Source organism: Pleurodeles waltl, chromosome 3_1 (genome assembly GCF_031143425.1).
Source record: "Pleurodeles waltl isolate 20211129_DDA chromosome 3_1, aPleWal1.hap1.20221129, whole genome shotgun sequence".
Taxonomy (NCBI): Eukaryota; Metazoa; Chordata; class Amphibia; order Caudata; family Salamandridae; genus Pleurodeles; species Pleurodeles waltl.
The window spans coordinates 1,249,453,530-1,249,741,887 of record NC_090440.1 but is presented as its reverse complement, the minus strand read 5'-3'; positions in this window follow the sequence as shown (position 1 = coordinate 1,249,741,887).

Below are 288,358 nucleotides of genomic sequence, written 5' to 3'. Positions count from 1 at the left end.
TAATAGCAGTCAGTTAAATGCAGATATCTATTACGAATATAAAGTTGTATCAAATGACTAAGGCCCTCATCATGTAATTGGCGGTAAAAAACACCTACTGCTGTGGCGACGGGCGCCAAACAGACCGTCGCAGCGGCAACCAGCTGTCCGGCGTATTATGACCACAGCCGGATGTTCGCCATAAGGATGGCGGAAGTCCGGCTATGGCCATGCTGGCGGATAGCGTTAAGGTGGCGCTGCTGCCAGCAGCAGCGCACACTAGTATACCACCGCCAGCCTTATTATGATACATAATACGTCCTGGCGGTGTTCTGCTGGGGAACACTGCTGCTGGCAGCAGCACCCCATACCGCCACCTTCCGGAGGACCCCCTATACACAGGTAAGTGAGTGCTTCAACAGGGGAGGGGGGTGGGAGGTGTTGCGTGTGTGGGGGGGGCCTGTGAATGTTTGTGCATGTGTGGGTGTGTGCTCCGTGTCAAATGTCTGTGCATGCATGGATGTGTGAGCGCATGTATGTTGTGTGAATGCATGTCTGTGTGTATGTATGAAGGTGTGTGCGGATGTGTTTGTAAATGGATGTATGCATGAATGGATGAATGTTGGTATGGGTGTGTGTATGTGTGTGTGTGTGAAGGGAGGGGTGTGAATAAAGGGGGTTTGGAGAGGAAGGGGGATAATCTGGGAGGGGGTTGGGGAAGACCTCTATCAGTGACAGGGAAGGGATTCCCTGTCACTGATAGTGCCTACCCCCATGGTTTTCCTGGTGGTAAGGAAGCCACAGAAACCATGGCGGGGTCATTATCCCGCAGGCAGTACAGTGATGGCCGCCGGGCTGGAGATTGATATCTCTAGCCCGGCTGCCATTACCACCATGGCGACCGGTGTGGTACATTGGCGGTTTGGCTTCAGCCAAACCTCCAATGTCCATATTACCGCAGACCGCCAGAATCATAACGAGGGCCTAAATAGTGATGACCTTTAGTATATAAGGCTCAGTGGGTTGTACGACGGAATGCCGACTGACAAAACAACGGGTGCCTAAACAACGAGGTCGGAACACCGACCTCCTTGTTACTACTAATGCTTTACCACGAATGCCTTAACAACGATATTTCGTTGTAAAGGCATTCCTGGTAAAGTAATTAGTAACAGGCACCCATTGATCCTGCATGCCTCACCCCACCCCCCCAACCCCACCCCAAAACCTAAAACCCCCGACCCCCCACCCCCTCCCCAAAACCAAAAACGCCCCACCTCCCCAACCCCACCCCAAAACCTAAAACCCCCAACCCCCCACCCCCTCCCCAAAACCAAAAACGCCCCACCCCCCAACCCCACCCCAAAACCTAAAACCCCGACCCCCCACCCCTCCCCAAAACCAAAAACACCCCACCCCCCCAACCCCACCCCAAAACCTAAAACCCCGACCCCCAACCCCCTCCCCAAAACCTAAAACGCCGCACCCCCCCAACCCCAACCCAAAACCTAAAACCCTGACCCCCCACCCCCTCCCCAAAACCTAAAACGCCCCACCCCCCCAACCCCACCCCAAAACCTAAAACCCCTGACCCCACACCCCCTCCCCAAAACCAAAAACGCCCCACCCCCCCAACCCCACCCCAAAACCTAAAACCCCGGCCCAACACCCCTCCCCAAAACCAAAAACGCCCCACCCCCCCAACCCCCTCCCCAAAACCTAAAAACCCCACTTACCTGAGTCGTCGGCTCGTCATCTGCGTCGTCCTCCTCAGCCAATTCCCTTGTTTGTACCTTAACCATGCATGTTCGTTGTTCAGGACATGCGTGGTTAAGGCACAAAATAACGAAGTAGTGGTTAAAGAAAGCGTTGTTCCGCTTTCGTTAACCAGGACTTCGTTATAAAAAAGTCGGCATAAAGGATGTTTCCCGGCTCAGTGGCTTATGCAGAGTAGTTTGAACTTAATCTTCTGTTTAATGGGTAGCCAGTGTAGAGAGGCTAACGAGTTGGATACTTGTTTGTGTTTTGGGGTCTTTAGCAGGAGACATGCAGAAGCATTTTGCATTACCTACAGCCTTTTTACAACATATCGTGGACTTTTACGGTGAAGAGAATACCTATAGTCATGACATAAGAGTATATGGGCCAGATTTACAAGGCCCTAGAGCCTCTTAGCACAACACTAGCACCAATGTATTACACTAATGTGGTGTTAAGGAGGCCATTCTCCTTTGCAATATTTTACAAAGTGGCTCATGCTTGCATTGTGCCACTTTGCACCCCCTTGAGCTACCTTATGCCTGCGCCAGGCATAATGTATGCAAGGGAGGGCCTTCCTCCGCAGAGAGGCCCGTAAAAGTGTCACAGTGAAATTTACAACATTTCACTGCACCATTTTTAGCATCATCTTTAACGCCTACTCAGAGCAGGTGTTAAAAGGACATGCCCATTGCTTTCAATGGGCCTCCTTTTACTTTGCAGGATGAGCACCACAATTCATGGCAGTAATCCTGCAAAGTAATACAATAGCGTCATAGATTTTCACGCTATTGTCCTAACGTGCATCATGGTGCGCCATTTTGTAAACATGGCGCACACATGGTGTTGTTAGGGGAGCGCAAGGAAAGTGGTGCATCACAGCTGATGCACCACTTTCTTGTAAATCTGGCCCTTAGTGCCTTGACTACAAGTCTCTGCAATGCAAAGGTAGAAATTCAAATTTTTTAAAAAGTATTCTCAATATTCCAAAACAACTAGCTCCCAAGGTCGTACTTGTGTTTCCAAGGTGAGTTTCGTGTCCAGCCAAATGCCAAAGTTTTTGACTGTATTTTTAGGGGTTGAAGGCTGCCGAGGGAATCTTGCCAGAACATCAATGACCATAGATCAAAGTCATTACCAACCATCATAACTTCTGTTTTGTCAGCATTTGGCTTGAGACCGCTAACTGACATCCATTCCACCACGTCTGTTTAACACAATTTAAGGTGATCTGAGTTAAGAGTTGCATATGACACTACTGAGTGGTCATGATATTGCACAAGTTCTTTCCTAGAATGTATGTATAGAGTGAAAAGTGTGGAGCTCAAAGTTTAGCCTGATGGTACTCTACACTTCAGAAGATGGCTCTTCATATAAAAAGGCTTCTCGCACACCTAGGAGGCTCCAATCCATTACAAACGATAAAAACGAGTTCAAAGCAAGGTCAACAACACCTGCCTTCTTCAGTCTCTGCAGTAATACTTGGTACAATACAGTATCAAGAGCTGCACTGAAATCCAGCAGTATTACTGTTGCTGAGTGGCCATGATCAAGAACTTTTCTCAGTTCGTCTGTGACAGCTAATAGCACGGTCTCTATACAATGTCCAGGCCTAAAACCCTTCTTGGTGGGATGGGAACTACTACTCCAAAAATGAGGAGCGACTGTAATGTAATTGTGTTTCTAAGATTTTATCTAGCCCCAGAAAAAAGGATATCACTTTATAACTATCTACTATTGTAGGGTCTTGCAGTATTTTTTAATAAAGGCCTTACAATTACATGTTTCCAAGAAGTGGGCACAACACCGCTCTTTAATGAAAAATTTAACAACTTTGCCATAATAGGGAGAATTTAACCTATGCCTTGTAGAAGGATAAGGGGTGGTGCAGGCTCCAGCAGAGAGTCAGATTTCACCGTTTTCAGTAATCTTACTAAACCTTCCTTATTAATAGGGGGAAATTCTGAAAGAGTTTTGCCAGCCAGGATATCATGAGTACAAGTTATCAAGCCCTCTGAACATATTGCCTTATCTGAGAACAAGACATATATCTAAATGTTTTTTTGGGGGGAAAAAGTTAGCCAGTTCATTATAGTGGGTCTCACACTGCACTGGCATAGTGTCCATCTGTGCTGGGGTTACCAATGAATTAAGTATCTCAAATAAGTTTTTAGATAAATTAGATGAGTTATCTACTTGTGAGGCATCATAGAAGAATATGCCTCTCTTATAGCATAGTGATATCTTTTAACTGCTTTTTTATATTCTTATTTACAGATTGTAGTATATGTTTTTCTCCATTTCCTCTCCCTGCATTTGCATTCCTCCTTCAATTCCTTGCAGATGGCAGATGGCAGATGGGTATTACGCATGGGACTCATCTGGAGTGACAACCAACTTTCTGAGTCCTAAGCGGAATATTTTTGTCCAAAGATGAGGTAATCCAATGATTACATTTTTGAATTGCCTCACTAATATAATTTCCTAGCTTCAGTTGGGTAGTTTAAAGGGAAAATTCCAGTTATTAGGGTCTAATTTCTACCACCAAAGGCCTAGCTCCACCCCATTTCTCTTCTGACACCTTTGACTAAAACTATGATTGGACCAGTCTGTCTCAGAATCACAAAAGTGCAGATCTGTCCAGAACCAATTACAGAAGTAAACAAATGTGTTACACACAGTCTATTAGTAACTTGAAAATAGAGATGGGACAGACATTTAAATTCAGTGTGTCAACATTTCCTGACCAAAAGCCTGGGGCCCCACACCAGTTGAGACTGGGAGAAACCCTACAGCACCATGGGTAGGGTAATGAATGCCAACTCCCCGTGACAGGTTTGTAATAACTAATCAGGGGAATCTTAACAAGTCTGAGGGGAGAATTGTCCTGGACAATGCTCAGGGAGAAAAATGAGCAACTGCTAAGGAGTGCTGGTGGTGCCCTTGCGTGAAGATGTTCCTTTGTTGAAGGCAAAGGGGCTGAGAAGGAGACTGTCAATATGAATCAAAGCCACTCCTGAGAGATAGGGAGAGAACTCCACCACTCTGCTGTGGGAGGAGCTTAGAATTCAAAAGTTATCCCAAGCGGAGGCATCAGCACCATCATTTATGTTGGAAACAATCAGGGAGAGAACTCAACAGATCATATTCTCTTAAAGTCATCTCTAGCCCCCAATGCACTTAAGCACTGAGAGAAGCCAAATGCCACTATGGGAGAATCAAAAGTTTAGAAAACGACAAACCCCCAAAATAGATGTATTTCTTTTACCAGGGTTGGAACCTGCTTTGTTTAGGGAGTGAGTTGTGATAGAAGAAATAACCCAAGCTACAAGATCACCAGGACCACAAACACCACAACTGTGTTGCAGCCTCCTCTTGGCTGGTGATGGCACTGTCAATTCTTAAGCAGTGGCAAGGGGCTGGTGCACTCGGCATGAGAACACAGACAAGAATAGTGGGCTGGTGCCACCTCACCAAACTCTCTGCTCCTCAGCCATGTACAAAATATTCTATTCCATCTACATTCCCAACTGACAGTGACACTGGCAGGCCTCCCCTGCCCCAAAGAGAGAAAGGTGCTGTTTGATTGAACTGTGGCAAAACGGAAGAAGCACAGAGCAACTATTGAGACTCACAAATGGCTATGAAATATGTTTCAGCTGCAAGAACTGCCTATCACACCCCAGGCACTGCTCCCTTATAGAGTACAGTGCCAATGTAGAGTTAAAGCTGTGATCTGTCCCACATTACCTGTTCCAGGTGCTTCTCCTGTAGCAAGGTGGCAGTATTATGTGGTATGACTGGGGAGTCTTACCATGTAATAATAACATGCTATCCAGAGGTGGATCTTAGGTTCACACCAGTAAAACTTAGCTCAGCCCTGGTGGAGCATCAAAAAGCAATCAGGCTACTTTGAGCAACATGTGGAAAAAATTTCACTACACCCACATGGACGGTAATTAATTGACAAGACTCGAAAGAAATCCAACACCAATTTACAAAAATAAAAGCAGATTTTTATCTTAATGTAGACACCAAAACAAACTTTGGCCCATACTTAACAGAAAATGATGGAGCGTGATGCTGCACCAAAATTGGCAGTGCCGGGTTTCTCATTTTCACAACGCAGAGGATGTGCCATATTTAAGTGAATACGGTGCACCCCTGTGTTGTCCCTTGTGCCAGCACTAAATTTGCAGCCAATCACCAACGCAGCCAGCCTTGCGCCATGGTGCAAGGATGGCTGCATTGAGGGGGAGATTGTTTTTGTGCAGGAAGGGACACCTTCCTACACAAAAACAATGTTAAGTGGTGATTAGTTCTTTTTATGTGTGCTGAAGAGTGCAGCACACATAGAAAGAGCAGAAAACAAGGAGAAATGCCTAGATGAGCCATGCTAACATCACTCCTGGGGTGGCTTTAGATTTTGGCGCTGCCTCAGGTTTACAAAAACTCATAAATCTGGGGCAACGTCAAAATGCAATGTGTTTTGCTGTGGCATGCCCACAGCAACACCCATTGCATGCCCCTTCTATGCAAAGTGCTGCATGTGAATGGGCTGTTACAAGGTAGCGTTAAGCTACAAATAATGGATTAACGCAACCTTGTAAATACAGTTCAGGGCTCAGTGCCACAGGAGCATAACGAACAGTGATGCTCCAGTGGCGCTAGGGGCTCCTAAATATGCCCCTTTGTATCTTACATACCACCGGAGTTGTGGATTTTTAAAGCATTTTAAATTAGATGCACTTTTAGTTGTCAAACAGATACCATTGATGTCAATGAGGGGAAAGCACAGTGTGCAAATGGTCACTTGTAGAGTGAGTTCTGTGGAACCCACCAGGAGTTAAGGTCTTGCAGGTCCCTAGACCGAGTCTCAACAAACAGTATCTTGTTACCTTGCCCAGGGAGTCCGGGTGCAGAAGTGCTCTGGCTGTCCTTGCTGGTGAGCAGATCTGTGGGTGCTGTCAAAATTGCAGCACTTCACAAACACACACTTGAAGGTGGATCTACACTGCACCCTCAAAGAATAGAGGCCTTTGGGGTCCCAGGATCTGGATTCCACAGCTGAAACATCACTACCATATCCGGCAGCTGCAGAAGCAGATATAGCCTTGCAGCTGCCAACGCCAAAGATGCATTGCCACTGGGTCGAAGTCACCCTCTTCAGGATGCAGGATCTCAGCATTGGGGTTGTTGCCGATGTTGGTCACTATTGCTGGGAGTTGCGCTGGAGTCAGTGATGTCTGGGAAGGGGTTGGTTACCGGGCTGGCAACTGACAAGCGTTGTCCGCAGCAAAAGTACTTCAAGGGTATTTTGTTGGCTAGAGGACGATGTGAGTAATGTAGCAGCTTGAAACTTGTTGTGAGCCTCACTACAGCTAATGGGATGCAGGTAACACACCTTCTTTGGCCTCACTCAAGAGGAGCCCGATGGGTTGCACTTTTTGTGACACAGCATGACAATTCTTCTGCAAGTTGCAGGTGACTGGTTCTACCAGTCAGGGGAGTCTGCCTTAGTTTCTGGCATCCACTGCAGTCCCCTTTGGTGGCATCAATGAGCTTTTGCAAAGGGCATACATCAATCACACAGTTCAGGTATATGGTCTCCTCAGGCCACTTAAGTGTCCTCTCTTTTCGCTCTGGCGCAGTCCAAAGTCCTTTTGTCCTTTTCTCTGCCTCTTCTCAGATTTAAAGTCAGGACTGAGGTACTGGTGTCAAGGGAGCGCCTTCAATCCTAGCCTAGGGAGTGTTAAGGGTGTGAGGAAGAGTGGCCAATGGACTTCTGATCCCTGCGGATAGTCTGCCCCTGAGGTGACAACTTCCTGTGGGAGGATGTCACTTTTCTACCCAGAAGCCTCTAACTTCCAGGTTTGCCAACATGGCAGAACCTTCCCTCGGTTGGATAGACCTCCTAGCCCACCCTAAAGGTGTAGCAAGCCTCTTGGAGGTGACTGCCTCCTGCATAACTCATTTTCTCATCTGTCAGCCTGGACATGACAAGAAGGGCTTTGTCCTCGAGTGGGGGACAAGAGATTGCATATCAAGGGCGTTGAAGGCCTTTAAGGTTAACCACTTTGATTACTTTAAACACTAGCCATCCTAGGAGGGAGAAGATAGGACCCCCTTCCTGCCCAGGTCCTTTGTCTTCATCCTGGGTAGGTTCTAGCACAACCAGCAGGAGGAAAGACTTGTGTCTTGGTGGAAAATTGCTCAGGGGAGCCTGCCAAGGCAAGAGAAAGGTGGCAACTTGGTTGGCATCCTCGAAGGATAACACTAGGGTATATGCTAGCCAATCCTGGGGATGAGAATCATGTTCAGGGTTAAAAAGCACGGTGTTTGATACCAATCATGGGGGAAATTTGCCATGCTATCATGGAGATGGACATTTGGGGTTTGCCCGGGTGATAGTCCATGTTATCCTATAGACCGCTGGTCACTTGTGGTAGCATTAGGTTTTAAATGCTATCACAGGGTCAGATTAGGTTGCGCATATATGTCCACAGTCACAACTCAGTGCACCCAACCTGCTGGGCTATAGAGGCTTGCCTTTGGAATGGCTGACCTGTGCTGTGGGCAGTGAAGGGACTCTACCTGCACTTGGTGTGGGCAGAGTCAAACTCAAGCAGACAAGCTGCTTGTGCAGGCTGCAGTGGCAGCCATGCAGGCTTTGCTTTTACATGTGCCACACAGGGTGGCACAATCAGTGCTGCAGCCGTAGTGACCCCTTTAGCATCCCTGCCATGGGTACCACTGGCACGATTTACTAGAGACTTACAGGGGTGGTAAATCCCCTGCCAATCGGGTTTCCAATATCATAGAACAATTTAAAGGAAAGAGCACTAGCACTGAGATATGCTTAGAAGGCCTCAGTGTACTTCCAGGTCAAAGAAGACAGCTTCAAGCAAAAAAAGTGAGCAGTGACTATTCAAAAAGGGGACTTTACAAACATTGGTGGCAGTAATATGTTGTATGACTGGGGGTCTTACAATTTAATACTAACACATTACCCAGAAGTAGACCTTTGGTTCACACCAGTTAACCTTAGCTCAGTCCTGGTAGAGTTGCAAAGAACAGGCAGGCTACTTAGTAGAATATGTTCAAAGAATTTCACAACGTCCACATTGATGATAACTAACGGACTTGCCTCGAAAGAAATCCAACACCAATAAAAAAATAAAAAAATGATTTTTATCTTAATTTGCACACCAAAACAAACTTTGTATTACACATACAACCTGAGTTGTGTATTTTTATAGTGTTTACAAATAGATGCACTTTTTGGTGTCAAACTTATACCATTGAAGACCAGCATTCACAGACACCATCTTATACAACATCCACGCACCTCAAACAACACACACCAACACATCCCCACACACATCACAATAGACAGCACCTCACACCTCACACATCACCCATACCACATCATGGCACCTCAAAGACACCCCAGGTTTTCTGAGGAGGAGCTCAGGGTCATGGTGGAGGAAATCATCCGGGTAGAGCCACAGCTATTTGGATCACAGGTGCAGCACACCTCCATTGCGAGGAAGATGGAGCTATGGCAGAGAATCGTCGACAATGGTCAACGCAGTGGGACAGCATCCGAGAACACGGGATGACATCAGGAAGAGGTGGAACGACCTATGGGAGAAGGTGCGTTCCGTGGTATCCAGACACCAGGTTGCTGTACAGAGGACTGGCTGTGGACCCCCACCTCCTACCCCACAACTAACAACATGGGAGGAGCAAGTCTTGGCAATACTGCATCCTGAGGGCCTCGCAGGAGTAGCAGGAGGACTGGACTCTGGTAAGTCATATCTTAATTACTTTACCCCCCCACCCCACCTGCATGCCATTACATACCCCCATCCTTACCCTCACTCCCATCACACCATCATCTCTCATATGTCCCTCTATCAAAACCCACACATCTCAATACCAAGGCCCTGTCTGCAACACCTATGCATGAACCACCGTCACCAAAGCATTTCCAGTACAGATACCCACACAGACTCCAAACCAAGTATCACAAAAGGGCAAACACAATGATGCAAGCACAGGAGTAAAGGGTACCACACCCAATGCACAAGATGGCACACACAGATACTAAAACTATGCATTTACACCCCAACAGGACCCATACCCAACGTCACCGGATAGGAGGTGCCAGACATATCCAGTCCCCCCACAGAAGAGGCCCACAGTGATGACAGCAGCTCTGCACGCCTGGATCAAGATGACCAGCCCGGCCCATCAGGGACCTCGGGATAGTCGGTTCCCCTGACACAGTCCCAAACCACCACTGAACCTCCCACCTCAGGAAACACCACCACAGCACCCACCCAGCAGGCCCATCCCTCTGTCCCCAGGACATGTCAATCAGCAGTGTGTCCAGCACTACAGGGAACCAGGCAAACCCACCAACCCAAGAAAATCAGGGACCTGGGGTCAGTGGCAGTGGGCACACGGTTCAAGGGGACATAGCACGGGATAACAGGGAAGCTGGGAGGACTGCTGTACGTCAGGGGGAGGAAAGGCCCAGTGAACCGTCAATCCACAAGGCACTCTCCAACATCATGGGAGCTTACCACCCTTCCCAGGAGACCATGGGCACGGTACTTGCCAAGTTTCAGGAGACCCAGCATCTGCAGGAGGAACACTACCTTGGGATCAGGGAGGACTTGAAGTCTATTAACAACACCCTGGTCACCATTGCAGGGGTGCTGGCAGACCTTGTCAACACCATGAGGGACACAGTGGCACACCAACGGGACCCTGACACTAGCCTTGATGATGAACAGCCCTCCACCTCTGCCGGCACTAGTGGACAGGAGGCACTGCCACAGGACCAACAGGCCACCAGCACCCCACCCCCTGCAGAAGGAGAACCACCCCGCAAACGGTCCCTGAGATCCAGGAACAAGACATAGAACATTGCCAAGGCCCCCTCCAGTAAATAAGACCCTCCTGAATGTCACCCTTCTGTCCCACCTTGTCACCCTGTCCACCTTAAACTGCCATAGCTCCACTTCCTATGCTCCATTGGACAATGTACCTGTGAGACCAAGAGACTGGACTCTGCCATGGACATTCCTCCACCATCACCCAGCCCATTTCACACCCCCTCCACTTATTTGAACAGAAATAAACACCCTTGAATCACCAAAAAATCTGGAGTCAGTCTGTGCTTTCACAAATGTGTAATTGCAAAATCTCTGGAATATAGCAATGTATGTGTTCACATACCAATGTTACACAGCTGTAGGCCAGGAGTAAACATAGTAGAGGGCACACATGGGGACCCAGATCTGTGAAATGGAAAGCCAAAGTGACAAGTCAGGGTCCATACACAGAGGTAAAAAGGCAGACTTATTTTAGGTCCTACAATAGTTTGAGATGTGGGAAGCAGTTCCATCTTCTTACCTGTGTCTCACTGGAAGTATTGCATGATGATGTTATTTTGTTTGTCTACATCTTCTTCTTCTGCCTCCTCTTCTTCACTGTCCACATGCTCCACAGCTGCCACAAGACCAACATCAGGCCCATCCTGCTGCAGAAAAGGCACCTGGCATCGCAAAGCCAGGATGTGCAACATACAGCAGGCCACGATGATCTGGCACACCTTCTTCGGTGAGTAGTATTAGAATCCACCTGTCAGATGGAGGCACCGGAATCTGGCCTTCAGGAGGCAAAAGGTGTGCTCGATTATCCTCCTAATTCGCCCCGTGCCTCATTGTAGTGTTCCTCTGCCCTTGTCCTGGGATTCTCACTGGGGTCAGTAGCCATGACAAGTTGGGGTAACCAGAGTCACCTGCAAATATCGAGGGACAACTGTTAGACATCGTCCGAACATTAGGGAATCTCCCATACCCAGACAGCAAATGAAACTGTGTGGGGACTTTAGGCTCACCTATTAGCCACACACTCTGCTTCTGGAGTTGCCCCATCACATAAGGGATGCTGCTATTCCTCAAAATGTAAGCGTCGTGCACTGAGCCAAGATACTTGGCATTCACATGGGAAATGTACTGGCCTGCCAAACACACCATCTGCGCATTCATTGAATGGAAGCTTTTGCAGGTTTCTGTATACCAGTTCATTCCTGCGGGGGGACAAATGCCACATGTGTACCATCAATGGCACCAATGATGTTGGCGATATGTCCCAGGGAATTAAAGTCACCTTCCACTGTGGGCAAATCCTCCACTTGAGGGAGAACGATGAAGTTGCGCATGTGTTTTAGCAGGGCAGACAGCTCTCTGGACAACACGTTAGAGAAAATTGGCTGGGACATCTCTGATGCCATGGCTACTGTTGTTTGAAAAGACCCACTGGCCAGGAAATGGAGTACAGACAGGACCTGCACTAGGGGGGGTATTCCTGTGGGATGGCGGATAGCTGACATCAGGTCAGGCTCCAACTGGGCACACAGTTCCAGGATTGGTGCACGATCAAGTCTGTAAGTGATGATGATGTGTCTGTCTTCCATTGTCGACAGGTCCACCAGAGGTCTGTACACCGGAGGATGCCGCCATCTAATCACCTGCCCCAGCGGACGTGCCCTATGGAGGAGAACGGTGAGCAGAGGGTCATACAACACTTAGGTATTACAATGGTGTTTTGCTAAAACTTTACATTTTCTCTATGTGCCTTTGTCTGTACATATTTCTGGCCTAAATAGGTGTGACGCAGTTATTTGGCCTGCCATGTGGCCCCCTGAAATGGCGGCTGCCTGACCTGTAAGGTGGGACAAGGGGAAATGAGGTAACTGCGCTAGCGTTTTACACAGTCGCGGTAGGCGGTCGAAGACCGCAGCGCAATTCAGCATTGGTTATCATTGGGCCCAATGGATTCCAGGATCCAATGACGATGTACGCCGGCGGTGACAGTATGCACCGCCGCGGACGTGGCCTCCATTTTCTAACTGTTCCCTCACTTGATACCTGACCTTCAACAGGAGAGGACCTACACTGCAAGTGCTGCTGTGACCTGTGTCTGGAAGCGACTATAGCTACAGTGAATGGGGAAAGGGCCCCTGTCTTCACTTTGGAGGACTTGGAGAAACTATTGGATGGGGTCCTCCCCCAGTACACACAACTGTACGGTCCTCCAGACAAACAGGTGAGTACACTGTGAGCATGGTGGATACCACATGATTGTATGGCTTGTCATGGATGGAAGAGGGAGGGGGGAGGAACAGGCCAGCATGTGAGGATAGTGTGTGTGTATGTATGTCTGGGCCAGGGTGTGAGGTTTTTAGGCAATGTGTGAGAAGAACTGTACGGGAGAGTAACATCCATTATAACTTCACTTTTCTTCTAGGTCAGCGCCCACCAGAAGAAGGGTGTTTGGCGTGCCATCGCCAAGGGAGTACGGACCCTGGGGGTCTACTATAGATGGAGCACCCACTGCCAGAAACAATGGGAGGATTTGAGCCGCTGGAGCAAGAAGACGGCGGAGGCCCAGCTGGAGATGGCCTCCTAACGTGGCAGGGGTGCCCATCGCACCATGACCCCCCTGATGTACCGGATCCTGGCGGTGGCATATCTGGAGTTGGATGGGCGCTTGAGGGCATCACAACAGCCACAATGGGGTGAGAACACAGTCATTCAGCTGACTTTGGCACTTGATGAGGTGTCTGGGTGGGGGTGGTGGCCTGTGTGTTTCCCCAGGCCAGGGCAGACGCGCAAAGGTAGATCCATTGTTTTGCAGCCTCATTCCCACTCCAACCCCAAAGGTGGTATTTCTCCTCTACACCTAGTCAGGCTCCCATGGGTTCCAGCTGTGCATGAAATCGGTCTAGATAGAGTCCCCCTTGGGCATGTGCTTTTAACCCGCACTGTTTGGCTTAGTGCATAGGGCTGCTCCTTGTGTGTTGTGCCCGCCAACGGTAGTGGTGTTGCATGCACTGGTCATGTGTCTCTTCTGCCTCCCCCCCTTTTTGTTTTGTCACCCTGTTCTTGCGTGCATTAGCATCATCTGGCGGAGGAGCAGTGGCACCAGAGCAGGAGGGAGCTGCATCCCACATGGCCCTGGAGGGTGAAATAACGTAGTCTGAAGGCACCAGTGGGACGGAGGGCGAGGGGAGCTCCATGATGGGGACAGGGGCATACACCAGCGACAGCTACTCCTCCTCTGATGGGAGCTCCCTTGCGGTGGCAGGCACCTCTGTGCCCACCACATCAACAGGTACAGCCGCCACCCCCTCACCAGCACCGCCATCCCAGCAGCCACTCAGCGTGTTTCCAGTGCCTGCTAACCCAGGAGGGTGGGCATCTCCTTCGACCCAGGCACCACAGCCCCTGCCCCAGTCAGTCCTGCTGCCCTCAGTGAGAAGGCTATTGACCTCCAGAGATCCCTCACTGTTGGGCAATCTACCATTTTGAATGCCATCCAGGGTGTTGAGAGGCATTTGCAACAAACAAATGCATACCTGGAGGGCATTCATTCTGGCCAGGCGGCCCAACAGAGAGCATTTCAGGCTCTGGCCTCAGCACTGATGGCAGTCATTGTCCCTGTGTCCAGCCTCCCCCTCCAAATTCCTCCACCCAGACCCAATCCCCTGTACCTCAGCCTATCCCAAGCACACCATCAAATCAGCATGCACACTCATCAACACACAAGAGTGGACATGGCAAACATAAGCACCACACATCCCACAGGCACTCACACAAACACCATCCCCATGCAGACACAGCAACATCCACTGCCTCCACTGTGTCCCCCTCCTCCACGTCCTCGTCCTCCCTCCCTGTCTTGTCTCCACTCACACCTGCATGCACTACATCCTCAGCCACCACCTCCATCACCAGAATGCCCATCACCATACACTGCTCATGTGCACTTACCACCCCACTACCATTCACACATCCCCTGTGTCCTCTCCCAGTGTGTCTGTGAGCCCCCCTCCCAAACTACACAAACGCAGGCACACACCCGCCCAACAGCCATCCACCTCACATCAGCCTCCAGCCAATACACCGTCATCCAAATTCAGCAAACGTGCAACTCCTACAACCACTACCTCTTCCTCCACTCCCAAAGCCCCTCCATCTTCCCATCCCAGTGTGTCAAAGAAACTTTTCCTGGCTAACACTGACCTCTTCCCTACACCCCCGTCCTTCCCCTAGGGCCAGGCTGTCCAGGTCCCATCCCATCACCTCAGCCACCAAATCCTCAAGCACAGTGGTCCCAGAAACTCCGGTCTCATCGTGGGCACCACCCATCAGGGCTGCTAGTGTGCCACCTAGCGAGGCCAAGGAGCAGGCCATTCCACCACCTGCCAAGGTGAAGAAGGTGCCCACATGCTGGAGAGAGAAGCCGCAACTACCAGCAAGCAAGGGCTCCTAAACCAAAAGGGGATAGTGGCAAGACACCAGCAACAACATTAAAGGTGGGGAAGGGACACAAGCCAAAGGGCAGGTCAGGACAGGGCACGGTGGCTCCGGCTGAGGGACCAGAGTCACCCCTTCTGTCAACCAGAACATCAACCTGTACGGTGGTGGACACCGCCACCTGCACCGACACCTGCACCGACACCAGCATCGCCACATGAACGTCTGCTGCCTCAGCAACAGTCCCCAGCATCATCCCCAGTGGGCAGCCGTCTGAGGCTGCAGGAGACGTCCTGCTGTGTCCCTCAACAGGTGCAGACACATGCACCACTGCCAGCTCCTCCGCCACAGACAACGCCGCAACCACTGCCACCAGTCCCGCGACGTGCTCAGACAGTGCCACCACAGCTGACTTGGTAATCATCCCCAGTGGGGAGCCATCCAAAACTGCAGGAGATGTCCTGGACCCTGCCCGGCATCCATGAGGCATGACTCCCAGCACTGTTTGTGCCTGCAGATGGCAGGCAAAGTCGCAGCAGAGTGGAGTGTGTCTCTGCCTCCATGATGTATCATGCTACCTGTTCCCAGGCAATCTCGTGGCACACACACCCAGGTGAGGGAATGGGACCTGCCACACTGCGTGTGAAGCACTCTGGGCACAAAGCCCCCTCCAGAACCAGTGGAGAGATACATCCACTACCTCAGTCCTTGGCAGGATGAAGCACTCTGGGCATAAAGCCCCCTCCAGAACCAGTGGAGATTCACATCCACTACCTCAGTCCTTGCCAGGATGAATCACTCTTGGCACAAAGCCCCTTCCAGAACCAGTGGAGAGATACATCCACTACCTCAGTCCTTAGCAGGATGAAGCACTCTGGCCACAAAGCCCCCTCCAGAACCAGTGGAGATTCAAATCCACTACCTCAGTCCTTGGCAGGATGAAGCACTCTGGGCACAACGCCCCCTCCAGAACCAGTGGAGAGATACATCCACTACCTCAGTCCTTGGCAGGATGAAGCACTCTGGGCACAAAGCCCCCTCCAGAACCAGTGGAGATTCACATCCACTACCTCAGTCCTTGGCAGGATGAAGCACTGTGGGCACAAAGCCTCCTCCAGAACCAGTGGAGAGATACATCCACTTGAGAGACTATGGCTTTGCACTCCCCAGGATACATCAGTGGGCAAACCACCCACTGGAAAGAGTTGAGAGACTGTGGCTTTGCACTCTTAAGGATACAGCAGTGGGCAAACCACCCACTGGAAAGACTTTAGAGAGTGTGGCTTTGTACTCCCCAGGATACAGCAGTGGGCATGGAGCCTCCTCGTGGAGCAGTGGCGTCGTCCATTCATACGGCTGAGGTGCCCCCCTCCCTCTCCTCTGAGGTGCCTGTTTATTTTCCATCTGATGCCCCTGCAGTGTTCTGTCTGTTTCGAGTCAGGTATCTTGTATGGGCTTCACCCATGCATTTTGGGACACTGATCCACGTACAATGATTTGATTAATCTCCGGACTTGTGTAGTTGGTGTACATATTTGTATATACTGATTTTTTAAATTGCCCTATCTGATTTTTATTGATTACACTTGTTACAATCATTTCCTTTTGTCCTTGCGTTCTTCCAGGGGGTGAGGGTGTGTATATGTAATGTTGCTGCACGTATTTGTGTGTATGGTGTTGTGTGTGATGGTGGGGGGGGGTGTTGCGTGTGTGTGTAACTCTCTTTTCCCTCCCCCACCCTGTGTTGTAGGTACAGTACTCACTTTGGTCGTCGACTGCGTCTTTCCTGCTCCTGATACAAGAGGAGGAAGACCAGCATGGGCAGGACCTGTAGTTCGGGCTCCATGGCGTCCTGGTTCCTTGTTTGGTGTCGAGAGGTGAGTGTTTTCCGTTCCAAGTCCTGTTTCCGCCGTGCTTTTGATAGCATTGGTACTTCCCCGGAAAAGGTGGCTGATAGGCCTCTTGTAATACAGTGAGCAGAACCTTTTCTTCCGCCTGTCTGTTGTCAGTTACCGTTGCGGTGTTTGTTCCTACCGCCGTGGCGGTCGGAGTGTTAAAGTGGCTGTCTATGTTGGCGGTTTCTGCCATGGTCCTGATTCCATTTGTTTTTCCGCTGGCCTGTTGGCGGTATTACTGCTGCTTTAAAACCGACCGCCAGGGTTGTGATGAGGGCCTACATGTCTCCAAACCAGTACATGTGGAAGTGTAAAGTGGAGACTCGGAAGTCTGAAATTAAAACTCTAAAGTTAATGCAAATAACTTTAAGACCATGCTTCAGGCATTTTCAGCATGGGTCAAGCTTATGCTTTAGAGAACTCTGAATGGTCTAAAGTAGGGAAAATAGATTTAGTTGTTCTAAATCACACACACCTGACAACATTAATAAAGCAAGTCAATAAACAAACCCCCCGCTCTAGGCTCTGCCTTCTTTCACTAGGAATGTGTGGCATTGTAGAAGTCAGACAACAGCTCCATCCTATAGGATGCAGCCCATCCCACTCAGGAAGAAAAGAAACGTCACTGGAAACTGGCTTTGTAGTGAACGTTGTTGTAGATCACAACAGTGAATTACATGACATGCCTCTACACTCAGTGGATCAGCAGTCGTTTGGTAAGAGCTCAAGAATTCTGTGAATGCTTTGGGTGGAGGTACATACTTTGGGGGGACTTGAAAAAGAAGTGACATCATAGGAGGAGGTCGGTGATGCAAACATTTACCAGGACATAGGTGACCAAGATCTTCCTGGAGGCAGACCCTGATCCTGCTTCTACTTCACTTCCCCTCTGAATACACATCTTCTACAACATGCATCCTGACACAAACCCGATTGGGGAGAACATGGCGGCCGGCTAACGAGCCTGGCGCGGAGGGCTCCAAGGACTCGGAGATGATGCGTGGTAATTAATGAACTTACCGGAGGCTGGAGGAGTGTTGGTGGTCGGGGGCAAGCATCCGAGGTATAGCTCTCATAGGAGCGTCGCATTGGAGGGGGCCAGTAGCGCCTGAGGTTTGAGGCGGGCGGCGCCCTTGTTGACAGCCGCATCGGAGGTGCTTCGTGGAAGGGAGGTGGCGGCAAGGATCCCTTTCCGAGGAAGGTTCGGCAAAGTTAGCACAGGCAGAGGAAAAGGTACAGGAGAAGGTGAACAGGAGTCCCCTTCAATTACTGCAGTAAGGGACGGATTAAGACCCAGAAGGAGTGCTAAAGGTATATTTTGCTTTAAAAAAATACTATTAGCCCACATGTGAGGGGAATTGATTCACTATTGGAACCCTCGGGTCTCATGGTAGATAAAGCAGAGGGGTTGGCTTTGACTGGGGCCAAAAGTAAAGGAGGGAAGGCAGGGTCTAGGAGTTGTACAGGCAGTGAAACTTACTCCCTGCGGAGTGTAAAAACAGCAAAAAAGCGGGCAGAAGTGGAAGCCAGCGAGACCCTCCAGAAGAGCACGGGGAAGAAAACCACCTTGAGTAATTTGGGCCCTGTAATAAATAGGAAGGTGAGGGTCACCCCGTCATTGAGGACTTATTTTAGAGTGTCACCAGGAACCCCGAAGATGTCAATAATGCAAGGGTCCTTGGTGGAAAGTGAAGATATAATTCCCCCAACAGATAATGTGGCTATGACGCAACGAAGCTCCGCTGAAATTTGTCTAGGAAAAGAGGGAGTACCAGAGGGTGGACAGGGGGATAGCCGAGCTGATGTACAGGCTATAGTGGAAACAGACCCTATGGAGGGGCTGATAAAACACCTAAGCCCTCATTACGACCTTGGCAGGCGGCTGAAGCCGGCCGCCAAGATTGGACCGCCGGGCGGGTGCCAATGCAGCCACACCCCCGCCGCGGGCATTTGGAGCCGGCGGTGTTGCGGCCGTGCGACGGGTGCTGCCGCACCCGTCGCGCTTTTCACAGTCTACATAGCAGACAGTGAAAAGCTGCACGGGGCCCTGTCAGGGGGCCCCTGCACTGCCCATGCCAGTGGCATGAGCAGTGCAGGGGCCCCCAGGGGCCCCACGTTTCCCCATACCACCAGCCGTTTCGTGGTGGTTCAAACCGCCAGGAAAAGGCTGGCAGTAGGGGGACTCGTAATCCCCTGGGTAGTGCTGCTAGCAGCGCTGCCCTGGTGGATTACTAACGCCGGGGCCATTGTGGCGGGAAACCACCGGCCCCGGCGGTGCGACCACTGTGCTTCTGCCGCAGACGTAAGGACCTGCGAAGCACTACCAGCCTGTTGGCGGTGCTTCCGTCATAATAGCACTGGCGGTCTTGTACCGCCAGGGTTGTAATGACCCCCCTTGTGACTCCATCACATGTATGCTAAAAGCTCTATCTATGGAACTGAGGAGTGGCTTTGATACTTCCAATGCTAATCAGGTGAAGATTCAGAACCTCTGTGAAGATCTTGGCAAAAAATAGACAAGCTTGCAGGTTGGACAGGCATCCTGGAGGAGGAGGTTGGGGACTTGAGGGTTGCTGTAGAGGAAGACAAAGATCAGATTAAAAATTTGAAAGCAGGAGAAGTGGGGATGTTGGCTAAGATGGAATCTTTGGAAAATAACCAAAGGAGAAACAACTTGCGGTTCCTTAGAGTCCCTGAGGGTTTGGAAGGAGATGATTTGAAGGGGTTGGTGGTAAGATTGATAAAACAAGAAGTAAAATTTGAGGATAAGGAGGTCTATATTGCATAGGATATTCAAAGGGTACATAGGGTCCTGGTAAAAATGCTCCCCCAATAGGGATAGACCAAGGAACATTTTGGTCTATTTCCATACTTATGCAATGAGAGAAAAAATGTTGGCGATGGCATTAAAGAAGAAAACACTCTCTGTGGATGGGGCCACTTTTGAGATCAGATCAGATCTAGCATCTATTACTTTAAATAAACAATGGGAGCTGGGGAAAATAAGTGATACATTAAAAAGACTGGGGGCAACAGCCCAATTAAGGTTCCCGGCATCCTTAAGAGTAATGGTGAATAACGAGATATATAATTTCAGTGATTGGAATAAGGTTGATGATTTGATCAAGAAATTAGAGAAGGGCTCTGGTGCTGTTTAGCCCTCCCCCCTCCTGTCAAGGTTGCGTGGTCATGGTGAATGTGGTCTCCGAGTCCGGTATGGTGATCCTCCATAGGCGGCAACGCCAGCTAGGAAGATAGGGTGGGTTCTCCGGGGGTATGTAAGAATGGGATAGTGCGGGGGGTTATGGGGCTGCACAGGGTGGGGAGCATAAAGGGAAAAAAGGAAAAACGGTCCTGGATGATGTTGTGAATAGAGAGGAAGGTGGGGAAAGGGGAGATGGGGCTTTGGGCTCTATCTGGGATGAAGGCAATTGATTTGAAGCTCCTGTCTTGGAATATTAATGGCCTGCGGGTGAAGAGCAGACGAAGGAGGTTGTTGCAATACTTGAAGGATGCCCCATTTGAGGTGCTGTTTCTGCAGGAAACCCACCTCTCTAAGGAAGAATGTTCTGAGGTTTTTCGGCCATGTAAATGGGTCCAGCGGGTAGCTAGCTTCAATTATATGGGTGGAAGTAAGGGGGTTGTCATTTTAATCAGGAATTATTCTAATATATCTTTTGTTGAGGGTCCGGTGGATAAATCTGGGAGATGGGTGGTGGGGAAACTAATTGTGTATGATTATGCTTTCACATTGGTTGGATACTATGATCCTAATAGAGATGATATTACCCCATTGACTGAGCTGTCACACCTTCTACTGCAATATGGGGATCCTATCATATGGGTGGGAGATTTTAATGTGGTACTGAATTACGAGCCGGATAGGTCCTCGCAGAGCAGGTCAAGAGTCAATGGGAAAATGCATGCTCAGGTTTGAATATTGATGTCCCAATTTGGATTATGTGTTTGGATATTGGAGAGAAGAGGGGGCTCTAAAAAGGCTATACTTATAATAATAAAAACTATAGACACCAGTCTAGAATCGATTATTGTCTTATTGATGGAAGTCTAGAAGAGGCTGTAGAGGAAGTAACACATATTGGGGCTCACTTATCAGATCATTCGGCGGTGAGTTTGAAGCTGAAATGGATGGGGAAAAAGGGGTAAGAAGATGGATCTTAGATAGAACATTATCATTAGACTATGAGGTAGCTACAGAGTTACGGGCTGCAACAGAAGAATTTTTCAATTTTAAAAATGGGTCAGCCTCGCTTGCACTACTGTAGTGTGGGATACTTTTAAAGCCTTCTTGAGGGGGAGGCTGATAAGTGCAGCTTCATATAGGAGGAAAAAATATAATGAAGAGATCACCAGGTTAGAAGATCTGATAAGACAGGCCGAGCAAAGGGTGGTAAGTATGGACCTTGAGGAAGATGAAGTTATTCAGCTACGTAAACAAGATCAAGAGGCCCAGTTGAATTTGGCAGCAGTTATAGATAAAATAATTAGATTGACATGTGAGGCTAATAGGGTCTCCCATTTTGAATATGGTGAAAATTGTGGTAAATTGTTGGCCTGGAAAATAAAAACCGATATAGTTAGAAATAGGGTGTCAGAAATTTGGGATGGAATCTCAGGGGAGGTTAGGAAAAGCAAAAAAGGGGTGGCAGATAGCTTCTTAAATTTCTTCAAGGAATTATATACAAAGGAATCAGTCTCACTGGAGTCAGGGAAGAGATGGCTAGAGGGATTAGAGCTGGCATCCCTAAATGAGGATGAAAATAAGGTAGGTAATGAGTCGATTAAGGCGGTAGAAGTAGAGCAAGACATTAGATCAGGTAAACTAGGTAAGGCAGCAGGGCCAAATGGGCTGCCGATTGAAGTCTATAGAGTACTGAGTAGTAGTATTACGACCTTCTTAAAAGAACTTTTTAATAGCATTATCGAGGCTGATGGGAGCGTCACTCCTTCTTGGAGGGAGGCTATTATCACAATAATTTTAAAACCAGGTAAAGATCCCAGAATTTGTGAATCATACCGCCCAATATCTCTTTTAAATTGTGATTATAAGATCTTCGCAAAAGTTTTGACGGATAGATTAGGGGTGTTATGGGGAAGCTGATACATATACACCAGAAAGGGTTTGTGAAAGGAAGATGTATGCATGAATTGGTACATGGCCTAGTAGGCTCAGTTGATTTAGCCACTACATGCCAAGCCCCTTTAGCAGTTGTGATGGTTGATGCAACAAAAGCTTTTGACAGAGTTATTTGGAGCTACTCAAACATGGTATAAGAGGTTTACAATCGTGGTGGGCGTTTTATTAGGACATTACAGAAAATTTACCAGGACCCCTGTGCAAGAATTCTGGTTAATGGTTCTCTCACCTCTGCTTTTAAGATAGAAAGAGGAACGATGCAGGGGTGTCCGCTATCCCCGCTATTGTTTGATTTGTATATTGAGCTACTGGCCACTAGAATTAGAAGTGATCAGAGAATCTCCCCATTTGTGTGTAGGAATCTATCTAGAAAGGTTTCTTTATATGCAGATGATTTGATGATCCACACATCTAATTTAACTCAAGCTATACCGGTTTTAGAAGAGTTGATGGTAGAATTTGGGTGAATTTCTTGTTATGCAGTTAATAATCAAAAGACAGAGGTGATGGCTTGGGATATGTAAATAAGTAGTCCTGTAATTATGAAGGAGGAGGTTAAATATTTGGGGATTATTATAACACATGACATAAGTAAATTGGCAGAAAGAAATCTTAGGAAGGTGATGAGGGATGTAGATTGTTTATTGAGGAAATGGTTAAATCTCCCTCTAACTATTTTTGGTCAGGTTAATTTAATTAAGATGGTGATTGTTCCTAAGTTTACATTCATTTTCAGCTCAATACCATTAATGTTTAATAAAGACACCATAAGGAAACTTCAGGGGAAAATTAGTAGTTTTATTTGGGCATCTAAAGGGGTTTGTATCTCCTGGAAAAAGTTGAGAAGGAGGAAAGAGAAAGGAGGGTTGGCTGTACCGGAAACGCAATATTTTGCATGGGCTTTCTTTTTGAAAAACGTGAGGGAGACCTTTAATCATCTGGGGTGCTCAGAGCTGGGACCGACACTGATTGCAATGATGGAGGATAATGAGCCACAGATAAGATTTTTGTATAAGTTTGGAGATCCTAAATTCTTCAAGAAAATTAGATTCAAGGTGTTACAGGATTTAGTGAGACTCTGGTATGCGGTCAGGTGGGTAGTGAAACTGTCGTATTATAGTGAAAAGGCCCCTGTTTGGGATTCTCCAGGTTCTCCAGAGTGGACCAAGGACACTTTGGCAGTTCCTCTGAAAGAAGCAAGTTTTTTGCAGTGGGGTCAACTCTGTTATAACAGAGAGGTTAGATTGTTTGAAAATCTTAATGGAGAGTTAGGGGGTAATCTCTCTAAATTCAAATATCTTCAGATAATTAGCTGGGTGAGGAATCGGAAGGAGGAAGTGGTAGGTACAAATGATTTGGAGGACCAGATGCATCTGGACATCCCGCTGAAGAAGGAAGTGGCTAGATGGTACTGGCTAATATTGGATATTGTTGACGGCGAATTCACCCTTGCAGAAGAGTTATGGGAAGACTGCTTGCCGGACCTTCAGCAAAGAGACCTATGGCAAGTATCTACTACACTTTTATACAATACTGTTAAATCTGCTGCATTAAGAAGAAACCATCTGTTTTTAATTCACAGAGTTTTCTGGACACCTGCAAAACTCTCCAGACTGGGCCAGGGTAATACGGTTAGCTGCAAAAAGTGCAGGTTGGCGGCGGCAGATGATGTTCATATGTTTGTGGAGTGTCCACAGCTCAGTAAGTTTTGGACAGAGGTAGGTGACGCAATTAGTGAAATACTCCCCATAAGCTTTAAGGTAAGCACCCCGTTAGTGATTTTTGGATGTATGTTGGAACTACAGTCGATTCACAGGGATAGTTCTAAACTCCTCTTTTCTATGATGCTTGTGGCAAGAAGAGAGATTTGTAGAAAATGGATCAGTGCTTTGCCCCTGACTCTTGTAGGCTGGAAAGACTCTTTAATGTATAACATGAAGTTGGACATGAGCAGGGACAGTAAGAAAAATAGATTTTGGAACCCACTGAGGCAATGGTGGGGAATGGGAGTGGATACGGGTGGATATTCAGTCTAATATGGTCCTATGATTATATATGACTCTGATATGTCACCATGTGCCGACTCAGGATAGCGGAATGGTTATACTGAGGTCATATTCCCGGACAGGTGTGGTCGGGCAGAGATGGGCTGTGACTAAAACAGTTCGTATGGAAAGACCGCCACCTTTTCCTTTCTCTAGCGAGGAAAGACGGAATGCAAATGAGGACCAAAGTAACCAAAGAAAAAACCATGCATCCTGACCTGCTATGTGGCTTGTTTGAGGAATATTGACATCTGGCCAGGTAGGAAAAAAACATTTATCTTTTGACTACATTGCAACTCCAAACTCCCTACTTATGTCACATTGCTTCCCCTCTAACAGAAAGATCCCCATCCCTCATCTGCTGTTCACACTCTGCTTTACCACTCATCTTTACAGCTCCTCTGGTATTAGGGCTACAACGAGGCCATACATGGAAATGCATTCTTGACAATCGTATAGGGGTGGCACTCTCCTTTTAATATTAAAGTCACACTGTAGAGAATTGTACATATTTGTTTGCTATACCTCAACACTGCCATTAATGTATCTTCTTTAAATATGTTGAGAACATATACTCAGCTAATACTTACGTTATACTTTCTTAGGAGTCACATATACTCATCTGTGTAATTTCATCATTAAAGTTCCTGTGTTCCCAGCCCACCAGCTGCCAGCCAGCACTTGGTTTTCTGTTCTACTGACTGTGCAGGTATGTGGACTGGCCACAGTCAGCAGACAGATGGCAGAACCTAGTAAGTCTATGACCAGGTAAATGCAAATTATCTCAGCATACTTCATACATTATGTTCAGCATGCCTCAATAAAAGATCTAACATGTGAATTTACATGTCTGACAGTCTTCAAAGGAGCTACATCATTGGTAAGCCTATCAATATGTTTCCTGCCAGCCACTCTATTCTAACTTGTCCTAACTGTAGAAGATGTGTGAGTGATTATTCTTTGCTAGTACCTAAAACCCTCTCAGGTCATATCTGTGTCTTCGTGGAACTAACAGCATCTTCCCAGTAACTATCCCCCAGGAGAAGACTCTATAGATGTTTATTCACTGCATAACATTAACATGTTAAACTACCCTCATAAAATGTGTATTAGAATATCTTATTACTCTGTATGTGGCACTCGTAATAGCTAGAGAGATACACAAATCCCAGTGGTCGAAACCCATCAGAAGACATCAGGATTCATCCTACAAGCAGCGATTCTGGCTTCAACCCTCTGTCAGTTATACATCTCTAAAACATATACTGCAATCCATCTGCATTAGTAATCTTTCCCTATTTTTCATTTCTTTGAAATGACTCTATATTTATCCACATTTCTCTTTGTATGGAATATGACATACCTCTCTCTTATATATCTTAGTACTCATATAATTTGTTTCAGAAAACACAGTCATCTTTCAGCACAGCATGTAGGATTTAAAAAGTTTATAATTTCTCTTTTTTGCAACTGCTGCATCAATAATAAATCATCATACCTCATGTGCAGGGGCACATATCAAACAACTAATAATATTATATATAAATGCAATATTTCAGGTTTTTTTAACAAAGTGTTGTCTGTGCCTTATAACTTATAACAAACAAGTCGCTATGTACACTGTACAACCGTTTTTAATGTAAAAATAACATATTCTGTGACTCTTCATTTACAGCACCTCAGATCAAACATGCTGATGATGATAGCATAACATCAACAAATGGAGGACGGGGCCAAAGCCCCAAGAGAAAACCCGATCCTCTTAAAAACTGCTTTCTCTGCGGCCTCCACTTTTCAAGAACAAGTAGGTTGTCGGCTGCACAAGATGATATCACTCAGAATATCTTGAGGCTGGCCAGTAGTCTTGCTTTAAAGATCTTTAAAAAGTAGCAAGCACGAAGGCAACACCTGAAAATAGATGGACGCTCATGCTGGCAAGGCATGACTCTCTTTCATCCACCCCTCAGTCTACGAGTACCTCACTTGTCTTCCCTGTTCCATCCTTGAGGGTATGTAAGAGAGGTATGTCTCTGATCCCTTCTTGAGTTGAGAGTGTCTTCACCATTATTACACAGTATCTTAAACCTTCCAAGATCAACCCTATACATCATTGACACATTTGATGGCTGTAATGCAGGGGGGAGCTTGAGCAGATCCTGCACTCTGGGAGGGTCAATTTTTAGCAAAACAAAAGGATGATGGACGGAGTGCTGACAATGCAAACACTCACCCCCAGTCACAGATCTGGGTTTAATCCATCGTTTTTTTGCTGCCCATGCCATTCCAGTTTGGACCCAGCCATATGCAAATCAGCCTTCACCCTGTTCCCTATGGGAACAGTCCAGCCCGAACTGCCAGGCCAGGTCTTCCCTGGACTGGAAACAAGCATCCTGGGACCGGTTTCGGGGTTTCACCCCTCATCAGCCAGGCTAGCTTGAATCCAGTGGCATGGGAAGCACGGGACCCACGTCTGGGCATACCCTTCCCACTTAGGGCGACATTAGCAAAACAAAAGGATGATGGACGGAGTGCTGACAATGCAAGCACTCACCCCCAGTCACAGATCTGGGTTTAATCCATCGTTTTTTTGCTGCCCATGCCATTCCAGTTTGGACCCAGCCATATGCAAATCAGCCTTCACCCTGTTCCCTATGGGAACAGTCCAGCCCGAACTGCCAGGCCAGGTCTTCCCTGGACTGGAAACAAGCATCCTGGGACCGGTTTCGGGGTTTCACCCCTCATCAGCCAGGCTAGCTTGAATCCAGTGGCATGGGAAGCACGGGACCCACGTCTGGGCATACCCTTCCCACTTAGGGCGACATTAGCAAAACAAAAGGATGATGGACGGAGTGCTGACAATGCAAACACTCACCCCCAGTCACAGATCTGGGTTTAATCCATCGTTTTTTTGCTGCCCATGCCATTCCAGTTTGGACCCAGCCATATGCAAATCAGCCTTCACCCTGTTCCCTATGGGAACAGTCCAGCCCGAACTGCCAGGCCAGGTCTTCCCTGGACTGTAAACAAGCATCCTGGGACCGGTTTCGGGGTTTCACCCCTCATCAGCCAGGCTAGCTTGAATCCAGTGGCATGGGAAGCACGGGACCCACGTCTGGGCATACCCTTCCCACTTAGGGCGACATTAGCAAAACAAAAGGATGGGTATGCCCAGACGTGGGTCCCTTGCTCACTGTGCCACTGGAATCAAGCTAGCCTGGCTGATGAGGGGGTGAAACCCCGAAACCGGTCCCAGGATGCTTGTTTCCGGTCCAGGGAGGACCTGGCCTGGCAGTTCGGGCTGGACTGTTCCCATGAGGAACAGGGTCAAGACTGATTTGCATATGGCTGGGTCCAAACTGGGGTGGCATGGTGAGCAAAAGAACGATGGATTAAACCCAGATCTGTGACTGGGGGTGAGTGTTTGCATTGTCAGCACTCCGTCCATCATCTTTTTGTGTTGTTATAGTTGCCCTATGTGGGAAGGGTATGCCCAGACGTGGGTCCCTTGCTCACTGTGCCACTGGAATCAAGCTAGCCTGGCTGATGAGGGGGTGAAACCCCGAAACCGGTCCCAGGATGCTTGTTTCCGGTCCAGGGAGGACCTGGCCTGGCAGTTCGGGCTGGACTGTTCCCATGAGGAACAGGGTCAAGACTGATTTGCATATGGCTGGGTCCAAACTGGGGTGGCATGGTGAGCAAAAGAACGATGGATTAAACCCAGATCTGTGACTGGGGGTGAGTGTTTGCATTGTCAGCACTCCGTCCATCATCTTTTTGTGTTGTTTTAGGGTCAATTTTTATACAGTAATACTTTTTGCAGGGATATTTGTGCTGTGAGAGCAATTCTGCACATCAGCCAAAGTTGAATGATAGGCATAACCATGTTTTGGAGAACACAAATGAATGTCTCTAGGACATTTAAACTTTTACTTGGGACACATCCTGATGTTGATGGAAGAGGAGGATACAAGGTACAATGCTGATTATTCAGGGCCTCTCACATATAGATCTGTATCAAGCTGAAAGTCCAGATCATGCACTTTCTGTGACTGGGTCTCACCCCACCAACAAAACGTACCCTGTCACCCACCTGTACCACAAACCAACCCACCCACTGACTCCCACTCCACAAGATAATCCTCAACCCTGTTTGGGACCAGAAAGAGAAATAAACCTGGATGGAGCTGTAGTTTAGATGTAAGGTCCTCTCGAAAGTCTCATTTGCATGATGATGTTATGCAGCATGCACCAATCCTTGGCACTCCAACCAGTTTTCATGTTACTGAAGTGCCAGTTGGGTCTGTTGCACAAATTGTGTTATGGCAAGGCCTGTCCAAGATCTGAGGGGTCCTCTGTAGTTGTATGATTGCCAGAACAGGATGAAACAAGAAACTGGTTAAAGGCATTGTGAGAAAGTAGCCTCTTTCTAGCATCGTTACCCCCACTTTTGGCCTGTTTGTCAGTGTGTGTCAGTGTGTTTTTACTGTCTCACTAGGTTCCTGCTAGCCAGGACCCCAGTGCTCATAGGCAAAACACACTGACAAATAAGGTTTTAACTGTCTCACTGGGATCCTGCTAGCCGCTTTCTCTACTTCCAAATTAGTCACTATAGTTTAGTGACTTCATATTCCAATTCAAAATAGCACACTGGACCCCCTTGTAAGTCCCTAATATATGGTACCTAGGTACCCAGGGCATTGGGGTTCCAGGAGAACCTTATGGGCTGTAGCATTTCTTCTGACACCCATATGGAGCTCAGACAAACCTTTCTTCAGGACTGCCCCTGCAGGCTGAATGAAATAGTGTGCACACTATTTGACAGCCATTTTCACTGCACTTAAGTAACTTATAAGTCACGGATGTCTAACCTTCATTTACTGAAGGCTAGGTGCAATGTTACTAAGTGTGAGGGCACCTTTGCACTAGCAAAGGTGCCCCTGCGCTGTCCAGGGTCAATTGCCCAGACTTCGTGAGCGCAGGGATACCATTACACTTGTGCACTACATATATGTCAATACATATATGTAACTTCACAATGATGACTCTGAATATGGCCTTGTGAACTGTCTAAGATCATGGAATTGTCCCCCCATTCCAAATATGGTATTGGGGGCCAATCCCATGCATCCCGGGGGCTCCACCATGGACCCCCAGTGCTGCCATATCAGCTCTCTGAGGTTTGCACTGCAGCCCCAGCTGCTGCCACCTCACAGACAGGGTTCTCCCCACCTGGGTACTGAGCAGCTTAGTCCTAGGAAGGCAGAACAATGCATTTCCTTTTAAAGGAGGGTGTTACACCCTCTCCCTTTGGAAATAGGTGTTACAGGTGGGAGGGGTAGCCTCCCAGAGCCTCTGGAAATGCTTTGAAGGGCACAGATGGTGCCCTCCTTGCATAAGCCAGTCTACACCGGTTCAGGGATCCCCAGTTCATCCTCTGTCATGAAACTGGACAAAGGAAATGGGAGTGACCAGTCCCCTGTCCATCACCACCCCAGGAGAGGTGCCCAGAACTCCTTCAGTGTGTCCCTGGCCTTAGCCATCTTGGATTCCAAGGTGTGGGGACACCCTGGAAACCTCTGAGGGGCCAGTGCCAGCAGGTGACATCAGAGACACTTCCTGATAGGTGCATACCTGGGTAGGCAACCAATCCCCCTCTCAGGGCTATTTAGGGTCTCTCCTCTGGGTGGTTCCTCAGATTCAACATTCAAGACTCCTCCAGGAATCCTCTGCATCCTGTCCTTCAGCTTCTCACTGCTGTAACTGCATCAAAGTATCCAGGATGACTCCTGTGACCTGCACCTTCTGCTCCAGCCAGCATTTGCAACAGTTTCCAAGGTTTGCATTCTCTGAGGACTCCCTGTCTTTACCCTTCATGAGAAGAACTGAAGGAATCTCCTGTGGAGTGACATAGTCACTTCCCTCCTCCTGCAGTACAGACGGTAAGAGCTTGCCTTACCAGTTTTCAACAGTACCCCTGTGCACTGCGTCATCTCAAGCTCCTTGGGCTTCTGTGCACTTCTTCCAAGAATCCTTCATTCACAGTGTAGCCCAGGTCCCCAGCACTCCATCCTGCGACACACAACTCCCTGAGTTGTTCTCTGGTGGCGTGGGACCTTCTATTGTAGTGCTGCAACAACCACATTTTGCATCTTCATTGTCCCCGTGTCCTGTGGGTGCTGCCTAGTTTTCTGGGGAGTCTCTCCAGTTTTGAGTGCCTCCTCTGTCTCCTCAGTCTGAGTTGAGACCCCCAGGTCCCCCCTGGGTCCAGGCAGCGCCATTTTGACGCACACCACAACCTTGCTTGAAACAAGGCTTATTGGATTAATCCAGCGACGCAAACAGCCTGCATCCAACAACTCGACGTGGGACATCTCCTGCACCACGCAAGAACCCGCAGCCATCTTCTTTGGTGCTCTTCTGCAAAGTAACCGGAGGATCCACTTTTGCACCATCTTCTAGGTTGGCTGGGGCTCCTATCCTTCCTGGAATCTTCTGCGACTTCTGGACTTGGTCTCCTCTCTTCACAGGTTTTCAGGTCCAGGAATCCACCGGTTGTTGATTGCAGTCTTGCTGGGTTCTTGCAATATCTCTTATCATGACTTGTAGTGCGTCCTGATGAAACTTGCAGTACTTTACTCCTACTATCCTGGGCTCTAGGGTGAGGTACTTTACTTACCTTTGGTGTTTTCTTACACTCCCAGCACCCCTCTACACATTACACTTGCATAGGGGGGAATTCCAAAAGTGATACAAACCTTAAGTGAGATTAATGAAGTTGTGCAAGGCGACCTTGCGTGGCCCTGTTTGGCTTCCTAAGTGTCAAGTAATGTAACGCAGCAAAAATTGATGTGTTACATCACTCTGCACCAGGAAGGCATTTCCATGGTTGTTCCCTTGCATAGATTTTGACATATCCCTTGATTTACAGAAATATGTTTATTTTCCCTTCTTGTTTCCACTTTCTATATGCGCTGCAGACTGCCACTCTTATAGAAAGAGGAAAACGACTCTAAGGATTGTTTTTGTGCATAAAGGTGTCCCTTCCCACACAATAACAATCCTGCATACAAAGCAACAGTCAAAATGGGGAGCACCCTGTCTTCCATTCCAGCATTTGTGACCCCAAGGCATCATGGTAAATGCAGTCATTAGCACGAATTTGAAAAGAGTTTTGAAAGTTTTTCACCAAAAGTTGGTGCGGCGAGTGCCGTATCTTCGGACACGTGTTTCTGGCTATTTGGCCGTCATCAGCGAAGAGCAACGTGTAGCTGGCGGGGTTGCTTGAAATGCCGCCTTGAAAGTATTCACAGGTTTAAGTACCACTCAAGAAGGCGCACAGGTGCTTCACCCGAGCTCGTCAGCTCAGAGGCTCACGGGAGCCTTAATTACAACAGTCAAAATGGGGAGCACCCTGTCTTCCATTCCAGCATTTGTGACCCCAAGGCATCATGGTAAATGCAGTCATTAGCACGAATTTGAAAAGAGTTTTGAAAGTTTTTCACCAAAAGTTGGTGCGGCGAGTGCCGTATCTTCGGACACGTGTTTCTGGCTATTTGGCCGTCATCAGCGAAGAGCAACGTGTAGCTGGCGGGGTTGCTTGAAATGCCGCCTTGAAAGTATTCTCAGGTTTAAGTACCACTCAAGAAGGCGCACAGGTGCTTCACCCGAGCTCGTCAGCTCAGAGGCTCACGGGAGCCTTAATTACAACAGTCAAAATGGGGAGCACCCTGTCTTCCATTCCAGCATTTGTGACCCCAAGGCATCATGGTAAATGCAGTCATTAGCACGAATTTGAAAAGAGTTTTGAAAGTTTTTCACCAAAAGTTGGTGCGGCGAGTGCCGTATCTTCGGACACGTGTTTCTGGCTATTTGGCCGTCATCAGCGAAGAGCAACGTGTAGCTGGCGGGGTTGCTTGAAATGCCGCCTTGAAAGTATTCACAGGTTTAAGTACCACTCAAGAAGGCGCACAGGTGCTTCACCCGAGCTCGTCAGCTCAGAGGCTCACAGGAGCCTTAATTACAACAGTCAAAATGGGGAGCACCCTGTCTTCCATTCCAGCATTTGTGACCCCAAGGCATCATGGTAAATGCAGTCATTAGCACGAATTTGAAAAGAGTTTTGAAAGTTTTTCACCAAAAGTTGGTGCGGCGAGTGCCGTATCTTCGGACACGTGTTTCTGGCTATTAGGCCGTCATCAGCGAAGAGCAACGTGTAGCTGGCGGGGTTGCTTGAAATGCCGCCTTGAAAGTATTCACAGGTTTAAGTACCACTCAAGAAGGCGCACAGGTGCTTCACCCGAGCTCGTCAGCTCAGAGGCTCACGGGAGCCTTAATTACAACAATCAAAATGGGGAGCACCCTGTCTTCCATTCCAGCATTTGTGACCCCAAGGCATCATGGTAAATGCAGTCATTAGCACGAATTTGAAAAGAGTTTTGAAAGTTTTTCACCAAAAGTTGGTGCGGCGAGTGCCGTATCTTCGGACACGTGTTTCTGTCTATTTGGCCGTCATCAGCGAAGAGCAACGTGTAGCTGGCGGGGTTGCTTGAAATGCCGCCTTGAAAGTATTCACAGGTTTAAGTACTACTCAGGAAGGCGCACAGGTGCTTTACCCGAGCTCGTCAGCTCAGAGGCTCACGGGAGCCTTAATTACAACAGTCAAAATGGGGAGCACCCTGTTTTCCATTCCAGCATTTGTGACCCCAAGGCATCATGGTAAATGCAGTCATTAGCACAAATTTGAAAAGAGTTTTGAAAGTTTTTCACCAAAAGTTGGTGCGGCGAGTGCCGTATCTTCGGACACGTGTTTCTGGCTATTTGGCCGTCATCAGCGACGAGCAACGTGTAGCATACAATTGGTGCCTGCGTTTGTGTTGAGAAGCCAAAAGGATGCCAGCGCAGGGGGATAGTAGATAAATACAGCACATTCCTGACCTTTCTATGTGAACCAGGGCAGCCTCAAACCTTGGTTAGTCTCAAATATACACTTTCTACTGGGTAACATATAATGAAAAAGTCTTGAAAAATCTTATCTGATAGCACTAGGTTCAGCTATATTTGGTGTTGAAAAATGCATCAAACCCAGCCCTCATAGGCTGTTTCACAAGCAAGGTAAGAGTTATAGGCATTTAGGGCTAGATGTCCGAAGCACTTTTACAGTCAAGAAATGGCCTGATTCACAGATCAAGGCGTTTCTGACCGCAAAAATGCATTTTGGTGGTTATTTTTCAAAAATAGACATAGACATAGAGGGCTAGGTAAAAATATTGAACAATACTTACCTAATATACTTAGCTTTAAGAAATGGTGGTGGTCTATTTTCCAGAGGTGATTTTTATTTGGAGGACGATATGTATGTCCTTGATACTGTGGTACCCAGCCATGTAGTTCACTAAAAGTAGGGTTTTGTGGTGGCAGGGGGAGGTTCTGTAGGGGCTTCATACTTCATAGAGGTCTTTGTTAGCGTTAGGTAAAAAGAGGTAAGATTAAAAATACCACCAAAATAGTTAAGATATACTTACCAGTACAGTTAATTCTAGGAGAACAACAATTGATTTGTACTCGTTCTCACATCATCAGCTTTTTGCTTTAAAGTGCATTAGTAGTGGTGTATCTGTATTGTAACTGTCACACACATAGTGACAACAGCAGTTGCTCTTGTTGCTCTATTTTACAGTGTGCATTATCCTGGAACAATTGTACTCTTGTACCTTACTGAAATAACACTATCTGCTGATTTTCTTTAAAGGCTTCAATACAGTGCATCTTTGATTTTTTTAAACAATGTTTGTATATGTTTCATTGTGCGTTTCCTGTGATGGCCTGGGGAATACATTTTCAGCCTTTAAAAATCTCAGAGTGAGACCAACCTGAATTTCTTGCATAGGAATATGGCACCTTAGACAAAGTGACTTAGGTGGTTGATCCCAGTCCCCTGGAGGTCTGGAAGTCCAGCATTTCTTTTAGTCTAAATTCTTCAGAGATTTCTGAATAAGTCCTTCTGGAAACCACAAAGGCTCCAAGGACATCAGGAACAGCACTAAGGGGTCAAGACTCACTCCAGAAGAGGCCGCAAACAGGGTCCAGTCCTCCTACAGCTGAAACTGGTCAGTGCTAACTCCAGGAAAAAGGACTATTGCAACTTAGTTTTGATGTCCCTGTAGTAACACATGAGGTCACTCAACAGACCCTTAAAATCCACTTCTTTCTCCTTGGTATAATTGGGAGTAGGTCCAGCCTTTCATGTCTCCTCATAGATTTCAGACAGCAGGTTCAGTCCTCTTCAGTTCCGCTGCAGGTCGAGAAACTGTTCTATTGAGTAGTACTAGAGGTGCCAGTTTTGTTTTTCCACTATTCAATGGGTGGGGGTGACTCTTAGAAACTAGCAAACGAATGACAAAAATGTTCCCTGTGGACAAGCCCTTCCATATGTTCTATTTGCCTTCCTGAAAACTATCCTACAGTGCAGTATTGTTAGGGAAATCTAATATGTAATCTGCCTCCTGCCCCGAAGGGAGCCTGACAGCCAGCCCAGAGGGCTTTTAGGCAAATTATCAGTCCCTTCCTCCTCAGCTACACCAAACTGGTTCAGGGACCAGCTCCTTTTCCCACTGGCTGATGCCAAATATGCTACAGAAGGGCTAAACATCAAAGACGTCTCTTACTTAGTCCTCTCATTACATTTAACTGTGAATGGACAGGCCTCATTGTTGCCCTAATTAAGTTAGTTAAGTTCCTGGAACTTCCACAGCTGCCTTTTATGAGCTGAAAGGTATCACATGCTCCACACCCAGCTCATCCTTTCACCAAGCCTGCACCATTGTTTCTGCTCAGGGAGCACTTTCCACACTTTATTAAAGTCAGACACTGGCAGCCGCTGGTGAGCCAATGCAAATTAGCTTCCAGTGTCTTCATGAAGGGGAAATGTACATTTATAAATCTGCATTTTCTCAAATATAAAAAAAAAAAAAATCCCCTTTGAATTGAGTTTGGACAAATATCAAAAACTATCACTAAACCACATCTATAGCTTCTCCCAAACATGAGATAGCAAAACTAATAAATTAATCTGAATTCTACTTTTCTTCACAGAACAGCCAGAGCCTTCCACAATTAAAATAGCTTTTGGGGGATTATCACTTTAAATTTCTACATACCCCAATTTTAAATATTAGGCAACCTATCTTCTGGGTACAAGGCCTACCTAGGGTGACTCACTGATATTTAAAAGAAAGGTTTTCCCCCTGCCAAAAGACTTATTTTAACACGTTGGAATGAAGTTTTAAACTGCAGCAGCCAGACTGCATTGTGAGTAAACTGTAGCTCAGCTCCACAAGGTTTGCTTTCACGTCCCCAGGTGACATGAGTGAACTTCGCTCAATGGCCCAGTGCTTAAATGAGAGAGACAGGTTTTTGTTGCCCCGCAGGGCTTCACCCAATACATAGCTGAAGCAGTAGCTTCCTTTTTAGTGACTATTAGTGCCTGAACAGAGAACCAGGGACACTGTGGTGACACCTTTTTTTATTTTCTTCAATCACATTCACACAAGGTACACTAAGAAAAAGAAACTTTGACTAAAAAGAACATTTATGTCAACAGGTGCACTCTGTTGCTCAACATATCTAAAATAACTCCCTGAAAATACAACTAAAACAGAATAACTGCATGCTGCAAATAGCAAGAACGAAATGAACATTTCTATCTATCTTCTGGGTACAAGGCCTACCTAGGGTGACTCACTGATATTTAAAAGAAAGGTTTTCCCCCTGCCAAAAGACTTATTTTAACACGTTGGAATGAAGTTTTAACCTGCAGCAGCCAGACTGCATTGTGAGTAAACTGTAGCTCAGCTCCACAAGGTTTGCTTTCACGTCCCCAGGTGACATGAGTGAACTTCGCTCAATGGCCCAGTGCTTAAATGAGAGAGACAGGTTTTTGTTGCCCCGCAGGGCTTCACCCAATACATAGCTGAAGCAGCAGCTTCCTTTTTAGTGACTATTATTGCCTGAACAGAGAACCAGGGACACTGTGGTGACACCTTTTTTTATTTTCTTCAATCACATTCACACAAGGTACACTAAGAAAAAGACACTTTGACTAAAAAGAACATTTATGTCAACAGGTGCACTCTGTTGCTCAACATATCTAAAATAACTCCCTGAAAATACAACTAAAACAGAATAACTGCATGCTGCAAATAGCAAGAACAAAATGAACATTTCTACCTAGGTTCAAATGTAATCTAAGAACCCTTTCCAACATCACCTTACAAGTGTTTGATATAGCCAATGAGGGTCAAGATACTAGTCTAAGACACATTCTTTTAAACAAATAAGGGAAACATACAGCAATTCAGACTACACTGTTTTGCCTAGTGTTTTTATTCAACCTTAAAATTGAGATAGGAATGTACTTGTTCCAGACTAATGTCACCTCAGGTGTTTTGTTGATGTCTATATCTCATGACTTGACACTTTCATAGTTCTTGGGAATTTAAGAAAAGATCACAGCTGCTTCAAAGGCAGACGTATGTCTTTGCATCAACATTGGTAGGCTTGAAGCCTTTTTTTATGGGCAACCTTGTGGGTGGCAAAAAAGTGCTGCAGTCCACAGATGGCATTTAACTTTCTATGCCATGGGTGTAGTTCATACACCATGCACTATGGACTTATGTGAGAGTTAAATATGCTAACTAGGAACTAGCCAATTGTATATGTTTTAGGGGTCAGAGCACACATGCTGGGCACTGAAAGGCAGTACACCAGCAATAACATTCAGCTATTCAGGAATTTTCTCACAGTTTGAGGTGCTTATTGTAATCCCCAACCGGACAGTAATCTTCCCATCCTAGTTTTTTGAAAGATTTCTGATGTTTTTTCAGCTGTTAACAAGTACTCTAAGGGTCAGGTCTATCATCAAGATGGTGTTGCTAAGGAATTTAGAAAAACATAGTCTTCTGTCTAGGCAAATGCTTTGAGTACTGTTGAGAGCAGCCTCCACCTACTTAGCTATTCTTCCTGTTTTTAAAAAGGTGATGGGGAAATCCTGAAAGTTATCAACCTATTTCCCACTTATATTCTATAGTCAAGATCAGGGGCAGAAATGTATTGGCTGGACTTGACACCTAGGCTCAGGATGAAACCATTTTTGTACCAAATCTCTGTATTGGTTTTTCAAGTATGTAACTGTGCATGCATCAGGGAACATACATAGGCCATAATCAAATATGATGACATTATTACAGTGACATAGATGATCTGGTAATCTGGATATCCCTTTAAATGGGGGGAGGCAGTACTGGGGCAGACTGGGAGAGGGGAGGGGCAGAAGAAGGAGAAACTTATTCTCCTGGCTGGAACAAGCAGGCTGGGGGACAGGTCACCACTGTGGTGAATAAGTGTTTGCTGACTGGTGAGAGGTGGCATGTAGTGACATATGTTCTGGCAAGGGGTTGGTTGCCCAGTTCCACTAAGGGTATTTCTCTGGTCTGGGAAGAGCATGTAGGTCCCATATGTGAAAGAGGAGCCTCCCATGGGTCTATGTAGAGGTCATGAGAGGATGGGACGTGGCCATTTAGGGTGTCCCTCAGGTCTAGCACGTTACTGAAAGAGGTGAAGTGCTTAAAGGTGCTTTGGTGGAAAGTGGTAGTATTCTCTCTGTCACATGTATTTGATTAAAGGTTTCCATAGGCAAGAGATTTTACTGTCCACATTTGTTGTAGTGCACGTGATCAGCTCCATGGCTAGTAATTGCCACATAATTTGAAACCAAAGTATTTTTGTAGGGGGCATCTTTCTTCTTCTAAAACACGGATATCAGTTGTTTGGCTGCCTCATCATGTGACAAGTATTTTGTCAGAGTGTGTCATTGTTGACAGTGTCATGCCTAACATCACTTTATGCAGATGGTCTGGGATGGGACTATGCACGGTCCCCTTAATGTGGCCAGGAGCTCTTTCTAAAATATCTGAATGAATACATATGACCACCAGACATGAAGGAAGGTTCCCTCCTCATTGCCACAATGGCAGAACAGACATGAGGTAGCGGGAATATTTTGTGTAATCAATTAAAATACCATTAGTTCACAACTTTGTTTGCTGATTTACTTTGTAGAATGTTATGTAACACTTTTGGTACATCCTGCCAGAGTCTATCCCAGCCCTTGGGCCTGATGTTATTATGAAGTTGTAATCCCATCAAGTTTGATAGGTGATAGGTGCATGGGAGCCTGGATCTGAAGTCCTGAAATACTTTGTATGTTTGAGAGATTAGATAATTTGAGCCCATAGAAGTGCAAACTAAGTTTTTGAATGCTGTAAGGACTCTTATAGCAGCAATAGAGTTGGGCAGGTGTAGGGCCCAGTGTCAAAGTTGACAATATTGGTGCCTAGCTCTCTACACAATATCCACGTCTGCTTCGCACAAATGATTTGATGGACTCTCCTAGAGTCCTATGCTTCTCTTGGGACCATTCAGAGATGTTGGGTCCAGAGCTGGGATAAAATCAGGATGTTTGGTTATTGGTGTGTTCAAGGACAGGAATGTTGTGAGATCTTTTCTAATAGCTAAGTGATCCCATATGTCAAGGACTGTTTTAACAGGTGTGTCTATAGAAGGGCTTTTCAGTTGGTGTTGCTTTAGAAGCCAGGTGAGCTCCCACAGTGGATGGTAGGTGACGCACAGTCCAAGTGAAACCAGTATTTTTTGCTTTCTCACACCACCCATTCTAGGATGAAATGCAAGTGAGCCCCCAAGTAGTAATCTCAGAGGTGAGGGCAGGCCAACCCCCCTCGTCCCTATGATGCATCAACAGCTCGTTCAATATGCAGGGTTGTTTCCGGCTCTGTTTTTATATGCGGATGCTAGATTGGAACTGTGTGATGTCTATCACAGAGATTGGCGTTGAGAGGGATTGGAAGAGGTATAAGAGCCTGGGAAGCATGTTAATCTTAATAACTGTGATATGCCCTAGCCAAAAAAGTTCTAATGGGTACCATCTCTGTAAGACTTCCAGAATATTTTCCCTATCAGTCACCCAGTTAATCCTCGACCAGTCTGCGGTGATGTGGAGGCCCAGATAATGTATGGAGTTTGTGTCCTGCCGAAAGGGATCACTTTTGTATGAGTCAAGTACATCTTGTGCTCTTATCATAAAGTAGAGAATGTGTGATTTTTCTTTATTTATTTTTAAGACAGAGAGGCTTGGTTAGTGTAAGAAGGATATCAACTGCAAATAGAACATTTTTATGTTCCCAACCCACAATTGGGATGCTCTTGATCTCTCAAGTTTGTATAATTTTAATTGCAAGGTATTCCACCCCTAAGGTAAATTAGGTGGCAATAGAAGACATCCCTGGCTTATTGGATCAATGAAATACAGCGCCAGTTGACCCTTATCACTGCTAAGGGGGTGATGTAGGCTACCATTATTTTGTCCCTCATTTTGGGGCCTAGTTGTTTTTATCTAGAAATGTTTCTAGAAAGGTCCTGCTAACCCTATCAAATGCCTTCTCGGCATCTAGGGAGACCAATAGGGCCAGTAATGGCCATAATGTGCCACAGCTGGGTCCTTGATCTATTTCTTTGCTTTTGTATGCTGACAATGGCTGCTTATGACTTTAAGCGACAACAGGCTTCAAAACTTCGGGACTCCTTTGCTCTTCTTATGGATCAATTGGACTTCAACATAAACCTGTTCAAAACATTTGGGTGGTCATTACAACTATGGCGGGCGGTGTTAAAGCGGCGGTATGACCACCAACAGGCCGGCGGTAAAAATTTTGGAATAACGACCGTGGCGGAAACCGCCAACAACGACAGCCACTTTAACACTCCGACCACCACGGCGGTACAAACAAACAGCGCAGCGGTAACCGCCAACAGACAGGTGGGAGACAATGTACCGCCCACACTATTATGACAGGCCAATCCGCCACCTTTTCCAGGGCGGATTCACCGCGGATAAAAACATGGCAGAAACAGGCATTTTGAAGGGAAAATGCTCACCTCTACACACTCCACGAGGAACGACGACACCATGGAGCCAGAACTCCATATTCTTCCTGCACTAGTCTTCCTGCTCCTGTACCAGGAGCACCAACGCCGGCGGAGAAGACCACGGTGAGTACTGCACCTACGACTTAGGGGAGGGGGGAGGCAAAAAACAGGGACAAACACATGCAACACCCCAACCCCCACCCTCACCCACTACAACACACACACCAATGCATATCCAAACATTACAGTAACACCCCCCAACCCCCCCGGAAGAATGCAAAGACAAAAGGAAATGAGTGTAACCATTGTAATATATCAAAATAGAGTAAGCAAATATATACATATATACACTATTAACAAAATATACACCACGAATAGTAGTCCAGGTATTGCACCATTCATAGTCCGTGGACCACTTGGCCCAAAATGCATGGGCAAGGCCCACACAAGATACCCCACATGACCAAGAGAACACTGCAAGGGCATCTGATAGAAATACAACAGGCACCTCAGGGGGAAGGGAAGGGGGGGCACCTCAGCCGGATGAGTGCACAACGCCAGATCCACGAGGGGGCTCCATGCCCATTGATGTATCCTGGGGAGTGCAATGCCACAGTCTCTCAAGTCTCTCCAGTGGGTGGTTTGCCCACTCCTGTATCCTGGGGATTGCAAAGCCACAGTCTCTCAAGTCTCTACAGTGGGTGACTTGCCCACTGCTGTATCCTGGGGAGTGCAAAGCCACAGTCTCTCAAGTGGATAACAGTCTCCACTGGTTCTGGAGGGGGACTGGTGCCCAGAGTGCTTCATCCTGTACAGGATAGACGGAGTGGATGCAGGTCTCCACTGGTTCTGGAGGGGGACTGGTGCCCAGAGTGCTTCATCCTGTGCAGGACAGGCGGAGTGGATGCAGGTCTCCACTGGTTCTGGAGGGGGACTGGTGCCCAGAGTGCATCACTCACCCCGTGACGGTCCCTGTTGCGTCACTACCCCTGCCGCTCATGGGCTAGCGGTGCTTGAGTTGGCGGTGCTTGCCCTGTTCAGCGGTGCTTGACTTGGTGGTCCTTGCCCTGTTCAGCGGTGCTTGACTTGGTGGTCCTTGCCCTGTTCAGCTGTGCTTGACCTGTTCAGCGGTGCTTGACTTGGCGGTCCTTGCCCTGTTCAGCGGTGCTTGACTTGGCGGTCCTTGTCCTGTTCAGCGGTGCTGGCGCTGTTCAGCGGTGCTTGACTTGGCGGTCCTTGCCCTGTTCATCTGTGCTTGCCCTGTTCAGCGGTGCTTGAGTTAGCGGTCCTTGTCCTGTTCAGCGGTGCTTGCCCTGTTCAGCGGTGCTTGAGTTGGCGGTGCTTGCCCTGTTCAGCAGTCCTTGCCATGTTCAGTGGTGCTTGCCCTGTTCAGCGGTGCTTGACTTGGCGGTCCGTGCCCTGTTCAGCGGTGCTTGCCCTGTTCTGCGGTGCTTGACTTGGCGGTCCTTGCCCTGTTTAGCGGTGCTTGCCCTGTTCAGCGGTGCTTGACTTGGCGGTCCTTCATTGCCCAGCTGGGCTGGGGCTGGTGGTCCTTCATTGCCCAGCTGGGCTGTGGCTGGTGGGGCCCTCCTGGGCAGCTGGGCTGTGGTTGGCGGGGCCCTCCTGGGCAGCTGGGCTGTGGCTGGTGGGGCCCTCCTGGGCAGCTGGGCTGTGGCTGGCGGGGCCCTCCTGGGCAGCTGGGATGTGGCTGGCGGGGCCCTCCTGGACAGCGACGGTGGGGCTGGCGGTGGCCTCCTGCTCAGCCGGGATGATGGCGGTCTTCTCCACCATGCTGCTCCTCCCAGACTTTGCGGGTTTCTTCTGCCCCTTCCCCACCTTGGGAGGAGTCACAGCTGAGTCCACACTCCCCCTGGGACTCTTGTGAGCGGCTTGGGTGGCTGGAGTCTTCCCCCTCTCCCGCCGGGCACTGGCCAACTTCTGATGCTTCACGGGGGGACTGGCTGTGCTCTGGCTCCGTGATACACTGGATGGCCTGGTGGCCGGTGCACTCCACATACCTGTGACAACAGCCACCACTGGTCCCGGTGATTTTGTGGCTGAGGTGCTAGTACAGGACCTATGAGTTGGACGGGGGGGGTGGAAAATAGGTTAAGGGTGGACAGGAAAAATTGTTTGGAGACACTGGGACGGGTAGCTGGAGGGGGTTTGGGAGTGGAGGAAGAGGAGGTGTTTGTAGGAGGTGTAACTTTTGTGGCTTTGGGTGCAGGTGCATGCGCTGGAGGCTGTCGTGAGGTGGATGTATGTTGGGTGGGTGTGTGCCTGCGTTTGTGTATCTTGGGAGGGGGCGTCACAGACACACTGGGAGAGGACACAGGGGACGTGTGGATGGTAGTGGGGGTGGTGACTGCACGTGAGCGGGGTGTGCTGGTGAGTGTGCTGGTTCGGGACATAGTGGCTGTAGTGGTAGTGCATGCAGGTGTGAGTGTAGACAAGACTGGGAGGGAGGAGGGAGACGAGGAGGAGGGCGACACAGTGGAGGCAGTGGATGTTGGTGTGTCTGTATGTGTGTGATGCTTGCGTGAGTGCCTGTGGGATGTGAGGTGCTTATGTTTGCCTGAGCTTCCCTTGTTTGGTGAGGTGTGTGCAGGCTGGTCTGATGGTGTGCTTGGGATAGGCAGAGGTACAGGGGATTGGGTCTGGGTGGAGGAAGTTGGAGGGGGGAGGCTAGACACAGGGACAATGGCTGCCATCAGTGCTGAGGCCAGAGTTTGAAAGGTTCGATGAAGGGCAGCCTGACCAGAATGAATGCCCTCCAGGAATGCATTTGTTTGTTGCAACTCCCTTTCTACACCCTGGATGGCATTCAAAATGGTAGAGAGCCCAACAGTGAGGGACCTGAGGAGGTCAATGGCCTCCTCACTGAGGGCAGCAGAGGTGACAGGGGCAGGGGCTGAGGTGCCTGGGGCGAAGGTGATGCCCACCCTCCTGGGTGAACGGGCACGGGGCACACGCTGAGGGGCTGCTGGGAGGGTGGTGCTGGTAGGGGGCTGTACCTGTAGTAGTGGGGCGCACAGATATTGCCGCCACCACAATGGAGCTCCCATCGGAGGATGAGTCTGTATCGCTGGTTTCAGCACCTGTCACCGCCGTGGTGCTCCCCTCGCCCTCCGTCCCACTGGTGTATTCAGAGTCCGTAGTGTGACCCTCCATGGCCATGTGGGACGCAGTTCCCTGGTGCTCCGGTGCCACTGCTCCCCCGCCTGATGATGCTAATGCACACAAGAACAGGGAGACCGCAAAAAAGGGGGGGAACAGAAGAAAGATAGGTTGAGTGCATGGCTTACCGCTACTGTTGGCAGACAAGACAGACACAGCAGCCCCCTGCACTATGTCTCGCTGTTGGGCTGTACAGTGCAATTCCTGGGAAATGGCCAACAAGGCTATGGATGACATCTGCACACATAGATGACACAGGTGCATGAATACCTGTACTTGCCACTCTACAGAGGTGGGGTGAGGGGCCACAGGGCCATGCCTTACGAAGGGGCCTAGCCTACGGAACTCACCCTGGCCTAGGGAAACCCACAGCCCTCCTCCCCCACCCAGACCCCTCCACTGCGCACAAAGTCAGCTGAATGAGAGTGTACTCACCCCCTTGTGTCTGCTGTGATGCCCTCAGGCGCCCATCCAACTCCGGGTAGGCCACCGCCAGGATCCGGATTATCAGGGGGGTCATGGTTCGACGGGCACCCCTCCCACATTGGGAGGCCATCCCCAGCTGATCCTTCGCCGCCTTCTTGCTCCAGCGGCGAATGTCCTCCCATCTCTTCCGGCAGTGGGTGCTCCGTCTGTGGTGGACCCCCAGGGTCCGGATGTCCTTGGCGATGGCACAGCAAATATCCTTCTTCTGGTGGGCGCTGACCTACATGAAATGTACAGGGAAGGAAGAGAAGTCATTACCAACTCCGCCGTCAAAGTAAGTTGCCCCATCCCTACCTTTGCCATGTGGCACATGCACCCACCGTCTTTCATGCACTCAGAACTCTGCCCCCTTCCTTCTTACAACCAGCCCTCTCCACACAGGCATAGCCCATACAACATGCCCCCTGTGTACTTACCTGTTGGTCTGGAGGACCGTAGAGTAGCGTGTACTGGGGGAGGACCCCGTCGATGAGCTTCTCCAACTCCTCTGATGTGAAGGCAGGGGCCCTTTCCCCAGATGCACGAGCCACTGTCTCTTCCAGACCGCGGTCACAGCAGCACTTGCAGTGTAGGTCCTCTCCTGTCAAAGATCAGGTATCGAGTCATTCAACAGCTAGAAAATGGCGGTCACGTCCGCAGCGGTCACGTCCGTGGCGGTGCGTACCATCACCGCCGGCGTACATCATCATTGGCTCCTGGGACCCATAGGGTCCAATGTTAACTAATGCAGCATTGCGCCACGGTCTTCGACCGCCTACTGCGACGGTCTACAACGCCAGCGCAGTTACCTCACATCCCATTGTCCCACTTTGTAGGTCAGGTAGACGCCATTTCAGGGGCCCACATGGCCTAATTACCGACTGCGTCACACATACCTAGGCCTACTCTCAACACACATACAGGCCAGATTTTGTGTATGAATCGTGTTCTGTGTAGACAGTGGGTACATACCTCTCACTTGTTTGACTCTCTGGTCACTGTTGTCCTTCATAGGCACCGTCCGCTGTGACATGTGAGTAGACAATGGAGGAAAGAAATCTGATAATCACCTACAGGTTTGACCGTGCCACAATCTAGGAACTGTGTACCCAGTTGGAGCCAGACCTGATGTCAGCAATCCTCCATCCCACAGGAATCCCCCCTCAAGTGCAGGTGCTATCAGTGCTCCATTTCCTTGCAAGTGGGTCTTTTCAAACAACTGTGGCCATGGCATCAGGGATCACCCAGCCTATGTTTTCCAACGTATTGTCCAGAGTGTTGTCTGCCCTGCTGAAACACATGCGGCGCTACATCGTTTTCCCTCAGGTGGAGGATTTGCCTACAGTGAAAGGTGACTTCTATGCCCTTGGACATATCCCCAACTTCATAGGTACCATTGATGGGACCCATGTGGCTTTGCCCCCTCCCCCCCACAGGAGTGACCAGGTGTACAGGAACCGGAAGAGTTATCATTCCATGAATGTACAAATGGCATGTTTGGCAGACCAGTACATCTCCCATGTGAATGCCATGTTCCCTGGCTCAGTGCATGACGCCTACATCATGTGGAATAGCAGCATTCCTTATGTGATGGGTCATCTCCAGAGGCACCATGTGTGGCTATTAGGTGACTCTGGTTACCCCAACCTGTCATGGCTACTGACCCCAGTGAGGAATCCCAGGACAAGGGCAGAGGAACGCTATACTGAGGCCCATGGGCGTACTGGGAGGGTGATCGAGCTGACCTTCAGCCTCCTGAAGGCCAGGTTCCGCTGCCTCCATATGACAGGTGGATCCCTATTCTACTCACCAAAGAAGGTGTGCCAGATCATCGTGGCCTGCTGTATGCTTCATAACTTGGCTTTGCGACGACAGGTGCCTTTTCTGCAGGGGGATGGTCCAGATGGCGGTGTTGTTGCAGCTGTGGAGCCTGTGGACAGTGATGAGGAGGAAGCAGAGGAAGAAGACATTTACAACAGGGACTCAGTCATCCAGCAATATTTCCAGTGAAACACAGGTGAGAATACATTCCTGCCTACTACAAGTACTCTTACACTTCTACCTCTATCATGTCTGTCGATTTCACCCAGTGTATGGTCATTGAGTTGTCACTTTCCCTTACGGGTTCACAGGTGTGGGTCCCAATGTGTGTCATCTGCTTAGATTCCTCAGGGACTAGAGCTGTGTGGCATAGGTATGATGACATTACTATTTCCTGGAAATTTTGTCACTGTAATTGTAAATACACTATTTCAAAATCACAGACAGACTCCAGATCTTTTGGTGCTTTAGGTGTGTTTATTTACATACATATTGGAGGGGGGAGTTAAATGGTGAGGGGTGATGGCGGAGGAGTGTCCATGGCAAAGTCCAGTCTATTTGTCTCATAGGTGCATTGCCCATATAGGCATAGGAAGTGGAGCTGGGGCAGTTTCAATATGGACAGGGTGACAGAGTGGGACAGTGGGTTGACAATCAGGGTGGTCTCATTTCTTGGCGGGGTCTTGGCATCGTGCTCTGTCTTGTTCCTGGATCTCAGGGACCACTTGCGGGGTGGTTCTCCATCTGCAGGGGGTGGGGTGCTGGTGTGGTGGTCCTGTGGCGGTGCCTCCTGTCCACTAGCGCCGGTGGAGGTGGTGGGCAGTTCATCGTCCATGCTAGTGTCAGGGGCCCCTTGTAGTGCCACAGTGTCCCTCCTGGTGTTGAGTATTTCCTTCACCACCCCTATGATGGTGCCCAGGGCGGAGCTGATGGTTCTGAGTTCCTCCCTGAACCCCAAATACTGTTCCTCCTGCATGCGCTGGGTCTCCTGAAACTTGGCCAGGACCGTTGCCATCGTCTCCTGGGAGTTGTGGTATGCTCCCATGATGGAGGAGAGGGCCTCGTGGAGAGTGGGTTCCCTTGGCCTGTCTGCCCCCTGTCGCACAGCTGCCCTCCCAGTTCCCCTGTGTTCCTGGGCCTCCGTCCACTGGACCGCGTGCCCACTACCACTGCTCCCAGGTCCCTGTTGTTGTTGGGGTGGTGGGTTATCCTGGGTTCCCTGTAGTGGTGGACACACAGCTGATTGACGTGTCCTGGGGACGGAGGTATGGGCCCGCTGGGTGGGTGCTGTGCTGGTGTTACCAGAGGGTGGAAGGTCTGTGGTGGCCTGTGTCTGTGTGAGGGGAACCGACTGTCCCAAGGCCCCCACGATGGTCTGGGCTGGTCATCTAGATCCAGTTGGACAGAGCTGCTGTCATCACTGTGGGCCTCTTCTGTGGGTGGGTGGAGATGTCTGGACCCTCCTGTCTGGTGACGTTGGGTAGTGGTCCTTCAGGGGTGGAAAAGCATGATTATTGCATCTGTGTTTGTCATGGTGTGGAATGGGTGGGTGAGCGTGGACCCCAGTGCTTGCATTCCTGTGTGGGGGCTTGTGTGATGATGGTTTAGGGGGGTGTATGGGTATGTGCATTGGGCAAGCTTTAGTGATGTGTGTCCATGCGTTGGTGTTGCCTGCAGGGCTTGGTGTTGGGATGTGTGGGATGTGTGGTTTGTGATATTGGTACATTTGTGAGGAGTTGGAGTTATAGGGGAGGGGGCGAGGGTATGCAATAGCATGCAGGCAGGGTGGGGGATATGGTAGTTAAAGATTTGACTAACCGGAGTCCATTCCTCCACCGACTCCTGCGAGGCCCTCAGGATGCAGAATCGCCAAGACCTGCTCCTCCCATGTTGTTGGTTGTGGGTGAGGAGGTGGGGGTCCACCGCCAGTCCGCTGAACCGCCTGGTGGTGTCTTGAGACCACGGAACGCACCTTCCCCCGTAGGTCGTTCCACCTCTTCCTGATGTTGTCCCGATTTCCTGGGTTTTGTCCCACTGCGTTGACCCTGTCGACTATTCTTTTCCATAGCTCCATCTTCCTAGCAATGGAGGTGTGCTGCACCTGTGCTCCAAATAGCTGTGGCTCTACCCGGACGATTTCCTCCACCATGACCCTGAGCTCCTCCTCCGAAAACCTGGGGTGTCTTTGCCGTGTCATAGGGTGGTGTAGGTGATGTGTTGGGTGGCGTGTGTGGTGATAAGTGTGGTGATATGTAGTGGTGTGTGGTGTTTTGTGCGTGGAAGTTGTGTGGGTGATGGTGTTGAGTGCCTGTGGATGCTAGTTTGTGGATGGTGGTGTCTCTCTCTGGTCTTCTTTCAGAATTTTTTGTCGTGGGGGTTTGTGGGTGATGTGGGTGTGTATTTTATATTGTATTGGGTGTCTGGGAGTGGTGTGTGTATGTGTATCAGGTGTGTGCATTTCGAATTGTCCAATGTGGCGGTGTTTTGTAGAAGTGGGTGTAATTTGAGTGCGGCGGTGTGTACCGCCAATGGAATACCGCGGTTTACTGACCGCCGTGTGGATTCGTGTGTCGTGATAGTGTGGGCGTATTTCTGTTGGCGTGACAGTGGAGGTTTTGTTTTTGCCAGTTTATCACTGACCTTTGGTGTGGCGGACTTGTGTGGGTGTCTGAATTTTGTCAGATTTCGAGATGTGGGTCATAATAGCTGTGGCGGAATTCTGCAGCGGTGTGTTGGCGGTCTTCTGCACGGCGGTAAGCGCCTTTTACCGCCAATGTTGTAATGACCCCCTTGTTGTGGGTTATAGCACCTGGGCCAAGAATTCTAGAATGCACACTAGTCATGGTATTAAGAACAGTAACCGCCAGACTTTCTCGTATTGAGGCATACCAATTGATTTTGCATCTAACTGGTACTGTCTGCTTAATGTATAGACAGATCAAAATATACGCTTTGTGTTTACTTATGGTACTGGATTGTGAAGCTATTTTGATTCTTCTTGTGTCCAAAAGGCAGAAAACGTGTTCTTGGAAAGGCTGTTAGTCTCTCCCACTAATTTCTTTACTTATATTTGTCACTTAGAGCTTCAACTTACCTCTTTGGAGGATCTCATCAACTTTAGCCCTCTAATGTTATAGCCATCGATTCAGCAAAGCCTTAAACCAGTTTTAATGTTCTCCTGACCTGTGATTGTTTGCAGTTAGATAATGCCCTGAAAAGTCCATGGTTATATTACATTAAACCAATATATATCTACATGGGTAAACCAGAGTTATTCTGTGATTCAAATCCATTGTGTCATCCACTAAAGACATTTTTAAACCTCTTTTTCTTAAAATCAGTAGCAATGTTGGGGAAAGCACTGATTTCATCAAGACTGTGGTTACAGATTAGTCTTTGCTATCTACTTCTGATGCCATGGAACCGTACCTCACCTTGGCAATTAACATGCAGCACATGTTTCTCCTGACATGTTTGAGGCTAAGCAATGTCCATCCTTTAGTTGGATTTCCAAAAGCTGGGTACTGGATAGAGAAACTTCCTTCTTTTCCTTGTGATCTGCGCGCTGCTCAGTCTACTTCTCGTTCCATTATTTTTCTGCAGTTCGACAAAGAACCTAAGAAGGCCTTATTTGATTCCTTTATTTAGATCTTCATAATTTAGACAATGTGGAACATCTCATTTCTATGTACAGCTATTGACATCAGAGTTTATCTGTGTAGTAATGATAATGATCAATTTAATTCAGTATGCTATTAAAATAAGGGGAATTTTGCCAAAGTAGGGGATAGTTTGAATTAGGGGCATATTTACAAGCCCCTGTTGCCACCTTGCGCCACCTTAGCATAATTTTTTTTAACTCTATGGCAGCGTTCAGGGGGCCTTCTTACATGCCTTATTTACAAAGTGGTGCACTCCTTTCATTGTGCCACTTTGTTAACCCAACCAGCACATTATGCCTGCCCCAGGCATAATGTATGCAAGGGGGGGCGTTCCGACACAGGGAATCATGAAAAAATGGTGCAGTGAAATTTACAACATGGTTTTCATTTTTAACGCCTGACTTGCACCGCTACAGACCTATGTCTACAAGGCCATGCAAAGCCTCTTTGCATGGCTTTACATGGCTTTGTAGCTATGGAGTAAGAAAACAAGCACTCGTTGCTATGCTGTCTTACTCTGCATCAAAGAGGCGTTCCATAGGTGTTGCAGTGGGTGTCCCCACGCAACACCCATGGATTTTGATGCATTCCCTGATTTACAAGGATTTGTAAACTTGGGAAGGCTTCAAAAGCCTTAGCCTCCCAGGGGAGGCGTAAGGGAGGTGCAACAAGAAAAATACCTTTATTCTGCAGCACACATAGAAAGAAAATCTCCCTTCCTACACAAAAACAATCATTCCCACAATGCAGACACCCTTGCACCATGGTGCAATGGTTTCTGAATTGGTGCATGGCAGCCCATTGTGTGCTGGTGCAGGGGAAAAGGACAGGAATGTGCCATATCTTGTAGATATGGCACACTCCCGCCCTTTTCTTTTGGCGCAGGGCAGTGCAGCAAGAACACTTGTGGTACTGCCCTGCATCAAGACATTACAAATATTCCTCTATGCTTACATCCACTGACATCCTCCTGCAGTCTACAGCTATAGATAGATGAAACTGCAGCTCTTAATAGAAAACAGTGGGAGTCTTTCTCTATGAGGTGACAAATGAGGAATTCAGCAAAAGACTGGATAGAGAAACGTCCTTCTTTTCCTTGTGATCTGCGCGCTGCTCAGTCTACTTCTCGTTCCATTATTTTTCTGCAGTTTGACAAAGAACCTAAGAAGACCTTATTTGATTCCTTTATTTAGATCTTCATAATTTAGACAATGTGGAACATCTCATTTCTATGTACAGCTATTAACATCAGAGTTTATCTGTGTAGTAATGATAATGATCAATTTAATTCAGTATGCTATTAAAATAAGGGGAATTTTGCCAAAGTAGGGGATAGTTTGAATTAGGGGCATATTTACAAGCCCCTGTTGCCACCTTGCGCCACCTTAGCATAATATTTTTTAACTCTATGGCAGCGTTCAGGGGGCCTTCTTACATGCCTTATTTACAAAGTGGTGCACTCCTTTCATTGTGCCACTTTGTTAACCCAACCAGCACATTATGCCTGCCCCAGGCATAATGTATGCAAGGGGGGGCGTTCCGACACAGGGAATCATGAAAAAATGGTGCAGTGAAATTTACAACATGGTTTTCATTTTTAACGCCTGACTTGCACCGCTACAGACCTATGTCTACAAGGCCATGCAAAGCCTCTTTGCATGGCTTTACATGGCTTTGTAGCTATGGAGTAAGAAAACAAGCACTCGTTGCTATGTTGTCTTACTCTGCATCAAAGAGGCGTTCCATAGGTGTTGCAGTGGGTGTCCCCACGCAACACCCATGGATTTTGATGCATTCCCTGATTTACAAGGATTTGTAAACCTGGGAAGGCTTCAAAAGCCTAAGCCTCCCCAGGGGAGGCGTAAGGGAGGTGCAACAAGAAAAATACCTTTATTCTGCAGCACACATAGAAAGAAAATCTCCCTTCCTACACAAAAACAATCATTCCCACAATGCAGACACCCTTGCACCATGGTGCAATGGTTTCTGAATTGGTGCATGGCAGCCCATTGTGTGCTGGTGCAGGGGAAAAGGACAGGAATGTGCCATATCTTGTAGATATGGCACACTCCCGCCCTTTTCTTTTGGCGCAGGGCAGTGCAGCAAGAACACTTGTGGTACTGCCCTGCATCAAGACATTACAAATATTCCTCTATGCTTACATCCACTGACATCCTCCTGCAGTCTACAGCTATAGATAGATGAAACTGCAGCTCTTAATAGAAAACAGTGGGAGTCTTTCTCTATGAGGTGACAAATTAGGAATTCAGCAAAAGACTGAACGGGTACCTACACAGAATCCTTGGTTACAAGGATGCAAATTATAATTCCTTTGAAAATGTACACTTTAATGTAATTATGAGCAGCGTGTTACCTAATTACAACTAGCAGGAAGAGTGTAGCTCTTTGACCTTCAGCCACTGAAATAGATGCTGTTGCAGAGCATTTCCCCTTAGAGGTTTCAGGAAAAAAATGGAATATCAGCTAGAGGTGTGCATCTCCAGTGCCCTGGACATGTAAAATAATGCCCAAGAATGGCACTTCCTAAGGAACATTTAGTCACAGTAAAGTAAGAATGTTCAGAATGTCACATTACTGATTCACCTCTCTCAGGCACTTTAATGCTGGGTACGTGTGTAGTACACACTTCCATATATATTCAATATAGTGGTGCTTGGTGACCTTTAAAGGTGATGGGGTATAATACCTGCCAGGAGTTAATCACATTGTTTTTCAAAATTTGCCTCACTCATACTCGGTTCCTCTCACATTTACTCTCCCCTCACTCACTCTAACTCACATTCTCTCTCTCATTCTCATGCATTCTCTCTCCTACTCACTGTTACTCACGCACAAACATACTCATACTCACTGCTTCTCAATCTCACTTACAAACATACTTACACACACTTTTGCTTTCACAGTCACAGCTTTTGGGCCCTGGTGCAACTGCACCTGCCACCCACTGATAGCTACACCCCTGACTCACTTTCACTCCCTCTTTCTCCAGTCACTCACTTGTTTAGATGCACTCACATACCTGCACTCACTGCTTCATACTCACTTTCACTTATTCATTGACATTCAAACTCTGCTTCTCATTCACTTTCACTCTCATTTACACTTGCAAACATACTTAGACTTTCAGTCAATCCCATTCACTCAATTACTCACAGACACATTAACAAGCATACATACGTGATCACAGAAATAACATTTTGTTCTTATCTTGCTACCTTTGCAAGAGAGCAGGAATCAGATGCTGCACATGGGATCCAGCATGACATGATTCCCAACAAGGAGCCAGCCAGAGCAGCAAGGGCAGATTTGAAAAGGAAAACACACACTGTAAATCCCTCTCCCAGTTTCTTAATAGGGCAAGAATCACAGCCCTGTAAGAAGCAGGTACATAACTGGGGCTTCTGTAGAAACAAAACAGCTGTCTTACTTCTCTGATTTACCAAGAATTAATCTTAGGAACAAAAGGCATCTAGAAAATATATGTAAAAAAAAGGGGTTGTAACACGTAATTTTAGCTGTACCATTATGCGTCACAGGAGAGACATAATGTAATCGACAATTATATATATATACTTATACACATTTATATTCATGTACTCTGGGTGTGGTATTATGATGAAATTGCATATGATGGTGTTTCATTTGTAATCATATTGCAATTATAATTGAAGATGCACATATAATCATGCATTTCAAATGTGCATTGAAATGTCATATTAAGTTAGCATAACCAAAGGCCTGAAATGTTGGCTTCATGTGTTTAACATTCAGGCCCTGATTATTATTTTTTTAAACAAACCTGCGTTAGTGCAGGTTTGCGTCAAAAGGTTTACCACTGGCTAGCACCATTCCTGGATGCCAGCCGGTTGTCATATTTAAGGAATGATGCTAGCCAGTGGTAAGGCCCAGTTAGCGTCAAAATTATTGACGCTAACCAGGTGTAGTAGGCGTAGGGGAAACAGGAGGTTGTGTGCCAAAGAATGGAGCTAGTCAGGTTAGAGTCAGAAAAATGACTCTAACCTGACTAGCATCATTTTTTGGTGTACAACCCTCATGGACTCATGCCCCCAGCCCACTGGCCATGCCCAGGGGACTTCTGTTCCCTGGGCATGGGCATTTGGTACAGTGCCATGTAGGGGGTCCAAGATAGGGCCCCCTAGAGCACTTTGGAAAAAAAAAGCCAAAACCGTACCTGGACTTACCTGGGATGGATACCCCATCCTTAGGTGTCCTCCAGGTGTGGGTGTGGGTGGGGGTGTCCCTGGGTGCAGGGAAGGGCACCTGTGGGCTGTTTCCATGGTCTCTGACCATTGAAAATGGCCCATAGGTCCCCTAACGCCAGCCCTGATCCTGGCATTAAATAATGGCGCTAAGCAGGCTTAGCGACATTATTTAAGGCCCTCCACCTCCCATGCGTGATTTTTGCCCGGGAGGATAAATAAGGCACAAAGGCCTTAGAATCATTTTTTGCCTGGGAACACCTACGTTGCATCTCATTGACGCAAGGTAGTTTATGCAGGCAAAAAATGAAGATAAATCCAATATTATGGCGCTGGACTGTTCTAGCGTAAAAATATAAATATGGAGTTAAGTTTGTGCTGGATTTGCGTTAAAAAAATGACGCAAATCCGGTGCAAACAGAGTATAAATATGCCCCTCAATGTGGAGTTTTTCTCGTGTTACAATATTCTTTATTTTCAGGTACATTCATCTGTGTCTACAGTTCTTGAAAGGAATGTTGTGCATCTGAGAAAGTGCGGTATGGGTGGATATTTTGGCAGGGACAAAAGAGTGCTAATGAGCTGAGAAGAAACGACTCCGATTTGTGTACAAGGTTCCAAGAGACACTGAAGGTCGTCCTGTTGTTCGATTCCTGGGATGAGAACTTGATGGGAGTTGTCAATTTCAACTGTGCAAGGACAATGGAAAACTACTGGTGTTGATGACGTGGATTTCTCAAAGGTTCTGTAGGTTTAATTTGTATTCACCTAGTTAGACGAGATCAGATTCTCTTTAGCCTTTGACAATGGCAGATTCCCCTGAGACTGGAGGGGTCTCTTCTCTTTATTTCTGTGTGTGGCTTTATGCTACGCAACACTTTATGCTATGCTGACACTTTCCTATATTTCAATTATTTCCTATATTTTCCGAGAGATAATTAGGATTTCCTATAGCTTACCTTAGGGTACTTAGATGAACTTGGTTTCTCCAATGATTAGGCAGGGGGACCCTGATTTATATACAGACCATCAGATCTTGTTTCTCATATATTTGTATTGCTGCAACTGAAGTTTTTGTATGCCTTATGCTTGTACAACTTAATATCATTCAATGTTTTATGTTTTATTTCCCATTTGTTGATTCTGTACTTATATAGCATGTTTTTGAGATACATTTACATCTGTTTGGCCCCTAATTTGTAATACATTTTTGAACTTTACACTCTTTCTCTGGGATATAATGTGTGACCAATTAGGTTATACTGCAAATTGATTTGGAATGTTGACTTTAACTCCCCTTTACCATTTGAAGGTCCTGAAAAAGTCTTTCAGAAGAAGATAAGCAAGAATATGGGCCACAAGCCTCATCAGATGGTAGCAGATTGAGTATGCTTAGGATCCCAATGACAGGGAAGCTGGAACCTTTTATTCTAGATTAGTTAGTCCCTATACCCAGTCCTTAGTGCACATGTGAAGAATTTGGAGGATAGCTGTAGTTCCGGAGATTCAGGAGAGAGTTGTATCAACAGTGAAGGAGTTAGTATCAAAAGAGTCATAAATTGCAGTTCTTCATGCTTAACGTACAGTGCTTTGTTGAATGTGGAAAGAGTTTTGCTGAGAAGTTTTAAATGTTGTGTGTGTTGTGTTTTAGTAAAAGAGGTTGACGTTGTAATCCAGTCCAAGGTGACCTAAAATTTCTGGATAGTATTAAAAGGTGAAGAAGATACTATCTTGTAATTGTCTGCTAAGTTTGGTGGTGCTTGTCGTGAGATGTCATCAATGGCACAATTGAGATAGGGAATTTTATCTTTGTATGAATGTGAGGCAGTAGTATAGTGGATCCTAATGCACAGGTTAATCTGTACTAATCTGAAGGATACCCCACTGGTCGAGGTTTCGTTCGAAGTGCTTGTTGACTCTTGGGTGATTGAATAATGTCAATTTCTTTAATGCTTTAATGCAGCAGGCAAAGCTTATTGTACTGAATTTTGTTATATGTGTTTAACTCTGAGAAAAGTGTGTGCAGCAGATTATAAAGGAGGGTGAGCTGCTGCAAGGAGCGAGCATGACATCACAGTGTGCTGCATTAGTACTGGTTGACTATGTCACAGAGGGTCGCGCTGTGATTGACTTTTGCTGATGAACAAGGAATTGTTGTAAAGAGTTATTTCCTGGTCTGGATCATAATTCTATTTGTGAAAATTGATATTTGGTTGAAAGATAAATTTCTTCAAGGTCATATGAGATTTGTTTGGAGAAATGTGTTTGCATGTAGTAGAGAAGAAAAAGAGGTACCACACAAAGATACTCCAGGTCATTATATGGCAATAAATGTAGGGCTCCATACATTTATTTAGCTTAGTCAATGGCAGAAGATCACAGAAAAGGAAGGCACATTGAGGTTTCCACTTTATGACACATTTAATTTGAGGATCATTGAAAACTTGAGGAGAGTGTTATATAAGATTGAACCACCTCCTATACCTGCACAGAATGAGACATTTAACATTTGAGAATGTGCTGCTCATGCTAGAGACAAGAAAGCAAAGGATCTAAAGTAAAAAGAGGCAGATGATATGAGTGAGATTGGTAACAATAATTCTGGCAATAGTTTTTTTGGATATAATATTGTCAGACTGTTCACCTCGATATAATGAGACGTTAGTGGAAGGAGGAGATAGTACAATTGGTGGTGGGAAGATTGAATTAGATACTGCCCCATAAATGAGAATCCAGGTCCAGTGGGGGTTACTCCAGTGAATGTATCCCATGAACTGATGGGAGAAGGTTTAGGAATCCGTATTCCTGCTAACTCTTTTGCCCCAAATACTGCAGATGCTTTTACTGTCCCAGTTACTATTGGTCCAGTGGTCCCTATGCAGAAACATTATTTCCCAGGCAAGACTACTTATGATTTGGCTATCCCTGGTGCAGCAGGTAATGTTGTTGCACATCATTATATGAGAGGATTTTTTTCCTCTAGTCCTGACACATAACGGTCTACATGTGTGGTGAGTGCAGATTTGAGAGTGATTTGGAAATGCACTCTGTGAGATCCAAAGATACATCAGAGATTGCCAATTTCTGGTACACCATATCAGAGCCACTTTTGAATTCCAGTAGCAGTACCCATGGAGGTGGGAGTATGCCTAGGGTTCATGTGGCATCACGAAGTTTCAGTGTTGAGGGAATAAATGAGTGGGTGAAGGCTCTTAATACTTATACTTTTTTGAGTAATAGCGGGAGTTCTGAGTTGAGTCAGGGAATGATTCAGTCACCTGGGAGAGAGAACCTGGTGAATGTGGCTTAACTGAAGTTAAAACTGGAAAAGTTGATTAGAAAGAATCTTGTGATTACTCCTTTAGACTCTTACCAAGAAAATTAAGTTGTCTTCATGTGTAAGGATTGTACCATATGTGCAGGGCAACTTTATGACAAACTATCAAGTTGGCTCAAAGATACAAGATATACTTCCATAAGACCAACGCACTGCAAAAAAGTTATAGTGTATGCTTTAATGAGGAAGAGATGGCCTGTATGAGAACTTCAGGGAAGAAAATCCAAATTAAAGAGCTGAATCAGAACATTCAGAAATAGAATGAGCTAGATTACTGGGAAAGTCGATGGACAAGAAAGAAAGAACTAAAGAAACAGACAGGGAGCCACCTACTCTTGTAGCGGGAGAGTTGAGTGCATCAAATTTCCTGCTGATAGACATGCCTGGTGGAGGTTATGATTCCGTGCCTTGGAGTAGAAGTGATCTTGCATCATCCACAAATGGCTTTTCAATGTTGAAGGAAAAGCTAGTACAATGGTACAAGCAAGTTGAGAGATTTGTGAAGATTGAAGTGTTGTGGGTCAATTTGAACACTCTGTCTGACAATGTGGTTCTGAATGACTTAAGGGTGGAATACAAGATAGCTGTGGAATGGCCAGAGTCAGAGCCACTGACAAGCCTAGTGACAAAAGGCCCTTTGCCATTGGTGATAAAAAAGTATGTGCATTTTTTAAGTTAAAGGTGTCACCCAAAGATATTGACAGGATCAACACTGACAGAACATCTCAAGAACATAAAGAGTCCATTCATGCCTATTATGGGAGACTGTTGCAGGCATTCAAGCAGCGTAGTGGTATGGAGACACTTGGGCCAAAGGATATAGGATATTTTGTGTCGAGATTTGTGACAGGATTGAGACCTGAAACTATCATGATGATTCAATAGCAGATGATGTGTTGGCAGAATAAATCAGTTGATGAGATTCTGAGATATGTAAAGCACTGCAGTGATGAAATAAAGATGAAACAGAAGAGGTTGAAGGAGAAGTTAATGGTTGCCCAGATGAAGGCTGCTCAGAGGAGTACTCAGAGCAAGCCATTTGTAAGGAATGTTGGTGCTATGCAAGGTGTGTATCGGCTGTTAGATCAGACATAGAGTGGTGTGAAAATATAGTCATGGGTCCCCCAGTAACAGTTTATGTTCCCCACTCTGTCAAACTGTTGTTGACGAGGACTAAAACCCAACGTTTGACAAGTAGCTGCCAAACTAAGTATGAACAAATGACACTTGCGGCAGGAAATGTGACTGTCAAGCACTGTGCTGTTCTAAATCCTGCTACTCTTTTGCCGGTACCAGATGATGAACATGAAAATGATGGGCATGAAGTGTAGCATGACAATCTCAATGTCACTGAACCTTGCACCAAGCTCAAACCAGATATATAATATGAACCAACACCTAAGTCTGATTTTGCACTATATGTTGATGCTCATGCTTCAATGAGACAATGGAAGACGTCTGACAGCTGCTTAAGCAGTGTGCACAATTTCAGGAGTTGTTGAACTTCCTGGCTTCAAGGAATATTTTCTGCATAAGTGGCTGAACTGATTACCCTTACTAGAGCATGCTGTGTTTAAGGTCTACTGAAAGTGACAATTCTTACCAATAGTCAGTACGGCTTTGATGTTGTGCATGACTTTGGTCAGTTGTGGACTAGCGAGTGGGTTGTGACATCCTCTAAATCCCAAATCTGGAATTGCAAACGAGTGAGAAATATCATTGAAGTGTTATTGGTGCCTGCACAGGTTGCAGTGGTCAAGTAACTTTGAGCAACAAATATGTTGATGAGATCACAAAGTACTGGGCTCACTATGTTTGTACCTTTAATGGAGAGTATATAAATGAGGGAATGGATGAGACCAATTACAACCCTTTGTTAACAAATGCAGACACATGGAAAGAACTAAAGAGGCTTCAGGAGGATGTATCAGAGTTGGTTCTGAGCAGGTTGTGTCAAGAAAGCACTCAATGACAATTGGGTTTCAGTGAATGGAAGTCCAGTGTTGCTAAATAGCTTGTTGTCTTCAATGGCTACGCATTTCCATGGTCCTGCTTATGTTGGTAGAATTCCAATGGTGTGATTGTTTAGGCAAACATGATTCAATCCCCAGTTCAGTTTTATGGCTGAAGTGTTGTGTCACAGATCCTTGATTACTGTAAAGGGCTAGCAGACGTAGGGGGGATCTGTGTCTCATTAGGTTGGAGCAGCCACAACCGCTCTACATCAGGAACAGTGCCATGACCTCAGTCCCGGTGATTGGGTCCTGTTGAAGAAACACTTTAGAGCGACATGTTTAAAGCCTCGTTTACAAGGGGCTTATCAAGCAATCTTCGTGACAACAACAGCAGTTAAATGTGTCGGTCTACCTATCTGGATACACGCTTCCTTTACTCGTAGAGTTGAGTGTCTCCTTGATGTAATAGCACTTGGCCCAGAAGTACCGGTGTAACCAAGAGATAACGGGGGCAGATTAATCAAGCTGTTGGGGATCAAACTGAGCCTGAAACAGCACATGTTCCATCAGAGGGGGGTCTGGAGAGATCCACAGCTGAAGCTGAGACAAAAGAGTCTCATCCTGTAGTGGTGAATGAGTTGAGTCCAGATTCAGACCCTGATGAAGGACCTAATGCTGTGAGAAAGCAAGTGGAAGATGGAGACCGTTGGCCCAGATGATAAGAAGGAGAACAACTGAACTTGCCTGAAGAGTGTGTGCCTCAAACAATTTTAGAAGACATTAAGAACTCTGATCCTAATGAAAGTGAGAATGAAGGATTGTCACTAAAAAGATCCAAAAGAACTAGAGTGTACTCTTGGAGGTACTCTTCATCTCAATTCACATACTTTGCTGCAGATGACAGAGAGAGAAAAGTTTGGGAGTTTCGGGATAATGCTGCAGATCTAACTGCACCTTCTTGAACTGAACATTGTGCTTGAACTTTATTTTGAGTTTCCTGTGCTATAGGATAGACTGATACATTGCATTCTGGATGGGATTATTATTGACTTTGAAAAGTGCTTTTTGAAGGGCTTTGTACTGACTTTGCTTAATAAAAGAATTAAGAAGAATACAGGGACCCTAGGGCCTACCTTGCAGAAGAAGAGAGGGTTGTCCTTTTGGAGAACACAGAGTAGGGCTATGTAATACTCACAAAGACAGCAATACATTCACTCACAGTCTCACTCATGCATCCACTCACACATCCACTCAGAGACTCATGCGCCCAGTCACAGACTCACCCAGAGACCCATACACCCACAGGCAGACCCAATGAGGTAATTGTGCACAAACCCACAGATCCACTCAGAAACTTATGCATGCAGTGTATGGCTGTTATAGAGGGTTGGCTGCAGGGCCTATCCACAGGCCAGACCCTGTGGCTAACCCCTGCTGCGCATAGCCAAAGGTTGTGTGTGGTGTGAGGTTGGGTGATTATAGGGGTTGGCCACAGGCAATCTGTTTCATTTATCACTAGGACTTTGTTTTGCCACTTTGCACAGATGGAATTTGACGGAGAATATTATGTTGCTGCTGCACTCCATGCTAAAGATCAGCTTTTAGAAAAGTTATAGAAACTAACAAAACCTGCACATATAAATACATATTAGGTGCATTGTTGCTTTTTTTCCTTGTAGTATTAATCATTTTATTGATATGAGCATTTCCCCTACACCTTCTATAGTAAATGAGTTACCATGTAGTGTACCCGCACAAAAAGTGAGTCCAGAGATAGTTGCTTATATAGATCCAATGATAAATCTTTGCATTTAGATGATTCTAGAGAAGAATATTCTACAAATGTATATTTTAGGCAGCTTTATGAGTACATCAACTCTAAGGATGCAAGTGTTTGCTAAATTTGTACTCAATTACCTGCTTCCGTTTCAGAGGGCTTCACTTACCACCACATTCCTTTGACATATGGAGTCTCCTGTAGTGTTTTGTTGAGCATATTTTGTAGACAGGTAGTTTTCCATATTATTTTTCAAATTATGATTTAGTTCTTTCAGAATTTCTTTTGTTCAAACATTTTAATACAAATCCTTATTTTAACCCAGGCCCCCAGGCCTTTTCCCATCAGGTGGCAAGCCTTTTTTTGGCTATTTGGGGAAATTTGCGCTTAGGCCCTCATAATTGTTTGTCCACATAATCTACCTACGCCAAATTAGCGTCCTTTATTTCAAACATCCTAGGGATTCTAGAAGAACCCAGAGTTTGTGGGCTCCCCTGAAGGAGACCACGAAATTAGCCAAAATACAACAAAAATGTTGTTTTCAAAAAGAAAAATGGGAAAAAGGGCTGCAGAAGAAGACTTGTGTTTTTTCCCTGAAAATGGCAGCAACAAAGTGTTTGTGGTGTTAAAATCAGCATCTTCCCAGCTTTCAGGAACAGGCAGACTTGAATCAGAAAAACAAATTTTTCAACACAGTTTTGGCATTTTACTGGGACATACCTCATTTTTACTATATTTTTGTGCTTTTAGCCTCCTTCCAGTTAGTGACAGAAATGGGTGTGATACCAATGCTGGATCCCGGAAAGCAAAACATTTCTGATAAAGTAGACACAATTCTGAATTCAGCAAGGGGTCATTTGTGTAGATCCTACAAGGTTTTCCAACAGAAAATAACAGGTGAAATAAAAAAATATTGAAATTGAGGTAAAAAAACAGCCATTTTTCTCCACGTTTTACTCTGTAACATTTTCCCGCAATGTCAGATTTTTTAAAGCAATATACCGTTATGTCTGTTGGATGCTTCTGGTTATGGGGGTATATAGGGTTCACCAAGAACCCTAGGTCCCCAGAGCCAATAAATGAGCTGCACCTTGCAATGTGTTTTCATTGTATACCGGGTATACAGCAATTTATTTCCTGGAAAATAGGTACCAAGGAAACCTTTGTATTTCCAAAATGGGCACAAGATAAGGTGTTGAGAAGCAGTGGTTATTTGCACATCTCTGAATTCCGGGGTGCCCATACTAGCATGTGAATTACAGAGCATTTTTCAATTAGATGTCTTTTTTACACACTGTCTTACATTTGGAAGGAACAAATGTAGAGAAAGACAAGGGGCAGTAACACTTGTTTTACTATACTGTGTTCCCCCAAGTCTCCCAATAAAAATGGTACCTCACTTGCGTGGGTAGGCCTAATGCCCGCGACAGGAAACGCAACATGGACACATCACATTTTTACATTGAAAACTGACGTGTCTCTTGGAAAGTGTCTACCTGAGGATTGTGTTCTCTAGCTCAGCCGGCACCTAGGAAAACCTACCAAACCTGTGCACTTTTAAAAACTAGACACCTAGGGGAATCCAGGATGGGGTGACTTGTGGGGCTCTGACCAGATTCTGTTACCCAGAATCCTTTACAAACCTCAAAATTTGGCCAAAAACACTTTTTTCTCATATTTCAGTGACATAAAGTTCTTGAATCTGAGAGGAGCCACAAATTTTCTTCTACCCAGCGTTCCGCCAAGTGTCCCAATAAAAATGGCACCTCACTTGTATGGGTAGGCCTTGTGCCCCCGACATGAAACACAACATGGACACATCACAATTTCCCCAAAGAAAACATAGCTGTTTTTTGCAAAGTCCCTAGCTGTGGATTTTGGCCTCTAGCTCAGCTGGCACCTAGGAAAACCTACCAAACCTATTTGTTTTTTAAAACAAGACACCTAGGGGAATCCAAGATAGGTTGACTTGTGGGGCTCTCACAAGGTTCTATTGCCAAGAATCCTTTGCAAACCTCAAAATATGGCCAAAAAAACGCTTTTTCCTCCCATTTCGGTGACAGAAAGTTCTAGAATCTGAGAGGACCAGAGATTTCCTTCCAGTCAGCGTTTCTCCAAGTCTCCAAGTCTCCTGATAAAAATGGTACCTCACTTGTGTGGATTTGCCTAGTGCCCTCAAAAGGAAATGACCCAAAACACGATCTGGACACATCAAAATTATCAAATACAAAACTACCTGCCTTTGCGGAGGGGGGACCTGTGTTTTGGTCCTGGGCTCAGCAGCCATACATGGAAACCTTTCAAACCCAAACATTTCTGAAAACTAGACACCCGAGGGAGTACAGGGAGGTGTGAATTGTATGGATCCCCCAGTGTTTTTTTACCCAGAATCCTCAGCAAATCTCAAATTTAGCAAAATAATCATATTTTCCCCACATTTCTGTGTAGGATCACTGCACCAGGACACATTTCCTACCACCCAATGTTTCCCTCTGTCTCCCGATAAAAATGGTACCTTACTTGTGTAGGTGGGCCAAGTGCCAAAATAGCCAAAAACATGTTAAGATTGAGGGGGAACCAAAGAGTATCTAAAAGAGCAGTTTGAAAACAAATATCTTTAGGCTGACATGTAGGGCAGAATTTGTATCGGTATAGATGCAACAATGCTGGGTTGTAGGAATTTTGTGGATTTCTGCAGATTCTGGAAGGTTCGATTACAAAAATGTAGGAAAAATGTGTGATTTCCAGCAAAATTGGAGGTTTACAGAGCATTGTGGGTAAGAAAATGGTGCAAGGTGCATGTGGAGCACACCACCCTGGACTTACCCAGATGTTTAGTTTTCAGATGTGTCTAGGTCTTGTGGGTTTTTCTGCATGGCAGCATCCCAAAGCCCTAAAAGTGCAGCCCTCACCATTCCAAGTGGGACGATTTTGAGAGTTAGCTAAGCTCTCATAGCCCAAATGTAATACCAAAACCCAAAATAATCAAATGTCCTCTTGCTTGTCGTGGGATAAAATGTTTTAGTGTGCAGGGGAGAGCTGAAAGACTGTTACCCCCATCAGTTGGGGTGGAGCATAACCATGCCCATACTGGTTGGTAGCCATCAGCCCACTATTTTTTATTTATTTTTTAATTCCCTGGCATCTATTAGGCTTTCTGCCCCCCTGGGGAGAGGATCAGGGGTAATTGCCCCATCTGCCCACCGGTGGGCAGAATAACTCTGTCCCCATTTATTTGAGGTGGGGGTATGGCCATACCCCACCCTCTTTTTTAAAAACAATTCTTCCCTGGGTTTCTGCTCACCTGGGGGGCACAGATGAGGCTGATCTGCAAAAGGCCCAAAATAAATTTGCTCCCCAGGGGAGTGACCCTTGTCTAAGGGGGTCGCTCCCCTTATCAATGTAAACAAATTTTAAAAAACTCTGGTGTCTAATGGCTTCTGCTCCCCTGGGGACAGATCGGCCTAATCAATATAGGCCAATCTGCCCCCGGGGGGGGCAGAAAAGGCCTAATAATATCATACCCCCCAGGGGAGTGACTCTTACCCAAAGGGTCGCTCCCCTTTATCTGTAAAGAAAAATAAAAAAACTCCCTGGTGGCTAGTGGGCATTTCTGCTGCCCGATCGCATCGCATTGCGATCAGGCAGCAGAAATGCTCAGAATGACATTGAAAGAAAGGAAAAGCCTTTCCTTTCTTTCAATGTCTCTGCCTGTCCCTCCTCCCAAGCGGAACAGAAATGCTTAGCATTTCTCTTCCGCATCGCATTGGAAGCATGCTTCCAGTGCAATGGGAGGTGACCTCTGATGAGGTCAGCACGCGATTGCATGCTGATGTCATCAGATGTCACAGGGGGGCAGGGGAGGAAGAGGAAGCGATTCCCCTTCCATCCCTGATGGGGGTGTGCGTCAGAGGCCCACGGGGAGAGCTAGCTCTCCCCCCATGGACCCGGTGCAGGACAAGCTGGTCTCGTCCCCGGCACACAGGAACAATGTCCGAGGGCGAGACCAGCTCGTCCAAGGCACCATAGGGGTTAAAGGTGCAGAAATATTTTGTATCGCTCAAGAACTAGACACTACATATGCACACAGGCATAATTTGACTTGTTCAATGACAGATGTAGAAAATACTTTTTTGAATGTAGTGGAAGTTAGAAACAGAGATTTGGAGTCTACATATGAAACAGATAAAGACCTTAAAAACAACATAAGTGGAATATAGAAGAAATTGAACATTAAGCGAAGGAAAACCAACCAGCATAAGAGAAAATTGTGCACACACATTGACCAGAGTTATTTGAATTCATTATTTTTAGGGAAAAGTGAATGTGAATGTACCTTTGATGTTACAGGAAATATTTATTTGTAAATGAAAAGAATCCTGTAATTACTGGAGTATACTTTATTTGTACACAGTGTGCTTATTTCAAATCATATTCATAAAAATATTGAAAGCATTAACCAGAAAAATCTCCTTTTAAAATAGGTATAACCTAAAGTGCATACAGCAAATTTCATAAATCATGTGAGAAATTTCATCCTTGAGATAATCAAGCAAAACTTCATCAGCAAGTACTTTACCTATTGTCTCCCCAATAGTTGTCTCCTTCAGATCTTTCAGGTCATTTCTCAGATTTGACATGTTTATTATAATACTTCCTATTTTCTTACTATTGTCTGGAGTGAACGTACAACAATGTTGCACCTGCAAAATTTAGCAGACTCTACCTTTCTTCGACAATAAGATGTGTAACGCAAGACGAATTTGTAAAACCATTGATTTCATAGCAACCATTTCTGTATCTGTTAGACTTTTCATCCTTGGCGTGGTCTCCCTTCACTTTTTTGCCTATGTTTCCCAGGTTGTTGACGTGTGCTGGACTCTGATTTTGTTGTTTTTGTTACTCTGGGCACTTTACCACTGCTAACCAGTGCTAAAGGGCAAGTGCTCCTTTACAAAATGGGTATGTATTTGGCTTATCCATGATTGGCATATTTGATTTACTAGTAAGTCCCTAGTACAGTGCACTAGAGTTTCCAGGGCCTGTAAACCAAATGCTACTAGTGGGCCTGCAGCACTGATTGTGCCACCCACATAAGTAGCTCTGTAATCATGTCTCAGACCCGCCACTGCAGTGTCTGTGTGTGCAGTTTTTACTGTAAATTCGACTTGGCAAGTATACACACTAGCCAGGCCTAAACCTTCCCTTTTCTTACATGTAAGGCACCCCTAAGGTAGGCCCTAGGTAGCCTCAGGGGCAGGGTGCAATGTATGGTTAAGGTAGGACATATAATATTGTGTTTTATATGTCCTGACAGTGAAATATTCCTAAATTTGTTTTTCATTGTTGTAAAGCCTGTCCCTCTCATAGGTTAACATAGGGGCTACCTTTAAATGTGATTAAAGTGTAGATTCCCTTTGAGAGCAGATGGACATACAGAGTTTTGAGTCTCTGAGCTCACAATTTAAAAATACATCTTTTAGTAAAGTTGATTTTAAGACTGTGTGTTTGAAAATGCCACTTTTTGAAAGTGAGCATTTTCTTACTTATGCAATTTCTGTGACTCTGCCTGTTTGTGGATTCCCTGTCTGGGTCAGTTTGACAGTTAGGCTGGTTGCACCTTACATTAGACAGTGACACAAAGGGAGCTGGGGTGTAGTCTGCATTTTCTGATGAGCCATCTGTGCTAGCGGGGAGGAGTGGTCACTCACACCTGAAAGGGCTGTGCCTTCCCTCACACAATGCAGTCTCCAACCCGCTGGTGAGTGTCTGAGGCCTGGCCTGGGCAAGGCAAGATTTCACATTCAAAAGAGACTTTACTTTGAAGTAGGCCTACTTCAAAGGAGAAAATGGGTATAAGAAGGGCACCCAAAAGCACAGACTTGAGAACACTTCTGGAAACCAAGAGGAACCTCTGCCTGGAGAAGAGCTGAAGAGCTGAGGAAGAAGAGCTGCCCTGCCTGTGACTGTGCTTTGTGGAGCTACCCTGCAGTTGCTGCTTCTGCCAGAGTAAGAGGGCAAAGACCGGACTTTGTGTGCCTTCCATCTTGTGAAGATCTCCAAGGACTTGATTTAGAGCTTGCCTCCTGTTGTTTGAAGTCTCAGGGACAGCAAAGACTTTTCTATGCCAGCACCTGGAGTCTCTGGAGAGACTCCTACTCTGCCCTGTGGTGCCCATCAAGTTCCTGGGACCCTGAAAGGAGAAGCTGGCAGCCTAAGAGGAAGAAATCCACATACTGAACTCTGTGCGAGGAAAGAATTTACACAACTCCCATCACCGGCAGTAAAATCAATGCGCCGCCGGCTTCGCGGCTGAAAAAAGATGCTCTCCTGCAACGCGACTGAAGAAATGATGCACGGAGCTAGAGAAATGACGCCCAGCATCGCTGACGGAGACTGGTGAGATCGCAACCTGCGCTGCGTGGTTTTCAGATCATCGTGCTGTTGGATTTCTGACGCAAACACCGCTGGGTGTGTAAAAACAACGCAAGGACTGCCCAGACCAGAGAGTGCTGACCGGATCGACGCATAGGTCTCCTGCGGAGAGAAAAAACGACGCGCCCGACCCGACGAAAGGAGAAACGACGCAAGGTCTCGCTTGTGAATGAAATTGATGCATTGCATGCCCTTTTTGATGCACACTCGCCCGTGCGAGGTTATTTTTGACGCACCCAAGGTACATTTTCACGCTAACAATGTTAGTTTGTGTTTAAAACTACATGAAGACTCTTTTTGCTTTTTAATTGTCAACTTGACTTGTGTGTGTGGATTTTTGTCATTTTGGTCTGGTTTTGTTTAGATAAATATTTCCTATTTTTCTAAACCTGTGTTATGTCATTTTGTAGTGTTTTCATTAAGTTACTGTGTGTGTTGGTACAAATACTTTACACCTAGCACTCTGAAGGTAAGCCTACTGCTCGTGCCAAGCTACCAAGGAGGTAAGCAGGGGGTTAGCTGAGGGTGATTCTCTTTTACCCTGACTAGAGTGAGGGTCCTTGCCTGGACAGGGGGTAACCTGACTGCCAACCAAAGACCCCATTTCTAACAGTATCCAAGAGCAACATTGCTCCAGCAGTAGCAGCAGACATCTTGTCCACAATTGTTGACAACTTTCTAATCTTGATATCATTTAAGATCACACCAACTGACAGAGTAAAGGCAACAGATATATCACCTGTAATCTCTACTGCTCTAGCTCCGCTTCTTGTTCTGGATTTAGATTTCTCCAGACTGGATTGTAAAAATTATCTACATGGTAGATTTTCAGAAAAACTATCCCTTAGTAACATGTACCATACCAGCCTTTCGGCAGCTTGTAATAGGCATTTTTCCCACTATTGAAATAAACAGATGGTAAAATAGGGTCCAGTCCATTTAACATTAAATTCCAAACACTTCTAATAAAAAAAGTCTACATTTACCAAGCATCCTTTTGTATCTCCACTTGAAATATGGGTAGCATTCTTCTGCCAATCCTGTAAAACTATTCCTTTTTCTATTTTGGTTTTCATTACATTTTTCTTGTCATCCTCTTGATTAATGAAATATTTCTCTATTTGTGTGAGAATGCAGGTTAAATTCTTCTAATGAGCATAAGCAGTTCCAAAAGTTAGTGTTGGTTCTAAGAAACTTCCCACAATATCAATATTGTTAGCTTTATCAATACTACTCAAATGAGGATTAATTAGCACAAATGAAAAGACTAAGGCCCTCATTATGACATTGGCTGTAAGTACCTCTTACCACCATGCTGACTGCTGCCAACATACCACCGCCGCAGCAGATCACAGCTACCCATATTATGACACACACATAGCAATCAGTCACTATACAGCCACACACACAAGTCAACCAGCCCAAAGGTCAGTGATAAACTGGCGGTAGCAAAACCCACACCGTTACGCCAACAGAACTGCGCCAACAGCATTATAACCCACGAATCACTGCAGCGGACATTCAATGGCGCTAAACCATTGGCGGTACATATTGTTGCGCTCATAATACACACACACACACACAAAACAACACCACATTGGATAATTTGAATAACACACACCTGATACCCACACCACTATAAAACACATACCCACATTACCCACAACCCTTTACGACAAAAAACAATTGCCACAAGAGAGATAGAAAGACCACAGACAAGACCACAGACACACACCACCATCACCTATACACCATGCACGCACCTTACAGCACACACCCCAACACATCACCCCACACACCCTCACCCACACCACTCACACTACACCCATGGCACCACAATGACACCCCAGGTTCTCAGAGGAGGAGCTAAGGCTCATGGTGGAGGAAATCATCCGGGTAGGGCCACAGCTATTCGGATCACTGGTGCAGCAGACATCTATTGCAAGGAAGCTATGGTGGAGAATCGTGGACAGGGTCAACGCCATGGGATAGCACCCCAGAACACAGGATGACATCAGGAAGAGGTGGAACAACCTACAGGGGAGGTGTGTTCGACAGCAGCAAGACACCAAGGGGCATATTTATACTCCGTCTGCGCCGATTGTGCGTCAAAAATGTTGACGCACAATCAGCGCAAATGTTGCCCTATATTTAAACTTTGAAGTCCGAGCCCGCGGACGACAAAATTCCACCCTGTGCGTAATTTTTTGGATGCGGCAACCCGCCTTGCGTTAATTATATGCAAGGTAGGCGTTCCCGTCCAAAAAATTGCTTAAAGGGCCGTGCATCTTATTTATGCTTTCGGGCAAAAATGACGCACGGCATGGAGGCTGAGCCAGAAAATGACGCACAGCCCGATTTGCGTCGAAAATTAACGCCTGGGTTAGGGCAGGCGCTAAAATGGGGCAAACACACCTGTATTTAATCAGAACACACAGAACAAACAGCAGAGCAGCAGAGCAGCAACAGGGAGCCCTGGAGGTGATAATAATCCAGCGTGCACGCAGACGAAGAGCCTAGCAGCTACAACAACACCAGCAGGGACCCCAAAGGCAGCGCAGAAGGCGGGAGAGGATATTTCGCCCAAGAACCACCCTTCATGGCCTCAGGGAACACAGCATCATACAGAGGTACCGGTTGAACTGGCAGGCCATTCAGCAGCTGCTGCGCAACATTGAACAGCAGTTGGCCCCCACTTTGGTGACACCCCGCACCATCCCAACAGAAACCAAGCTGCTTGCCGTACTTCATATGCTGGCAAGTGGCTCTTTCCAAACAACTGGTGCCCTGGTTGGCGGAATATCATAACCATCATTCTCCGCCTTTTTGCCCAAAGTACTGGATGCCATCATTCGACTGACACCCCGCCACATCTGCTTCCCTTACACACTGCAGAAGCAGCAGGAAACAAAACAGGGGTTCTACCTCATCAGTGGCTTCCCACACGTCCTTGGTGCAATCGACTGCACACATGTACGCCTTGTGCCACCTGCTGCAACTGAACACCTCTATCGCAACAGGAAGCACACACATTCCATCAACGTGCAGGCCATAGTCGATCACCAGGGATTGATCACCAACATCGTGGTTAAATATCCTGGGAGTGTACATGGCTCATACATCTTCCGTCACTGCACCATCAATGAACACTTCCAGGATGGAAGGTATGACAATGGACTACTTGTTGGTAAGTACAAAAACCTACTTATATACACACTGCACAGCAACCCTCTAGGACCCACAACACATACACCACAACAGCGACATGTGAACAGGTACACACTGAGGTCGTGACATCGCTAGCCATGTTTCTTAAGTCACCATTGAACCTGTCACACATCGGAAATTACTGTACAGCCTAATGTTAAGCCGTCAATGAGTGTTGTTGCCGAAATGTCACCTTGCAAATTGTAAGTGTCCCAATGACCTTTACATTAATCCATTGCATAAGTTTCAAGGTATGGGATGTCCAGGGTACTTTGATATAAACGTGTTAACAACACTTTCAATTTTAACTGTGCATGGAACTATCATCTCACCCCCAGTGAAGACACACAAACACCTGTATCACAAGTCACAATGCTAGGGAGGGCACACTGTACTGCAAATCCCAACACATACTGCTGACAAACGGTTAGCAGACAAACACTTGTTCAGCCAAGGAAACAACACAATGCAGATGGTACAGCCTACAAGCATAGGATGCCACATTAGTACACAAAAGAGTCACAGACAACACAAGACAACTACTGCCATGAAAGGTCATTTAAATAGTGCTAGCTACATCAACATGATCCCATTCATTTTCTCTTGCAGCTGATCAGGGGTATGGCATTCAGCCATGGATCATGACACCATTTCGCAACCCAAGTACTGCTGCAGAGCGTGCATACAATGACGCCCATAGGAGGACACGCAGCATTGTCGAGCGGACCTTCGGCATCCTCAAGTCAAGGTTCCGCTGCCTCGACATCACTGGTGGTAGCCTCCTATATTCCCCCGAGATGGTCTGTAGGATCATCCTCACATGTGCAATATTGCACAACATTTGTATCAAAAGAAACATTCCCCTCCTGGAACCAGAGCCACACATGCCTGAAGAGGAGGAAGAGGAGGATGCTGGCCTGCAACAGGAGAGGGAACTACAGAACACAGCCGCTGGTATATGCAGGCGGCAACAGATTGTAAATAATTTCTTCTGAATATGATCACCTTCACCACTTTAGTTAACAAATAGAAATAAACACCTATTATAATCACCATATCATGATCTGGCTATTCCTTTTTGCACACCTTCATCTCTACTTATCAGAATAAGAGTGTTGCCTCATGGAGCATTGCTGAGATACTGAGTAGGACACGGAACATCCCAGAGCTAATGTGATGCCTAACATACAATGATCACATACACACATACTCTTAATGACATATATCATGTACATATCTCCTTTGAAGGCCAATAGCAGAGGACCACAACTATTTCACACATATATGTTGAAAGCAAGGTCCAACGCAGCATATGGCACACAACTAAGACACCATCACTCAATAAGGGGAAAACAAGCCTCATACATGAGGCAGTCATTGTGCTTTGGCATCAGTAACAGGAATGCCAGACCAGACCCTTGACAGCAGTAAGTCCAACTACATCTAATATTTGCAAGGGCTATCTGTGACTAGAGTTCCCTAAAAGCAGAACATAGACAGCACAAGTGCCACACATATGACATGCATTGCGCACATGATATTCCATGTACATGTCAACCCATTTCCTAACTCATGACACACCCATGCACCTGGTCACAACCCACCTGTCGGAAGAGGTCCCTGGAATACTAAGATGTGTACCCTGATATTACCTCCTCTACACACACAGACCAACATTAGCAAACCACTTTGTGCTACACCCTTTCCTATGGTATGCCATTGTCATAGAACATCTGACTGCAAGGACGTCAGGTCAATTTATACACTGTCTTCTAGTTTCAAAGCCCTGTTAGCACATGTAGATTGCTTCCCCTTGTGAAAATGTCTGTTGGCCCTTAGAATGCAAGTCTCACCTACGGGACTGGTGAGAAACAGATGCAGCCCACACCTGTCATCACCTCCATGCACACCACCCATTTCAAAAAGCACTGCTCCTGATGATGCCTGGAACAGCATAGGAGTTGCCATTGTGTCAAATACACCGTCAAGCATTGATACTAATTAAGCCGTGTAACACATCCCTTGGGTTCATTTGTCACCTTTAAAAACACAGGACGTACACAGTTTGGCATGTCAACTGTCTAGTTTGTCCTCAAAACAGTCTCAGTCAGACCACTGATTACGTAACTTGTCAAGTAACTGGATCCTGAATCACCTTGCATTCTGTCAGCCTGACTGGCAACTGTCTGTGCGTCACACTAAAGTATCCCTGTGTCTACATATGTACCACACTTGCGTTAGCAAAACTCTCATTCATCAGGGGGCATTGGGCATGGGCTTCTTCCATGCATACCCAAATACATTGTATAGCATCATCTGCCTTTTAACTGTACCATTTGAGTTACATCCTCTTGGAAAAGCAAAATTCCTGTCCCATCCCTTGTCTGGGGTGCATTTATGCATGAATGACAAAGTGTGACAGTGTCCCAGGGCCGTAGGCATGGATTGGGTACGGGGCTTTCAGCACAACCAGCAACCTCTGATAATGTCCATGAACAATACACAAATATCAGGACCCTGACAGTTCACACACAGCATCACAGTGCGCACAACATAGGGATGGTCCGTGTATGGTGAATAGCTGCGAGAATAATCAGCACAGAGGCTATGATGTTCCCAGATGCAGTGGAAAGTGCAGAGGCCAACGTGTGTACAAATGTTGTAATGACACCTGCCGGATCATGACACCTGAGACATTATCTCACTCAGCACACCAAGGTTGCCCTGTTGACTGTCTCATTACACGTCTTTAGTGACAGGGTGGGACCATCCACATGTTGGTTCACATGTCCACATCTACTTTACTCACATTGATCAACCAAGGATACTCAGTAGATACAGGAATAGCTGCCACTGACTCATGATGAGTCCTGGACCCAACTGTGACAAATTACACCCCAAACAATCTTCAGAATCATCATTGCACCACACACATGAACAAGACACCTATGTGCAATTGATCACTGGAAATAAGTGGACACGTGCTGTCTTGTATGCTGGTCCACCATAGCCACTTGATAGTTGGGGCTCACTTCTATGGCCTCAACTGTGGTGTCATCATACATATGAGATTCACCCTTATCTGTCTGTGCAAACAACATGGTACCCACTTCCTCAATGCATGGTATGACTCACTGTGGGATTCTCCAAGTAGTGCCTAGGAAGCTCTTACCAATACTCTAGGACATAGGATGTAGAAAATGTGGACCATTGACATGAACAAGCATCTGCCATCCATCTGGTGCATGCTATGTCACATGTGGTGTCTACGTGACCCTAAAACTTGGAAGTACACTTTACGGGTGTTGTTTCATGTATGACTAACACATGCCCTCGCTCATTTTCAATTTGACTTGCATCTAAGGATTGGACACATGGACGTCACATTCATACAACCATAAGTACAATTATGCTTCATGTGATACACACACACTTGGTCAACCAACACATTAGTTGTCAAAGCACACACTTTGAGCCAAAGGCATTTAGGTATTGTACATATGTGCTTCACATTGCTATCCTCTCCTTATGCCAAACATGCACAATTTGTGCAACACATATATGTAGGCCACACTTATGACCATCTATTGCGTCAGCCAACTGTAAAAATACCATGAAGGGTGTAGTGGATCATGTTCCGCTGCAGTATGATGTCACACATGTAAACATACACCATCAACACCATACTGTCTTCAATTAGCCAATCTCTGATGTGTTCCAAATGTAAAATAACCAAAAAACCAGTACAAATTCCCCAAACCAGTTAATGCACTGTAATTTTGACGTCCCTAGCATTGTGCGTCATTTTTTGACAACCAAAACTGTATTTGCGTCATTTGTTTTGACGCACAGGAGTGAAATTTAGCCCGCATCCAGATATTTGTACAGTCCATGTATCATTATGTGGATGCGGGTTAATATTCACGTCTGTGCGTAAAAAAAAAATGACGCACATACAGTTATGGAAATAAAAAAATGACGCATAACGCGAAAAAGGCGGGACTTTTCATACAGGAAGTGATGTTATAGGATATCCTGTTTACAGATCATGTAGAGTGGGTGTACTTTCACTTTCACTTTGCAGTCTATGATCCTTCTAGACTTTGTGGCTGTGTAGAGAGTGTTGTCCTGAGATTTTGCGCTGTTTTTGACCTGTGTGCTATCTGTAAAGTCCATTTGTGAAATATATATTGTTTGTGTATACTGTAGTACTGTGTTTTGTCTGCATTTGTCCTTTTTTCTTGTGTTTTTCTTGTTTGTGGGAGTCTGTTGTGGGTAGTGTTAGTTTGGGGATAGTTGGGCTCTTTTAGTGTTTAGGTTTACTTTTTTTCTGTCTTTGTACCCCTACTTTCCCCCTTTTCCCCTTTCTATTTCTTTTCCCCCTATTCCTTATCATCACTTAAAAGTATGTCTTGGCAGGATGGGGGAAGAGGAGTTGGGGGGCTTCATCTGGCTGGTGACGCATTTCTTGCCGCTCATGATCCAGGCAGGGTGATACAGGGGTATCCGACAGAGGCGTGCAGAATCCGGTGGGGAAAGGTGCTGCATCACCTGCAGCATGTGTATGCCAGCCGGAGGAGTGACCACCAGCTGAAGCACCGGTGGGCTGACCTCATCACCAGGGAGAAGGATCTCTTGGACCACCTGGGAATCATGATTGGTGGCACTGTTGGTGAGTACGAATTATGTTAATGTGCACAATTAAATGCTCTGTTGTGACAGCAGGGGATTAGTGCAATGTCTGCCAGCTAACTTGCTGACTGTGTGTAATGCTGGGGTAATATAAGGGGATCATTGATGCACTATGGCAAGGATCACAATTGCTAGCTGTCAGGTAGCACGTGCTCAGCTAACTTACAGGTTGCTTTTCCATGAAGGAAATAGGTGCAGCCTTTTTGTCAGAACAGCTAACAAAATATGAGCCAATCATGTCTATATAGGGTATTATTGGCAGAGAAGTACACATGTACCAACATTTAGGCCAACTATGTTGACGCAATTGCTAGACGGACTTTAGAATCACTACATGATGCTGAAAATGAGTGCTGCCTTCACGTAAATTGATAATAGCAAAGTGGCTCAGACATATGTCTCATATGAGTCTGGTGAGTGCGGAAGGAAAGCGTTCACAGAAGTACTATGAATGTGTGGGATTATTGTGTTCCTTGATCATTTTGGATAGATATCAGTTCTTGATTTTAAAACATCGTGAAAAGGTGTAAGGTGCCCTCAGCTAACATCTTAAGATGTTTGTTGGAATTAGTTGAGCCACAATCCAAATATGGATGGCAGTCCAAGTGTATGCACATGGCCTCACATCTCCATGGTTGGTGCAAATCACCATAGCTGGGCCACATCAATTGACTATACTGTAACAACAGGATGGCTTACAAAAGTCCCTGCCCCTCCCTCTGTACATTGGGCCTATGTGCAATAAATGTTTCATGGCCACAAGGCATGTTTGACTGGTAATGCAGTCCTCAAGCAACCAGGCTTTGGATGTCTCTCTTGGATGCACATGATGAGACGATTACACTCCATATTTTTTAGTGCTCACCAATTATGGGGCATGCTTGAAACCACATGATAGTTAGGGCCAATGTATGTGTGCAGATATGTGTGTAACTGTCACAGGAGACCCATTCTATGTACAAGTTGGCCGTGATATATCAGATCCAGTACCATCATGTCTGAATGGCTGCCATTTCATTATTAAGCCTACACATTGTAAATCTTTATGGAATTGTTGCACTGTGCACAGATTTTGAGCACATTTCTTCCTTCCATACCTTACAGGTGGCCCGGCACCCTACACTGTGGGAGAGGTGGCGACATTTGAGGACCCCGACCACTCCAGTAAGTGTTGATATGTCTGTTATGTGTTGTGTTTGCTGGTTATGGACTCGTGTGAGTTGGACGCAGAGCAAGGTGTGATGCGTTGGGCAAGCTTTTCTCTTGTTCCATGAGTGGGAATGCAGTTCTCACATGTTTTGAGTTTGCCAATGCATATCCAATGGTATCATGTAGGGATTGTAGGACATCCCTGTAGGCCCCACTGTGAGTACAGGGGATAGTCATGTGTATGACACTTGTATCACCAAGAGTCGCAATGGAAGTCAGCCCCAATTTAGTCAGCCTGTCAGACCCACATTCTCTAAGATTGGTAGAGCTAATAGCTTTCCAATAGACATCTGCTTCCCTATTTACCTACGTTATTTTGAAACAGTAGGTAGAACCTCCTAGCAGCATGTACTTCCACATGTAGTGCAACAAGTCTGTGGAACCTGAGTGCAATGGCCTAGGTGTGTATGCAATTCATGATCATGAGTGTTCTAGCAACTCTGTGTATGATGTATGTCAGGCCTCACTGGAAGTATATGTTGTGTACTAAGTTCTGCATTTCCTGACATGTCTGACCCTATGAATGCTCTACGGTTTGCTGACTCCTAATTGTAGATAGACCTTACCTGTGGTGTGTCTGTAGAGACAAACATGTGTGGAGTTTCCTATACACTCCTCTGTGTACATGTTGTTGGCAAATTATAGTTGTGTATCCACCGCCCCCCCTCAAACACGGCCATGGGTTTGTGAATGGGGTACCTAGTACTGATGCTACGAGTATGTTACATATACATGTGAATAAGTGACGGTTGGGTTGCATACTAGTATACACACTCAGGTTTGGCACTTGGTACTATACTGGCAAGTCCAGTTACAACTTGCAGACCATGTGGCTTTAGTTTTGCTTTCCGTACACTGACATTTGTAGCCCAGCTCTTGGCAGAGGATATGAAGCATGATTCTTAGATGATAACTGGCAGAACTCAGATTGCAAGTCAAAGCCAGTTATTACCCATCTTGTAGGTTATGGAGGTGCTTTGTGTGATGTGACTTTTGTAGTCTGGCCTGCCATATACTTCCTCAGGGACATTCAATGCTCTGTATTGTGATATGAGCTGTTACAAGTACAGTAGATGTAATGTCTGATTAACTTGCTGTGCCATTTCACACAATGCAGTTACTAATGTAGAATATCTGCATTTGTCTTCACAGCTGCTAACATGACTCCAGACCAGGTCCGTGAATTTCAGCGCCGGGCGATATCGCCATGAACGGGCCTCCGGGGCAAGGCGAGCCTTCCCACAGGGTGTGCCTACTTTGCCCACCACAGCCACCACCAGCACAACCACCAATCAGAGCCAGGTGGCCCCACCCACAGCTGCCACTGTTGGTCCAACATCTGATGGACTTTCTGGCCCCAGCATTGCCACCGGTGAAGGACAGCCCACTAGGCCTGGCACCGCACTCACACAGACCTCCTCCACCGGTACCCAGACTGCCACTGCTCCATCTGTTGAACCTGCAGCCTTCAACAGAATGGAACATAAGATGGACAAAGTGCTGCGCAAGTTGAGCCACCTGAGCCGGGACGTGCGGAACATTAACCGGCGGGTCAAGGACATTAAGAGGACCCTCCGGAGGGCCAACCTCTAGACACTTTTTTTTATGGACATGATTCCCTCCCCTCCCTCCTCTTTCCTTGTTCTTATAGTTAGTGGGCTTAGGGGGCTTAGTGTTAGGTTAGTATAGGCTGTTAGTTTAGTTAGTGTTAGTGGGTGGGGGGTCCTCATTCTTTATATTTTTACTTTTTAAGTGTGTGGGTGGTGGGCTATGTTGGGGTTCTTGTTTGTTAAAAAAAAAAAAAAAAAAAAAATACCAAAAAAATATATATTTGTTTAGGATAGTATAGTATGAGTTTAGGTTAGTATGTGTTGTCCTCCATGTGTCCCGTCTCATAAGGGGGATGGGGGGTAGATGTTTAGAACGTTTCGTTACATGTGATAAGTAAGTGTAGCTCAGGTTAGTTAGGGACAGTTGTGGGTAATGGGTAGTCAGGGTAGATTAGGGTAGGTAAGATTTTTCCCTCAGTTTCCTCATCTGTGATTAGCATTTAATAAATATTTGGTTACCCCTTAATAGTATGTGTTGAATGGTACTTGATCGTGGGTTTGGATTCAGTGTACATCAATTTGGTACTATAACATCTGTGTCCTATGCTACAAACAAATCCCAACTGAGCTGTACGATTGTCAGCTAGCCCAGAGGTACCTTGCAAAGCGTCGACCCTTTGTTGCAACCACCAGTCACAGTTAATATGGATCCCAATGTGTTTCTGTTGATAAGTGTGTTTTCAAAGTCACTAACAGTGCTTCCAGACTTGATATTGGGGAAACAGTTTTAGGTCTGACTGCAGTGTGATGATCATGCACACCCTTATAAGATGAGTTCTCATTGACAATCTTGTATTCTTATCTTCATGACCCCCATACATCATTTGTGACACAGTTCGGCATGATTACCTATTTGTATGTTAACTCAGACACATTCATTTGTGCAGTTTTTGTAGTGTTTACTTAGATTCGTGTGGCATGTTTATTGTGTAATTTTTGCATGTTTACAACATTTTGCAACCACTATTTGATGACTTAGTTATCCCCAGAGGAAGCATTCTTCTGTCCAACACAGCATGGTGGTATTAGGTTTCTCACTTTATCTGATTTGTCCCTCAGGAAGGACAGAGTATGATGCAATTATGGGCACTGTGCAGAATTCTCTGACTACATATTATCTAGACAGTTGTGCTGACAAGCTACGTAATTTGACAGTAGGCACATTTCAGTTATCTACTTCACAGTTGATATGTCACATTACCCAGAGATAGATTTGTTGTGTAAGTGCTATTTATTGAAAAGTGCTGTAGTGCTATCTGTACATTGTCCAGGATTGTGAGTCCATTATAGTGACATTTTAAATTGGGATCCAATACAAGGGGTTACAGAAATGCTTTTGACATGCTGGGGTTGATGTTTCAGACAGTGCAGAGGGACAGGATTTGGCAATGAGTAGGAGAGAGACAATCACTGGGCTGGGTGACAAGATATACAGTGGTTTGCAGAACAGTGCTTGAGTAAAGTTGTTGCAAGACTGGCAAGTTACAATGCGCAGGACCTTGGTAAATGTGGGCCATGTGGCAGGGACTAGTGCTTCCGGGTCATTTTCCTTGTGAATGTGATCTCTTCCATGTCTTCTTCTTCTGATGTGTGTGTTGCCTGCTTTGTCCTTGTTGTTGTTGGTTGTGAAGGGGCAACACACACCTCAGTGTTAGAGGATCTGGAGTCAGACATCCTGGTCGCTGCTCCCTGTGAAGGTCTTAAGGGCAGTACTGCAGCAAGGAGGGTCTGCTGGTTCTTGAGAATAGCAGCCACATCACAATGGTAGGCAGCCAGGTCGCCCCTGAGGGAGTCATGATTGCATTCGTGCATGCAGTGGAAGGTTTGGGGTGCGAGGTGTTGTGGCAACTCCCTTACTGCAGTGGTGAATTCCTTGACAGTTTCTTGTAGTCCTTGCAGTATGGATGTTAAGGCTTGCATAGCTGCTGCCTGATCTGCAGATGACATCATGCACAAACGCACCCCCTCAAGGCTGGCTGCCATAGTTTGCATCCCCACCGCACCTCCTTGGCCAGCTCCCGCTGTACTCCTACTACAGTTCTCTCAAAGCTGGTGCCAGTGTCGTCTGAGTCCTCAGCTGTATTGGAGCTGGCAGGTCTTACAATTGGGGTGGTGGGTGGATCCTCTGCGATGGCTGTTTGTTCTGTGCTCCTCCTTGTGACTGAAGGTGGGGTCTGGAGGGTTTCAAGGACCTTTTGGATAGTCTCCTGGGGAATGTTTATCGGCTCGTCATCCATGTCATCAGGGAAATCTGGGACAGGCATATCGGCAGGAGATCCATCTTCCTCTGCAATGAAACAGGGTACAATTAGTGTGTCTGTGTTGTGGCAATTTTGATGTGATGTGCCTGCCTTTTGATGATTTCAGTTTGTGATCTTGTTTTGTGTTAATTTCTCCAGTCCTTCAGATGGGCATTCTTCCAGGCCTATGGCCCACCTGTGTGTCACATGTATGTTATTGAGTTATCAGAGCTGTCAGCCTCATCGCCTCTAGGTGTTGATTTATGCCAAATAGAGATATGGCACCTTCTTTTCCTACTCGACCCTCCGTGTACATCCATTCTCATGGTGAGACCTTTCACTGGCTGTGGGTGTACTGATGGCCCTGTCAGCACACTTAACAATCTGGACCTGCCCCAATCTCTGATCGTTCACATTCACTTAAATGTCATTGACATGTGGCATATCCTATGCATGGCAATGTTATGATCCGATATGGATGTTGACATTGTTAATGTGTCCTGCTGATGTTGGGGAATGTGTGTTACATTGGATTGCCCTGATAGTCGTATCAGTGTCCTATTTCATTCTCTGACTGTGCAGGTCTATTTCAGTGACCAGTTACATGTGTCCCCTCCTCAATGCTGTTGTCTGAGCAGTATGACATTTGGGATGTTGCCTTGTTACAGAAGCACAGGATGGACCCTGACATATGCAGCATGGGTGTGTCCTTAGTGCTGTGTAGCTCCTATTGTTGTTAACATTGGCTGATGTTTGCGACAACTATGGGCATTGACATTTGAGAGTACTGGGGCCTTTGTCTTGTTTCTGGGGATTGTTGCAGTTGTCATCCTCACCCCCTAATTTAGGTGTGTATGATCCATGGGGAGGTTACTGTCATTGGCTACTTGAGCTGCACACAGAGCAGAGGTGGTAGTGGCAATTGTTGTCGCAGTTACATTGCAGTTGTCGGTATGGCTAGAGGATTGCTAATAGGGCCCTAGTTAATGTAGGGGGTATGTTGGCTGACGTGTGCCAGGATGTCAGTTTCACGTAGTGGCCTTCCCTCCTTGCGTGGCTTTCCCTTTGCTCCATCGTTGGCATGACAGCATGCCCCCATGGGACTGTTGTTGGTGTTGTGTAATGGTGTGCCCCAGGTCTTCTCAGAACGGGCCATGCCCCCCTGCAGTGCCCCTTTACCCATGCCACTCCATGTATTAGATGACTTCCATGCATTTAGTGGTCGGTATCCCCCCCGGTTGTAGATGACATTATTGCATTTTAATTCCCCATGCGACTTACCCTGCATGTGCGTTGTCTCCTGGTAGTCCGCGCTGTCCTGTCCTTGAATCCCTGTGACGATCTCCTCAGGGATGACGGCTGCGACCATCTCCTCCATGTGGTCCAGGGCCTCCTGGTGTTCTGGACTCCCACCTCCAGTCTGCACTGCTGCCTTCCTGTTCCTGGCCATCTTTTCCTCGGTCCTGCGCTTGCAGTCATGCCAGCGTTTCTTGCACTCGATGACTGTTCTGCGTACTTCAGCCACACTGTTAATCTTGTCGACAATTTGTTGCTGTTAGAAATGGGGTTTTTGGTTGGCAGTCAGGTTGCCCCCTGTCCAAGCAAAAGCCCTCACTCTAGTCAGTGTAAGTCACACACAATCCAAGATTATCCTGTGCCCACCCTCTGGTAGCTTGGCACGAGCAGTCAGGCTTAACTTAGAAGGCAATGTGTAAAGTATTTGTGCAATAAATCATTCAATACCACCATATAGCACCACTAAAATACACCACACAGTGTTTAGAAAAATATATAATATTTATCAGGATAATTGTAGGTCAAAACTAATAAAGTTGCAATGTGAATTTGTAGAGATATCACTGAAAAGTGATATAAAGTGTCTTAAGTCTTTAAAAAGCAAACAAAGGGGGTCATTCCAACCCTGGCGGTCCATGACCGCCATGGCGGAGGGTGGCGGTAGCACCGCCAACAGGCTGGCGGTGCTTCCTGGGCTATTCTGACCGCGGCGGTAAAGCCGCAGTCAGAAAAGGGGAACCAGCGGTTTCCCGCCGGTTTTCCCCTGGACCAGGGAATCCGCCATGGCGGCGCTGCTTGCAGCACCGCCATGGGGATTCCGACCCCCTTCCCGCCAGCCTGTTTCTGGCGGTGTCCACCGCCAGAACCAGGATGGCGGGAACCGGTGCCGTGGGGCCCCTGGGGGCACCCTGCACTGCCCAGGCCACTGGCATGGGCAGTGCAGGGGCCCCCTAACAGGGCCCCACAAAGATTTTCACTGTCTGCTTTGCATTCGGAGCCGGCTTCCTCGTTGCAGGGGCTTTCCCGCTGGGCCGGCGGGCGGCCTTTCGGCGGTCGCCTGCCGGCCCAGCGGGAAAGTTGGAATGACCGCCGCGGTCTTTTGACCGGGGTGCGGTCATTAGGCGGTAACCGCATGGCGGGCAGCGACCGCCGCCCGCCGCGGTCAGAATGACCGCCAAAGTCTCTTTCAAGCACAAAGTACCTGGTTTGGAGTGGAAAATCTCCTCAGAGGGCCACAGAAGAAGAGATATGTGGAAAAAGGGTGTGTGCGTCGATATCTTCCCAGCACACACGGACTTGCGTCGTTATTTTTCACGCGGGGAAGTCGTGCGTTGTTTTCCGGCGCGCGGACAGTCTCTTTCTGTGGATCGCGGGGATTACCTGATGTCCCAGGTCTGTGCAGGGATTTTCCTGCTTGTTTTCCGGCTGCGCGTCGTTCTGCGGGGCTGCGCGTCTTAATTTCGAACCCCCAGCAGGCTTCGAGTCAATTTCTCCTCTGGAGGTCAGGCGGCGTTGTCCTTGCGAAGCCGTGCGTCGAAGTTCCGGTCGTCCCGAAGTCGTCGCATCGATCAGCGTCAGTGTGCGGCGTTTTTCTCGCCACGGAACAAGCTGTGTGTCGAAAATTTCGGCGCACCAGTCATCCAAGTGAAAAAGAGAAGTCTTTTTGGTCCTGAGACTTCAGGGAACAGGAGGCAAGCTCTATCCAAGCCCTTGGAGAGCACTTTCACAGCCAGACAAGAGTTCAGCAAGGCAGCAGGCCAACAGTAAGGCAGCAGTCCTTTGTAGAAAGCAGACAGGTGAGTCCTTTGAGCAGCCAGGCAGTTCTTCTTGGCAGGATGTAGTTTCTGGTTCAGGTTTCTTCTCCAGCAAGTGTCTGATGAGGTAGGGCAGAGGCCCTGTTTTATACCCAAATGTGCCTTTGAAGTGGGGGAGACTTCAAAGAGTGGCTAAGAAGTGCACCAGGTCCCCTTTCAGTTCAATCCTGTCTGCCAGGGTTCCAGTAGGGGGCGTGGCAGTCCTTTGTGTGAGAGCAGGCCCTCTACCCTCCCAGCCCAGGAAGACCCATTCAAAATGCAGATGTATGCAAGTGAGGCTGAGTACCCTGTGTTTGGGGTGTGTCTGAGTGAATGCACAAGGAGCTGTCAACTAAGCCCAGCCAGACGTGGATTGTAAGGCACAGAAAGATTTAAGTGCAAAGAAATGCTCATTTTCTAAAAGTGGTATTTCTAGAATAGTAATATTAAATCCAACTTCACCAGTCAGCAGGATTTTATATTACCATTCTGGCCATACTAAATATGACCTTCCTACTCCTTTCAGATCAGCAGCTACCACTTCAATGCTGTATGAGGGCAGCCCCAATGTTAGCCTATGAAGGGAGCAGGCCTCACAGTAGTGCAAAAACGAATTTAGGAGTTTTACACTACCAGGACATGTAAACTACACAGGTACATGTCCTGCCTTTCACCCACACAGCACCCTGCTCTAGGGGTTACCTAGGGCACACATTAGAGGTGACTTATATGTGGAGAAAGGGGAGGTTCAGGCTTGGCAAGTACTTTTAAATGCCAAGTCGAGGTGACAGTGAAACTGCACACATAGGCCTTGCAATGGCAGGCCTGAGACAAGGAAAAGGGGCTACTTAAGTGGGTGGCAAAACCAGTGCTGCAGGCCCACTAGTAGCATTTAATCTACCGGCCCTATGCACATAGAGTGCACATTACTAGGTACTTATAAGTAAATTAATAGTCCAATCAGGTATGATTCAAGGTTACCATGTTTTAAGGGAGAGAGCATAAGCACTTTAGCACTGGTTAGCAGTGGTAAAGTGCGCAGTCTAAAAGCCAGCAAAAACAGTGTCCAAAAAGTGGAGGGAGGCAGGCAAAAAGTTAGGGGTGACCACCCTAAGGCTATCAGGTATAACATGAGTCCCCCCCCAGCTGAAAGTGGGGAGAGCTACCCGACCTCCTGGGAGCTCTCATCGCTAAGGCGGAATTATCTGGAGAGACCATCAGCATTGGCGTGGTCAACCCCTGGGCGATGTTCCACCGTAAAGTCCATCCCCTGTAGGGAAATGGACCACCTCAAGAGTTTTGGATTCTCACCCCTCATCTGCATGAGCCATCTGAGGGGCCTGTGGTCTGTCTGAACCCGGAAGTGAGTCCCAAACAGGTAGGGTCTTAGCTTCTTCAGTGCCCAGACCACAGCAAAAGCTTCTCTCTCAATAGCACTCCACCTCTGTTCCCGTGGTAATAGCCTTCTGCTAATAAAGACTACTGGTTGGTCTAGGCCCTCCTCATTTAGCTGTGCTAGGAATGCCCCTATGCCATGCTCTGAAGCGTCTGTCTGCACGATAAATTCCTGGGAGTAGTCAGGGGCTTTGAGCACGGGGGCCGTGCACATGGCTTCCTTCAGGGAGTCGAAGGCTTTCTGACAAGCCTCTGTCCAATTCACCAACCTAGGTTGTTTCTTGGAAGTGAGTTCTGTCAGGGGTGACACAATGGTACCATAGCCCTTGACAAATCTGCGGTAGTATCCTGTGAGGCCTAAAACGGCTCTCACCTCAGTCTAGATGGTTGCCAGGCCTTGATAGTTTCAATCTTGGCCTGGAGTGGCTGCACCTTGCCACCACCCACTAGGTGTCCCAAGTACACCACGGAACCCTGCCCAATCTGGCACTTACTAGCCTTGATGGTCAGGCCTGCCTGTTGCAGGGCCTGAAGCACCTCCTTGAGGTGGAGCAGGTGTTCCTCCCAGCTGGAACTGTAGACAGCTATGTCATCCAGGTAGGCTGCACAGAAGGCATCCTTGCCAGCTAGGACCCCGTTAACCAACCGTTGGAATGTAGCGGGGGCATTTTTCAATCCAAACGGCATCACCCGGAACTGGTAATGGCCATCAGGGGTTGAAAATGCAGAATTTTCTTTAGCCCCCTCAGTCAGGGCGATCTGCCAGTACCCTCAAGTAAGATCAAACATACTCAGGAACTTGGCAGCGCCCAGCCTGTCAACGAGCTCATCAGCTCGGGGGATGGGGTGGGCATCAGTCCGTGTGACTGAGTTGAGACCCCGGTAGTCCACACAGAACCAGAGTTCTGGCTTCGCACCTGGGGCAGTAGCCTTAGGGACCAACACCACTGGGCTGTCCCAGGGACTACTGGATTTCTCGATAACCCTTAGAGCAGACATCTTGGAGACCTCCTCCTTGATGCTGGCCTTCACCTTATCCGATAACCTGTAAATTTTGTTCTTCACAGGGAGACTGTCACCGGTGTCAATGTCATGAACACAGAGGTGGGTCAGTCCAGGAGTAAGGGAGAACAGGGGGGAGAACTGCTCCAACAGCTCATAGCAGTCTCCTTTCTGGTTTAGAGTCAGGGAGTCAGAAAGAATTACCCCTTTCACTGACCCATCACCTTCCTGGGCAGAGAGGAGGTCGGGGAGAGGTTCACTCTCCTCTTCCATTCCTTCATCTGTGACCAGAAGCATGTTGACCTCAGACCTCTCAAAATGAGCCTTTAGTCGGTTAACATGGAGCAACCTTAGGGGGTTCCTAGGGGTTTGGAGGTCCACTAGGTAAGTGGCCTCCCCTTTCCACTCCTTTACTTCAAATGGGCCAGACCAGCGATCCTGGAGAGCTCTAGGCTCTACTGGCTCCATTTCCCACACTTTGTCTCCAGGTTGAAACTCTACCAGGGTGGCCTTCTGGTCTTACCAGCGTTTCATCACCTCTTGACTGGCCTCAAGGTTACTTTGGGCCTCTTTCCAGAAGCGGGTCATCTGGTTGCGGAGGACCAACATGTAGCTGACCACATCCTGAGGGGGTGCCTTGGGAGCTTTCTCCCACCCCTCCTTGACAATGCTTAAGGGTCCCCTGACAGGGTACCCATAGAGAAGCTCAAAGGGAATGAACCCCACCCCCCTCTGGGGGACCTCTCTGTAAGCAAAGAGAAGGCATGGTAAGAGGACATCCCACTTACGCCTCATGGCCTCAGGGAGGCCACCAATCATGCCTTTCAAGGTCTTGTTGAATCTCTCCACAAGACCATTAGACTGGGGGTGATAGGGTGTGGTGAACTTGTAGGTTACACCACACGCATCCCACAGAGACTTCATGTATGCAGACATGAAGTTAGTGCCTCTGTCAGACACTATCTCCTTTGGGAATCCCACACAGGTAAATATCCCCATCAGAGTTCTGGTCACCACCGGTGCAGTTACGGTCCTCAGAGGGATTGTCTCTGGGTAACGGGTGGCATGGTCCACCAAAACCAGGATGAACCTGTTGCCTAAGGCAGTTTTGGGGTCCAATGGTCCAACAATGTCGATGCCCACCCTTTCAAATGGGGTGCCAATGACAGGAAGTGGAATCAGGGGGGTTTTAACCCTTTTTCCTGCTTTACCACTGGCCTGGCAGGTAGGACAAGATCTGCAGAACTTATCTGAGTTTGTCCTCATTCTGAGCCAATAAAAGTGGGTGACAAGCCTGTCAAAGGTCTTGCCTTGCCCCAAATGTCCTGCCAGGGGAATGTTGTGAGCCAGACCCAGTAGGAAGGTTCGGTAACACTGGGGGACCACCAGCGTACGCGCTGCCCCAAAGGCCGGAACCTTGGGCTCACTGTAGAGGAGATCATTCTCCCAATATATGTGGTGATCGCCAGAGGCTTCACCAGCTGCCTGGTCTGAGGCTTGCTTCCTCAGACCCTCCAGAGTGGGACATTCTTTCTGCGCCTTGCAGAATTCCTCCCTGGTGGGTCCACCCTCAACTTGCCAGCCAGCAAGCTCAGGTAGGTCACCTAGGGTGGCAATGTCTTCCCCAGTTGGCTCGGGAGCCTCCTCCTCAGGAGCCCCGTCAACTACTGTGGGAACTTCTGGGGCTGGTTTCCCGCGCCCCTTGCCCCTCCTCTTGGCAGCTCTCTGGGCCATTGTTCCAGACGCCCTTGACTTCCCTCTCGGTCAGTCATGGACCGTGTGGTCATGCAGACCCACTCAGGTAACCCTAACATCTCCAGGTGAGATCTGAGCTCCACTTCTTTCCAAGCAGTATGCTCAAGATCATTGCCTAACAGACAATCTACAGGCATGGCAGGACTCACAGCTACTTTCAGAGTACCAGAGACCCCCCCCCCACTCAAAGGGAACCAGAGCCACCTGTAGGTGACTCACACGATTGTCAGCGACTATGACCTGGTGGAATGTATTAGGGACTATCTGCTCTGTTGACACCAGCTGACTCTTGATAGTAGTCATACTGGCTCCTGTGTCACGCAGAGCCTCCACCTTCTGCCCATCAATGGTGACCCACTGCCTGTACTTGGAAGTATTTTGGGGCATGTGGGCTTTGGGCACCATTTCTCCTTCTCCCAGGGACACTAGGGAAATCTCTACCTGTTCCCCAAAGCTATCTGGGTCCATCTCCCACCCGAGCGCTACACTAGTCAACCCAGGTGTCTGTCCGGTAGTGGACTGTGCTCTCTTGGAGCACTGGGGGTCGCCTTTATAGTGACCATACTGGTAACACTCCATGCATTTGGGGTTGGATTTTCCTGACCTATCATATGTCCCTGGCTTTTTCCCAAATCTGGAAAAGGAATGGTTGCCACCCCCTCCCTGGGAATTCTTTTGGGGGCCTTTGGAGAGTTCCTTATCTGTAAGTTTATCTCCCCCCTCTTTATTCTGTTGGGAACCCTGACCACCTTTGTGGGTGTGTCCCCCAGGTACCTTCTTGGACACTCTGGTGCTAACCCAGAGGTCCGCCTCCTCAGCAAGCTTCCTGGGATCAGTCAGCTTACTATCCACCAAGTGCTGGTGCAACTCTGTAAAAGTAGTATTAAGCATATGCTCTCTCAGAATCAAGTCATATAAACCTTTATAATCATCTACTTTGTTGCCCCGCACTCATCCATTCAGTGCCTTACTGGAGAAGTCAAAGAAATCTACCCATGTTTGTGTGGTTTGTTTGGTGCTGTCCCTGAACCTCTGATGGTATCCCTCAGGGGTCAGCCCAAACTTGGCAAGTAAAGTGGCTTTCTGAAGTGGGTATGTGTTTTGATCAGGTTGATCCAATGTGAGAAGTGTGTCCCTCCCCAATGGCGGTACATAACCCCACATAGCTACCCCCCATTGCCCTTCAGGAAACTCATGAGCCCTTAGTGCAACTTCATAAGCAGCTAACCATTTATCTATGTCATCTCCCACCACAAAACTGGGCACCACATTTTTGGGTATACAAACCTTCTTTTCTCCTGTAGGTCTTGTCAGTATGCTGCCACCATTATTGCTGGATTCAGACTGCTTTGCCTTGAGATCCAGCTCCTTGAGACTCAGTTCATGAGCAAATAACAGTTTCTTTTCAGCCAAGGCTCTCTCAGCTGCAGCTTCAGCTCTTTCAGCTTCAATCTGTTTGGCTGCTCTTTCAGCCTCAGCTTGCTTGGCTTCTCTCTCTGCCCTTCTTTCCTCCTGTTGAGCCTCAATTTTCAGTTTTGCCATTTGCAATTGGAACTCCCTTTCCTCTCTCCTTTCCTCTGCGGTCAGGCTTTGCACAGAGACACTACTCCCTGGTCTGGAAGGGGGCACAATTGCAGTGGTAACACCATCCACAGATAGTAACAAATCCTCTGAGGGGCCATTTTCTGGCTCCTCTTCCTCATCATCCTCTTCTAAATGGGCTTCTGCCCAGGCCCTCAGCGCCACTTGAAAGTCCTCCTTTTTGGAGGCCCCTTGGGTGGGTACCTTCATTGCCCTGCAGAATCCTTTTAGTTGTTTGACCGTATATGTATCCAACAGGACTAGGTCAAAGTCTCCTATCTGAGACCCAGTCAGAGACATGTTGAGTGAGGATTTAGTTTTTGAAAATTGTCAGGAAAAAACGAATTTGCAAAAAGAGATAAAAATCAAGTTGACCTTCAACTGTGGGTAGGTAGTGAAATACTTAGCTACTGTATGTCACTGCACAAATACAAGTCCTATCCTCACCGCTGATCACCAATGTTAGCAATGGGGTTTTTGGTTGGCAGTCAGGTTGCCCCCTGTCCAAGCAAAAGCCCTCATTCTAGTCAGGGTAAGTCACACACAATCCAAGATGATCCTGTGCCCACCCTCTGATAGCTTGGCACGAGCAGTCAGGCTTAACTTAGAAGGCAATGTGTAAAGTAATTGTGCAATAAATCATGCAATACCACCATATAGCACCACAAAAATACACCACACAGTGTTTAGAAAAATATATAATATTTATCAGGATAATTGTAGGTCAAAATGAATAAAGTTGCAATGTGAATTTGTAGAGATATCACTGAAAAGTGGTATAAAGTGTCTTAAGTCTTTAAAAAGCAAACAAAGGGGGTCATTCTGACCTCAGCGGTAAAAGGCCCTTACCGCCGGTCAGAAGTCCGCCATTCTACCGCCACGGCCGCGGTAAACCGCCACGGTCATTCTGACCACCAACTGTGAAACCGCCAAAAACCCGACATCCAAGGAAGGCCGCCTCATCAGCGGGCCGCGGAAAACTGGAGATGACCAAACCTCCACCGCCACGCCAACACAAACACGCCCATGCCATTCTGACCCACGAATCCACGCGGCGGTCTTTCAACCGCGGTATTCCATTGGCGGTACACACCGCCGCGCTCAAAATACACACACCATTACAAAACACAGCCACATTGGACAATTTGAAATACACACACACTGACACACATACAAACAACACTCCCACACATCCAATCAACTATAAAACACACACCCACATCACCCACAAACCCCCACTAGTTGGAAATAGGAGAGAAGGCGAGAGAGAGAGAGTTAGAGAGAGCGAGCACAGCAATAGAAAACCCCAACACACACAGGAACCCAACCTCATCAACCACACCACATACACGCACACATCACCACATATCACCACGCACATCACCACAAACACCACTCCACACCTCATCCACACCGCCCAATGGCTCCACAAAGACACCCCAGGTTCTCGGACCAAGAACTCAGGGTCATGGTGGAGGAAATTATAAGGGTTGAGCCCCAGCTCTTCGGCACACAGGTGCAGCCCACCACTATAGCAAGGAAGGCTGAGCTATGGCAAAGGATCGTAGACAGGGTCAACGCTGTGGGACAGCATCCCAGAAATCGGGAAGATATCAGAAAGCGATGGAACGACCTACGGGGGAAGGTGCGCTCGATGGTGTCGCGACACAACATCGCTGTGCAGAAGACTGGCGGCGGACCCCCACTCACTCCACCCCAATTCACAGCATGGGAGCAAGAGGTAGTAAACATCCTGCATCCTGGTGGCCTCGCTGGAGTACACGGAGGAATGGACTCTGGTAAGTCGAATCTCAACTACTTCACCCCCCCCAACCACCAGCATGCCAAACCCCCCCCCTCACCCCCAATCTCAACCCCCCAGCACACAACCTCCCTGCCAATGTCTCACCAGCACAACCCACCCTAAACAACACCAACCCCTGAATGCCAACACAAACCAGAGACAGGCACCACCAAAGCATGACCATTGCACATACCCATACCCCCCCCAACCACCCTCACAACACCTCCCACAAGGGAATGCCAGCACTGGGGGACAAGGGCACTCAAAATGCACGCCATGGCACACACAAAAACAATAACCATACTCCTTTACCCCTGCAGGGCCCGAACACCAACACACCGCCACGGAGGGTCCAGATTTGTCCATCCCACCCCCAGAACAGGCCCCCAGCGAGGACAGCAGCTCTGTCGACCTAGAACCTGATGACCAGCCCGGACCATCGGGGACCTCTGGACAGTCGGTTCCCAACACACAGACACAGGCCACAGCAGACCCAACCCCCTCTGGGAACACCAGCACAGCTCCCACCCAGCGGGCCCATGCCTCTGTCTCTAGGACGCGTCAATCAGCGGTGTGTCCGCCACTACAGGGCACCCAGGCTGACCCAACACCCCAACAACAACAGGGACCTGGGGGCAGTGGTAGTGGGCACACCGTCCAGGGGACAGAGGCCCGGGGAAACAGGGCAACTGGGAGGGCTGCAGTGCGACAGGGGGGGGAGGATAGGCCCAGGGAACCCACTCTCCAAGAGGCCCTCACCACCATCATGGGAGCATACCATCACTCCCAGGAGACGATGGCGACGGTACTGGCCAGGTTCACTGAGATCCAGGAACAGCAGGAGGAACGCTACATGGGGTTCAGCAATGAACTCAGGACCATCGCTACCGCTATGGGGACCATAGTCCAGGCCCTCAACCGGATAGAAACCACATTGCGTGACCATGTGGCACCACACAGGGCCCCTGTCACTAGCCAGGAACAGCCTACCACCTCCGCCGGCGCTAGTGGTCAGGAGGCCCCCACAGAACGACAGGCCACCAGAACCCCACCTCCTGCTGAAGATCAACCACCCCGGAAGAGGAACCTGAGATCAGAAAGGAAGACAGAGTAGGATGCCAAGACCCCCGCCAGCATAAGACACCCCCTGATGTCATCCCACTGTCCCACAGTGTCACCCTGTCCAACCTTGAACTGCCCCTGCTCCGTCCTTCCACAGGCATATGGAATAAGCACCTGTGAAAATGAGAACTGGGCTCTGCCATGGACATCACTCCACCCTCACCCATCACCGTTTAATATCATGTACCAATATCTAGCACTAAAAATAAATCACTCATTGCACTGAAATCATTCAGGAGTCAGCCTGTATTATTTACAAATGTATAACACATTACTAAGCAATAATGTTCTGTTATACTTGTGATGACAACATACCGATGTAAATAAGCCTTAGTCCATGGGCTAACCAAGCAGAAGTCACGCAGTGGGTCATACAGCACTGAAAAGGGAAGGGAAAATCAAACATCAGTTTAAAAGAACTGGGGGGAAATACACAAAGTAAAGATGCAGGGGGCTTTCAGTAAATGTTAAATGGCGTGGGTGAATCTTACCTGTGTGCTACTGAAAATACTGTTGGATAACTCTGTCCCTGTTGTCTGGGTCGTCCTCTTCGTCTTCCTCCTCTTCACTCTCCGCAGGCTCCACAGCTGCTTCAACACCACCATCTGGACCATCCTCCTGCAGGAAAGGCACCTGACGTCGCAGTGCCAGATTGTGAAGCATACAGAAGGCCACGATGATCTGGCACACCTTCTTTGGTGAGTACATCAGGGATCCCCCTGTCATATGCAGGCACCTAAACCTGGCCTTCAGGAGGCCAAAGGTTCTTTCTATGATCCTCCTAGTTCGCCCATGGGCCTCATTGTACCGTTCCTCTGCCCTGGTCCGGGGATTCCTCACTGGGGTCAATAGCCAAGGCAGGTTGGGGTAACCAGAGTCACCTATTAGCCACACACATTGTCTCTGTAGCTGTTCCATCACATAAGGGATGCTGCTATTACGCATCACATACGCGTCATGCACTGACCCAGGGAACTTGGCATTCACATGGAGATGTACTGGTCAGCCAAACAGACCACCTGGACGTTCATAGAATGGTAATTTTTCCTGTTTCTGTACACCTGCTCATCGTCTTTTGGGGGTACTAAGGCCACATGGGTCCCATCAATGGCACCAATGATGTTGGGGATATGTCCAAGGGCATAAAAATCATCCTTCACAGTGGCCAAATCAACCTCCTCAGGGAATACAATGTAACTCCGCATGTGTTTCGTCAGGGCAGACAACACTCTAGACAAAATTTTAGAAAACATAGGCTGAGACATTCCAGATGACATGGCCACTGTTGTCTGGAATGAGCCACTTGCCAAAAAATGGAGGACTGACAGAACCTGCACTAGAGGGGGAATTCCTGTGGGTTGGCGGATGGGGGACATCAGGGCTGGCTCCAGCTGGGCACACAGTTCATGTATAGTGGCACGGTCAAGTCGGTATCGTAGTATGATGTGGCGTTCTTCCATTGTCGACAGGTCCACCAGCGGTCGGTACACGTGAGGATTCATCCTTCTCCTCGCAAGTCCCAGCGGACGGTGCCTAGGAAGGACAACATGGAGCACAGAGTCAAGCTAATCACTGGTACGTTCACCACAGCTTGCATAGCACACGGTTATCTATGTATTGAAAGGCGTGTATGTGTGGCAATACAAGGCCTAGGCCTGTGTGACGCAGTACAAATTATGCCATGTGGGCCCTTGAAATGGCGGCTGCCTGACCTGTGAAGTGGGACAATAGGATGTGAGGTCAATGCGCTGGCGGGGCACACCGTGGCGGTAGGCGGTCGAAGACCGCTATACGAAGCCGCATTGGTTAACATTGAAGCCTATGGGTTTCAGGAGCCAATGACGATGTGCGCCGGCGGTCGCGGTGCGCACCGCCGCGGTACGCACCGCCGCGGGCGTGACCGCCATTTTCTATCTGCTTAATCACTCGAGACCTGATCATCCACAGGAGAGGACCTATACTGCAAGTGCTGCTGTGACCTCGGTCTGGAAGTGACAATGGCTGCTGCGACTGGGGAAAGGGCCCCTGCCTTCAGTTCCGAAGAGTTGGAGAAGCTCGTGGATGGGGTCCTCCCCCAGTATGCGTTACTCTATGGTCCTCCAGACCAACAGGTAAGTACACCGGGTGCACATGGAATGGGCGATGCCTGTGTGGAGTGGGGTGGATGTAAGTTGGTGGGGTGGGGGGCGAATGAGGAGTGCAACGCACGACAGATGAGAGCATGTGCCATATGGCAAGGTTGGGGAGGGGGGCCAATCACATCTAACATGCAGTAAATTGATGAATGTTTCCTTCCCACCCTGTACATGTCAAATAGGTCAGCGCCCATCAGAAAGTGGACATTTGGCGTGCCATCGCCAAGGAAGTCCGGGCCCTGGGGGTCCACGTCAGACGGGGCACCCACTGCCGCAAGAGGTGGGAGGACATCCGCCGCGGGACCAGGAAGACCGCCGAGTCACTGCTGGGGATGGCCTCCCAACGTAGGAGGGGTGCCAGTCGCACCATGACCCCCCTGATGTCCCGGATCCTGGCGGTGGCCTACCCTGATTTGGATGGGCGCTTGAGGACATCACAGCAGACACATGGGGGTGAGTATCAGCACATTCTGCTATCTTTCTGCGCAGTGGAGGCGTCTGGGTGGGGGAGGAGGGTTGTGGGTGACATTAGGCCAGGGCGCTTTCTGTAGTGTAGTCCTCTCCTTTAGGCATGGCCCTGTGCTCCCGGCCCCCACCTCTGTAGGGTGACAAGTACAGCTATCGATGGTCCAGCATCACACATGTGCGCGTTTGTCGTCTCTAGACCTGTTGTCCTAGTCAGAAGTACTGAGTAGTGTACCCCGAATGCGCGGCTTAGTGCATGAGGCTCCTGTGTCTGTCCTCTCCGCCAACGGTGTTGACATTGCATGCACTCAACCTGGTCTTCGTTTTTCTCCCCCCACCCTTCTTCTTCATCTTCTTGTGCATGTGTGCATTAGCATCATCAGGCGGAGGAGATTTGGCATCGGAGCACGAGGGAGCTGCAAGTCACAAGGCCCCGGTGGGCCCAGGAACAGACACCGAGGGCACCAGTGATCCGGAGGGCGAGGGGAGCACCACAACGGGGACCGGTGGTGAGACCAGCGACACCGACACGTCCTCGGATGGGAGCTCCCTAGCGGTGGCGGCAACATCCGGGCCCCCCGCCTCTCAGGTACAGCCGCCACCCAGCGCACCAGCCCCGCCCTCCCAGCAGCCCCTCAGCCTACGCTCCGTGCCCGCTCGCCCAGGAAGGCGGGCGTCTGCTTCGCCCCAGGCACCTCAGCCCCTGCCCCTGCCCCTGTCACCCCTGCTGCCCCCAGTGCGGAGGTCATTGACCTCCTGAGGACGCTCATTGTTGGGCAGACTACCCTTTTGAATGCCATCCAGGGGGTAGAAAGGGAGGTTCATCGGAGCAATGCCTACCTGGAGGGCATTCATTCGGGTCAGGCTGCCCATCAACGATCGTTCAATGCTCTGGCCTCAGCACTGACGGCAGCCATTGTCCCTGTTTCCAGCCTCCCTCTTCTGACTGCCTCCACCCTGTCTCTGTCTCCTGTTCCTCAGCCTATCCCATCCACACCATCAGACCAGCCTGCACACACCTCAACACCCAAGGGCAGCTCATCCAGACACAAGCACCACAGAACCCACAAGCATTCACCCAAGCAACACCCAGATGCAGACATTCCAACAGTCACTACCACCTCTGTGTCCCCCTCCTCCTCGTCTCCCTCCTCCCTCCCTGTGACGTCTACACTCACACCTGCATGCACACCACCATCAGCCAGTGCTTCCATCACCAGCACACCCTCCAGTCCAGTCCGCACACGTGCAGGCACCACCCCCACTGCCATTTACACGTCCCCTGTGTCCTCTCCCACTGTGTCTGTCACCCCCTCTTCCAAGACACACAAACGCAGGCAGCCACCCACCCAACAGCCATCCACCTCACGACAGCCTACAGCACAAGCACCTGCACCCAAAGACAGCACACCTGACTCTCCTACAACCACATCCTCTTCCTCCACTCCCATCACCACTTCTCCTACCCTTTACCTTGGTCCTAAAAAACCTTTCCTCGCTAATCTTAACCTCTTTCCCTCCGATGAACCACCCCCTCCATCTGCGAAGAGTCCCAAGAGCACCTCAGCCACCACCAGCCCAGCTTCGAGTGTCACTCTGGTGCATGGGTTCTGGAGTCCACCCTTTGCCAGCAGTGACACTTCGATCAGCAGCAAGGACACATCCAGCCCCCCCAGGCAAGAGGACCAGGAAAGTAAAGGGCCGCCGTGAGAGGACTGACACGGCTGCCCCCAAGGAGCAAAGTTCGCCCACTTCACCAGCCACAACATCTAGGGGAGGCAAGGGCCTGAGAGCCCCATCTAAGGAGCGAAAGGGCAGCAGGGCGGAGAAGTCAGCCAGCAGGAGCGCGGAGCAGGTGGGCCCCACAAGCCCCATCCCGGGTGTTAGGGAGGACACCAAAGGGCCCAGGACTCCGTCACCGAAGGGTCCAGCAACATCACGGTCGGAGGGCGACTGAGCAGGGAGTCCAGGCCAGGACATGGCTCCCTTGACTTACTGGATGAGCACCGCTGAAGAGGGCCTCGCTGTGAAGATAGGCACCGCTGAAGAGGGCCCCGCCGTGAAGATAGGCACCGCTGAACAGGGCCCCGCCGTGCAGAAGAGCACCGCTGAACAGGGCCCCGCCGTGAAGATAGGCACCGCTGAAGAGGGCCCCGCCGTGAAGATAGGCACCGCTGAACAGGGCCCCGCCGTGCAGAAGAGCACCGCTGAACAGGGCCCCGCCGTGAAGAAGAGCACCTCTGAACAGGGTCCCGCCGTGAAGAAGAGCACCGCTGAACAGGGCCCCGCCGTGAAGATAGGCACCGCTGAAGAGGGCCCCGCCGTGAAGATAGGCACCGATGAAGAGGGCCCCGCCGTGCAGAAGAGCACCGCTGAACAGGGCCCCGCCGTGAAGATAGGCACCGCTGAAGAGGGCCCCGCCGTCTCATGCACCGCTCCGCTGGGCCCCGCCGTCTCAAGCACCGCTCCGCTGGGCCCTTCCTGTCAAGCACCGCTCCGCTGGGCCCCGCCGTCTCAAGCACCGCTCCGCTGGGCCCCGCCGTCTCTGCACTGCTCCGCTGGACCCTTCCTGTCAAGCACCGCTCCGCTGGGCACCGCCGTCTCTGAACTGCTCCGCTGGGCCCTTCCTGTCAAGCACCGCTCCGCTGGGCCCTGCCATCTCTGAACTGCTCCGCTGGGCCCTTCCTGTCAAGCACCGCTCCGCTGGGCACCGCTGTCTCTGAACTGCTCCGCTGGGCCCTTCCTGTCAAGCACGCTCCGCTGGGCCCCGCCGTCTCTGAACTGCTCCGCTGGTCCCTTCCTGTCAAGCACCGCTCCGCTGGGCCCCGCCGTCTCAAGCACCGCTCCGCTGGGCCCCGCCGTCTCAAGCACCGCTCCGCTGGGCCCTTCCTGTCAAGCACCGCTCCGCTGGGCCCTTCCTGTTAAGCACCGCTCCGCTGGGCCCTTCCTGTCAAGCACTGTTAACGGTTCACTGTGGTCACCATGCCTCCTCCTTGACCTGTGGAGACTGTAATCCACCTGATGGACTGTGGCTTTGCACTCCCCAGGATGGCACAGTGGGCAAGCCACCCACTGTAGAGACTTGAGAGACTGTGGCTTTGCACTCCCCAGGATGGCACAGTGGGCAACCCACCCACTGTAGAGACTTGAGAGACTGTGGCTTTGCACTCCCCAGGATGGCACAGTGGGCAACCCACCCACTGTAGAGACTTGAGAGACTGTGGCTTTGCACTCCCCAGGATGGCACAGTAGGCATGGTGGCCCCTTCGTGGATCTGGCATCGTGGACTCATGTGGCTGTGGTGCCCCCCCCTTCCCTTCCCCCTGAGGTGCCTGTAGTTTTGTCATCAGATGCCCCTGCAGTGTTCTCTCCAAAGGACTCAGGTCTCCTGTGTGGGCTTTGCCCTTGTGTTGTTACACTTTGGCCCACGGACACTTCGATTTTCTTTTGATGTGCAGGACTCATTGCCTCGGTTATCCATTGCACTGTATATATAATTATTTTGGTATTGTTTTTTGGCTAGTTGACCAATACTTTTCAAAGCCTATTTTGTACATAAATATTTTTTCTAATTTTAATTATGTCTTTGCATTTTTCCGGGGGGTTTGGGTGGTGTCACTGTGACTTGTTGCTCTGCATTGGTGTGTACATAGTTTGGAGGGGTGGGGGTCGCATATGTGTGTGCGCGTAACCTTTCCTCCTTCCCCCTCCCGTGTGTCGTAGGTGCAGTACTCACCGTTGTCGTCTGCGCTGGCGTTCGTACTCGTGGTAGATGAGCAGGTAGAGGAGAGCAGGTAGGATGTTTAATTCGGGTTCCATGCTGTCCTCCGTACTCGTGGAGTGCGTAGAGGTGAGCGTTTTCCCGTTCGTGGTCTGTTTCCACCGTGTTTTTATCGGCGGTCGGAGTGTTAAGTTGGTGGGCTGTGTTGGCGGTTCCCGCCAGGGTCAGAATTCCATTTTTTGGACCGCCAGCCTGTTGGCGGGTTGGCCGCCGCTTTATCGCCGACCGCCAGGGTTAGAATCACCCCCAAAGTCTCTTTCAAGCACAAAGTACCTGGTTTGGAGTGGAAAATCTCCTCAGAGGGCCATAGAAGAAGAGGTACTTGGAAAAAGGGTGTGTGCATCGATTTCTCCCCAGCACACACGGACTTGCGTCGTTATTTTTCACGCGGGGAAGTCCTGCGTCAGTTTCCGGCGCGCGGACAGTCTCTTTCTGTGGATCGCGGGGATTACCAGATGTCCCGGGTCTGTGCGGGGATTTTCCTGCTTTTTTTCCGGCTGCGCGTCGTTCTGCCGGGCTGCGCGTCTAAATTTCGATCTCACGGCAGGCGTCGCGTCGATTTCTCCTCTGGAGGTCAGGCGGCGTTGTCCTTGCGAAGCTGTGCGTCGAAGTTCCGGTCGTCCAGAAGGCGTTGCATCGATCAGCGTCGGTGTGCAGTGTTTTTCTCGCCGCGGAACAAGCTGTGCGTCGAAAATTTCGGCGCACGGAGCGTCCAAGTGAAAAAGAGAAGTCTTTTTGGTCCTGAGACTTCAGGGAACAGGAGGCAAGCTCTATCCAAGCCCTTGGAGAGCACTTTCACAGCCAGACAAGAGTTCAGCAAGGCAGCAGGCCAACAGCAAGGCAGCAGTCCTTTGTAGAAAGCAGACAGGTGAGTCCTTTGAGCAGCCAGGCAGTTCTTCTTGGCAGGATGTAGTTTCTGGTTCAGGTTTCTTCTCCAACAAGTGTCTGATGAGGTAGGGCAGAGGACCTGTTTTATACCCAAATGTGCCTTTGAAGGGGGGGAGACTTCAAAGAGTGGCTAAGAAGTGCACCAGGTCCCCTTTCAGTTCAATCCTGTCTGCCAGGGTTCCAGTAGGGGGTGTGGCAGTCCTTTGTGTGAGAGCAGGCCCTCCACCCTCCCAGCCCAGGAAGACCCATTCAAAATGCAGATGTATGCAAGTGAGGCTGAGTACCCTGTGTTTGGGGTGTGTCTGAGTGAATGCACAAGGAGCTGTCAACTAAGCCCAGCCAGACGTGGATTGTAAGGCACAGAAAGATTTAAGTGCAAAGAAATGCTCATTTTCTAAAAGTGGTATTTCTAGAATAGTAATATTAAATCCAACTTCACCAGTCAGCAGGATTTTATATTACCATTCTGGCCATACTAAATATGACCTTCCTACTCCTTTCAGATCAGCAGCTACCACTTCAATACTGTATGAGGGCAGCCCCAATGTTAGCCTATGAAGGGAGCAGGCCTCACAGTAGTGCAAAAACGAATTTTGGAGTTTTACACTACCAGGACATGTAAACTACACAGGTACATGTCCTGCCTTTCACCCACACAGCACCCTGCTCTAGGGGTTACCTAGGGCACACATTAGAGGTGACTTATATGTGGAGAAAGGGGAGGTTTAGGCTTGGCAAGTACTTTTAAATGCCAAGTCGAGGTGACAGTGAAACTGCACACACAGGCCTTGCAATGGCAGGCCTGAGACAAGGAAAAGGGGCTACTTAAGTGGGTGGCACAACCAGTGCTGCAGGCCCACTAGTAGCATTTAATCTACCGGCCCTATGCACATAGAGTGCACATTACTAGGGACTTATAAGTAAATTAATAGTCCAATCAGGTATGATTCAAGGTTACCATGTTTTAAGGGAGAGAGCATATGCACTTTAGCACTGGTTAGCAGTGGTAAAGTGCGCAGAGTCTAAAAGCCAGCAAAAACAGTGTCCAAAAAGTGGAGGGAGGCAGGCAAAAAGTTAGGGTTGACCACCCTAAGGCTGTCAGGTCTAACAGTTGCCATATGGCCTCTCTCCTACTGATTGGCAACTTTGATGTGACAAACAGTTGGTGCTGGTGTTCCGTCACCTCTTTAACCAGAATTTCCTGCTCCTCTGCACTAAAGCGGCACTTTCTTTTCTTCTTAAAAGTGTCCTGGTTCTTGTGTGGGTCCTCCTGGCTGGTTCCTGGTCTGCTGTCATCATCCTGGGGTCTGTAGTGGCATCTGGGATCCATTTTGGCTCTCCTCTGGTGAAATGGCTGTGTTCGGTGGTTTTTTTGACACTATTGCGTAAAAAAAAACAGCGCATATCCGGTTTGCGGTGTCGTAAATCGGCTCACAGTCATTTCTGCCGCGTTAACGTTGTTTTCCTTTATGACTTGACGCCGCGTGTGCGTCAAAAATAATGACTCCCACCTGTTGTTTGAGCCGCCGTGTGTCAAAGTATAAATATGACACCCGCACGGCGCACTAAAATGGCGTAAGCCGGCGGTAATATTTTTTACGCAAAACTGCGTCTGCGCAGTTTTGCGTCAAAAAGTGTAAATATGGGCCCAAATAGCTGTACAGACCCCCACCTCCTCCCCAACAACTAACAGTATGGGAGGAGCAAGTCTTGGCAATCATGCATCCTAAGGGCTTTGCAGCAGTAGGAGGAGGACTGTTCTCTGGTAAGTCAAATCTCTATTACTATCACCCACCACCTGCATGCCATCACAAACCCCTACCCTTACCCTCACTCCTATCACTTCACCACCTCACACACACACCCCACCATCACAACCCACCCCGCCCAATACCAATCCCTGCATGTAACACCAATGCACAGACCCCCATCACAGACCTACATGGACACCCATCACTAAAGCATGCACACTAGAGAGAATCACCTAGCCCACCAAATAACTACTCACACAAGGCAAAGCTTTCAGGGCAATAACAACCATAGTGGGCAAGACACCCATGCACAAGATGTCACACACAGAAAAAATAGCACTGCATTTACATCCCCACAGGTACCCCACCCAACGTCACAGGAGAGGAGGTGCCAGCTACATCCAGTTCCCCCCCCAAAAGAGACCCACAGTGATGACAGCCGCTCTGGATGCCTGGATCAGGATGACCAACCTGTCCCATCAGGGACCACCAGACAGTTGGTTACCCAGGCACAGTCCCATACCACCACAGAGCCTCCCCCTTAGGAAACACCAGCACAGTACCCACTCAGCGGGCCCATACCTCTGTCCCCAGGACACATCAATCAGAAGTGTGCCCACCACTACAGGGACCCCAGGGCACCCCACAAACACAGGACGATCAGGGACCTGGGGTCAGTGGCAGTGGGCATACCGTTCAGGGGACAGAGGCACAGTACAACAGGGAAGCTGGGAGGACTGCTGTACGACAAGGGGAGGACAGGCCCAGGGAACCGACTCTCCAGGAGGCACTCAACAAGATCCTGGGAGCATACCACCATTCCCAGGAGACGATGGGCCAGATACTGGACAAGTTGCAGGAGATCCAGTGGCTGCAGGAGGGACAGTACCTGGGGATCAGGAAGGACTTGAAGGACATCAACACCACTCTGGTCACCATTGCAGGGGTGCTGGCAGACACGGCCAACACCATGAGGGAGGCAGTGGCACACCAGCGGGCCCCTGACACTAGCCAAACCAATGAACAGCCTTCCACCTCCGCTGCTGCTAGTGGACAGGAGGCCCTGCCACAGGACCAACAGGCCACCATCACCCCTCCCCCTACAGAAGGAGAACCACCCCGCAAACAGTCCCTGCAATCCAGGCAGAAGCCAGAGACTATTGCCAAGACCCCCGCCAGGAAATAAGACTCTCCTGATTGTCACCCTTGTGTCCCACTCTGTCACCCTGTCCACCTTGAACTACCATTGTTCCACTTCCTATCCCCCCTTGGACAATGCACCTGTGATCCACATAGACTGGACTCTATCCTATACATTCCTCCACCATCACCCCAGCCCATTGCACATCCCCTCTACTTATTGGCACTGAAATAAACACCATTTGAATAAATACAAGTACGGAATCAAATGGTTGAACAATGTATTTGTTTAACAAGTTTTAAGCACTGCAATACAACTGTACAGTAATGTATGCATAGGAATGACCTGCAGTTGGCTACAGTCAACACACCAGGAGCAATAGTGGGGCACAAATATCTGAAAATAGAGATGCCATAGGGTACATTAAGTGGCCATAGAAGTGGGAATATCAGCCTACCAGTGACAATGTCAAACACAAAACTGTCAATTAAAAGTGAAGTTACAGTGTCTTACCTGTGTGTCATTGGAAGTATTGTCGTATTATTGCACTTCTGTTGTCCTCATCCTCAATCTCTGCCTCCTCATCTTCACTGTCCACAGGGTCCACTGCTGCCACACGGCCATCTCCAGCCTCATCCTCCTGCGGAAAAGGCACCTGGTGACGTAAGTCAAGGTTGTGCAACATACAGCATGCCACGATGATCTGGCACACCTTCTTGGGTGAGTAGTACAGGGATCCACCTGTTAGATGGAGGCAACGAACCTGGCCTTAAGAAGGCCGAATGTCCACTCTATGATTCTTCTTGTTCGTCCATGTGCCTCATTGTAATGTTCCTCTGCCCTTGTCCTGGGATTCCTCACAGGGGTCAGTAGCCATGAGAGGTTAGGGTAACCAGAGTAACCTGCAAATATCGTGGGACAACTGTTAGCCACACACTAACCCTTAGGGCCCACACCATACCCATACACCAACACCTACTGGGTGGGAACCTTGACTCACATATTAGCCACACCCAGTGCCTCTGGAGCTGAGCCATCACATTTGGGATGCTGCTCTTCCTCAGGATAAAGGCATCATGCACAGACCCAGGTTACTTTGCATTGACATGGGAGATGTATAGGTCCGCCAGGCACACTATCTGCACATTCATGGAGTGAAAGCTCTTTCGATTTCTGAACACCTGTTCATTTCTCCGGTGGGGCACAAATGCAATATATGTACCATCAGTAGCCCTAATAATGTTGGGGATATGTCCCATTGCATAGAAATCAGCTTTCACTGTGGCCAAATCCTCCACCTGGGGGAAAACGATGTAGCTGCACATGTGTTTAATCTGGGCAGACAACACTTTGGTCAGCACTATTGAGAATATTGGCTTAGACATTCCTGCTGCCAAGCCCATTGTCACTTGGAAGGAGCCAGTTTCCAGGAAATGGAGCACAGATAGGACTTGCACAAGAGGGGGTATCCCAGTGGGCAGACAGATAGCAGATATAAGGTCAGGTTCCAATTGGGCACACAGCTCTGTGATTGTGGCCCTGTTCAGTCTAAAGGTGAGAATAATGTGCCTGTCCTCCATTGTTGCCAAGTCCACCAGGGGCCTGTAGACAGGGATAAGTCTCCATCTCCCATTCATCCGCAGAGTTTTCAATCTAGGGGGCAAAACGGTGAGCAGCTAGTCAGTATTCCATATTTCCAAACACTACACTGCATTGCATGTTGTGACTGTAACAGTATATTGTTGGATAGGCCCAAATGGTGCCTATGTTTACTGTGACACAGTTAGGTGCCATGGCTTGCCCCCCTCCAAAATGGCGTCCGTTTGTCCTGTATGGAGGTACATGTGGAAATGAGGTAATTCCACTGACGTTGTGCGCCATTGCAGGCGGCGGTCGAGAACCGCCGTGCAACTCCTCATTGGATACCATTGGGTTCTATGGGTTACAGTGGCCAATGGTGATGTACACTGGTGGTGACGGTACACACCGCCGCGGACGTGACCTCCATTTTCTAGCTGTTCAATCATTTGCTACCTGACCTTCAACAGGAGAGGACCCACACTGCAAGTGCTGCTTTGACCTGTGTCTGGAACCAACCATGGCTCGTGTCACTGGGGAAAGGGCCCCTGCCTTCACCGCTGCAGAGTTGGAGAGACTGGTGGATGGGGTCCTATCCCGGTACTGAATGCTGTATGGGCCTCCAGACCAACAGGTGAGTACACTGTGAGCACGATGCATGGGCCATTAATTCATGGAGTGCTGTGTATGAGGGCCTTGTGTAGTGGGGGGGTTGGTGGAAGGGCCCCGAGCAGTGTGCTGCATGTATGGTGGGCAATGTCTGTCCATAAGGGGATGTGAGGGCTATGGTGGGCCATGAGTGTAACAGGCCGGATGGTCTTATTGATACCTTTTCCTATGTGTATTTCTCTGCAGGTCAGCGCCCATTAAAAAAGGGTGTATGTTGTGCCATCACCAAGGACGTGCGGACCCTGAGAGTCTACAGCAGGCAGAGCACCCACTGTCGAAAATGGTGGGAGGACCTGAGACGCTGGGCACGGAAGACGGCAGAGGCCAAGCTGGGTATGGCCTCCCAACGATGAAGGGGTGCCCGTCGAACCGTTACTCCCCCCGATGGCCCACATACTGGCGGTGGCCTATCCGGAGCTGGATGGATGTTGGGGGCACACAGCAGCCACGAGGGGGTGAGTACAGTGCCCCAATATATTACTTGCGCGTGGTGGGGTGGCATCCGGGTGGGGGATATGGGCCTGTGGATGCCCCTAGGCCAGGCCGGACATTGCAGGGTAGGGCCCATGTTGGGCAGGGTCTGATGTAAACCTCCTCCAACCAAGGTAGTAGGCATGCACTACTGGGCAGGGGTCTGTGGGTCTCAGGTATGCTGCAATTGGCATTAGGTATCCCTGTCCATAGGCTGGTGACTAGCATTGTGACTGTTAGGGCATTGCCTGGTGCGTAGGGCTGTTCCCTGTGTGTCTATGTAGGCCAACAGTGGTGTTGTTGCCGCCATTGAACAGGGGTATCCTTTGTCTCCCTCCCCCTTTTTGTTTTGTCACCCTGTCCTTATGTGCATTAGCATCATCTGGCAGAGGAGCAGAGCCACCGGTGACGGGGAGGGCTGCATCCCACAGGACCCAAAAGGCCGAATCCACCGACGGTGAGGGCACCAGTGGGATGGAGGGTGAGGTGAACACCACAGCGGATACTGGAGGGGACAGTTCTGACAGTAATACCTTCTCCGATGGAAGCTCTCTGATAGGTTGTGGACACCTCTGTGCCCACCCCAACTACAGGTACAGCCGCCACCCCTGTACCTGCACCGCCTTCCTAGCAGCCCCTAAGTGTGTTTCCCATGGCCACTCACCCAGGAGGGTGGGCATCTCCTTTGCCCCAGGCACCTCAGGCCCTGACCTCAGTTAGCCCTGCTGCCTTGAGTGAGGAGGCTACTGACCTCCTGCGATCCATCTCTGTGGGGCAGTCAACCATTGTGAATGCCATCCAGGGGCTGGCAGCCCATTTGCAACAAACAAATGCATTCCTGGAGGGCATTCACTCTGGCATGGCGACCCAACAGAGATCAATCCAGGCTCTGGCCTCCTCCCTGATGGCAGCCATTGTCTCTGTTTCTAGCCTCCCCCCTCCAACTTCCTCTACCCAATCCCATTCCCCTCAACCCCAACCTTTCCCAAGCACACAGGCAGACCAGTATGCATACAAGACAACACACAGGAGTGGTGCAGGCAAACACAAGCACCACACATCATCCCACAGGCACCCACACAAACACTATCCAGATGCAGACATACCAACATCCACTGCCTCCACTGTGTCCCCCTCCTCCTCTTCGTCCACCTCCCTCCCAGTAGCATCTACACTCACACCTGCATGCACTACATCCTCATCCACTACCACCATCACGCATATCACTACATGCCCCTCACTGTCAGTCACCACCCCTACATCCATGCACACGTCCCCTGTGTCCTCTCCCAGTGTGTCTGTGCCCCCTCCTCCCAAAGTACACACAAGCAAGCACTCAGACACCCAACAGCCATCCACCTCACAACAGCATCCAGCCTATGCACCTGCACCCAAACACAGCAGACAGACACCTCCTACAACCACTTCCTCTTCCTCCACTCCGAACCTTCCTCCTCTTCCCACCCCAAAGTCCCTAAGAAGCGATTCCTCTCCACCATTGACCTCTTTCCTACCACTCCCCCCGTCCTTCACGTCGGGCCAGGGTGGTCAGAACCCAGGTGAGCACCTCAGCCACCCAGTCCACAGCCCCAGTAGTGTTGACAGCTACTGAAGGTGGGAGAGGATCCCGGGCACCAGGCATCAACACTGAAAGGGTGCCTGCACCAGGTGCATGAAGGAAGGGCAAGGAGGCACCACCAGCTGCAATAGGGAAGGGCAAGGAGGCACCGCCAGCTGCAGGAGGGAAGGGCAAGGGGCAATCCCCGGCTGCTGACAGGAAGGGCAAGGGGCCTGCACTAGCAGGCAGGAAGGACAGGAGGCCTGGTGCTGGGACTCATTCAAAGCCCCCACCACCAACCATGGTGGTTCAGCCATCCAAGGCTGCAATGGAAGAGCTGGAGCCTCCCCCCACCACTGTCAGTACCGCCACCAGCACAGCCACCAGCACCGCCTCCAGCACCGCCACCAGCACCACTGATTGCAGCAGCAGCCCCAGTGGGCAGCCATCTGAGGCTGCAGGGGACAGGCTGGAGCCTCCCCCCACCACTGCCAGCACCGCCACCAGCACCACTGCCAGCAGCAGCAGCCCCAGTGGGCAGCCATCCAAGGCTGCAGGGGATGGGTTGGAGCCTCCCCCTACCACTGCCAGCACCTCCACCAGCTCCTCCGCCAGCACCAGCACCACTTCCAGCAGCAGCAGTCCCAGTGGGCAGCCGTCCGAGGCTGCAGGGATTGGGCTGGAGCCTCCCCCCACCACTGCCAGCACCTACACCAGCCCTGCCACTGCCACCACTGAGCAACCATCATTGCCGGCAGACAGTGTGTAGTCCTGCCTCTATGGGCTGTTGTGCATCCTGGCCCCTGCAAATCTTGTGGGCCTGACACCCAGGTGAGACTGTGACTTTGCACTCCTCAAGATCTGCATCACAGGGCACAATGCCCCCTCCAGAACCAGTGGAAGAAGCCATCCACTCACCACATCCTTCCCAGGGTGAAGCACACTGATCACAATGCCCCCTCCAGAACCATTGGAGAAGCCATCCACTCACCCCCGTACTTCCCAGGATGAAGCACACTAGGCACAATGCCCTCTCCAGAACCAGTGGAAGAAGCCATCCACTCACCCCATCCTTCAGTAGAATAAGCCATCCACTCACCCCATCCTTCCCAGAATGAAGCACACTGGGCACAATGCCCCCTCCAGAACCAGTGGAGAAGCCATCTACTAGAGAGACTGTGGCCTTGCACTCCCCAGGACCAAGCAGTGGGCAAACCACCCACTTGAGAGACTGTGGCCTTGCACTCCCCAGGACAGCACACAGGGCATGTTGTCCCCTCCAGGACCAGTGGTGTTGTACCATCTTCCGGCTGAGGTGCCCCCCCCATTCCCTGTCCCCCTGAGGTGCCTATCTATTTTCGACCTGATGCCCCTGCAGTGTTCTCTCTGTGTTGTTGCAGGAGTGAGGTGGGGCCTCGGCCTATGTGTTGTGGCCCTGTGGCCCACGGACATTGAGGACTGGGCAGTGTCCCTCCATTTGTAAATATGTATATACGTTTGTATTTTGATGCACTTATTCATGGTATTTTATCGTATTACACTCACTTTCTTCAAATCATTTTGTCCTTGCATTATTCCTGAGGGGTACGGGGTGAATCTGTAATGTTTGTGTATCTGGTTTGTGTATGGTGTTGGGGGTGGGGGCATGTATGTTGCATGTGTGTGTCACTCTCTTTTTCCTCCCCCCTCCCTTGTGTACTAGGCAGCAGTACTCACTGTGGTCATCCTCGCCGGCGTTGATGTTCATAATGCAGCAGAAGGTAGACGAGCATCGGAAGTATGTGCAGCTCAGGCTCCATGGTGTCGTGGTTGTTCTCTGAGTCTCCGCAGGTGGGTGCTTTGACTTCTGTGCAGTGTTTCTGCCATGCTCTTGATGTCGTTGGTACAGCCCCAGAAAAGGTGGCAGATAGGCTGGTCATAATAGTGTGGGCAGTACATTGTCTTCCGCCTGGCTTGCTGGCGGTTACCGCCGTGGTGCAGTGTAAATTCTTTATTATACAATTGGGTTAATATTAAACTGCAACTAATACCGTATGTTTAAGGCAGACTGTGATAGGTGATTCCTACCAACATTGATGAAGGGACCTATGTACACACATAGCAATCATGCACATCCATAATTTCAATGTATTCAACAGTAACATATAGCATACATTTGATGACAAGTCCCCCGTTGAGTCGTCAAGATGAAGCAATCTCTCATCATCAAACAAGGGATTTTGCGTTGTATACGACTCCTCATTCAGTGGTGTAAATGTGCTCTGAATTTTGTCTTTCAGAGACACACTCAAACCAGCAATCAAGAAAATGTTCAACGTCACACACACTAATGCTAAACCCATACACACATAATTGCACTTCCTCCGTTTACTTTGACCTGGATTCGTGGCTTGTCTAGAGTCAGACCAAAATACCAAATTCAAAAACCAAAAACCAAAAATCAAAAATGTGAAATCAAAAATGTAAAGCAGCTTTTATTAAAAAAATATCAACATGTGTAAAGCAAAAACAAAATCAAATATACTTGAAAGTCTTTCTTTTGCACTTATTTACAACTGTTCTCTATCTTTCAAAAGTTCAACAAGTTTTTCTTTTATTGCAAATGTTCGAAGTCTGTATGAAAAGTTCAAATGTCTCTAGTAATACACCATCTGGTAATTACAGATTAGCAGTTCCTGCCTTTAATGTCTCTGCTCATCGAGCGGCAACAAGATTTCAAAGTTCAGTTCAAGAACAATTTCAAGTTCCAAAATACTCAGCTGGATCTGGATTGTCAAGACAAAAGGCAATTAAATCTTCTCCCATTCATTAGCAGCAAAGTATGTTCATTCAGGTGCTGAGGACCTGCGACTTGGCAGTCTTTGCCTTTTTTTATCTCCTTGCTGCACAATTAAATTTTACTGTCACTTTGAGCCAATCCTTCAGCTACTTCAGCTATAGTTGGAAGCACATCTGCCATTGGGTCTGGACTTTTTGTGGGTCACTGGTCCCCTCTCACAGTTCTCTTTTCAGGCACAGCTGGATTTTCATTAATCACTGAGATAGCAGGAATTGACGGACTCTGACTTGACCCTCCTGCACCATTGATTGCTTTAGACATGCTTTCCACCAGCTTGTGCAGGCTATGCGACAGCCACTTGTCCAGTCCTCACAATTTGGCTAACCTGGCCCACTTCACTCACTGCTTACAACCCTATAGAAACAGGTACTGTTTCTTCAAGATGACTTGAAACCTTGCATGTATGACTGGAATGAGCCCAATTCAAAAGACCATCACACTTCACAGGTATTGTAGTCACCAAAATAACCTGGAATTGCCCTTTCAGGCGTGATTTTCTTAAAATTCTTATTCACCAGAACTCATTCACCTAGACTCAAGTCATGACACTGCTCTTGTGCTGGCTGAACAGCTGCTTCTGCAACCTGGCAAGACAAAGAGCAAACCACATCACCTAGTCATTTGCAATAACCTAGCAATGAGTCATCTAAAATGTTCACAAGTGCATTTGCAGGCACAGCTTGCAACCTCATAACATATCCCATGAGTATGTTGTGGGGGGACAGTCCTAACTTCCTGTCGCGGGTGTGCTACACATGTTCATCAGAACAAATGGCAATGCATCTGGCCATTTCAATGTTGTAGATGTACACACTTTAGCCAGTTAAGACTTTAGAGTTCCATTCATTTGCTGGACCAATCCAGATGCTTCTGTTCTATAACTGCAGAGTAATCTTTGCACAATTTGTAATGTCACACAGAACAATTTTATGATCTCCTTCTTAAAATGAGAGAACCTTGGTTTGATTCCAAAGAAGACAGAAATCTAAACTTAGGTACCACCTCCCCTAAAAGCAGCTTTTCAATGGTGAGGCTACCATTCCTCTGTGTTGGGTAGGTTTCTACCCAGTATGGAAAGTCACACATCACCACCAACACGTGTCTCAATCCATTACACACAGGAATCTCAATGAAATCAAGTTAGATTCGATTGAAGGGACCTCCTGATTTACCTATGGGGCTCAGGTTAACCACAGTGTGTTTCCCTACATTCGTCTGTTGACATGTTAAACATCTGTGACACAAAGCTTCTGCAAACAATCTGAATCTGGGATTGTATCATGTCTGTCTGAAAGTCCTAATCATGGCAACACGGCCAATGTGTTCTTGCCTCTGGAAACACCTTGCCATTGACAGTAACAAACTATTTGGCAACACTGCTTTTCCTTCACTGGAAACTCAAACATCATCTTAATCTCTTTGAATACTGCCTGCTCTTCTCCAACCTCTGCATTCCTCTTCACTCACTTCTTTAACCTCTTCACAGGTATCAATTGCTGTCATCAAGAAATGTTGGATTGTCTCACTGGTGCTACTTCCATTGCATGATTCCTCATTATCGGATGTGCTATGGAGTTCACAGTATCTGACCACTTGGTTAGCATATGCATTGCCTAATGAGATGCAATCAGTTGACTTTTGGTGTGTTGCATTATTCACTACTGCAGTTTTCATAGGCAGCTGTATTGCTTTCAATAACTGATAGACTCTGTCACCATTTCAGATAGATGATCTAGAAGAGATAAAACCTCTCTGGGACCATAACTGGCTGAAGTCATGAACAGCATCAAACCCATATTGAGTATTTGTGAAAATTGTCACTTTAAACTGTTCAGAAAAACAACAGGCTTTAGTAAGAGCCACCTAGTCAGCTACTTGGGCGGAAAAGACTCCTTAAAGCTATGAAGCTTCTATCACTCCTGAGATTGTGCAAACTGCCTAACTAGCTCTCAGAGCTCCATCATTGTTTCTTAAACAGGAGTCATCAAAGTACATGACATTTATAGTCATTTTGGTCTAAGGGGACATGTTGAATATCAGGTTTGGTGCACAGTTCAGTCACATCGAGAAAGTCACTTTCCACTTCATCTTGATCATTAACATTTTCAACATTACCTGATTGATGATCTGATTGGAAAACCCTAGCCTTATTCATAAGAGGGCTCCTCTAGCATACATTGTAAATCCAGTGGCCACTGCATTTACTTTTGCAATTTCCATGCACTTCAACATGAACATCCCATGTATGTTCTATGTCAGAAACCAATACATGATAATCCAATTGTTTTGCGCATATCGCATAGACTCCCCCCCCCCCAATTCATGGGAAGGGCCTCTTCACCAGCATTCATGTGTGACCGGCATTACCCAGCCCATGTTCAGTCACAGCACCTAAACCAAGCCAGTAGCCCAAAATGTTCCCACCGATTAACCCAAAACCTGCAAACTTGAACTAGATGTGATGCTTTAGAACCCAGGCTGAGTGGGTGGGCCTGCTGATGTGTGAATCATAAGTAGGTTCTTGCCACTATTCACACCACTCTTACCATGTGGGGTGAGGCCTCACCAATAGCTTTCTATAACAAAGCAACATGTAGCATCATTGGATATGGTCACCCATAATCCACGTTTCGTAGACATGTGAGAAATAAAGTATGATTTGGGTAGGATCACTGTGTGGCACTTCCCAGAGTACCCAGATCCAAAACTGGGAAATCAAGGGAGGCATGTACACATAAAAACTGTGGGCTCGAGGAATGACATGTTACAGCCTACAGATAAACAACTCTGATCGTGATGAAATGGGGGGCATGTCAGTTAGCATAAACTACTCAGTAGGAAAGGGCCCATCTCCTTAGAGTACGTACACACTGCTTGTGAGAACAATGCAGAGATACTGCCATTTTCAATGGAAATACAGGGAAGCTCCGCATCAATATCCATGTCTAACAAGTTCACTACACATCATTGTGCAATTGGGGGCCACATTTATGAGGAAATGATGCAGTGTGGTGCAGCAAACCATCTTGCTGTGCAGCACTATGTTATTTTCAAAGTGCAGGGAGGCATTGTATACACAGAAATATAACACATCCCTGTACTTTCCTCAGTGCAGGTGCAAAAACTGCTGCCTAGGGTCAACACAGACACCCTTGCACCATGGTGCAAGATTGCCTGTGTTGCAGGGATGACTGCTTATGTGCATGAAGGGACACCTGTAGGAAAGTGGCCTCTTTATAGCATGTTTTCCCCCCTTTTGGCCTATTTGTCAATGTGTTTGACTGTGTCTACTGGGATCCTGCTAATCAGGAACCCAGTAGTTATGCTCTCTCCCTTAAATTATATTTGTAGGATACTGGTAATCCAGTATTTCACCCACAATCGGCAGACTGGTGCCCCCTTTTAAGTCCCTAGTATGTTGTACCTAGGTACCCAGAGCATTGGGCTTCGAGGGGATCCCTATAGGCTGCAGCATTTCTTTTGCCACCCACAGGGAGCCCATGTAAAGGCTTCTGCAGGACTGCCATGGCAGCCTGCGTCAAAAGGTGTATGCACCCTTTCACTGTCGTTTACACTGCACCAGGTCTCTTATAAGTCACCTCTATAGCAGGTCCTCCAGCCCTGAGGGCAGGGATCACAGTACCTGTGTGTGAGGGCACCTCTGCACTAGCAGAGGTGCCCCTGCAACATCCAGGATCATTTTCCCGGACTTTGTGAGTGCAAAGACACCATTTTGCGTGTGTACTGGACATAGGTCACTACCTATGTCCAGCTACATAATGGTAACTCCGAACATAAGCATGTTTGGTATCAAACATGTTGGAATCATACCCCAAGGCTTTTGCAAGCATTGGTTGTATGATTCCATGCACTCTGGGGGCTCCTTAGAGAACCCCCAGTAATGCCATTATAGCCTTCTGAAGTTTTCTAAGCAGCCCCAGCTGCTGACACCTCTCAGACAGGTTTATGCCCTCCTGTTGCTCAAGCCCAGGAAGCAGAACAAAGGATTTCCTATGGGAAAGGGGTGTTACACCCTCTCCCTTTGGAAATAGGTGTTACAGGCTTGGGAGTGGTAGCCTCCCCTGCCGTCTGGAAATGCTTTGAAGGGCACAGATGGAGCCCTTCTTACATATTCCAGTCAACACTGGTTCAGGGACCCCCAGTCCCTGCTCTGGCATGAAACTGGACAAAGGAAAGGGGAGTGACCACTCCCCTGTCCATCACTACCCCCAGGGGTGGTGTTCAGAGCTCCTCCAGAGGGTCCCTGGGTTTCACCATCTTGGATTCCAAGTTGGCTGGGCACTCTGGGAGCATCTGAGTGACCAGTGCCAGCAAGTGACGTCAAAGCCATCCCCTGATTCGTGCTTACCAGCTTAGCTGACTAATCCCCCTTTCAGGACTATTTATGGTCTCTCACTTGGCTGGTTCTTCAGATTCAGATTGCAGGACTCCAGCAGAAATCCTCTGCATCCTTTACTTCACCTTCTTACTGAATAAACTGCATCTGGACTCTCCAGGAACTCTACAAACTGCAACAAAGAAGCAAAGACAAATTCTGCAACATTGTATCTTCAGCTCCTGCCAGCACCTGCAAATGTTTCCAGGTTGTGAATCCTCAAAGGACTGCCTGTCTTCAGCCTGCACCAGAAGAACAATGGAATCTCCCTTGGAGGGAAGAGGTCACTTCCCTGCTTCAGCTGGCACCCCTCTGCAGAGATGACCAGTGGCTTGGGTCCTCTCTCCTGATGAAGTGCGTTGATCCAGCATCATGGGTGGTAGACTGAAGTGGTCCTGATGGTCCTGACATCCCACTGTCCAACTGTACCCCATGCACTGTGTCTTTTGCAGTTGCCATGATTTGTTGGCATCCTTCCACGAAGTTCTTCGTGCACCGTGCAGTTCCAGCCCCCTGCACTTCATCCTATGATGCACAGCTTCATGAGTGGTTCTGCATCAGTGTGGGATCCCTTTGTATAGTGCTGTGTGGGCCTCCTTTTGTACCTTCTTTTGTACCTTCTTTGTCCCCATGCTGTGGGACTCCTGTTCGTGGCCTGGTCTTCTGAGGGCTCTCTGAGTTGCTGAGAGCCCCTCTAACTCCCCCTCCTGGGTAAAGTCCACCAGGACCCTCCTTGTCCCAGGCAGCGCAATTTCCGCTAACCACATGCTTTGCATGTGCCAAAGCTTGTTGCAGAATCCAGCGACGCAAACCAGACGGCAATCATCCATCCGGTGTGGGACATCATCAGCACCAACAAGGATCATGCAACCATATTCTTGGGTGCACATTATGACTGTTGTTCTTCATCAGTGGTTCTTCTTTTGCACCTTCACCCAAGTTAGCAGGGGTCCTGTTCTCCCTAGACTGTTCAGTGCTTTTTGAACTAAATCCCCTTCTTTCACATGTCTTCAGGTCCAGGAATCCATTGTTGGCGTCTCGCAGTCTCTTCTGGTTCTTGCAATATCTTCTTTTTCGTGTTCTTGTGTGTTCTCTGGAAGTTACTGTGATTTACTCCTGCTTTCTTGGGCTTTAGGGTGGGTTCCATTACTTACCTTTGGTTTTTTCTAATACTCCCAGACCCCCTCTACACACTACACTGACCTAGGTGGGAAACCGACTTTCGCACTCCACTTTCTTAGTAGATAGTTTGTGTCCCCCTGGCCCATTTCTAACTATTGTGATATTTACTATTTGCACTGTTTTCTAACTGTTTTTACAACTGATTATGGGTACTCATGTATATAATTTGTGTATTACATACCTCCTAAGGGAGTATAATCTATATGACATTTTTGGCATTTGTGTCACCAAAATAAAGTACCTTTATTTTTGTAACTCTGAGTATTTTCTTTCAAGTGTATGAGTACTGTGTGACTGCACTGGTATTTGCGTGAGCTTTGCCTGTCTCCTAGTTAGGCCTTCGCTGCTCATCCACACTACCCCTAGGGAGCCTGGCTTCTAGACACTGACTACATAGCACTAATAAGGGATAACTGTACCTGGCATAAGGTGTAAGTACCTTTGGTACCCACTACAAACCAGGCCACCCTCCTACAACACCTTCCTGCACATACACATTAATTAATGGCATCTTCTTCTTTCAGAATGCAGCACACATAGAAAACGGAAAAACCAGGGAGAAAAATGTGATATTTCCCTGCTGCACAATTTTAATGCCACCCCTGAACTGGTGTAGTAATCTGACAGGTTCCATAAATTTTAAATCTGGGAATGTGTTAGATTCCTTTGGATTCCATGGGTTTTGTGTGGGAGCACCCACAGCAACATCCATGGAACTCAAGGCCATGAAACGCCATGCAATGTGGCTTTGAGTGGGCTTGTAAATATGGGCAGACACACTGAGCCACCAGAGCATAAAAAAATGTACATTCTGGTTGTGCAGTGTGCCTCAAGGGCCTTGTAAGTGAGGTGCTGAAAGTGCTCCATCTGAAACCTTGAACGTCAGCCTGATTACTCATGTCAACATCTATCAGAGATCACTATTAACATATCTCTATCTCATTTTAGAGGATGAACCCATACCTCCTGGCCAGCTGACTGTCCTGGACTTTTCCAATGATGTGAATGACCAGCTGCAAACCATACATCCTGACACCCCCCAAGCAAGTCCTTGACGCTATCCAGACACCATCTCTGGTTGAAAGGAAGGCTTTATAGTTTTGCAGGGTCTCATGATGATTTACCCAACATCCAACCTACACCACCTGCCAGCCCATCCAGAGCCCCAGACTTCCAGGACTCAGAACTTACATTCTAAAAGACTGCGGTAAGAGTCCTGCAGGAGCTGACAGATCTGGTGCGAGTAGAGATGGAGACCATAGCAGGCACCCTAGAGACAGTCCATAGGTGCCACAGTCCAAATAAGGACAACTCAGCTCCCATACCAGCATCTGCTCTCCGCTTTGTGGCCTCCAGCTGTCCCAGCCTGACAACGCTGCTGTCATGAGGCAGAGGCATGAGCAAATGTCCTGCCAGTGAGGTCGCCAACAAGCTGGGGGCTATCCAAAACGTCTTGGAGTCCATGTGTTGCCACAGATGAGAGCTTCCGTGGACATGGGATCCACATCTTCTGCCCCTGATGTGTGTGTGACTCCCTCTACTTCAACACCTACAACACCACTGTCACAGAAGGCCCCACATACATCAGAGGAGGAAGATGTGGGATGCACATCTTTCACCATAAAAACTGCTCAGTTGCAATTCTCTGTGGCACATACACACTTTCTCCTTTGCCATGTTTTTAAGATCATGCCAGTGTCCAAAAAAACGCCACTGTCCTCAATTTGACTCCCCTTCTGTTGACCTCTCACATTATTGGACTGTCATTGTGGCCAACCTACCCTAATGGCAATATGGCCCTCCTCCTCACTGGAGCATTCCTCTCCTACACATGTCCCATGACATGTTCCCCCATGGACTCTGTCTGGACATCCAGTGGCTAGATACATCTGTCTGAGTTGTTGTCTCAAGAAATGTACACCTATATGTCACATAATTTTGTACCTGTAAATAAAACCACTAATTACAACTTGTGTGTTGCACGTGTGTCTGAAGCAGGACCATTTTGAACATGTTGCATTGTGTGAAGAAGATATATTGAATACTTGCCAAAGGGGCCTGTGTGGATTGGAGCCAGAGAAAAAGCCACACAGTCTGAGTGAAACATATTTAATGAATATGATATGTATATTGACTACCAAGCAGTTTCTGAGGCTCCCAAGCATGTACTGCCACTGGTATCATGCAGTCATTGTGAAAGCTGATGTAACTCACACCACAGGTGGCTGGTGTAAGCATAGATATTAGCTACCAACCAACATTTCTGTGACAATCAAATTATGCCAGTGTGAGTTTGTAAGGTGCAGGTATCAGCATGTTAATAAAAAAATGCTTGAATTAGGGTAACTGCAATGACAACAACATCCCACCAATGCATGTCAATGACTTACCTCACCTGTGTCACATGCACTGCTCAACAATGTTTGTAGATTGCTTATGTACTTTCATGGTCAACCTGACAGGTATCTGCCCACAGGGATTACACCTACTTACACATGCAGCCAAATACTGCTTGCAAAGCTAAAGGCATTTATTTAACTTTACCTGACCAGACATGCTAACTCTTACATAGTAAATAGTGATGGAAACTCATATGTAGCAAACAATAACATTTGCTAAAACCATATACACATTAAAAATACCTAAACTACAAAAACTAGCTATCCTAGCCTAACCTACACAACCTCATACTAATTAATACCTACAACTATCTGAACTTAACCCTCACGTATCTTAGACATTTAGGGGGTCATTACAACATTGGCGGTATAAGGAGCTTACCGCAGTGCAGAAGACCGCCAATACACCGCCGCGGTACACCGCCACAGCTATTATGACACACATCACGGAATCCGCCGAAATTCAGACACCCACACAACACCGCCACACCAAAGGTCAGCGATAAACTGTCAGAAACAAATCCTCCACCTCCACGCCAACTGAAACACGCCCATGCTATTACGACCCACGAATCCACGCGGCTGTCTTTCAACTGCGGTATTCCATTGGCGGTACACACCGCTGCGCTCAAAATACACACACATCTCCAAAACACTGCCACATTGGACAATTCCAAATACACACACCTGATACACATACACACACCACTCCCACACACCCAACACAATATAAAACACACACCTACATCACCCACAAACCCCTACAACCAGAAATTCAGAGAGAAGGCCAGAGAGAGAGCACAGCTATTGACAACCCCATCACACAGAGGCACACAACACCATCACCCACACAACATCCACGCAAAAAACACCACATACCACTACACTCACCACACTCATCAACACATACACCACCCCACACATCACACACAACACCCCATGTCACGCCAAAGACATCCCCGCTTCTCCGAGGAGGAGCTCAGGGTCATGGTGGAGGAAATCGTACGGGTAGAGCCACAGCTACTTGGCTCACAGGTACAGCACACATCAATAGCCAGGAAGATGGAGCTATGGCGCAGAATAGTGGACAGGGTCAACGCCGTGGGACAGCACCCAAGAAATAGGGAGGACATCAGGAAGAGGTGGAATGACATACGGGGGAAGGTGCGTTCAGTGGTCTCCAGGCACAACATCGCGGTGCAGCGGACTGGCGGCGGACCCACCCCCACCTCCTCCCCCACAACTAACAACATGGGAGGAGCAAGTCCTGACCATCTTGCATCCTGAGGGCTTCGGAGGAGTCGGTGGAGGATGGGACACTGGTAAGTCAAATCTTAACTATCACATCCCCCACCCTACCTGCATGCTATCACACACCCCCACCCTCACACCCTCCCCTATCACCCCAAATCCTCACTAATCTACCCATGACACAAACCACCCATCCCAACACCAAGCCCTGCATGACACAACTAAGCATGGGCACCCCTCACTAAAACATGCCCACTGCACATACCCAGAACACCCCCCCAACCATCACCACACAAGCCCCCACACAGGAATGCCTGCAATGGGGATCACACACACCCAACCATTGCACACCATTACACACACAGATGCAATAATCATGTTCTTATACCCCTGCAGGAACCCGAAGGCCCGTCACCACACCAGAGGGTTCAGACAACACCACTCCACCCCCAGAAGAGGCCCACAGTGATGACAGCAGCTCTGCCCCACTGGATCCTGATGACCAGCCCGGACCATCGTGGGCCTCAGGACAGTCGGTTCCCCTTGCCCAGCCACAGCCCAACACCGAGCTGCCACCCTCTGGTAACACCAGCACAGCACCCACCCAGCAGGCCCAAACCTCCCTACCCAGGACAGGTCAATCAGCGGTGTGTCCACCTCTACAGGGAACCCAGGCTAACCCACCACCCCAACAACAACAGGGACCTGGGGGCAGTGGTAGTGGGCACACGGTCCAGGGGACGGAGGCACAGGAACACCGGGGAACTGGGAGGGCTGCTGTGTGACAGGGAGAGGACAGGCCAAGGGAACCAACTCTCCACGAGGCCCTATCCTCCATCATGGGAGCATACCACAACTCCCAGGAGACGATGGCGATGGTCCTGGACAAGTTGCAGGAGACCCTGCGTCTGCAGAACGAACTGTATTTGGGGTTCAGGGAGGAGCTCAGGACCATCAGCTCCGCCCTGGGCACCATCGTAGGGGTGCTGACGGACATTCAAAAGACCTTGAGGGACACCGTGGCACTCCAAGGGGCCCCTGACACTAGCCAGGACGACAAACTGCCCACCACCTCCGCCGGCGCTAGTGGACAGGACGCCCCGCCACAGGACCACCACACCAGCACCCCATCCCCTGCAAACGGACAACCACCACGCAAGCGGGCCCTGAGATCCAGGAACAGGACAGAGCAAGAGGGCAAGACCCCCGCCAGGAAATAAGACCACCCTGATTGTCCCCCCACTGTCCCACTTTGTCACCCTGTCCAGATTGGAACTGCCCCAGCTCCACTTCCAATGCCCAGATGGGCAGTGCACCTGTGAGACTAATACACTGGACTCTGCCATGGACATTCCTCCACCATCACCCATCCCCATTTTACAACCCCCCTTCATTTTTTGAGCACTCAAATAAACACCCTTGAAACACAAAAAAATCTGGAGTAAGTCTATGATTTGGGACTTTGTATTATCAATTACAGTGTCATAATGGGTTACCCATTGTAAGGCTAACATACCAATGTCACACATCACAAGCCCTTCAAGGATGCAAGCAGTTGACACGTAGGTTACCACACTTGTGAAACCGAAATGGAAGGGTACAACTCAATTAACAAATAGTGAGTGAAATGTAGGTACAGGATAGAGGTAGACATGTGAAAGTTAATGTAATGTTAAACCAGAAAATGTTCTCACCTGTGTGTCACTGGAAATATTGCTGTATGACTGACTCCCTGTTGTCGTTTTCTTCATCCTCAGCTTCATCCTCATCACTGTCCACTGGCTCCACAGGCTCCACAGGCTCCACAGCTGCCACAACACCGTCATCTGGATCATCCTCCTGCAGAAAAGGCACCTGGCGTCGCAATGCCAAATTATGGAGCATGGAGAAGGCGATGATGATGTCGCACACCTTCTTCGGTGAGTAGAATAGGGATCCACCTGTCATATGGAGGCACCTGAACCTGGCCTTAAGAAGGCCAAAGGTGCCTTCGATTACCCTCCTAGTCCGCCCATGGGCATCATTGTACCGTTCCTCTGCCCTGGTCCTGGGATTCCTCACTGGGGTCAATAGCCACGAAAGGTTGGGGTAACCAGAGTCTCCTAATAGCCATACACGGTGCCTCTGGAGTTGACCCATCATATCAGGGATGCTGCTATTCCGCAGGATGTAGGCGTCATGCACAGATCCAGGGAACATTGCATTTACCTGTGAGATGTAGTGGTCTGCCAAACAGACCATCGGGACATTCATCGAATGATAATTCTTCCTGTTCCTGTACACCTGTTCACTCCTGCGGGGGGGACCAGAGCTACATGGGTCCCATCAATGGCACCTATGACGTTCAGGATATGTCCAAGGGCATAGAAGTCACCTTTCACTGTAGGCAAATCCTCCACCTGAGGGAAAATGATGTGTTTATTTATTTATTTATTTATTCATTCGGTCTAGAAATTTAGACCATTGAAATACAAAGAGAAAAAAAAGGACACCCTTACATAACAAAGTATTGCATAGTAAAATTTGCACCATTTGAACGTAGGAAATACTGTTGAAACATAAAACCTGCAATCATATAAATATCGACAATGTGCTGGTTAGCATTAAAACTTTAAGCATACTTAAAAACAATAAAAACTGTATAATAAATACTTGGATATTAAGTTTTTATAAAAAAGATGTATCTCCTTACGTGTTTCAGCAGGGCAGACAACACTCTGGACAGCACGTTGGAAAACATAGGCTGGGACATCCCTGATGCCATGGCCACTGTTGTCTGAAAAGGCCCACTTGCAAGGAAATGGAGCACTGACAGCACCTGCACGTCAGGGGGGATTCCAGTCGGATGGCGGATTGGTGACACCAGTGTCTCCAACTGGGTACATAGTTCCTGGATTGTGGCAAGGTCAAACCGGTAGGTGACGATGATATGTCTTTCTTCCATTGTCAACAGGTCCACCAGCGGTCGGTACACCGGAGGATTCCGCCATCTCTCATATGTCCCAGCTGACGGTGCCTAAGAAGGACAACAGCGAAGAACCAGTCACTATTCCTCCAGGTATGTACCCACAGTTACACACAAGAATACACCAGACAAAAAACCCTTCCTGTATGTGTGTTGAGTATAGGCCTAGCTATGTAGTTGTAAATGAAGCCATGTGGGCCCCTGAAATGGCGGCTGCCTGACCTCTAAACTGGGACAATGGGATTGTGGGGTAACTGAGCTGGCGTTGCACACCATCGCGGTAGGCGGTCGTAGACCGCGGCGCAATGCTGCATTGGTTAACATTGGACCCTATGGGTCCCAGGAGCCAATGAACTGGTGCGCCAGCGGTGATGATGCGCACCGCCGCGGACGTCACCGCCGCGGACGTCACCGCCATTTTCTATCTGTTCACTCACTAGATGCCTGACCTTCGACAGGAGAGGTCCTACACTGCTAGTGCTGCTGTGACCTCGGACTGGAAGCGACGATGGCTGCTGCATCTGGGGAAAGGGCCCCTGCCTTCAATGCAAAGGAGTTGGAGAAACTTGTGGATGGGGTCCTCCCCCAGTACACGCTACTCTACGGTCCTCCAGACCAACAGGTTAGTACACAGGGAGCACTTTGTATGGGCTAGGCCTGGGTGGAGAGGGCTGGGTGGAAGAGGGAAGGGGGCAGAGTACATAGAACAGTCATGCATGGGAATGAATGGGCCACATGGCCAGAGTAGGGAGGGGGCCACTCACATTGACGGTGCAGTTGGTAATGACTGTTCCTTTTCCTTGTGCATGTCATGTAGGTCAGCGCCCACCAGAAGAGGGACATTTGGCGTGCCATCGCCAAGGAGGTCCGGACCCTGGGGGCTCACCAGAGACGGGGCACCGACTGCCGTAAAAGATGGGAGGACATTCGCCGCTGCAGCAAGAAGACGGCGGAGGCTCAGCTGGGGATGGCCTCCCAATGTGGGAGGGGTGCCCGTTGCACCATGACCCCCCTGATGTTCCGGATCCTGGTGGTGGGCGCTTGAGGACTTCACAGCAGACACAAGGGGGTGAGTACAACCTCATTCAGCGGACTTTGCGTGCAGTGGAGGGGTCTGGGTGGGGGAGGTGGGCTGTGGGTGTCCCTAGGCCAGGGCAAGTTAGGTAGGCAAGGCCCCTCGGTAATGTAGGCCATGTGGCACTAAACCCCACCTCAGCAGAGTGCCAAGGTGAGGTATAGTTGCCCCTGTGGCATCCATGTGCGCAGATTTCCACCATTGCCATGTAGGCCATGTCCCAGAAATTGCATGTGCAGAGGTCAGGAGCACGGCGTAATGCAGGGGGCTGCTGCGTCTGTCTTGTCCGCCAACGGTAGCGGCATGCCATGCACTAAAACTCTCTTTGTTCTGTCTCCCCCCCCTTTTCCTGCTCTACCTGTCCTTTTGTACATCAGCATCATCAGGCGGTGGTATAGTGGCACCGGAGCACGAGGGAGCTGCATCCCACATGGCCATGGAGGGCCACACCACAGACTCTGAATGCACCAGTGGGACGGAGGGCGACGGGAGCTTCACGTCGGCCACCGGATCACCAACCAGCGACACGGACTCGTCCGCCGATGGGAGCTCCCCTGTGGTGGTGGCACCACCTGTGCGCCCCACTTCTACAGGTACAGCCGCCACACCCCCTACCAGCACCGCCCTCCCAGCAGCCCCTCAGCGTTCGCCCCGTGCCCGCTCACCCAGGAGGGTGGGTATCACCTTCGCCCCAGGCACCTCAGGCCCTGCCCCATTCACCCCTGCTGCCCTCAGTGAGGAGGCCATTGACCTCCTCAGGTCACTCACTGTTGGGCAGTCTACCATTGTGAATGCCATCCAGGGTGTAGAACGAGAGTTGCAACACGGTAATGTATTCCTGGAGGGCATTCATTCTGGTCAGGCTGTCCTTCAGCGAACCCTGCAATCTCTGGCCTCAGCACTGATGGCAGCCATTGTCCCTGTGTCTAGCCTCCCCCCTCCAACTTCCTCCAACCAGACCCAATCTCCTGTACCCCAGCCCATCCCAAGCACACCTACAGACCAGAATGCACACAAGTCAACACACACAAGTAGCTCAAGCAAACATAGGCACCACACACAACACAGGCACTCACGCAAGCCTCACCCACATACAGACACAGCAACATCCACTGTCTCCACTGTGTCCCCCTCCTCCTCTTCTTCTCCCTTCTCCCTCCCAGTCTCGTCTACACACACACCTGCATGCACCACATCTACAGGCACTAGGACTCGCACCAGGACACCCAACACCACAAGCCGCTCACCTGCACTCACCACCTCCACTGCCATTTACACGTCCCCTGTGTCCTCTCCCAATGTGTCTGTGACGCCCCCTCCCAAAGTACACAAACGCCGGCAATCACTCACCCAACATCCATCCACCTCACAACAGCCTCCAGTACCTGCACCTGCACCCAAAACAGCTAAAGTGACACCTCCGACAACCACCTCCTCTTCCTCCACTCCCAGACCCCCTCCAGCTACCCATCCCAGTGTCCGTCAGAAACTGTCCCTCTGTCAAATTGACCTTTTGGCCCCCACCCCCCCCCCCCTCCAATTCATCAGTCCCATTGTAGCGCCTCAGCCAAAAAGCCTCCAGTACCAGTGGTGCGTGTTCCAGGTTTTTGGAGTGCACCGGCCACCAGGGCAGGCAGTAGGTCCCGGAGCCAAGGCACTGGCAGCCCACCCCCTGTAAAGGCTCTGAAAATGGAGAGTGGACGACGGGACCGTCTTAAGACTCCTGGTGGGACAACAAGTGACATGGGATCGAAGGTGATTGGTGAGTCAGCTGTAACTCCAACAAAGGTGGGGAAGGTCCAGAGGAAGTCTGCCCAGCCTGTTGTGAGTGTAACGGCGGAGAAGTGCGCCATCATTTCCGACGGTCCAGACACAACCGCCAGCACTGTCGTCACTGGTCCAGAAACCCCCGCCAGAGTCACAGCCCAGGAGGACACAAGTATCGTCACTGGTCCAGACACCACCGCCGGAGTCACAGCCCAGGAGGGCACAAGTATTGTCACTGGTCCAGAGACCACCGCCGGAGTCACAGCCCAGGAGGGCACAAGTATCGTCACTGGTCCAGAGACCACCGCCGGAGTCACAGATTAGGAGGGCACAAGTATCGTCACTGGTCCAGAGACCACTGCCGGATTCACAGCCCAGGAGGGCACAAGTATCGTCACTGGTCCAGAGACCACCGCCGGAGTCAAAGCCCAGGAGGGCACAAGTATCGTCACTGGTCCAGAGACCACCGCCGGAGTCACAGCCCAGGAGGGCCCAAGTATCGTCACTGGTCCAGAGACCACTGCCGGAGTCACAGCCCAGGAGGGCCCAAGTATCGTCACTGGTCCAGAGACCACCGCCAGAGTCACAGCCCATGAGGGGCCAGGATGCCACAGCCTCGCTGGGCAATGGTTGAACTTCATGCCACACACCAATGACCATTGTAGAGATCGTCATGCCACACACCAATGCCCAGTGTAGAGATCGTCATGCCACACACCAATGCCCAGTGTTGAGATCGTCATGCCACACACCAATTTCCGTATCAGAACCGCCATGGCAAAGCACTGCTGAACAGTCCAGAACCGCCATGGCAAAGCACCGCTGAACAGGGCAAAGACCGACATGTCAAAGCACCGCTGAACAGGGCAAAGACCGCCATGGCAAAGCACCGCTGAACAGGGCATGCACCGTGTAGGAATGAATGGACCGCCACATAAGGCATCTTTATCCCATGTGCAGCTGGGACAGTGACAGGACAGGTACTTTCACGTGGAGATTCATCCAGTCTGGGCACCAGTCCCCCTCCAGAACCAGTGGAGACCTGCATCTACTTGAGAGACTGTGGCTTTGCACTCCCCAGGATGGCTCAGTGGGCAAACCACCCACTGAGGTGACTTGAGAGACTGTGGCTTTGCACTCCTCAGGATGGCACAGTGGGCAAACCACCCACTGTAGTGACTTGAGAGACTGTGGCTTTGCACTCCCCAGGATGGCACAGTGGGCAACCCACCCAGTGTAGGGACTTGAGAGACTGTGGTTTTGCACTCCCCAGGATGGCACAGTGGGCAACCCACCCACTGTAGTGACTTGAGAGACTGTGGCTTTGCACTCCCCAGGATACATCAATGGGCATGGAGCCCCGTCGTGGATCTGGCTTCGCATTCATCTGGCTGAGGTGCCCCCCCTTCCCTTCCCCCTGAGGTGCCTGTAGTGTTTCTATCTGATGCCCCAGCAGTGTTCTCTCCGATTTTGGTCAGGTCTCTATTGTAGGCCTCGCCCATGCATTTTTGGACTGTTGGTGCACGGACATTGTTGTGTACATATCTGCACTACTTCTCGGATTGTATGTGTAAATAAGAGTGATTTTGAGATATTTATATCTGTATATTTTTTTATGACATGTATATTGGCCTATTACAATTTTTGCCCGAATTTCGCATTGTCTTTGCATTCTTCCGGGGGGATTGTGGGTTGTTACTGTGATTTTTGTGACTGCATTGTTGTGTATGTTGTGATATGCGAGGGAGGGGGTGGGGGTGGGGGTGTTTGGTGGGTGTCCCCCTAACTTTTGCCTCCCCCTCCCCCGTGTCGTAGGTGCAGTACTCACCGGTATCTTCTGCGCCTACGTAGCTGTTGGTCGTAAAGGAGCAGAAGAACAAGGGCAGGTAGGATTTGTAATTCGGTCTCCATGGTGTCCTCCTTCCTCGTGGGATGTGTTCAGGTGAGCGTTTTCCCATAGCAAAAGCTGTTTCAGCCGCGTTTTTATCCGCGGTGAATCCGCCCCGGAGAAGGTGGCGGATTGGCGGGTTGTAATAGTGTGGGCGGTACATTGTCTCCCGCCTGTCTGTTGGCGGTAACAGCCGCACTGCTTGTCTGTACCGCCGTGGTGGGCGGTGTGTTAAAGTGGCTGTCTTTGTTGGCGGTTTCCGCAAGGGTCATGATTCCCTTTTTTTGTCCGCCGGCCTGTTTGTGGTATTACTGCACCTTTAACACCGTCCGTCAGGGTTGTAATGACACCCTTAATGCTACATTATAAACAACGCTCCTCAGCCCCCAAAAAGGAATTCGCAGAAAAAGACAACAGTAATTACAGCTTTACATAAACTGACTAAACATCTAGGACTAAACAAATATATATTTTTTGAATTTCTTATAAAAGTTTGATGTTTTTTGTTTTTTTATATTTTTCAAAACATATACCTTACACATCAACCCCCCCTTCCACTAAAACCCTCTAATACAGCCGAACCCCTAAAAATGTACCCAACCATACAAAAAATTACAAAGTACTAAAGCTAACCTACAGTACACTAACTTATCTAAACTAAGCTAAAACACCTACAATCAAAACAACTATCTACACAGGAAAGAAAGGAAAGGGTCCATTTGGCTCATCCTGCCCCTCAATGTCTTTGCATGGTCTGCTTTATTTCCCAGAGCAGATTATGCATGCCATCCATCTTGTGCTCTAGGCTGGAGACACAAAACGTTTAGTCCGCAAATTTCTTGCTCGTGTCCTGCTTTAAATCATGGGACAGTACTTGTGGTGGAGCTTGGGAGACTGGGCTGTGTGACTGCTGGTGAAGGTGGTTAGTCCTGCACCTGCAGACCCACCAATGTCTGTACCCCGAGCCGTACTCGTGGTAGCTGGTCCCATTGTATGTACACCTTGGGGAAAGGCTCTCCAGGACCCTGATGCCTTTTCCTTCTTGAAGGTCTTGCCGATGTTCTTGAAGGCACCTGCCAAATATGCCCATAATGTTTGTCCCTCAGTTGGTGCTGTGCTTCTGGCTGGGGCCATTTTCACAGTGTAATCACAAAGAAAACATGTCATACAAAGGGTAACTTGGTACATGAACATCAACCAAGCCATGTAAATACTATCTTCAGACATCATATGTTGCACCTTACATATCCCAAATACGTATTGAAGGTCAAAGTGATCATACATCTGCACAATATCTATCATCTCACAATTTACCATGATCAAAGTACCAAGCATTGCAAGTTGCATGTATTTTGTCACAACATTGAGAGCCTGATATGGCAAGGACACTTATCTGGACACACTGCTACATAGAATCTATGTGTGCCAGATATCAAATGAGATAATGGAGAGTGGACAGTTCGCTCATATCACACAGAGATGTATGAAACAACTCTTATATCAATTCCTGTTAGTACATGGTGGGCTGTGCCACATCTTTTTGCATATTCTCCAAGTAACTGCATGTGTCCCACTACACAGCGCATTGCCTGTACATACTTGTCAGATATTCATGTCACCTTGCTGCACACCGCCACTCAGCTCAACAGTTTGATGTGTGTCTACATGCATGGCCTAAATCTCAACTGAACAGGGATCTTGGGATGGCAATGGCTAATCCTGTTCCCAAAATTATCCTGCTTGAAGTACATTTAGGTTACTCTAATGGCCAGCACTATCTGAAGATGGATTGGGCTTTGTCATGCTGTGCAGACATTCTTCTACTTCAACACACATTGCCATATCTGGGAAGATGACAGTGGATAGTAATGTTGATCCATCTAGCATAGAGCATGGGGCATACCTCCTCATGAGTGAGCACTTCAACTGCAGCCCCAAGTGTGGAATCATGAACTCTGTCCTGCTACACTTAGGGCCTCATTCACAAGTCCCTTAGACATGGAAGAACACTGATTTCTGTGATGGTCCTGTGGCACACACAGCAGGAGCATAATTTGAAAACTACATAATACCACCCTGCATAGCTTGTTGGGACTCTGTAATTCAGGCACATATCATTTCTGTCATTACTGTGGTGTCACTCGACTACCCCTCTGTGGCCTAACCATAAACATCAGACATAGATTACACCATGAGAAACAACAGCATATCTGTGCATCTGAAATGCATTTGTTAGGTTTACCATCCCCTGCCATGTTCACCTATGGATCCACAAAAACATATGTTTACATATTCTGGGACTGTGGACATTTCTCTTTGGTCATATCAGCAAACGTGTGGCCCCTCAGTGATAGCAAACAGATCCTCCTTGACATTAGTCAGAGGCAACTACATATCAGAACACAACTTTTACCTTCCTGTACAAATTAATTTGTAACATATGGAGTTTGATTTGGAATAGATACTGATTGAACATGCCATTGCAAAAAGCATCCAACATACACACAATCCCTGCACTATCCATTAGACATACAGGATGACACTCACTGGCAGCATTGGGGTCACTGAAGCCCTCAACCTCTCCAGTAGTGTAAGGCTCCATCTACAAGACATAACATGAGCCATAGCACTGTGAATGTAGAAAAAAACCACTGTGATCAAATTTTGAACATTACACATGATTTGCAAATCACCATAGAAACCTTCTGGTTGTAATAACTTACATGGCTCATTTGACATGGATCAATGGTATACATAGATAGGGCAGGCTGACATGTACACACATATGATCAAACTTATCAGACATCTCCTGGGCACATTGTTGAACCATTTCATCTGACTGACTGCCCCAAGAAAGGTAGCTGAGTTTAATGGCACTCTGTACCTAAATTACTCACAGAGCACACTCAGCCAGGACTAGCAATACCCCTGCTCTACTCTATCTATCACATGTACATGACTACATCAATATATTACAGTCAGACACACACATGTGTGATATATCTTCTGATGATTTGATGGTCCACATGTCAGAACTATTTACAGAGTCACATACATCATGCCTCATTTTAAATGAGCCATGATCATCTTGAATGTCACAAAATAGGACAGCTCCTGAAGCAAAATACATGTCCCAGGGCAGCACAAGTTACCAAATGTCCTGGCAGCAGGCCATGTATTGTACAGGTTGCGCACAGCACATCAGTTAGCATGTGGACTGTGATGCTAACAGAGAAAGTGGCCACCAGGTACGCTGGGGCCACTGCTCAGTGTGGGATCATGACAGCCCAGTAATCCAAAGTATCTGTCATGTTGTGTCAATGAAAAATCAGTCTTGTGGTGAGATGACCTATGTGCCCTGATATATATGAACCACTGACACTATGGGCCTCAATTACACAGTCAGGCGGCACCCTGCAACACAAGAGCATCATTTTCTTGAAGCTTTGGTGGCACGGTGTGCCAGCCTATATTCACAAGTCTGGTAATGCATCAAAATCCTACACCACCTCAGGGCTGGCATCACAGTGGCACAATGAGAAGTAATTACATTATTTCTCCACATTTTTACTGTTCATCCCTGTAAACCATGCACCCTTGCACCATGGCACAAGGGTCCCTGCATTGGTGCTTGGCAACAATTTGTGCACCTGGGCAGGAGACAAGGACATTAATGTGTCATATGTCATAGATACATTTCATTGCTACACTTGTAGATGCAGGGCAGCACATCAACACAACTTGCGGCCCTGCCCTGAGTCCAAAATTTATAAATGAGGTCAGATGGCCACCAGACATCTAAATGCAAGTTCAATCAAAAGAATCATTCACAAAGTATATGTATTTACCAACAGTTTCACCGACTTCTATTCTGAAGTAGTTGAGCAGGTCACGTTCCCTGCTGATAATGTATGCCCAGCGATGCTACAGCTGGTGAGTTGTCTGCTCCACTCTGAATATCTGCTGCATGTGGAAGCAGACCTTCTTCCACTGCAGTTTTTGTGCCTTCGTCTTACACCCCTATATAACACATCCTCCCATGGCCCCCATGTTTGGCAGGTAGTGAGTCACCAGCCAGAGGAGCCCTCAAAGTTCCTGGTCACTCATGTTTTTCGCCTTCCCTTCTCTGACATGTCTCACCTGAATACACAATGAACAACCCACATGAAAAAAAAAAAACTAAACTACCCCCAACTACCTCTAAAAACTATAGCACTGCAACAAACACCCAACAATACACAGTAAAATACAATACAAAAGATGAATACAAAGGACAATTGAGAAGTGAGGGACACAACAGGGAAATCAGACAGCGCAACAGACTCCAAAAACAGCACTCCTTCCTCCACCAACACTACAACATAACCTCTCCCAAACACAGACACAAGGACTGTGCGTTGAAAGGAAAGTGAAAATAAATTCAGAGTTCCTGGTTTGTAGCATGGCTGATCAATTGCATCACTTCCTGGGTGGATGCAGCACATTTTCATGTCATTTTTTCACTCTTCAGGCCAATGTGTGGATTTCCTAGAAGGCATAGCAAAGCACCAGTTGGAAATTCTAACATATTGAATGGAAAGGGTATTTTTTGCTGACCTAATTGCTGAAAAAGCATGCATGAGTTTATTTCTTTAACACAATGAGGAAAACATGCGGATTTATGTAAAGTGTGATGTGGAATGCATGTAAAAAGTCATAGGGATTTCTGTGTTGCCTGCGAATAGTTGCGTTTACCTGGTTCCTGTCTTCCTATGTGTCCAATGTGTGTTATGGGAGTGTACATATATGAAAGTTCATGCATTATGATGCTCAAACTACACATAGGGAGCAATCCCTATGTTTGTGTAATGGCACAGCTTAGAATGGTTGCCCCATGTGCCAACAATATATTGCCACCTGATTTCATTGCTTAGATTACCCCCAGGGTTGCCGTAAACCTGCCCTGGAACGGGGTCAGCCCGCAAATGTAGGAGAAAGGAGATGTCTGCAAATCTGTGCTGTGTCCCAAGGTGCAGACAGAATGCTATAAGTCATCTTGGGGCGAATAGTCTCCCATGCAAGCATGTGTTGTGATAGCTTGGACACACATGTGAAGAAATGTTTGGCCAAATGCCCATATTCCCCCCTCAAGTGGGCTACCATCAGGGCGCACACTGCCAGTGGACCTCTTGAGAATGACTTTGTCCCTGGTCACACATCTTACTTACAATGTATGGTCTAAATCAGAGTGGGGTTCTAATTGGAAGGTGTCCATGCACCCCTGCACAAGAAGGTGCACCTTCTGTTGATGCCACAGCCACTGTGAGTCTCCCTATAACACAACTTTCTGATGAAGGTCAGCACATACATATGCTGCACCTTCAGGCATCTAAAGGGACCCCTGGGGATCGTAAAGTGTGTGCAAAGGGCCATTGTGCACTTGCAGTACTTATACCACATAGAACAGTGTGGATACTGTTGCACTTAAGATGCCATTTCTAAATGTTTTAGCGTGTGAAAGTGACCTGAAATGTCAGTTTCATGAGTTGTGTGGCACATGATTTTCACTCATGCTGCAAATTTACCTCACCAGGCATGCCTTTGCATGACCTCTGCATCAAGGTGGTGTTGCTTGTGCATAGCAGTGGGTGTACAATTGCAATTCTCATGTAGTTTAACACTGTGACAGGTAATGCGACTCACGTGGCTCAGGCTCAGTCACAACCTTTTGAGACATCCCCAGTAGAGCATAAACTATGATGGATCAATTGACGTGACCTTGGCCCATCTGTTTAAATGAGTCCTGCATTATGTAACTCACATTGGCCACGTTGGACTGGGCAATGGATGTTACATGTGCATGAGGTGTTGAGTGGACTGTGATAAAAAATGACAACAGAATGTGTGAACCTCTTCAACAGCCCCATGTTGACATCCACATGTTTATATTGGTCATCTAGGTTATCCATGTGGGTTGTCCAGCACTGCTGCACCAACAATGTCCCTGCAATACACCAATTACACTGAGTGACATCTTGGGGTGCATTCAGTTACTCCATAGCTTTGTGTTCATGATGAGCCACAGTAGGAAAGTACCATCTTGCCTGACATGTTAGCCCCATATTTACTTGTGTGTCAGTTTGTTTTTGCCTGTCTCACTGGGATCCTGCTAGCCAGGACCCCAGTTGTGGCCTGAATGTGTTTCCTGTGTGATGCCTAACTGTGTCACTGAGGCTCTGCTAACCAGAACCTCAGTGCTTATGCTCTCTCTGTCTTTAAAATTGTCACTGCAGGCTAGTGGCCATTTTTTACCAATTCTGATTGGCACACTGCAACATCCTTATAATTCCCTAGTATATGGTACCTAGGTACCCAAGGTATTGGGATTCCAGGAGATCCCTATGAGCTGCAGCATTTCTTTTGCCACCCATAGGGAGCTCAGACAATTCTTATACAGGACTGCCACTGCAGCCTGAGTGAAGTAACGTCCACGTTATTTTGCAGCCATTTTACGCTGCAGTTAAGTAACTTATAAGTCACCTATATGTCTAACCCTCACTTAGTGAAGGTTAGGTGCAAGGTTACTAAGTGTAAGGGCACCCTGGTACTAGTCAAGGTGCCCCCACATAGTTCAGGGCAATTTCCCCAAATATTGTGAGTGTGGGGACACCATTACATGCGTGCACCACATATAGGTCAATACCTATATGTAGCTTCACAATGGTAACTCCGAATATGGCCATGTAACATGTCTAAGATCATGAAATTGTTCCCTCATGCCAAATATGGCATTGGGGTGCCAATCCCATGTTTCCCCAGGACTCTAGCATGGACCCCAAGTACTGCCAAACCAGCTCTCTGGGGTTTTTACTGCAGCTACCGCTGCTGCCAACCCTCAGACAGTCTTGTACCCTCCTGGGGTCTGGGCAGCCCAGTCCCAGGAAGGCAGAACAAAGAATTTCCTCTGAGAGAGGTTGTTACACCCTCTCCCTTTGGAAATAGGTGTTAAGGGCTGGGGAGGAGTAGCCTCCTCCAGCCTCTGGAAATGCTTTGAAGGGCACAGATTGTGCCTTCCTTGAATAAGCCAGTCTACACCGGTTCAGGGATCCTCCAGCCCCTGCTCTGGTGCAAAACTGGACAAAGGAGAGGGGAGTGACCAATCCCCTGTCCATCACCACCCCAGGGGTGCCCAGACCTCCTCCGGTGTGTCCCAGACCTCTGCCATCTTGAATGCAGAGGTGTGAGGGCACAATGGAGGTCTTTGAGCGGCCAGTGCCAGCAGGTGATGTCAGAGACCCCTCCTGATAGGTGCTTACCTGACTAAGTGGCCAGTCCTTCTCTGAGGGCTATTAAGGGTCTCTCCTGTGGGCTTTTCTTCGGATAACGACTTGCAAGAATTGACCAGAGTTGCTCTTCATCTCTCTCTTCGACTTCTGCCCAGGATCAACCGCTGACTGTTCCAGGTGCCTGCAAAACTGCAACAAAGTAGCAAGAAGACTACCAGCGACATTGTAACACCTAATCCTGCCGGCTTTCTTGACTGTTTCATGGTGGTGCATGCTCTGGGGGCTGTCTGCCTTCACCCTGCACTGGAAGCCAAGAAGAAATCTCCTGTGGGTCGAAGGAATCTTCCCCCTGCTAACGCAGGCACCAATTTCTGCTTCACCGGTCCTCTGGGTCCCCTCTCATCATGATGAGCGTGGTCCCTGGAACATAGGACCTGGATCCAAGTGACCCTGACAGTCCAGTGGTCCATCTGTCCAAATTTGGTGGAGGTATGTCCTTGCCTCCCCATGCCAGACAGTAATCCTGTGTACTGAGGGAACTGCAGCTGCTAGGGCTTCTGTGCTCTTTTGCAAGGAATCCTTCATGCACAGCACAGACAGGTCCCCAGCACTCTTTCCTGCATTGCTCAACTTGCTGAGTTGACCACCGACTTTGTGGGGCCCTCCATTGTAGTTTAGAGATGACTGCTATGCTCAGATTTCTTGAACCTGTTTTTGAATACTTCTGTGGGTGCTGCCTGCTTCTGCATGGGCTCTCTGGTTTGCTGAGTGCCCCCTCTGTTTCCTCCTCCAAGGGGCAACCTTCCGGTCCTTCCTGGGCCTGGGTATCACCCATTTTCTTTGACCATGACCTTTGCAGCTAGCAAGGCTTGTTTGTGGTCTTTCTGCATGGAAACAACTCTGCATCCTCCAGCACTCCGTGGGACATCTTCTGTGCAAAGGAGAAGTTCCTGGCATCCTCTGTTGTTGTAGAATCTTCAACTTCTTCCACCAAGAGGCAGCCATTTTGCACCTTTATCCGGGGTTTAGTGGGCTCCTGCCCCCCCCTGGACACTTTCGTGACTCTCGGACTTGATCCCCTTCCTTTAAAGGTCCTCAGGTCCAGGAATCCATCTTCAGTCCTTTGCAGTCTTTTGTGGTCTTTGCAGAATCTCCTATAACAACTTTAGTGTGTTTCTGGGAAAGTAGGGTAATTTTACTCCTACTTTTCAGGGTCTTGGGGTGGGGTATCTTGGACACCCTTAGTGTTTTCTCACACTCCCAGCGACCCTCTACACACTACACTAGGCCTGGGGTCCCTAAGTGGTTCGCATTCCACTTTCTTAGTATATGGTTTGTGTTGCCCCTAGGCCTATTGCATCCTATTGTATTCTACAGTGTTTGCACTACTTTTCTAACTCTTTACTTACGTGATTTTGGTTTGTGTGTATATTTTGTGTATTTTACTTATTTCCTAAGGGAGTATATCCTCTGAGATATTTTGGCACATTGTCACTAAAATAAAGTACCTTTATTTTTAGTAATTCTGAGTATTGTGATTCTTATGATATAGTGCTATATATAGTAGGATCTTTGCATGTCTCCTAATTCAGTCTAAGCTGCTCGACCCGTCTAGTGCCAAATTTATGGAGTTCAAGTCATTTTTTGGAAGTGGAAACCTACCTTGCCTTAATGAGATGCAAGGTAGGCATTCCTGTGCAAAACATGACTCTCTGTCCTTAACGCCATATTTATACTCCCATGCAAAAATGGTGCAAGGGAGGGAGGAGGGGTAAAAAAATGGGGCAAAGCTTGCTTTGCCCCCTTTTTTAAAGCCTGGGTCAGGGCAGGCGTTAGGGGACCTGTGGACCTATTTCCATGGTGGAACACCATGGAATAAGCCCACAGGTGCCCTCCCCAGGCCCCAGGGACACCCCCAACCACACCAAAGGGACTGCAGAGGATGGGGAACCCCATCCCAGGTACGTACAGGTAAGATTGCATTTTAATTTTGAAAGTGACATAGGGGGCCCTCAAATGGGCCACCATACATGGCACAGGGCGCAATGGCCATGCCGAGGGGACCTCTGTCCTCTGTGCTCGCCATTGGGGCATGATTCCTGCCTTTTCTCAGGTAGGAGTCATGTGGCATAGTAGGTTTAGCACCATAAAATGACGCTAATCTGTTTAGAGTCATTTTTTTTTAATCTAAACTGCCTAAAGTCAATTTTTGGTGCTAAACCCTCTTCTTCTATACTGCCAGCCCCACCCGACTAAAGTCATTTTTTTAAACTCTAGCCTACCCTTTGCACTGGCACTATTCCATAAATATGGTGCCCGGCTGGTGCACAGAAATGGTGAAAGCTGGTGCTAAACTTTTTGGTGCAAAACTGAGTTAGTGCAGTTTTGAAGCAAAAAGTATAAATAAGGGCCAATATTTTGTAAGTTTGCACCACTTTTGCATCAAAAAATTATGTTGTGGCGCAAAAAAGTATAAATCAGGGCCTTGGTGCTAGACGGGTCTAGCACCAAAGTATAAATATGGAGTTAGATTTGCACCGAATTAGAGTAAAACAAAATGACGCTAATTCAATGCAAACAGAGTATAAATATGCCGCAGAGTATAAATATGCCCCTAAATATGGCGTTAAGGCCATAGAGTCATTTTTTGCACGGGAATGCCTACCTTGCATCTCATTTAGGAAAGGTAGGTCTCCACTTTCAAAAAATGACTTTACCTCCATAAATTTGGTGCTAGAGGGGTCTAGCACCAAAGTATAAATATGGAGTTAGTTTTGCACCGAATTAGAGTAAACAAAATGACACTAATTCGGTGCAAACAGAGTATAAATATGCCTCCAGGTAACTAGAGTCCAGCCAGTTAGAGACAGGTCCACTTCTGCCAATTCCCACATTTCCTCTGTGTCTCAGAATTCCCAAGCCTCCCACCCTGAGGATAACACCATAGAGGGGACTCAGAAAGCTGAGGTTGGAAGAGGCCAGTCTGAAGCTGAGACAGCAGCAGTTGGCCTTAGACAGGGAATCTCTAGATGTAGAGAGAGAAAGGCAGAGGTTGGGGTTAGTTCCACATAGTGGCAGCAGCAGTGTCCTTGATAGCAATCCTGTAAGAGAACAAGATTCTAGGAACCTGCATAATATAGTCCCCCCTTACAAGGAGGGGGATGACATTAACGAGTAGTTTGCTGCACTTGAGAGGGCCTGTATGGTACATTTGGTCCCTCAAAGGCAGTGGGCTGCTATCTTGTGGCTATCTTTCACTGGTAAGGGTAGGGATAGGCTCCTTACTGTCAGATAAAGTAATGCTAATAATTATAAAGTTTTGAAGGACGCACTCTTAGATGGATTTGGCTTAACCCCTGAACAATAAAAGATAAAGTTCAGAGTTACCAGAAACGAGTCCTCTCAAGACTGGACAGACTTTGTAGACTGTTCAGTGAAGGCCTTGAAGGGATGGTTACATGGCAGTAAGGTGACTGACTATGAAAGCCTGTATAATCTAATCCTGAGAGAGCATATTTTGAATAATTGTGTGTCTGATTGTTGCATCAGTACTTGGTAGACTCAGATCTGACCTCTCCCTAAGAATTGGGAAAGAAGGCAGACAAATGGGTCAGAAGAACAAGTTACTTACCTTCGGTAACAAAGTATCTGGTAGAGACTCTATCTAGCTGCAGATTTCTTACCTTAGAATTCCCTGGCGTCAGCTTCGAATCCGGAGTTTTTTGTAAGCAGTACCCTGACCGCGCGCCGTCGGACGGCGTCGTTCGGATCCGCGTGCGTCGACCAGCTCCGCGTGCGTCGTTGGAGTCGTCTTATGACATCGCGGTTGTCTATATAGATGCCGTCTCGGCGCGCGTACGTCAGTTCTTTTCCACAACTTCACGTGCCAGAAGCACAGAGTCATGGAAGAACCGATTAATACACTCTTAAACTCTTTGACTGTTTGCAGAAAAACATTTTCATGCCTGTAAGAAAGGCAAAAAGTTGCCAAAATGAAACAAATATATATATATACATATGTACATGAGAAAAAATTTCCCCAGAGCGGGGAGGCTTGGGCGGGTGTAAGGAATCTGCAGCTAGATAGAGTCTCTACCAGATACTTTGTTACCGAAGGTAAGTAACTTGTTCATCTGACAGAGACTTCTAGCTGCAGCTTCCGTACCTTAGAATAGATATCCAAGCTATAACCCATGGCGGTGGGTCTGAAGGAGATTTTTTTATTTTTTTTTACTATACAAGGAAGTCCTGCAAGACAGAACGGGCAAAATGCCCCTCTCTCCTCACCTGGCAATCCAGGCAGTAGTGCTTCGCAAACGTGTGTAAAGAAGCCCACGTTGCGGCCTGACATATGTCCACCACCGGTATGCCACGTGCCAACGCAGTGGTAGCAGCTTTCCCCCTAGTGGAATGAGCTCTCAAGCCCTCAGGAGGCTGCTTCTTCGCCAAAGGGTAGCATATTTTTATACAGAGAACGACCCAGCGCAAAATGGATCACTTCTGTACTGCCCTACCCTTCTTTGCACCAACGTGCCACACAAAGAGTTGGTCGTCCACCCGGAACTCTTTAGTGCGATCAAGGTAGAACGATAACGCTCTTTTTGGGTCCAGTCGATGGAGGCGCTCCTCTTCCTTAGAGGGATGCGGTGGTGCAAAGAAGGTGGGCAGGATGATATTTTGACCCAGATGGAAAGGGGTCACCACCTTGGGGAGGAAAGAGGCACGAGTTCTTAACACCACCTTGTCAGGATATATCATGAGATAAGGAGGTTTAGAAGATAAAGCTTGCATCTCACTCACTCTCCTGGCAGATGTAATTGCCACCAAAAAGGCTGTCTTAATAGTGAGCAGCCGGAGAGGACAGTTATGCAAGGGCTCGAAAGGAGCACACATAAGGAAGGTAAGAACCAGATTAAGATCCCACTGGGGCATAACGAAAGGCACAGCGCGGGAACAGATGTACAAGCCCTTTCAAAAACCTCTGTACTATAGGTGATTTAAACAGAGATGGTTGATCAGGCAACTGAAGAAAAGCCGATAAGGCTGCAAGATAGCCCTTAAGAGTCCCCAAAGAGGAACCCTGCTGGGCGAGAGACAAAATAAACAAAAGGATGTTAGACAGAGAAGAAGAAAGAGGATCAATAGATCTCTCTGAACAATAAGAAACAAAACGTTTCCAACGGCAGGCGTAGATCGACTTAGTAGAGGGACGCCTGGCTGCCAGAATGACATCACAGACCTCGGGAGGGAGGTCATAAACCATCAACTGTCGCTGCTGAATCTCCACGCATGAAGGCGCAGAGTTGATAGGTTCGGATGGAGAACCTTCCCCTGCTGCTGCGACATAAGATCCTCCCGAAGAGGCAGCCTGATTGGAGGACCGATGCTCATTTTGAAAAGCTCTGGATACCAAACTCTCCATGCCCAATCCAGAGCCACAAGGATTACTTGGGCCCGGTCGTTCTTGATTTTCTTGAGAACTCTGGGCAGAAGTGGTATAGGCGGAAAGGCGTACAGGAGGCCTGAACTCCACTCGCGACACAAAGCGTCACCTAGGGATAGCCCCCTTGGAAACTCCAACGCGCAAACCTGCTGACATTGCGCGTTCTCTGCGGAGGCGAATAGATCTAACCAAGGCTCTCCCCACTGCTGAAAGAGTCCTTGCACCACCTCCAGATGGAGACACCATTCGTGATGCTCTAAGCATTTTCGGCTGAGTTTGTCTGCTCTGGCGTTCAGAGAACCTGCCAGATGTTGAACCACCAGGGTCATGCCCTGCTGTTCCAGCCATGTCCAGAGGCGTAAAGCCTCTTGACAAAGGGTCCACAACCCCACACCGCCCTGCTTGTTGCAGTACCACATTGCGGTAGTGTTGTCCGTGAACACCTGCACTACCTTCCCTTTCACAACAGGAAGAAATGCTTTTAATGCTAGCCGGATCGCCCGAAGCTCCAAACTGTTGATGTGGAGCCCGTATTCCGCCGGAGACCAGTGACCTCTGATCTCCACCTCCCCCAGATGGCCGCCCCATCCCAGAAGTGACGCATCTGTCACTACCGTTAGATCTGGTTGGGGAAGGGAGAGGGGTCTGCCCTTGACCCACTCGCAGTTCACTAGCCACCACTGCAGATCTTCCGCAGTCCTCTCTGAGATCTGAACTACGTCGGTAAGATTTCCCTGATGCTGTGCCCATTGGAACTTCAGGTCCCACTACAGAGCCCTCATGTGCCATCTGGCATGCTTGACCAACAGGATGCAGGAAGCCATGAGTCCCAGGAGCCTCAGAGTCTGTCTCACAGAGATCCAGGATAGAGGCCGAAACATCGGAATCATAACCTGAATATCCTGAACCCGCTGATCGGGAGGATAAGCCCGATACTGCACTGTGTCCAGAACAGCTCAGATGAAAGAGAGCTTCTGAGAGGGAGTCAGGTGTGACTTCGGCACATTTATAGTGAACCCCAGCGAATGCAGGAGGTCCGCCGTCGTCTGGAGGTGGGTGACGAGAGCCTGGGGAGTAGGAGCCTTCAACAGCCAATCGTCTAGGTAGGGGAAGACTGAAATCCCTGACCTGCGCAAATGAGCTGCCACCACCGCCATCACCTTTTTTGAACACCCGAGGGGCACTGGTGAGACCGAAAGGAAGCACGGTAAACTGAAAGTGCTCGTGGCCCACTTTGAACCGCAGGTAACATCTGTGGCTTGACAGGATAGGAATATGGAAATACGAATCCTGCAAATCCAACGCTACCATCCAGTCTCCTTGGTCTAGGGCAGACAAAACCTGAGCAAGAGTGAGTATCTTGAATTTCTCCTTCTTGAGGAAGAGATTGACGTCCCTTAAATCCAAAATAGGGCAAAGGCCTTTTTTCTTTTTGGGAATCAGAAAGTAGCGGGAATAACAACCACTGTCTACTTCTGATATCGGGACTCTTTCTATGGCTCCCTTGGCCAGAAGAGCCGAAACTTCCTCGCGGAGCAAAGCTAAATGGTCCTCCATCAGCCATTCATTTGTCGGAGGGACAGAAGGAGGGAAAGACTGGAAGGGAAGGGAGTAGCCCTTCCGTATGATCTGCAGGACCCACTTGTCCGTGGTGATGGAAAGCCAGTGAGGGAGATAAAAACGAATCCTCCCTCCAACTGGACGGACGTGATCCCGCAGTGCCACACTAGGAGGGCTTGGGCGCAGTGGAGGGGGGCTGTGTGGCGGTCGACCTCTGGCCAGACACTCTGGGTCTGATGGTACCACGACCACGTCCTCTTCCGGGATGCTGTGAAGCCTGAGGACGGTGGCTAAATTGTGGCTGGTGTGGCACCACACCCCTCCCGAAGCCTCGGAAGGGGCGAAAAACAGACTGCTGTCGTGCCGGCATTGAAAGGCCCAAGGATCTGGCCGTGGCTCGAGAATCCTTGAACCTCTCAAGCGCGGAGTCTGCCTTTTCGCCAAAAAGGCGAGAGCCATCAAAGGGCATGTCCATCAAGCTGGACTGGACATCCCCCAAAAAACCAGTTGAACGTAGCCAGGCGTGGCGACGAAGGGCCACTGACGATGAAATCGCTCTGCCCAGCGAGTCGGTCGTATCCAAGCCACACCGGATTGTAAACTTGGCTGCATCTCTCCCATCCTTTACAGCCTGGGTTAGAGTGTCCCGCAGACCCTCCGGGACCTGGGGCAGCACTTGCGCCACCATATCCCATAAAGTATGGGAATAACGGCCCAATAGGCAAGAGGTGTTTACAGACCTCAATGCCAGGCTGGAGGAAGAAAACATCTTCTTCCCAAGCTGATCCAGCCTCTTGGATTCCCTATCCGGGGGAGCGGATGGGAAGGCACCGCGTGAAGTAGAGGCTTGGACAACCAAGCTCTCAGGAGTGGGGTGTTGTGTTAGGAAACTAGGGTCGCTGGGAGCGGATCTATGGCGGCGGCCGATCGTCCTATTCACAGGAGCCCCTGTGCTGGGTTTGGACCACGTACCCAGAAGGACGTCTGTAAGAGCCTCATTCAAGGGCAACAACGGTTCCGATGTTGACACCCCCGGCTGAAGCACTTCTGTCAGGATATTTGTCCTGACTGGCACCGTAGGCAAATCTAGGTCCAAGACCTCAGCTGCCCTACGCACCAACATAGCGAAAGAAGCCCCCTCCTCCGTAGCCACATTAGGAGGAGAGAGCATACCAATATCTGGAGATGTGTCCAGTCCACTGGCCTCCCCTAGATCCACATACCAGTCCTGTTGCAGTCCTGATTCTAAAGGGTCCTCAGACCCCTCCAATTCCTCTCCTGCGTCTGGCTGTTCTAAATAATGCTCAGACAATGATCTGGGCCGAATCGGCTCTGTCGAAGTCGGAGTCAACGTCGTACGACGTCGCTCCGGATCATCCGGAATAAGGATGGGGCTGCCACCGGTGGGCGCAGGTGGTGGAATTGTCGACGTCGGACCCGGCGCCGAAGGAGGTCGACTGTGTGAAAACGCGCCCGGTCCTGATCCGTTATCGGATCCTGAGGTCCCAACAGCGCAGAGGCTGAAGCAGCCGGCGTTGAATCCGAAGGGGCCCCTGCTGACCCCGCGGGGCCCAAAGACCCACCCGAGGGTACAGCCCACTCAAAAATGAGACGCATGGCCTCATAAAATTCTTTAATTTGAGCGGGGGTTGATCCGGTCCCCGGAAAGGGGGGAAGACGCAGAGTCGACCCTGGTGACGGCTCCGCAGAACCGCACTTGGAACGTCGACGTTCCCTAGACGCCTCATTGGTCGACGGGCGTGGTGAAGACGCAGTCCACTTGGACTTCTTCTTCTTCATGTGCCTCTTACCTTCCGATGACCTCGAGTGCGAGGAAGAGGACTTGGGGCTCCGGGAGCGGTGCCGCGACCTCCTCCTACTGGGGATCATGACCTCCGGGAGTCGCCCCGACCGCAGACGAATGTCGGGCCGCAAGAAGCTTAAGGGATCTCTCCCTCAAGGCCTTCGGCGCCATGGCCCTACAATCGGAGCACGAGGTGGAATCATGGTCCTTGTCTAAGCACCAAAGACAAACTCGGTGCGGATCCGTCACCGACATGGTGCGATGACATGCACCACACGGCTTGAATCCTGTCTTTCTCGAACACATGACTCCAAACAGTCAAAAAAGCGTTGACAAACCGTCGAAGCAGGGTAGCTCTTTAAAAAACTGCGATTAACCGGCGCAGAAGGAAAAGAACTGACGTACGTGCGCTGAGACGGAGTCTATATAGACAACCGTGAAGTCATAAGATGACTCCAACGACGCTGACGACGCACGCGGAGCTGGTCGACGCACGCGGATCCGAACTACGCCGTCCGACGGCACGCGCGCAGGGTACTGCTCACAAAAAACTCTGGATTCGAAGCTGACGCCAGGGAATTCTAAGGTAAGGAAGCTGCAGCTAGAAGTCTCTATCAGATCAAGAGTGAACAGAAAAGTTCATACAGTTGGTGACAAGGATGGCAAGAAGAAGGATGGTAAGTCTTCTGACAAGGGTGGCGACAAAGATAAAAAACATTCTTCATCAGGCACACAAAAAGCATTGGGGGTAGTGGGTCCAAATCCTCTTCCAACAATCAAAAGAAGCCATGGTGTTATTTATGTAAGAGTAAAGGCCATCGGGCAAGTGATTCCACTTGTCCAAAGAAAAACACCAAGGCCCATATTTATACTTTTTTAATGCCGCATTTGCGCTGCTTTTTGATGCAAAAATGGCGCAAACTTACAAAATACCACAACCCCAACTGTGTCCTCTAGTGCCCCTAGTAATAGCAGTGGTAGTGGGAAGTCTACGACAAATAGCCAATCAAAGGGTGTAGCTTGGCTCACCATTGGTAATGTAGTTGGGGTTGGTCTTGTTAGGAAGGCCACAGAGGCTACTTTAGTCTCTGATGGTGGTATTGACTTTTCCACCTTGGTTGCTTGTCCCCTTAATATGGGTAAGTACAAGCAACTTTCCCTAATAAATGGTGTTGAGGTTAAGGCCTACAGAGATACAGGAGCCAGTAAACTGGTTCACACTGATCAACACCTACTTGGTCAGCAGTACCAATTGTCTGATGCTCATAACAACACTCATAGACACCCCATGGCTGTTGTGAATCTCATCTGGGGGGGGGGGATTACTGGTCCAAAGAAAGTTGTGGCATCCACTGAATTACCTGTAGATTGCTTACTAGGCAATGATTTTGGGCTGAAGTGGAGTTGGAGGTTCATGCAGCAATGCTGGGCATTCCTGGGTATATCTTTGCTTTGACAAGGGCTCAGGCCATAAAGCAAAGAGGACAGGGAAACTTGGATCCTGGAACAATGGACCAAGTGCTCCCAAAAGCTGGGGGTAGAAAGGGTAAATCCTTGCCCACTATCTCTCCAGAGGAAGAGGAATCATCTCCCTGTGCAGAAACTACACCAGATGAGCTGGCAGCAGACACTGCTGAGCTTTAGGGTACAGGGGGGGCTGCTAGGGAAGAGATGAGTGTGGCACAGCAGACCTGTCCCACACTAGAGGGTTTAAGACAGCAAACTGTCAAACAGCAGAATGGGGATGTCACTGATAGCCATAAGGTTATTTGGGAAGACAACCTCCTTTATACTGAGTCAAGGGACCCTAAACCTGGAGCTGCCAGGAGACTGGTTATCCCTTTGCAGTATAGGGAGTTTCTTCTGACATTGGCACATGAAATTCCTTTGGTTGGGCATTTGGGCCAGAGCAAAACCTGGGACAGACTTGTTCCTTTGTTTCACTGGCCTCACATGTCAAAGGACACTAAGGAGTTTTGTTGCTTCTGTGTGACCTGCCAAGCCAGTGGCAAGACTGGGGGCACACCTAAGGCCCCCTTAATTCAACTCCCAGTGTTTGGGGTGCCCTTTAAAAGGGTAGGAGTTGACATAGTTGCCCCCCTTGACCCTCCAACAGCTTCAGGCAATAGGTTTATCCTTGTGGTAGCGGACCATGCCACTAGGTCTCCTGAACCAATTCCCTTAAGGACCACTACAGCTCCTGCAGTGGCAAAGGCCCTCCGGGGAATCTTTTCCAGAGTGGGCTTCCCTAAGGAAGTGGTGTTAGACAGACGTAGTAACTTCATGTCTGCATACATCAAAGCCATGTGGAAGGAGTGTGGTGTAACTCATAAGTTCACTACTCCTTATCATCCACAAACAAATGGTCTGGTTGAGAGGTTTAATAAAACTCTCAAAGGTATGAATATGGGAGTCCCTGAAAAACTCAGAAGGAGATGAGATGTCCTTGTGCCATGCCTCTTTTTTGCTTACAGGGAGGTACTCCAAAAAGGAGTGGGCTTTAGCCCCTTTGAACTCCTCTTTGGGCACCCTGTAAGAGGTCCCCTTGCACTTGTGAAGGAGGATTGGGAACAACCTTTAAAAGTTCCAAAGCAAGACAGTGTGGACTATGTACTTAGCCTAAGATCCAGAATGGCTGAGTACATGAAAAAGGCCAGTAAAAACCTTCAGGCCAGCCAAGAGCTCCAAAAGCAATCGCATGACCAGAAGTCTGTCCGGACTCAGTACCACCCAGGAGAGAAGGTGTGTGTATTGGAGCCTGTTGCCCCAAGAGCACTCCAAGACAAATGGAGTGGACCCCATCTCATTGTTGAAAAGAAGGATGAGGTTACCTATTTGGTAGACCTGGGCACTGCCAGGAGTCCCCTTAGGGTGCTCCATATCAATCGCCTAAAACCCTACTATGACAGGGCTGACTTAACCCTGCTCATGGCAACAGATGAGGGGCAGGAAGAAGAGAGTGACCTTCTCCCTGACCTCTTCTCCACCACTGAAACTGATGGCTTAGTGGGGGAGTGGTGCTTGCAGATTGTCTTACTGCTGAGCAGAAGGACAACTGTATAAATCTCCTAGGCCAATTTTCTGACCTCTTCTCACTGATACCCGGTACCACTACCCGGTGTGAGCACACAATCAACACTGGAAGCAGTTTACCTGTCAAAAGTAAAATTTATAGGCAGCCTGACCATGTCAGAGATTGCATAAAACAAGAGGTACAGACAATGCTGGACTTAGGAGTGATTGAGCCTTCAGAAAGCCCATGGGCTAGACCAGTGGTGCTTGTCCCAAAACCTCACAGTAAAGATGGTAAAAGAGAAATGAGGTTTTGTGTTGACTACAGAGGTCACAATCAAGTAACCAAAAATGATGCTCACCCTATACCGAGGGCAGATGAGCTAATAGATACACTGGCTTCTGCCAATTATCTAAGCACTTTTGATTTAACTGCAGGGTACTGGCAGATTAAATTGTCAGTAGTTGGTAAACCTAAAACTGCATTTTCCACCATTGGAGGGCACTATCAGTTCCCTGTTATGCCCTTTGGTTTGAAGAATGCACCTGCCACTTTTCAGAGGTTGGTGAACACAGTCCTGCAAGGTTTGGAATCTTTTAGTGCAGCATATCTAGATGATATAGCTGTCTTTAGCTCCACCTGGGATGAGCACCTGGACCACCTATGGAAAGTTTTGGAGGCCCTGCAAAAGGCAGGCCTCACTATCAAGGCTTCAAAGTGCCAGATAGGGCAGGGAAAAGTGGTTTATCTGGGCCACCTGTTAGGTGGGGAACAGATTGCACCACTGCAGGGGAAGATCCAGACCATTATGTAATGGGATCCCCCTACAACTCAAACCCATGTGAGAGCCTTCTTAGGCCTCACAGGGTACTATAGGAGGTTCATTAAGAACTATGGCTCAATTGCAGCTCCTTGTAATGACCTCACTAGTAAGAATATGCCTAAAAGGTATTGTGGATAGCTAGCTGTCAAAAGGCTTTTGATGAGCTCAAACAGGCCATGTGCTCTGCACCTGTCCTAAAAAGCCCTTGTTACTCCAAGAAGTTCATACTCCAGACTGATGCTTCTGAATTAGGGGTAGGGGCAGTCCTATCACAGTTTAACAGTGAGGGCCAGGATCAACCTGTTGCTTTTATCAGCAGGAGGTTGACCCCCTAGAGAAAAGTGTTGGTCTGCCATAGAGTGGGAGGCCTTTGCTGTGGTCTGGGCACTGAAAACGTTGAGACCATACCTGTTTGGTACTCACTTTATTGTTCAGACAGACCAGAAACCTCTATTATGACTTAAACAAATAAAAGGTGAAAACCCTAAATTGTTGAGGAGGTCCATCTCCCTACAGGGAATGGACTATACAGTGGAACATAGACCTGGGAGTACCCACTCAAATGCAGATGGACTCTCCAGATATTTCAACTTAGACAATGAAGTCTCATCTGGGCAAGGTTAGCCTTATTGTCCCTCGTTTGGTGGGGGGGGGTTGTGTAGGAAAGTACCATCTTGCCTGGCATTTTTCCCCCATTTGTATTTGTGAGTCAGTTTGCTTTTTCCTGTCTCATTGGGATCCTGCTAGCCAGGACCCCAGTGCTCATAGTTGTGGCATGAATGTGTTCCCTGTGTGGTGCCTAAATGTGTCACTGAGTCTCTGCTAACCAGAACCTCAGGGCTTATGTTGTAATTTAGCAGTGATTAGATTAAGCATTAGTAGAAGACATCTTGTATTTAGTAACTATTGTGAACATTTTGCGGAATCCATTTTGTATTCATGGCAGCCATTTTCTCTGCTACATGCTGCCATGTGCTCACCATGTGCTCTGTCCTACCTTTCTGTTAACTGCTCTTGAAATCTGCCTAGTGACAAGTTATATTTAGCATCTCTTACTTTCGCACATGCTTAGTAAGGTCTGCAGCTGTTAGTCCTTGGAAACTGTTAGCTCCTCCTACCTGTCGACTGTGCATTTTCCACATGACCTTACATGTATACAAGTCTTGTTTCCAAAATTGTACCATCTCCTTTTAGCCCCTGCGTGGGTATAAAAGGACCATGCTCTCTCAGTTCAGTGTGCTACTTCAGACATTACCCTAGGGTGCTGTCTGAACTGTAGTACCACCTCATGAGGGTAATAAACTTTTGTCTTTTATTCTAGTTTCTGTGCCAACTTCTTCCTACATGGTCTGAGGACTTTGTGCAGAGAAAGGTGAACCCCTTGCACTAGTAGGCCTTGCTGAGGCTTACTTCAACAAATTGGCACCCGAACAGGGACTCATCGGCGACTCGGATGCCCAACGGATTGGTCGCGACGAAGGATTGGAATCTCGCTGCGGACGATCAATGCCTGAGGAGACCCGAGTCTTGGCAACCACGGCGTTTTTCCCTTCTTTCTGATTTGACCATCCAGGTGGCGCCGGTCCTCGACTGAGATCCTTTTTGTTCATTCGTCATGTAGTGACCATTTGGTCGATTTTAGAACTTGGCAGTTGGAACCTGGACACCCTGTGATTGGTAAGAGCCGTTTTACGGCACTTGCTGTGGGTTTTGATGCCTGTGTTTGGTAATGTAGTTTAGCACTACTTACTGTGGCTTTTGTGATTTGGGTGACTAGTCAATTTGTATTCTTTGGATTTGATATATAAATTGCAATTTATATAGGCAGGTAATGAGGAGAATTTTCTCCAATTTGATTTTGATTTGAACGGCACCTTAAGTGCTACTTTGATTATAATATTGCATATTCTGCACTATTTTTGGCATGCCTGTTTTTAGCGCACTTCGTAGGATGTGTTGCTTTTGTAAAGGTACCAATTTGAGACTGGAAGAATCGCAACCGGCACCCCCAGAGGGGACGCCAAATAGAGATATGTATGTTAAACATGGTCTTTCTTCTATAATGTACAGCACATTAAGGAATAAATACACCCGCGCAGATCCTGAGTTACGTTGGCCTATGCATGGGTCATTTGATTTGCGAAAGATTGAGTATGTGGAACAATGTATGTGTAAGCGAAAGTCTAGGCAAGATATGTTTGACTGTGTACGAATGTGGGAGAAAGAAGCGCGTGGACGAGTGAAGCGTGAGCAAGCCTTGCTTGAGAAAGAGCAGCGGAAGAATGTATATGTGAAAGCATTGGAAATAAGAAAGAAAGAAATAAATGACTTAAAGGAGCTAGAAGAGAAAGAACGTAAGCTACAGGTAACTGGCCAATACACTGTTAGGCAATCTCTCTATCCTATCCTTAATAAATCACATGATGATTTATTGTTACTAGATCGCCCTCCACCTCCGTATGTCGTCCCTTCTGCCCCTCATGAGTTACCTAAAGTCTCCTGTTCGGAGCAACAGAAGATGCGGGACAGTCGCTCTATGCTGCCTGCTGACCGTGCGTCTGAGCTTAGATCGATTGCTGGTAAAACAATTCGTAGCGCTGTTTCTGCTTCTGAACTTTTAGACAACATGAAAGGGTGGACAGAAAAGGAGCAGCTATATTTTACTGAGGCATTTGGCTCAGAAGTTATTGAACTATATCGGAAATATTCTGATGAGTTAGAGCCCGATGATGTAGCAGCTGATTATAAGCAAATGCGTGATGGTCTTTTTGTTTTCTCCCAGGTGGCTGATGCAATCAGGCGTTTAATGAAATTACGTATTGTGGCAGTCCGTTTGCAAGAAGAGAAAAGGGCTGCGGACGCAGTTGCACGAGCATCTCAGACCGAAGGGGCGCAAGCTTCCATCTTTGAAACAGATAAGACTATGATAGTTCACGCGAAACCAATGCGGGAGGCCGAGCCTTTGTATGTTCCTCCTAAAGGATTGGGTACAAATGATGATAAAACTTCTGTTGATGCTAAGGGTTATTTTATTTATAATTGGGTGTATACTCCTTGGAATAGGGCAGATGTAATGGCACTTAAAACAGCATTACCTGACCCGCTGAAAAATCCAGCCGCCTTTTATGAGGAAGTTGAGGGAGCAATTAGTTCTTGTACTATGACTTTGGCTGACATAGATTTATTTTTCGGATTGATATTACCGCCAGATATGTGGAGAACTGTTTGTAAAATTGATGATCGTACAGTTTTCGGGGCATCATGGAAAGAAATAGAACAGATGGACGGGGATAGGGCACCTGCGAAAAAGCAATATCAGTTGATTCTAGATCTTCCTGCAGCCATATTAGTTAAGTTGAAAACAATTATTCCCCCTAAAAAGATAGATTGGACGGTTTTAGCGTCTTGTAAACAAAAGGCAGATGAATCGGTCTCTGATTTCTTTACACGCTTTGAAGAAGCATTTCATGATTTTAGCGGTCAGTCATTGTCAGATGATACGGGTAGACATTTGTTTGTCGATAAATATGTCACAAATCTGTTACCAGGAATAGCTAGTCGTCTAAAAGCTAGTGAAAGTTCATGGACTACCTCTACTCCGGTTTCTCTTTTGACTATGGCTCAGTATTATGAACATCAGGAATTGGAAGCAAAAGGTAGCGAGGAGAAAAAGATTAAAGAATTAAAGACGAAGGTTATGTTGGCTCAAGCTTATGGTCCGCCTTTTAGAGGTAGTGATAGAGGTGGACGTGGATCTTATGGTTCTTCTTACACTCGTTCGAATTTGTCTGTTGATCAGTGTGCGTATTGTAAGAAATTTGGGCACTGGGCTGCCGATTGTCCAGCACTACGTGTTCAGCAGTGTTCACGTGGTCGGGGACAAGTGAGAAATCGCTCAGGATATTCAGGACCTAGAAGAAGCACAAATGATCATGCTAGGGTTGATGCTAATGTACGAGGGCAGGATGGGTTTAACACTTTTGATAGACGGAACCAATACCAGATGTCTGATCATGTGCAGCCTGATTTCCAAGATTCTGCTTATGCATAGGATTGCCTCGGATGGGGTAAGGAATCAGTTGAAGTTCCAGTAGATCAGAGGGGTCCCTATGTTACAGCACATGTTTTGGGTCTTACTGATCAGTTTCTGGTTGATACAGGAGCTACTCGTAGCGCCTTGTCTAAACAATTGATTCCGAGGGCTCCCCTGTCTGGCTTAACCATTACATCGATAGGTTTCAATGGAACACCTTCCCCTAGCCCATTGTCACAACCACTTGCATTCCATGTTGATAAATTTACTGCTCCATGTCCATTTTTGCTTTCTCCAAATACACCAGACAATATTGTGGGTCTTGATATGCTCAAGTATTTCAGGGCTACAATACGATGCTCTCCTGAAGGGGTGCGTGTTATTTTAAATGATAATCATCCTGTGATGGAAAGAGTTTGTCTTGTTAAAGAGGATGTTGCATTAGCTTCACTCCCTAGTACTTTGTGGGCTACTTCAGATACTGATGTGGGACAAATGATTATTCCACCGGTACATATTAGTGTCAAGGAGGGAGCTGTATTGCCACGTTTGCCTCAATACAAAATTTCACAGGAGGGCGAAGAAGCACTCACACGAATTGTGCATGATCGTATTGCAGTTGGAGTTGTCGAGGAAGTTCTGTATAATGTTTGTAACAGTCCGATTCTTCCCATTCTGAAAAAGGATACTGATACTAGGATTTACTGATTCATTATTGATTTACGAGAAGTCAATAAGATTGTGATACCACAATATCCTGTGGTATCTGACATCACGACACTCCTTACTTTGGTTCCCCCGACAGCAACTACGTTCTCTGTGATAGACTTAAAAAATGCTTTCTTTTCGATCCCTATTCATCCTGACAGCCGATATTTGTTTGGTTTTACTTTGAATAAACGATCGTATAGATTTTGCAGAGTTCCTCAAGGCTATACGGAGAGCCCAAGTATTTATAGTCAGGCGTTAAAACGACAACTTGATTCTTTTGTTTTGCCTGAAGGTGTGGCTCTCATACAATATGTCGATGATATTTTGTTGGCAGCTGATACCCCGGAGCAATGTGAAAAGTGCACTTTGTCCTTACTTTCTTTTCTTGCTTCACACCATCATAAAGTGTCACGAAAGAAATTGCAATATTGTAGCCCAAAGGTAACCTATTTAGGTCACCTTTTTTCTAAGGAGGGCCGTGCACTTACATCAGATTGTATTCAAGCAATTTTAGACACACCAGTACCCTCTACTCAGAAAGATGTTCGTGCATTCCTTGGTCTCACTTCTTTTTGTAGACAATGGATATTAGGGTTTTCACACATTGCCAAACCTTTGCTAGCACTTTTGACTAAAGATACTCCAATGCCCCTCCCATGGACAGATGAATGTGAGACTGCTTTCCGGCAGCTGCGACAAGCCCTTTGTTCTGCACCAGTGTTAGGTACTCCAGATTACATGAAACCTTTTGCACTTTACGTACACGAGAAAGATGGATGTGCATTGTCAGTTTTAGTACAGACACATGGCGATAAGCAGCGTACCTGTGCATAGTTTTCAGCAGTACTTGATCCTGTCGCTCGAGCGTTGCCCGGGTGTTTTCGTTCAGTTGCCGCAACAGCTGTCTCAATACGTCAGAGTGAAGGGATAGTTTTGTCACATAAGCTGTTGGTGCTAGTACCCCATGTGGTTGATGCTCTTTTAAATCAAACAAAGACACAACATTTAACTAGCGTCCGTATGACAGGTTATGAGTTGACACTGTTGGCTCCTCACATTACACTGAAGAGATGTACGACACTAAATCCAGCTACTTTGTTGCCATATCCGGTGACTCAGCCTCAGTCACAAGAAACACATGATTGTAAATTCCTTACCGAAGAACAGACAAAGGGTCGTGATGATTTACAAGATACGCCCCTTTTAGATGTAGACGGGGAACTGTGGGTTGATGGGTCTTGTTTGAAGTTGCCAGATGGTACAACCTCAGCTGCATATGCAATCACCACAATACACACGGTAGTGGAGAGAGCTCGTATACCACAGAAGTCAGCTCAAGCAGCTGAACTAATAGCTTTGACACGAGCATGTGAGCTTAGTACTGATTTAAGTGTGAACATTTACACAGACAGCCGCTATGCTTTTGGAGTGGCTCATGATTTTGGTTTGCTTTGAAAGGAGAGAGGTTTTCTCATATCCCACGGGATGCAGATAATGCACGGAGAATTAGTGCATAACCTCTTGACTGCATTGACATATCCAAATAAACTAGCTATTGTGGAATGTAGTGCACATAAGAAAGTGACCGATAAGATAGGGCAAGGTAATGCTCTTGCAGACCGTGTAGCACATGAGACGGCGATGCAGCGAAGTACTACTTCTATGTATGTAGTGAAGTCACAAGCTGAACGCTGGCATAATGCAAGACAAGACGTATTAGATATACAGAAATCTGCTTCTGTGAAAGAACGTGAGCAATGGTCTAAAGATGGAGAATTGGATGATGAGGGCTGTTGGCGGAATAAGCAGATGGATAAATGGAAATTGCCTATAGCTTTTGTACAACCTATGGTTCAGATGGCACATGGGCTGGCACATGTTGGAGCTTCAACAATAACGAAGTTGCTTACACAAGTTTGGGTGCATCCAGAAATTTCCAGTACAGCTAAGAGAGTAGTACAGTCTTGTTTGATCTGCTTACAATACAATCCTGGAAAAGGGACACGTACTCCTGCAGGAGGGTTTGCTACACCAACTGCACCTTTTGAAGTTCTACAAATGGATTATTTTTAGCTTGAACGCTGCAACAATTTAAAGTATGTCTTGGTGGTGGTTTGTGCCTTCAGTAAATGGATAGAGGCGTACCCCACAAAGGATAATACTGCCATTACCACAGCGAAGGTGCTTTTGAAAGAATTTTTCCCTAGGTGTTTGCAGACTTTTATGGAGTGATAACGGACCTCATTTTGTTGGGGAAGTTATTAAGTATGTCCTGAAAGGATTAGGGATCAAACAGAAGTTCCATGCGGTTTTCCACCCACAATCAGCAGGGTTGGTGGAAAGGTATAATGCTACATTGAAGCTGAAATTAGCAAAGATACAGGCTTCCACATCCTTAACTTGGCCGGATGCATTACCATTGGTATTATTGTCTATTAGGTCAGTGCCACACTCCCGACTTGGCCTTAGCCCCTATGAAGTAGTGTTTGGGAGACCAATGAATATTTGGGGAGTTCCTAAACCAAAATCTGTATATGATGTACCTTGTGTCCTGATGAATGATTATTTGGCAGAGTTAACCGACAATTTGGTTTCTATTCATCAACAGGTTCGAGAAGCACTTCCTGACAGGTCTACAGGTGAAGGCCATGAACTCCGACCTGGTGACCAGATGATGATTAAGGGGGTCATTCTGACCCCGGCGGCCAGGGTCGGCGGGAGCACCGCCGACAGACCGGCGGTGCCCCGCAGGGCATTCTGACCGCGGCGGTTCGGCCGCGGTCAGACTAGGAAAACCGGCGGTCTCCCGCCGTTTTTCCGCTGCACTACAGAATCCTCCATGGCGGCGGAGCGCGCTCCGCCGCCATGGGGATTCTGACACCCCCTACCGCCATCCTGTTCCTGGCGGGTCTCCCGCCAGGAACAGGATGGCGGTAGGGGGTGCCGCGGGGCCCCTGGGGGCCCCTGCAGTGCCCATGCCAATGGCATGGGCACTGCAGGGGCCCCCGTAAGAGGGCCCCAAAAATAATTTCAGTGTCTGCCTGGCAGACACTGAAATTCGCGACGGGTGCTACTGCACCCGTCGCACTCCAGCAACTCCGCCGGCTCCATTCGGAGCCGGCTTCATCGTTGCTGGGTCTTTCCCGCTGTGCTGGCGGGCGGCCTTTTGGCGGTCGCCCGCCAGCACAGCGGGAAAGCCAGAATGGCCGGTGCGGTCATTTGTCAGTAACCGCATGGCGGGCGGCGACCGCCGCCCGCCGCGGTTAGAATCACCGCCTAAGTCTTTTGAAAGATCAAGCAGCTTGGAACCAAGGTGGCGAGGCCCAGAACAGGTGCTCCTTGCGACAAGGACAGCAGTTCGAGTGACTAACCGAAAGAATTGGGTCCATAGTACTCACTGCAAGAGAGTGCTACCTACCTTGGTGGAACCTGCTGTGCTGACCGATCATCGAGAGATTTTGATTATGGAGAAAGGCCGTGCTATATCACCTGACGAATCTGCAGAGGTCTTCCCGGACCATACGACTTCTGGAGTGTCGCAATATAATTTGAGACCAAGGAAAGAATCTGAAAATTGTTTTGAAAAGACTGGTTGAGCTACCGCTCTGGGTTAGTGAAACGGAGAGCCAATGTGGCAAGGGGGGTGGATCAGCCGTGCCTTAGAGTAGTGACACCCGTCTTGGCCCGTGGTGAAGAAATCAGCGGCTGCCCAGGGATAAGAGCTCCAACGATTGTTTTTAATTCATTTCTGAAAGGGTCGATTATCACTGTTGCTAAAATGAATAACAAATTGATCATTAGTATTATGGGGTTTGTTGTTGTTTTGGTGGTTACAGCAACAATCACCTGGTTTATTGAAAAGAAGTCTCCTGCTCGTGAGTTCTTTGTTGCCACTACTCCAGTACCAGAGGATCACTATTACTGTACGCTTCCCTATCAGGAGCAGAAGCACCGTCAATCGTACTTCAATAATACTTTCATTCAGATGTTGCATCATACTCATAATGCTACAAATACTACTAACTGTTGGGTATGTGAAATGATACCTGCACATCAAAAGAAAGGAGGAACACCTTTCATTCCTCTTCCTTTTTCACACAATGGTTCTTGTCAAGCTTGGTACATGCTTTTGTTTGCATCTAGAAAACGTACGGAGGGCGGACTTCTTTTTCGCCTTAATAAAGTGTGCTACCAAGACAAAGATGGGTATCCCCAAGCTAAAGGAACTAAATGGGAATCGGAAGAGTATCAACCGGACAATGTTTCAATACCATATGTCTTCACAAATATACGAGACTCTGACAAGAAAGAACAATTTGTGATTTCTATTACAAAAACTAAAGCAGATTTATGTATACGAAGCATTGGACGAATTCCAGTAGGGATAAGCGATTGTACTTTGATTTTAACTATTGAGGGTGTAAATAATAGTAGTATTACAGCCTCACATAATACATATTTTGTTTGTGGTAACCATGGATATTACCAATTACCTGTTGGGTGGTCAGGTGTGTGTTATGTATCTTTTCTATTGCCCCCTGTGTTTTTGGCTCCTGCATCATATCACCGAGATTTAAAACTGTTTAATGACATCATTAACAATAGATATAAGAGGGAAATAAGTACAAATGAGGTAGACCAAACGGATACTAGCCTGCAACAATATGTTGATTTTAATTTAGGACTGTTCCCCTTTGTAGGTGTTGCATTAAACAGTAGGAAAGTGAGACAATTGACTAGGGTTGTGGAAGCTGTTACCAATCAGGCAGCTCTGGCACTTGGGAATATTACTGAGGAGCTCCAAGTTGCGAGGATTGTAGTGCTCCAAAATCGTATGGTATTAGATGTGATATTAGCTGATCGAGGTGGTGCATGTCGAATCATCGGTAGTAGTTGTTATGTTTTTATCCCAGATCACTCACCTTCAGTATATGATGCAATATCTAAATTGCATAAAATTGCTGCAGAAATCCATACAGAGACTGGTACTTGGACTTTTTCTGGATGGTTTTGGGCTCTTGTTTCCGCCTGGGGCTGGAAACTACTGACTATCCTGTGTGTAATAATTGCAATATTTTTTACATGCTGTATCTGTATTCAATGTGGTCCAATGTTCTGCTCTATGTGTATTACTGCTTGTATGCCTACCAAAAGAAATATTACAGAAATGAAGGCACAACATATGTTAGATAAGGAAATAGCTGAAATGATGAGCATAAATATACAAGATGAATATTTAGATTATCCCAGAAAGACGAATGTCTTCAGCTAATGCTGAAAGGGTCGTCCGTTGTAATTTAGCAGTGATTAGATTAAGCATTAGCAGAAGACATCTTGTATTTAGTAACTATTGTGAACATTTTGCGGAATCCATTTTGTATTCATGGCTGCCATTTTCTCTGCTACATGTTGCCATGTGCTCACCATGTGCTCTGTCCTACCTTTCTGTTAACTGCTCTTGAAATCTGCCTAGTGACAAGTTATATTTAGCATCTCTTACTTTCGCACATGCTCAGTAAGGTCTGCAGCTGTTAGTCCTTGGAAACTGTTAGCTCCCCCTACCTGTCGACTGTGCATTTTCCACATGACCTTACATGTATACAAGTCTTGTTTCCAAAATTGTACCATCTCCTTTTAGCTCCTGCGTGGGTATAAAAGGACCATGCTCTCTCAGTTCAGTGTGCTACTTCAGACATTACCCTAGGGTGCTGTCTGAACTGTAGTACCACCTCATGAGGTTAATAAACTTTTGTCTTTTATTCTAGTTTCTGTGCCAACTTCTTCCTACATGGTCTGAGGACTTTGTGCAGAGAAAGGTGAACCCCTTGCACTAGTAGGCCTTGCTGAGGCTTACTTCAACACTTATGCTCTCTCTGTCTTTAAAATTGTCACTGCAGGCTAGTGGCCATTTTTTACCAATTCTGATTGGCACACTGGAACAACCCTATAATTCCCTAGTATATGGTACCTAGGTACCCAGGGTATTGGGGTTCCAGGAGATCCCTATGGGCTGCAGCATTTATTTTGCCACCCATAGGGAGCTCAGACAATGCTTACACAGGACTGCCACTGCAGCCTGAGTGAAATAACATCCACATTATTTCACAGCCGTTTTACATTGCACTTAAGTAACTTATAAGTCACCTATATGTCTAACCCTCACCTAGTGAAGGTTAGGTGCAAAGTTAGTCAGTGTGAGGGCAACCGGGCTCTAGCCAAGGTGCTCCCACACAGTTCAGGGCAATTTCCCTGGACTTTGTGAGTTCGGGGACACCATTACACATGTGCACTACATATAGATCAATAGCTATATGTAGCTTCACAATGGTAACTCTGAATATGGCCATGTAACATGTCTAAGATCATGGACTTGTCCCCCCCATGCCAAATCTGGTATTGGGGTGGCAATCCCATGCATCCCCGGGACTCCAGCATGGACCTCGGTACAGCCAAACCAGCTCTCTGGGGTTTTCACTGCAGATACCACGACTGCCAACCCACAGACAGGCTTCTGCCCTCCTGGGTTCTGGGCAGCCTAATCCTGGGAATGCAGAACAAAGAATTTCCTCTGAGAGAGGGTGTAACACCCTCTCCCTTTGAAAATGTGTGTTAAGGACTACGGAGGAGTAGCCTCCCCCAGCCTCTGGAAATGCTTTGAAGGGCACAGATGGTGCCTTCCTAGAATAAGCCAGTCTATACCGGTTCAGGGATCCCCCAGCCCCTGCTCTGGTGCGAAACTGGACAAATGAAAGGGGAGTGACCACTCCCCTGTTCATCGCCACCCCAGGGATGGTTCCCAGAGCTCCTCCAGTGTGTCCCAGACCTCTGCTGTCTTTAATGCAGAGGTGTGAGAGCACAATGGAGGCCTCTGAGTGGCCAGTGCCAGCAGGTGACATCAGAGACCCCTCCTGATAGGTGCTTACCTGACTAGGTGGCCACACTTCCTCTGAGGGCTCTTCAGGGTCTCTCCTGTGGGCTTCTCTTCAGATAACACCAGAGTTCCTCTGCATCTCTCTCTTCGACTTCTGCCAAAGATCGACCGCTGACTGCTCCAGGACGCCTGCAAAACTGCAACAAATTAGCAAGAAGACTACCAGCGACATTGTAGCACCTAATCCTGCAGGCTTTCTTGACTGTCTCCTGGTGGTGCATGCTCTGAGGGTTGTCTGAATTCACCCTGCACTGGAAGCCAAGAAGAAATCTCCCATTGGTCGACGGAATCTCCCCCCTGCCAATGCAGGCACCAAAATTCAGCATCACTGGTCCTCTGTGTCCCCTCTCATCTTGACGAGCATGGTCCCTGGAACATAGGAGCTAGATCCAAGTGTCTCTGAGAGTCCAGTGGCCCTTCTGTCCAAATTTGGTGCAGGTAAGTCCTTGCCCCCCCACGCCAGACAGTAATCCTGTGTACTGCGTGAACTGCAGCTGCTAGGGCTTCTGTGCACTTTTGCAAGGAATCTTTCATGCACAGTACAGCCCAGGTACCCAGCACTCTGTCCTTCATTGCTCAACTCACTGAGTTGACCACCGGCTTCGTGGGACCCTCCTTTGTAGTGTTGAGATGACTGCCATGCTCAGTTTTCTTGAACCTGTGTTCAAATACTTCTGTGGGTGCTGCCTGCTTCTGCATGGGCTCTCTGGTTTTCTGAGCACCACCTCTGTCTCCTCCTCCAAGGGGAGACCTCCTGGTCCTTCCTGGGCCCGAGCAGCTCCCATTTTCTTCAACCATGGCCTTTGCAGCTAGCAAGGCTTGTTTGTGGTATTTCTGCTTGGAAACAACTCTGCATCCTCCAGCACACTGTGGGACATCTTCTGTGCAAAGGAGAAGTTCCTGCCATCTTCCATTGTTGCAGAATCTTTGGCTTATTCCACCCGGAGGCAGCCATTTTGCACCTTCATCTGGGGTTTAGTGGGCTATACCCTCCCTGGACATTTTCATGACTCTCGGACTTGGTCCCATTCCTTTACAGGTCCTCAGGTCCAGGAATCCATCTTCAGTGCTTTGCAGTCTGTTGTGGTCTTTGCAGAATCTCCTATCACGACTTTAGTGTGTTTCTGGGGAAGTAGGGTAACTTTACTCCTACTTTTCAGGGTCTTGGGGTGGGGTATCTTGGACACCCTTATTGTTTTCTCACACTCCCAGTGGCCCACATGCACACTACACTAGGCCTGCCCTAAGTGGTTTGCATTCCACTTTCTTAGTATATGGTTTGTTTTGCCCCTAGGCCTATTGCATCCAATTGTATTCTACAGTGTTTGCACTACTTTTCTAACTCTTTGCTTACGTGATTTTGGTTTGTGTGTATATTTTGTGTATTTTACTTACCTCCTAAGGGAGTATATCCTCTGAGATAGTTTTGGTATATTGTCACTAAAATGAAGTCCTCTTGGAGTGTCAAGGTCACAAGGGGTAGGGGACCCTTAGAATATAGCTGGATGTTCGGTGCAGGGCAGAGAGCGGCTGAGTGCAGAGTAAATCTGTGAGCCAAAAACTGTGTTCAAAGGTGCCCTTGGGAGCAAGAGATAGGTCACTTTGAGGGTCGCTTGCAGGTCAACAGAGTCACTCTGGTGTGAGGTTCTGGTGTTTTCTGAAGTCCCTTGATTGGGACTTCCTCTTGGTCCTTTAGCAGTCCGAAGTGGACTGTCTTGGGTGTCCAGTGTTGGGGGTCAAGTATCCCTGGCTATTGCACAGTTCAGCCACTGGAAGACATAGTGCCACTAAACATAGCACACTTGCAGGGTTTAACCTCTGGGTTCACCAGGTGAAATTTGGTCTGGCTGTGGTGTCTCGTCTCCAGCCAGTCAGTGAACTGGCCTTCATTGCCTTTTGGGTCTTTGATGCAAAAGAGTGATACCTTCACTCTGAAGTGAATTTTTTTGTGATTTTTAGAAGAGTGGAGATCCTCTGGGGGTTCTTAGAGTCTGTCCAATATCCGAACAACCCCACAGCGGCGATGATCGAGTCCGGGGTGCAGCTGATAGGGCTTGATGCCTGTTTGTTGATGCAGCATAATTTCAGTTCTCAGCCCTTGGGTCTTCTTATGTCATTGGAATCTGAATCTCTAGGAGTGCTCACTAAATGCTGTATTTAGTGGGTGTTTAGGGGAGTACCTATTAGATGCAGTCAAAGAGAGAAGTGCAGAGGAACTCTGGTGAGCTCTTGCATTCGTTATCTGAAGAGAAACCCACAGGAGAGACCCTAAATAGCCCTCAGAGGAGGATTGGCTAGAGTAAAAGGTAAGCACCTACTAGGAGGGGTCTCTGACATCATCTGACGGCACTGGCCACTCAGAGGTGTCCATTGTGCCCTCACACCTCTGCATCCAAGACGGCAGAGGTCTGGGACACACTGGAGGTGCTCTGGGCACCTCCCCTTGGGAGGTGCTGGTCAGGGGGTTGGTCACTCCCCTTTCCTTTGTCCAGTTTTGCACCAGAGCAGGGCTGGGAGGATCCCTGAACCAGTATAGACTGGCTTATACAAGGAGGGCACCATCTGTGCCCTTCAAAGCATTTCCAGAGGCCAGGAGAGGCTACTCCTCTCGGGCCCTTAACACCTATTTCCAAAGGGAAAGGGTGTAACACCCTCTCTCAGAGGAAATCCTTTGTTCTGCCTTCCTGGGACTGGGCTGCCCAGGCCCAGGGGAGCAGAAACCTGTCTGAGGATTGGCAGCAGCGGTAGCTGCAGAGAAACCCCCGGAAAGTTAGTTTGGCAGTACCCGGGCTCTATGCTGGAGCCCCGTGGATGCATGGAATTGTCCCCCAATACCAGAATGGTATTAGGGGGACAATTCCATGATCCTAGACATGTTACATGGCCATGTTCGGAGTTACCATTGTGACGCTACATATAGGTATTGACCTATATGTAGTGCACGTGTTTAATGGTGTCCCCGCACTCACAAAGTTCAGGGAAATTGCCCTGAACAATGTGGGGGCACCTTGGCTAGTCACACTAAGTAACTTTGCACCTAACCTTCACTAAATGAAGGTTAGACATATAGGTGACTTATAAGTTACTTAACTGCAGTGTAAAATGGCTGCAAAATAACATGGACGTTACTTCACTCAGGCTGCAGTGGCAGTCCTCTGTAAGAATTGTCTGAGCTCCATATGGGTGGCAAAAGAAATGCTGCAGCTCATAGGGATCTCCTGGAACCCCAATACACTGGCTACCTAGGTACCATATACTAGGGAATTATAAGGATGTTCCAGTGTGACAATCAGAATTGGTAAAATTAGTCACTAGCCTGCAGTGACAATTGTAACCGCTTCTATGCCTTGGACGAGATGATCTCGTCCAAGGCTACAGTTCCCCTGTGCCGTGGACGAGATCATCTCGTCCAAGGCACAGGGGAACTTGGGGAAGTGCTAGCGCGCCCCCCGTGCACCCCCCTCCCCCCCCAAGGCAGGGATGGAAGGGGAAGACCTTCCCCTTCCACCCCCACCCCCCCGGCAATCCGATGACGTCAGCGCTCGCACAGCTCGCCGACGTCATCTAGTGTTGCCGGGCACGCTGGAAGCCATTTGCTTCCAGCGCGTCGTCGTGAAAGGACACAAAAGGTGAGTCCTTTCTGTTTTTGGGGGGCGAGGGTGGTGAAAACAGACACGGGGGAAAGGAAAGGGTTTTTCCTTCCCCCCTGTGCCTGTTTTCACAAGATTCCTGCTACTAGACCCCAGGGATTTTTAGAAATAGGTTTATTTTGGGGGCGACCCCTTGGGGGCAATTTTTTCAGTATTTCGCCGCCCCCCCCGGGGGCAGATCCGCCGATTTTTTGGCGGATCTGCCCCTGGGGGGGGGCGAAAACCAATAGACACCAGGGATTTTATTTTTTATGTGTATTTTGTGGGCGACCCCTTGGGCAAGGGTCCCCCCCCGGGGCAATTTTGTTTTGTATTTCGTCCCCCCCCCCTGGGGGCAGATCTGCTGATTTTTCGGCGGATCTGCCCCCGGGGGGGGCGAAAACCACTAGACACCAGGGATGTTATTTTTTGTGTGTATTTTGGGGGCGACCCCTTGGGAAAGGGTTGCCTCCCACCCGGGGGCAATTTTTTTTTGTATTTCGCCCCCCCTGGGGGCAGATCTGCTGATTTTTTCGGCGGATCTGCCCCCGGGGGGGGGGCGAAAACCACTAGACACCAGGGATTTTATTTTTAGTGTGTATTTTGGGGGTGACCCCTTGGGCAAGGGTTGCCTCCCCCCCCCGGGGGCAATTTTGTTTAGTATTTCGCACCCCCGGTGGCAGATCCGCCGATTTTTCGGCGGATCTGCCCCCGGGGGGGGGGCGAAATCCACTAGACACCAGGGAATTTGTTTTTATTGTGTTTTTTGGGGGTGACCCCTTGGGCAAGGGTCCCCCCCGGGTCAATTTTTTTAGTGTTTCGCCCCCCCCCGGTGGCAGATCGCCTTTTTTTCAGCCGATCTGCCCCCGGCCGGGGGGAAATCCACTAGACACCATGGATTTAGTTTTATTGTAAAGTTTTTTTGGGGGGCGACCCCTTGGGCAAGGGGCGCCCCACTGGGGGGCTATTTTTTTTGTATTTCGCCCCCCCCCGGGGGCAGATTGCCAATTTTTGGGCTGATCTGCCGCCAAGGGGGGGGGGGGGGAAATCCACTAGACACCAGGGATTTTGTTTTTATTGTTTATTTTGGGGGCAACCCCTTGGGCAAGGGTCGCTCCCCTGGGGAGCTATTTTTTTTTCTGTTTCGGCCCCCCCGATGGCAGACCAGCCATTTTTTGGACGATCTGGCCCCTGGGGCGGTGGAAGCACACTAGGCGCCAGGGATTGTGTGGTGTGTGTGTGTGGTGTGTGTTTGGGGGCACCCCTTGGGCAACGGTTGCCCCCCTAAAGTGGGAAAAGTTCATATTGGCCATCTCTCCCCCTATTTTTGTAGGCCCATCTGCCCCCAAGGAGGGCAGAAACCACCAATATGGCAGGGATTTTTTGTTTTGTTTTGTGTTGTGCTGGGAGTGCCCCCTTTGGGAAGGGTCACCCCCTAAAGGGGGCACAGAGGTGTTGCCTATTGGCCAATTTTTTTACGCCCATCTACCCCCGAGGGGGGCAGGATCCACTTAGGTACCAGGGAAAACTTCTAAGTTCTTGGTGGTGGGGTGTTTGTCAACTGGCAAAGTATTTGTATTTGTGATTATAACAATTTATTTCTTCTTTTTCTTCTAGTTCAACGCTTTTGCTTCCTTTGTTGTGGATCTTTGCGGTTTTGGCAGTAGTTGTCCTGCGGTTTGCATAGTTGCATGTTTTAGGTAAGTGAAAGCAATTTACTCCAAAGGAGTATTGTTGACATGCATGAATGACATGTTTGTAGGTGGTGTACTAAATGCAGTATTGTGTGTTTGACATTGTCCTTAGATTTGAGCACAGTGATGTTTGTGTTGTCATATGTCTAATTTTCTTTTTTCTTTTTTCTTTTTAGTGGGATATCATTGGTGATTGCTGTGTCTGTGCAGAGTAGTTGCTTGGTGAGTAGCTATTTCAGGCAAGTGAGTGGTATAGTTTTTTGTAGTACATAACTCTTTGTGATAAAGCTACACTTTGTTTATTACTTATTTTAGTGCTAGTTGTTGTTTGCAATCCATTTGTTGTTAGGATCATGGCTAGCCACAAAGTGACCGCTCTGCAGGTTGTTCGCATGCTCTTTGAGTCGTCTGGTTTGGTGGCACTTGGCTGGCAGTGTGCATGGGGTGGCGCTTGGCTGGCGGTGTGCGTGGGGTGGCGCTTGGCTGGCGGTGTGCGTGGGGTGGCGCTTGGCTGGCGGTGTGCTTGGGGTGGCGCTTGGCTGGCGGTGTGCTTGGGGTGGCGCTTGGCTGGCGGTGTGCGTGGGGTGGCGCTTGGCTGGTGGGGTGGTGCTTGGCTGGCGGTGTGCGTGGGGTGGCGCTTGGCTGGCGGTGTGCTTGGGGTGGCGCTTGGCTGGCGGTGTGCGTGGGGTGGCGCTTGGCTGGCGGTGCCGGCCAAACGGCAGTCCACACTCCCATCAGCTGGTGTGATTCTTGTATCAGGCATGTGGGCGTATGTAAGTGATGGGCCCTTGAGTGGCGCGGTCTGTCGATGTGAGTGTTGTAATGTGCTGGGCCCGTGGCTGGCGGTGTGAATGGTCTTCTGCGTGTCATGTATGAAAGGTGTGTGAATGGACTGTGAAGCGGTTGGTGCCTTGTCGCGGCTTTACAGCTCACGAGCTGTGAGTCATTGGTTCATTTTTTTGCCTTTCAGTTATTAGCAGTGCATTTAATTTTTGTGAAATCTCTTGTTAATAAAATTTGATCCACTGAAAAATCACTCACCCTCGTGCCAAATCCAACCAGTATGTGTGCTAAAAAATGACAAAACCTGATCCGCTGTAATCAGGCGTCGCAGCACACCTGTGACACGCTAGGTGCCTCGGGTGGGACCCCGATGATGAAGCATGCCACCAACTTGGTTGGTGGGTGAGGGGTCTTCTTCACATAACCTAAGTGTGTTTCTTTTCACAATTTTAGTGTTTGGCACATAACGGACGTATGTGCACACATCAAAATGATATATTACAAAAATACCTGTGTTTGGGGGGGAGGGCCCACCTATGTTTTTGGTCCTGGGTGCGGCCTTCATCTAGGGAAACCTATAAAACCCAGAATTTTTTTAAAACTAGACACCCCAAGGAGTCCAGGGAGGTGTGGCGTGCGTGGCTCCCCCACCATTTTCTTACCCAGATTCCTCTGTAAACCTCGAAATTTGCATAAAAAAGCATATTTTCCTGACTTTTCTTAGTAGGATCACCGCTCCAGCACAAAATTCCAACTCCTCAGTTTTCCCCTCAGTCTCCCAAGTAAAATGACACCTCACTTATGTGGGTCCCCACAGCAGAGTCTGTCTAAAGATGTATATAAGAATATGCCCTTATAAACTCGCTGTGCTATCCCTTCTATCCCTTCAAGTTTTGGGCCTTATTCTGTTGCAGGCACCTGGCCCACCCATACAAGTGAGGTATAATTTTTATCGCGAGACTTGGGGGAATGCTGGGTGGAAGGAAATTTGTGGCTCCTCTCAGATTCCAGAACTTTCTGTCACCGAAATGAGAGGAAAGGGTGTTTTTTTAGCCAAATTTTGAGGTTTGCAAAGGATTCTGGGTAACATAAACTGGTCCGAGCCCCACAAGTCACCCCATCTTGGATTCCCCAAGGACTTTAGTTTTCAAAAATGCACAGGGTTGGTAGGTTTCCCTAGGTACCGGCTGAGCTACAGGCCAAAATCCACAGGTAGGCACTGTTTTCTTTAAAAAAATGGGATGTGTCCACGTTGCGCTTTGGGGCATTTCCTGTCTCGGGCGCTAGGCCTAACCACACAAGTGAGGTATCATTTTTATCGGGAGACTTGAGGGAACGCTGGGTGGAAGGAAATTTGTGTCTCCTCTCAGATTCCAGAACTTTCTGCCACAGAAATGTGAGACACATGTGTTTTTTAGCCACATTTTGAGGTTTGCAAAGGATTCTGGGTAACAGAACCTGGTCCGAGCCCCGCAAGTCACCCCATCTTGGATTCCCCGAGATCTCTAGTTTTCAGAAATGCACAGGTTTGGTAGGTTTCCCTAGGTGCCGGCTGAGCTAGAGGCCAAAATCTACAGGTAGGCACTTCACAAAAAACACCTCTGTTTTCTTTCAAAAATGTGGATGTGTCCACGTTGCGCTTTGGGGCGTTTCCTGTCACGGGCGCTAGGCCTACCCACACAACTGAGGTATCATTTTTATCGGGAGACGTGGGGGAACGCTGGGTGGAAGGAAATTTGTGGCTCCTCTCAGATTCCAGAACTTTCTGCAACAGAAATGTGAGGAACATGTGTTTTTTAGCCAAATTTTGAGGTTTGCAAAGGATTCTGGGTAACAGAACCTGGTCCGAGCCCCGCAAGTCACCCCATCTTGGATTCCCATAGGTCTCTAGTTTTCAGAAATGCACAGGTTTGGTAGGTTTCCCTAGGTGCCGGCTGAGCTAGAGGCCAAAATCTACAGGTAGGCACTTCGCAAAAAACACCTCTGTTTTCTTTAAAAAATTTGGATGTGTCCACGTTGCGCTTTGGGGCGTTTCCTGTCGCGGGCACTAGGCCTACCCAAACAAGTGAGGTATCATTTTTATCGGGAGACTTGGGGGAACGCTGGGTGGAAGGGAATTTGTGGCTCCTCTCAGATTCCAGAACTTTCTGCCACAGAAATGTGAGGAGCATGTGTTTTTTTAGCCAAATTTTGAGGTTCGCAAAGGATTCTGGGTAACAGAACCTGGTCCGAGCCCCGCAAGTCACCCCATCATGGATTCCCCTAGGTCTCTAGTTTTCAGAAATTCACAGGTTTGGTAGGTTTGCCTAGGTGCCGGCTGAGCTAGAGGCCAAAATCTACAGGTAGGCACTTCACAAAAAACACCTCTGTTTTCTTTAAAAAATGTTGATGTGTCCACGTTGCGCTTTGGGGCGTTTCCTGTCACGGGCGCTAGGCCTACCCACACAAGTGAGGTATCATTTTTATCGGGAGACTTGGGGGAACGCTGGGTGGAAGGAAATATGTGGCTCCTCTCAGATTCCAGAACTTTCTGCCACAGAAATGTGAGGAACATGTGATTTTTAAGCCAAATTTTGAGGTTTGCAAAGGATTCTGGGTAACAGAACCTGGTCCGAGCCCCGCAAGTCACCCCATCTTGGATTCCCCTAGGTCTCTAGTTTTCAGAAATGCACAGATTTGGTAGGTTTCCCTAGGTGCCGGCTGAGCTAGAGGCCAAAATCTACAGGTAGGCACTTCGCAAAAAACACAAAAATTTGGATGTGTCCACGTTGCGCTTTGGGGCGTTTCCTGTCGCCGGCGCTAGGCCTACCCACACAAGTGAGGTATCACTTTTATCGGGAGACTTGGGCGAACGCTGGGTGGAAGGAAATTTGTTGCTCCTCTCAGATTCCAGAACTTTCTGCCACAGAAATGTGAGGAACATGTGTTTTTTTAGATACATTTTGAGGTTTGCAAAGGATTCTGGGTAACAGAACCTGGTCCTAGCCCCGCAAGTCAACCCTCCTTGGATTCCCCTAGGTCTCTAGTTTCCAGAAATGCACAGGTTTGGTAGGTTTCCTTAGGTGCCGGCTGAGCTAGAGGCCAAAATCTACAGGTAGGCACTTTGCAAAAAACACCTCTGTTTTCTTTAAAAAAAATGGGATTTGTCCACGTTGCGTTTTGGGGCGTTTCCTGTCGCGGGCGCTAGGCCTACCCACACAAGTGAGGTATCATTTTTATCGGGAGACTTGGGGGAACATAGATTAGCAAAACAAGTGCTATTGCCCCTTGTCTTTCTCTACATTTTTTCCTTCCAAATATAGGAGAGTGTGTAAAAAAGACATCTATTTGAGAAATGTCCTGTAATTCACATGCTAGTATGGTCACCCCGGAATTCAGAGATGTGCAAATAACCACTGCTCCTCAACACCTTATCTTGTGCCCTTTTTGGAAATACAAAGGGTTTCTTGATAGCAATTTTTTACTCTTTATATTTCAGCAAATGAATTGCTGTATACCCGGTATAGAATGAAAACGCACTGCAGGGTGCAGCTCATTTATTGGCTCTGGGTTCCTCGGGTTCTTGATGAACCTACAAGCCCTATATATCCCCGCAACCAGAGGAGTCCAGCAGACGTAACGGTATATTGCTTTCGATAATCTGACATTGCAGGGAAAAGTTACAGAGTAAAACGTAGAGAAAAATGTATGTTTTTTTCACCTCAATTTCAACATTTTTCTTTTTCATCTGTTATTTTTTTGTAGGAAACCCTTGTAGGATCTACACAAATGACCCCTTTCTGAATTCAGAATTTTGTCTACATTTCAGAAATGTTTAGGTTTCTGGGATCCAGCATTGGTTTCATGCCCATTTCTGTCACTGACTGGAAGGAGGTTGAAAGCACAAAAAATTGCAAAAATGGGGTATGTCCCAGTAAAATGCCAAAATTGTGTTGAAAAATTGGGTTTTCTGATTCAAGTCTGCCTGTTCCTGAAAGCTGTGAAGCTGCTGAGTTTAGCACCCCAAACCCTTTGTTGATGCCATTTTCAGGGGGAAAACCACAAGCCTTCTTCTGCAGCCACTTTTTCCAATTTTTTTAAAAAAAAACGAAATTTTCACTGTATTTTGGCCAATTTCTTGGCCTCCTTCAGGGGAACCCACAAAGTCTGGGTACCTCTAGAATCCCTACGATGTTGGAAAAAAAGGACGCAAATTTGGCTTGGTTAGCTTATGTGGACAAAAAGTTATGAGGGCCTAAGCTCGAACTGCCCCAAATAGGCAAAAAAAGGCCTGGCACAGGGGGGGGAAAAGGCCTGGCAGCGAAGGGGTTAAAAGCAGAGAGAGCATAAACACTGAAGTTCTGGTTAGCAGAGCCTCAGTGATACAGTTAGGCACCACACAGGGAACACATATAGGGCACACTTTATGAGCACTGGGGTCCTGGCTAGCAGGATCCCAGTGACACAGGCAAAAACAAACATACATTGAGTAAAAATCGGGGTAACATGTCAGGCAAGATGGTACTTTCCGACAGGGACCCACTGGAATCACCCTGAAGTTCACCTGTGCAGAGCTTTTCCAAGTAATCCCCCGCAGTGGTCTTGCACCAGCTCCAAATACTTTCTGTAGCTGCTCCCACCAAAACCGGGCCCACCAATGACCTTGACCTGCAACAGACAGTAGACATTGGTAAACATTTTTTTCTGATTTTACATACATTTTTAAAGTATTTCTCTATTGATTTCTATGGTGAGTAATTATGCACAGAACTGAGACATTTTCTAAAATTTGAGAATTCATACCTTAAACAGTACTTACTCAATTGTGATGATCTTGGTCTTAAAAATGTTAGAAAAATCTGAAGTATTTTTGGAAATTTGTCTAGAGTTATTCTTTTGAGTGTGTGTTTTCAATTGTTGATACTGTGAGCACAACAAATCTTTTGTATTTCTCCAAGATTAGCCTAACTGCTCAACCAAGCTACCACAAAAATTAGAGCATTACATGGTCTAGTTTTTATGTCTGTAAACCACTGTGTGGTTGCCCGGACCCTCTGCACAGTGTACAATATTTTACACACTACATAGATGGACAGCCTCAGGCATTTGGGGCCTGATTACAACTTTGGAGGAAGGTGTTAATCCATCCCAAAAGTGACGGATATACCACCAGCCGTATTACGAGTCCATTATATCCTATGGGACTCGTAATACGGCTGGTGGTATATCCGTCACATTTGGGATGGATTAACACCTCCTCCAAAGTTGTAATCAGGCCCTTGGTGTCTTATCAGTGCGATAAAGACTTTGCATTTGTTGATACCACTTTTTTCTATTGGCTAAAACTTTTGCAAAGATTTGAAATAACTGCTAGGGCCCTGGCCACATCCCTACAATAGTTAGAATTTAAAAATCCTTAATTTAGGTGGCCTTATCCAAAAAGGGGTTCCAAATTTATAAAAAGGTTACATCTTTAGCAAAGTAAACATGACCGATTCAGAGATCCAGAGCCAGGGGCTCGACCTGACCCCTTACCAGGCATATAGATATGACCAGTTAAGGAAACTCTGCAAACTGTAGCAGATTTGTACTGTGAAAAATGCCAACATAGACAAGCTTAGGCTTCTGGTGGGCCAGTACGAGAAAAAACACTCCACAGAAAGGTAAATAGTGAGGTTTCTGGTGGAGAAGACAATGCTGTAGACAGTGGGGGAGAAGGTAGCTCCTCTGCCCCAAGTCCAAGAGCCTCATTAGAGGAGGATGTGGCTCTAGACAAGTTATCCTATAGTTGGCTTTTAAGGCTCAAGTTTTTGGAAATAGAAATTAAAAGAAGGGAGTTGGGAACAGCACCCATCTATGGTGGCAGCATACTTATAAATAGGGAGGAAGAAATATCTTTCAACCTAAGACTTCCAAAAGGAGTTGTCACCCCTACCAAGAAGGAGATGATATCCAGAAATGGTTCATTGGCTATAAAAGAGCCTGCACTGGGAGAGAAATATAAAAGAAGCATTGGGGCACTCGGTTATGGGAATTATTCTCAGGAAAGTGCAGGGATCGGCTGCTGACACTGAGTGACACAGATGTGAAGTCCTATGACCTCATGAAGGGTACCCTGATTGAGGGCTTTGGATTTACCACTAAGAAATACTGTACAAAATTCAGGGGGGCTCAAAAATCCCAGAGTTAGTCCTGGGTAGAATTTGTGGACGTCTCAGTAAAATGCTAGGTGGTTGGTTGAAGGGCAACAAGGTACATGATTATGAAGGGCTGTATGATTTGATGATGAAAGAACACCTTTTGAGTAATTGTTTCCATGAAAAGATGCACCTGTACATAGTAGACGTAGGGCGAGTCTCACCCCAAGAGTTTGGGAGGAAGGCTGATCACTGGGTAGCTAAGATGTCCAAACCCAGAACTGAAGGGGGTGACCAAAACAAAGAGTCAGGGAAGTCCCCCCAAGAGAAAATGATGGATCACCTGGGAAATAAAGAATAGGAGTCCTTAGGCCCCAAACAATCTGTTCAGGAGGGTGAACCCAAGGACCTCTCATTAAGTAAAGGTGAGTACCAGGGTAAAAACTGGGATGCCACTAAGGTGTGGTACTATAACTGTTAACAGACAGGGCAACACACCAAGGACACTTCTTGTCCTAAAAACAAACCTACTTGTAAGTCCACAGAGGTAGCCAGGGTAGCCATTGGGGATGACTCCTCAAATGATGAGGTCCTCATAACCTTTAACTGGAAAGTCGACCCCAAAGGTGAGTTGGAGATTCCAGAGGGGAGTAAACACTTCCACCGCCTATTGGTGAATTAAATCCTGCCCTGAGAGACACCTGTGCTAATCTCACAATTCCGCATGACAGGCTGCTGCTCCCAAACCAGTATATCCCAGGAGAGACTGCCAGGGTAAGGGTCGTCCCAGGGAAAGTCACCGACATGCCAGTAGCTGCAGTGCATGTAGAGATAGCTGGGTCCTTTAGCTGGAGAAGGGAGGTAGTCAGTACAGACCTCCCCCTTGAGTGTGTCCTTGGAAATGATCACCCAGAGGTTGATCAGAGCCCAAGGGACGGACTGTTCTACTGCCAGACCTCATCCAAGGATTCTTGAGGTGCTGCCCCTGCAGTGGGTGCAGGTAGTCCTGAGAAGAAAAAGAAAAAGAAAAGGAAAGGTGGGCAACATTTTCAAACCCAGTTTGACCCCCAAGAAGTCCTGACTAGTCAGATACCTGTTCAGCTTGAGTTGGTGGCTCCTCAGCTGGCAGAAAAGAGAATAGAAGAAGGGTATTCTCTGCAGGATGTAGAAACCCCTCGCCACCTTACAATGGACAGGCACACTGAATCCAAAGAAGTCTGTAACTTAGTACTGTCCCCTGTGAATATGGAGCTAAAGGTGTGGTTCTGGGCACTGACAGCTGTCAGTGGCCTCTGCTGGGTGTTAGCCTTTATGTCTGCACTGTTCTGAGCTTGGTGGTCTGACCCCCATACCAGAACATAAGTTAGACCCCCTGAACCTGTTGGCATGGTGGGGTTACTCAAGTTATGGGTGACCTCTTTGGTCAGCTAGGGGTTGCCTTGGCTAAGATATGGATAGCTGACGTTGACACCTCTGATCCCAAGACAGAAAGGTAAAGTGCAGATATTGGTTGTACAGGTGTAAGACATTTCAGATTGGGTCCTATAGCTGCTGAGGTTGACCAGTACCCCTGAGGGAATGACTTGGACAGTAGGATGTGAGGCAGAATAGGCCTTGCAACTAACCTGTGTGTTTCCCTTCTCTTCCTCGCCTGACAGACTAGGAAGCCTCTTCCAGATATTGGCTGAGTCTCCTGGCCTGTGGTCTGGGGGGAGTTGTGTGGGAAAATGGCACCCTGTAACAGTACCCCATCCCCACTTTTTGCCTTGTTTTTGGATGCAACTTGGACTGGAGTTCACTGGGATCCTGCTAACCAGGTCCCCAGTGCCAGTGTTCTTTCCCTAAAATTGCAAAGGTATTGATAGAATTGGCATGGGGTACTATGGGTAGGCCCCTGAGGGCAGCAGGACAGACTGTGCTACACTCATGCGACATGCATCCAGGTGCATTTGCCATTGCCATTGCAGGCTGATTGTCCTGGTGCAATCCTAAAATACAAACTCGACATGCCCACAGCCTGTGTATCCTGGCTACTATACACTGCATGAAATATAGGCAAGTCACCCCTTTGGCAGGCCTAGCAGCCCTAAAGCAGGGTGCACTATACTGTATGTGTGGGCATAGATGCATGAGTAATATGTCCTTCCTGCATCCTTGCCAAACCTGTGACATAGTTAGTAAACAGAGTAGCCATTTTAAATGCATGTGCAGGACACATCAGTACGAGCTTCACAACTAAACGATGGCGACTCTGAACCTTGGGTTGTTTGGTATCAGACAACTCAGAATGATAAATCCAATCTTGTACCAGTATTGGATTTATTGCAAAATGTACCCAGAGTCTACTTTCAAGGTGAGCCCTGCAGAGCTAACTTACACTGGCATGGTTGTTGGCCGGTCTCAACCAGCGTGCCACCACCAGACAAGATTCTGGAGCCCTGGAGTGAGGGATCCTGCTCTCTGGGTCCCAGAACAAAGCCCTTCCTGGGTGAAGGTGTCACACCTCCCTCCCAGCAATGTGCACTGCCCTGCTAGCAAGCTTCAAAGGGCTTTTTGCCTTTAAAACTCAGCCCCCAGGCCTGCCACTTGCAGCAGATGGCCACCCTCATTTTAAACTTCTACTTTTTTTTGGGAGCAACAGCAGAAAAACACTCAAGAGGAGTGGCCACCACCAGCTTGCACCACTTCTAAGGTGTTGCATGCGAATGACCCCTCCATTTAATTTTCCTCCAAATTACATGGTAGGAAAATAGCTAATCAGTGATTGTGAAGTGACCTCTGCCCACAGGAAGTGTTCACATAGTGGATGTAGTCACCCCAAGATAAATGACCCATTGGTCACTACTAGGTAATCCCCTAAATGCAGACTAAATGCAGTATTTAGTGGACACCCTGTGAGTAAGTAGCCTCTTTCTAGCATGGTTACCCCTACTTTTGGCCTGTTTGTGAATGTGTGTCAGTGTGTTTATACTGTGTCCCTGGGATCCTGCTAGCCAGGCCCCTAGTGCTCATTATGAAAACCCTATATGTCAGTGTGTTTTGCCCATCTCACTGGGATCCTGCTAGCTAGGACCCCAGTGCTCATAGTTTGTGGCCTAATGTGTGTGTTGTCAGTAATGCTTAATTGTGTCACTGAGGGTCTGCTAACCAGAACCTCAGTGCTAATGCTCTCTCTGCTTTTAAATTTGTAGTGACTTCATTCACCAATTTCAATTAGCACACTGGACCCCCCTTATAAGTCCCTAGTATATTGTACCTAGGTACCCAGTGCATTGGGGTTCCAGGAGACCCTTATGGGTTGCAGCATTTCTTTTCCCACTCATAAGGAGCTTAGACAAACCCTTTCACAGGCTTGGCATTGCAGCCTGAATGAAATAGTGCACACACTATTTCACAGCCATTTTCACTGCACTTAAGTAACTTATAAGTCACCTATATGTCTAACCTTCCTTTACTGAAGGTTAGGTGCAAAGTTACTAAGTGTGAGGGCATACCTGGAACTAGCAGAGGTGCCCCCACGCAATCCAGGGCCAATTCCCTTGACTTTGTGAGTGTGGGGATGCCATTACACCTGTGCACTACATGTAGGTTAATACCTATATGTAGTTTCACAATGATAGACACCTTACATGGCCATATTCGGGGTTAAGGTCATGGAATTATCCCCCATTCCAAATCTGGTATTGGGGAGCCAATTCCATGCATCCTTGGGGCTCCACTATGGACCCCCAGTGCTGCCAAACCAACTCTCTGAGGTTTGCATTGCAGCTACAGCTGCTCCCACCGCACAGAAAGGGTTCTGTCCTCCTGGGGTCTGAGCAGCTCAGTCCTAAGAAAGGCAGAACAAAGCATTTCCTTTGGGAGGAGGGTGTTAAACCCTCTCCCTTTCGAAATAGGTGTAACAGGCTGGGGAGGGGTAGCCTCCCCCAGCCTTTGGAAATGCTTTGAAGGGCACAGATGGTGCCCTCCTTGCATAAGCCAATCTACACAGGTTCAGGGACCCCCAGTCCCTGCTCTGGCATGAAACTGGACAAAGGAAAGGGGGGGGGAGTGACCACTCCCCTGTCCATCAACACCTCAGGGGTGTTGCCCAGAGCTCCTCCATTGTGTCCCAGACTTCGGCCATCTTGTTTTCCAGGGTGTGGGGACACTTTGAAGGCCTCTTGAGTGGTCAGTGCCAGCAGATCACGTCAGCGACCCCTCCTGACAGGTCCATACCTGATAAGGTAGCCAATCCCCCTCTAAGGGCTATTTAGGGTCTCTCCTGTGGGTTTCTCTTCAGATTCTGCTTGCAAGTTTCCACCAAGAATCCTCTGCAACTACTACTTCATCCTCTGACCTCGGATCGACCGCAGACTGCTCCAGGAACAGTTGTATCAGCAACAAAGTATCCAGAAGGGCTACTTTTCCTCTGGTGTGAACTCTCTAGGGACTCTGTGTCTTCACCCTGCACCAGAAGGACCAAAGAAATCTCCCATGGAGTGATGAAGTCCCTTCCCTGCTCCTGCAGGCACCTTCTAAGATGATGACCGGTTCTCTTGGACTCCTCTCCTGGCGATGAGCGTGCTCCTTGGAACACAGGTGGTAGACCCCTTCATCACAGACTGTCCTAAGGTCCTGCTGTCCAAACTTGGAGGAGGTAAGAGCTTGCCTTCCCTGTTTACAACAGTACCCTGTGCACCGTGTCATCTTCACCTCCTGAGGCCTCTGTGCACTATTTGTAAGAATCCTTCGTGCACAGCTGGCCCAAGGCCCCAGCCCTCCATCCTGCGACGCTCAAATCGCTGAGTTGTTCTCCTGCGGCATGGGACCTTCTTTTGAAGTGCTGCAACAAACGTAATTTGCACCTTAATTGTCCCCATGTCTTGGGACCTCTGTGGGTGCTGCCTGGTCATCTGTGGGTTTCCTCCAGTGTTAGGAGCCCCCTCTGCCTCCTCAGTCTGAGTTGTGACCCCCTGGTCCCTCCTGGGTCAAGGCAACGTAACTTTGACACAATCAGCGACTTTGCTTGAAGCAAGGCCTGTTGGACGAATCCAGCACCAAAATTCGCCTCCATCCAACATCTCCATGTGAGACATCCTTTGCATCATGCAGGAACTTGCAGCCATCTTCCTTTGGTGCATTTTTGCAGTCTTCGTCCAACCGCGGACTCTTCTTTTGAACCCTCTTCTAGTTTGGCTGGGGCTCCTGTCCTTCCTGGAAGCTTTTCCGACTTATGCCCTTTGTCTCCTCTCTTTGCAGGTCTTCAGGTCCAGGAATCCACCATTTGTTGTTTGCAGTCTTGCTTGGTTCTTGCAATAACTCAAATCACGACTTGTAGTGTGTCCTAAGGAAACTTGCAGTACTTTACTCCTACTTTCCTGGGCTCTGGTGTGGGGTATTTTACTCACCTTTGTGGTTTTCTTACTCTCCCAGCGATTCTCTATACACTACACTAGTCTAGGGGCGAATTTGTGAATCACATTCCACTTTCTTAGTATATGGTTTGTGTTGCCCCTAGACCTATTTTCTCCCATTGCATTCTATAGCATTTCCTATAGTTTGCACTATTCTATGTCTAATTACTTACCTTATTTTAGTGTCTAGTGTATATATTGTGTATTATACTTACCTCCAGAAGGAGTATTGCCTCTAAGATATTTTTGGCCTTGTGTCACCCAAATAAACTACCTTTATACAAAGCTAATATTCATTTATGGGGCCATTTATTCACGCAGGTATTGAGGGCTTTCTGTTCACAAGGCCTCCCACCGACCTGGCGCGACTCTATTATTATACTCATATACAAAAAAGGCGATCGCCTCAACCCAGCCTGTTATAGGCCTATTTCTCTCCTTGATACATCAGCCAAATTAGCGGGGAGAATAATCTTAAATAGACTCCAAACATGGGCGGAAGAAAATAATATTTTATCCCCAGTGCAGTACGTATTCCGTACAGGACTAGGCACTGTCGAACAGGCTCTGAATCTAACCATCTTAGTGGGGAAGTATACGAAGATCAGAGAGGGTAATTTGTACCTGGCCTTTATAGACTTATCGTCAGCATTTGACTGCGTCCTGCACGAGAAGCTATGGGACATTCTAATAAGAATGGGGGTCGAACCAACAATAGTTCATTTTATAAGGGATTTGTATACAGGCTGTAGAGCAAGAGTAAGGTACGGGACGAGGGGGGAATGTACCAAGTCCTTTGGAATATACAGAGGGGTGCGCCAAGGTTGCGTTCTTGCTCCACTTCTATTCTCATTATACATAAATAATCTAGAAAGAGAACTGACAGGTAAATGCAAAGACATTCCCCAAATAGGTAATCGCCGCGTCCCTACACTTCTTTATGCAGATGATGCAGTACTCATGGCCAGGACACCGCTAGCCCTCCAGAAACTTTTAACTACTTGCATAAATTATATGACAGACCTGGGACTCACAGTTAACCGCTCAAAAACTTTTATAATGAACTGCGGTAGGAAACTGAGTAAGCCCTATTATTTTACTATCCACAAGGATAAGGTGAAGATAGCCCCTACCTTTTCATATCTGGGCATAATGTTTGACAAACAGGCCACTTGGGCACACTGCGTGAAGTTAAAAAAAGATCAGCTTATTAAAACAACGGCGGCCTTGAAAATCTTTTCCAAAAAGATATGTGGGATTACCCCGACAAACATGGTAAAGATCTACAAGGCCAAGTGTATCCCAGCGGCCACTTACGGAGCATGTATTTGGGGGTATACTAACTGCAATGCGATTTAGACAGTGGAAAACGATTTCCTTAGACATTTGTTAATGATACCAAATAGCACATCATCATACATTAGTCACACAGAACTTGGGGTCCACTATGTGATCGATTTGATAAAAATCCAGCCATTACTATTATGGCACAAGGTGTGGACCACTGAACATACTGGACTAAACAAGGCCATTTTATCTGATTGCACAAGGCTAACATACTCGCTCAGAGTTCCCTGGTTGAACTATATCATGACTTTTTTTTAAAAAATGGGTTGCAAAGATTATTACTTAAATCCACAATTACTGGAAAAAATATCCAGGAGAGAACTGAGGGCCATGTCATTGAAGCATTTGGAGATGGGAAGAGGAATCAAAAAAATCGACCGTAATGTCTAACCAACTCATTTTGTCTACGGATACCATTCAGCCTTACCTAGTAAGCGTGGCAAACTCCTGACATCGATTTGTTCTTACAAGACTCCGTTTAGATATCTTCCATCGGTTAGTAACTTTCTCGACCATGAATGATTGGAGTACAATTTTAAGAGTTTGTCCTTGTGACGCGAGGGCCCCCCAATCCACAATGCATGTGGTCCTTTTCTGCAAATTTTATGACTCACAAAGAAAACGTTTTTTACTGCCTCTTTTAAGGTCGATTAATTTGCGTCGGTGCCGCGACGCGTATTTTAGCTTACAGCTTTTATCCTCAATTGAAATGTGTGGAATTTTAGCAAACTTTTTATGTTCAGTATTGACTGTAAGGAAGTCTATGGGAGTTTTGGACTAATTTCATTGGATTGTTTGGAATTTTTTACCTTATGGAAAACACAAAAGAGACAAAAACAATAACTGTAAGGATATTTGACTTGGTATTGGTGTAAATCTATTAGGGGTTTATATACCTGTATTGAATGAATCTAGAATGTGCTTGTACTTTCCCTCTTTTTATTACTTATTTCCTTTATACATATTTATTTATTATTATTAAATGTGTTATTATTTGATACTTTTATGGCTGGTTGAAAGCCGAATAAAGTTTTGATGATGATGATGAACTACCTTTATTTTTGGTAGCACTGAGTATTGTCTTTACTTGTATATAAGTATTGTGTAATTATAGTGGTATTGCAGGAGCTTTCCATGTGTCCTAGTTCAGCCTAAGCTGCTCTACTACAGCTACTTCTATCAGTCTAAGCTGCTAGGACACTACTACCTTTCACTTATAAGGTATAACTGGACCTGGTATAAGGTGTAAGTACCCAAGGTACCCATTACAAACCAGGCCAGCCTCCTACCCACCCCTAGACCGGATATTCAGATTCCAAGGACACAGAAAGACCAGCAATAAAGATCCAAGGCTTACAAACTGAAGTCCTGCTGCATCAAGAAAAAGGCTTAAAACTCTTCCTGCTGCAGCCACGACTCCGCAATCACTGCGGAGAGGTTGTTCAGACATCAGACAGACGCTAAAAAACAGAAGACCTCCACTCTTCTAAAAATCACAGAAGATCTCCCTTCAAAGTGAAGGCATCACTCTTTTGTATCAAAGATCCAAAAGCCAGTAAAGTCCAGTTCACTGACCAGCTGGTAACCAAGGAACTGGACACTACAGCCAGACCAAAATTCTCCCAGCAAACTCAGATAAAGAACCCCTGTGCCAAGATTAGCAGCAATGCGACCTCCAGTGGCTGAACTGTGCAATAGCCAGTGGTACTGCCCACCAGCATCGGACACCCAGAAGGATAGTCCACTCTGGACTGAAAAAGGACCAGGAGGAAGCCCCAATCGAGTGACTCCAGAAAACACTAGGACATCCCACCAGACTCACCACGCTGACCTGCAAGTGGCCCTCAAAGTGAGCTACCTCCTGATTTCAAGGGCACCTTTGCGCACAGCTCTTGGATCACCAATTTGCTCTGCACCTGGCTGCCCTGTGCCCTGCACCAAAGATCCAGCTGTGTTCTATGTGTTCCCCACCCCAATGCTCCAAGGGGGCCCACTGGACTCACCTTCAAGTCCACCAGTGGAGTGCTTTTCCAAGTGGTCCTTCTCAGTGGCCTTGTACCAGCTCCAAAGACTTTCTGCAGCTGCTCCCACTGAAAACAGGAGCTGGCGATTGTTCTCCAGCTGGTCCACAGGGCCCACCAACGATCTTTACCTACAACTGAGAGGTGTCACTGGGATCCTGCTAGTCACGACCTCAGTGCTCATAGTTTGTGGCCTATACATGTTGTCAGTATGCTTGACTGTATCACTGTTGTTCTGCTAACCAGAATTCCAGTGCTTATGTTCTCTCTGTTTACCAAATTTGACACTATAGTTTAGTGACTCCATATTTCAATTCAAATTGGCATACTGGAACCCCCTTATAAGTCCCTAGTAAATAGTACCTACGTACCCAGAGCATTGGGGTTCCAGGAGAACCTTATGGGCTGCAGCATTTCTTTTGCCACCCATAAGGAGCTCATACAAACATTCCTTCAAGACTGCCATTGCAGCCTGAGTGAAATAGTGCACACACTATTTCACAGCCATTTTCACTGCACCAGGTAACTTATAAGTCACCCATATGTCTAACCTTCAGCTACTGAAAGCTAGGTGCGAAGTTACTGTGTGTGAGGGCACCCTTGCACTAGCAAAGGTGCCCCCACGTTGTCAACGACCATTTTCCCAGACTTCGTGAGTGCGGGGACACCATTATAAGCATACACTACATATATGTTAATACATATATGTAGCTTTACAATGGTATGGCCATGTGAGGTGTCTAAGATTGTGAAATTGAACCCTGAATCCCAATCTCATATTGGAGGACTAATTTCAAGCACCCTGGGGGCTTGACCATGGACCCCCAGGACTGCAAAACCAGCTCTTTGAGGTCTCCACTGCAGCCCCAGCTGCTGCCACCTCACAGACAGGTTTCTGCACTCTTGGGGATTGAGCAGCTCATGTGCTAACTGTTATGGCCCAGACAAGTTGTTCATACTTCATATGACTTCCAAAATGGATTTAAGCTTATTCAAATCTGACATTCATCAACTTTCAGTTTCAACTACAGTGACTGACGAAGCCTAAGCTGCATCATCAGTGAACGTGCCCCCCAGTATTCTATAGCAAGACTTCTACCATACCTCCTCAGAGTTACCTTACCCTCCTGCACCAGACTAAGGCCAATATTTAACAGAAAATGACGGAGCGTGACACTGAGCAAAAAGTGGCAGTGCCACACTCTGTCATTTTCACAATACAGTGATGCACCGTGTTTAATTGAATACAGCGCACCCTTGTGTTGTTCCCTGCGCTGCACTAAATTTGCAGCTGAGTGCTAACACAGCCACCCTTACACCATGGTGCAAGGATGGCTGCATTGAGGGGGAGATTGGTTTTGTGCAAAAAGGACACCTTCCCACAAAAAACAATCTTAAATGGCGATTTGCTCTTTCTATGTGTGCTGCAGAATGCATTGTTGCGCCAAGCTAACGCCACTCCTGGGGTGGCATTGGATTTTGGCATTGCTTCAGGTTTACAAAAAGCCATAAATCGGGGCAGTGTCAAAATGCAACAGGTTTTGCAGTGGCACGCCCACAACAATATCCATTGCACGTCCCTTCCTAGCAAAGTGATGCGTGTGAAGGGGCCGTATTTACAAGGTGGCATTAAGCCACAGAAAGTTGACTAAACTAATCCCTGTTTTGAAATATCTATGGACCACTTTACCAAGAAATACATAGATCATGATAGGGGATTTTAATGTGAATCTGTTGCCTCCAAAGAAGTTCCCCCCCATTTGTGTCACTGGACGACCAAATATGGGCCCTACCCCTGATTAATAGGCAGCCCCAAAGAACTAATAACCGCTTTAGCCTCCTTCCTAAATCAACTTGGCCTGGTCGTATTAAATGGGAGGTTTAGTACAGATTCACCTGCGGCTTATACACACATCTCATGTTTCAGAATGGCGACCCTGGATTACATCTGGGTGTCGGTGGCGCATCTTCGAGACATCACCAAGTTCATCATGACTCCCTCCCTGGTCAGTGATCATGCTATTCTGAACTGTGAAATCCTGACCCCACGGCCCTCAACACTCACGATAAGTCATCTTGGCCATCAGGAACAGCTTGAGCCTGTAAAGAAAATAAAGTGGTACACAGCGAACCAGGAGATGCAAGGGGAAATGGTGAACCATCTTCTGGATATAGTTGAGCAAGCTAGCAGAAAAACAATCACAGCACATTTCTGAGATTCTCTGGCCAACTGCATTAGGAAAAATGTAAACAGTTCAATGGGGCTAGAAAATAGCAAGTTCCCTGTACAATCCAGCTATACAACAGACAGAAAGCATCAAAAAGGGGCCCTAAAATTGAGTTTAAACAAAGCGCAGCAGAAGCTGAATAAGGACAAGGGGGGAAAAAAAGAATTGCGCATCAAGATTGTTGCTATCAGCTTAGAATACAGAAAGGTCATTTACTTTCAAAGAAGATGAGGAGACCAAAAGGTGGGTCAACGCACATGAGGTTATAAAACCGAGGGACCAGAGGAAATTTTAGCTATGGGTCAATAACTGCTTTAGACCAACCCACAAATGCAAAAAGAACAGATGATGGACGGAATGCAGAGCAAATCAAACATTCACCCCCAGTCGCAAAGATCTGGGTTGAATCAATAATGTTTTTGCTGACCATGCCATGTTAGCTTGGACCCAGCCATATGCAAATCAGTCTTGACCCTGTTCCTCATGGGAACAGTCCAGCCCGAACTGCCAAGCCAGGTCCTGCCTGGACCGGAAACAAGCATCCGATGACCGGTTTCAGGGTATCGCCCTTCATCAGCTAGGCTAGCTTGAATCCAGTGGCGCAGTGAGCACGGGACCCACGTTTGGGCATACTCTTCCCACTTGGGGTGACAAATGCAAAAAGAACAGATGATGGACGGAATGCAGAGCAAATCAAACATTCACCCCCAGTCACAAAGATCTGTGTTTAATCCATAATTTTTTTGCTCACCACGCCACACCAGGTTGGACCCACCCATATGCAAATCAGTCTTGACCCTGTTCCTCATGGGAACAGTCCAGCCCAAACTGCCAAGCCAGATCCTCCCTGGACCGGAAACAAGCATCCTAGGACTGGTTTCAGGGTATCACCCTTCATCAGCTAGGCTAGCTTGAATCCAGTGGCGCAGTGAGCACGGGACCCACATCTGGGCATACCCTTCCCACTTGGGGAGACAAATACAAAAAGAACAGATGATGGACGGAATGGAGAGCAAATCAAACATTCACCCCAATCACAAAGATCTGGGTTTAATCCATTGTTTTTTTGTTCACCACGCCACCCCACCCCAGGTTGGACCAAGCCATTTGCAAATCAGTCTTGACCCTGTTCCTCATGGGAACAGTCCAATCCGAACTGCCAAGCCAGGTTCTCCCTGGACCGAAACAGGCATCCTAGGACCGGTTTCAGGGTATCACCCTTCATCAGCTGGCTACCTTGAATCCAGTGGCGCATTGAGCACGGGACCCACATCTGGGCACACCCTTCCCACTTGGGGAGACAAATGCAAAAAGAACAGATGATGGACGGAATGCAGAGCAAATCAAACATTTACCCCCAGTCACAAAGATCTGGGTATAATCAATCGTTTTTTTGCTCAGCATGCCATGTCAGGTTGGACCCAGCCATATGCAAATCAGTCTTGACTCTGTTCCTCATGGGAACAGTCCAGCCTGAACTGCCAAGCTAGGCCCTCCCTGGACCGGAAACAGACATCCTAGGACCGGTTTCAACGTATCACCCTTCTTCAGCTAGGCTAGCTTGAATCCAGTGACGCGGTGAGCACGGGACCCACGTCACTTCTCACTTGGGGTGACAAATTCAAAAAGAACAGATGATGGACGGAAAGGAGAGCAAATCAAACATTCACCCCAATCACAAAGATCTGGGTTTAATCCATTGTTTTTTTGTTCACCACTCCACCCCACCCCAGGTTGGACCCAGCCATTTGCAAATCAGTCTTGACCCTGTTCCTCATGGGAACAGTCCAGTCCGAACTGCCAAGCCAGGTACTTCCTGGACCGGAAACAAGCATCCTAGGACCGGTTTCAGGGTATCACCCTTCATCAGCTAGGCTACATTGAATCCAGTGGCGCAGTGAGCACGGGGCCAACATCTGGGCACACCCTTCCCACTTGGGGAGACAAATGCAAAAAGAACAGATGATGAACGGAATGCAGAGCAAATCAAACATTTACCCCCAGTCACAAAGATCTGGGTATAATCAATCGTTTTTTTGCTCAGCATGCCATGTCAGGTTGGACCCAGCCATATGCAAATCAGTCTTGACTCTGTTCCTCATAGGAACAGCCCAGCCTGAACTGCCAAGCTAGGCCCTCCCTGGACCGGAAACAGACATCCTAGGACCGGTTTCAAGGTATCACCCTTCTTCAGCGAGGCTAGCTTGAATCCAGTGACGCAGTGAGCACGGGACCCACGTCACTTCTCACTTGGGGTGACAAATGCAAAAAGAACGGATGATGGACGGAATGCAGAGCAAATCAAACATTCACCCCCAATCACAAAGATCTGGGTTTAATCCATCGTTATTTTGTTCACCACGCCACCTCAGGTTGGACCCAGCCATATGCAAATCAGTCCTCATGGGAACAGTCCACCCCAAACTGCCAAGCCAGGTCCTCCCTGGACCAGAAACAAGCATCCTAGGACCAGTTTCAGGGTATCACCCATCATCAGCTAGGCTAGCTTGAATCCAGTGGCGGGGTGAGCACGGGACCCAATGGATCCAACCCACAAGGCATCCAACACTATCACCACTGGGTAATGGGAATTGTACATAAAGGCTTTTTATATGGACACCTCAGTTTCCCATAGCCAGCCAAGACATCCAGGAAAGAAACTTGCTTGTCTTGTGATTTAATCAAATCCAGACTATGGAGAATGGAATTCTGACTAACCTCAGCCTGTGAAATCAGCCCATCAATAACCCCAACCCAAGTATCGCTTGTTATTAAATCGATGCAAACAGGAGGTGCGCCGGGACCAATCGGCATTCTTGTTGCAGTCTGTAAGTGGACCCCTTCTTGATGGGCCACAGTGATGGAGCCATTATTTCAGAAATGCTGACTTGGGGAAAGCATCCCTGGGACGTGGAGGAGTGTACTCCTGGATCCCCTCCACAAAAAAGGCTCACAATCATGCCCTGGGAATTACCAGCTAATCGCACTGCTGGATGTGGCAGGGAAGTGCTATGCCAGTACATAAAATCAAGAACTCCAGGTGTGGGCTGAAAAAAGGAAACTGATGCTTCTATCGCAAACAGGTTTCCAAAAGGTATGTTATATTGAAGACAATCTAATCTTTATTGCCCATTCGATTGAAGATGCAACAGTAGCTAAGGGAAGAGCCCCCTACGCAGGGTTTATTGACTTCCAAACTGCGTTCCACAGTGTGTTGCAACAAAAACTTTGGGCTAGACAATTGGAACATCCCGCAGAATTTATTAAAAGCAATCATCACAATTTGTTTTGACCCCTAAGTAATAAGGGTTAGCACTGGATGGGCCACCATGGGCAAAATCCGGACAAAGGCCTGAAGCAAGGCTGGTTATTGGTACCACTTTTATCCAATCGGTAGCAGCCTACATTATTGCCCAACAGGAAGTAGCCAACTCCCTTGAAGGGGCCTTCGGTAAAGTAAATAAATCAATGAATACGCCATACCTGTTGCCACTTCTGAGAGCAATAGGATGCAAATTTGTCCCCGCAGTGGTCTATGGGGCACTGACCTTCAGAAATAGAATGGCCAGCTGGCTAGACAAAGCACAATGATCTTGTTACCAAGGAGTGTTTCTGATCCCAAATTGCACTTCACACACTCAAATTCGGTTAGAGTTTGAGCTAACCTCACAGCAATGCCTACTAAAAGCCATGTTTTAGCTTTGAAAGCCAAGCAGCCAAGGGAGGACACACTCAAATACTGCATATGGAAATTAATAAGCAATACGGCAACAAGTTGGCATACGTTTCTCACACAGGCCCTGATGGTGTTAGAGGCATGCATAATTTGAGCAAGCAGGCTTCTGCCACGAATGGCGACAAAACTGCTGATTAAACAGGCTAGATTAATTTCAGCAGATGAAGATGCATACACAATGAAAAGTCATGGGCATGGCAGCCTGTCTGCGATGTTGATTGAGCCCGGGTCCCTGGCACTCTATCTGGCGGTACCCTTCAAACTAACTTCGAAACATCAATTAATGAGCTAGCTCTTTGGGCTAGTCCCCTTGATGGCCTTCTGGTAAAGGTGGAGGAACTTGATGGAGTTGGATAGGCAATGCCACCTTTGTGCTAAAGTTGAAGAATCACTGACCCATGTGTAATGTATTTGAAAGGAGCTGATCCCAATAAGGAAGTTTTGGTTTCAACTGCTTTGGCATATTTTAGATATTCGGACCTGCCAAATAGCTTTATAGGTTTGTTACAGAGGGAAATTGCTATAACTGGTAAACACCTGGTGAAAGCCATGCAAGTCACCCCACTAGCTTGGATTCCTTAGGTGCCAGCTGACCTAGAACCCAAAATCCACAGCTTTTCAATTTGCAAAAGAAGGGTCAGCTTTGAATGGAAAAAGGAGATGAATCATGTTGCATTTTAAGCCATTGCCTATCATGGGCAAAGGGCCTACCCACACAAGTGAAGTACAATCTTTATAGGGAAACTTGTGGGAACGCTGTGTAGAAGAAAATATGTGGTTTCACACAGATTCCAGAACTTTCCATCATATAAATTGTTTAAATATGTGTATTTGAATCAAAGGTTAATGTTTGCAAGGGATTCCAGATTAAATAAAAACTGGTGAGAGCCACGCGGGTCGCCACACCATGGACTCCCCATGGCTGGTGGGAAAAAAAATGGAATTATGACCATGGCGGCTACCGCCATGGTCATCCGCCACTTCTCCACTTCGACCGCCAGGGCGGTGATGACCGCTGGACTGGAGACTTCGGTCTCCATCCCGGCAGCCGTCACCAGACCGCCGGCGGTATCAGGACCCTGCATACCGCCATCGGTTTTGGGTGTTTTGGAACCGCCACGAAATCCATGGCGGTAGTGTTGGAAAATGGGTTATTGGTGGGGCAGGTAGGTACCTACACCTAGCAACAAGCCACAAACCTCCACATAAGTACAGTTAGGTCTCAGTAAATTAATCCCAGCTCTACCCTTGGTAGCTTGGCATCGAGCGTCAAGGCTTAACTTAGGAGACAAAGTGTAAAGCATTCAAATATCACAAAACAGTAATTAAATAAAACACAGGAAACAGTTTAAAAATCCAAAACCAATTTATAAAAATAGCTTATATTTTTATCTTTAAAATGACACAAAAACGATTAAAATCGGTTCAGGGGAACCGGAGATATGAATTTTTAAAGTATTATTATTTTCTAGCGCTTAGAAACAAAAAGCGCCAATCGGGTCATCTGGTTGCACCAGGACCGGGGCAAAGTCAAACTTTCAGGCCGACCGCGATGGAGCCCTGCTCGGCTACAAGTCGCGGGAGGCCTCGGTTAAAAAGTTACCTTCTGACTTAGTCTCTTTTTTGATGTTTTTCTTCCCCGGGACGAACCTGCCAGTTGGATCCGACCTCCTGGAGCCCTTGTCCGGATACGCGAAGTCGGTTTCCTCGGTGGTGATTTTTACCTTCGGACTTAGTCGTTTTTTCGAGATATAAATCCTTCAACCGGGGTAAACCTGGATCTTGATCCGACGTCCGTGGAGCCCTTCTCGGATCCGATGACTGGAAGGTCCCGGTCAACTTTTTACGTTCGGACTTAGTCTCTTTTTTGGATGTTTTTCTTTACCGGGACGAACCACGAAGTCAGGCCGGGTCGCGGTTGAGGCAAGCCGGCTAGAATTTCCGCGTCGGGTCGGTCACTTTATGGAGCTTTTTTTCAAAAATTCTCCAATCTTTTCCAAACTTCTGGGGCTTCACCCAGATGTTCTTTTAAGGTTCTTTTGGGGTCCACAGCTCACCCCAAGGGTCCAGAAGTTCTGTGATGGTCCTTGGGAAGTGCGGACTTCAACTCCCAGAATGCACCTGGCGCAAACTCCTTTTTGGCCACTGGACAGTGGTCAGCTGGTCACTTTTTTCACGAGTTGGTGCAGGGGACTCTGGATAGCAATTTTTCACCTGTAGCAAACAGGGAGTCCCTCCTTGAACCAGTGGAAGCCAGGTAAAGTCCTTCTTGTGGTGAAGCCCAAGTGTGCAGCTGGTGCAGTCTTTCTGAGTGCAGGGTCCAGGTGCAGGCCAGGGGTCCAGCAGGGCAGTCCTTCTTCTCCTTGTAGTTCCTTCTTCTTGAAATTTGGTGGGGATCTGAGGCGTGGGTGCAGGTCTGCCAGTTTTATCCTTGCTCCTGGGTGAAAAGCAGGGGGGCCCTGGTTCTCCAATCAGGGACAGGGTCGTCCCCCTGTGATGACCACTTCCTGGGAAGTGTGGCAAAAATCCATCCCAGAAGGCAACAGTCTCTAAAAATCCAAAATGGATGAATCTGATTTTTGGAGGAGAGATCGGGCTGAGCCCACCCACTGGTGTGGCTAAAAATCATAAACACACCCCTCTCCTGCCCTCTCCTAATCTAATCAAGGGGGCACCTAGCTGTCTGGGGTTGCAGGATGTGGGGGTGTTGTTGGGTGCTCCAGATGTCCTTCTCTGCCTTTGAAGACCAGTTTGGCAGCCCTCCCCCTTCCTGCCTCACCATCTGCTGAGGGGAGATTCTCTCCCCCAAGCACATTCCTTTGTGTGAAGCCAGGCCACTTCACACCTCATTAAAGTAGCCTGGCAGAAGCTGCTGCAGGCTGGCCAATCAGAGCACAGCAGCAAAAACAATGCAGAGCTAAAATTGGCAACTTTTTAGGTAAAGTCTAAACTTTTTACCTGAACTAGTTATATTAAATCCAACAACTGGAAGTTGTGAGATTTATTATAACAATCAATTTGATACCAAATTCTTGGTATGTAACATTTAAGGAGACTTTAAAATTTAAAATAAAGTCTGCCCATTCTAGCCTATGAAGGCCATTTACTTCAATGAGGGAAAAACGAATTTGGCTGTTTTTACCTCACCAGGGCTTATAAATCTATTTTTATAAAGTCCCTGCTTATAGTTACATGGCACCCAGCCCTAGGGGCACATAGGGCACACCTTAGGGGTGACTTATATGTAAAAATAAGGTAGTTTAAGACTTTGGAAGTACCTTTAATTCCAAAGTCGAATTTGCATATAACTTTAATTTAAAAGCAGCCAGCAAGGCAGGTTTGCTTTTAAAATGACACTGGGCACCTCAGCAATGCACCTAGGTGTGCACCACCTATGCTATGGTCCCTAAACCTACATGCCCTACCATATACTAGGGACTTATAGGTAGGTTAACTTAGCCAATTATAATTAGCCTAATTTGCATATCCATTTTACACAGAGCACTGGCCCTGGGACTGGTAAGCAGTACCCAGGGCACAGCCAAGAGTCAGTAACCACCAGTACCTATCCAAAAAGAGTGGGGGTGATCAGGCAAAAAAAAAGGACTTTCCTACAGGTAGGCACTATCAGTGATAGCACTGATTGGGGTCTCCCCCACCCTGAGTCCTCCCCCCACACCACCCACCCCCCTGCCACCCCCAAAAGTGGCAGGACCCCCTCCCCACCCCCACCTGCAACATGCACATACACACACCCCTACACGCACACATACACTACAACAACACATACCCACATACATACAAAACAGACATGCACACAGACCGACCCGATCACATTTCCCATACACACAACACACCCTGCATGCATACACGCACTCACACACCTCCTCTACATACTCACACGCACACCCCCATGCACGCACACACAACACAACACCCCCCACTCCCTCCCCTAACGGACGATCATCTTACCTTGTCCGTTGATCCTCCAGGAGGGGACGGGATCCATGGGCTCTGCTCTGTCGCTAGCACCCAGTCACCAGAACACCGCCACCCCGAATCATGGGACTTGATTCAGTGGGCGGTGTTCTGATGACGGGGGTGGAGGTGGAGCAGCCTCCACTTCCCCGCCGACTGCCAGTATGGCTGCTGGCGGCTCTCTGTTTGAAAAAGGATGGAGGGCTGTCAGCAGTCATAAAACGCTGCGCGGAAAACCACCTGCACTGGCGATCTTCAACATGGCGGTACCTTGATTCTAGTGTAGCAAAGCGCCACAATAGCTTCAAAGATGTTGACAGTATTGTGTTAAAGACCGGCAAAGGTGCTCCGTATCATAAATAGTCTCTGATGCGCCACTTTTTAAAAAATACGGGCCCAAGTGTATTTGCACATTAACCCAATATATCTTTTCGCCATTGTAGACATTCAAACACTTAAGGCCTCAGATGATGTGTCGAAATACATATATTCTCTGAAACTCTAATTTTATGAATAACTCTGGCGTATATATTCAATTAGAGTTCATTGATTAAGAGGCGTAGAAATTAGTAGCTGATTAACAAGTTTAGTATATGTTAATTGAATGTTCCTCTGTAGATTCCATGAGTGTCGATATATGCAAGACACCAAATTGAGTTTAAAAAGCGATTACGAGGGAATGATTTAATTAACTTCAACCTTTTATTTTTACTTTCTAATAATGACTCATTAATTCATCAGTGTAATGACAGGAGCTTCAATTCACATTAAAATTGCATTCACGTAGGCACAGGTGAGCGAAAAAAATATATCAGCTACGGCTTGGGAGTGCCCCAGTAGTAACCCCAGAGGTTTTTTTGACGCTTCTGCATCACACTGTAGTAATAAAGGAGCATGCAATACACATCTACAGACCTGCCTCTCATTTTCTTAATATAGCCAAGTTGTAACATTACTAGTCACCTGTAATATACGGTACAAGATACTGTACCCCATATATAGTACTGAGAAGTCAGCACTAACTGTATAACACAAGTAACTCAAAATCGTATAATTTAAATCTGTATAAAAATCTAGTTGGGATATCACTACCATCTTGTATTAAGCAAATTATATAATCATTCTATTGTAATAATGTATTAGTAGATAAGGAGACCAGCTGGCAGACTGCTTGTTTACTTAACTACTGAAGTTCACTAGAAAGACGATAGATTTCTTCTAGGCTCCTCTCCAAACAGGGCGCTCACACCTGATGGATATTATGTAACAATCCTCTGAATTACCCGAGCGAGAACCCGGCCTCCAGCACAGTTTACCGAAGCTGTCGCTCTCGCGGTAAGCAATATTGAAGACTGCGTGATCCAAACTTCCTGATCTTTCAAGCAATTATCTACCGACCGCGAATTGATATAACGCAGCATAGAGGGAAGGAAGTGTTAGTTTGTGGCCCAACTTTTTAAGCACACCCAAGCCCTAAAACAAGGGAATGTAGAGCTTGATTGTTGGACCTGGCTTTTTGACAGGGACATCCCCAAACTTTTTGCCTCCTTCCTCCTATTTTTTCTGACCTGTTGTTGTTGGCTTTTGACCTCTGGGCACTTTACCACTGCTAACCAGTGCTAAAGTGCATATGCTCTCTGTGTAAATTGTACTACTGATTGGTTTATCCATGATTGACTATTTAATTTACTTGTAAGTCCCTGGTAGAGTGCACTACATGTGTCTAGGGCAGGTAGATTAAATGCTACTAGTGGGCCTGCAGCACTGGTTGTGCCACCCACTTCAGTAGCCCCTTAACCCTGTCTCAGGCCTGCCATTGCAAGTTCTGTGTGTGCAGTTTCACTGCCACTTCGACTTGGCATTTAAAAGTACTTGCCAAGCCTAGAACTCCCATTTTTCTACATATAAGTCATCCCTAATGTGTGCCCTAGGTAACCCCTAGAGCAGGGTGCTGTGTAGGTAAAAGGCAGGACATGTACCTGTGTAGTTATATGTCCTGGTAGTGTAAAACTCCTAAATTCGTTTTTACACTACTGTGAGGCCTGCTCCCTTCATAGGCTAACATTGGGGCTGCCCTCATACACTGTTGAAGTGGCAGCTGCTGATCTGAAAGGAGCAGGAAGGTCATATTTAGTATGGCCAGAATGGTAATATAAAGTCCTGCTGACTGGTGAAGTCGGATTTAATATTACTATTCTAGAATTGCCACTTTTGGAAAGTGAGCATTTCTTTGCACTAAAATCTTGTTGTGCCCTTCAATCCACGTCTGGCTAGGTTTAGTTGACAGCTCCTTGTGCATTCACTCTGACACACCCCAAACACAGGGTACTCAGCCTCACTTGCATACATCTGCATTTTGAATGGGTCTTCCTGGGCTGGGAGAGTGGAGGGCCTGCCCTCACACAAAGGACTGCCACACCCCCTACTGGGACTCTGGCAGACAGGATTGAACTGAAAGGGGGCTTGGTGCATTTCTTAGACACTCTTTGAAGTCACCCCCACTTCAAAGGCACAACTTAGTATAAAACAGGGCCTCTGCCCTACCTCATCAGACACTTGCTGGATAAGAAACCTGAACCAGAAACTACATCCTGCCAAGAAGAACGGCCTGGCTGCTCAAAGGACTCACCTGTCTGCTTTCTACAAAGGACTGCTGCCTTGCTGTTGCCCTGCTGCCTTGCTGAACTCTTGTCTGGCTGTGAAAGTGCTCTCCAAGGGCTTGGATAGAGCTTGCCTCCTGTTCCTTGAAGTCTCAGGGCCAAAAAGACTTCTCTCTTTTACTTGGACGCTCCGTGCACCGAAAATTTCGACGCACAGCTTGTTCGGCGGCGAGAAAAACGCCGCACACCGACACTGATCGACGCAACGCTCTTGGGACGATCGAACATCCGACGCACGGCCTCGCAAGGACAACGCTGCCCGACCTCTAGAGGAGAAATCGACGCGACGCCTGCCGTGAGATCGTAATTTCAACACGCAGCCCCGCAGATCGACATCCGGAGGAGAAATCGACGCGACGCCTGCCGTGAGATCGTAATTTCAACGCGCAGCCCCGCAGATCGACATCCAGAGGAGAAATCGACGCGACGCCTGCCGTGAGATCGTAATTTCGACGCGCAGCCCCGCAGACCGACGCGCAGCCGGAGAACAAGCAGGAAAATCCACGCACAGACCCGGGACATCTGGTAATCCCCGCGATCCACAGAAAGAGACAGTCCGCGCGCCGGAAAACGACGCCGGCTTCCCCGCGTGGAAAATAACTACGCAAGTCCGTGTGTGCTGGGGAGAAATCGACGCACACACCCTTTTTCCACGCACCTCTTCTCTTGTGGCCCTCTGAGGAGATTTTTCCATGCTAAACCAGGTACTTGTGCTTGAAAGAGACTTTGTTAATATTCTAAAGACTTAAGACACTTTATATCACTTTTCAGTGATATCTTTACAAATTCGTATTGCAACTTTGATCATTTTGACCTGAAGATACCCAGATAAATATTATATATTTTTCTAAATACTGTGTGGTGTATTTTTGGGGTGTTATGCTACGGTGTTGTATGATTTATTGCACAAATGCTTTACACATTGCCTTCTAAGTTAAGCCTGACTGCTCGTGCCAAGCTACCGGAGGGTGAGCACAGGCTGATTTTGGATTGTGTGTGACTTACCCTGACTAGAGTGAGGGTTCTTGCTTGGACAGAGGGCAACCTGATGGCAACCAAAAACCCCATTTCTAACATTGGTGATCAGCGGTGAGGATAGGACTTGTGTTTGTGCAGTGACATACAGTAGCTAAGTATTTCACTACCTACCCACAGTTGAAGGTCAACTTGATTTTTCATCTTTTTCGCTTTTGGTTCTCTGATGTCCTCCAGGATATACTATTGATAATTTGGACTTGGGATTTTGGTTCTTGCTGGTAAAATCTTATCAGAATGGGATTGTGTACCTACTCATTCTTTGTTCGTACTAACCACCTCACTAAGGCTGACCTAAGGAAGCTTTGCAGAAAATGGGGCCTTCCTGTAGCAAGGAGATCTACTAAGGCGGAGATGCTACATCACTACATAGTCTGGGGGGAGGAAAGATGGGCAGAGAGAGAGGCAGCAAGAAACCAAATGACTAAGTACCCCTCAGATGAGGAGGAGGACTACTCACACGAGGAGGAAGACTGCTCACATGAGGAGGAAGACTACTCAGATGAGGAAAGAGAACTAGTGGGAGATGAAGGGCTCCTAGCTCTACAACGGTGTATGGAAGAGGTAGATGAGTTTCTTGAAAGGGCTGAGGCAGCAAGTCTCTTAGCCCTGGAAGAAGAAAAGATTGCAGCTCAAGAGCTGAGCTGTAAAGAGCTGAAACTGGAGGCCGGATTGGCTGAATCCAGTTCAGATGGTGGCAGCAAAAATCTTGCATCCAGTACTGCTGAAGAAGGGCACAAGCCCAGAGATGTGGTGCCCAACTTGAAGAAGGTAGTTGACACACCCCAGGCGGTTCAAGGGTATGAGGTAGTTCCCGTTATGCACAGGGTCCCTGAGAAGGATTGGGGAACTGGCACAGGGAGTCATATTCCTACTGGGGGAAGGGACACTTTACTGACTCTAGCAGAGAGTGACAGAGAAAAGGGTTCCCCCCTGGTGGACGTCCTGGATATAGAGTGTAGAGACATCCCAGAAGAGTATGGGTTGAGTGTCAGGGACAGGCAGATACTGTCTCACCAGTCTCAAGAGGGTGATGTAGAGTGCTTTTCCAAGGCTGAGTTACTGGGTGGTTGGGTGAAGGGTACTGTGGTTAATACATGTGAAGGGCAGAGTGATGTAATTGCTGGAGAGCATATGTCTGGTCCTTATTTTCCAGAGCTACGCCAACACCAGGTGGAGTGTGAGTTCTCTGACCCCAGGGAACTTACAATGGAGGCAGACTTCTGGGTGAGTACCAGAGAGTCTGAAGAGGCATTTGGGGGTGCTCCTGAAGGAAGTGGTCTAGGTGGTTCCCGACCAAGTGAGGTGGGAGAGGATTGTAGTGTCCCAGGTAGGTCTCAGAGCCTAACCTGTACCGTAGGGCCACCTTTTGAGGGAAGCCCCGCAGTGTCAGAAGAACTTGGGGGGATGACTGTAGACAGCATCCCAACAGTTCTGGTGTCTGGCAGTACCACTCCTAGAGAGGGGGTGCAGAAGTCCAGACATAGGGTTGAGAGGGGGTGGCAGACCCCAGTGGAGGATCTTCAGAATCAGGGGTCAGCTCTGAGAGTAGAGCCCCCCAGGAATGACCCAGGTGAGACCGTTTCTGGTTTGGGGGAAACCCAGACTCTGCCGGATGGGCAGAGGTCGGGAGACCTGCGCCAACCAGACTCTTGTGTGGCCCTTGGGGACGGTGTGTCCCTTGTGGGGGGTGAGAGTGCCCCCCAGGAAGTCCTGGCATGCCAGGCAAAGATTCAACCTCAGAGTGGTGACGCTGGGTTGGATACCCCGGTTCAGAGGTTAAACTCTGACCGGGTGGGAGATAGGTGTGCCTCCCAAGAAGTCCTGCTGTGCCAGGCAATTGTCCAACCTCAGGGTGTTGACTCTGGGTTGGATGGCCAGGTTCAGAGGTTAAACTCTGACCTGGTGGGGGGCAGGTGAGCCCCCCTGAAAGTCCTGGCGTGCCAGGCAGTTGTCCAACCTCAGGGTGTTGACTCTGGGTTGGATGACCAGGTTCAGAGGTTAAACTCTGACCTGGTGGGAGGTAGGTGTGCCTCCCAGAAAGTCCTGGGGTGCCAGGCAATTGCCCAACCTCAGGGTGGTAACTCTGGGTTGGATAAACGGGTTCAGAGGTTAAACTCTGACCTGGTGGGAAGTAGGTGTGCCTCCCAGAAAGTCCTGGTGCGCCAGGCAATTGTTCAACTTCAGGGTGGTGACTCTGAGTTGAATGGCCCAGTTCAGAGGTTAAACTCTGACCTGGTGGAGGGTCCGTGTGCCCTCCAGAAAGTCCTGGCGTGCCAGGCAATTGTTCAACTTCAGGGTGGTGACTCTGAGTTGAACGGTCAGGTGCAGAGGTTAAACACTGACCTGGTGGGGGGTAGGTGTGCCTCCCAGGAAGTCCTGGTTTGCCAGGCAGCGATCCAGTCTGAGGGTACAGACCCTGGGCTGGAAGACCAGGTTCAGGGTGTCCCCCCGGACCTGGAGGAAGGGGCTACTGATAACAGTGCCCCTACCATGTTGTCTTCTGAGGAGGCCACTCCTAGTTGGAGGGTGCTGGACCCCAGAAGGGAGGGCAGGGGAAGGGAAGCCTCACCCCGGGCCCTAGTCCAACCTGAAGGTACAGACCCCAGGTTGGAGGGCCAGTTGCAGGTTAACAGGCCTGCACTGGTGGAGGAATGGTACCGGGTGACCTCTAGAAGCACCCTGACCATGTTGGACTCTGGGGGTACCGCTCCAGGAGGGAGGGTACAGAGCCCCAGAGGGGAGGACCAGGTTCAGGCTGTCATCCCTGACCTGGTGGAAGGGAGAGTGGTTAAAGGGTGCCCAGCACCTGGGGCTACCGCCCCCCACTCTCCACAGCCACAGTGATGGGAGAGCTTTGAGAGGCCCGGGGCCTGGCTCTCATCCCTGGCAACTGTCAGTAACCACTGTGGCTTGCTGTCCGGGTGGACAGAGTTATCCCTGGGGAGGGGACAAGTGTCACACCCCGGGGGTAGAGTGGGCAACACCACTGTGTTGGTCATGGTGGTACTATCCTGCTCCTGGGATACATCTGTGAGCAAAGTAAGGTTAGGTGCTGCACAGATGGGATCCGCAGGTAAGGAGAAAGGTTCCCCATGGGTTGGCTTAGTGGGCCCTGAGAGTATGGACAGAGGGATCCCATTGGAGTCAGGAAGGCGAAGAACTGGAGCATGCCCCTGCTGTTGTGGGCCTGGGTCCTTGTTCTGTCGCCTCAAACAGGGAAGTACATCAGGATAGTGATTGTTCTCCCCTGGCTTTAGGCTGGTGGGGGGTCATGTTGGACCTGGCTTTTTGACAGGGACATCCCCAAACTTTTTGCCTCCTTCCTCCTATTTTTTCTGACCTGTTGTTGTTGGCTTTTGACCTCTGGGCACTTTACCACTGCTAACCAGTGCTAAAGTGCATATGCTCTCTGTGTAAATTGTACTACTGATTGGTTTATCCATGATTGACTATTTAATTTACTTGTAAGTCCCTGGTAGAGTGCACTACATGTGTCTAGGGCAGGTAGATTAAATGCTACTAGTAGACCTGCAGCACTGGTTGTGCCACCCACTTCAGTAGCCCCTTAACCCTGTCTCAGGCCTGCCATTGCAAGGCCTGTGTGTGCAGTTTCACTGCCACTTCGACTTGGCATTTAAAAGTACTTGCCAAGCCTAGAACTCCCCTTTTTCTACATATAAGTCATCCCTAATGTGTGCCCTAGGTAACCCCTAGAGCAGGGTGCTGTGTAGGTAAAAGGCAGGACATGTACCTGTGTAGTTATATGTCCTGGTAGTGTAAAACTCCTAAATTCGTTTTTACACTACTGTGAGGCCTGCTCCCTTCATAGGCTAACATTGGGGCTGCCTCATACACTGTTGAAGTGGCAGCTGCTGATCTGAAAGGAGCAGGAAGGTCATATTTAGTATGGCCAGAATGGTAATATAAAGTCCTGCTGACTGGTGAAGTCGGATTTAATATTACTATTCTAGAAATGCCACTTTTAGAAAGTGAGCATTTCTTTGCACTAAAATCTTGTTGTGCCCTTCAATCCACGTCTGGCTAGGTTTAGTTGACAGCTCCTTGTGCATTCACTCAGACACACCCCAAACACAGGGTACTCAGCCTCACTTGCATACATCTGCATTTTGAATGGGTCTTCCTGGGCTGGGAGAGTGGAGGGCCTGCCCTCACACAAAGGACTGCCACACCCCCTACTGGGACTCTGGCAGACAGGATTGAACTGAAAGGGGGCTTGGTGCATTTCTTAGACACTCTTTGAAGTCACCCCCACTTCAAAGGCACAACTTAGTATAAAACAGGGCCTCTGCCCTACCTCATCAGACACTTGCTGGAGAAGAAACCTGAACCAGAAACTACATCCTGCCAAGAAGAACGGCCTGGCTGCTCAAAGGACTCACCTGTCTGCTTTCTACAAAGGACTGCTGCCTTGCTGTTGCCCTGCTGCCTTGCTGAACTCTTGTCTGGCTGTGAAAGTGCTCTCCAAGGGCTTGGATAGAGCTTGCCTCCTGCTCCTTGAAGTCTCAGGGCCAAAAAGACTTCTCTCTTTTACTTGGACGCTCCGTGCGCCGAAACTTTCGATGCACAGCTTGTTCGGCGGCGAGAAAAACGCCGCACACCGATGCTGATCGACGCGACGCTCTTGGGACGATCGAAAATCCGACGCACGGCCTCGCAAGGACAACGCCGCCCGACCTCTAGAGGAGAAATCGACGCGACGCCTGTCGTGAGATCATAATTTCAACGCGCAGCCCCGCAGATCGACATCCGGAGGAGAAATCGACGCAACGCCTGCTGTGAGATCGTAATTTCAACGCGCAGCCCCGCAGATCGACATCCAGAGGAGAAATCGACGCAACGCCTGCCGTGAGATCGTAATTTCGACGCGCAGCCCCGCAGACCGACGCGCAGCCGGAGAACAAGCAGGAAAATCCACGCACAGACCCGGGACATCTGGTAATCCCCGCGATCCACAGAAAGAGACAGTCCGCGCGCCGGAAAACGACGCCGGCTTCCCCGCGTGGAAAATAACGACGCAAGTCCGTGTGTGCTGGGGAGAAATCGACGCACACACCCTTTTTCCACGCACCTCTTCTCTTGTGGCCCTCTGAGGAGATTTTTCCAAGCTAAACCAGGTACTTGTGCTTGAAAGAGACTTTGTTAATATTCTAAAGACTTAAGACACTTTATATCACTTTTCAGTGATATCTTTACAAATTCGTATTGCAACTTTGATCATTTTGACCTGAAGATACCCAGATAAATATTATATATTTTTCTAAATACTGTGTGGTGTATTTTTGGGGTGTAATGCTATGGTGTTGTATGATTTATTGCACAAATGCTTTACACATTGCCTTCTAAGTTAAGCCTGACTGCTCGTGCCAAGCTACCGGAGGGTGAGCACAGGCTGATTTTGGATTGTGTGTGACTTACCCTGACTAGAGTGAGGGTTCTTGCTTGGACAGAGGGCAACCTGATGCCAACCAAAAACCCCATTTCTAACATTGATGAATTAGATAAACGAAATATTGTTGTGGCACCGTGAAATAGGAGCGCAGATTTGTAACCACACTACTCGATTTATCTCGTGAGAATGCAAATACAGATGGCTTAATCCTGATGAGACCCATAAGAATAATAGAGGGTCGAAACTTCAACACTTTGTCAAAGGCGCTGCATGAATAAGATTCACATAATGATTATTCTCATCATTGAAAAAATCCTCTATATGACTGGATTTACACCCCTTAATGTTCATGTGAATTAGTTGTTATGTATAAGTATTTGCACCCTTATGCGCACGGCACCAGCTGTACTTTCACCTGTTTTCTTCAAAAATAAGCATTGCTTTGAAGAGTGACTTTGATTGCATTTTGTTTTAATCATAAATGTATCATAAAGTATTCATTTGCAAAGTGTAAGGAATTGGGGCATTATTTGCGAGGAATAAGTACCCACCTCAAGTAATAACCATTACACTTTTCAGAGTGAACCCTTAAAGTCACTAAATTAACCATGGCTTAAACCCCTTGTAGGTGTGGCAGACAGGCTTAGCTTAGAGACAGTGCGTCAATCATTTATGAAGTACCAAAACTGTAAAAAAGTCAAAACACAACACAAGGAAAATATCAAACCAATTTAGAAAAACAGAGTAAATCGCGGAGTTGGAGCAAATAGAATTTTGTGCCAGATGGTCCCTTGCCTACCAGATACTTTTCATGTCTTCTCCTAGTGAAACTTTCTGCCTTCGGGCTTAGTCACTTTTGTGGAGCTCAGATTCTTCCAACAGGGCAAGGCTACATGCTGTAATTGAAAAGGGCTGTACTAAAACTCCACCCCTGAGACTACTAAGCGGCAATGATCCTCAAAGGCAGCTGTTAGAGGAAGGAACTGTATCTGCAGGAAGCAGGAACCAAGGAATTCCCAGTAAAATAGCAAAACCAGACAGGTACATCGAACTTCAATTAAATCTCCCCTGGTCTAACACCCTCCCGCAGTCGGCACCATCCAGCTCACCTTTTCAGATCTCATCCTCCGGGACCTAGGTTGAGCCAGAAGGGAATCTTCGCCCCACAGCCATCCATGGGGCATGCCCCATATCAACTAATTGAAGGGAGCGTCACAAGAATCACGCCCAACCGGGTAATTTTGAAATCCCCATCCAGACCACCCGTATGGGCATGGGACTAAGTGAGCGATCCTTCCGCAATGGGTCTCTCACCCTGGACACCTAGACCCTCAGGACCCATCACAAAGACAACAGCCCACACATTTAATTCAAACTGCATAGAGCTAGCTCCCAGCGAGGCAATGCAATCGATAATCACAGATGTTTAAATTACATCAGCGCTGCACTCAGCAAAGCCCCAAACAAAAACACCCAATCCCTCGCTGTCCCCAAAAGATAAGGGCACTCATACCCTCATCTTTCATCCCATGTACAAATCCCTGGGCCTTTGGGACATCCTAAATAGAGGCAACCTCTTGAGAATATGCAACGCCATCCCAGGGATGGAACAATTAAACGGCAAAGATCTTGAGTACATAGTCTTTCTACCACCAAGTAAGAGTGGCAAAAACGAATGAACGAAAGTCGGCCTTAGCAGCATGGAAAAGTGCAGCTGATACTATCACAATCAGAGACTTTCAAACTTTGGGGCATAGAGCTCAAGGAAGGGATCAAGGCAAAGTACCCAACATTACTCATCCCACATGACACCAGGAGAAACTATGTCGGAACACAGACAGCAATCCCCAGGAATGTTACGCAGAGATCAATTCTATAACATGCCAAGGGGGCCATCTCCTCCCTCTCCCTCAGACCAAGTGATTTCACAGTCTCAATTACCCAGGAACAACAAGTAAAAGAGACGAGACCAGGTAACAGACCTGCTAAAAAAGGAAATCAGCTGACACAAATTATTCTCTTGATCCTGACACAACCCTGCACTCCATGATAGGTGTGCGGATCCAGGTCCACTGATAAAGCTCTCAAATTCTGGACCACGGCCCAAACAGGCACTGGACAACACAAAAATAATATCCAGGAACATAGCAGGGTCAACCAAAATCACTCATGATCCAAACCTGGAATCCGTTTTGAGAACCTATGACATCATTTGTCTACAAGAAACTTGTCGGGTAGATGGAAATCCGTTTCTAAGAAGTCTATAGCCCAGCAATAAAAGCAAAGAGCAAGGAATACCTGAAGGGAAGTCTTTCCACTTACATAACCACAAGTACATCTTTAACGTCTTTAATCGACAAGCTTCTAACCCATATGCTAGCCACCATCAGTGAAAACTGGCTTTTGGACAAAGGAATCAACTGTGGTCATAATATTAAACATCTATATCAACCCAGAAGCAACCCACACATTGCAGTTAAAGACACTACGGAAAACAAACTGCAGTCTCTAATTGCCTCACACGGGAATGCATCCTGGCTAATCACAGGTGATTTCAACCTAAATATGGCCAACCATGGGTACAGAAGTACCAGAGAAGGAGCCTTAGATCAACACATAGGCATTACACAGCAAGTATCACCCTTCAATGATATGGACAAATGCGATCACCCTCTGGTGAGAGCCTTTGGGGCTTTAGGATTGAGGGCCTTGAACGGTCGTTTCCCCACAGACAGCCCAATGAATCCTATGCACATAGAAAAGAGAACAGCGAGCACCCTGGATTACACATTTAAATCCATGACATTCTTGAAATACATTCATGGTTTCAGCACAGATGTACAATGCAAAAGCAATCATCACCCGCAAGTCATGGAAATCTCGAACAACAACAATTACATGGCACAAATGCACAACATAGGGGCACAGGATCCAGGCAGCCATCTCCCCCATATAAGATGGTCTAACCACTGCATGGGGAAATATGAGGTTTGAAAGCGTGCTTATTATTCAACCCAGGAACTCAGTCGGACATATTCATCAGGTGGGAAGCAATGTTAACTTCACTAAGGAACCAGCTAGCTCCCTTTCAATTGCACAGACTTGGACCCCCACAGAATAAAAGCCAATGGTTCACACAATCTCTAAATCAACAAATGCAACAGCTCAACAGAGCGGCAGGAACCCTAAAAAAACAACACATGGACACCAAAGAACTCTGTACCTTCCAAGCTTTAAGGAAGAAATACAGGTAGGCACACTTGGAAGCAAAGCACACTCACAGAGAGCAAGAATGGATCAAAGTCAGTGAGGCATGCAAACAAAAGAACAGCCGCCCCCTTTGGTCTATCATTAACTTACTGGAGCGTGGGGTGGCTGGAAACCTAAGCAACACTGTGCCGGAAGCAAAGTGGATCAAGTACATCTCCAAACTATACGACTGTCAAGAAGTGGTAGAATGTAACTTGAGCTTAAATGACAAGCCAAATCACCTATCCTTCGAAGTACAAAAGATCAAAGGTCACCTTAGGCACTGCAGAACCAATGGGGCCCCCAGCCCAAATGGCCTCCCCATTGGGGTCCTAAAACACGATCTGGAATTTTGGACCAACCAACTAACTAATCTGTTCACCTCTCGGGTCACAGAAAATAAAATCCCTGCCTCCTGGAGAGGGGCGATTCTCCACCCAATTTACAAGAAAGGCCTGTATGGGAACCCTGATAGCTATTGCCTGATGTCCCTCCTCGACACTGACACAAAAATAGTCACAGGGAGCCTGCTAGTAAAAATAAAAGACTGGGCTTCTAGACAGAACCTAATTCCTTTGAACTAAACAGGTTTCTGTCCCTCATCAAGTACCACCGACAACTTGGTAATACTAGCAATTTTGGTGGAAAAGTGCACGAAAAAGAAAATGGCCTTGTACTCCTGCTTTGTGGAACACTCCAAAGCTTTCGACTCTGTGGAACAGCACAGGTTATGGAAAAAAATAGCAGATCTCAATATTCCACCAAACTTGCTAAAAGGAACACAGCTATTATATTCTGACAACTGGGCTTAGGGTAAAGTTGGCTGCAATAGAAGAGTCTAGGCAAAAAGTCCAATAGGAAAAGGAGTAAAGCAAGGCAGCGTCCTAGCCCCAATGCTTTTCAATCTATATCTTGCAGACCTGTGTGCACATTTGAACTCTGCCAGTTTCCATCCCCCCAAATTAGGTTCCCAACTTCTAACTTCACTCCTCTATGCAGATAACATTGTCCTCTTGAACCTATCAGGCACAGGACTGCAAAAACTGTTAAACAGCCTGGATCAGTATTGCAAATCCAACATGTTGCTGGTAAACCCAGAGAAAACCAAGGAAGTCATCTTTGGCAAGTTCATAGTAAAGAAAAAGCAGTGGCTATGTGTAAACCAGCTTGTGGACAGAAGTAATAGCTACAAATAGTTGGGAGTCTGGTTGAAGGAAAGGTGGTTTCACCACTTGCATTTAATCACCCTGGAAGCCAGAGTGGCAGCACAACTAGCAGCCCTTCAAAAACTATCCACAAATCTGCAAAGTCCTACCTAGAGGCCGCTCCTCACTGTGATCAGAGTGAAGTTCCTGCCTTTCCTGACATACGGCCTAGAAACTTATCCTGGCAAGTTTAATGATTTCCTGAACATTGCTCAGAGTAAAGTTTTTCAACTTATCTTCCGCCTACCACACAGCTCCTCACCAGCGCTAATCGGACTAGAATTTGGACTACAAGACCACGCCCAGGTACAGAACGGAGCCATCCTTAAATATGCCTCCCTATCAAGACAAGCGCTATGTGGCACAATAAAAGCACTAATCAGGGAGAAATCAGGCCTGAACTTGGAGGACGACTCAAACTCTTGGTCTGGCAAAATCACCTTAGCAATCAAGCAACTTCAGGGCAGAAGAGCTGTGGCAAAAGTCCTTACCGCATAATACTTTTAAAAAGCTAATAAATAAGCAAACCAAATAGGTATTGTGGAGCAAGGACATGAGCAAATTCAGGTCACGCTCCCACTTATGGATGACTATAAACACGTATAAGGCACCGACAGCACAGGCATACATTGGAGAGTTACTAAAGCAATTTCTGAAAGTAAAGGTGCTGCACGCCAGGCTGGGTATCCTCCCCTCACTGGACATGGTCCCAAAATGGCTCAACCCCTCACAAACTGGGCAATGCAGGACATGTGCATATCATCAGGAAGATTTCCTACCCCTTAAATGCATATGCCCTGCACTGGCACATACTGTACCTTAAAAACATATTCAAAGCAAACAGCATTCGATCATGCCGACAAGCCATCCTATTTTGCCTCAAAGGACTGACATCTCAGCACATGACATGTGTAGCAAAATTCATATTAAAAGCAGAACTCCTGTTAAAACATGCGCTAACAATCGCTGAAAGCTGAGGAAGATATTTAGCCCATGACTAAACAATCTTCCTTTAATTACTCTCTCGCTCAGCCCAAACGCAGAACATTACGGGCAGCATGGGTGGCAATCATCACCCCTGATGAAACAGGCATCCTCTTAATGAGACACCCTACAGTTGGGCGAGGAACTGTTGTTTTTACTCACTGTAATTTAGAAATCACACCTGGTGCCTGACCCACTAATTGCATAATTTATGTATATTTCTGGCTGCAATAATTTTATCAATTATGCAACAAAGGAATAAATAAAAAAAAAATAAAAAAAATAAACATATAAATAAAAGATATAAACAAAGGTATCTATCTTACAAAAACATTGATGGGGAAAATCTAAAGTAGTTCACTTATTAACAGTGAATTTTACAAATATTCGTCATTAACATGTACATCAAATTTGAGTAAGTGAAAAGACCTTTAGGAGTTTATTGACATTATTCAAATGCATTCAGGAGTCTCCCATTCTTCCTTACATTCTGCCGAGAGTCCATAGTGAGAAGGCTTTGAACTCTGTACTTTGACAACCATGATAGGAATATAACTTCAAGCTTTTTATGATGATTATGAGAGTAAAGGTTGTCAGGATTCTGAATATATTGAGAATTAGGCACCTTAGCACTAACATCTTCTGAATCGAGCTTTGATTTTATGGTGACAGTTTTATTATAGGAGCAAATGTTTGCACTTCACATCATGTTATAGCTCTGATAATAAATGTTGTTTTTTATATTTTTTATATTTGAACAATGAACAATATTTTAGAAATGGTATTTTTATATTTCAATGAGGCCACAATTGTTCTTTTCATATATATTGTAATGATTTTTATTAATCAGACAACAAATCTATTGTACCTGAAAAGGACTCTAAGAAGTAGGACACTTTCTCCGCAAAGTCCCACTGAATCAGAAGTGATGCTGTAGAAAAGTTTAGAGCTGGAGCAACCTGAATCTTTAGTCAAGCAGCAACACACCTTTGATAGATTGGTTTAACAGTTTGTTTCCCGTCCTTCAAAGATATTTGAAGCAAAAACATTTGAAAGTCATAGAGTTCAGTGACAGTTAGGAGGAGCACACATTGACACCGGCCAAGTGTGCAGGACCTTGGGGACAGCATTTGAGGTGCTGGACTCCTGCACAGAGCCAGAAGCAGGCTTCAGGCAACAACAAGTTAAAATTGGTCAACTAGGAGGTTGCAAAAAAGGCCTCTTGTAGCTTGTTCTGTTCCTAAAGGTTGAACAGAAGATTAGCCTTATGACCGTTGGACTACACTTTTCTGTCCTGTGTATAAGAGAGAGAGAATGTCCTGTCCTCAGGGCCCTTCTCAGCTTGTGTGTTCTGAGGAGAATTGTGTTAGTGCCACATTTATGGCTGGCACCAGCCTGTGGGTGGAGGAGTCCCTGGGCGACATTGCAGAACACAAAGTTACCAGGGATGATCCTACCCCTTTTGTAACAATTCCTCTTTGCCCTAATACAAAAATTCCCACAGTGCCCCTCCCTACCTAAAAACAAAATGGCAGAATATGTTTTCCTTGTGCAGAACTCATGTGCCCACCCTTGGGGTGGGGCTAAGGAAATGAGCAACTCCTCCTCTGTGGTCACTCCAAACTGGTTCTAGGGACAGATCCCTTTGACCTGGGATTGGTGCCTGGCTGACTAGAGGGACAAAGAAGCGGGCAGGCCCTGTGTTAGTGACACCTGCCTGTAACCGGGTAGGTTTCCTTGAAGTTAATTAAATGTTCTAATTTCAAAACTTAATTTTACAGCTGCTTTCTAACCGGGAATGGAAGTATCACATTTATTTTGTACCTCAATGACATCTTTAATATTAATCTGGTACACATCCTACTTTTAAATACCATGGACCCTGCCTTGTGGATAGTATGCCTATGAGGGGTGACTTCTAAATATTTAAAAGGAAGGTTAAGGCCTATTAGAAGGGGGTATTATGACATGTTAGTGTTGCACTAATTGTATTATGTTCAAAAGGGGGGCATGGGCACTTTGTCACTGGGGAGCAGGGGTAAAGTGCAGAGTTTTCCACTAGCAGCAAAAACAGTCAAGGCAAAAATCTGGAGGTACACCACACAGAAGATGGTAATTTCTACCACACAGGTACAATTGCTGTATGTCAACCTTTGAATGAATGGGTGGCTTACATTTAAAGTGTATTATATTATAGAAATTAACACAAGCTTACAACAAGTTACATATGTCATATCAACATGTTTATTTTCATGGAATGGATTTAACTTGTAAATGCCTTCAATTAGAGGGTGTTGATTAAAATTGATTAAAAGGAAGAGCATTAGCCCAAAACCTCAGAAGACTGTTAAAGGGTGGTTGATGGGGGGTCTTTTCACCCCAAGAATATGAAATTCCTTCTGCAGTACATTTTAATATTATAAAGTTATTACAATTCACAGCTGAGTTTCATTACCCTGTTCCTCAGTGATGTGCAATATCCTGACAACAAGAGGTAGTTACTGCTCTAGCAAACATTCCTGGTGAGTCAGTTACAAGCATTTCTGGTGAGTCTCCTTATGGGGTATCTGTACAAGTTAAGGGAATGAATTGCATGACATGCATGTACCAGGTGGCACTAATGTGTCTTCCCCCCAAAAGTTTATTTTACATTGTATTATGCACTGTGAAAAGCTTCCTAATACTACTTAACACAAGCAGACTTTATGCATCAAAAACCATGTATTTGGGTCTAGATTTCCTAAAAGGCGAATATTGTAGAATGAATAGACTGGCATAAAATATGTCATTAGTTTGCCTAGTTCAACTGTGTTTTTCTTAAACACAAAATAGACTAGTATAAACTTTTTATTTTGTAGAAATGACTGCACTTTGCATTGCACAAAAAATAAACACCACAGGAAATATTTATTATACTTTCAAGCAGCACATCACAGCAAGCCACCTTGCTGTGCTGCATGAAAAAGCAGGAATGCGCTGTATTTAACATTATATGGCACATTCCTGTCCTTTCCTTGTGATGTCCCACTTTTGGCTGCCTAGCGCCAATGCAGGTGCCCTTGTGTCATGGTGCAAGGGTACCTGCATTGCAGGCAGGATATTTTGTTTGCAGGAAGGGACACACTCCTCAACAAAAACAATCCTCCAGGGAATGTTGTTCTTTTTATGTGTGATGAAGAATGCAGAACATGTAGAAGGAGCAGAAAACCAAGGAGGATATAGATATTTCTCCCCAACATGCCTCATCTGGGGAGGTGGAACATTTTGACACATTACCATGTCTATCACTAATGGTAAATATGAGAATGAGCCAAAATCCATGGGTGGGTGCATGGAAACACCCACGCTCCACCCATGAAATTCCTCTATGGGGATTTGCACTGCTTTGCATTACTCCAGATATATCAAGCTATGCAGAGCCACGCAAAGTGGCCTTGCGTGACTTGGTAAATCTGACTTCAGTGTTGCATCACCCTTGCGTGGGGTACAAGTGACTCAACACTATGATATATCTGTTCCCATGTGTTAATGAGCTGCAAGTTGAAAAGTGTGTAGCTTGTCCATAAACAAATCACTTTCGAAACACATGAGTTTTATGTGCCAGAGTTAATTTTGCACTCCTCTCAACATAGCAACTATATCAAGATTTTTTCCAAGACAAAAGTGATATTCCTGCCTTGGTCATGTCGTGTAACCCTGCCCCAGTTGTGTAATATTCTCTCATTGGCCGCAAACATTTGAGCCCCACATTAAACTCATCTGGGGCTGTATTACAAAGACTCTGAAAGGGTGCACTAGTGATGCAAAGACATGTTGCACTATTTTCTACTTCGATATGTGCAATTGAACAAACTAATGTTGCCGCATTCCATAGTACAGAAAGATGCGTGCACTAGGTCTAAAATGAAAATTATGGATCTTTGCTGAACACACATCATCTTTGGATAATCATCACTAAACATTAATTACTTAGATTTTAGCAAAGATACCACAGTCCATGGTCAATCCTTTGTTAAAGACAAACCAACTTGATGTAGCATTGTCTTTCCTAATTATGTAATAAAGTAGAAGAAGCTAATCTTGCCCCAACGTCATCCCATCATTCACACTTCAAAAGTGTATAAAATGTATGTGCTCTACGTTGTGTTTTGTAAACATGCCAAAAAGAAAGATATGTGAAATCGGTGAGTGCCATGTCTCCACAGGGGCAAATTATTTTTCTTTGTTCCCCATTACAAAAGCATCTAAATAGTGCAATTAAATGTATTCCCGTTTATTTGGCATCAGTGCGGTTTCTCTAATAGAGTCCCCCAGAATTATTGTATTCTCTCCCTCCGTAGGACTTGGCCTGGCAGTTCAGGTCAGACAGCTCATTTTATGGAATGTTTGTAATAGTTTGCATATGATTGGCATATTTCAACACTGCAGAGGAGAGGTGATAAATAATGACATAGTTCTACCCTGCAACAAAAGTTGTAAATCATTAGTTTATTTGGATGTTGCTAATCGTTTTATGCAATTGCATCATTGAGCCACAAAATTAAATGGGGCAAATTAAAAAACACAAAGATATGTGAGCGAAGTAAGAAGTTTTATTTGAATGGCATTTGGATTTAACTCACGTTCTTTCAGTTGGCAGCTAAAAATCACTATTGTAAATCTGTTTTGTTGTGTTGTACATCAATACACCTAAAAGATATTAACAAAGAAACCACGGTTCCCTCAACATCATTCACAAATTCATATGACACTGTTTTTGGTATTTAAAGCAAAAATAGAACTACTTTACCTTTCATTAGCATAGTCACTTCTTTCATATTTGAAATGTGGAGAACATGTACATGCTGTACGTTTTAATATATACACACTACAAAAAGTAAACACGTGAAATTGGTTTGTCCTATGCCTGTCCTTCTGCAAATTCCAGTAGCCTAAATTTTTAGAACATGTATTAACAGTAGCCGGTCCCTTTCGGTAAATACTAAGTTGAGCCAAGAAATTAAAGAAAGCCAATATAGGAACACAAAAGAAATATTTCACAGTAATTAATGAAGTCTTTTATTACATGGCAGTTTAACATAAGAATGTATAGTCTCAATCGATTTTCAGTTGGCATCAAAACCTATGCAATAAATAATAAATGTTGAGCTGTGCAATTATCTTATTCTTTCACTGTTCCCATTTAAATGATCATGTTGTGTTATCATCAACATAGAGCAATATAATGCATGAATGGTTTGATTAGCTGAATATAGCACAGTGTCACTCTTATTGTAACTCACGGTTGTTAATATTCCCCTAGCAGTCATTTTGTTTAGTTTAGAATACAGGATTGGGGATTATGGGGGTCATTCTGACCGCGGCGGACGGCGGTCGCCGCCCGCCACGCGGTTCCCGCCGAAAGACCGCTCCACGGTCAAAAGACCGCGGCGGTCATTCTGGCTTTCCCACTGGGCTGGCGGGCGACCGCCGAAAGTCCGCCCGCCAGCCCAGCGGGAAACACCCTTCCCACGAGGACGCCGGCTCAGAATTGAGCCGGCGGTGTGGGAAGGTGCGACGGGTGCAGTTGCACCCGTCGCGAATTTCAGTGTCTGCTAGGCAGACACTGAAATTCTTTTTGGGGCCCTCTTACGGGAGCCTCCACTCAAGTCTCTCACTTGTGTGCATCTCCTGCATACAGAGCGAGAGGCTGTGCTTTCTCACACATCCACCAAGGTTTGGAACAACCTCCTCTTCCACTTCCGGTCCTCTATATCACTTGTCAAATTCTACAAAAAGCTGAAGGCCAGGCTCTTCCATTAACTCCAGGCAAGGCCCTTGCCACACACCTGCAATTGCCTGGATACCCTTGCAGGTGATTAGTGCAATAAAAATCTGCATAGCATAGCATATCATTGAACACAAAGAACAAGCCATAAAAGAGTGATGCAATGGAAAGACAAAGGGGGTTATTCTAACTTTGGAGGAGTGTTAATCCGTCCCAAAAGTGACGGTAAAATGACGGATATACCACCAGCCGTATTACGAGTTCCATAGGATATAATGGACTCGTAATACGGCTGGTGGTAAATCCGTCACTTTTCCGTCACTTTTGGGACGGATTAACACCTCCTCCAAAGTTAGAATAACCCCCAAAGTGTACTACTAGGATGGGACAGGAAGTTGTTAGTGTAAGGAAGCAAACAATACCTATTGCTTGCCTCATATATATCACCTAGGGAAACTCTCCCACAGCTCCCAGTGTTCATGGCACAGGCCCAATCAGTCCCATGCAGTGTATTATTAACTAGTGTTTCTCTAAGATGACAGTGTGTGACTGTTGGTCTGTATGCATTGTTCTGCATATAGGTAATCAGTGTTCATAAGTGTTGGACTTTGAAAATTTTACAATAGATTTAATCGGTGCACATTGCCATTTGTGTCCACACATGACAGTCTTTTATTTGCTTCAGTGTATCTGTTCAAAAAACAAACCTACTGTCTGTCTCACAACTTGTTTAAATCATGTTCATACAACTCATCTGATGAAACTGTTGGTGAGGGTTCAGATTCTAAAATCACATTACATACATAGGGGGTCATTCTGACCCTGGCGGTAATTACCGCCATGGCGGAGGTCGGCGGTAGCACCGCCAACAGGCTGGCGGTGCACCGATGGGCATTCTGACCGCGGCGGTTCAGCCGCAGCCAGAAACGGAAAGTCGGCGGTGTCCCGCCGACTTTCCGCTGCCCTTGAGAATCCTCCATGGCGGCGGAGCGCGCTCCGCCGCCATGGGGATTCTGACACCCCCTACCGCCATCCAGTTCCTGGCGGTTCTCCCGCCGGGAACAGGATGGCGGTAGGGGGTGCCGCGGGGCCCCTGGGGGCCCCTGCAGTGCCCATGTCATTGGGATACCAGGCCAACACATAAGAGAAACAGAAATAATAACTATGTTTCAAAGTCCTGTGCTTTTACATACTGTAAACTTCCATTAAGCGATCAATGAGTAACTCACCGCCTAATGGTGAATTTACCTATCTAACAGGAAGAACTACCAGGTATTCAACCTATGTATAATAAAAGGCAATTAAAAACAAAGACTGTGCAGCAACAGTGTGCATACAAGGTAACTCAATCAAAAAACATGAAGCAGGGGGACCTCCAGTTAAGAAGGTGCAGTGTGTCACAACATATACACCGTTAATCTTCTCCGCTTATATGCAAAGTGTGAATGCTGTTACTCATACTATTGGAGAGATGTTCAACACAACTCACTAGACGTGGTGTGGGCCTGGGTCCGTAGGTGATCCAGAGTGGATGGATCTCATGATGCTTGCTGTTTCTTTCATAGTGATGGTCTCCAAAGGTGGACTGGGTTCCGATGTGGTGGGTTGGCAGACTGGCGCCAAGTCTGTAGGAGTCTGGTTGAGGGTCAAAGCTGTTGTAGATGGTTGGTATTTTGAAGCTAAAGTAGTTTGATAGTGTTTTACACAGGTCCTGCAAAGGGGTGATGTTTTTTGAGGAGGCAAGGAGTGAGATGAAGTCTATGACAAACATTAAGATCTCCTTGTTGTTGTTGGCTCTGTGCTCTATGTGTTTGAGTAGGCCTTTCTTTTTGTTTATTTGATCTGGTGGTGGTATCATCATTGGGCTATGCTGAAGGTGTCCTTGCCTGTCTCTTTTAGACTGGTTCTCCATTTCCTCTCTAATTGTTTGCAGCGTTGTTTGGTTGCTTGGAGTTCTTCTGAGTACCAGTTGTCCTACTTTCTGGCTTTTCAGTTTATTATGATATTGATTTCCAAGCATATATTGTCAGAGCCACATTATCTTATTGGTTTAAAATTAATTTTAAAACTTGTTTTACCACTGTTATGGAATCTGTCTTGCAATCCCCATTATCTGAAGGAGAAACTCCAGTGTGCAGGATGTTTAGGATATACCAGCATTAAGGACATGCAACTCTATGCAATTCATGCACACCCTAAATTCAGACAGGCTACATTCTCTTCTGTGGGTAACAGAACTACAACAGTGCAGCTTTCCTTTTTCTGACTTATAAATTCATGTGGTGGAGATAATTGTCAATAGTTAAGAAAAGAACAATGTGCTCCCCTTGGATTAATTACAAAGTGGATGCTGTCTGGCCTCTTGGAAAGGACAAGAGCCCAGACAGTGACCCAGAAAAATATGAAATTGATTTAAAGCTGTGGCTCTAACCATAGAAAATAGTACAGAATAGGATGGATGTGAGAACAGTTTTAGGCACATTCCACCAAATGAGGAAAGAATTGATGGATGTGAGATGGTTGAGCATGGCATTAAAGAGGTCAGTAGTGTATACCAAACAGAGAATATGGAATGAATTCCTTATTTTAAATAATCTTTTTGCATTTACACAGAAAACTAAAATTGCTAAATTTGAATGAGCCTGTCGTTAGATGATTGCAAAAAGAGAAGAATCCAGAGAGCACCACATATAAATTCAGTAGATGCAAAGACAGGACTGATTCCTAAGAAAAGCAAAATGCAAAGACACATGGCAGGGAGCAAACAATGATGACATAGACAAAATGAACTATGTTTTAGATAGATTGTATTATATAGTCCTGACTTCCATGATCACAACACAGTTTGTGTTTGATCAGCTGCATTTAGTAAACAAAGACAGAGACGCAGGCAGTTGAAATGTTGTAGGGTATGCATTCAGGGTAGTAGATAATACCATGAACAATGCAAAACATGTACTAACCAAAGTACTACCTTTTTATTTTTGTAATATATGTAAGCGATATACCAGTACACCTTCCCATATGGTCACTCATGCCTGGTTCCATTCAGTTCCAGTTTTACACCAGAACCCCTGATAATCCCTGATTTATCATTTGAAGGATGATATGGCATGCATCATGGTGGCAGAGGACATTACCTATGCCATTCTAACGCGCTACCAAAGCAGGAGGTTGTTTCAGAAAAAAAGAGAAATATTGATCCACAGATAATGATAATTTTCTACCATGGTTTGGGGATGATTATTTCTACTGTGGACAGGAACAAATAGGCAGTACACTGTCCACTCCAAATAGGACAAGCAGTGTAACATTCTTCCTATGATGCCTGCCAGTCCATCAGGCAATCGGAGGAAATTTCCAGTCAACAAAGCCAATGGCAGCTCCATCAACTAAAAATGTAAGAGTCATTCATCTCTAAATGAGGCAGGTGGAGAGAGGGTTTGGGGGACAGGGTACTTGGTCACCTTTGCGATACAGAACACTCTCTGCTGAAGTCTAAATGAAACCCTTAGTCTCTGCTCAAAAAAGTATCGGAAGACTTATTGTTGACACTGGATGAATGATATTAGGCCTTCTTTGGTCTTGTCAGGTTGACTGTGGCTTTTGATAAAGAAGATCATATCTGACACACTCTGGGTCCTCTTTTCTTTCTTCCTACCAATTCCTTTGGCAACATTATCTCTTCATTGTTGTCCTCTAACCATTTATATTCTAACAACAATTGTTTTTTATTCCAAATTTCACATCCTTCTTTCAGACATAAATTGTAAACTGCCTTGTTGCCTTTCATTTTCACCTACTGGCTGTTAGACCTGTCAGTCTTAGGGTAGTCTGATCTCAAACCTTTTGCCTTCCTACCACAATTATTCTGAGGAAATTCATTTTTATTAGGACTATGTGCACCTCACCACTGCTAACCAGTGCTAAAGTGCTTCTGCCCACTCCTCTAACATGGTTAAATTGGTTTACACCATATTGGCATATTTAATTTACTTTTAAGTCCCTTTTAGAGTTGTATACCATATCCTAGGGCCTGCAAATTAAATCATACTAGTGGGACTGCAGCACTTATTGTGCCACCCACTTAAGTAGCCCCTTTAAACGTGTCCCAGGCCTGCCATTGCTGCCTGAAGTCTGTTTCAATCTGACAATTCGACTTGTCAATATAATCCCCTTGAAATAATTTAAGCGTCCATATTATTGCATACGACACCCTTCAGGTAGGCCTTAGGTAGCCCATAGAGCAGGGTGCATTGTAAATAATGGATTGGACAGGTACTTTTAAGTTTTACATGTCCTGATAGTGCAAAGTTCCTAAAAAAAAAATTCACTACTTTTAGGACTACCTGTCCCATAGGATAACATTGGATTGCCTTATTGCATTTAATAGGTGCTAACTATTGATTGGGACCAGGTAAGCTTTTCATATGTGACGTTTATGAAGTCATAATGAAAAACTATATTTAATGGTAAAATCCGATTTTAAATTACAATTTTGGAAATGCCCCTTTTAGAAAGTTGAAATTTTCCTGCCCTTAAAATTTTGGTACCTGCAACCTGTCCCAAGTTACATGACTGGAATTAACTGGCAGTTAGAGTTTGTGAATTCCTCCCAGAAAGTCACACAGTAGATAGATTAGGTGTACCTGAATTGGCCATCTGCTGGCAGGATGGGGGGCAGAGGTGGGTACATCCCCATTTGCAACTGAATAAGCTGTTTTCTGCCTCCACACAAAGTGCTTGTCACTACAACATTACCTATGTAGCCAGCTGGGAGGCAGGACAGGCAGTCAGGAAATGCCAAGCACTTCAAATAGAAACCCCTAGAAACTTCTCCTAACTTCAAAGAATGCACCATGGTATATGAATACAGCCCTCAGACCAACTCTACAGTTCACATTCTGGAACTGTAGAAGGGCTCCCAGAGGAGTGCTTGCTGTTGTGACCTGCTGTATACTCTACAAGACTGCTTTGCGGTACCTGGAAGGATTGTTGTGCTTTATAGATCCTGCCTTGAACACTCAGAGGCCAGCCCTGCTGTTTGAGACCTGCATCAGTACCTGAACCTAAGACTACCAGAATGATTCCAAGGATTAGTTTGTTGGGATCCTGTGCAGATAGTCAGGGACATAAAAGGCTCTCCCCATATTCAACCCTTACCTGGAGCCAGCCTGAGTGAGTCTTGAACCTACCTTCGAGTAGTGTCCCACCAGTACTGATACTAAAGGTGCCCAAATAGCCAAACTCTAAAACTTAGATAAATTGCTCTGAGAACCAAGGAAAGACCAGGATCAACCTGCTTATCGATCTGCCCAGAGTGCATTACCGGTCAGTCTGATTTCACAGCTGCTCCTGCTATATTCTTCTCGACAGCAACAAATCCTGTTCAGCGATCCTTCATCAAATATGCGAGTTCCTGGAATTGTCTTCCACTACATGAACCTGCCTCATCTCACAGGAAATTTTCAACTTCTTAAAAAGTGACCACATCTTCACCTAAACTTTGGCTACCAACAACAATGTTCAGTCCTCACACACCACCTACAGCCTTGACTGACTGAACTTTACCTTCTCAGAACGTTTTTCTCAAAAATTCTTATACGCCTGAAAGTAAGTGCTGAGGGGTCTTAAACCACATTTTATATTCAACCAGTGCTCCATCGCTGCCGGACATATTTTTCGACTTTCAGCCGGTCTCACGTGGCTAGATGTCAGCGGTTGGTGTTTTGATCTTTTAGGCACTAGTTTTTACTAAAAACTTTAAAAAATCAAAACTCCAGTTCTACTGATTGTATTTTTGTCATTTTTGTGTCAAATAATTTATTAAAGTCTACCCCACTTTTTTATAAATTGATGCAGGATTTTCCTTGTGTTGTGTTTTCACATTATTACTGTTTGTGTGGCACATAAATACACCTTGGATCTTAGTTAAGCCTGATTACTTTTTGTGCCAAGCTACTCAGGGATGAGCAGAGGTTAATTTTGTGGTTCACCCTGCCAGAGGCTGTGACTCTTGCTTGACCAGGGCTCACACCCTAGACAACCAACATGCCAATTTTTCACACTGGCAATGTGGTATTCAACAATTGTATAACTGTCTTTTCTTTCCTCTTCCACGTGCACCTCTTCTGTTTCTCATATGACATACTAACCTTTGCCTCATCAGCAAGGTACATCAATGCACTCCTCAATCCCACCAAATTATTTTAACTTTTTGTCACCACATTATCCACTGAAGCACATGGTAGACATAAACATGATCCACTCCTATATCCCTTTTTATCCAACCAAGATACCCATTTACTCACTATCATACAGCAAAATGTCTAACAGTATACTACCAGATTGATGGGTTTTCTTCTAATTGTAAAATTAGTCTTCACAGCGATGAACTGAAGATTGCCAGGATCCTTTTCGATGAATTTAAAACTATACACTTCCAACCATAACTTAACATCAGATAAGCAATACCCAAATCCTTTATGCAACCTCCAGATTCTAAGGTTTCTAACCTATAAGACTCCACTCTCTTGAACTTATGTCCTTTAGCCATTTAGGCCTACACTTCACTACAGGAGTTTACAACAGTTCTAAAATTACCTCTTGAAACTCAGAGACAACAAATTATAAATATATCACAATGCTAACAAATCAAACTATGTAAATAGCTCAGTACATATATGAGTTGCTAAAGGGAAGTAAGTGCCCCATCATGTATTCTTTTGCATATGCCTTACTTGGTAGTGCATTAAGTTGTAGGTTTACTATTGATGTTCGTTTTCCAACATCACAACATTCCTAACACATCATTTACAATCATATTGATGTATGTAAACTATTGAATCTACTTCAGTGTTCTTTGCACATATTGTGCAAAGTCGGTTTCAACATGTATTTTGATTTTGGTACAAAAAAGTAAACAAATAAATAGCAGACACAGGTGTAATCGTTTTCAGCTAGAAACAGTCTTTTCAGGGCTAGATTTGACTGTGAGTTCAACTGATGATATCGCTGGATCTGTAAGGGTGAACAAGATGGTATAAATAGTTTTGAAGTCAGAATGCTATCTTCTGTCAGAAATGGAGCCCACTCTGCTAGTCCCCGATATATCTGTGCTGAAGAAATGGGTATAGAGATGTGCTATAGGCATGGTGATTTGGACTTGGTGCACACTCTCCTTTCTCAATAATAAAGATAATGGGCAAGCTCTTGAACTAGGTGCACCACTTCCTGGTCTCATGGCCTGTTGTGACCTCAGGAATCATGGGCATACTTGGGTTTTTAGGCTGTCCTCACACAACTGTTCTCCAACGTATATAAGCCCTCTGAGGTTCTCTTGAGGGGCCAGGTTCCTCTTTTCAGCTGGAAGATAGATATTTCTTCTCTACCCTGGTAACAAAGGTACAGCAGCTCTGAAGGTTTTTTTCCAAATCATTTCCAGCCTGGAGGAAGAATAACATCTGAGATTTTTTCACAGGTTGCTGTGCTTTTCTCACATACTTGTGTGGAATCCTCCTCAATAAGCCGATGATGGTGAAAATCCAGTAATTTCTGGTAAGGTCATGGTTTACAAGAGATCACCAGAGGGCCTAGCACATTCAAATGCGTGAGAGTCTTTCATTCATGGAGGAGCGGCCTGTCCTTGTTGCTGTGCTTGCATCTGAGTCCAGCTCTTACTGTCAGACCAGTTCTGACTCATGAAGGCCTGAGGTGCCTCTCACAGACACAGCAATTTCTCAGTTCCAGTATTATGGGTCAGTTTGTTGCCCATGTTTGTGGTGTGGTAGTCCAGTTTTGTGGCTATGTGTTGGTCATGTTGTAAACAGCTTTTATAATCACTAAGATGCAATAGCAGGCAGCGCTGTGCACACAGCAGTAGGTTGTACTGGACTCTGTGAACCGCACAGAGCAAGTGTCACCCATGGTATCTAAAGAGCTCAAAATGAACCAACTACCACTTAACCTGTCATGGCTGCTGCACTCACGCATAGTCCTAGTTCCCCACTCTTCAAGTCAGTTCTGCTCTTTATCACATGAGTACTGAATGCTCCATTAAAAAATCCCACATGAAGTGCCAGTAGTAGCTAATTGGATGTGGCTAGTGGGCAAGCAGGCTGTGGTCATTGGCCTGTGCAGTTTGAACTCTGCCAAGGTATAAGAGAAGAGGTGTTGGCAGGTTCTGTCAAGCACTAATGCATATTGATGTTTGATAGAGCAGAGAAAAAATTGCTGAGCCAGACAGAGAAAGAAAGTATGGTTTGATATGCATTGTGTTCCTTTCAAAGCCATTTGCTTAAAAACATTTAAAAAATGCTCTCTATTTTTAATGCTCATGTAAGAGATGCTTTCTGCAACTCTTTATTATCCCTTTTCTCAACTTCAAATATTTCAATTGCCTCTGGGCAGGACTCCCTAATAAATCCAAACTCCGGAGAGTCAAGAACTATCCTACTCATCTCCTGTTTAGACTTAAAAAACCTGATACAACATGCCTTTTCTGCAGACTCTCCCTTTCCACCATTTGAGGAGGACATTTCAAATCTATTTGCCTAAACCACAAAGAATTACATGGCCAAGCTCTGAATTGTCTGAAGGTTGGTTGTTCATTATCTTCCAACCAGGAGTCTCTTTACATTAAGTGCCCTAGGAGAGGTCAACAGGTGTGTGCATCTGCTTCATGCACCCCAGGAACACTTTGATATTACAAAAAATGCTGCAGATGCTTGCACAACCAATTCTGTGATACTGGTAGCACTGTATCACATGTAGCAGCAGTGCAATCTCAAGGGGCCATTCCCTCATTTGAATGGATATGGGGTCCCATGCAAAGGAAAGGAACACTGCTTCTGTACCTGGTTAGCCATCCGGACGTATGAATCTGTTTGTTCCCCTTCTTTTTTCAAGTCTGTTGGTGAGATGCCTGAAGCAGACCTTTTTAACCTGGAGACTCATCATGAAGGGGATACACCATATTTATTACCATACCTTTTTGATAGATACCAAGACATGTTCATGTATTATCCAGAAATAATCCAGTTTAAATTTCTGTGCATTTGATTCATGATATTGTGAGGCATCCAAAATGTTTTTTGCAGTTCATTTCATAAAGCAAATAGAAAAAAGTCAAACTAAAACAGCACTGTCCCGTTAATACCAACTAAATGAGACTGAATTTTGATGAGCAACTTGTGGATGATTGTGTTGAAATGCAGATGAGAGACAAGATTTTGTCTACCTTCGTCCTGTATATTGAGTAGTTCTTCCCTGATATTTATTAAGTTTAACTGTGCACCCTTAAGGGGTGTGAAACCTGACTTAAAATCATTAAGAAGGTCAGTTGGTTCCAGGTGTGATGAAAGTTGGCTGATGGCAACTTTTTAAGTGCTTTTGTACCACAGAAATTTAGAAATGAGTTTACGTTTCTGTGGAATACAGTGTTCTATAGTGTATAAAAATGTTAGATTTAGTACAGAACACACTTTCATTAGAGAAGTAAATTAAACGACAATCTGACTAAAATAACAATGGGAAGCTGACAAAGAAGGGGTTAGTAATCAGGGAAAACAGACTGAGGCATTGTCATCCCCACCAGGCAAACGTCTGACCATCATATTAGATCACATAGATCTAATGCTTTGCCTCAGCACTCTTTTGTCCATTTTCTCATACCTTTTCTTTCTCCGTTTCCATCCAACCAACGCTCTCACATCAGATTACTGCTGATTCCTCTGTCTCTCTTTTCCATGGTCTCTCCACTTTCATCCTCTTATTTAGAATGGCAAAGCTCTTTTGCTCACTGATTAAAGTAGAAAGTATCAGATGAAATGTTCCAATACTCACTCCCTCTTCATGGGTTACCCATGGGTAACCCCAGGGAGGGTACCCAAGCCTTTGGGCAGGAGTCCCAAACACATAAGAGGCATAATGTAGAAGCCACAGTGAGGACCCTCCGAAATATCCTGATTAGCAAGCCACATTCAGGAATGGCGGGGAAATATGAGAACCATATCAGTGCACGAATGGCTATGCAAGCAGTGCTGTTGCTTAATGTTGGATAGGCTTAAGCTTGTTGTTAATCACTGATGATACCTAGATTTTTTGGGGGTCCAGTTACCATAAAACATGTAGCCCAACCCTACAATGGATTCAGGTCTTGGGCACTTTTTTAAACTCAAGTAAGGGATAGCTGTCATCCTTATTCTAGGAGGCATAGGAGGAAGGAGACGTCCTGTGCCATCCCCACATGTCGTGTCTCCTCTTTTGTCTACTAACATGGCAGCTACCACATAGAGTCACCATTACCAAAATAAAATACTTGTCAGGATTACAGGCCGGCATTCGGTCCACTCAAGATTGGAATATGTGCTGTCTTATATGATGTTCCAGGGGTATGGTTGTCACTTGTGCTACAAATGAAATGCAGTGTTTATGCTCTGCTCACCTATTTTTAACATGTCCCTTTTCAGCAGTATTTTCTAATAAAAGTGGAATACACACACTCACACGCAGGGCCACACACACACACAAACACACACATCTGCCATGACTTGTGTTACTACTTCCACTTAGTAACGCAGTTGTACAGCTTAGTATCAATGTTAGCGGGAGTCACAAGCACACATTTCAGTGGTGCTTATTTCTTTCACCATAGAACAATAGCCTTAGTTTGCAGTAACAATACCTGAACCTGTTACCTTCTTGCTGCCTTTAGTTACATGCAAGACGGAACATTGCCCTGTGAGGTATATCTGCTGAGCAAGCTTTGCTAATGTTAAACTGGCTTAAGGGGTTTAGACACTTGTTGAAGGGGAAAGGAAAAGCTGGTTTATAGGGTTTAGGCACTTGTTGTTGAGGCAAGGTACCTGATGGTCCATGTGCATCATCTTGGTATAATGCTTCCATTATGTTGATCAGTTTGTTAACCGGTTCTGTGCCTTGGACGAGGTGACCTCGTCCAAGGCTACAGTTCCTGTGTGCCTTGGACGACGTCACCTCGTCCAAGGCACAGGAACTGGGGGGAGTGCTAGCACGCCCCCCTGTGCACCCCACCCACCCCCCCAAGGCAGGGATGGAAGGGGAAGCCCTTCCCCTTCCACCCCCGACCCCCCCCACCCCTGTGACATCAGCGTACGAGCACGCGCTAATTTGTCACAGGGCCTCCCCCATAGCGCTGGAAGCTCAGCTTCCAGCGCGATCGAAAGAGAAATGCAAAGCATTTCTCTTTCGATCACGTGGGGGAGGCAAGGAGAGGCTTCAAAGGGAAGGAAATGTATTTCCTTCCCTTTGAAGTCTCTCCAAGCGTTTCAAAAGCCGGATTGCTTGCAATCCGGCTTTTGAAACGCCCAGTAGACACCAGAGATGTCTTTTTTGTGTGTGAAATGGACATAAGGGAGCGACCCCTTGGGCAAGGGTCGCTCCCAATGGGGTGCATTTTTTAGGAAGGCCTTTTCTGCCCCCCCTGGGGGCAGATCGGACTATTATTAGGCCAATCTGCCCCCGGGGGGGGCAGAAACATCTAGGGCACCAGGGATCTTTTTTTTTGTTTTTTCTATTTGTTTTTTGTTTTTGTTTTTTAGGTGGGGAGCGACCCCTTAGGCAAGGGTCGCTCCCCTAGGGGGCAAATTATATTTAGGCCATTTCTGCCCCCCTTGGGGGCAGATTGGCCTATTTTGATGAGGCCAATCTGCCCCCAAGGGGGGCAGAAACCACTAGACACCAGGGAGTTTTTTTTTGTTTCGTGAATTTCACGCAAGGGGAGCGACCCCTTAGGCAAGGGTCGCTACTCTGGGGGTGGGAATTATTTTAGGCCATTTCTGCCCCCTGGGGGGTAGATCAGCCTATAGAAACCACTAGGCACCGGGGATTATTTTTTTTTGTTTGTTTTACAGATGGGGAGTGACCCCTTGGACAAGGGTTGCTCCCTTGGAGGGGAAAATTGTATTTAGGCCATTTCTGCCCCCTTTGGGGGCAGATCGGCTGTTTTTTGCTACGCCAATCTGCAGAAACCACTAGGCACCGGGGATTTTTTTTGGGGCGCCAATGTCACGCAGGGGGAGCGACCACGTAGGCAAGGGTCACTCCGGGTCACTCCGGGGGGGGGTGGGGGCAAATTTATTTTAGACCATTTCTGCCCCCCCCGGCAGAAATGGCAGGGGGGCAGAAACCTTTAGGCGCCAGGGCAAATTTTTTTGTGTGTTTTTTTTATTTTTATTTTTTTATTTATTTTGGGCCATTTCTGCCCCCCGGCAGATCGGCCTATTGTTATTAGGCCGATCTGCCTCCGGGGGGGGGGGCAGAAACCTCTAGGCGCCAGGGCAATTTTATTTTTGTGTTTTATTTTGTTTGTTTGTTTTTTTAGAGATTGGGAGCGACCCATTAGGCAAGGGTCGCTCCCCTGGGGGTAAAATTGTATTTAGACCATTTCTGCCCACCTTGGGGACAGATTGGCCGATTTTAGGTCAATCTGCCCATAAGGGGGCAGAAACCACTAGACACCAGGGATTTGTTTTTTGGCGCTAATGTCACGCAGGGGTAGCGACCCATTAGGCAAGGGTCACTCCGGGGGGGGGGGGTAATTTATTTTAGGCCATTTCTGCCCCCCCTGGGGCCGGCTGAGCTAGAGGCCAAAATCCACAGTTAGGACCTTTGCAAAAAACACCTCTGTTTTCTGTGAAAAAATGTGTTGTGTCCACGTGTGTTTTGGGCCATTTCCTTTCGTGGGCGCTAGGCCTACCCACACAAGTGAGGTACCATTTTTATCGAGAGACTTGGGGGAATGTTGGATGGAAGGAAATTTGTGGCTCCTCTCAGATTCCAGAACTTTCTGTCACCAAAATGTGAGGAAAATGTGTTTTTTTTAGCCAAATGTTGAGGTTTGCAAAGGATTCTGGGTAACAGAACCTGTTCAGAGCCCCACAAGTCACCCCATCATGGATTCCCCTATGTCTCTAGTTTTCAAAAATGCATAGGTTTGGTAGGTTTCCCTAGGTGCCGGCTGAGCTAGAGGCCAAAATCTACAGGTAGGCACTTTGCAAAAAACACCTGTTTTCATTAAAATAAATTGATGTGTACATGTTGCGTTTTGGGGCATTTCCTGTCGCGGGCGCTAGGCCTACCCACACAAGTGAGGTATCATTTTTATCAGGAGACTTGGGGGAACGCTAGGTGGAAGGAAATTTGTGGCTCCTCTCAGATTCCACAACTTTCTGTCACCAAAATGTGAGGAAAATGTGTTTTTTTAGCCAAATGTTGAGGTTTGCAAAGGATTCTGGGTAACAGAACCTGGTCAGAGCCCCACAAGTCACCCCATCTTGGATTCCCCTAGGTCTCTAGTTTCAAAAATGCATAGGTTTGGTAGGTTTCCCTAGGTGCCGGCTGAGCTAGAGGCCAAAATCTACAGGTAGGCACTTTGCAAAAAACACCTCTGTTTTCTTTAAAAAAATGTGATGTGTGCACGTTGCGTTATGGGGCATTTCCTGTTGCGGGCGCTAGGCCTACCCACACAAGTGAGGTATCATTTTTATCAGGAGACATGGGGGAACGCTGGGTGGAAGGAAATTTGTGGCTCCTCTCTGATTCCAGATTTTTCTGTCACCAAAATGTGAGGAAAATGTGGTTTTTTAGCCAAATTTTGAGGTTTGCAAAGGATTCTGGGTAACAGAACCTGCTAAGAGCCCCACAAATCACCCCATCTTGGATTCCCCTAGGTCTCTAGTTTTCAAAAATGCATAGGTTTGGTAGGTTTCCCTAGGTGCCGGCTGAGCTAGAGGCCAAAATCTACAGGTAGGCAGTTTGCAAAAAACACCTCTGTTTTCTTTAAAAAAATGTGATGTGTGCACGTTGCGTTTTGGGGCATTTCCTGTTACGGGCGCTAGGCCTACCCACACAAGTGAGGTATCATTTTTATTGGGAGACATGGGGGAACACTGGGTGGAAGGAAATTTGTGGCTCCTCTCTGATTCCAGAACTTTCTGTCACCAAAATGTGAGGAAAATGAGTTTTTTTGAGCCAAATTGCGAGGTTTGCAAAGGATTCTGGGTAACAAAACCTAGTCAGAGCCCCACAAGTCACCCCCATCTTGGATTCGCCTAGGTCTCTAGTTTTTAAAAATGCATAGGTTTGGTAGGTTTCCCTACGTGCCGGCTGAGCTAGAGGCCATAATCTACAGGTAGGTGCTTTGCAAAAAACACCTCTGTTTTCTTTAAACAAATTTGATGTGTGCACGTTGCGTTTTGGGGCACTTCCTGTCGTGAGCGCTAGGCCTACCCACACAAGTGAGGTATCATTTTTATCGGGAGACATGGGGGAACGCTGGGTGGAAGGAAATTTGTGGCTCCTCTCTGATTCCAGAACTTTCTGTCACCAAAATGTGAGGAAAATGTGTTTTTTTTGCCAAATTTTGAGGTTTGCAAAGGATTCTGGGTAACAAAACCTAGTCAGAGCCCCACAAGTCACCCCATCTTGGATTCCCCTAGGCCTCTAGTTTTCATAAATGCATAGGTTTGTTAGGTTTCCCTACGTGCCGGCTGAGCTAGAGGCCATAATCTACAGGTAGGCACTTTGCAAAAAGCACCTCTGTTTTCTTTAAAAAAATGTGATGTGTGCACGTTGCGTTTTGGGGCATTTCCTGTCGCGGGCGCTAGGTCTACCCACACAAGTGAGGTATCATTTTTATTGGGATACATGGAGGAACGCTTGGTTGAAGGGAATTTGTGGCTCCTCTCTGATTCCAGAACATTCTGTCACCAAAATGTGAGGAAAATGTGTTTTTTTAGCCAAATTTTGAGGTTTGCAAAGGATTCTGGGTAACAGAACCTGGTCAGAGCTCCACAAGTCACCCCATCTTGGATTCCCCTAGGTCTCTGGTTTTCAAAAATGCACAGGTTTGCTAGGTTTCCCAAGGTTCCCGGCTGAGCTAGAGACCAAAAGCTACAGGTAGGCACTTTGCAAAAAAACCTCTGTTTTCTTTAAAAAAATGTGATGTGTGCACGTTGCGTTTTGGGGCATTTCCTGTCACGGGCGCTAGGCCTACCCACAGAAGTAAGGTATCATTTTTATCAGAGGACTTAGGGGAACGCTGGCTGGAAGGAAATTTGTGGCTCCTCTCTGATTCCAGAACTTTCTGTCGGCCAAATATGAGGAAAATGTGTTTTTGTAGCCAAATTTTGAGGTTTGCAAAGGATTCTGGGTAACAGAACCTGGTCAGAGCACCACAAGTCACCCCATCTTGGATTCCCCTAGGTCTCTAGTTTTCAAAAATGCATAGGTTTGGTAGGTTTCCCTAGGTGCCAGCTGAGCTCACGCCAAAATCTACAGGTAGGTACTTTGTAAAAAACACCTCTGTTTTCTTTAAAAAAATGTGATGTGTCCATGTTGCATTTTGGGGCATAACCTGTCGCGGGAGCTAGGCCTACCCACACAAGTGAGGTATAATTTTTATCGGGATACATGGGGGAACGCTTGGTTGAAGGGAATTTGTGGCTCCTCTCTGATTCCAGAACATTCTGTCACCAAAATGTGAGGAAAATTTGTTTTTTTAGCCAAATTTTGAGGTTTGCAAAGGATTCTGGGTAACAAAACCTAGTCAGAGCCCCACAAGTCACCCCATCTTGGATTCCCCTAGGTCTCTAGTTTTCAGAAATGCATAGGTTTGTTAGGTTTCCCTACGTGCCGGCTGAGCTAGAGGCCATAATTTACAGGTAGGCACTTTGCAAAAAGCACCTCTGTTTTCTTTAAAAAAATGTGATGTGTGCACGTTGTGTTTTGGGGCATTTCCTGTCGTGGTCGCTAGGCCTACCCACACAAGTGAGGTATAATTTTTATCGGGATACATGGGGGAACGCTTGGTTGAAGGGAATTTGTAGCTCCTCTCTGATTCCAGAACATTCTGTCACCAAAATGTGAGGAAAATGTGTTTTTTTAGCCAAATTTTGAGGTTTGCAAAGGATTCTGGGTAACAGAACCTGGTCAGAGCTCCACAAATCACCCCATCTTGGATTCCCCTAGGTCTCTAGTTTTCAAAAATGCTCAGGTTTGCTAGGTTTCCCTAGGTTCCGGCTGAGCTAGAGGCCAAAATCTACAGGTAGGCACTTTGCAAAAAAACCTCTGTTTTCTTTAAAAAAATTTGATGTGTGCCGTTGCGTTTTGGGGCATTTCCTGTCACGGGTGCTAGGCCTACCCACAGAAGTAAGGTATCATTTTTATCAGGAGACTTAGGGGAACGCTAGGTGGAAGGAAATTTGTGGCTCCTCTCAGATTCCAGACCTTTCTGTCACCAAAATGTGAGGAAAATTTGTTTTTTTAGCCAAATTTTGAGGTTTGCAAGTGATTCTGGGTAACAGAACCTGGTCAGAGCCCCAGAAGTCACCCCATCTTGGATTCCCCTAGGTCTCTAGTTTAAAAAATGCATAGGTTTGGTAGGTTTCCCTAGGTGCCGGCTGAGCTAGAGGCCAAAATATACAGGTAGGCACTTTGGAAAAAACACCTCTGTTTTCTTTAAAAAAATGTGATGTGTGCACGTTGCGTTTCGGGGCATTTCCTGTCGCGGGCGCTAGGCCTTCCCACACAAGTGAGGTATCACTTTTATTGGGAGACATGGGGGAACACTCGGTGGAAGGAAATTTGTGGCTCCTCTCTGATTCCAGAACTTTCTGTCACCAAAATGTGAGGAAAATGTGTTTTTTTGAGCCAAATTGTGAGGTTTGCAAAGGATTCTGGGTAACAAAACCTAGTCAGAGCACCACAAGTCACCCCATCTTGGATTCCCCTCGGTCTCTAGTTTTCAGAAATGCATAGGTTTGTTAGGTTTCCCTACGTGCCGGCTGAGCTAGAGGCCATAATTTACAGGTAGGCACTTTGCAAAAAGCACCTCTGTTTTCTTTAAAAAAATGTGATGTGTGTACGTTGCGTTTTGGGGCATTTCCTGTCGCGGTCGCTAGGCCTACCCACACAAGTGAGGTATAATTTTTATCGGGATACATGGGGGAACGCTTGGTTGAAGGGAATTTGTGGCTCCTCTCTGATTCCAGAACATTCTGTCACCAAAATGTGAGGAAAATGTGTTTTTTTAGCCAAATTTTGAGGTTTGCAAAGGATTCTGGGTAACAGAACCTGGTCAGAGCTCCACAAGTCACCCCATCTTGGATTCCCCTAGGTCTCTAGTTTTCAAAAATGCACAGGTTTGCTAGGTTTCCCTAGGTTCCGGCTGAGCTAGAGGCCAAAATCTACAGGTAGGCACTTTGCAAAAAAACCTCTGTTTTCTTTAAAAAAATGTGATGTGTGCACGTTGCGTTTTGGGGCATTTCCTGTCACGGGTGCTAGGCCTACCCACAGAAGTAAGGTATCATTTTTATCAGGAGACTTAGTGGAACGCTAGGTGGAAGGAAATTTGTGGCTCCTCTCAGATTCCAGACCTTTCTGTCACCAAAATGTGAGGAAAATTTGTTTTTTTAGCCAAATTTTGAGGTTTGCAAGTGATTCTGGGTAACAGAACCTGATCAGAGCCCCAGAAGTCACCCCATCTTGGATTCCCCTAGGTCTCTAGTTTACAAAATGCATAGGTTTGGTAGGTTTCCCTAGGTGCCGGCTGAGCTAGAGGCCAAAATATACAGGTAGGCACTTTGGAAAAAACACCTCTGTTTTCTTTCAAAAAATGTGATGTGTGCACGTTGCGTTTTGGGGCATTTCCTGTCGCGGTCGCTAGGCCTACCCACACAAGTGAGGTATAATTTTTATCGGGATACATGGGGGAACGCTTGGTTGAAGGGAATTTGTGGCTCCTCTCTGATTCCAGAACATTCTGTCACCAAAATGTGAGGAAAATGTGTTTTTTTAGCCAAATTTTGAGGTTTGCAAAGGATTCTGGGTAACAGAACCTGGTCAGAGCTCCACAAGTCACCCCATCTTGGATTCCCCTAGGTCTCTAGTTTTCAAAAATGCACAGGTTTGCTAGGTTTCCCTAGGTTCCGGCTGAGCTAGAGGCCAAAATCTACAGGTAGGCACTTTGCAAAAAAACCTCTGTTTTCTTTAAAAAAATGTGATGTGTGCACGTTGCGTTTTGGGGCATTTCCTGTCACGGGTGCTAGGCCTACCCACAGATGTAAGGTATCATTTTTATCAGGAGACTTAGGGGAACCCTAGGTGGAAGAAAATTTGTGGCTCCTCTCAGATTCCAGACCTTTCTGTCACCAAAATGTGAGGAAACTTTGTTTTTTTAGCCAAATTTTGAGGTTTGCAAGTGATTCTGGGTAACAGAACCTGGTCAGAGCCCCAGAATTCACCCCATCTTGGATTCCCCTAGGTCTCTAGTTTAAAAAATGCATAGGTTTGGTAGGTTTCACTAGGTGCCGGCTGAGCTAGAGGCCAAAATATACAGGTAGGCACTTTGGAAAAAACACCTCTGTTTTCTTTAAAAAAATGTGATGTGTGCACGTTGCGTTTCGGGGCATTTCCTGTCGCGGGCGCTAGGCCTACCCACACAAGTGAGGTATCACTTTTATTGGTAGACATGTGGGAACACTGGGTGGAAGGAAATTTGTGGCTCCTCTCTGATTCCAGAACTTTCTGTCACCAAAATGTGAGGAAAATGTGTTTTTTTTAGCCAAATTGTGAGGTTTGCAAAGGATTCTGGGTAACAAAACCTAGTCAGAGCCCCACAAGTCACCCCATCTTGGATTCGCCTAGGTATCTAGTTTTCAACAATGCATAGGTTTGGTAGGTTTCCCTACGTGCCAGCTGAGCTAGAGGCCAAAATCTACAGGTAGGTACTTTGCAAAAAACACCTCTGTTTTCTTTCAAAAAATGTGATGTGTGCACGTTGCGTTTTGGGGCATTTCCTGTCGCGGTCGCTAGGCCTACCCACACAAGTGAGGTATAATTTTTATCGGGATACATGGGGGAACGCTTGGTTGAAGGGAATTTGTGGCTCCTCTCTGATTCCAGAACATTCTGTCACCAAAATGTGAGGAAAATGTGTTTTTTTTAGCCAAATTTTTAGGTTTGCAAAGGATTCTGGGTAACAGAACCTGGTCAGAGCTCCACAAATCACCCCATCTTGGATTCCCCTAGGTCTCTAGTTTTAAAAAATGCACAGGTTTGCTAGGTTTCCCTAGGTTCCGGCTGAGCTAGAGGCCAAAATCTACAGGTAAGCACTTTGCAAAAAAACCTCTGTTTTCTTTAAAAAAATGTGATGTGTGCACGTTGCGTTTTGGGGCATTTCCTGTCACGGGTGGTAGGCCTACCCACAGAAGTAAGGTATCATTTTTATCAGGAGACTTAGGGGAACGCTAGGTGGAAGGAAATTTGTGGCTCCTCTCAGATTCCAGAACTTTCTGTCACCAAAATGTGATAGAAAATGTGTTTTTTTAGCCAAATTTTGAGGTTTGCAAATGATTCTGGGTAACAGAACCTGGTCAGAGCCCCAGAAGCCAACCCATCTTGGATTCCCCTAGGTCTCTAGTTTAAAAAATGCATAGGTTTGGTAGGTTTCCCTAGGTGCCGGCTGAGCTAGAGGCCAAAATCTACAGGTAGGCACTTTGCAAAAAACACCTCTGTTTTCTTAAAAAAAATGTGATGTGTGCACGTTGCGTTTTGGGGCATTTCCTGTCGCGGGCGCTAGGCCTACCCACACAAGTGAGGTATCATTTTTATTGGGAGACATGGGGGAACACTGGGTGGAAGGAAATTTGTGGCTCCTCTCTGATTCCAGAACTTTCTGTCACCAAAATGTGAGGAAAATGTGTTTTTTTGAGCCAAATTGTGAGGTTTGCAAAGGATTCTGGGTAAAAAAACCTAGTCAGAGCCCCACAAGTCACCCCATCTTGGATTCGCCTAGGTCTCTAGTTTTCAAAAATGCATAGGTTTGGTAGGTTTCCCTACGTGCCAGCTGAGCTAGAGGCCAAAATCTACAGGTAGGTACTTTGCAAAAAACACCTCTGTTTTCTTTCAAAAAATGTAATGTGTGCATGTTGCGTTTTGGGGCATTTCCTGTCGCTGGCAATAGGCCTACCCACACAAGTGAGGTATCATTTTTATCGGGAGACATGGGGGAACGCTTGGTGGAAGGAAATTTGTGGCTCCTGTATGATTCCAGAACTTTCTGTCACCAAAATGTGAGGAAAATGTGTTTTTTTGAGCCAAATTGTGAGGTTTGCAAAGGATTCTGGGTAACAAAACCTAGTCAGAGCCCCACAAGTCAGCCCATCTTGGATTCCCCTAGGTCTCTAGTTTTCAGAAATGCATAGGTTTGTTAGGTTTCCCTACGCGCCGGCCGAGCTAGAGGCCAAAATTTACAGGTAGGCACTTTGCAAAAAGCACCTCTGTTTTCTTTAAAAAAATGTGATGTGTGCACGTTGCGTTTTGGGGCATTTCCTGTCGCGGTCACTAGGCCTACCCACACAAGTGAGGTATAATTTTTATCGGGATACATGGGGGAACGCTTGGTTGAAGGGAATTTGTGGCTCCGCTCTGATTCCAGAACATTCTGTCACAAAAATGTGAGGAAAATGTGTTTTTTTAGCCAAATTTTGAGGTTTGCAAAGGATTCTGGGTAACAGAACCTGGTCAGAGCTCCACAAGTCACCCCATCTTGGATTCCCCTAGGTCTCTAGTTTTCAAAAATGCACAGGTTTGCTAGGTTTCCCTAGGTTCCGGCTGAGCTAGAGGCCACAATCTACAGGTAGGCACTTTGCAAAAAAACCTCTGTTTTCTTTAAAAAAATGTGATGTGTGCACGTTGCGTTTTGGGGCATTTCCTGTCACGGGTGCTAGGCCTACCCACAAAAGTAAGGTATCATTTTTATCAGGAGACTTAGGGGAACGCTAGGTGGAAGGAAATTTGTGGCTCCTCTCAGATTCCAGACCTTTCTGTCACCAAAATGTGAGGAAAATTTGTTTTTTTAGCCACATTTTGAGGTTTGCCAATGATTCTGGGTAACAGAACCTGGTCAGAGCCCCAGAAGTCACCCCATCTTGGATTCCCCTAGGTCTCTAGTTTAAAAAATGCATAGGTTTGGTAGGTTTCCCTAGGTGCCGGCTGAGCTAGAGGCCAAAATCTACAGGTAGGCACTTTGCAAAAAACACCTGTGTTTTCTTTAAAAAAATGTGATGTGTGCACGTTGCATTTTGGGGCATTTCCTGTCGCGGGCGCCAGGCCTACCCACACAAGTGAGGTATCGCTTTTATTGGGAGACAAGGGGGAACACTGGGTGGAAGGAAATTTGTGGCTCCTCTCTGATTCCAGAACTTTCTGTCACCAAAATGTGAGGAAAATTAGTTTTTTTGAGCCAAATTGTGAGGTTTGCAAAGGATTCTGGGTAACAAAACCTAGTCAGAGCCCCACAAGTCACCCCATCTTGGATTCGCCTAGGTATCTAGTTTTCAAAAATGCATAGGTTTGGTAGGTTTCCCTACGTGCCAGCTGAGCTAGAGGCCAAAATCTACAGGTAGGTACTTTGCAAAAAACACCTCTGTTTTCTTTCAAAAAATGTGATGTGTGCATGTTGCGTTTTGGGGCATTTCCAGTAGCTGGCACTAGGCCTACCCACACAAGTGAGGTATCATTTTTATTGGGAGACTTGGGGGAACGCTTGGTGGAAGGAAATTTGTGTCTCTTCTCTGATTCCAGAACTTTCTGTCACCAAAATGTGAGGAAAATGTGTTTTTTTAGCCAAATTTTGAGGTTTGCAAAGGATTCTGGGTAACAAAACCTGGTCAGAGCCCCACAAGTCACCCCATCTTGGATTCCCCTAGGTCTCTAGTTTTCAAAAATGCATAGGTTTGGTAGGTTTCCCTAGGTGCCGGCTGAGCTAGAGGCCAAAATCTACAGGTAGGCACTTTGCAAAAAACACCTCTGTTTTCTTTAAAAAAAATTGATGTGTGCATGTTGCGTTTTGGGGCATTTCCTGTCGCGGGCGCTAGGCCTACCCACACAAGTGAGGTATCATTTTTATCAGGAGACTTTGGGGAACGCTAGGTGGGAAGGAAATTTGTGGCTCCTCTCTGATTCCATAACTTTCTGTCACCAAATGTGAGGAAAATTTGTTTTTTTAGCCAAATTTTGAGGTTTGCAAATGATTCTGGGTAACAGAACCTGGTCAGAGACCCAGAAGTCACCCCATCTTGGATTCCCCTAGGTCTCTAGTTTCAAAAATGTATAGGTTTGGTAGGTTTCCCTAGGTGCCGGCTGAGCTAGAGGCCAAAATCTACAGGTAGGCAGTTTGCAAAAAACACCTCTGTTTTCTTTCAAAAAATGTGATGTGTGCACATTGCGTTTTGGGGCATTTCCTGTTGCGGGCGCTAGGCCTACCCACACAAGTGAGGAATCATTTTTATTGGGAGACATGGGGGAACACTGGGTGGAAGGAAATTTGTGGCTCCTCTCTGATTCCAGAACTTTCTGTCGGCCAAATGTGAGGAAAATGTGTTTTTTTAGCCAAATTTTGAGGTTTGCAAAGGATTCTGGGTAACAGAACCTGGTCAGAGCCCCACAAGTCACCCCATCTTGGATTCCTCTACGTCTCTAGTTTTAAAAAATGCATAGGTTTGGTAGGTTTCCCTAGGTGCCAGCTGAGCTAGAGGTCAAAATCTACAGGTAGGTACTTTGCAAAAAACACCTCTGTTTTCTTTCAAAAAATGTGATGTGTGCATGTTGCGTTTTGGGGCATTTCCTGTCGTGGGCAGTAGGCCTACCCACACAAGTGAGGTATCATTTTTATCGGGAGACATGGGGGAAAGCTTGGTAGAAGGAAATTTGTGGCTCCTCTCTGATTCCAGAACTTTCAGTCACCAAAATGTGAGGAAAATGTGTTTTTTTTGCCTAATTTTGAGGTTTGCAAAGGATTCTGGGTAACAGAACCTGGTCAGAGCCCCACAAATCACCCCATCTTGGATTCCCCTAGGTCTCTAGTTTTCAAAAATGCATAAGTTTGGTAGGTTTCCCTAGGTGCCAGCTGAGCTAGACGCCAAAATCTACAGGTAGGTACTTTGTAAAAAACAACTCTGTTTTCTTTCAATAAATGTGATATGTCCACATTGCATTTTGGGGCATAACCTGTCGCGGGAGCTAGACCTACCCACACAAGTGAGGTATCATTTTTATCGGGAGACATGGGGGAACGTTGGGAGGAAGGAAATTTGTGGCTCCTCTCTGATTCCAGAACTTTCTGTCACCAAAATGAGAGGAAAATGTGTTTTTTTAGCCAAATTCTGAGGTTTGCAAAGGATTCTGGGTAACAAAACCTAGTCAGAGCCCCACAAGTCACCCCATCTTGGATTCCCCTAGGTCTCTAGTTTTCAGAAATGCATAGGTTTGGTAGGTTTCCCTACGTGCCGGCTGAGCTAGAGGCCATAATCTACAGGTAGGCACTTTGCAAAAAGCACCTCTGTTTTCTTTAAAAAAAGGTGATGTGTGCACGTTGCGTTTTGGGGCATTTCCTGTCGCGGTCGCGAGGCCTACCCACACAAGCGAGGTATATTTTTTATCGGGATACATCGGGGAACGCTTGGTTGAAGGGAATTTGTGGCTCCTCTCTGATTCCAGAACTTTCTGTCGGCCAAATATGAGGAAAATGTGTTTTTTTTGCCAAATTTTGAGGTTTGCAAAGGATTCTGGGTAACAGAACCTGGTCAGAGCTCCACAAGTCACCCCATCTTGGATTCCCCTAGGTCTCTAGTTTTCAAAAATGCACAGGTTTGCTAGGTTTCCCTAGGTTCCGGCTGAGCTAGAGGCCAAAATCTACAGGTAGACACTTTGCAAAAAAACCTCTGTTTTCTTTAAAAAAATGTGATGTGTGCACTTTGCGTTTTGGGGCATTTCCTGTCACGGGCGCTAGGCCTACCCACAGAAGTAAGGTATCATTTTTATCAGGAGACTTAGGGGAACGCTTGGTGGAAGGGAATTTGTGGCTCCTCTCTGATTCCAGAACATTCTGTCGGCCAAATATGAGGAAAATGTGTTTTTTTAGCCAAATTTTGAGGTTTGCAAAGGATTCTGGGTAACAGAACCTGGTCAGAGCACCACAAATCACACCATCTTGGATTCCCCTACGTCTCTAGTTTTAAAAAATGCATAGGTTTGGTAGGTTTCCCTAGGTGCCAGCTGAGCTAGAGGTCAAAATCTACAGGTAGGTACTTTGCAAAAAACACCTCTGTTTTCTTTAAAAAAATGTGATGTGTGCATGTTGCGTTTTGGGGCATTTCCTGTCGCGGGCACTAGGCCTACCCACACAAGTGAGGTATCATTTTTATCGGGAGACATGGGGGAACGCTTGGTGGAAGGAAATTTGTGGCTCCTCTCTGATTCCAGAACTTTCTGTCACCAAAATGTGAGGAAAATGTGTTTTTTTTGCCAAATTTTGAGGTTTGCAAAGGATTCTGGGAAACAAAACCTAGTCAGAGCCCCACAAGTCACCCCATATTGGATTCCCCTAGGTCTCTAGTTTTCAATAAAGCATAGGTTTGGTAGGTTTCCTTACGTGCCGGCTGAGCTAGAGGCCATAATCTACAGGTAGGCACTTTGCAAAAAAAACACCTCTGTTTTCTTTCAAAAAATGTGATGTGTCCACGTTGCATTTTTGGGCATAACCTGTCGCGGGAGCTAGGCCTACCCACACAAGTGAGGTATCATTTTTATCGAGAGACATGGGGGAACGCTGGGTGGAAGGAAATTTGTGGCTCCTCTCTGATTCCAGAACTTTCTGTCACCAAAATGTGAGGAAAATGTGTTTCTTTAGCCAAATTTTGAGGTTTGCAAAGGATTCTGGGTAACAAAAACTAGTCAGAGCCCCACAAGTCACCCCATCTTGGATTCCCCTAGGCCTCTAGTTTTAAAAAATGCATAGGTTTGTTAGGTTTCCCTACGTGCCGGCTGAGCTAGAGGCCATAATCTACAGGTAGGCACTTTGCAAAAAGCACCTATGTTTTCTTTAAAAAAATGTGATGTGTGCACGTTGCGTTTTGGGGCATTTCCTGTCGCGGGCGCTAGGCCTACCCACAAAAGTGAGGTATAATTTTTATCGGGATACATGGGGAACGCTTGGTTGAAGGGAATTTGTGGCTCCTCTCTGATTCCAGAACTTTCTGTCACTAAAATTTGAGGAAAATGTGTTTTTTTTAGCCAAATTGTGAGGTTTGCAAAGGATTCTGGGTAAAAAAACCTAGTCAGAGCCCCACAAGTCACCCCATCTTGGATTCGCCTAGGTCTCTAGTTTAAAAAATGCATAGGTTTGGTAGGTTTCCCTAGGTGCCGGCTGAGCTAGAGGCCAAAATCTACAGGTAGGCACTTTGCAAAAAACACCTCTGTTTTCTTTAAAAAAATGTGATGTGTGCACGTTGCGGTTTGGGGCATTTCCTGTCGCGGGCGCCAGGCCTACCCACACAAGTTAGGTACCACTTTTATTGGGAGACATGGGGGAACGCTTGGTGGAAGGGAATTTGTGGCTCCTCTCTGATTCCAGAACTTTCTGTCACCAAAATGTGAGGAAAATGTGTTTTTTTAGCCAAATTTTGAGGTTTGCAAAGGATTCTGGGTAACAGAACCTGGTCAGAGCCCCACAAGTCACCCCATCTTGGATTCCTCTACGTCTCTAGTTTTAAAAAATGCATAGGTTTGGTAGGTTTCCCTAGGTGCCAGCTGAGCTAGAGGCCAAAATCTACAGGTAGGTACTTTGCAAAAAACACCTCTGTTTTCTTTAAAAAAATGTGATGTGTGCATGTTGCGTTTTGGGGCATTTCCTGTCACGGGCACTAGGCCTACCCACACAAGTGAGGTATAATTTTTATCGGGAGACATGGGGGAACGCTTGGTGGAAGGAAATTTCTGGCTCCTCTCTGATTCCAGAACTTTCTGTCACCAAAATGTGAGGAAAATGTGTTTTTTTTGCCAAATTTTGAGGTTTGCAAAGGATTCTGGGAAACAAAACCTAGTCAGAGCTCCACAAGTCACCCCATATTGGATTCCCCTAGGTCTCTAGTTTTCAAAAAAGCATAGGTTTGGTAGGTTTCCCTACGTGCCGGCTGAGCTAGAGGCCATAATCTACAGGTAGGCACTTTGCAAAAAAAACACCTCTGTTTTCTTTCAAAAAATGTGATGTGTCCACGTTGCATTTTTGGGCATCAGCTGTCGCGGGAGCTAGGCCTACCCACACAAGTGAGGTATCGTTTTTAGCGGGAGACATGGGGGAACGCTGGGTGGAAGGAAATTTGTGGCTCCTCTCTGATTCCAGAACTTTCTGTCACCAAAATGTGAGGAAAATGTGTTTTTTTAGCCAAATTTTGAGGTTTGCAAAGGATTCTGGGTAAGAAAACCTAGTCAGAGCCCCACAAGTCAGCCCATCTTGGATTCCCCTCGGCCTCTAGTTTTCAAAAATGCATAGGTTTGTTAGGTTTCCCTACGTGCCGGCTGAGCTAGAGGCCATAATCTACAGGTAGGCACTTTGCAAAAAGCACCTCTGTTTTCTTTAAAAAAATGTGATGTGTGCACGTTGCGTTTTGGGGCATTTCCTGCCGCGGGCGCTAGGCCTACCCACAAAAGTGAGGTATAATTTTTATCGGGATACATGGGGGAACGCTTGGTTGAAGGGAATTTGTGGCTCCTCTCTGATTCCAGAACTTTCTGTCACCAAAATGTGAGGAAAATGTGTTTTTTTTAGCCAAATTGTGAGGTTTGCAAAGGATTCTGGGTAACAGAACCTGGTCAGAGCTCCACAAGTCACCCCATCTTGGATTTCCCGAGGTCTCTAGTTTTAAAAAATGCACAGGTTTGCTAGGTTTCCTTAGGTTCCGGCTGAGCTAGAGGCCAAAATCTACAGGTAGGCACTTTGCAAAAAAACCTCTGTTTTCTTTAAAAAAATGTGATGTGTGCACGTTGCGTTTTGGGGCATTTCCTGTCATGGGTGCTAGGCCTACCCACAGAAGTAAGGTATCATTTTTATCAGGAGACTTAGGGGAACGCTAGGTGGAGGGAAATTTGTGGCTCCTCTCTGATTCCAGAACTTTCTGTCACCAAAATGTGAGGAAAATGTGTTTTTTTGAGCCAAATTGTGAGGTTTGCAAAGGATTCTGGGTAACAAAACCTAGTCAGAGCCCCAAAAGTCACCCCATCTTGGATTCGCCTAGGTATCTAGTTTTCAAAAATGCATAGGTTTGGAAGGTTTCCCTAGGTGGCAGCTGAGCTAGACGCCAAAATTTACAGGTAGGCACTTTGCAAAAAAACCACTGTTTTCTTTAAAAAAATGTAATGTGTGCACGTTGCGTTTTGGGGCATTTCCTGTCACGGGTGCTAGGCTTACCCACAGAAGTAAGGTATAATTTTTATCAGGAGACTTAGGGGAACGCTTGCTGGAAGGAAATTTGTGGCTCCTCTCTGATTCCAGAACTTTCTGTCGGCCAAATATGAGGAAAAGGTGTTTTTTTAGCCACATTTTGAGGTTTGCAAAGGATTCTGGGTAACAGAACCTGGTCAGAGCACCACAAATCACACCATCTGGGATTCCCCTAGGTCTCTAGTTTTTAAAAATGCATAGGTTTGGTAGGTTTCCCTAGGTGCCAGCTGAGCTAGACGCCAAAATCTACAGATAGGTACTTTGCAAAAAACACCTCTGTTTTCTTTAAAACAATGTGATGTGTGCACGTTGCGTTTTGGGGCATTTCCTTTTGCGGGCGCTAGCTCTACCCACTCAAGTGAGGTATCATTTTTATCAGGAGACTTGGGGGAACGCTGGCTGGAAGGAAATTTGTGGCTCCTCTCTGATTCCAGAACTTTCTGTCGGCCAAATATGAGGAAAATGTGTTTTTTTAGCCACATTTTGAGGTTTGCAAAGGATTCTGGGTAACAGAACCTGGTCAGAGCCCCACAAGTCACCCCATCTTGGATTCCTCTACGTCTCTAGTTTTAAAAAATGCATAGGTTTGGTAGGTTTCCCTAGGTGCCAGCTGAGCTAGAGGCCAAAATCTACAGGTAGGTACTTTGCAAAAAACACCTCTGTTTTCTTTCAAAAAATGTGATGTGTGCATGTTGCGTTTTGGGGCATTTCCTGTCGCGGGCACTAGGCCTACTCACACAAGTGAGGTATCATTTTTATCGGGAGACATGGGGGAACGCTTGGTGGAAGGAAATTTGTGGCTCCTCTCTGATTCCAGAACTTTCTGTCACCAAAATGTGAGGAAAATGTGTTTTTTTTGCCAAATTTTGAGGTTTGCAAAGGATTCTGGGAAACAAAACCTAGTCAGAGCCCCACAAGTCACCCCATATTGCATTACCCTACGTCTCTAGTTTTAAAAAAAACATAGGTTTGGTAGGTTTCCCAACGTGCCGGCTGAGCTAGAGGCCATAATCTACAGGTAGGCACTTTGCAAAAAAAACACCTCTGTTTTCTTTCAAAAAATGTGATGTGTCCACGTTGCATTTTTGGGCATAACCTGTCGCGGGAGCTAGGCCTACCCACACAAGTGAGGAATCATTTTTATCGGGAGACATGGGGGAACGCTGGGTGGAAGGACATTTGTGGCTCCTCTCTGATTCCAGAACTTTCTGTCACCAAAATGTGAGGAAAATGTGTTTTTTTAGCCAAATTTTGAGGTTTGCAAAGGATTCTGGGTAACAAAACCTAGTCAGAGCCCCACAAGTCACCCCATCTTGGATTCCCCTAGGCCTCTAGTTTTCAAAAATGCATAGGTTTGTCAGGTTTCCCTACGTGCCGGCTGAGCTAGAGGCCATAATCTACAGGTAGGCACTTTGCAAAAAGCTCCTCTGTTTTCTTTAAAAAAATGTGATGTGTGCACGTTGAGTTTTGGGGCATTTCCTGTCGCGGGCGCTAGTCCTACCCACAAAAGTGAGGTATAATTTTTATCGGGATACATGGGGGAACGCTTGGTTGAAGGGAATTTGTGGCTCCTCTCTGATTCCAGAACTTTCTGTCACCAAAATGTGAGGAAAATGTGTTTTTTTGAGCCAAATTGTGAGGTTTGCAAAGGATTCTGGGTAAAAAAACCTGGTCAGAGCCCCACAAGTCACCCCATCTTGGATTCGCCTAGGTCTCTAGTTTTCAAAAATGCATAGGTTTGATAGGTTTCCCTACGTGCCAACTGAGCTAGAGGCCAAAATCTACAGGTAGGTACTTTGCAAAAAACACCTCTGTTTCCTTTCAAAAAATGTAATGTGTGCATGTTGCGTTTTGGGGCATTTCCTGTCGCGGGCACTAGGCCTACCCACACAAGTGAGGTATCATTTTTATCGGGACACATGGGGGAACGCTTGGTGGAAGGAAATTTGTGGCTCCTCTCTGATTCCAGAACTTTCTGTCACCAAAATGTGAGGAAAATGTGTTTTTTTAGCCAAATTTTGAGGTTTGCAAATGATTCTGGGTAACAGAACCTGGTCAGAGCCCCAGAAGTCAACCCATCTTGGATTCCCCTAGGTCTCTAGTTTAAAAAATGCATAGGTTTGGTAGGTTTCCCTAGGTGCCGGCTGAGCTAGAGGCCAAAATCTACATGTAGGCACTTTGCAAAAAAACCTCTGTTTTCTTTAAAAAAATGTGATGTGTGCACGTTGCGTTTTGGGGCATTTCCTGTCACGGGTGCTAGGCCTACCCACAGAAGTAAGGTATCATTTTTATCAGGAGACTTAGGGGAACGCTAGGTGGAAGGAAATTTGTGGCTCCTCTCAGATTCCAGACCTTTCTGTCACCAAAATGTGAGGAAAATTTGTTTTTTTAGCCAAATTTTGAGGTTTGCCAATGATTCTGGGTAACAGAACCTGGTCAGAGCCCCAGAAGTCACCCCATCTTGGATTCCCCTAGGTCTCTAGTTTAAAAAATGCATAGGTTTGGTAGGTTTCCCTAGGTGCCGGCTGAGCTAGAGGCCAAAATCTACAGGTAGGCACTTTGCAAAAAACACCTCTGTTTTCTTTTAAAAAATGTGATGTGTGCACGTTGCGTTTTGGGGCATTTCCTGTCGCGGACGCCAGGCCTACCCACACAAGTGAGGTATCACTTTTATTGGGAGACATGGGGGAACACTGGGTGGAAGGAAATTTGTGGCTCCTCTCTGATTCCAGAACTTTCTGTCACCAAAATGTGAGGAAAATGTGTTTTTTTAGCCAAATTTTGAGGTTTGCAAAGGATTCTGGGTAACAAAACCTGTTCAGAGCCCCACAAGTCACCCCATCTTGGATTCCCCTAGGTCTCTAGTTTTCAAAAATGCATAGGTTTGGTAGGTTTCCCTAGGTGCCAGCTGAGCTAGAGGCCAAAATCTACAGGTAGGCACTTTGCAAAAAACACCTCTGTTTTCTTTAAAAAAAATTGATGTGTGCATGTTGCGTTTTGGGGCATTTCCTGTCGCGGGCGCTAGGCCTACCCACACAAGTCAGGTATCATTTTTATCAGGAGACTTTGGGGAACGCTAGGTGGGAAGGAAATTTGTGGCTCCTCTCTGATTCCATAACTTTCTGTCACCAAATGTGAGGAAAATGTGTTTTTTTAGCCAAATTTTGAGGTTTGAAAATGATTCTGGGTAACAGAACCTGGTCAGAGCCCCAGAAGTCACCCCATCTTGGATTCCCCTAGGTCTCTAGTTTCAAAAATGTATAGGTTTGGTAGGTTTCCCTAGGTGCCGGCTGAGCTAGAGGCCAAAATCTACAGGTAGGCACTTTGCAAAAAACACCTCTGTTTTCTTTAAAAAAATGTGATGTGTGCACGTTGCGTTTTGGGGCATTTCCTGTTGCGGGCGCTAGCTCTACCCACACAAGTGAGGTATCATTTTTATCAGGAGACTTGGGGGAACGCTGGGTGGAAGGAAATTTGTGGCTCCTCTCTGATTCCAGATTTTTCTGTCACCAAAATGTGAGGAAAATGTGTTTTTTTAGCCAAATTTTGAGGTTTGCAAAGGATTCTGGGTAACAGAACCTGGTCAGAGCCCCACAAATCACCCCATCTTGGATTCCCCTAGGTCTCTAGTTTTCAAAAATGCATAAGTTTGGTAGGTTTCCCTAGGTGCCGGCTGAGCTAGAGGCCAAAATCTACAGGTAGGCAGTTTGCAAAAAACACCTCTGTTTTCTTTCAAAAAATGTGATGTGTGCACGTTGCGTTTTGGGGCATTTCCTGTTGCGGGTGCTAGGCCTACCCACACAAGTGAGGAATCATTTTTATTGGGAGACATGGGGGAACACTGGGTGGAAGGAAATTTGTGGCTCCTCTCTGATTCCAGAACTTTCTGTCGGCCAAATGTGAGGAAAATTTGTTTTTTTAGCCAAATTTTGAGGTTTGCAAAGGATTCTGGGTAACAGACCCTGGTCAGAGCCCCACAAGTCACCCCATCTTGGATTCCTCTACGTCTCAAGTTTTAAAAAATGCATAGGTTTGGTAGGTTTTCCTAGGTGCCAGCTGAGCTAGAGGCCAAAATCTACAGGTAGGTACTTTGCAAAAAACACCTCTGTTTTCTTTCAAAAAATGTGATGTGTGCATGTTGCGTTTTGGGGCATTTCCTGTCGCGGGCAGTAGGCCTACCCACACAAGTGAGGTATCATTTTTATCGGGAGACATGGGGGAACGCTTGGTAGAAGGGAATTTGTGGCTCCTCTCTGATTCCAGAACTTTCTGTCACCAAAATGTGAGGAAAATGTGTTTTTTTTGCCAAATTTTGAGGTTTGCAAAGGATTCTGGGTAACAGAACCTGGTCAGAGCCCCACAAATCACCCCATCTTGGATTCCCCTAGGTCTCTAGTTTTCAAAAATGCATAAGTTTGGTAGGTTTCCCTAGGTGCCAGCTGAGCTAGACGCCAAAACCTACAGGTAGGTACTTTGTAAAAAACACCTCTGTTTTCTTTCAATAAATGTGATATGTCCACATTGCATTTTGGGGCATAACCTGTCGCGGGAGCTAGGCCTACCAACACAAGTGAGGTATCATTTTTATCGGGAGACATGGGGGAACGTTGGGAGGAAGGAAATTTGTGGCTCCTCTCTGATTCCAGAACTTTTTGTCACCAAAATGTGAGGAAAATGTGTTTTTTTAGCCAAATTCTGAGGTTTGCAAAGGATTCTGGGTAACAGAACCTGGTCAGAGCTCCACAAGTCACCCCATCTTGGATTCCCCTAGGTCTCTAGTTTTCAAAAATGCATAGGTTTGGTAGGTTTCCCTACGTGCCAGCTGAGCTAGAGGCCAAAATCTACAGGTAGGTACTTTGCAAAAAACTCTGTTTTCTTTCAAAAAATGTAATGTGTGCATGTTGCGTTTTGGGGCATTTCCTGTCGCTGGTACTAGGCCTACCCAAACAAGTGAGGTATCATTTTTATCAGGAGACATGGGGGAACGCTAGGTGGAAGGAAATTTGTGGCTCCTCTCTGATTCCAGAACTTTCTGTCACCAAAATGTGAGGAAAATGTGTTTTTTTGAGCCAAATTGTGAGGTTTGCAAAGGATTCTGGGTAAAAAAACCTAGTCAGAGCCCCACAAGTCACCCCATCTTGGATTCCCCTAGGTCTCTAGTTTTCAGAAATGCATAGGTTTGGTAGGTTTCCCTACGTGCCGGCTGAGCTAGAGGCCATAATCTACAGGTAGGCACTTTGCAAAAAGCACCTCTGTTTTCTTTAAAAAAAGGTGATGTGTGCACGTTGCGTTTTGGGGCATTTCCTGTCGCGAGGCGTACCCACACAAGCGAGGTATAATTTTTATCGGGATACATCGGGGAACGCTTGGTTGAATGGAATTTGTGGCTCCTCTCTGATTCCAGAACTTTCTGTCGGCCAAATATGAGGAAAATGTGTTTTTTTAGCCAAATTTTGAGGTTTGCAAAGGATTCTGGGTAACAGAACCTGGTCAGAGCCCCAGAAGTCAACCCATCTTGGATTCCCCTAGGTCTCTAGTTTAAAAAATGCATAGGTTTGGTAGGTTTCCCTAGGTGCCGGCTGAGCTAGAGGCCAAAATCTACAGGTAGGCACTTTGCAAAAAACACCTCTGTTTTCTTTAAAAAAATGTGATGTGTGCACGTTGCGTTTTGGGGCATTTCCTCTCGCGGGCGCTAGGCCTACCCACACAAGTGAGGTATCATTTTTATTGGGAGACATGGGGGAACACTGGGTGGAAGGAAATTTGTGGCTCCTCTCTAATTCCAGAACTTTCTGTCACCAAAATGTGAGGAAAATGTGTTTTTTTTAGCCAAATTGTGAGGTTTGCAAAGGATTCTGGGTAAAAAAACCTAGTCAGAGCCCCACAAGTCACCCCATCTTGGATTCGCCTAGGTCTCTAGTTTTAAAAAATGCATAGGTTTGGTAGGTTTCCCTACGTGCCAGCTGAGCTAGAGGCCAAAATCTACAGGTAGGTACTTTGCAAAAAACACCTCTGTTTTCTTTCAAAAAATGTAATGTGTGCATGTTGCGTTTTGGGGCATTTCGTGTCGCTGGCAATAGGCCTACCCACACAAGTGAGGTATCATTTTAATCGGGAGACATGGGGGAACGCTTGGTGGAAGGAAATTAGTGGCTACTGTATGATTCCAGAACTTTCTGTCACTAAAATGTGAGGAAAATGTGTTTTTTTTAGCCAAATTGTGAGGTTTACAAACGATTCTGGGTAACAAAACCTAGTCAGAGCCCCACAAGTCACCCCATCTTGGATTCCCCTAGGTCTCTAGTTTTCAGAAATGCATAGGTTTGTTAGGTTTCCCTACGTGCCGGCTGAGCTAGAGGCCATAATTTACAGGTAGGCACTTTGCAAAAAGCACCTCTGTTTTCTTTAAAAAAATGTGATGTGTGCACGTTGCGTTTTGGGGCATTTCCTGTCGCGGTCGCTAGGCCTACCCACACAAGTGAGGTATAATTTTTATCGGGATACATGGGGGAACGCTTGGTTGAAGGGAATTTGTGGCTCCGCTCTGATTCCAGAACATTCTGTCACCAAAATGTGAGGAAAATGTGTTTTTTTAGCCAAATTTTGAGGTTTGCAAAGGATTCTGGGTAACAGAACCTGGTCAGAGCTCCACAAGTCACCCCATCTTGGATTCCCCTAGGTCTCTAGTTTTCAAAAATGCACAGGTTTGCTAGGTTTCCCTAGGTTCCGGCTGAGCTAGAGGCCAAAATCTACAGGTAGGCACTTTGCAAAAAAACCTCTGTTTTCTTTAAAAAAATGTGATGTGTGCACGTTGCGTTTTGGGGCATTTCCTGTCACGGGTGCTAGGCCTACCCACAGAAGTAAGGTACCATTTTTATCAGGAGACTTAGGGGAACGCTAGGTGGAAGGAAATTTGTGGATCCTCTCAGATTCCATACCTTTCTGTCACCAAAATGTGAGGAAAATTTGTTTTTTTCGCCAAATTTTGAGGTTTGCCAATGATTCTGGGTAACAGAACCTGGTCAGAGCCCCAGAAGTCACCCCATCTTGGATTCCCCTAGGTCTCTAGTTTAAAAAATGCATAGGTTTGGTAGGTTTCCCTAGGTGCCGGCTGAGCTAGAGGCCAAAATCTACAGGTAGGCACTTTGCAAAAAACACCTCTGTTTTCTTTTAAAAAATGTGATGTGTGCACGTTGCGTTTTGGGGCATTTCCTGTCGCGGGCGCCAGGCCTACCCACACAAGTGAGGTATCACTTTTATTGGGAGACATGGGGGAACACTGGGTGGAAGGAAATTTGTGGCTCCTCTCTGATTCCAGAACTTTCTGTCACCAAAATGTGAGGAAAATTAGTTTTTTTGATCCAAACTGTGAGGTTTGCAAAGGATTCTGGGTAACAAAACCTAGTCAGAGCCCCACAAGTCACCCCATCTTGGATTCCCCTAGGTCTCTAGTTTTCAAAAATGCACAGGTTTGCTAGGTTTCCCTAGGTTCCGGCTGAGCTAGAGGCCAAAATCTACAGGTAGGCACTTTGCAAAAAAACCTCTGTTTTCTTTAAAAAAATGTGATGTGTGCACGTTGCGTTTTGGGGCATTTCCTGTCACGGGTGCTAGGCCTACCCACAGAAGTAAGGTATCATTTTTATCAGGAGACTTAAGGGAACGCTAGGTGGAAGGAAATTTGTGGCTCCTCTCAGATTCCAGACCTTTCTGTCACCAAAATGTGAGGAAAATTAGTTTTTTTGAGCCAAACTGTGAGGTTTGCAAAGGATTCTGGGTAACAAAACCTAGTCAGAGCCCCACAAGTCACCCCATCTTGGATTCGCCTAGGTATCTAGTTTTCAAAAATGCATAGGTTTGGTAGGTTTCCCTAGGTGCCGGCTGAGCTAGAGGCCAAAATCTACAGGTAGGCACTTTGCAAAAAACACCTCTGTTTTCTTTAAAAAAATTTGATGTGTGCATGTTGCGTTTTGGGGCATTTCCTGTCGCGGGCGCTAGGCCTACCCACACAAGTGAGGTATCATTTTTATCAGGAGACTTTGGGGAACGCTAGGTGGGAAGGAAATTTGTGGCTCCTCTCTGATTCCATAACTTTCTGTCACCAAATGTGAGGAAAATTTGTTTTTTTAGCCAAATTTTGAGGTTTGAAAATGATTCTGGGTAACAGAACCTGGTCAGAGCCCCAGAAGTCACCCCATCTTGGATTCCCCTAGGTCTCTAGTTTCAAAAATGTATAGGTTTGGTAGGTTTCCCTAGGTGCCGGCTGAGCTAGAGGCCAAAATCTACAGGTAGGCACTTTGCAAAAAACACCTCTGTTTTCTTTAAAAAAATGTGATGTGTGCACGTTGCGTTTTGGGGCATTTCCTGTTGCGGGCGCTAGCTCTACCCACACAAGTGAGGTATCATTTTTATCAGGAGACTTGGGGGAACGCTGGGTGGAAGGAAATTTGTGGCTCCTCTCTGATTCCAGATTTTTCTGTCACCAAAATGTGAGGAAAATGTGTTTTTTTAGCCAAATTTTGAGGTTTGCAAAGGATTCTGGGTAACAGAACCTGGTCAGAGCCCCAGAAGTCACCCCATCTTGGATTCCCCTAGGTCTCTAGTTTTCAAAAATGCATAAGTTTGGTAGGTTTCCCTAGGTGCCGGCTGAGCAAGAGGCCAAAATCTACAGGTAGGCAGTTTGCAAAAAACACCTCTGTTTTCTTTCAAAAAATGTGATGTGTGCACGTTGCGTTTTGGGGCATTCCCTGTTGCGGGCGCTAGGCCTACCCACACAAGTGAGGAATCATTTTTATTGGGAGACATGGGGGAACACTGGGTGGAAGGAAATTTGTGGCTCCTCTCTGATTCCAGAACTTTCTGTCGGCCAAATGTGAGGAAAATGTGTTTTTTTAGCCAAATTTTGAGGTTTGCAAAGGATTCTGGGTAACAGAACCTGGTCAGAGCCCCACAAGTCACCCCATCTTGGATTCCTCTACGTCTCTAGTTTTAAAAAATGCATAGGTTTGGTAGGTTTCCCTAGGTGCCAGCTGAGCTAGAGGCCAAAATCTACAGGTAGGTACTTTGCAAAAAACACCTCTGTTTTCTTTAAAAAAATGTGATATGTCCACATTGCATTTTGGGGCATAACCTGTCGCGGGAGCTAGGCCTACCCACACAAGTGAGGTATCATTTTTATCGGGAGACATGGGGGAACGTTGGGAGGAAGGAAATTTGTGGCTCCTCTCTGATTCCAGAACTTTCTGTCACCAAAATGTGAGGAAAATGTGTTTTTTTAGCCAAATTCTGAGGTTTGCAAAGGATTCTGGGTAACAAAACCTAGTCAGAGCCCCACAAGTCACCCCATCTTGGATTCCCCTAGGTCTCTAGTTTTCAAAAATGCACAGGTTTGGTAGGTTTCCCTACGTGCCGGCTGAGCTAGAGGCCAAAATCTACAGGTAGACACTTTGCAAAAAAACCTCTGTTTTCTTTAAAAAAATGTGATGTGTGCACTTTGCGTTTTGGGGCATTTCCTGTCACGGGCGCTAGGCCTACCCACAGAAGTAATGTATCATTTTTATCAGGAGACTTAGGGGAACGCTGGCTGGAAGGAAATTTGTGGCTCCTCTCTGATTCCAGAACTTTCTGTCGGCCAAATATGAGGAAAATGTGTTTTTTTAGCCAAAGTTTGAGGTTTGCAAAGGATTCTGGGTAACAGGACCTGGTCAGAGCACCACAAATCACACCATCTTGGATTCCCCTAGGTCTCTAGTTTTCAAAAATGCATAGGTTTGGTAGGTTTCCCTAGGTGCCAGCTGAGCTAGACGCCAAAATCTACAGGTAGGTACTTTGCAAAAAACACCTCTGTTTTCTTTAACCCCTTAGCTGCTGGGCCTTTTCCCCCCCAGTGCTGAGCCCTTTTTTGGCTATTTGGGGTAGTTCGCGCTTAGGGCTTCATAACTTTTTGTCCACATAAGCTAACCACGCCAAATTTGCGTCCTTTTTTTCCAACATCCTAGGGATTCTAATGGTACCCAGAGTTTGTGGTTTACCCTGGAGGAGACCAAGAAAATAGCCAAAATACAGTGAAAATTTAGTTTTTTCCAAAAAAATGGGAAAAAAGGGCTGCCGAAGAAGGCTTGTGGTTTTTTCCCTGAAAATGCCATCAACAAAGGGTTTCTGGTGCTGAAATCACTATCTTCCCACCTTTCAGGAACGGGCAGACTTGAATCAGAAAACCACATTTTCCAACACAAACTTGGCATTTTACTGGGACATACCCCATTTTTACTATTTTTGGTGCTTTCAACCTCCTTCCAGTTAGTGACAGGAATGGGTGTGAAACCAATGCTGGATCCCGGAAAGCTAAACATTTCTGAAAACTAGACAAAATTCTGAATTCAGCAAGGGGTCATTTGTGTAGATCCTACAAGGTTTTCCTACAGAAAATAACAGCTGAAATAAAAAAATATTGAAATTGAGCTGAAAACAACAGCCATTTTTCTTTATGTTTTACTCTGTAACTTTTTCCTGCGATGTCAGATTTCTGAAAGCAATATACCGTTTTGTCTGCTGGACTCTTCTGGTTGCGGGGATATAAAGGGCTTATAGGTTCATCAAGAACCCTAGGTACCCAGAGCCAATAAATGAGGTGCACCCTGCAGTTGGTTTTCATTCTATACTGGGTATACAGCAATTCATTTGCTGAAATATGAGGAGTGAAAAAGAGGTATCAAGAAAACCTTTGCATTTCCAAAATGGGATCAAGATAAGGTTTTGAGGAGCAGTGGTTATTTGCACATCTTTGAATTCCGAGGTGCCCATACTAGCATGTGAATTGCAGGGCATTTCTCAAATAGACGTCTTTTTTACACACTCACTTATATTTGGAAGGAAAAAATGTAGAGAAAGATAAGGGGCAATAACACTTATTTTGCTATTCTATGTTCCCCCAAGTCTCCCGATAAAAATGATACCTCACTTGTGTGGGTAGGCCTAGCGCCCGCGACAGGAAATGCCCCAAAACACAACGTGGACACATCCCATTTTTTCACAAAATACAGAGCTGTTTTTTTGCAAAGTGCCTACCTGTAGATTATGGCCTCTAGCTCAGCCGGCACATAGGGAAACCTACCAAACCTGTACATTTTTGAAAACTAGAGACCTAGGGGAATCCAAGATGGGGTGACTCGCGGGGCTCTGACCAGGTTCTGTTACCCAGAATCCTTTGCAAACCTCAAAAAGTGGCTAAAAAAACAAGTTTTCCTCACATTTCGGTGACAGAAAGTTCTGGAATCTGAGAGGAGCCTCAAATTTCCTTCCACCCAGCGTCCCCCCCAAGTCTCCCGATAAAAATGATACCTCACTTGTGTGGGTAGGCCTAGCGCCCGCGACAGGAAATGCCCCAAAACACAACGTGGACACATCACAGAAAACAGAGCTGTTTTTTGCAAAGTGCCTACCAGTAGATTTTGGCCTCTAGCTCAGCCGGCACCTAGGGAAACCTACCAAACCTGTACATTTTTTAAAACTAGAGACCTAGGGGAATCCAAGATGGGGTGACTCGCGGGGCTCTGACCAGGTTCTGTTACCCAGAATCCTTTGCAAACCTCAAAAAGTGGCTAAAAAAACAAGTTTTCCTCACATTTCGGTGACAGAAAGTTCTGGAATTGGAGAGGAGCCTCAAATTTCCTTCCACCCAGCGTCCCCCCAAGTCTCCCGATAAAAATGATACCTCACTTGTGTGGGTAGGCCTAGCGCCCGCGACAGGAAATGCCCCAAAACACAACGTGGACACATCACAGAAAACAGAGCTGTTTTTTGCAAAGTGCCTACCTGTAGATTTTGGCCTCTAGCTCAGCCGGCACCTAGGGAAATCTACCAAACCTGTACATTTTTGAAAACTAGAGACCTAGGGGAATCCAAGATGGGGTGACTCGCGGGGCTCTGACCAGGTTCTGTTACCCAGAATTCTTTGCAAACCTCAAAAAGTGGCTAAAAAAACAAGTTTTCCTCACATTTCGGTGACAGAAAGTTCTGGAATCGGAGAGGAGCCTCAAATTTCCTTCCACCCAGCGTCCCCCCAAGTCTCCCGATAAAAATTATACCTCACTTGTGTGGGTAGGCCTAGCGCCCGCGACAGGAAATGCCCCAAAACACAACGTGGACACATCACAGAAAACAGAGCTGTTTTTTGCAAAGTGCCTACCTGTAGATTTTAGCCTCTAGCTCAGCCGGCACCTAGGGAAACCTACCAAACCTGTAAATTTTTTAAAACTAGAGACCTAGGGGAATCCAAGATGGGGTGACTCGCGGGGCTCTGACCAGGTTCTGTTACCCAGAATCCTTTGCAAACCTCAAAAAGTGGCTAAAAAAACAAGTTTTCCTCACATTTCGGTGACAGAAAGTTCTGGAATCTGAGAGGAGCCTCAAATTTCCTTCCACCCAGCGTCCCCCCAAGTCTCCCGATAAAAATGATACCTCACTTGTGTGGGTAGGCCTAGCGCCCGCGACAGGAAATGCCCCAAAACACAACGTGGACACATCACAGAAAACAGAGCTGTTTTTTGCAAAGTGCCTACCTGTAGATTTTGGCCTCTAGCTCAGCCGGCACCTAGGGAAACCTACCAAACCTGTACATTTTTGAAAACTAGAGACCTAGGGGAATCCAAGATGGGGTGACTCGCGGGGCTCTGACCAGGTTCTGTTACCCAGAATCCTTTGCAAACCTCAAAAAGTGGCTAAAAAAACAAGTTTTCCTCACATTTCGGTGACAGAAAGTTCTGGAATCGGAGAGGAGCCTCAAATTTCCTTCCACCCAGCGTCCCCTCAAGTCTCCCGATAAAAATGATACCTCACTTGTGTGGGTAGGCCTAGCGCCCGCGACAGGAAATGCCCCAAAACACAACGTGGACACATCACAGAAAACAGAGCTGTTTTTTGCAAAGTGCCTACCTGTAGATTTTGGCCTCTAGCTCAGCCGGCACCTAGGGAAACCTAACAAACCTGTACATTTTTGAAAACTAGAGACCTAGGGGAATCCAAGATGGGGTGACTCGCGGGGCTCTGACCAGGTTCTGTTACCCAGAATCCTTTGCAAACCTCAAAAAGTGGCTAAAAAAACAAGTTTTCCTCACATTTCGGTGACAGAAAGTTCTGGAATCTGAGAGGAGCCTCAAATTTCCTTCCACCCAGCGTCCCCCCAAGTCTCCCGATAAAAATGATACCTCACTTGTGTGGGTAGGCCTAGCGCCCGCGACAGGAAATGCCCCAAAACACAACATGGACACATCACAGAAAACAGAGCTGTTTTTTGCAAAGTGCCTACCTGTAGATTTTGGCCTCTAGCTCAGCCGGCACCTAGGGAAACCTACCAAACCTGTACATTTTTGAAAACTAGAGACCTAGGGGAATCCAAGATGGGGTGATTCGCGGGGCTCTGACCAGGTTCTGTTACCCAGAATCCTTTGCAAACCTCAAAAAGTGGCTAAAAAAACAAGTTTTCCTCACATTTCGGTGACAGAAAGTTCTGGAATCTGAGAGGAGCCTCAAATTTCCTTCCACCCAGCGTCCCCCCAAGTCTCCCGATAAAAATGATACCTCACTTGTGTGGGTAGGCCTAGCGCCCGCGACAGGAAATGCCCCAAAACACAATGTGGACACATCACAGAAAACAGAGCTGTTTTTTGCAAAGTGCCTACCTGTAGATTTTGGCCTCTAGCTCAGCCGGCACCTAGGGAAACCTACCAAACCTGTACATTTTTGAAAACTAGAGACCTAGGGGAATCCAAGATGGGGTGACTCGCGGGGCTCTGACCAGGTTCTGTTACCCAGAATCCTTTGCAAACCTCAAAAAGTGGCTAAAAAAACAAATTTTGCTCACATTTCGGTGACAGAAAGTTCTGGAATCGGAGAGGAGCCTCAAATTTCCTTCCACCCAGCGTCCCCTCAAGTCTCCCGATAAAAATGATACCTCACTTGTGTGGGTAGGCCTAGCGCCCGCGACAGGAAATGCCCCAAAACACAACGTGGACACATCACAGAAAACAGAGCTGTTTTTTGCAAAGTGCCTACCTGTAGATTTTGGCCTCTAGCTCAGCCGGCACCTAGGGAAACCTACCAAACCTGTACATTTTTGAAAACTAGAGACCTAGGGGAATCCAAGATGGGGTGACTCGCGGGGCTCTGACCAGGTTCTGTTACCCAGAATCCTTTGCAAACCTCAAAAAGTGGCTAAAAAAACAAGTTTTCCTCACATTTCGGTGACAGAAAGTTCTGGAATCGGAGAGGAGCCTCAAATTTCCTTCCACCCAGCGTCCCCCCAAGTCTCCCGATAAAAATGATACCTCACTTGTGTGGGTAGGCCTAGCGCCCGCGACAGGAAATGCCCCAAAACACAACATGGACACATCACAGAAAACAGAGCTGTTTTTTGCAAAGTGCCTACCTGTAGATTTTGGCCTCTAGCTCAGCCGGCACCTAGGGAAACCTACCAAACCTGTACATTTTTGAAAACTAGAGACCTAGGGGAATCCAAGATGGGGTGACTCGCGGGGCTCTGACCAGGTTCTGTTACCCAGAATCCTTTGCAAACCTCAAAAAGTGGCTAAAAAAACAAGTTTTCCTCACATTTCGGTGACAGAAAGTTCTGGAATCTGAGAGGTGCCTCAAATTTCCTTCCACCCAGCGTCCCCCCAAGTGTCCCGATAAAAATGATACCTCACTTGTGTGGGTAGGCCTAGCGCCCGCGACAGGAAATGCCCCAAAACACAACGTGGACACATCACAGAAAACAGCTGTTTTTTGCAAAGTGCCTACCTGTAGATTTTGGCCTCTAGCTCAGCCGGCACCTAGGGAAACCTACCAAACCTGTGCATTTCTGAAAACTAGAGACCTAGGGGAATCCAAGGAGGGGTGACTTGCGGGGCTCGGACCAGGTTCTGTTACCCAGAATCCTTTGCAAACCTCAAAAAGTGGCTAAAAAAACAAGTTTTCCTCACATTTCGGTGACAGAAAGTTCTGGAATCTGAGAGGAGCCACAAATTTCCTTCCACCCAGCGTTCCCCCAAGCCTCCCGATAAAAATGATACCTCACTTGTGTGGTTAGGCCTGGTGCCTGCGACAGGAATAGATCACACAACGGTCAATGTTGGTCCTTACGTGAGGCAGCTGTTGACCCTGGGGTGATCCATTCCTGACAAAGACACTAGGTGTAGGCACTCAAGTGGGGTAGTGTTTTTATCAGGACAGGTGAGGAGTCACTGGGTGGAAGAATATTGTGGATCCCAGCATATTCCTGTAGTTTGTGTGACAGAAATGCGAGAAAAATTGAGGTTTTTTTCAACATTTCAGCTTTGCAGGGTATTCTGGGTAAGAAAACTTTGGGGAAGCCACACAAGTCACACCTCTGTGGACTCCCCCGAATGTCTAGTTTCCAGAAATGTTTGGGTTTAGTGTGTTTCTCTATATGGCCGCCGAATCCAGGACCAAAAACACAGGTGCCTGCCTTACAAAACCAGTTTGTTTTGCCATGGATAATTTTGATGTCTCCACAACATGATTTGGGTGGTGGAATTTGGGGCTGAACTAAATTGGGGAGCTCCCAAGAGAGCACTCTCTCTCTGCTTGCCGCCGCATTCACCTGCTCTCTGGGTTGGCCTAACCCACTATTACCCAGTTGCACAAACAGCTTGGGAAGGGACAGCAGGACTGTCCTCATCACCTCCCTCATAATGTACTGGAAGAGGAGTTATCGAATGGGACTCCTCTGACTGAAAAATCACTCCCAGAGTCTGCGCCATTGTCCTATCCCTCAGATGCTGTCTCAGTATCTGATGTCTCAGTCTCTGATCCTATGTCAGAGCGGTCCTCTATAACCCGAGTGTAGGCAGCAGTCATCCATCAAGATGCCATCTCTGCTATTGGCTAAACTGTTGCTCTAAAACACTAGCCTACGTAGACAGTCACAAAATCGATGGTGTGTGAGATACGTGCAACAGTAGAGGCCACCTTACCTGCGCTTCTTCCCTCAATCAGCACGTACTTTCAAGACACTCAAAAAACACCTTGTCACATACCATTCGTCACAGTCTTTAGCACCTCCTGCGCCCAGTCCAACAATCATTATTGGTGCTCCCACTCCCTCCTCCTCGGATTCCCTCATTACCACCCAGCAAAAGTGCCCTTCATCTCTCCATAGACTTTGCTAATGTACTCAGCTATTTACATAAAATACAGATTTGCTCTTTGCAGTAGGCATATAAACCTTCTGCGCTTCTTTATGGCACTAAAACTGCCACTAGACAAGTCTGACCCTTTTCCCCCCAGGGAAACCACACACATATTGACAAAAGTGATATATATATGACAGCCAATCACCTGAAACTCAACTCAAGCAAAACCGAAATAATCCTCTTTGGCCCACACAAAAACACCTGGGACCCCTCATGGTGGCCCACCACGCTAGGCCCTGCACCCACCCCTGCCAACCACGCACGCAACCTCAGCATCATCCTAGACTCCTCCCTCTCGATGACCCAACAAATCAACGCTCTCAACTCCTCATGCTTCAACACACTCCGTATACTGAACAACATTCAAATGGATCCCCACAGAGACCAGAAAAACTGTCACTCACGCACACATCAGCAGCAGGCTTGATTACGGAAACGCCCTCTACGCCGGCACCACTCTAAAACTCAAGCGCAAACTACACGCATCTAGAACTCAGCAGCACGACTCATCCTCGACCTCCGCCGACACGAACACATCTCTCCACACCTCAAATCCCTCCACTGGCTCCCCATTGACAAAAGGATCACCTTCAAGATCCTCATCCTCGCACACAAATCACTCCACAACACAGGCCCTGCCTACCTCAACGAGAGTCACCTTCCACACCCCCACACGAAACGTCCGCTCAGCTGACCTCTCTCTCGCCTCTGTCCCCCGCATCAAACACACCACCACCGGGGGCAGATCCTTCTCCTACCTTGCACGCAAAACCTGGAACGCCCTCACAACCCACCTTCGCAAGACCCAAAACCTACTTCTTTTCAGGAAGGGCCTCAAAACCTGGCTTTTCGAACAGTGAACCTCCCAGCCCCTTTCCCTCCCCCCGCCCCCCCCCCCCCAAGCGCCTTGAGACCCTCACAGGTGAGTAGCACACTTTATAAATCTCTTTGGTATATATAGATCTACCTCTATATATATATATATATATCTATGTACATAGATATATCTATAGATATATCCATGTACATAGATATATCTATCTACATAGATATATAAATATAGATCTATATATACATCTATTTTTTTTAGTTGTTGTATGGTTTCCTTGGGGGCCAAAATGGCCCCAGGGAAACCCTACAACATCTAAAAAAAAAATTGCCCCCACAGGGGGTCACCCTGCCCACGGGCGACCCCCTGTCATTTTTTTTTTTTTTTTTTTTTTTTTTTTAAACAATCCCCTGGGGGGGGGGGCGCGATCGTGCCCCCCCCCCCCCCCCCAGGGGGCACCTACCTTTTTTTTTTTTATTAATTATGCCCCCGGGGGGGCGGCCCGTTTTCCGAGGGGGCCGCCCCCCCAAAGTGAAATCCCTGGCGTCTAGTGGTGTTTCCTGGCCCCCGATCGCAGCTGTGCTGCGATCGGGGGCCAGGAAACACTTTGAGAAGGCCTCGTAAGAAAGGGGAGACTCTCCCCTTTCTTACGAGGCCTTCTCAAACTGTTTCTGGCCCCCGATCGCAGCACAGCTGCGATCGGGGCCAGAAACAGTTTGAAAAGGCCTCGTAAGAAAGGGGAGAGTCTCCCCTTTCTTACGAGGCCTTTTCAAAGTGTTTCCTGGCCCCCCGATCGCAGCTGTGCTGCGATCGGGGGGCCAGGAAACCTGAAAGTGTTTCCTGGCCCCCGATCGCAGCACAGCTGCGACCGGGGGCCAGGAAACACTTTCAGGAAGGCCTCGTAAGAAAGGGGAGACACTCCCCTTTCTTACGAGGCCTTCCCGAACGTGAGAAAGGCCGTTTTCCCCATCAAAGAAGGAGGCGGCCACAAGGCTGCTTCCTGCTTTGATGGGGAAAACACCTTTGCAACGTCAGCGCGCCGCGAGGCCCGCTGACGTCACAAAGGGGCGGGTGGGGGGGCGGGGGGAGACACGGAAGCTTCCGTGTCTCCCGGGGGGGTTTAAAAAAAATAATAAATCCTCGGGTGCGACGCACCCGAGGATTTATTGATACCCTTCCTGGTGTCGGCCACTGGTCGTGACCCGCACCAGGGAGGGTGTGTGGGCGTCGGCCAGTGGCCGACGCCCGCACCTAAGCGGTTAAAACAATGTGATGTGTGCACGTTGCGTTTTGGGGCAATTCCTGTCGCGGGCGCTAGGCCTACCCACACAAGTGAGGTATAATTTTTATCATGATACATGGGGGAACGCTTGGTGGAAGGGAATTTGTGGCTCCTCTCTGATTCCAGAACATTCTGTCACCAAAATGTGATGAAAATTTGTTTTTTTAGCCAAATTTTGAGGTTTGCAAAGGATTCTGGGTAACAGAACCTGGTCAGAGCACCACAAATCACACCATCTTGGATTCCCCTACGTCTCTAGTTTTAAAAAATGCATAGGTTTGGTAAGTTTCCCTAGGTGCCAGCTGAGCTAGAGGTCAAAATCTACTGGTAGGTACTTTGCAAAAAACACCTCTGTTTTCTTTCAAAAAATGTGATGTGTGCATGTTGCGTTTTGGGGCATTTCCTGTCGCGGGCACTAGGCCTACCCACACAAGTGAGGTATCATTTTCATCGGGAGACATGGGGGAACGCTTGGTGGAAGGAAATTTGTGGCTCCTCTCTGATTCCAGAACTTTCTGTCACCAAAATGGGAGGAAAATGTGGTTTTTGTGCCAAATTTTGAGGTTTGCAAAGGATTCTGGGAAACAAAACCTAGTCAGAGCCCCACAAGTCACCCCATATTGGATTCCCCTAGGTCTCTAGTTTTCAGAAAAGCATAGGTTTGGTAGGTTTCCCTACGTGCCGGCTGAGCTAGAGGCCATAATCTACAGGTAGGCACTTTGCAAAAAAAATACCTCTGTTTTCTTTCAAAAAATTTGATGTGTCCACGTTGCATTTTTGGGCATAACCTGTCGCGGGAGCTAGGCCTACCCACACAAGTGAGGTATCATTTTTATCGGGAGACATGGGGGAACGCTGGGTGGAAGGAAATTTGTGGCTCCTCTCTGATTCCAGAACTTTCTGTCACCAAAATGTGAGGAAAATGTGTTTTTTTTAGCCAAATTGTGAGGTTTGCAAAGGATTCTGGGTAAAAAAACCTAGTCAGAGCCCCACAAATCACCCCATCTTGGATTCGCCTAGGTTTCTAGTTTTCAAAAATGCATAGGTTTGGTAGGTTTCCCTACGTGCCAGCTGAGCTAGAGGCCAAAATCTACAGGTAGGTACTTTGCAAAAAACACCTCTGTTTTCTTTCAAAAAATGTAATATGTGCACGTTGCGTTTTGGGGCAATTCCTGTCGCGGGCGCTAGGCCTACCCACACAAGTGAGGTATAATTTTTATCGTGATACATGGGGGAACGCTTGGTGGAAGGGAATTTGTGGCTCCTCTCTGATTCCAGAACATTCTGTCACCAAAATGTGAGGAAAATGTGTTTTTTTAACCAAATTTTGAGGTTTGCAAAGGATTCTGGGTAACAGAACCTGGTCAGAGCCCCACAAGTCACCCCATCTTGGATTCCTCTACGTCTCTAGTTTTAAAAAATGCATAGGTTTGGTAGGTTTCCCTAGGTGCCAGCTGAGCTAGAGGCCAAAATCTACAGGTAGGTACTTTGCAAAAAACACCTCTGTTTTCTTTAAAAAAATGTGATGTGTGCATGTTGCGTTTTGGGGCATTTCCTGTCGCGGGCACTAGGCCTACCCACACAAGTGAGGTATCATTTTTATCGGGAGACATGGGGGAACGCTTGGTGGAAGGAAATTTGTGGCTCCTCTCTGATTCCAGAACTTTCTGTCACCAAAATGTGAGGAAAATGTGTTTTTTTAGCCAAATTTTGAGGTTTGCAAAGGATTCTGGGTAACAAAACCTAGTCAGAGCCCCACAAGTCACCCCATCTTGGATTCCCCTAGGCCTCTAGTTTTCAAAAATGCATAGGTTTGTTAGGTTTCCCTACGTGCCGGCTGAGCTAGAGGCCATAATCTACAGGTAGGCACTTTACAAAAAGCACCTCTGTTTTCTTTAAAAAAATGTGATGTGTGCACGTTGCGTTTTGGGGCATTTCCTGTCGCGGGCGCTAGGCCTACTCACAAAAGTGAGGTATAATTTTTATCGGGATACATGGGGGAACGCTTGGTTGAAGGGAATTTGTGGCTCCTCTCTGATTCCAGAACTTTCTGTCACCAAAATGTGAGGAAAATGTGTTTTTTTTAGCCAAATTGTGAGGTTTGCAAAGGATTCTGGGTAAAAAAAACTAGTAAGAGCCCCACAAGTCACCCCATCTTGGATTCGCCTAGGTCTCTAGTTTTCAAAAATGCATAGGTTTGGTAGGTTTCCCTACGTGCCAGCTGTCTAGAGGCCTAAATCTACAGGTAGGTACTTTGCAAAAAACTCTCTGTTTTCTTTCAAAAAATGTAATGTGTGCATGTTGCGTTTTGGGGCATTTCCTGTCGCTGGTACTAGGCCTACCCAAACAAGTGAGGTATCATTTTTATCAGGAGACATGGGGGAACGCTAGGTGGAAGGAAATTTGTGGCTCCTCTCTGATTCCAGAACTTTCTGTCACCAAAATGTGAGGAAAATGTGTTTTTTTTAGCCAAATTGTGAGGTTTGCAAAGGAATCTGGGTAACAAAACCTAGTCAGAGCCCCGCAAGTCACCCAATCTTCGATTCCCCTAGGTCTCTAGTTTTCAAAAATGCATAGGTTTGGTAGGTTTCCCTAGGTGCCAGCTGATCTAGACGCCAAAATCTACAGGTAGGTACTTTGTAAAAAACACCTCTGTTTTCTTTCAAAAAATGTGATGTGTCCACGTTGCATTTTGGGGCATAACCTGTTGCGGGAGCTAGGCCTACCCACACAAGTGAGGTATAATTTTTATCGGGATACATGGGGGAACGCTTGGTTGAAGGGAATTTGTGGCTCCTCTCTGATTCCAGAACATTCTGACACCAAAATGTGAGAAAAATTTGTTTTTTTAGCCAAATTCTGAGGTTTGCACAGGATTCTGGGTAACAAAACCTAGTCAGAGCCCCACAAGTCACCCCATCTTGGATTCCCCTAGGTCTCTAGTTTTCAGAAATGCATAGGTTTGTTAGGTTTCCCTATGTGCCGGCTGAGCTAGAGGCCATAATTTACAGGTAGGCACTTTGCAAAAAGCACCTCTGTTTTCTTTAAAAAAATGTGATGTGTGCAAGTTGCGTTTTGGGGGATTTCCTGTCGCGGTCGCTAGGCCTACCCACACAAGTGAGGTATAATTTTTATCGGGATACATGGGGGAACGCTTGGTTGAAGGGAATTTGTGGCTCCTCTCTGATTCCAGAACATTCTGTCACCAAAATGTGAGGAAAATGTGTTTTTTTAGCCAAATTTTGAGGTTTGCAAAGGATTCTGGGTAACAGAACCTGGTGAGAGCTCCACAAGTCACCCCATCTTGGATTTCCCGAGGTCTCTAGTTTTCAAAAATGCACAGGTTTGCTAGGTTTCCTTAGGTTCCGGCTGAGCTAGAGGCCAAAATCTACAGGTAGGTACTTTGCAAAAAACACCTCTGTTTTCTTTAAAAAAATGTGATGTGTGCATGTTGCGTTTTGGGGCATTTCCTGTCGCGGGCACTAGGCCTACCCACACAAGTGAGGTATCATTTTTATCGGGAGACATGGGGGAACGCTTGGTGGAAGGAAATTTGTGGCTCCTCTCTGATTCCAGAACTTTCTGTCACCAAAATGTGAGGAAAATGTGTTTTTTTTGCCACATTTTGAGGTTTGCAAAGGATTCTGGGAAACAAAACCTAGTCAGAGCTCCACAAGTCACCCCATATTGGACTCCCCTAGGTCTCTAGTTTTCAAAAAAGCATAGGTTTGGTAGGTTTCCCTACGTGCCGGCTGAGCTAGAGGCCATAATCTACAGGTAGGCACTTTGCAAAAAAAACACCTCTGTTTTCTTTCAAAAAATGTGATGTGTCCACGTTGCATTTTTGGGCATAACCTGTCGCGGGAGCTAGGCCTACCCACACAAGTGAGGTATCATTTTTATCGGGAGACATGGGGGAACGCTTGGTGGAAGGAAATTTGTGGCTCCTCTCTGATTCCAGAACTTTCTGTCACCAAAATGTGAGGAAAATGTGTTTTTTTAGCCAAATTTTGTGGTTTGCAAAGGATTCTGGGTAACAAAACCTAGTCAGAGCCCCACAAGTCACCCCATCTTGGATTCCCCTAGGCCTCTAGTTTTCAAAAATGCATAGGTTTGTTAGGTTTCCCTACGTGCCGGCTGAGCTAGAGGCCATAATCTACAGGTAGGCACTTTACAAAAAGCACCTCTGTTTTCTTTAAAAAAATGTGATGTGTGCACGTTGCGTTTTGGGGCATTTCCTGTCGCGGGCGCTAGGCCTACTCACAAAAGTGAGGTATAATTTTTATCGGGATACATGGGGGAACGCTTGGTTGAAGGGAATTTGTGGCTCCTCTCTGATTCCAGAACTTTCTGTCACCAAAATGTGAGGAAAATGTGTTTTTTTGAGCCAAATTGTGAGGTTTGCAAAGGATTCTGGGTAAAAAAAACTAGTAAGAGCCCCACAAGTCACCCCATCTTGGATTCGCCTAGGTCTCTAGTTTTCAAAAATGCATAGGTTTGGTAGGTTTCCCTATGTGCCAGCTGAGCTAGAGGCCAAAATCTACAGGTAGGTACTTTGCAAAAAACTCTCTGTTTTCTTTCAAAAAATGTAATGTGTGCATGTTGCGTTTTGGGGCATTTCCTGTCGCTGGTACTAGGCCTACCCAAACAAGTGAGGTATCATTTTTATCAGGAGACATGGGGGAACGCTAGGTGGAAGGAAATTTGTGGCTCCTCTCTGATTCCAGAACTTTCTGTCACCAAAATGTGAGGAAAATGTGTTTTTTTTAGCCAAATTGTGAGGTTTGCAAAGGAATCTGGGTAACAAAACCTAGTCAGAGCCCCGCAAGTCACCCAATCTTCGATTCCCCTAGGTCTCTAGTTTTCAAAAATGCATAGGTTTGGTAGGTTTCCCTAGGTGCCAGCTGATCTAGACGCCAAAATCTACAGGTAGGTACTTTGTAAAAAACACCTCTGTTTTCTTTCAAAAAATGTGATGTGTCCACGTTGCATTTTGGGGCATAACCTGTTGCGGGAGCTAGGCCTACCCACACAAGTGAGGTATAATTTTTATCGGGATACATGGGGGAACGCTTGGTTGAAGGGAATTTGTGGCTCCTCTCTGATTCCAGAACATTCTGTCACCAAAATGTGAGAAAAATTTGTTTTTTTAGCCAAATTCTGAGGTTTGCACAGGATTCTGGGTAACAAAACCTAGTCAGAGCCCCACAAGTCACCCCATCTTGGATTCCCCTAGGTCTCTAGTTTTCAGAAATGCATAGGTTTGTTAGGTTTCCCTATGTGCCGGCTGAGCTAGAGGCCATAATTTACAGGTAGGCACTTTGCAAAAAGCACCTCTGTTTTCTTTAAAAAAATGTGATGTGTGCACGTTGCGTTTTGGGGGATTTCCTGTCGCGGTCGCTAGGCCTACCCACACAAGTGAGGTATAATTTTTATCGGGATACATGGGGGAACGCTTGGTTGAAGGGAATTTGTGGCTCCTCTCTGATTCCAGAACATTCTGTCACCAAAATGTGAGGAAAATGTGTTTTTTTAGCCAAATTTTGAGGTTTGCAAAGGATTCTGGGTAACAGAACCTGGTGAGAGCTCCACAAGTCACCCCATCTTGGATTTCCCGAGGTCTCTAGTTTTCAAAAATGCACAGGTTTGCTAGGTTTCCTTAGGTTCCGGCTGAGCTAGAGGCCAAAATCTACAGGTAGGCACTTTGCAAAAAAACCTCTGTTTTCTTTAAAAAAATGTGATGTGTGCACGTTGCGTTTTGGGGCATTTCCTGTCATGGGTGCTAGGCCTACCCACAGAAGTAAGGTATCATTTTTATCAGGAGACTTAGGGGAACACTAGGTGGTAGGAAATTTGTGGCTCCTCTCTGATTCCAGAACTTTCTGTCACCAAAATGTGAGGAAAATGTGTTTTTTTTAGCCAAATTGTGAGGTTTGCAAAGGATTCTGGGTAACAAAACCTAGTCAGAGCCCCAAAAGTCACCCCATCTTGGATTCGCCTAGGTATCTAGTTTTCAAAAATGCATAGGTTTGGTAGGTTTCCCTAGGTGCCAGCTGAGCTAGACGCCAAAATCTACAGGTAGGCACTTTGCAAAAAAACCTCTGTTTTCTTTAAAAAAATGTAATGTGTGCACGTTGCGTTTTGGGGCATTTCCTGTCACGGGTGCTAGGCTTACCCACAGAAATAAGGTATAATTTTTATCAGGAGACTTAGGGGAACGCTTGCTGGAAGGAAATTTGTGGCTCCTCTCTGATTCCAGAACTTTCTGTCAGCCAAATATGAGGAAAATTTGTTTTTTTAGCCACATTTTGAGGTTTGCAAAGGATTCTGGGTAACAGAACCTGGTCAGAGCACCACAAATCACACCATCTGGGATTCCCCTAGGTCTCTAGTTTTTAAAAATGCATAGGTTTGGTAGGTTTCCCTAGGTGCCAGCTGAGCTAGACGCCAAAATCTACAGATAGGTACTTTGCAAAAAACACCTCTGTTTTCTTTAAAACAATGTGATGTGTGCACGTTGCGTTTTGGGGCATTTCCTGTTGCGGGCGCTAGCTCTACCCACACAAGTGAGGTATCATTTTTATCAGGAGACTTGGGGGAACGCTGGCTGGAAGGAAATTTGTGGCTCCTCTCTGATTCAGAACTTTCTGTCGGCCAAATATGAGGAAAATGTGTTTTTTTAGCCACATTTTGAGGTTTGCAAAGGATTCTGGGTAACAGAACCTGGTCAGAGCCCCACAAGTCACCCCATCTTGGATTCCTCTACGTCTCTAGTTTTAAAAAATGCATAGGTTTGGTAGGTTTGGTAGGTTTCCCTAGGTGCCAGCTGAGCTAGAGGCCAAAATCTACAGGTAGGTACTTTGCAAAAAACACCTCTGTTTTCTTTCAAAAAATGTGATGTGTGCATGTTGCGTTTTGGGGCATTTCCTGTCGCGGGCACTAGGCCTACCCACACAAGTGAGGTATCATTTTTATCGGGAGACATGGGGGAACGCTTGGTGGTAGGAAATTTGTGGCTCCTCTCTGATTCCAGAACTTTCTGTCACCAAAATGTGAGGAAAATGTGTTTTTTTTGCCAAAGTTTGAGGTTTGCAAAGGATTCTGGGAAAAAAAACCTAGTCAGAGCCCCACAAGTCACCCCATATTGCATTACCCTAGGTCTCTAGTTTTCAAAAAAATATAGGTTTGGTAGGTTTCCCTACGTGCCGGCTGAGCTAGAGGCCATAATCTACAGGTAGGCACTTTGCAAAAAAAACACCTCTGTTTTCTTTCAAAAAATGTGATGTGTCCACGTTGCATTTTTGGGCATAACCTGTCGTGGGAGCTAGCCCTACCCACACAAGTGAGGAATCATTTTTATCGGGAGACATGGGGGAACGCTGAGTGGAAGGAAATTTGTGGCTCCTCTCTGATTCCAGAACTTTCTGTCACCAAAATGTGAGGAAAATGTGTTTTTTTAGCCAAATTTTGAGGTTTGCAAAGGATTCTGGGTAACAAAACCTAGTCAGAGCCCCACAAGTCACCCCATCTTGGATTCCCCTAGGCCTCTAGTTTTAAAAAATGCATAGGTTTGTCAGGTTTCCCTACGTGCCGGCTGAGCTACAGGCCATAATCTACAGGTAGGCACTTTGCAAAAAGCTCCTTTGTTTTCTTTAAAAAAATGTGATGTGTGCATGTTGCGTTTTGGGGCATTTCCTGTCGCGGGCGCTAGGCCTACCCACAAAAGTGAGGTATAATTTTTATCGGGATACATGGGGGAACGCTTGGTTGAAGGGAATTTGTGGCTCCTCTCTGATTCCAGAACTTTCTGTCACCAAAATGTGAGGAAAATGTGTTTTTTTTGCCAAATTTTGAGGTTTGCAAAGGATTCTGGGTAAAAAAACCTAGTCAGAGCCCCACAAGTCACCCCATATTGCATTACCCTAGGTCTCTAGTTTTCAAAAATACATAGGTTTGATAGGTTTCCCTACGTGCCAGCTGAGCTAGAGGCCAAAATCTACAGGTAGGTACTTTGCAAAAAACACCTCTGTTTTCTTTCAAAAAATGTAATGTGTGCATGTTGCGTTTTGGGGCATTTCCTGTCGCTGGCACTAGGCCTACACACACAAGTGAGGTATCATTTTTATCGGGAGACATGGGGGAACGCTTGGTGGAAGGAAATTTGTGGCTCCTCTCTGATTCCAGAACTTTCTGTCACCAAAATGTGAGGAAAATGTGTTTTTTTGAGCCAAATTGTGAGGTTTGCAAAGGATTCTGGGTAACAAAACCTAGTCAGAGCCCCAAAAGTCACCCCATCTTCGATTCCCCTAGGTCTCTAGTTTTCAAAAATGCATAGGTTTGGTAGGTTTCCCTAGGTGCCAGCTGAGCTAGACGCCAAAATCTACAGGTAGGTACTTTGTAAAAAACACCTCTGTTTTCTTTCAAAAAATGTGATGTGTCCACGTTGCATTTTGGGGCATAACCTGTCGCGGGAGCTAGGCCTACCCACACAAGTGAGGTATAATTTTTATCGGGATACATGGGGGAACGCTTGGTTGAAGGGAATTTGTGGCTCCTCTCTGATTCCAGAACATTCTGTCACCAAAATGTGAGGAAATTCTGAGGTTTGCACAGGATTCTGGGTAACAAAACCTAGTCAGAGCCCCACAAGTCACCCCATCTTGGATTCCCCTAGGTCTCTTGTTTTTTAGAAATGCATAGGTTTGTTAGGTTTCCCTACGTGCCGGCTGAGCTAGAGGCCATAATTTACAGCTAGGCACTTTGCAAAAAGCACCTCTGTTTTCTTTAAAAAAATGTGATGTGTGCACGTTGCGTTTTGGGGCATTTCCTGTCGTGGTCGCTAGGCCTACCCACACAAGTGAGGTATAATTTTTATCGGGATACATGGGGGAACGCTTGGTTGAAGGGAATTTGTGGCTCCTCTCTGATTCCAGAACATTCTGTCACCAAAATGTGAGGAAAATGTGTTTTTTTAGCCAAATTTTGAGGTTTGCAAAGGATTCTGGGTAACAGAACCTGGTCAGAGCTCCACAAGTCACCCCATCTTGGATTACCCTAGGTCTCTAGTTTTCAAAAATGCACAGGTTTGCTAGGTTTCCCTAGGTTCCGGCTGAGCTATAGGCCAAAATCTATAGGTAGGCACTTTGCAAAAAACACCTCTGTTTTCTTTCAAAAAATGTGATGTGTGCATGTTGCGTTTTGGGGCATTTCCTGTCGCGGGCACTAGGCCTACCCACACAAGTGAGGTATCATTTTTATCGGGAGACATGGGGGAACGCTTGGTGGAAGGAAATTTGTGGCTCCTCTCTGATTCCAGAACATTCTGTCACCAAAATGTGAGGAAAATGTGTTTTTTTTGCCAAATTTTGAGGTTTGCAAAGGATTCTGGGAAAAAAACCTAGTCAGAGCCCCACAAGTCACCCCATATTGCATTACCCTAGGTCTCTAGTTTTCAAAAAAACATAGGTTTGGTAGGTTTCCCTACGTGCCGGCTGAGCTAGAGGTCATAATCTACAGGTAGGCACTTTGCAAAAAAAACACCTCTGTTTTCTTTCAAAAAATGTGATGTGTCCACGTTGCATTTTTGGGCATAACCTGTCGTGGGAGCTAGGCCTACCCACACAAGTGAGGAATCATTTTTATCGGGAGACATGGGGGAACGCTGAGTGGAAGGAAATTTGTGGCTCCTCTCTGATTCCAGAACTTTCTGTCACCAAAATGTGAGGAAAATGTGTTTTTTTAGCCAAATTTTGAGGTTTGCAAAGGATTCTGGGTAACAAAACCTAGTCAGAGCCCCACAAGTCACCCCATCTTGGATTCCCCTAGGCCTCTAGTTTTAAAAAATGCATAGGTTTGTCAGGTTTCCCTACGTGCCGGCTGAGCTACAGGCCATAATCTACAGGTAGGCACTTTGCAAAAAGCTCCTTTGTTTTCTTTAAAAAAATGTGATGTGTGCACGTTGAGTTTTGGGGCATTTCCTGTCGCGGGCGCTAGGCCTACCCACAAAAGTGAGGTATAATTTTTATCGGGATACATGGGGGAACGCTTGGTTGAAGGGAATTTGTGGCTCCTCTCTGATTCCAGAACTTTCTGTCACCAAAATGTGAGGAAAATGTGTTTTTTTGAGCCAAATTGTGAGGTTTGCAAAGGATTCTGGGTAAAAAAACCTAGTCAGAGCCCCACAAGTCACCCCATCTTGGATTCGCCTAGGTCTCTAGTTTTCAAAAATACATAGGTTTGATAGGTTTCCCTACGTGCCAGCTGAGCTAGAGGCCAAAATCTACAGGTAGGTACTTTGCAAAAAACACCTCTGTTTTCTTTCAAAAAATGTAATGTGTGCATGTTGCGTTTTGGGGCATTTCCTGTCGCTGGCACTAGGCCTACACACACAAGTGAGGTATCATTTTTATCGGGAGACATGGGGGAACGCTTGGTGGAAGGAAATTTGTGGCTCCTCTCTGATTCCAGAACTTTCTGTCACCAAAATGTGAGGAAAATGTGTTTTTTTGAGCCAAATTGTGAGGTTTGCAAAGGATTCTGGGTAACAAAACCTAGTCAGAGCCCCAAAAGTCACCCCATCTTCGATTCCCCTAGGTCTCTAGTTTTCAAAAATGCATAGGTTTGGTAGGTTTCCCTAGGTGCCAGCTGAGCTAGACGCCAAAATCTACAGGTAGGTACTTTGTAAAAAACACCTCTGTTTTCTTTCAAAAAATGTGATGTGTCCACGTTGCATTTTGGGGCATAACCTGTCGCGGGAGCTAGGCCTACCCACACAAGTGAGGTATAATTTTTATCGGGATACATGGGGGAACGCTTGGTTGAAGGGAATTTGTGGCTCCTCTCTGATTCCAGAACATTCTGTCACCAAAATGTGAGGAAATTCTGAGGTTTGCACAGGATTCTGGGTAACAAAACCTAGTCAGAGCCCCACAAGTCACCCCATCTTGGATTCCCCTAGGTCTCTTGTTTTTTAGAAATGCATAGGTTTGTTAGGTTTCCCTACGTGCCGGCTGAGCTAGAGGCCATAATTTACAGGTAGGCACTTTGCAAAAAGCACCTCTGTTTTCTTTAAAAAAATGTGATGTGTGCACGTTGCGTTTTGGGGCATTTCCTGTCGCGGTCGCTAGGCCTACCCACACAAGTGAGTTATAATTTTTATCGGGATACATGGGGGAACGCTTGGTTGAAGGGAATTTGTGGCTCCTCTCTGATTCCAGAACATTCTGTCACCAAAATGTGAGGAAAATGTGTTTTTTTAGCCAAATTTTGAGGTTTGCAAAGGATTCTGGGTAACAGAACCTGGTCAGAGCTCCACAAGTCACCCCATCTTGGATTACCCTAGGTCTCTAGTTTTCAAAAATGCACAGGTTTGCTAGGTTTCCCTAGGTTCCGGCTGAGCTAGAGGCCAAAATCTATAGGTAGGCACTTTGCAAAAAAACCTCTGTTTTCTTTAAAAAAATGTGATGTGTGCACGTTGCGTTTTGGGGCATTTCCTGTCATGGGTGCTAGGCCTACCCACAGAAGTAAGGTATCATTTTTATCAGGAGACTTAGGGGAACGTTAGGTGGAAGGAAATTTGTGGCTCCTCTCAGATTCCAGACCTTTCTGTCACCAAAATGTGAGGAAAATTTGTTTTTTTAGCCAAATTTTGAGGTTTGCAAATGATTCTGGGTAACAGAACCTGGTCAGAGCCCCAGAAGTCACCCCATCTTGGATTCCCCTAGGTCTCTAGTTTAAAAAATGCATAGGTTTGGTAGGTTTCCCTAGGTGCCGGCTGAGCTGGAGGCCAAAATCTACAGGTAGGCACTTTGCAAAAAACACCTCTGTTTTCTTTAAAAAAATGTGATGTGTGCACGTTGCGTTTTGGGGCATTTCCTGTCGCGGGCGCTAGGCCTACCCACACAAGTGAGGTATCACTTTTATTGGGAGACATGAGGGAACACTGGGTGGAAGGAAATTGATGGCTCCTCTTTGATTCCAGAACTTTCTGTCACCAAAATGTGAGGAAAATGTGTTTTTTTGAGCCAAATTTTGAGGTTTGCAAAGGATTCTGGGTAACAAAACCTAGTCAGAGCCCCACAAGTCACCCCATCTTGGATTCGCCTAGGTATCTAGTTTTCAAAAATGCACAGGTTTGGTAGGTTTCCCTACGTGCCGGCTGAGCTAGAGGCCAAAATCTACAGGTAGGCACTTTGCAAAAAAACCTCTGTTTTCTTTAAAAAAATGTGATGTGTGCACGTTGCGTTTTGGGGCATTTCCTGTCACGGGTGCTAGACCTACCCACAGAAGTAAGGTATCATTTTTATCAGGAGACTTAGGGGAACGCTAGGTGGAAGGAAATTTGTGGCTCCTCCCAGATTCCAGGCCTTTCTGTCACCAAAATGTGAGGAAAATTTGTTTTTTTAGCCACATTTTGAGGTTTGCAAATGATTCTGGGTAACAGAACCTGGTCAGAGCCCCAGAAGTCACCCCATCTTGGATTCCCCTAGGTCTCTAGTTTAAAAAATGCATAGGTTTGGTAGGTTTCCCTAGGTGCCGGCTGAGCTAGAGGCCAAAATCTACAGGTAGGCACTTTACAAAAAACACCTCTGTTTTCTTTAAAAATATGTGATGTGTTCACGTTGCGTTTTGGGGCATTTCCTGTCGCGGGTGCTAGGCCTACCCACACAAGTGAGGTATCACTATTATTGGGAGACATGGGGGAACACTGGGTGGAAGGAAATTTGTGGCTCCTCTCTGATTCCAGAACTTTCTGTCACCAAAATGTGAGGAAAATGTATTTTTTTAGCCACATTTTGAGGTTTGCAAAGGATTCTGGGTAACAAAACCTGGTCAGAGCCCCACAAGTCACCCCATCTTGGATTTCCATTGGTCTCTAGTTTTCAAAAATGCATAGGTTTGGTAGGTTTCCCTAGGTGCCGGCTGAGCTAGAGGCCAAAATCTACAGGTAGGCACTTTGCAAAAAACACCTCTGTTTTCTTGAAAAAAAATTGATGTGTGCATGTTGCGTTTTGGGGCATTTCCTGTCGTGGGCGCTAGGCCTACCCAAACAAGTGAGGTATCATTTTTATCAGGAGACTTTGGGGAACGCTAGGTGGAAGGAAATTTGTGGCTCCTCTCTGATTCCAGAACTTTCTGTCACCAAATGTGAGGAAAATTTGTTTTTTTAGCCAAATTTTGAGGTTTGCAAATGATTCTGGGTAACAGAACCTGGTCAGAGCCCCAGAAGTCACCCCATCTTGGATTCCCCTAGGTCTCTAATTTCAAAAATGCAAAGGTTTGGTAGGTTTCCCTAGGTGCCGGCTGAGCTAGAGGCCAAAATCTACAGATAGGCACTTTCCAAAAAAAACCTCTGTTTTCTTTAAAAAAATGTGATGTGTGTACGTTGCGTTTTGGGGCATTTCCTGTCACGGGCGCTAGGCCTACCCACAGAAGTAAGGTATCATTTTTATCAGGACCCTTAGGGGAACGCTGGCTGGGACGAAATTTGTGGCTCCTCTCTGATTCCAGAACTTTCTGTCGGCCAAATATGAGGAAAATGTGTTTTTTTATCCAAATGTTGAGGTTTGCAAAGGATTCTTGGTAAGAGAACCTGGTCAGAGCCCCACAAGTCACCCCATCTTGGATTCCTCTACGTCTCTAGTTTTAAAAAATGCATAGGTTTGGTAGGTTTCCCTAGGTGCCAGCTGAGCTAGAGGCCAAAATCTACAGGTAGGTACTTTGCAAAAAACACCTCTGTTTTCTTTCAAAAAATGTGATGTGTGCATGTTGCGTTTTGGGGCATTTCCTGTCGCGGGCACTAGGCCTACCCACACAAGTGAGGTATCATTTTTATCGGGAGACATGGGGGAACGCTTGGTGGAAGGAAGTTTGTGGCTCCTCTCTGATTCCAGAACTTTCTGTCACCAAAATTTGAGGAAAATGTGTTTTTTTTGCCAAATTTTGAGGTTTGCAAAGGATTCTGGGTAACAAAACCTAGTCAGAGCCCCACAAGTCACCCCATATTGGTTTCCCATAGGTCTCTAGTTTTCAAAAAAGCATAGGTTTGGTAGGTTTCCCTATGTGCCGGCTGAGCTAGAGGCCAGAATCTACAGATAGGCACTTTGCAAAAAAAACACCTCTGTTTTCTTTAAAAAAATGTGATGTGTCCACGTTGCATTTTTGGGCATAACCTGTCGCGGGAGCTAGGCCTACCCACACAAGTGAGGTATCATTTTTATCGGGAGACATGGGGGAACGCTGGGTGAAAGGAAATTTGTGGCTCCTCTCTGATTCCAGAACTTTCTGTCACCAAAATGTGAGGAAAATGTGTTTTTTTAGCCAAATTTTGAGGTTTGCAAAGGATTCTGGGTAAGAGAACCTGGTCAGAGCCCCACAAGTCACCCCATCTTGGATTCCTCTACGTCTCTAGTTTTCAAAAATGCATAGGTTTGGTAGGTTTCCCTAGGTGCCAGCTGAGCTAGAGGCCAAAATCTACAGGTAGGTACTTTGCAAAAAACACCTCTGTTTTCTTTCAAAAAATGTGATGTGTGCATGTTGCGTTTTGGGGTTTTTCCTGTCGCGGGCACTAGGCCTACCCACACGAGTGAGGTATAATTTTTATCGGGAGACATGGGGGACCGCTTGGTGGAAGGACATTTGTGGCTCCTCTCTGATTCCAGAACTTTCTGTCACCAAAATGTGTGGAAAATGTGTTTTTTTTGCCAAATTTTGAGGTTTGCAAAGGATTCTGGGTAACAAAACCTAGTCAGAGCACCACAAGTCACCCCATATTGGATTCCCATAGGTCTCTAGTTTTCAAAAAAGCATAGGTTTGGTAGGTTTCCCTAGGTGCCGGCTGAGCTGGAGGCCAAAATCTACAGGTAGGCACTTTGCAAAAAACACCTCTGTTTTCTTTAAAAAAATGTGATGTGTGCACGTTGCGTTTTGGGGCATTTCCTGTCGCGGGCGCTAGGCCTACCCACACAAGTGAGGTATCACTTTTATTGGGAGACATGGGGGAACACTGGGTGGAAGGAAATTTGTGGCTCCTCTCTGATTCCAGAACTTTCTGTCACCAAAATGTGAGGAAAATGTGTTTTTTTGAGCCAAATTGTGAGGTTTGCAATGGATTCTGGGTAACAAAACCTAGTCAGAGCCCCACAAGTCACCCCATCTTGGATTCGCCTAGGTATCTAGTTTTCAAAAATGTATAGGTTTGGTAGGTTTCCCTACGTGCCGGCTGAGCTAGAGGCCATAATCTACAGATAGGCACTTTGCAAAAAAAACATCTCTGTTTTCTTTCAAAAAATGTGATGTGTCCACGTTGCATTTTTGGGCATAACCTGTTGCGGGAGCTAGGCCTACCCACAAAAGTGAGGTATAATTTTTATCGGGATACATGGTGGAACGCTTGGTTGAAGGCAATTTGTGGCTCCTCTCTGATTCCAGAACATTCTGTCACCAAAATGTGAGGAAAATTTGTTTTTTTGCCAAATTTTGAGGTTTGCAAAGGATTCTGGGTAACAAAACCTAGTCAGAGCCCCACAAGTCACCCCATATTGGATTCCCCTAGGTCTCTAGTTTTCAAAAATGCATAGGTTTGGTAGGTTTCCCTATGTGCCAGCTGAGCTAGACGCCAAAATCTACAGGTAGGTACTTTGTAAAAAACACCTCTGTTTTCTTTCAATAAATGTGATGTGTCCACATTGCATTTTGGGGCATAACCTGTCGCGGGAGCTAGGCCTACCCACACAAGTGAGGTATAATTTTTATCGGGAGATATGGGGGAACGTTGGGAGGAAGGAAATTTGTGGCTCCTCTCTGATTCCAGAACTTTCTGTCACCAAAATGTGAGGAAAATTTGTTTTTTTAGCCAAATTCTGAGTTTTGCAAAGGATTCTGGGTAACACAACCTATTCAGAGCCCCACAAGTCACCCCATCTTGGATTCCCCTAGGTCTCTAGTTTTCAGAAATGCATAGGTTTGTTAGGTTTCCCTACGTGCCGGCTGAGCTAGAGGCCATAATCTGCAGGTAGGCACTTTGCAAAAAGCACCTCTGTTTTCTTTAAAAAAATGTGATGTGTGCACGTTGCGTTTTGGGGCATTTCCTGTCGCGGTCGCTAGGCCTACCCACACAAGTGAAATATATTTTTTATCGGGATACATGGGGGAACGCTTGGATGAAGGGAATTTGTGGCTCCTCTATGATTCCAGAACATTCTGTCACGAAAATGTGAGGAAAATGTGTTTTTTTTAGCCAAATTTTGAGGTTTGCAAAGGATTCTGGGTAACAGAACCTGGTCAGAGCTCCACAAGTCACCTCATCTTGGATTCCCCTAGGTCTCTAGTTTTAAAAAATGCACAGGTTTGGTAGGTTTCCCTAGGTGCCAGCTGAGCTAGAGGCCAAAATCTATAGGTAGGTACTTTGCAAAAAACACCTCTGTTTTCTTTAAAAAAATGTGATGTGTGCATGTTGCGTTTTGGGGCATTTCCTGTCGCGGACACTAGGCCTACCCACAGAAGTAAGGTATCATTTTTATCAGGACCCTTAGGGGAACGCTGGCTGGGACGAAATTTGTGGCTCCTCTCTGATTCCAGAACTTTCTGTCGGCCAAATATGAGGAAAATGTGTTTTTTTATCCAAATTTTGAGGTTTGCAAAGGATTCTGGGTAACAAAACCTAGTCAGAGCCCCACAAGTCACCCCATATTGGATTCCACTAGGTCTCTAGTTTTAAAAAATGCATAGGTTTGGTAGGTTTCCCTAGGTGCCAGCTGAGCTAGAGGCCAAAATCTACAGGTAGGTACTTTGCAAAAAACACCTCTGTTTTCTTTCAAAAAATGTGATGTGTGCATGTTGCGTTTTGGGGCATTTCCTGTCGCGGGCACTAGGCCTACCCACACAAGTGAGGTATCATTTTTATCGGGAGACATGGGGGAACGCTTGGTGGAAGGAAGTTTGTGGCTCCTCTCTGATTCCAGAACTTTCTGTCACCAAAATCTGAGGAAAATGTGTTTTGTTTGCCAAATTTTGAGGTTTGCAAAGGATTCTGGGTAACAAAACCTAGTCAGAGCCCCATAAGTCACCCCATCTTGGATTCCCCTAGGCCTCTAGTTTTCAAAAATGCATAGGTTTGTTAGGTTTCCCTACGTGCCAGCTGAGCTAGAGGCCATAATCTACAGGTAGGCACTTTACAAAAAGCACCTCTGTTTTCTTTAAAAAAATGTGATGTGTGCACGTTGCGTTTTGGGGCATTTCCTGTCGCGGGCGCTAGGCCTACCCACAAAAGTGAGGTATAATTTTTATCGGGATACATGGGGGAACGCTTGGTTAAAGGGAATTTGTGGCTCCTCTCTGATTCCAGAACTTTCTGTCACCAAAATGTGAGGAAAATGTGTTTTTTTTAGCCAAATTGTGAGGTTTGCAAAGGATTCTGGGTAAAAAAACCTAGTAAGAGCCCTACAAGTCACCCCATCTTGGATTCGCCTAGGTCTCTAGTTTTCAAAAATGCATAGGTTTGGTAGGTTTCCCTACGTGCCAGCTGAGCTAGAGGCCAAAATCTACAGGTAGGTACTTTGCAAAAAACTCTCTGTTTTCTTTCAAAAAATGTAATGTGTGCATGTTGCGTTTTGGGGCATTTCCTGTCGCTGGTACTAGGCCTACCCAAACAAGTGAGGTATCATTTTTATCAGGAGACATGGGGGAACGCTTGGTGGAAGGAAATTTGTGGCTCCTCTCTGATTCCAGAACTTTCTGTCACCAAAATGTGAGTAAAATGTGTTTTTTTTAGCCAAATTGTGAGGTTTGCAAAGGAATCTGGGTAACAAAACCTAGTCAGAGCCCCGCAAGTCACCCCATCTTCGATTCCCCTAGGTCTCTAGTTTTCAAAAATGCATAGGTTTGGTAGGTTTCCCTAGGTGCCAGCTGATCTAGATGCCAAAATCTACAGGTAGGTACTTTGTAAAAAACACCTCTGTTTTCTTTCAAAAAATGTGATGTGTCCACGTTGCATTTTGGGGCATAACCTGTTGCGGGAGCTAGGCCTACCCACACAAGTGAGGTATAATTTTTATCGGGATACATGGGGGAACGCTTGGTTGAAGGGAATTTGTGGCTCCTCTCTGATTCCAGAACATTCTGTCACCAAAATGTGAGAAAAATTTGTTTTTTTAGCCAAATTCTGAGGTTTGCACAGGATTCTGGGTAACAAAACCTAGTCAGAGCCCCACAAGTCACCCCATCTTGGATTCCCCTAGGTCTCTAGTTTTCAGAAATGCATAGGTTTGTTAGGTTTCCCTATGTGCCGGCTGAGCTAGAGGCCATAATTTACAGGTAGGCACTTTGCAAAAAGCACCTCTGTTTTCTTTAAAAAAATGTGATGTGTGCACGTTGCGTTTTGGGGCATTTCCTGTCGCGGTCGCTAGGCCTACCCACACAAGTGAGGTATAATTTTTATCGGGATACATGGGGGAACGCTTGGTTGAAGGGAATTTGTGGCTCCTCTCTGATTCCAGAACATTCTGTCACCAAAATGTGAGGAAAATGTGTTTTTTTAGCCAAATTTTGAGGTTTGCAAAGGATTCTGGGTAACAGAACCTGGTCAGAGCTCCACAAGTCACCCCATCTTGGATTTCCCGAGGTCTCTAGTTTTAAAAAATGCACAGGTTTGCTAGGTTTCCTTAGGTTCCGGCTGAGCTAGAGGCCAAAATCTACAGGTAGGCACTTTGCAAAAAAACCTCTGTTTTCTTTAAAAAAATGTGATGTGTGCACGTTGCGTTTTGGGGCATTTCCTGTCATGGGTGCTAGGCCTACCCTCAGAAGTAAGGTATCATTTTTATCAGGAGACTTAGGGGAACACTAAGTGGAAGGAAATTTGTGGCTCCTCTCTGATTCCAGAACTTTCTGTCACCAAAATGTGAGGAAAATGTGTTTTTTTTAGCCAAATTGTGAGGTTTGCAAAGGATTCTGGGTAACAAAACCTAGTCAGAGCCCCAAAAGTCACCCCATCTTGGATTCGCCTAGGTATCTAGATTTCAAAAATGCATAGGTTTGGTAGGTTTCCCTAGGTGCCAGCTGAGCTAGACGCCAAAATCTACAGGTAGGCACTTTGCAAAAAAACCTCTGTTTTCTTTAAAAAAATGTAATGTGTGCACGTTGCGTTTTGGGGCATTTCCTGTCACGGGTGCTAGGCTTACCCACAGAAATAAGGTATCATTTTTATCAGGAGACTTAGGGGAACGCTTGCTGGAAGGAAATTTGTGGCTCCTCTCTGATTCCAGAACTTTCTGTCGGCCAAATATGAGGAAAATGTGTTTTTTTAGCCACATTTTGAGGTTTGCAAAGGATTCTGGGTAACAAAACCTAGTCAGAGCCCCACAAGTCACCCCATCTTGGATTCGCCTAGGTATCTAGTTTTCAAAAATGTATAGGTTTGGTAGGTTTCCCTACGTGCCGGCTGAGCTAGAGGCCATAATCTACAGATAGGCACTTTGCAAAAAAAACATCTCTGTTTTCTTTAAAAAAATGTGATGTGTCCACGTTGCATTTTTGGGCATAACCTGTCGCGGGAGCTAGGCCTACCCACAAAAGTGAGGTATAATTTTTATCGGGATACATGGGGGAACGCTTGGTTGAAGGGAATTTGTGGCTCCTCTCTGATTCCAGAACATTCTGTCACCAAAATGTGAGGAAAATTTGTTTTTTTTGCCAAATTTTGAGGTTTGCAAAGGATTCTGGGTAACAAAACCTAGTCAGAGCCCCACAAGTCACCCCATATTGGATTCCCCTAGGTCTCTAGTTTTCAAAAATGCATAGGTTTGGTAGGTTTCCCTATGTGCCAGCTGAGCTAGACGCCAAAATCTACAGGTAGGTACTTTGTAAAAAACACCTCTGTTTTCTTTCAATAAATGTGATGTGTCCACATAGCATTTTGGGGCATAACCTGTCGCGGGAGCTAGGCCTACCCACACAAGTGAGGTATAATTTTTATCGGGAGATATGGGGGAACGTTGGGAGGAAGGAAATTTGTGGCTCCTCTCTGATTCCAGAACTTTCTGTCACCAAAATGTGAGGAAAATTTGTTTTTTTAGCCAAATTCTGAGTTTTGCAAAGGATTCTGGGTAACACAACCTATTCAGAGCCCCACAAGTCACCCCATCTTGGATTCCCCTAGGTCTCTAGTTTTCAGAAATGCATAGGTTTGTTAGGTTTCCCTACGTGCCGGCTGAGCTAGAGGCCATAATCTGCAGGTAGGCACTTTGCAAAAAGCACCTCTGTTTTCTTTAAAAAAATGTGATGTGTGCACGTTGCGTTTTGGGGCATTTCCTGTCACGGGCGCTAGGCCTACCCACACAAGTGAGGTATAATTTTTATTGTGATACATGGGGGAACGCTTGGTGGAAGGGAATTTGTGGCTCCTCTCTGATTCCAGAACATTCTGTCACCAAAATGTGAGGAAAATGTGCTTTTTTAGCCAAATTTTGAGGTTTGCAAAGGATTCTGGGTAACAGAACCTGGTCAGAGCCCCACAAGTCACCCCATCTTGGATTCCTCTACGTCTCTAGTTTTCAAAAATGCATAGGTTTGGTAGGTTTCCCTAGGTGCCAGCTGAGCTAGAGGCCCAAATCTACAGGTAGGTACTTTGCAAAAAACACCTCTATTTTCTTTCAAAAAATGTGATGTGTGCATGTTGCGTTTTGGGGCATTTCCTGTCGCGGGCACTAGGCCTACCCACACAAGTGAGGTATCATTTTTATCGGGATACATGGGGGAACGCTTGGTGGAAGGAAATTTGTGGCTCCTCTCTGATTCCAGAACTTTCTGTCACCAAAATGTGAGGAAAATGTGTTTTTTTTGCCAAATTTTGAGGTTTGCAAAGGATTCTGGGTAACAAAACCTAGTCAGAGCCCCACAAGTCACCCCATATTGGATTCCCCTAGGTCTCTAGTTTTCAAAAAAGCATAGGTTTGGTAGGTTTCCCTACGTGCCGGCTGAGCTAGAGGCCATAATCTACAGGTAGGCACTTTGCAAAAAAAACACCTCTGTTTTCTTTCAAAAAATGTGATGTGTCCACGTTGCATTTTTGGGCATAACCTGTCGCGGGAGCTAGGCCTACCCACACAAGTGAGGTATAATTTTTATCGGGAGACATGGGGGAACGCTGGGAGGAAGGAAATTTGTGGCTCCTCTCTGATTCCAGAACTTTCTGTCACCAAAATGTGAGGAAAATGTGTTTTTTTAGCCAAATTTTGAGGTTTGCAAAGGATTCTGGGTAACAAAACCTAGTCAGAGCCCCACAAGTCACCCCATCTTGGATTCCCCTAGGCCTTTAGTTTTCAAAAATGCATAGGTTTGTTAGGTTTCCCTACGTGCCGGCTGAGCTAGAGGCCATAATCTACAGGTAGGCACTTTACAAAAAGCACCTCTGTTTTCTTTAAAAAAATGTGATGTGTGCACGTTGCGTTTTGGGGCATTTCCTGTCGCGGGCGCTAGGCCTTCCCACAAAAGTGAGGTATAATTTTTATCGGGATACATGGGGGAACGCTTGGTTGAAGGGAATTTGTGGCTCCTCTCTGATTCCAGAACTTTCTGTCACCAAAATGTGAGGAAAATGTGTTTTTTTGAGCCAAATTGTGAGGTTTGCAAAGGATTCTGGGTAAAAAAACCTAGTAAGAGCCCCACAAGTCACCCCATCTTGGATTCGCCTAGGTCTCTAGTTTTCAAAAATGCATAGGTTTGGTAGGTTTCCCTACGTGCCAGCTGAGCTAGAGGCCAAAATCTACAGGTAGGTACTTTGCAAAAAACTCTCTGTTTTCTTTCAAAAAATGTAATGTGTGCATGTTGCGTTTTGGGGCATTTCCTGTCGCTGGTACTAGGCCTACCCAAACAAGTGAGGTATCATTTTTATCAGGAGACATGGGGGAACGCTTGGTGGAAGGAAATTTGTGGCTCCTCTCTGATTCCAGAACTTTCTGTCACCAAAATGTGAGGAAAATGTGTTTTTTTTGCCAAATTTTGAGGTTTGCAAAGGATTCTGGGTAACAAAACCTAGTCAGAGCCCCACAAGTCACCCCATATTGGATTCCACTAGGTCTCTAGTTTTCAAAAAAGCATAGGTTTGGTAGGTTTCCCTACGTGCCGGCTGAGCTAGAGGCAATAATCTACAGGTAGGCACTTTGCAAAAAAAACACCTCTGTTTTCTTTCAAAAAATGTGATGTGTCCACGTTGCATTTTTGGGCATAACCTGTCGCGGGAGCTAGGCCTACCCACACAAGTGAGGTATCATTTTTATCGGGAGACATGGGGGAACGCTGGGAGGAAGGAAATTTGTGGCTCCTCTCTGATTCCAGAACTTTCTGTCACCAAAATGTGAGGAAAATGTGTTTTTTTAGCCAAATTTTGAGGTTTGCAAAGGATTCTGGGTAACAAAACCTAGTCAGAGCCCCACAAGTCACCCCATCTTGGATTCCCCTAGGCCTCTAGTTTTCAAAAATGCATAGGTTTGTTAGGTTTCCCTACGTGCCGGCTGAGCTAGAGGCCATAATCTACAGGTAGGCACTTTACAAAAAGCACCTCTGTTTTCTTTAAAAAAATGTGATGTGTGCACGTTGCGTTTTGGGGCATTTCCTGTCGCGGGCGCTAGGCCTACCCACAAAAGTGAGGTATAATTTTTATCGGGATACATGGGGGAACGCTTGGTTAAAGGGAATTTGTGGCTCCTCTCTGATTCCAGAACTTTCTGTCACCAAAATGTGAGGAAAATGTGTTTTTTTTAGCCAAATTGTGAGGTTTGCAAAGGATTCTGGGTAAAAAAACCTAGTAAGAGCCCCACAAGTCACCCCATCTTGGATTCGCCTAGGTCTCTAGTTTTCAAAAATGCATAGGTTTGGTAGGTTTCCCTACGTGCCAGCTGAGCTAGAGGCCAAAATCTACAGGTAGGTACTTTGCAAAAAACTCTCTGTTTTCTTTCAAAAAATGTAATGTGTGCATGTTGCGTTTTGGGGCATTTCCTGTCGCTGGTACTAGGCCTACCCAAACAAGTGAGGTATCATTTTTATCAGGAGACATGGGGGAACGCTTGGTGGAAGGAAATTTGTGGCTCCTCTCTGATTCCAGAACTTTCTGTCACCAAAATGTGAGGAAAATGTGTTTTTTTTGCCAAATTTTGAGGTTTACAAAGGATTCTGGGTAACAAAACCTAGTCAGAGCCCCACAAGTCACCCCATATTAGATTCCACTAGGTCTCTAGTTTTCAAAAAAGCATAGGTTTGGTAGGTTTCCCTACGTGCCGGCTGAGCTAGAGGCCATAATCTACAGGTAGGCACTTTGCAAAAAAAACACCTCTGTTTTCTTTAAAAAAATGTGATGTGTCCACGTTGCATTTTTGGGCATAACCTGTCGCGGGAGCTAGGCCTACCCACACAAGTGAGGTATCATTTTTATCGGGAGACATGGGGGAACGCTTGGTTAAAGGGAATTTGTGGCTCCTCTCTGATTCCAGAACTTTCTGTCACCAAAATGTGAGGAAAATGTGTTTTTTTTTGCCAAATTGTGAGGTTTGCAAAGGATTCTGGGTAAAAAAACCTAGTAAGAGCCCCACAAGTCCCCCCATCTTGGATTCGCCTAGGTCTCTAGTTTTAAAAAATGCATAGGTTTGGTAGGTTTCCCTACGTGCCAGCTGAGCTAGAGGCCAAAATCTACAGGTAGGTACTTTGCAAAAAACTCTCTGTTTTCTTTCAAAAAATGTAATGTGTGCATGTTGCGTTTTGGGGCATTTCCTGTCGCTGGTACTAGGCCTACCCAAACAAGTGAGGTATCATTTTTATCAGGAGACATGGGGGAACGCTTGGTGGAAGGAAATTTGTGGCTCCTCTCTGATTCCAGAACTTTCTGTCACCAAAATGTGAGTAAAATGTGTTTTTTTTAGCCAAATTGTGAGGTTTGCAAAGGAATCTGGGTAACAAAACCTAGTCAGAGCCCCGCAAGTCACCCCATCTTCGATTCCCCTAGGTCTCTAGTTTTCAAAAATGCATAGGTTTGGTAGGTTTCCCTAGGTGCCAGCTGATCTAGATGCCAAAATCTACAGGTAGGTACTTTGTAAAAAACACCTCTGTTTTCTTTCAAAAAATGTGATGTGTCCACGTTGCATTTTGGGGCATAACCTGTTGCGGGAGCTAGGCCTACCCACACAAGTGAGGTATAATTTTTATCGGGATACATGGGGGAACGCTTGGTTGAAGGGAATTTGTGGCTCCTCTCTGATTCCAGAACATTCTGTCACCAAAATGTGAGAAAAATTTGTTTTTTTAGCCAAATTCTGAGGTTTGCACAGGATTCTGGGTAACAAAACCTAGTCAGAGCCCCACAAGTCACCCCATCTTGGATTCCCCTAGGTCTCTAGTTTTCAGAAATGCATAGGTTTGTTAGGTTTCCCTATGTGCCGGCTGAGCTAGAGGCCATAATTTACAGGTAGGCACTTTGCAAAAAGCACCTCTGTTTTCTTTAAAAAAATGTGATGTGTGCACGTTGCGTTTTGGGGCATTTCCTGTCGCGGTCGCTAGGCCTACCCACACAAGTGAGGTATAATTTTTATCGGGATACATGGGGGAACGCTTGGTTGAAGGGAATTTGTGGCTCCTCTCTGATTCCAGAACATTCTGTCACCAAAATGTGAGGAAAATGTGTTTTTTTAGCCAAATTTTGAGGTTTGCAAAGGATTCTGGGTAACAGAACCTGGTCAGAGCTCCACAAGTCACCCCATCTTGGATTTCCCGAGGTCTCTAGTTTTCAAAAATGCACAGGTTTGCTAGGTTTCCTTAGGTTCCGGCTGAGCTAGAGGCCAAAATCTACAGGTAGGCACTTTGCAAAAAAACCTCTGTTTTCTTTAAAAAAATGTGATGTGTGCACGTTGCGTTTTGGGGCATTTCCTGTCATGGGTGCTAGGCCTACCCACAGAAGTAAGGTATCATTTTTATCAGGAGACTTAGGGGAACACTAGGTGGAAGGAAATTTGTGGCTCCTCTCTGATTCCAGAACTTTCTGTCACCAAAATGTGAGGAAAATGTGTTTTTTTTAGCCAAATTGTGAGGTTTGCAAAGGATTCTGGGTAACAAAACCTAGTCAGAGCCCCAAAAGTCACCCCATCTTGGATTCGCCTAGGTATCTAGATTTCAAAAATGCATAGGTTTGGTAGGTTTCCCTAGGTGCCAGCTGAGCTAGACGCCAAAATCTACAGGTAGGCACTTTGCAAAAAAACCTCTGTTTTCTTTAAAAAAATGTAATGTGTGCACGTTGCGTTTTGGGGCATTTCCTGTCACGGGTGCTAGGCTTACCCACAGAAATAAGGTATAATTTTTATCAGGAGACTTAGGGGAACGCTTGCTGGAAGGAAATTTGTGGCTCCTCTCTGATTCCAGAACTTTCTGTCGGCCAAATATGAGGAAAATGTGTTTTTTTAGCCACATTTTGAGGTTTGCAAAGGATTCTGGGTAACAGAACCTGGTCAGAGCACCACAAATCACACCATCTGGGATTCCCTTAGGTCTCTAGTTTTTAAAAATGCATAGGTTTGGTAGGTTTCCCTAGGTGCCAGCTGAGCTAGACGCCAAAATCTACAGATAGGTACTTTGCAAAAAACACCTCTGTTTTCTTTAAAACAATGTGATGTGTGCACGTTGCGTTTTGGGGCATTTCCTGTTGCGGGCGCTAGCTCTACCCACACAAGTGAGGTATCATTTTTATCAGGAGACTTGGGGGAACGCTGGCTGGAAGGAAATTTGTGGCTCCTCTCTGATTCCAGAACTTTCTGTCGGCCAAATATGAGGAAAATGTGTTTTTTTAGCCACATTTTGAGGTTTGCAAAGGATTCTGGGTAACAGAACCTGGTCAGAGCCCCACAAGTCACCCCATCTTGGATTCCTCTACGTCTCTAGTTTTAAAAAATGCATAGGTTTGGTAGGTTTGGTAGGTTTCCCTAGGTGCCAGCTGAGCTAGAGGCCAAAATCTACAGGTAGGTACTTTGCAAAAAACACCTCTGTTTTCTTTCAAAAAATGTGATGTGTGCATGTTGCGTTTTGGGGCATTTCCTGTCGCGGGCACTAGGCCTACCCACACAAGTGAGGTATCATTTTTATAGGGAGACATGGGGGAACGCTTGGTGGAAGGAAATTTGTGGCTCCTCTCTGATTCCAGAACTTTCTGTCACCAAAATGTGAGGAAAATGTGTTTTATTTGCCAAATTTTGAGGTTTGCAAAGGATTCTGGGAAACAAAACCTAGTCAGAGCCCCACAAGTCACCCCATATTGCATTACCCTAGGTCTCTAGTTTTCAAAAAAACATAGGTTTGGTAGGTTTCCCTACGTGCCGGCTCAGCTAGAGGCCATAATCTACAGGTAGGCACTTTGCAAAAAAAACACCTCTGTTTTCTTTCAAAAAATGTGATGTGTCCACGTTGCATTTTTGGGCATAACCTGTCGTGGGAGCTAGGCCTACCCACACAAGTGAGGAATCATTTTTATCGGGAGACATGGGGGAACGCTGGGTGGAAGGAAATTTGTGGCTCCTCTCTGATTCCAGAACTTTCTGTCACCAAAATGTGAGGAAAATGTGTTTTTTTAGCCAAATTTTGAGGTTTGCAAAGGATTCTGGGTAACAAAACCTAGTCAGAGCCCCACAAGTCACCCCATCTTGGATTTCCCTAGGCCTCTAGTTTTAAAAAATGCATAGGTTTGTCAGGTTTCCCTACGTGCCGGCTGAGCTACAGGCCATAATCTACAGGTAGGCACTTTGCAAAAAGCTCCTTTGTTTTCTTTAAAAAAATGTAATGTGTGCACGTTGAGTTTTGGGGCATTTCTTGTCGCGGGCGCTAGGCCTACCCACAAAAGTGAGGTATAATTTTTATCGGGATACATGGGGGAACGCTTGGTTGAAGGGAATTTGTGGCTCCTCTCTGATTCCAGAACTTTCTGTCACCAAAATGTGAGGAAAATGTGTTTTTTTGAGCCAAATTGTGAGGTTTGCAAAGGATTCTGGGTAAAAAAACCTAGTCAGAGCCCCACAAGTCACCCCATCTTGGATTCGCCTAGGTCTCTAGTTTTCAAAAATACATAGGTTTGATAGGTTTCCCTACGTGCCAGCTGAGCTAGAGGCCAAAATCTACAGGTAGGTACTTTGCAAAAAACACCTCTGTTTTCTTTCAAAAAATGTAATGTGTGCATGTTGCGTTTTGGGGCATTTCCTGTCGCTGGCACTAGGCCTACACACACAAGTGAGGTATCATTTTTATCGGGAGACATGGGGGAACGCTTGGTGGAAGGAAATTTGTGGCTCCTCTCTGATTCCAGAACTTTCTGTCACCAAAATTTGAGGAAAATGTGTTTTTTTGAGCCAAATTGTGAGGTTTGCAAAGGATTCTGGGTAACAAAACCTAGTCAGAGCCCCAAAAGTCACCCCATCTTCGATTCCCCTAGGTCTCTAGTTTTCAAAAATGCATAGGTTTGGTAGGTTTCCCTAGGTGCCAGCTGAGCTAGACGCCAAAATCTACAGGTAGGTACTTTGTAAAAAACACCTCTGTTTTCTTAAAAAAAATGTGATGTGTCCACGTTGCATTTTGGGGCATAACCTGTCGCGGGAGCTAGGCCTACCCAAACAAGTGAGGTATAATGTTTATCGGGATACATGGGGGAACGCTTGGTTGAAGGGAATTTGTGGCTCCTCTCTGATTCCAGAACATTCTGTCACCAAAATGTGAGGAAATTCTGAGGTTTGCACAGGATTCTGGGTAACAAAACCTAGTCAGAGCCCCACAAGTCACCCCATTTTGGATTCCCCTAGGTCTCTTGTTTTCAGAAATGCATAGGTTTGTTAGGTTTCCCTACGTGCCGGCTGAGCTAGAGGCCATAATTTACAGGTAGGCACTTTGCAAAAAGCACCTCTGTTTTCTTTAAAAAAATGTGATGTGTGCACGTTGCGTTTTGGGGCATTTCCTGTCGCGGTCGCTAGGCCTACCCACACAAGTGAGGTATAATTTTTATCGGGATACATGGGGGAACGCTTGGTTGAAGGGAATTTGTGGCTCCTCTCTGATTCCAGAACATTCTGTCACCAAAATGTGAGGAAAATGTGTTTTTTTAGCCAAATTTTGAGGTTTGCAAAGGATTCTGGGTAACAGAACCTGGTCAGAGCTCCACAAGTCACCCCATCTTGGATTACCCTAGGTCTCTAGTTTTCAAAAATGCACAGGTTTGCTAGGTTTCCCTAGGTTCCGGCTGAGCTAGAGGCCAAAATCTACAGGTAGGCACTTTGCAAAAAAACCTCTGTTTTCTTTAAAAAAATGTGATGTGTGCACGTTGCGTTTTGGGGCATTTCCTGTCATGGGTGCTAGGCCTACCCACAGAAGTAAGGTATCATTTTTATCAGGAGACTTAGGGGAACGCTAGGTGGAAGGAAATTTGTGGCTCCTCTCAGATTCCAGACCTTTCTGTCACCAAAATGTGAGGAAAATTTGTTTTTTTAGCCAAATTTTGAGGTTTGCAAATGATTCTGGGTAACAGAACCTGGTCAGAGCCCCAGAAGTCACCCCATCTTGGATTCCCCTAGGTCTCTAGTTTAAAAAATGCATAGGTTTGGTAGGTTTCCCTAGGTGCCGGCTGAGCTGGAGGCCAAAATCTACAGGTAGGCACTTTGCAAAAAACACCTCTGTTTTCTTTAAAAAAATGTGATGTGTGCACGTTGCATTTTGGGGCATTTCCTGTCGCGGGCGCTAGGCCTACCCACACAAGTGAGGTATCACTTTTATTGGGAGACATGGGGGAACACTGGGTGGAATGAAATTTGTGGCTCCTCTCTGATTCCAGAACTTTCTGTCACCAAAATGTGAGGAAAATGTGTTTTTTTTAGCCAAATTTTGAGGTTTGCAAAGGATTCTGGGTAACAAAACCTAGTCAGAGCCCCACAAGTCACCCCATCTTGGATTCGCCTAGGTATCTAGTTTTCAAAAATGCATAGGTTTGGTAGGTTTCCCTACGTGCCAGCTGAGCTAGAGGCCAAAATCTACAGGTAGGCACTTTGCAAAAAAACCTCTGTTTTCTTTAAAAAAATGTGATGTGTGCACGTTGCGTTTTGGGGCATTTCCTGTCACGGGTGCTAGACCTACCCACAGAAGTAAGGTATCATTTTTATCAGGAGACTTAGGGGAACGCTAGGTGGAAGGAAATTTGTGGCTCCTCTCAGATTCCAGGCCTTTCTGTCACCAAAATGTGAGGAAAATTTGTTTTTTTAGCCAAATTTTGAGGTTTGCAAATGATTCTGGGTAACAGAACCTGGTCAGAGCCCCAGAAGTCACCCCATCTTGGATTCCCCTAGGTTTCTAGATTAAAAAATGCATAGGTTTGGTAGGTTTCCCTAGGTGCCGGCTGAGCTAGAGGCCAAAATCTACAGGTAGGCACTTTACAAAAAACACCTCTGTTTTCTTTAAAAAAATGTGATGTGTGCACGTTGCATTTTGGGGCATTTCCTGTCGCGGGTGCTAGGCCTACCCACACAAGTGAGGTATCACTATTATTGGGAGACATGGGGGAACACTGGGTGGAAGGAAATTTGTGGCTCCTCTCTGATTCCAGAACTTTCTGTCACCAAAATGTGAGGAAAATGTATTTTTTTAGCCACATTTTGAGGTTTGCAAAGGATTCTGGGTAACAAAACCTGGTCAGAGCCCCACAAGTCACCCCATCTTGGATTTCCATTGGTCTCTAGTTTTCAAAAATGCATAGGTTTGGTAGGTTTCCCTAGGTGCCGGCTGAGCTAGAGGCCAAAATCTACAGGTAGGCACTTTGCAAAAAACACCTCTGTTTTCTTTAAAAAAAATTGATGTGTGCATGTTGCGTTTTGGGGCATTTCCTGTTGTGGGCGCTAGGCCTACCCAAACAAGTGAGGTATAATTTTTATCAGGAGACTTTGGGGAACGCTAGGTGGAAGGAAATTTGTGGCTCCTCTCTGATTCCAGAACTTTCTGTCACCAAATGTGAGGAAAATTTGTTTTTTTAGCCAAATTTTGAGGTTTGCAAATGATTCTGGGTAACAGAACCTGGTCAGAGCCCCAGAAGTCACCCCATCTTGGATTCCCCTAGGTCTCTAGTTTCAAAAATGCAAAGGTTTGGTAGGTTTCCCTAGGTGCCGGCTGAGCTAGAGGCCAAAATCTACAGATAGGCACTTTCCAAAAAAACACCTCTGTTTTCTTTAAAAAAATGTGATGTCTGCACGTTGCGTTTTGGGGCATTTCCTGTCACGGGCGCTAGGCCTACCCACAGAAGTAAGGTATCATTTTCATCAGGACCCTTAGGGGAACGCTGGCTGGGACGAAATTTGTGGCTCCTCTCTGATTCCAGAACTTTCTGTCGGCCAAATATGAGGAAAATGTGTTTTTTTATCCAAATTTTGAGGTTTGCAAAGGATTCTGGGAAAGAGAACCTGGTCAGAGCCCCACAAGTCACCCCATCTTGGATTCCTCTACGTCTCTAGTTTTCAAAAATGCAAAGGTTTGGTAGGTTTCCCTAGGTGCCAGCTGAGCTAGAGGCCAAAATCTACAGGTAGGTACTTTGCAAAAAACACCTCTGTTTTCTTTCAAAAAATGTGATGTGTGCATGTTGCGTTTTGGGGCATTTCCTGTCGCGGGCACTAGGCCTACCCACACAAGTGAGGTATCATTTTTATCGGGAGACATGGGGGAACGCTTGGTGGAAGGAAATTTGTGGCTCCTCTCTGATTCCAGAACTTTCTGTCACCAAAATTTGAGGAAAATGTGTTTTTTTTGCCAAGTTTTGAGGTTTGCAAAGGATTCTGGGTAACAAAACCTAGCCAGAGCCCCACAAGTCACCCCATATTGGATTCCCATAGGTCTCTAGTTTTCAAAAAAGCATAGGTTTGGTAGGTTTCCCTACGTGCCGGCTGAGCTAGAGGCCATAATCTACAGATAGGCACTTTGCAAAAAAACCATCTCTGTTTTCTTTCAAAAAATGTGATGTGTCCACGTTGCATTTTTGGGCATAACCTGTCGCGGGAGCTAGGCCTACCCACAAAAGTGAGGTATAATTTTTATCGGGATACATGGGGGAACGCTTGGTTGAAGGGAATTTGTGGCTCCTCTCTGATTCCAGAACATTCTGTCACCAAAATGTGAGGAAAATGTGTTTTTTTTGCCAAATTTTGAGGTTTGCAAAGGATTCTGGGTAACAAAACCTAGTCAGAGCTCCACAAGTCACCCCATATTGGATTCCCCTAGGTCTCTAGTTTTCAAAAATGCATAGGTTTGGTAGGTTTCCCTATGTGCCAGCTGAGCTAGACGCCAAAATCTACAAGTAGGTACTTTGTAAAAAACACCTCTGTTTTCTTTCAATAAATGTGATGTGTCCACATTGCATTTTGGGGAATAACCTGTCGCGGGAGCTAGGCCTACCCACACAAGTGAGGTATCATTTTTATCGGGAGACATGGGGGAACGTTGGGAGGAAGGAAATTTGTGGCTCCTCTCTGATTCCAGAACTTTCTGTCACCAAAATGTGAGGAAAATTTGTTTTTTTAGCCAAATTCTGAGTTTTGCAAAGGATTCTGGGTAACAAAACCTATGCAGAGCCCCACAAGTCACCCCATCTTGGATTCCCCTAGGTCTCTAGTTTTCAGAAATGCATAGGTTTGTTAGGTTTCCCTACGTGCCGGCTGAGCTAGAGGCCATAATCTGCAGGTAGGCACTTTGCAAAAAGCACCTCTGTTTTCTTTAAAAAAATGTGATGTGTGCACGTTGCGTTTTGGGGCATTTTCTGTCGCGGTCGCTAGGCCTACCCACACAAGTGAGGTATAATTTTTATCGGGATACATGGGGGAACGCTTGGTTGAAGGGAATTTGTGGCTCCTCTCAGATTCCAGAACATTCTGTCACCAAAATGTGAGGAAAATGTGTTTTTTTAGCCAAATTTTGAGGTTTGCAAAGGATTCTGGGTAACAGAACCTGGTCAGAGCTCCACAAGTCACCCCATCTTGGATTACCCTAGGTCTCTAGTTTTCAAAAATGCACAGGTTTGCTAGGTTTCCCTAGGTTCCGGCTGAGCTAGAGGCCAAAATCTACAGGTAGGCACTTTGCAAAAAAACCTCTGTTTTCTTTAAAAAAATGTGATGTGTGCACGTTGCGTTTTGGGGCATTTCCTGTCATGGGTGCTAGGCCTACCCACAGAAGTAAGGTATCATTTTTATCAGGAGACTTAGGGGAACGCTAGGTGGAAGGAAATTTGTGGCTCCTCTCAGATTCCAGACCTTTCTGTCACCAAAATGTGAGGAAAATTTGTTTTTTTAGCCAAATTTTGAGGTTTGCAAATGATTCTGGGTAACAGAACCTGGTCAGAGCCCCAGAAGTCACCCCATCTTGGATTCCCCTAGGTCTCTAGTTTAAAAAATGCATAGGTTTGGTAGGTTTCCCTAGGTGCCGGCTGAGCTGGAGGCCAAAATCTACAGGTAGGCACTTTGCAAAAAACACCTCTGTTTTCTTTAAAAAAATGTGATGTGTGCACGTTGCGTTTTGGGGCATTTCCTGTCGCGGGCGCTAGGCCTACCCACACAAGTGAGGTATCACTTTTATTGGGAGACATGGGGGAACACTGGGTGGAAGGAAATTTGTGGCTCCTCTCTGATTCCAGAACTTTCTGTCACCAAAATGTGAGGAAAATGTGTTTTTTTGAGCCAAATTGTGAGGTTTGCAAAGGATTCTGGGTAACAAAACCTAGTCAGAGCCCCACAAGTCACCCCATCTTGGATTCGCCTAGGTATCTAGTTTTCAAAAATGCATAGGTTTGGTAGGTTTCCCTACGTGCCAGCTGAGCTAGAGGCCAAAATCTACAGGTAGGCACTTTGCAAAAAAACCTCTGTTTTCTTTAAAAAAATGTGATGTGTGCACGTTGCGTTTTGGGGCATTTCCAGTCACGGGTGCTAAGCCTACCCACAGAAGTAAGGTATCATTTTTATCAGGAGACTTAGGGGAACGCTAGGTGGAAGGAAATTTGTGGCTCCTCTCAGATTCCAGACCTTTCTGTCACCAAAATGTGAGGAAAATTTGTTTTTTTAGCCAAATTTTGAGGTTTGCAAATGATTCTGGGTAACAGAACCTGGTCAGAGCCCCAGAAGTCACCCCATCTTGGATTCCCCTAGGTCTCTAGTTTAAAAAATGCATAGGTTTGGTAGGTTTCCCTAGGTGCCGGCTGAGCTAGAGGCCAAAATCTACAGGTAGGCACTTTACAAAAAGCACCTCTGTTTTCTTTAAAAAAATGTGATGTGTGCACGTTGCGTTTTGGGGCATCTCCTGTCGCGGGCGCTAGGCCTACCCACACAAGTGAGGTATAATTTTTATCGGGATACATGGGGGAACGCTTGGTTGAAGGGAATTTGTGGCTCCTCTCTGATTCCAGAACATTCTGTCACCAAAATGTTAGGAAAATGTGTTTTTTTAGCCAAATTTGGAGGTTTGCAAAGGATTCTGGGTAACAGAACCTGGTCAGAGCTCCACAAGTCACCCCATCTTGGATTCCCCTAGGTCTCTAGTTTTAAAAAATGCACAGGTTTGCTAGGTTTCCCTAGGTTCTGGCTGAGCTAGAGGCCAAAATCTACAGGTAGGCACTTTGCAAAAAAACCTCTGTTTTCTTTAAAAAAATCTGATGTGTGCACGTTATGTTTTGGGGCGTTTCCTGTCACGGGCGCTAGGCCTACCCACAGAAGTAAGGTATCATTTTTATCAGGAGACTTAGGGGAACGCTGGCTGGAAGGAAATTTGTGGCTCCTCTCTGATTCCAGAACTTTCTGTCGGCCAAATATGAGGAAAATGTGTTTTTTTAGCCAAATTTTGAGGTTTGCAAAGGATTCTGGGTAACAGAACCTGGTCAGAGCACCACAAATCACACCATCTTGGATTCCCCTAGGTCTCTAGTTTTCAAA